This window comes from Macaca nemestrina, chromosome 12, assembly GCF_043159975.1.
Source record: "Macaca nemestrina isolate mMacNem1 chromosome 12, mMacNem.hap1, whole genome shotgun sequence".
NCBI lineage: Eukaryota > Metazoa > Chordata > Mammalia > Primates > Cercopithecidae > Macaca > Macaca nemestrina.
The window spans coordinates 6,164,132-6,396,321 of NC_092136.1; the positions used below are offsets into that span (position 1 = coordinate 6,164,132).

The 232,190-nt window shown below is 52.9% G+C and overlaps 2 protein-coding genes, 1 long non-coding RNA gene and 1 other non-coding gene across 11 annotated transcripts; 1 reads left to right on the forward strand and 3 right to left on the reverse strand.

Annotated features, from left to right (window-relative positions):
* Positions 1-9,286: 9,286 nt before the first annotated feature.
* Positions 9,287-9,393, reverse strand: LOC112424588 (U6 spliceosomal RNA). Its single transcript, XR_003015378.1, has one exon. It is a non-coding gene; the product is annotated as a U6 spliceosomal RNA (small nuclear RNA).
* A 1,882-nt stretch (positions 9,394-11,275) lies between these two features.
* LOC105469707 (LDL receptor related protein 5) lies at positions 11,276-154,002 on the reverse strand. 4 transcript variants are annotated; one of them, XM_011721116.3, is made up of 23 exons: positions 153,795-154,002; positions 117,569-117,965; positions 108,304-108,501; positions 102,430-102,626; positions 100,328-100,459; positions 79,037-79,433; positions 75,687-75,858; positions 58,683-58,899; positions 55,780-56,069; positions 52,040-52,266; positions 50,576-50,760; positions 48,180-48,503; positions 45,709-45,908; positions 37,907-38,115; positions 36,328-36,518; positions 35,433-35,642; positions 31,783-31,908; positions 27,605-27,841; positions 24,545-24,655; positions 22,862-23,098; positions 21,648-21,787; positions 14,001-14,098; positions 11,276-11,739 (listed from the first exon to the last, which is right to left on the reverse strand). In XM_011721116.3, the coding sequence occupies exons 1-23, from the start codon at positions 153,874-153,876 to the stop codon at positions 11,478-11,480; spliced, it is 4,839 nt and encodes a 1,612-aa protein (XP_011719418.2). In that variant the 5' UTR covers positions 153,877-154,002; the 3' UTR covers positions 11,276-11,477. The 4 variants fall into 4 exon arrangements, with proteins under 4 accessions (XP_011719418.2, XP_070930245.1, XP_070930246.1 ...); XM_071074144.1 differs by lacking the exons at positions 117,569-117,965; positions 153,795-154,002 and adding an exon at positions 109,750-109,806 and having other exon boundaries at positions 11,319-11,739; XM_071074143.1 differs by lacking the exons at positions 11,276-11,739; positions 14,001-14,098 and adding an exon at positions 14,113-14,937 and having other exon boundaries at positions 153,795-153,945.
* Positions 154,003-159,942: 5,940 nt separating this feature from the next.
* Positions 159,943-189,256, reverse strand: LOC112424568 (uncharacterized). Of its 4 annotated transcripts, none has more exons than XR_011610449.1 (5): positions 189,152-189,256; positions 183,549-183,711; positions 180,757-180,903; positions 180,387-180,503; positions 159,943-160,689 (listed from the first exon to the last, which is right to left on the reverse strand). It is a non-coding gene; the product is annotated as an uncharacterized lncRNA (long non-coding RNA). The 4 variants fall into 4 exon arrangements; XR_011610447.1 differs by having other exon boundaries at positions 180,387-180,506; XR_011610448.1 differs by lacking the exon at positions 159,943-160,689 and having other exon boundaries at positions 174,567-180,503.
* Positions 189,257-190,420: 1,164 nt separating this feature from the next.
* C12H11orf24 (chromosome 12 C11orf24 homolog) lies at positions 190,421-201,908 on the forward strand. 2 transcript variants are annotated; one of them, XM_011721112.2, is made up of 4 exons: positions 190,421-190,551; positions 194,134-194,331; positions 199,693-199,867; positions 200,614-201,908. In XM_011721112.2, the coding sequence occupies exons 3-4, from the start codon at positions 199,792-199,794 to the stop codon at positions 201,726-201,728; spliced, it is 1,191 nt and encodes a 396-aa protein (XP_011719414.2). In that variant the 5' UTR covers positions 190,421-190,551; positions 194,134-194,331; positions 199,693-199,791; the 3' UTR covers positions 201,729-201,908. The 2 variants fall into 2 exon arrangements, with proteins under 2 accessions (XP_011719414.2, XP_011719415.2); XM_011721113.3 differs by lacking the exon at positions 190,421-190,551 and adding an exon at positions 191,833-192,061.
* Positions 201,909-232,190: the final 30,282 nt, after the last annotated feature.

Here is a 232,190-nt window from a genome sequence, read left to right on the forward strand (position 1 = left end):
GTAGCTGGGATTATAGGCACATACCACCACGCCCAGCTAATTTTGTGTTTTTAGTAGAGACGGGGTTTCACCATGTTGGCCAGGCTGGTCTTGAACTCCTGACCTCCAGTGATCTGCTTGCCTCGGCCTCCCAAAGTGCTAGGATTACAGGCATGAGCCACCGCACCCGGCCCCCAATTTTAATTCTGTCAAACAATGATTTTTTTTTAAAAAAGTATTTTCTATGATCAATATTTCATAAAGGACATGCTAACATACACATACACTAACACAGGAATAACTAGCTCTGAATAAAGAAGACCTTAAATTGAAGACGTTCAGGCCGGGCGCATGGCTCACGCCTGTAATTCCTGCACTTCGGGAGGCCGAGGCAGGTGGCTCACCTGAGGGCAGGAGTTTGAGACCAGCCTGGCCAACATAGAGAAACCCCATCTCTACTAAAAACGCAAAAATTAGCTGGGCATGGTGGCGGGTGCCTGTAATCCCAGCTACTCGGGAGGCTGAGGCAGGAAAATCACTTGAACTCAGGGGCGGAGGTTGCAGTGAGCCGGGATTGCGCCACTGTACTCCAGCCTGGGTGGAAGAGTGGAACTCCGTCTAAAAAAAACCAAAAAACAAAGAAAAAAACCAAGAAGTTCAACTTGAAGGGGAAAAATGCCATATCGTCTTTCCCTTTGTTATGTCACCAGGGCACAGTCCATCTCAGGCTGGCACTGATCCACAGGCTGGAGCGGGGCTGCCCCAGAAGAGGACATGCCAGGAAGGGCCCGGCTGGTGTTCAGGAGCCCGGGCCGGGTCCGGTCAAGAGGTGTTGAGGCCGGACAGGAGAGGCCGCTGGGGGCTCATGTGGGATATGAGCGGTCGGCCCATTTCAAGGTGGAAACTGAGCTCCTCTGCTTCTGTTCCTCTTCTTCAGTGCATTAAGATTCAATCCGGCTTGGGAAGCGGGTATTTCCCTTCCTACAAAGGATGGCTGGGAGCCTGAGTGTTGCGAGAAAGTGAAACCGCTGAGTTGCTAACAACTAGGGCTGCCGTCAAGCCTATGGGGAAAGAGAAAAGAGGACATTTGGAAGGAGAGAGATCAAGGTGTGGGACTCTGGGAGAGGACCACAGGAAAGGGACCAGCAACGGGGTACCCCGGTGGCATCTGAGGGTGTGGCCCAACTAAGAGGTCTGGAGGCTGCCAGCCGAGTGGCCCAGGAGAGGGAACCTCACAGGGGCTGAGTGGGATCCAAGCCCTAGCCACCGTCCTGACCACCCACATTTCTCAGGAACAAGACCTTCTACAGTGGCCTCCCCGGCAATGGAAAGAGCCAAACTGGCAACATGGACTTTCTTCAACTGCACTTGGATGCTGCCTCAGTGCCCCAGGGCAGGCAGGAAGCTCCCGCACCCATTCTGGAATGAGGGGTTGGACGAGGGCTGAGCTGAGCAAACGCCCCTCTCTGCTCTGGTGGGTGGGGAGGGAGCCCGTTATACAAGAGACCCCCAGGGCTCAGTAAAGGGTGACAGAGACTTGGGGAGTAGTGGCTGTCACTGCAGAGGTGAGAGGGTTTGGAGAGAAGGTACGTGCCTTTTTGGCCTCATTGACTAGCACCTGGTAGCCAGTTAGTAACCCTTATTGGATAAAGAAATGATTAAACGGATGCAAAAAAAATGTTGACTTTGCTTTACCCAAACCTCAGTTCCCTCAATTACATTCTGGGGACACCACCTACCTGGCTGGACTGTTGTGAAGTTTAAATAAGGCAGGTTAACTTCACCCCCTCCTTTAAGACACAGCTCAGACACTGCCTCCTCCGAGAAGCCCCCTCTGCCTACCCCTATGGTGTCTACGGTATCTTAGAACAATGCCTTCTTATGGCTTTGGGAACTCCCCTGTCCCTGGATTTGGAGCAAATGCAGGGGAGGAGCCACACCTGACTAATCTCTGCGTCTCCCAGCACGTAAGTGGCATAAGGGCAGGGCTGTGCCGGCTCCAGGCACTTACTGAAGGATGTACTTGGCAGGGAGTACGCAGCCAGCGGGTGAGCTCCTCACTCTCCCCAGCTGACTGCTGGGCAGGAAAGGCGGGTGCAGGAGACCCAGCCTCCCTGCACTGTTACCACCTCTGTCTGCACATCCAGCCGCGTTGATCAAGGGTTCAATTTTGGGGGTCCTGTTGGGAGGCCAGGAGACTCACTCCAGGCACTTCTTTCAGGGGTGTATGTGTGTGTGTGTCTTGTTTTATTTTTATTTATTTATTTATTTATTTATTTATTTATATATTTTGAGATTGACTCTGTCCCCCAGGCTGGAGTGTGGTGATGCGATCTGGGCTCCCTACAAGCTCCGCCTCCCGGGTTCACGCCATTCTCCTGCCTCAGCCTTACTGAGTAGCTGGATTACAGGTGCCTGCCACCACGCCTGGCTAATTTTGTTTTTTTTCAGTAGAGAAAGGGTTTCACCACGTTGCCCAGGCTGGTCTTGAAGTCCTGGCCTCAAGCGATCCACCCGCCTCAGCCTCCCAAAGTGCTGGGATTACAGGCGTGAGCCACCGCGCCTGGCCTACGGGTACATGAAACTTTTTTTTTTTTTTTTGAGACAGATTATAACTCTGCCACCAGGCTGGAGTGCAGTGGTGTGATCTCGGCTCACTGCAATTTCTGCCTCCCAGGTTGAAGCTATTCTCCTGCCTCAGCCTCCTGAGTAGCTGGGATTACAGGTGTACGCCACCACACCCAGCTAATTTTTGTATTTTTAGTAGAGACGGGCTTTCACCACTTGGGACAGGATGGTCTCGATCTCCTGACCTCATGATCCACCCGCCTCGGCCTCCCAAAGTGCTGGGATTACAGACATGAGCCACCGCGCCCGGCCGAGACGTTTTGATACAGGAATATAATGTATAATAATCATATCAGGGTAAATGATGTAACCATCACATCAAGCATGTATCCTTTCTTTGTGTTACAAAAAAATCTAATTATACTTTTTTATTTGTTGATTAAATGTACGATAAATTATTGTTGACTCCAGTTACCCTGCTGTGCCACCAAATACGGATCTTCTTCATTCTATCTAACTATATTTCTGCACCCATTAACCATCCCCGCCCCACCTCACCCCCCACCCACTGCCCTTCTCAGCGTCTGGTAACCATCCTTCTACTCTCTATCTCCATGAGTTCATTCGGTTTAATTTTTAGCTCCCCAGCCAGGCGCGGTGGCTCACACCTGTAATCCCAGCACTTCGGGAGGCTGAGGCGGGTGGATCACAAGGTCAGGAATTCAAGACCAGCCTGGTCGACATGGTGAAACTCCATCTCTACTAAAAATACAAAAATTAGCTAGGCGTGGTGGTGCGTACCTGTAGTCCCAGCTACTTGGGAGGTTGAGGCAGGAGAATTGCTTGAAACTGGGAGGAAGAGGTTGCAGTGAGCCAAGATCACGCCACTGTACTCCAGTCTGGGCAACAGAGTAAGAGTCCATCTCAAAAAAAAAAAAAAAAAAAAAAGTTTAACTCCCATAAATAAGTGGGAACATGTGAAGTTTATCTTTCTGTGCCTGGCTTGTTTCACTTAACATAATGACCTCCAGTTCCATCCATGTTGTTGCTTTGTTATAAATGACAGGATCTTGGTTGGGCGCAGTGGCTCATGCCTGTAATCCCAGCATTTTGAGGGGCTGAGGTAGACTGATCATGAGGTCAAGAGATCAAGACCATCCTGGCCAACATGGTGAAACCCTGTCTCTACTGAATTTTGTACCAAAAATACAAAAATTAGCTGGGTGTGGTGGCGGGCGCCTGTAATCCCAGCTACTCAGGAGGCTGAGGCAGGAGAATCACTGGAACCCAGGAGGCAGAGCTTGCAGTGAGCCGAGATCGTGCCGATGCACTCCAGCCTGGCGACAGAGCGAGACTCCGTCTCAAAAACAAGCAAACAAAAAAACAAAACAAATGACAGGATCTCATTCTTTTTCTTTCTTTCTTTCTTTCTTTCTTTCCTTTCTTCTCTCTCTCTCTCTCTCTCTCTCTCTCTTTCTTTCTTTCAGATGGAGTCTTGCTCTGTGGCCCAGGCTAGAGTGCGTCTCGGCTCACTGTAATTCCACCTCCCAGGTTCAAGCAATTCTTCTGTCTCAGCCTCCTGAGTAACTGGGATTACAGGTGTGTGTCACCACGCCCAGTTAATTTTTGTATGTTAGTAGCGACAGAGTTTCACCATGTCAGCCAAGCTGGTCTCAAACTCCTGACCTCAGGTGATCTGCCTGCCTCGGCCTCCCAAAGTGCTGGGATTGCAGGCGTGAGCCACCGCGCCCAGCCCTTCCTTTACAATTTGGATGCCCTCTAATTCTTTCTCTTGTCTGATTGCTCTAGCTATGACTTCCAGTACTATGTTGAACAGCAGTGGTGAAAGTGGGCATCCTTGCCGTGTTCCAGATCTCAGAGGAAAGGATTTTGGTTTTTCCCCATTTGGTATCATATTAGCTATAGGTCTGCCATATATGGCCTTTACTGTGTTGAGGTATGTTCCTTCTATACCCAGATTTGGAGGGCTTTTATCATGAAGGGATGCTGAATTTTTTTTTTTTTTTTTTTTGAGACGGAGTCTCGCTGTGTCTCCCAGGCTGGAGTGCAGTGGCGTGATCTCAGCTCACTGCAAGCTCCGCCTCCCGGGTTCACGCCATTCTCCCGCCTCAGCCTCCCAAGTAGCTGAGACTACAGGCGCCCGCCACCACGCCCGGCTAGTTTTTTGTATTTTTAGTAGAGACAGGGTTTCACCATGTTAGCCAGGATAGCTGAATTTTATCAAATGCTTTTTCAGCATCAGTTGAGGTTATTCTATGGTTTTGTCCTTCATTCTGTTGATATGATGGGTCATATTGACTGATTCGTGTATGTTGAACCATCCTTGTATCCTTGGGATAAATCCCACTTGGTCGTGATGAATAATCTTTTGAATGTGTTGTTTAATTCAGTTTGCTAGCATTTTGTTGAGAATTTTTGCATCAGTGTTCATAAAAGATACTGGCCTGTAATTGTTTTAGTATGTCTTTGTCTGGTTTGGGTATCAGGATAATAATGGCCTCGTAGAATGTGTTTGGAAGGATTCCCTCCTCCTCTATTTTTCAGAATAGTTTGAATAGGATTGGTATTAGTTCTTCTTTAAATGTTTGGTAAAATTCAGCAGTGAAGTCATTGGGTTCCTGGGCTTCTTTGTTGGGAACATTTTATTACAGCTTTCATCGCATGACTTGTTATTGGTCTGTTGAGGTTTTTGTCATTTTAATTTTTTTGAGATGGAGTCTTGCTCTGTCACCCAGGCTGGAGTGCAGTGGCGTGACCTCGGCTCACTGCAACCTCTGCCTCCCAGGTTCAAGTGATTCTCCTGCCTCAGCCTCCCGAGTAGCTGGCATTAGAGGCACCTGCCACCATGCACGGCTAATTTTTATATATTTTTTAGTAGAGACTGGTGTTTCACCATGTTGGCCAGGCTGGTCTTGAACTCCTGATCTCAGGTGATCTGCCCGCCTCGGCCTCCCAAAGTGCTGGGATTACAGGTGTGAGCCACTGCACACGGCCTGTTCAGGTTTTTGGATTTCTTCATGGTTCAGTCTTGATAGGTTTTATGTGTGTAGAAATTGACGCAGTTCTAGGCTTTCCAGTTTATTAGCATATAGTTGCACATAGTTGCCTCTAATGATCCTTTGAGTTTCTGTAGGATCAGTGGTAATGTCTCCTTTTTAATCTCCGATTTTATTGATTTGGGTCTTCTCTCTTTTTTTCTTAGTCTGGCTAAAGGTTTGTTGATTTTGTTTCTCTTTTCGAAAAAACAACTTTTTGTTTCATTGATTTTTGTATTGTTTCCTTCATTTCCATTTCATTTATTTCTGCTCTGGTCTTTGTTTTTTTGAGACAGAATCTCAGTCCAGTTACCCAGCTAGAGTGCAGGGTGCAATCACGAGTCACTGTAGCCTCCACTTCCTGAGCTCAGGTGATTCTCCCACCTCAGCCTCCCAAGTAGCTGGGGTACAGGCACACATCACCACATCCAGCCATTGTTTTTTCCATATTTTTAGGAGAGATGGGTTTTTGCCATGTTGGCCAGACTGATCTCAAACTCCTGAGCACCTAGGAGTTGAGCCACCATGCCCGTGAACCTGGCCTGCTCTGATCTTTATTATTTGTTTTCTCCTACTAATTTTGTGTTTGTTTTTCTCTTCTTTTCTTTTTCTTTTTTTTTTTTTTTTGTGACAGGGTCTCGCTCTGTCGCCCAGGTTGGAGTACAGTGGCACCATCTTGGCTCACTGCAATCTCCGCTTCCAGGATTCAAGCAGTTCTCCTGCCTCAGCCTCCTGAGTAGTTGGGACGACAGGTGTGAGCCACCACGCCCAGCTAAGTTTTGTATTTATTTTTAGTAGAGATAGGTTTTCGTCGTGTTGGTCAAGCTGGTCTGAAACTCCTGGACTCAAGTGATCTGCCAGTCAGGACTCGCAAAGGGCTGGGATTACAGGCGTGAGCCACCGTGCCTGGCCTGCTCTTGATTTTCTAGTTCTTTAACGTGCATCATAGCCAGGAATGGTGGCTCACACCTGTAATCCCAGCCCTTTGGGAGGCCAAGGTGGGATTGCTCGAGCCGAGGAGTGTGGGACCAGCGTGAACAGCATGGTGGGACCCTGTCTCTACAAAAAGTACCAGAATTAGCTGGATGTGGTGATTGTGTACCTATAGTCCCATTTACTTGGGTGGCTGAGGTAGGAGGATCACTGGAGCCTGGGAGGTCAAGGCTGCAAAGAACTATGATTGTGCCACTGCACTCCAGCCTGGGCAACAGAGCAAGACCTTGTCTCCAAAAAAAAAAAAGTGTCAGGTGGTTTATTTGAAGTTTTTCTACCTTTTTGATGTAGGCGCTTATAGCTATACACTTTCCTCTTAGTACTGCTTTCACCGTATCCCACAGGTTTTGACATGTTGTTTCCATTCTCATGTCTCAAAAGATTTTAAAATTGCCTCCCTGTTTCGTTGACTTGTTTTGTGGCCCAACATGCGGTCTGTGTTTGAGGACGGTTCGTGTGCTGCGGTAAGAATGTGTGATCTGCAGCTGCTGCGCCAAGTGTTCTGTCAATGTCCGTTGGGTCTGTAGTGTACATTAAGTCCTATGTTTCTTTGATTCTCTGTCTGGATGATTGATCTGTCCAATGCTGAAAACGGGGTGTTGAAATCTCCGGCTATTATTGTATTGGGATCTCTCTCTTTAGCTCTAGTAATATTTGCTTCCTATATCAGGAAGCTCCAGCATTGGGTGCATATGTATTTACAATTGTTATATTCCCTTGCTGAGTTGACCCCTTTATCTAAATTATATAATAACCTGCTTTGTCTCTTTTTATACTTTTTGTCTTGAAATTGATTAGTTTTCTCTAAGTTTTGCTACTCCTGCTTTTTGGGTTGTTTGCATGGAATATCCTTGTCAATTCCTTTTAGTCTATGTGGTTTTTGTTTGTTTGTTTGTTTCTGTTTTTGTATTTTTTTTGAGATGGAGTCTTGCTCTGTGTCCCAGGCTGGATGGAGTGCAGTGGTGTGATCTCGGCTCCCTGCAAGCTCTGCCTCCCCGGTTCACACCATTTTCATGCCTCAGCCTCCTGAGTAGCTGAGACTACAGGTGCCCGCCACCACACATGGCTAATTTTTTGTATTTTTAGTAGAGACAGGGTTTCACCGTGTTAGCCAGGATGGTCTCGATCTCCTGACCTCATGATCCGCCCACCTCGGCCTCCCAAAGTGCTGGGATTACAGGCTTGAGCCACCGCGCCCGGCCTAGTCTATGTGTGTTTTTATAGGTAAAGTGTTTCTTGTATGCAGGAGATGGTTGGGTCTTGTTTTTTGATCCATTCATCCACTTTTTTTTTTTTAATTTGATTTTTTAATGATACTTTTAGTTTTAGGGTACATGTGCACAACATGCAGGTTTGTTACATATATATACATGTGCCATGTTGGTGTGCTGTACCCATTAACTCGTCATTTACATTAGGTATATCTCCTAATGCTATCCCTCCCCGCTCCCCCCACCCCACGACAGGCCTTGGTGTGTGATGTTCCCAACCCTGTGTCCATGTGTTCTCATTGTTCAATTCCCACCTATGAGTGAGAACATGCGGTGTTTGGTTTTCTGTCCTTGCGATAGTTTGCTCAGAATGATGGTTTCCAGCTTCATCCATGTCCCTACAAAGGACGTGAACTCATCCTTTTTTATGGCTGCATACATTCCAAGGTGTGTATGTGCCACATTTTCTTAATCCAGTCTGTCATTGATGGACATTTGGGTTGGTTCCAAGTCTTTGCTATTGTGAATAGTGCCACAATAAACATATGTGTGCATGTGTCTTTTTTTTTTTTTTTTTTTTTTTTTTTTTTGAGATGGAGTCTGGCTCTGTCGCCCAGGCTGGAGTGCAGTGGCCGGATCTCAGCTCACTGCAAGCTCCGCCTCCCGGGTTTACGCCAGTCTCCTGCCTCAGCCTCCCGAGTAGCTGGGACTACAGGCGCCCGCCACCTCACCCGGCTAGTTTTTTTGTATTTTTTAGTAGAGACGGGGTTTCACCGTGTTCGCCAGGATGGTCTCGATCTCCTGACCTCGTGATCTGCCCGTCTCGGCCTCCCAAAGTGCTGGGATTACAGGCTTGAGCCACCGCGCCCAGCCGCATGTGTCTTTATAGCAGCATGATTTATAATCCTTTGGGTATATACGCAGTAATAGGATGGCTGGGTCAAATGGTATTTCTAGTTCTAGATCCTTGAGGAATCACCACACTGTTTTCCACAATGGTTGAACTAGTTTACACCGACAGTGTAAAAGTGTTCCTATTTCTCCACATCCTCTCCAGCACCTGTTGTTTCCTTTTTTTTTTTTTTTTTTTTTTTTTTGAGACGGAGTCTCGCTCTGTCGCCCAGGCTGGAGTGCAGTGGCCGGGTCTCAGCTCACTGCAAGCTCCGCCTCCCGGGTTCACGCCATTCTCCTGCCTCAGCCTCCGGAGTAGCTGGGACTACAGGCGCCCGCCACCTCGCCCGGCTAGTTTTTTGTATTTTTAGTAGAGACGGGGTTTCACCATGTTAGCCAGGATGGTCTCGATCTCCTGACCTTGTGATCCGCCCGTCTCGGCCTCCCAAAGTGCTGGGATTACAGGCTTGAGCCACCGCGCCCGGCCTGTTTCCTGACTTTTAAACGATCGCCATTCTAACTGGTGTGAGATGGTATCTCATTGTGGCTTTGATTTGCATTTCTCTGATGGCCAGTGGTGATGAGCATAAAAATATGGAATGCTTCACGAATTTGCATGTCATTCTTGCGCAGGGGCCATGCTAATCTTCTCTGTATCGTTCCAAGTTTAGTATATGTGCTGCCAAAGCGAGCACAACTTTTTGTTCTGGAAACAGGATCTCCCTCTATTGCCCAGGTGGGAGTGCAGTGGCGCAATCTCGGCTCACAGCAACCTCCGCTTCTCAGCCTCGAGTGATTCTCCTGCCTCAGCCTCATAAATAGCTGGGATTACAGATGCGTGCCACTACCACCTGGCCAGTTTTGGTATTTTTAGTAGAGATAGTGTTTCACCATGTTGGCCAGGCTGGTCTTAAATTCCTGACCTCAAATGATCCATCTGCCTCAGCCTCCCAAAGTATTGGGATTACAGGCGTAAGCCACGGCTCCAAGCCCACTCTTTTGATTGGAGCACTTAGCTTACTTATAGTCAATGTTAGTATTGATAAGTAGGGACTTACTCCTGCTGTTTTGTTGTTTTCTGTTTGTTTTGTGGTCTTCTATCCCTTGTTTTAGTGAAGGTGATATTTGTATTTCATATTTCTTTTTCTTTTTTTTTTGAGACAGAGTCTTGCCCTGTTGTCCAGGCTGGAGTGCAGTGGCACAATCTCAGCTCACTGCAGCCTCTGCCTCCCAGGTTCAAGCGGTTCTCCTGCCTCAGCCTCCCAAGTAGCTGGGACTACAGGTGCCTACCATCATGCCCAGCTAGTTTTTGCATTTTAGTAGACGGGGTTTTGCCACGTTGGCCAGGCTGGTCTCAAACTCCTGACCTCAAGTGATCCACCTGCCTGGGCCTCCCAAAGTGCTGGAATTATAGGCATGAGCCACCGCGCCCAGCCTGTATTTTCATTATTAAGTACACTGTCACCCAGCAACAAGCTGGACTGTTCTCTGACCTCCCTCCATCATGCTGAGGGGAGTCAAGCCCTTCTCCACTGATGCGATGTGCATTTCTCCCTTCCCTCTGAAGACGGCTGGCCCTCAGGACACCAGGAGGACAGCTCAGCTTCCCCACCGAAAATGCCTAGATTACTGTTTCCTTCCACAGATTGGGGACCCAGCAGAGGCAGTGGCCAGGCCTTGCCTGTCGTCTCCAGCACTGCAGGGGTGGGGCCAGAGCAGGCGTCAGGCGTGGCTTGCTGGCTGTTCCTGTGAGGACCCAGGGATTCCCTCCCTGCCTGGGGCAGGTGCAGTGTGGCAGAGCGGGCTCAGCAGCCCCATCCAGCGGGTCAACACGCAGTCATGGGACGCCTCGCCCTCAGGAAGAGCAGCAGCGTTGGTCAGCACAGAGAGGTCAGATGGAAGCCAGCACAGGTTCAGGAAGGGCCCAGAGCCCAGGCAGACATTCTGTAGGGCCCAGCGAAAACTGAAGGCACAGTCCCCTTTTTAAAATAACTAAGAATCGGCCGGGCGCGGTGGCTCACGCCTGTATAATCCCAGCACTTTAGGAGGCCGAGGCGGGTGGATCACGAGGTCAAGAGATTGAGACCATCCTGGTCAACATGGTGAAACCCCATCTCTACTAAAAATACAAAAATTAGCTGGGCGGGTGCGGTGGCACATGCCTGTAATCCCAGCTACTTGGGAGGCTGAGGCAGGAGAATCACTTGAACCTGGAGGCGAAGGTTGCAGTGAGCCGAGATTGTACCACTGCACTCCAGCCTGGTGACAGAGCAAGACTCCGTCTCAAAAAAAAAAAAAAGACTTAAGAACCTGAGGAAGACAAAAAGCACAGTGTGATCAAGCCTGGGGCCCTTTCTGACGGCACAGGCCACACGCACATAAAGCCGGCCCGGCCTGCAGCTCAGAGATGCATCCCAGGGGAGACATCCGCCTCTGCCCGAGGCCCCAGCCTTTCCCTGCGAGAGCCAGCCAGAGGGATGCCCGGGTGCGGGAGGACTCTCACAGTGGTCCGGGGGTCGGCATTCGCTCCACGGGGACACACGACTCAAATGCACACAGGGCGCGAAAGAATGGCAGCTCTGTTTCACAAAATTAAGTTTATAAATATTTCTCCACTGTACAAAGTTCTCCCAGCCCTGCCCACCCCATCACTGTTCACATTCCTGTTTTTAAAATCCCAATTATATTTATTTTTTAAATCATAAAATATATTTTTTTCTTTGTTCATATTTAAAACTATTTACAGGGGCACAGAGAAGCCGGAGCGGCCCGGCCAAGGTCAGGACGAGTCCGTGCAGGGGGACGGAGGGGGCGGGAAGAGGTGGAAGTAGCTCCTCTCGGTGGCGGGCGAGGGCGGGCAGCTGTCCTCTGCCGACAGGTACTGGCTGTGGGGCGTGGGTGGGGGCGGGTAGGGGTCTGAGTCCGAGTTCAAATCCAGGTAGTACTTGCTGGCCTTCCAGCGGCTGGCGCTGTAGTCACTGTCACACACGTCGGTGCTGCAGGGTGTCGTGGGAGGTGCCATTCCTCGAATGATGTAGGGCCTGAAAGGGACACACACAGAGGATTGGGATTTGGTAGGCACATCCGTCCTGGTGGGCACAGCAGCCCTGAGGCTGTGAACGGGAAAGGCCTGTCCACTGGCCAGCTCCAGAAAATGCAGGCCTGACTCGGGACCCACCCCGCTGTGTGGCCGGGGCTCATCACTTACGCTCTCAGCTCACCCTCAACAGCCCCACCTCTACCATGGGCATGCCCACACCTGCCCTGCAGCCTGCCAAGCCTGGGTCCTGGCAAGGCTGCCTCTGCGGAGAACGAGGCCTCCAGAGCCTGCTAGCTGACCTTGGCCAGGAACTGTCTTGACCTCTCTGAGCTTTAGTTTCTCATTAATAAAAGTGAGGGATTAAATAGTACCCATTTCAAAAGTGAAAGATACATGAGATTTTGCCTGGAAAGTGCTAGAAACAGTGCCTGACAAAACAGGAAACTGGACAACTGTTCCCCTAACATTGTTACTGTAAGTGTTGGCAAGGGATATGGTTTGGCTGCGTCCCCACCCAAACCTCACCTTGGATTGTACTCCCATAATCCCCACGTGTTGTGGGAGGGACCCAGCGGGAGGCCACTGAATCACGGGGGTGGTTCCCTCGTACTGTTCTCGTGTCAGTGAATAAATCTCACTAGACTTGATGGTTTGATAAGGGGAAACCCCTTTCACTTGCTTCTCATGCTCTCTCTTCCCTGAGGCCATGTAAGATGTGACTTGCTCCTCCTCGCCTTCTACCATGATTGTGAGGCCTCCCCAGCCGTGTGGAACTGTGAGTCCATTAAACCTCTTTCCTTTATAGTTACCCAGTCTCAGGTATTATTAGCAGCGTGAGAACAGGCTAACACAGCAACCAGTGGGCCTGGAATGCTCCCATCCTGAGTTCAAGCAACCTGACTCGCGAGATGGCTCCTGACCTCCCATCCTCCCAGAGGCTGCCTGCACCCAACTGCGGCCCAGAAACACCACATCCCACTGTGTGAGTCCAGACTCGGACCCGTGGTGTGTTTAGGAGCCCCTGTCCTGTCACAGAGGGGCTTGCAATGGGTGGGAAGGTGCAGCCAACACCTCGTGTTGAGAAAAGTGCAGCAGGCTACCCCTCCTGGGGCCCAGCTACTGCGAGGTCAGGCGGTGGGGAGGGACTGTGTCTCCGCGGTGGGGCCCAGAGCAGGACACCATGAGCAAAGGCAGGAGGTGGGACAGGGGCCTGGTGAGACTGGCCTGCCCAGTGTGGATGTGACCATTCTGGAGACAGTGGTTCGTAAGGCTGCTGGGACAGACTGTGACAGTTTGATATAATACTGAGGCATCAGGGAGGTGGCCAGACCCAGAGGGGGATGGAAATGGAGGCCGCAGTTCCGGCTCCCCAGCCAGGCCTGGGAGTTCGTGGAAATGGCCACTAGGTGGCAGGCGGCACCACACTCAGGAGGCCCTGCTGCTCCAGGGACCCAAGCAACGAGGCACGTGTGGCCCTGAGGTGGCCTGGACCAGGCCCAACCCATCCCACCCCATCACCCCTGGGGGTGGGGCCTGGTGCAGCTGGCAGGTGGGCCTTGTTGGCTAACACCACTGGGTTAAAGGTCAGGAGGCTCACCCTGCCCGTCCCAGGCTCTGATCCAGCCCCTGCGGAAACCAGCACACCTGGGTCCCACTTCTCCACACTCTCAGTTGCCCCTCCCCAAGCAGGGAGGTGGGGCCTGTGACCCCAACATGGGGAGCTCGGGGGCTGGTGTCTGGCTGAACAGCCCCGCTGGCTTCCCGGGCTCAAACAGGCCACTGTGGCAAGTGAGCTGCCCGGATCATCCTGGTGACATCACACGATTAGGGGTCCACAGTGGGTGCTGCAGCAGCCTTCACAGACTTGTCCCGTCCTAAGAGGACTGAGCCACGAAGAGGGGGCATCTCAATGGCTAGGGTTCCACAGCCGGCCTCACACATACAGTTGCACCCTGGAGCCCAAGTCCCCGGCCCCTCGACTCCACAGCCATCTCCCGGCTTAAAGGTAACCCCCACAGGAGCAAGCTGAAGAGCAGCTCAGAACGCGGGGCTCTACTGGTTTCTGAACCCAACACGCAGTCCCCGCTGGGTGCATCTGGGGAGGCAGCCTAGTAGGGTCGGCAGAGCAGAGGGAGGCAGGGCTGGGCCCAGCACCTGCCCACTAGACCCCAGAACCCCTCACCAGTGGCATGGGGATAAGGCCCCTCTACCATGGGCTGGTGAGAACCCAACGGCCATGGAGGGCTGCGGGGGACGTCCTACCTGTACGGTCTCGCGGTGGCCGGAATGTTTGAAGAGTAGAACATGTCCATGTTGTACAGGGAGGGGTCCGTGGCCGGGGAGGGCGGCGGGTTCAGGATCTGAGGAGAGCCAAGCCAGGGTGACCCAGAGCCTCGCCAGCCTGGGCCTTTCTTCCTTCCTCCCACACCTCTTGGGCTTTCCTTGCAGGGAGGGCTTCTGGACCCCTGCTTCCCAGGACCCCTTCCTCTGGCCAGCTGGTGAAACTTGGGGATGGGAGGGTAGGCAGCAGCCACCTGCCCCGAAGGTCATCTCGGTGAGAGGCAAAAGGAACCCCGTGCCCTTCCGAGTGCCTGCCTTGTGACCAGATGCTGGGCTGTGAAGGCAGGGACGGGACTTCGATCAGTCCCCTTTGTGGCCGGGCCCCAGCAGGCGGAGATGTCCCCACAGGCCCTGAGTGTCCCCCACACCAGTGAGCACCTCACCAGGCTCCTCAGGGACCTTCCCAGGAACCCTCCTTCTGACCTTTCCTCCTGCCCCTCCTCTCTCCATCACGCACAGTCTAACTCCTGCAATGACAACCTTGTTCCAAACACTCAGGGGCTCTGTGTCCCTGCTGCAGCCCTGACCCACACACGGAGGTCGCCACACTGAGGGAGGGGCCGCGGCCCCACTCCAGACAAAGGCACCCCCTTCACAAGTGCCTGTGCTGGCACCAGCCCCAAAGCTGAGATAGTAAATAGACAAATTCACCATGTGAACCTGCCCTCCAGGGCCGGGAAGCACACAACCAGCCCTACAAAGGGATGAAGGGACCCCAGGCCCACACACCCACACAGGTCTGCACCTTCCACAAGTGCCACTGACGGCACCCCAACCCAACATGCAGCTTCCCAAAGGGTGCAGGGCTTAGATGGGTCTCCAAGGCCATCCTGGAAAGGATACAGCCAGGTCTGAGCTCCTGCGGAGTAATGGGAAGGGAACTGTCAGTTATGCCCGGAGGGACTCAGTTCTCCCAGGCCCCCTAGGGCGGTACGAGAGCACAGCCTTTCACGCCAGACAGACCCAGGTGAAGTCCTGTTTTACCACCTTCCGGCTGCAGCAGGATCCCCGGGGAAGGAATTTACCTGTCTCAGTCTCAGTTTCTTCATCTTTAAAATGGGCTCGACCCAGCACTTTGGGAGGCCGAGGCAGGCAGATCACTTGAGGTCAGGGGTTATGGACCAGCCTGGCCAACATGGTGAAACCTCGTCTCTACTAAAAATGCAAGAATTAGCCAGGCGTGGTGGCGGGCACCTGTAATCCCAGCTACTTGGGAGGCTGAGGTGGGAGAATCCCTTGAACCCAGGAGGCAGGGGCTGCAGTGGGTCAAGATTGCACCACTGCACTCCAGCCTGGGCGACACAGTGAGACTGTGTCTCAAAAAATAAATTTAAAATTAAATGAAATAAAACAATAAAGTAATAAAATGGGCTCCAGAAGGCCTGCTTCCTGGGGCTATCCTGATGGCTGCTGAGTAGCCTCTGGGGAGTGCCCAGGCCCCTCCCCTGCCCTTTAGGAAGCAGCACTGGGCCCTGCTCTTTCTGGGGAGGGTCCTTTTTGGCCCAGAAGGCCAGCCTGGCTATTTCTCAGGATTTGACCCCAACATTGGGAGGGCACGAGACTGGGGCGCTGGGGACGGTGCTTCAAAGCAGAGAGCAGGCAGTGAGGCAGCAGAAAGGGCTTCCTGCGGCTACCCAAGCCCCAGCCTATGGGGTCTGTTTCCAACTCTTCCCATGAACTTGATCAGACCTGGTTTCTCTCCCACATCCCAAGGCAGTTTGAGATTCTGCCCAAATCTGCACTGGGCAGATTTCTGGCAAGATCCACCACTGCAGTGACTCGGCAACGTCTCAGATGTCCAGTGAATCATGGCCTTGCCCTATTCAATAAGGACTGGATCTCAGCCCAGGGTGGGGGTGGGGAGGCTCCACCTCGGCTCCTCTGCTATTCCTGCGTTGTCGTTGTTGTTTTGACTGAGTCTCACTCTGTCACCCAGGCTGCAGTGCAATGGCGCGATCTCGGCTCACTACAACCTCCGCCTCCCAGATTCAAGTGATTCTCCTGCCTCAGCCTCCCGAGTAGCTAGGATTACAGGCATGTGTCACTACGCCTGGCTAATTTTTTTGTATTTTTAGTAGAGATGGGGTTTCACCACGTTGGCCAGGCTGGTCTCGAACCCCTAACCTTAGGTGATCCGCCCACCTCGGCCTTCCAAAGTGCTGGGATGACAGGCGTGAGCCACTGCTCCTGGCCTATTCCTGCATTCTTAGAGTTCTCTGTACACCTCACTGTTCAATTCCTGCTATTCCAGTCCCTGGTAATAAGCCTGTAGACGGAACTTTCTCTGTTCAAATTCTTATAGAGTTTCTGCCTCCTGATAGACCCCAACTAATTCACGCCACCCAGAAGCCATCAGCAAAGAAACAAGCTGGATGCCCGCCTTTTGCTCATCAAATCTAATTATACCGCAGAAGAATTAAAGATGTGAATATAAAATGAGAGGAGGAGGACATTAAGAAAGAGAGTGCGAAAATAAGTTTTTTTTGTTTTTTTTTTTTTTGAGACGGAGTCATGCTCTGTCGCCCAGGCTGGAGTGCAGTGGCCGGATCTCAGCTCACTGCAAGCTCCGCCTCCCAGGTTCACGCCATTCTCCTGCTTCAGCCTCCCAAGTAGCTGGGACTACAGGCGCCCGCCACTTCGCCCGGCTAGTTTTTTTTGTATTTTTTAGTAGAGACGGGGTTTCACCGTGTTAGCCAGGATGGTCTCAATCTCCTGACCTCATGATCCGCCCGTCTCGGCCTCCCAAAGTGCTGGGATTACAGGCTTGAGCCACCGCGCCCGGCCTTTTTTTTTTTTTTTTTGAGACGGAGTCATGCTCTGTCGCCCAGGCTGGAGTGCAGTGGCCGGATCTCAGCTCACTGCAAGCTCCGCCTCCTGGGTTTATGCCATTCTCCTGCCTCAGCCTCCCGAATAGCTGGGACTACAGGCGCCCGCCACCTCGCCCGGCTAGTTTTTTGTATTTTTTTTTAGTAGAGACGGGGTTTCACCGTGTTAGCCAGGATGGTCTCGATCTCCTGACCTCGTGATCCGCCTGCCTCGGCCTCCCAGAGTGCTGGGATTACAGGCTTGAGCCACCGCGCCCGGCCATAAGTTGTTTTTTATGATCAGAGTAGGGAAGGTCTTTCTGAGCATAACAACAACAACAAAAAATATATATATAAATACATATATATATACACACACACACACCATAAAAGAGGAGATTGATAATTCCTTTTTTTTTTTTTTTTTTTTTTTGAGACGGAGTCTCACTCTGTCACCCAGGCTGGAGTGCAGTGGTGTGATCTCGGCTCACTGCAACCTCCATCTCCTGCGTTCAAGCAATTCTCCTGCCTCACCCTCCCAAGTAGCTGGGACTACAGACACGCAACACCACACCTTGCTAATTCTCTATTTTTAGTAGAGATGGGGGTTCACCACGTTGGTCAGGCTGGTCTCGAACTCCTGACCTCAAGTGATCCACCCGCCTCGGCCTCCCAAAGTGCTGGGATTACAGGCGTGAGCCACCAGCGCCAGCCAAGATTGATACTGGCATGGTATAAATGGTAAAACATACCATAACCCAAATAAAAAGACAAAAAACTGGGAAACAAATATTTTCAACACATATTGCAGGCTCTGGGCCAATTTCCATAGTCTATCTGTATCTAAAGAGACCTCACAAATGAATAAGAGTATCAGCAACCCAATAGAAGAAGGACTTTGCACAAACCCTGCTGAGAAAAATAAAATGACAAGTTCTTTTTTTTTTTTTGAGACAGAGTCTCACTCTCTCACCCAGGCTGGAGTGCAATGGCGCGATCTCAGCTCACTGCAACCTCTGCCTCCCATGTTCAAGCAATTCTCATGCTTCAGACTCCCAAGTAGCTGGGATCACCATGCCTGGCTAATTTTTAAATTTTTACTAGAGACAGGGTTTCTCCATGTTGGTCAGGCTGGTCTCAAACTCCCGGCCTCAAGTGATCCGCTCACCTCAGTCTCCCAAAGTGCTGAGATTACTGCTGCGAGCCATCACGCCAGGCCCAAAGGTTCTTAAACACATAAAATGATGCTTGACATCATTCATAACAAAACAAATATAAATGAAGATCTCAACATGATACCATTTTTACTCTATATTAGACTGGTGGAGAGAAACAGTGCCAGGGACAGTTTTATCGGTGTGGCCCTCTGCTGAGAAAAGATGGACTGTCCCCCTCAGAGGGTCACTTGGCAAGAGTGGTTGAAATAGCCAAGGTTCAACTGCAGCAGGAGAGGGGACCCTGATGCCCTCCAGTGGGGGCCCAGCCACGCCTGACAAGGAGCGCTGTTCAGCCACCAAGAATGTGACAGCTCTGCCCTCGAAGCAGAACAAACTTCAGGGTGCGGGGGCAGCAGAGTAGAAGGTAGTCGTGAGTTGGACGGCCTGGCCCCACGGCCTACTGACCAAACGACCCAGGCCAGTGGTTCATGCTCAGTTCTTTGGCCTCCTTGTTGCAAAATGAGGAAAACAACAGCACCTCCTTCCGGAGATGGGTTACGGTAGAGTTCTAAGGCAAGGTGCACACGGCAGCTGGGAGCCTCCAAAATGCTCAGAACACCAGCTTTTACACATCGTTAGTAGCAAAAGGCAAGGCTCAATGTTGACTCTTCAGATGCTATCTTTTGGGCTTACGAAAACACACATGTCAGCCCAGGCACAGTGGCTCATGCCTGTAATCCTAACACTTTGGGAGGCTGAGGCTGGAGGATCACTTTAGCTCAGGAATTCAAGAGCAGCCTAGGCAATATAGTGAGGCCTCACCTCTACAAAAAACTTAAAAGTTAGCCCGGCATGATGGTGCACTCCTGCCGTCTGAGCTACCTGGGGGGCCGAGGCGGGAGAATCGCTTGAGCCCAGGAGTTTGAGGCTGTAGTGAGCCGTGATTGTGCCACTGCACTCCCACTGGGCGACAGAGCGAGTCTGTCTCAAAAACAAACAAAAACGCTTATGTCAATCTGAATAAGGCCAAAGGATCGTATCAGTATCTTGCTTACGATAGGCACGAAAGTCATGCAAGATGGCAGCAGTGGGGACACCAGGCAGAGGATAAATGGTCTGTGCTATTTCTCACAACTGCACGTAAATCTACAATTATCTTTTGGCTGGGAAAACACAGCCCACGCTCTTGTAAGCTTGCATGTGTACAGATGACCCCGGGGGACACAGAAGAAACACACCACAGGAGGCCATGCCTCGGGGGAGTCCTGCTTGGCGTCATGGGGCAGGGTCTCTTTGGACTGCAGGCTCTTCTGTACCTTTTGAATTTTGTACCATGAACAAATACTTAATGGATGCAAAATAACTTTGCTAATTTACAAACAGCTGGCTTCATGCAGAGTTTCTTTTAGGGGTAGGAAAATGTTCTAAAATTAACTGTGGTGAGGGTTGCACGCATCTGTGAATACACTAAAACCCACTGAATTGTACACTTTTTTAAGTGGGTGAGTTGTATGGTTAAACAATAAAGTGATTTTTAAAAATAGCTGGCTGGTCAGTGCCATCTCTTATTGCCTGGTAAGATCCTCCCAGCTCCCAAGGGAGAACAGAAAAGAATTCCTGAGCCTCCTGCTGTGTGCACGGGGACCCTGCTCCGGTTCTTGGCACTCCTGGCTGGTTAAGCTGGGTTGCAGCAGCAGGAGCAGAGAAGGGCAGTGGGTGTTTAAATTCTCGGCTTCTGACTCCAAGCTCCCTTTGTCCCTAAACACAGCCAGGCCCTGGGGCCTCCGCAACACTCACTTCCTATCCAGGAAACCAAGGATAACCCTATTCTGCTCCTTCCTTCCCAGGGCCCACCACAGTCAGGTGCCATAAGAGGACAATACCCCAGGCCACGTGGCTCACGCCTGTAATCCCAGCACCTTGGGAGGCCGAGGCGGGAGCATCGCTCGAGTCCAAGAGTTTGAGACCAGCCTGGGCAATATAGTGAAACTTCGTCTCTACAAAAAATGTAAATACTAGCTGGGCATGGGGATGCATGCGTGCAGTCCTAGCTACTTAGGGGCTGAGATGGGAGGATCACTTGAGCCTAGACGGTAGAGGCTGCAGTGAGCCATGATGATGCAACTGCACTCCAGCCTGGGTGACAGGCCGGGCACAGTGACTCATGCCTGTAATCCTAACACTCTGGGAGGCCAAGGCAGGTGGATCACCTGAGGTTGGGAGTTCAAAACCAGCCTGACCAACATGGAGAAACCCCATCTCTACTAAAAATACAAAATAAGCCGGGTGTGGTGGCACATGGTTGTAATCCCAGCTACTAGGGAAGCTGAGGCAGGAGAATTGCTTGAACCTGGGAGGCGGAGGTTGCGGTGAGCAGAGATCATTGCACTCCAGCCTGGGCAACAAAAGTGAAACTCCATCTCAAAAAAAAAAAAAAAAAGAAAAGAAAAAGGAAAAAGAAGACAAGACCCCAGATGTGAGGGACACCCAGAAGGGTGGGAGGAACCAGCCCTGGCAAGGAGGCGCTCACTGGTGAGGCCCCAGAGGAAGCGGAAGGGGACTGGCCTCACTTTCAGGGTATACAGCTGCAGGAACAAATGAAAAGCAGACAAAGCATGGCCGGGCGCGGTGGCTCACGCCTGTAATCCCAACGCTTTGGGAGGCCGAGGCGGGCAGATCATGAGGCCAGGAGACCGAGATCATCCTGGCTGACATGATGAAACCCCGTCTCTACTAAAAATACAAAAAATTAGCTGGGCATGGTGGCGGGCACCTGTGGTCCCAGATATTTTGGAGGCTGAGGCAGGAGAATGGCGTGAACCCGGGAAGCGGAGCTTGCAGTGAGCTGAGATGGCGCCACTGCACCCCAGCCTGGGCGACAGAGCGAGACTCCGTCTCAAAAAAAAAAAAAAAAAAAAAGCATACAAAGCATGTCAGGTCAGTCCCCTCTATTTACACACAAGGGTTCACATCCAGGCACCAAGCTTGCCTTGGCACCCCAGGGCTGTGCTCCCAGAAACGGGGGTTTTCCTCAGCCCGTCCCGAGGATCCTGGAGGGCGTCCACAGTTTATTCTCCTCACAGTCATTTCACTCAGGGCGTGGCTCAGCTGGAGCCAGCCCCTCACCCTGCCAAAAACTCTGGGGAGGCCATGAAAATCACCCTGTGTTTGTCTGTCATGCACAAAACCATCCAGCTGTTTTCCAGGAAGCAGCCAGCCCCGGGTGGGAGGACAGGGTGTTTGTGGTGTTTGTGGAGGGGTCGCGCGGGGAAGCTCACGCGAGCTGACAGGCCTGGCGCAGGCGGCCATCGATGGGCTGGGCTGTGCTGAAGAGACGGCCGCCTGGATGCTGACGTGGCCCAACAGCCACTCTAGGAGGTGGATTTGGGTGAGATTTCGGCTCTTTCTATTTTTGTGTGGTTTTCAGATTATCCACAGTCAACAATGTCATTAAAGAAGAAAGCAGAAGGGTTTGGAGAGGGAAGAAAGCAAGCATGCCTCGGAGGCGGTGGGACAGCCCCCAGGAACCTGAGAAGCCTCCCCTGGCCAGCAGTGACAGTGGGAGGGGCCCACAGCCCCGTCCACCCCACCCCGGCCCCACCCCTCACCGGCGGGTACAGCGTGGCCTTCGTGCTGGACGAGCTGCTGGACGACGCCCCTGTGACGTGGTTCCGGTCGTAGAGGGGCACCCCGCCCCGGCCCCCCATCAGGCTCACGGAGCTCATCATGGACTTTCCACATGCGATGCCTGGCAGGGAAGGGACGGGGGTTCAGGTGGCTTCGAGGCTCTGCCAAGCCACTCCACAGACACAGGGCGCTCTCCTCAGCTCCCGCTACCCACGAGACCCAGACTAGGGCGGGGTGTCCTGCTGGAGATGTGCCCCGCTCCCTGAGCCGCTACTAGGGTGAGCTCTCCGGGGCTCATCTGTGAAACAGGAGACACACGGCACCTCCCCCAAGGGGCCTGCGGCTGGGACTGGGAACCCAGGAGGGGCAGCGTAGAGCCCGCCAGGAACAGACAGGGCCCCGGTCTCTAGCACCTGCTGTGACTGTGACGGTGCCACCACTGCGGACTTCCAGGAGCTCTTGAGAAGCCTGATAACCCCGCTCCCCAGAGAGAATCAGGTTACATCTATACCCCGCCATCCAACAGGCTCCCAATGAGGCCGGCTTGGGGTGACAGTGGGACAGGACAGGGGAGACGGAACTCAGGGCTGGGTGGGCAGAGGCAATCCTCAAGGTGGCCTGGAGCTGTGGGGGCACCTGCAGACCTCACAGGGCCTCCACCTTCTTAGATGTACCATGGTCGCCCTGCATTGTACCGTACAACCCAGTGTGGTGCGGCTCTGCAGTGAGGCTGCCCTGCCATCCACAAACACAGCCTGCGCTCCTGGGCCACGCAGGAATTGTAACTGCTCAGCCACAAGTCCTGACTGCACTCAGGACAAAGCTGCTGTATGGTACAGACTGACTCCTTCAGCTCCAGAGAGAGCCCAGCTGCCCCCACATTCATTTCTAGGGGACATGAGGATTTGTGGACAACATAGGACATGTCCTATAGAATATGAAGGTCAAGTCCAAGGAGCCTCCTCCATACCTACAGTGCCAAAGGGCGGGTTGCTACCGCCATGCAGGCCTCTGTGTTGAAGGATTCTGATGCCAAGCACAGGCTCAGCGGGAAAACCTGAATGCTGTGATCGATTAGCAATGTCTGCCACGCGCACCAGAGGGCCCAGGGTAACACAGCCCTGCTCCACTCCCCAAAGCTGCCCAGACTACTCTCCTGCCTCCTCCAGGTCGTTCCGTATCTCAGGCTCCTTACCTGTGAAGGGGCCATGCTGGGAACCGCCTGGGGCTATGAAATTGAGGGGCACGTGTGGGGTTCCGCTGACATACTCGTGCGGGAAGGGCCCATTGGCCCCCGCGTAGCGCTGGCACACCACGCGCTGGCACACAAAATAGACACCACCCATGACGAAGAGGGAGAGGATGATGCCAATGACGGGCCCGATGGCACTGCTGTGGGCCGGGCTGTCGTCTGAGGGTGGCTTGGTGATTTCTGCCAGACAGAAAGAAGTGGCCAACATTAACCCCAAGGGAATGGCCCTCCTTGGGGACAGACACTGTGCACCCTGAAGGGGCTGGCTTTGCCACTGGTGGAGGGTGGGGAGAAAGTGGGGTAGCTGGGAGGCTAGGCCTGGGGAGCCTGGCCAACCTCAGGGCAACGCCTGCACAGCACGCCCTCCTCCGACCCCGGCCCCTGTCTGACTCCCCATAGCCCTCAACACATCCCTGCCAAGGCAGCCTGGTATTCAGTCCTTCGCCCAGGGCCCTCAGTGGTGGCGGAAGTGAGCACACCCTGGCCAGCCCGGGTGATGTTGGTGAAACAGCAAAGCCAGGTAGCCCCAGTGCCACCCACCAGGCCACGGAAGGGGCAGGGCAGGGTCGGCTGGGTGGGCTCCTTGGGCCCACTCCACTATCAAGGCTGCCCATGGGGAAGTTTCCAGGCTCCAGACTCAACTTTGGCGAAAGCCACATTCGCTCTCCCACAGGGCTGGCCCAGCGATCCTGAGGGCGTCAATGATGTCAGAGGAATGAGAGGAAGCGTGCGGGCTCTGGCGGCGAGGCCTGGCTGCGCATCAACAGCGCCCTCATAGCTGCGGCCCACGGCCATGCTGGAGGCCCAGGCACAGGCCTGTCAGACTGGGAACTTGCCCAGCAGAGGAGGTGACCCTTGGTGGCCCCCACCACTGCCTTCAGGCCCCAAGCCTGACCTGGCATGAAGGTGCCCAAGGACACAGGGAGTCCCTTGAGGAAGCCCCCTTCTTCCCCCCACAGACTTCTCTCCCCACGGCAGCCAGAAGAGAAGAGCTCTCAGCCTAGGTCCCTCTGCAGCGGAGTGGCCATATCCCCAGACACAGTGACTCATTCCTACTTCCTATCTGAACTCAGCTCCCTTCCTGCCTGAATCAGACAACCTTTCAGGAGCCACTGCCTCCAGGAAGGCTTCCCTGACTGCCTTGGCCTCCTATCCCCAGGCCCTATATCCATGACTGTACGGGTCATACTATTTGAGGAGCATGTGGGACGTTGTCAGGTACACAGGTGTGCACATGACACGCGTGCATATATGAACATCGCTCCTCCTCAGCCAGATAGTAAGCTGCCAGGGAGTAGGATCACTGCAGCCCTCAGGGGTAATCTTGCTGACTGACAGACACTGCTGAGCAAGGTCCCATGGGTGGGTGCGTGCTGCAGGCACCTGGGCGCGGTCAGCCCCACCCGCCAATGCGGACTCTGTAGCCACCGAGCCCATAGCTCAGTCTGTCCTCCTGGCTGCTGCCCTGAGAAAGGCTTCCCTGCCTCCCGCAAGGAGCCTCCCAGCCGCCTGAGTCTCCCACACAGCCCCCGGCCCCGCTGGAAAGGCACGTCTCCTCCCCCAGACCCCACACTCCTCAGGGAACCCAGCCCGGACACCCTCTCCCTACGCCAGAAGCTGGCTCACCACACATGAGCTCGTCGGAGCCATCAATGCAGTCAGGGAAGGAGTCGCACTGCTGCTTGATGAGGACACACTGGCCGCTGGCACACCGAAACTGGTTGGGCAGGCAGATGGCTGCAAGGAGAGGCTGCACACTCAGAGAGGCTGGAGGGTGCCCCCCAGCCCACCATGCGGGACCCAGCCACCAAGGTCTGGGCTCTGAACAGACAGCAGACAGATGGGATCCTTTCTAGGACCAGCGGGGAGTGGTCTAGTGCAGTCTCCACCCTCCCTCGATGACCCTGTGGCGAGGCCTATGCCATGTAGTGGGGGGACTGCCAGGGCTGAGACCTCAACACATCTCCTGCCTGCCCCCCAGGAGATATTTGTCAGGTGCCTACTGCGGGGAGGTCTGCACCAGGCAACCCCGCCCAAGGCTCTACCAGGTTGCAGGAGTGGGTGCCAAGGAGAGGAATGGCCACGAGGAGCCTCACCTCCCAAGAGTGGGGGCTGCAGAGGGCAGTGGTGCCCAGCAGAGCCTGGGGGGAGAGGAGGGAGCAGAACCCACTGGAGGTGCAGGCAGCCCACATGGGAGCAGCACGAGGCCACAGCCTCTGGCCAGGGAGGAAGAGCCAACCAGGGTGCTGACGGCTGCCTCCTCCCCTCCCCAGACACCCACCCAGAGGGAGCCATAGCCACACCTGCCCTGGAGAACTTGCTCAGTTCCCCACCTGCCCTGCCCCTGGTGTCCCGCCCTGGGAACGGGAGATAAGGGGACCCTGTCCTTGTAATGGATGGGATAATTTTCTGGTAACCGAGCAGGGAAGAAAGCTTCTGGAATGGAGCATGGATCCAGAGCCGGCATGACAGCCTGTCACCAGCACTGCAGGGCACACAGAAGGATAAGCTAGAGTGGGACGAGGGGGCTGAGATGGTTCCAATGTCTGCTCCTTCAAATCTCAACTGAAATGTGATCCTCACTGGGCGCAGTGACTCACATCTGTAATCCCAGCACTTTTGAGTGGCCGAGGCGGGTGGATCACAAGGTCAGGAGTTTGAGACCAGCCTGACCAACATGGTGAAACCCCATCTCTATTGAAAATACAAAAATTAGCTGGGCGTGGTGGCGGCCGTCTGTACTCCCAGCTACTCAGGAGGCTGAGGCAGAAGAATCGCTTGAACCCAGGAGGTGGAGGTTGCAGTGAGCCAAGATCGCGCCACTGCACTCCAGCCTGGGCAACGGGGCGAGATTCTGTCTCAAACAAATAAAATAAAATAAAATAAAATAAAATGTGACCCCAAGGTTGGAGGCAGGGCCTAGTGGGCAGTGTGTGGGTCATGGGAGCAGATGCCTGACGAATGGCTTGGTGCCTTCTCCACAGTAGCGAGTGGGCTCTCACTGTGAGTTCACATAGGAGCCGGTTATTTAAAGGAGCCTGGCATCTCCTCTCAAGGTGAGGGCAAGAGGGAGAGGCTTTCTCTCTCTCTCTCTGCTGCTCCCTCTCTCACCATGTGATGCACCCGCTCCCGCTTCGACCTCCACCATGAGTCAAAGCTTCCTGAGACTTCACTAGAAGCTGAGCAGATGCGGGTGCCACACTGGTACCACCTGCCGAACCATGAGCCAGACAGGCCTCTTTCCTTCATCATCTACCCGGCCTCAGGTCTCCTTCATAGCAATGCAAAATGGACAAACACAGGGACAATTCTAACCACAGTTCCTGCAAGCTGGGCCAGGGTGCGCAGCAGGGCTGGGGAACCTCTGTCAAGGGCCAGACGTGAGGTCTGGGGCTTTGAAGGCTTGTAGGTCTCCAGTATAACCACTCAGTTCTCCTGCTTTTGGCATGAAAGCAGCCACAGACATTGTGTAAATGAATGAATGGGCATGGCTGTGCACCAAGAAAACTTCATTTATAAAAATAGGTGGCAGGCTGGATTTGGCCCCTGGGCCCTTAGTTTACCAGCCCCTAGTCTACAGCCTCCATCAAATTATCCAATGGTCAATGAGCTGGAAGGACTTAACCACTGTGCCTTTACAGAAAAACATGCAGGGAGGTTACTCCCAGGCCCTCGTCTTCTACAAATGTCTGCTCTTTGTGAATGAGGACGTAGGACAGTCCTCATTCACACATGCCAGACTGCATGTGAATTACCTAACAGAGCCGGCGGCTCTGGGACAGGGAGGGCATCAAAGCTCCTCAGCAGTCCTGGGCTGGTCCGTGGTGCTGACAACACATGGCAGGCAACCAACCAAGCAGGTCATTCATAAAAGGAAAACTCAGGCCAGGCACAGTGGCTCACGCTTGTCATCCCAGCACTTTGGGAGGCCGAGGCGGGTGGATCATCTGAGGTCAGGAGTTCGAGACCAGACTGGCCAACATGGTGAAACCCCGTCTCTACTAAAAATAAAAAAATTAGCTGGGCATGGTGGCAGATGCCTGTAGTCCCAGCTACTGGGGAGGCTGAGGCAGGAGAATCACTTGAATCCCGGAGGCAGAGGTTGCAGTGAGCCAAGATTACACCAGGACACTCCAGCCTGCGTGACAGAGCAAGACTGTCTCGAAAAAAAAAAAAAGGAAAACTCAGAGGAGACACAGAAGAGATTTGTTTCACCATCAAGATCTAAAGGAAGATCCCGCTGGTCAGAGAGGGCCCGGGATGCCTGAGCAAATCTCTTTATAACTCCTGATTCTCAGGTTGATTGAAACCACGCAGGCTTAAGCACTACCCCACAGATTGCTCAGTGGAGAAAGTGCTGTCCTTTGGGAGGGATTTACCAGGGTGTGAGCCATGGACCTCTGCAACCCACCCCTGAATGTGCCTCAGGTTCCTGTGAAACTCCTGACCTAACGCAGGAAGGTGAGACAGCCCCTCACAGTCTGCCTTCAAGCCACACTACCTGGTGGGACAGGACGGGTGGTACTGCAGAGTTTTCCTTGTTGGGCCTAAGAGACAGACTTGGCGATCTCCCTGCAAGCAAAGGTTTTTCAGAGCCCCTACTGTGAGGCCAGAGGCAGCCCCAAGCTCCATATCCCGGAGGGCAGGGCCAGGGTCTTGGCAGAGCCTTTTCGGGGAGGGCCTCACCGTCACAGTCCGCCTCGTCGGAGCGGTCCTGACAGTCGGCCTCGCCATCGCAGCGCAGGCGCAGGTCCACACACTGGCCCCGCGCGCAGGGGAACTGGGTGGCGGAGCACACGGGGCAGCCCTCCTCGTCGCTCTGGTCGTCGCACTCGGGAAAGCCGTCACAGCGCCAGGCCCCGGGGATACAGTCGATCTCCCCCGTAGCACATGCAAACTGGTCTGGGGAGCAGGTGGGCGGCTCTGGGGGAGGGACAGAGGAGAGCATCACATGCAGCCCCGCCCAGCAGAACCCAGGCAATAGCATAACTGGGCTTCAAAGCAGAAGTCTATAGGGACTCAGCAAGGGCTCCGCATCCCTGCCGTGCCGAGTGCAGCACCCGCACATCCTCCATCGCTGCGGCTCCTGGGCGCCGCCCCACCTCCAGCCCAAACCCAGAAGAGAGGCGGGGAGAATACACATTCGCTGCAAGAAGACATGCATCCGTCTGATTTTCAGTGCAGAAGGTAAAGGGGGCTGACGAGGATCAGAGCTTTAAGAAGCAGGTGCTACACCAAATACGGCAGAAATGCTCCAGGTGGGAAATTCGGCCCGGACTGGAGCAGTCCTTCCTCCTCCCCCTCGCAACACGCATCTGCTTAGCCACGCCTGAGTGCCTACTGCGCCTTCCTTGGGACCAGAGTGGCAGAAAGCAGGTGGTCAGCAGCCACACCTGCCACGGGTGTGGGACTGCTACAGAAGCAGGGTCAGGCCTCTGTGGTGGCCGGTGTGCCCACAGCAAGGCGGGAGCTGGCAGAGGACCAGTCGGCACGTCCCAGGCGCCTGCAGAAGACGGGAGAAGGCACAGGCAGGAGGGCCGAGGACATCCCCAGGGAGGGCGGTGAAGCGGAGGAGGGAGAGGGTCATCAGAGGGTGGAGGGTGGTGAAGGGGAGGACAGAGAGGATCATCGGAGGGTGGAGGCCACTTCCTACAGGTGACCATGGAGGCCATCCTGCCCCTCGGGGCTCCACGTCCTCAGTGTGGGCTGGGCATGCAGCAGCACTCAGGGAACAGCAGAGTCCCAGGGGCTGGCGACACACAAATGCGGGGGCACTGGCACAGAGAAGTCAGAGTAGCCCTTGGCTTCGAGGCGGCTCCTCATTTCCTAGGACTCCTCCCTCCCACTTTGTGCAGAAAATCACAGAAAACAGAGGCCCGCCTCAGGAGGGGATGCAGGGAAATCGGCCCAGGCCTCATTGAAAGGTAAGCAAAGCCCCCGTCAAGCTGAAATCTGATCAAGGAAAAAAGCATCGGTTTCAAGTTGTCACGCTGCACGCAAGCCTTTGGATGTTTGGAACCCCCAGGCCTTCCCCATGACTGCTGGGCTCACCCGAGTGACAGGGACTTTGGCATAGGGAAGGGGGCCTGATCAAAGATGAGAGCTCTCGGGAAATAAAAGGAAGCGGCTGTCCCCGCTGGGCTCAGCCACGGGAGGACACGCCAGAGTCAGCCTACGGCGGCTGAGAGGAGCCAATGACAGATGTCTGCAAGCTGTGCCTGGCCATGGGAGACACGGGGGACCGGTGGCTGGAGGGTGAGGGTGGCACGGGGCAGACCCGACATGGAGCCCAAGCCTCCCTCAGCAGCTGTGAAACCAAGAGCCTCTCAGCCTCCCAAAGCCTCCGACCTCGACTCTCAATCAGAAGCAGCCGCCGGGCACCACAAGCTCCTGTGAGCTCTAACTGGGACACTGCGGCCAGAGCCAGGGGTGCGCCTGGCTCAGGGAAGGGCTGAATGGGGATGATGGTGGCGCTGCTGAAGCGACTCTGGCTGCCCCTTGCCCGGCCTGGCTCCTGCCACTATCAAAAGGTCCATGTCTGAGACCTCAGTGAGTCCCTGTCCTTCTGTGATCTCCCCAAAGAGGCCAAAGAGGCCACAAGAGAATGACAAACACCTGTGTGGTAAATATATGTCTCTTGAGCCGTGAGGAAGAGGCCTTGAGTCCCCAAACCGGGAGGGCCATGGCCCGGGCCAAGGGGTGGTTGGACGGAAGGGCATGGCCTCTGGCATGGAGGCCCAAGGCTGCAGTTGGTGCAGCGTTCTGAAGGCCCCGTCTCTTGGCCAGGGCAATTTGGGCATCAGTGGGAGGTGCACAGACACCCTCGGGTTGCAAATCCACCTGAGCTTTTGGGCTGTAACTTGGAGAAAAGCTGCCAGGAAGCTCAGGAGGGGGACAGTCACAAAACTGTCCCCTCTGCTTATAGCCAAATTCGAGGTGTGAGGCAGCACCCCGCAGTCCTACTCCCTGAGCTCCTGGGCCGGGGCCAGTCTCTCCAGGAACAAGACAAGCTGCTAAAAAGAACCAGCATTCTGGGTGTGGTGGCTCACGCCTGTAATCCCAGTACTTTGGGAGGCCGAGGTGGGCAGATCACCTGAGGTCAGGAGTTCAAGACCATCCTGGCCAACATGGTGAAATCCCATCTCTACTGAAAATACAAAAATTAGTCAGGTGTGGTGGCGGGAGCCTGTAATCCCAGCTACTTGGGAGGGTAAGGCAGGAAAATCGCTTGAACCCAGGAAGTGGAGGTTGCAGTGAGCCAAGATCACACCATTGCACTGCAGCCTGCGTGACAAAAGTGAGACTCCATCTCAAAAAAAAGAAAGAAAAAGGTGCAGAGCCAGCGTGTGCTGCTGTCTGCTGTGTGTAGGATGAAGCTTAGCCCCCAGGAGCTCCCACAGGAGAAGGGGAGCTGGGCAGAGCACAGAACCAACAGGATCCAAGGCCACCTGGAGGCACGGGGTATAGGACAGAAAGCCCTGGACAGGCTTCACTGTGGTGAGGATTCAGATGGTCACTTTATTACTAATGCCACGCCCACGGCATAGCAGCTGGCATTCCTGTACATCACGTGTCAGGGCCCAGGTGGAGTGCCCTGTTACTTCATGCCCATGACAGCCTGCCAGGTTAAGTGCTCTCAGTTTCACAGAAGAGGAAGTGGAGGCTCAGAGTGGGTCAGGCACCAGCCAGGGTCACTCAACTGGGAAGTGACAGAGCCAGGATTTGACAGATCCCTGGCCTCTTTGGCCCTAAAGCCCATGTTCTTCACTACCCCACTCTCCCACCAGTAGCACCAGGAAGCCCTAGTGGGAAAAGAGGATCAAGGGTAGAAGGAAAGAAAAAGATAGAGCTACTAGGATAAATAAACAAATCCACCATTAGAGTTGGAGACTCCACACCCCTGTCAAAAACTGACAGCACGAGCAGGCGTTCAGGAAGGAGGAAGGAAGGATACAGACAACCTGATGAGCGCTATCCATCAACTGGATCTAATTGATGTTTCTAGAACACTCCACCGAACAACAGCAGAATGCACATTCTTTTCAAGAGTACACAGAACATTCACCAAGATAAACCACATGATGCTGGGTGATAAAACACACCTAATGGCCAGGCGCGGTGGCTCAGGCCTGTAATCCCAGCACTTCGGGAGGCCGAGGTGGGTGGATCACGAGGTCAGGAGTTTGAGACCAGCCTGACCAACATGGTGAAACCCCGTCTCTACTAAAAATACAAAAATTAGCTGGGTATGGTGGCGTGCACTTGTAATCCCAGCTACTTAGGAGGCTGAGGCAAGAGGATCACTTGAACCTGGGAGGCGGTGGTTGCGGTGAGCCAAGATTGTGCCATTGCACTCCAGTCTGGGTGACAGAGTGAAACACTGTATCAAAAACAAAACAAAACAAAACAAACACACACACAAAAAAAACAACAAAAACACCACACCCAACACATTTAAAATAGAAATCATACAAAATAAGCTCTCAGACTACAGTGGAATTAAATTAGCAATCAGTTGCAGAGAGACAGCTGGAAAGCCCCAACTCTTTAGAAACTAAGCAACACTTCTAAATAACACATGAGCCAAACATGTCATCTCAGGAGAAGTGTAAAAATATTCAAACTACCTGAAAATGAAAATATAACAAAATTTGTGAGATGCAGGAAATGCAGTACTTAGAGGAAAATTCATAGCACCGAATGCACATACTAGAAAAGAAAGGAGGACAAAGGAAGAGACAATCAGCTTTGGAAACTGGATGCCACAGGGACTGTGATTTTAAAAGGATGCCAGGCAGCAACCTGGCAGGCAGAGAATCAGGTACCTATCCATCACCCCAACAGAGAACCCAGGTCACACCTACCTCCACAGGTCAGCAGGTTCTGCAGGAGTACGAGGTGGACCGGGCATGAGCACCGTGGTGTCCCATCACCCTTGGCAATACAGATGTGGGAGCAGCCACCATTGTCACGGGCACATGGGTGGGCTGCTGCAAGGACAAAACAAGGCAAACGGAGGTCAGGCTCTGCCTCTCACCTCAGAACCACAGCCTGGAGGGTAGGGGCCAAATGAGAACTCAGGAGAACTGACCCTCCCGCAGGTCCCGTCCCTCTGGGAGGATCCTCCCACTTATTCCTCTTGGCAGCCTACAGAGTCTTCCTACTGACATGGAAATTGACACACAAATGGAGGCTGGAGACAGTTACAGAACTTGCTTGACATCACAGGCCAGCCTGTCTGCACCAGTCCCTACTGTGCCCATGACCATCACTCTGAACTGCCCATTTGTCTCTCCTCCTCATCTACTTACTTTGAGACAGGGCCTCACTCTGTCGCCCCGGCTGGAGGGCAGTGGTGCGATCACGGCTCACCGTACCCTTGATCTCTATGGGTCAAACCACCCTCCTGCCTCAGCTTCCTGAGTAGCTGGGACTACAGGCATGCACCACCATGCCTGGCTTTTTTTTTTTTTTTTTTGAGACAGAGTCTGGCTCTGTTGCCCAGGTTGGAGTGCAGTGGCATGATCTTGGCTCACTGCAACCTCCACCTCCTGGGTTCAAGCGATTCTCCGGCCTCAGCCTCCCGAGTAGCTGGGATTACAGGCATGCGCCACCACACCCAGCTAATTTTTGTATTTTTAGTAGAGATGGGGTTTCACCATGTTGGTCAGGCTGGTCTCGAACTCCTGACCATGTGATCCGCCTGCCTCAGCCTCCCAAAGTGCTGGGATTACAGGCGTAAGCCACCACACCTGGCTTTTTTTTTTTTTTTTTTTTTTACTTTTTGTAGAAACAGGGTCTCATCATGTTGCCTAGGCTGCTCTTAAACTCCTGGGCTCAAGTGACCCTCCCACTTCAGCCTCCTACAGTGCTGAGATTACAGGTGTGAGCCACCACACGTGGCCCTCTTCCCTTCTTTCATTGTATAAGGGGTTGGATAGTGCCCCCCAGAATGATACACCCATGTCTTAAGGCGTAGAATCTGCGAACATAACCTTTTTTTGGAAAAAGGGTCTTTGCAGGTTAAGGATCTCAAGACGAGGTCATCTTGGATGATTTGGGTGGGCCCTAAACCCAGTGACAAATGTCCTTGTAAGAAGCAACACAGCCATGAGGAAGAGGTAAAGACGCAGACACAAAGGAGATGGATACACGAAGATGGGCAGAGGTTGACATGGTGCATCCACAAGCGTGGAACACCTGCACCCACAGCACTGGAAAGGCCAACAAACAGATTCTCCCTGGAGCCTGCAGAGGAAGCACAGCCCTTCCAACAGCTTGGTTGCGGGCTTCTGGCCTCCAGCATATTGGGGGAATCCATTTCTGTTGCTTTAAGCCATCCAGTTTGTGGTCATTTGTTACTGCAGCCATGGGACACTAACACACATGGGAATTAAAATAGCAAATGGTGCCAGGCACGGTGGTTCACGTCTATAATCCCAGCACTTTGGGAGGCCGAGGCGGGTGGATCACCTGAGGCTAGGAGTTCAAGATCAGCCTGGGCAACATGGGTGAAAACCCGTCTCTACTAAAAATACAAAAAATTAGCCTGGTGTGGTGGTGGGCGCCTATAATCCCAGTTACTTGGAAGGCTGAGATAGGAGAATCGCTTGAACCTGGGAGGCAGAGGTTGCAGTGAGCCGAGATCGCGCCACTGCACTCCAGCCTGGGTGACAAAAGCGAAACTCTGTCTCAAAAAATAAATAAATAAAATAAAATAAAATAGCAAATGGACCAAGTCCCTGGGAACTCGTGTTATTCTATCCAGTTAACCAAATGTGTCCAACATCCCAACAATGGGAAGAAGAGGAGGCAGCCTGGAGGGAGAGCTGGCCACTCCCAGGTGGAAGAAATGACAGAAGACACTCTGCTCCCCGCCCCACCCAGAAACACTTCACAGTGTCCCTGCTCAGTCTCAAGGATTAGGTGCTTGGTTTTTCTGAGATAGGGTCCCTTTGTCACCACCACCCCCGGCCCTTTTTTTTTTTTTTTTTTTTTGAGACAGAGTCTCACATTGTTGCCCAGGCTGGAGTGCAGTGGCGCAATCTCGGCTCACTGCAACTTCCACCTCCCGGGTTCAAGTAACTCTCCCACCTCAGCCTCCCCAGTAGCTGGGAATACAGGCACCTGCCACCATACCCAGCTAATTTTTGTACTTTTAGTAGAGACGGGATTTCACTATGTTGGCCAGGCTGGTCTCGAACTCCCAACCTCAAATGATCAGCCCGCCTTGGTCTCTCAAAGTGCTGGGATTATAGGCGTGAGCCACGGAGCTCAGCCTGGGGGAGGCATTTTTTGTAAGGGATGGGTTCTCACCATGTTGCCCAGGCTGGTCTCAAGTCATTCTCAGATGGTTACCATGCAGGGGAGGAAGGACTGTGGTCACAGCTCCCTCCCCCAAGCCTTGGGGCATAGCAAGGCAGTGGCAGGCAGAATCCTAAATGCCCCCCTCATTTCCCACCTCAGTCCCAGCACAGCGTCATGACCTTATGTGGCAGAAGGGATTCTGTGGATGTGATTAAGGTTATTAATCAGTTGACTTGGAGTCTATCAAAGGGGAGGCTAATCTAATCCAAAGGTGGCTGAACCGAATCACAGGGGCCTTTAGAAGCAGAGCGGGCTCCCCAGCTGGTGGGAGAGGAGCAAGTTGAGAGACTCAAGGTGCAGGAGGGACTGACGCAGGGAGCCCCCACTGCTGAGGCAAAGGGGCCACGGGGCGAGGACCTGGGGTGGTCTCTAGGAGCTGAGAGTGGTCCCCGACCAACAACCGGAAAGAAAACAGAACCTCAATCCCACAAATGCCACCTGCTGAGTGAGCAGGGAAGCCTGTTTCTCCACCGAGCCTCTGCTGAGGGCCCAGCGTTGCTGACACGTTGATTCCGGCCCTGTGAGACCCTGAGCAGAGAACCCAGGTGAGCCACGCCGTGCCTGGACTTCTGCTTTACAGAACTGAGACAATCCGTGGGTGTTGTCAGGCCAGTGGCTCACACCTATCATCCTAGCACTTTGGGAGGCCACAGCAGGCAGACTGCTTGAGCCCAGGAGTTGCAGATCAGCCTGGGAAACATGGGGAAACCCCGTCTCTACAAAAAACATTAGCCAGGTGTGGTGGTGCGCACCTGTAGTCCCAGCTACCTGGGAGGCTGAGGCAGGAGGTTCGCTTAATTAAGCCCAGAGGTCGAGGCTGCAGTGAACTGTGTTTACGCCATGGCGCTCCAGCCTGGGCAACAGAGCGAGATCCTGACTCAAAAAAAAAGAAAGAAAAAAAGAGTTGGTATTGTCTTAAAATGCTGTTTGTGGTGATGTGTTCTGCAGCAAAAGAAAACAACCTCAGAGGCCTCAGGACATTTGGACGCCTCACTGAACCCCAGCGGGAAACGATTGGCATCTGGCGGAGCCCACCGCCCGGCTGAGGCCACGCGGGCTCCTGCACTGGCCTCCGGCCTCCTCTAGCGGTCTGGGTTACAGGCCGCCCTGCCCACCCTGCCCCACCCCGCCGCCAGTCCCCACGTACAGAACTCCTCCAGGCTGACTTCCTCCACCGCGTGGATGCCAGTGAGGTGGGCGACGCGGCCCTGGACGCGAGTCCGCTTGTCCCCGGTGGTCTTCTCCACACGCTCGATCATCTGCTGCTGGCGGTCGATCCAGTAGAGGTGCTTGCCAAGGACGGTCAGTCCCAGAGGCTGCACGATGTTGGCGTCCTCCAGGGTCAGGCGGTTGGCCCCTGCAAGCAGCACAGGGCCCCCCTGAGCGGTGCTCACCTCCAGAGCTCGCCCCACACTCAGCTTGGGAGGACAGAGGTTGACAGGGCTGCCAGGGAGCCGGGGGGATTTCGTGCTCTGGGCAGGGATGGGAGCTGCAGCAGAGTCCCTAGAAGAAGGCCAACCCAAGCCAAGCCCTCGGAAAGCCCTGCTCCCACCTGGGCCGGGTTCCGAAGGAAGGCCATCAGTTCCAACAGCGGGCCTCGGTCACTGGCCCCTGCAAGCATGGCCCCTCCCCTCCCCCACCCACCCCATCGTAAGAGGAAAAGCCACGGGGACCTGCGCCCCCTCTCTAAGCACCAACTCTCATTTCTCTCCAGTCCTCACAGCCTAACACAGCCCAGAGCAGAGCAGCTGCTTGTGCAGGTGCCAGGGGCAGAGGCTAGGCTGAAGTCCTGCTCCATCCCCGGCTGTGGGGCCCCAAGCAGCTGGCTCACCCTCTCTGAGCTTCATCTTCTGCCTCTACCCAGTGGGGCTCACTCGGAACCCAGCCTGGAGTTGTCAGCGTGAGGACTAAACATGCTACATGCAAAGTTCCCGGTGCGGAGCTGGGCTCACGGCAGGTCCCGGACAATCTGGCAGCTGCTGCCATTACTGACGACAAGGCAGGCAGGGTGTCTGCGGCAGGGCAGGCACCGGGGCGCATACCTGACAGGTCGCAGCTCTCAATGCGCTTCAGGTCCGCGTCCACCCAGAACAGCTTGCCTAGTGTATTGTCCACCACCAGGGCCACGGGGCGGATGAGGCCGGTGGTGAAGAGGACCTCGCGCTCAGTGCCGTCCAGGGCTGCGCGTTCGATCTTGGCTGCCCGGTCCTGCATGTTGGTGAAGTACAGGTACCTGCGGGAGGGTGCCAGGTGAAGGATGGGTGCAGGGACGGCGTCTCCTCGGCCAGCGTGGAGCTCAGGGCACCCAGCTGGGCTGTGGAAAGGCCCTGCCTCTCAGGGCTGCCCGAGGCTGACAGGTCACATTCTGTACTAGTTGAACAGTGCTCCCCAAATTCACGTCCACCTCAGAACCTCGGAATGTGAGCTTATTTGGAAACAGGGTCTTCACAAATGTCACGAAGGATCAAGATACGACCACAATGGGTGAGGGTGGGCCCTAAAGCCAAATGAAGTGTCCTTAAGTGACACAGAAGAGGGCACGCAATGTGCCGTCAGAGAGACTGGAGTGACATGACCACAAGTCAAGGGATGCCTGGAGCCACCAGAAACCCAAAGGTTCCCTCAGAGCCTTCAGAGGGCGCAGGGCCCTGCCACACCTTGATCTCAGGCTTCTGGCCTCAGGAACTATGAGAGAACAAGCGTCCATTACTCTCAGCCACTTAGCTTCTGGTAATTTCTGACAGCAGCCACGGGAGACAGATGCAGGCCCCCACAGCTGCTAAGGACCCTGGAGCCCTGGCCATTGGGAGACCAGCCCAGCTGGCTCCTGCATAGCCACCTTACAGACCTGGGGCTCCCACCCACTGACCCCACCGTGTGCTGCAGAGGCTGCACCACCGTGGCTGCCATTCCTACCAATGAGGAAACTGAGTCTCCAAGAGGTTATGCCACTCGCCTGAGGTCACGTGGGCAGTAAGTGGCAGAGTCAGGGCTCAAACGCTGGGCTCCTGGCCCAGGACCTGCGCTGGCTGTAGCTCCTGTCTTCATGCCAGCCCCCCAGCTATTGGAGGAAGGCCATCGCGCTCCTGTCCGCCATGCTCAGTTTGGAGCCTGAGTTTCATGTCACGTGGGTTTCGGTCTCCCTCTTTCCCTGGCTATTCCCTCTGGAGACCTTCAGGTCCTGGGTGCCTTCCCACCAACAAGAAGCTCTGACGATCAACAGGTGGGAGCATCGGGGGCCTCTGGGAGGAAGAAGCCCAGGAGCTCCCTGCAGTGGAACAGGAGCGAGTCAACGGGCAGCCCCCATGCCGTGGAAGGGATTTCTGCACAGGGTTCAAGTTTAACAGGGATGGTACAAAACCTACCAACTGCAACTCCCATTGGCCAGCGCTGCCCTGTGACCTCTCAGCAGCGCTACCCCTTCCCTTTTAGCCCTCAGGGCTTTCTGCTTCCCTGGAGTGCCCGTGAAAGAGCCTGTGTTTGCTTTTGGGATCCCGGAAAGCCAACCATTGGATCACCGGGGTGGAAAATCACCCCAGCCTGTGAGAGGCTGGCATTCGGCGGAAGACACGGCGGGCATGCCTGGGGGGCAGCACCCCCACCCACCCATTGGCCTCCTACCCTCGCTCCGCATTGACGACGATGGCCCTGGGCTTGTCGCGGTCCCCACGCAGCACCACCCCCATGGCTTCCCCGCTCAGCCTGTGGACGTTGATGGTATTGGTGGCCTCGCACGTCCAGAACAGCGTCCGGCTGTAGATGTCGATGCTGAGGTCGTGGGGCTGCCTGTCTGGGTTTTGGCCTTGGCTCAGAGAGGTCAAAACAAAGGGCTGTAAGACAAAGAAACGAAGACTCCTGAGAACTGGCTGGAGACCCCCCGGGCACTGGCTGGAGACCCCCAGGCACTGGCAGAGACCCCCGGGCACTGGCTGGAGACCCCCGGGCACTGGCGGAGACCCCCGGGCACTGGCTGGAGACCCCCGGGCACTGGTGGAGACCCCTGGGCACTGGCTGGAGACCCCCGGGCACTGGTGGAGACCCCTGGGCACTGGCGGAGACTCCCCGGCACTGGTGGAGACCCCTGGGCACTGGCTGGAGACCCCCGGGCACTGGCTGGAGACCCCCGGGCACTTGCAGAGACCCCCGGGCGCTGGCTGGAGAGCTCTGGCAGGAGAGCAGAGGCCACGATTCTCGAGTTTAGCCTGAAAGTCAAATCCCAGTACTGGTGTGCGGGTCTCTCCTCTTCAATCAGCTCCTAACTACATGCCCGCCCGAGTATGCCGGAGCGATTCGGACAACGGCCTCTGGAAGAGCTCTTGCCGCCTCGGACTTGAGGCCTCATCAGCCAACCCACCGGGGGACCCAGCTGTGTGCCACTAGCCTGGCGCTCCCATGAAGGCTCTGCTGATGGCCAAGAAGGCACCCAGGACCACAGGGCCCTTCCCAACACGTCCCTGTCTTCTCCACCTGCTAGGACGCAAGCTTTTGGACTGCGGCCCTCATGTCCTGTTTTCTCTGCAGGGCACCAAGACAGCCAGTGTGGGGGCCACCCCTTATAACCCCTTCCCCAAGGGCAGGAGGCCAGGTGAGGGGGGAGGCCAGGTGAGGGGGGAGGCCAGGTGAGGGGGAGGCCAGGTGAGGGAAAGGCCAGGTGAGGGTGGGGGTTAGGTGAAGGTGGACAGGTGCGGGTGCAGGGGTGGGTGAGTGGGTGAGGTGAGGGTACAGGGGAGGTGAGGGTGGGTAGGGCAGGTGAAGGTAAAGGGGCTGGTACAGATGTAGGGGTAGGTCAGGTTGGGGGCCAGGTGAGGGTGGGTGGGGGCAGGTGAGTGTGGGGAATGACCCAGAGCCCCTCTTGAGAACGCAGGGCAGCCATATCTCTCAGTGACTCTCAAGGACTCTCCGGGGTCACCGGCCAGGAGATGCTGGAGCGCTGCCTGAGCCCAGCCCACCCTCTGCATCTCAGGGATGAGCCTGGGCTTTTGGGGCCTCGGAAACAGCATCCCTTCAAAGGGATCTTACTGAGCTGATGTAGGAGGAGAGGACAGCCCAGAAGCCTACTGCCCGGGAGGATCTGGTCCCTTTGGGTTACCCCGAAAGACAGCTGCATCCAAGATCCCGAGTGATTTGGCCTGGGGCAAATGGCGCCTGGAGAACCTGGGCTACTGCCACCCAGGCCTGAAGGAAAAGCTCCCCTCTCCCTCCCTTGAGTCAGAGGGAATCATATCAGGATGGTGCTCTGAGAGTAAGTCTTTTCAGACTTTATCTAGGTCTTTCAGCAGTTAATAAAACAGGGAGGCAGCAGTGGCTCATGCCCGTGATCCCAGAATGTCGGGAAACCGAGGTGGGAGAATCACATGAGCTGGGGAGTTTGAGACTAGTCTGGGCAATGCAGCAAAACTCCATCTGCATCAAAAAAAATTAAACCAACCAAACAAAAAAACACTAGCTCGGTATGGTGACGCAGGCCTACAGTCCCAGCTACTAAGAAGGCTGAGGTGGGAGGATCGCTTAAGCCTGGGAGGCCAAGGCTGCAGTGAGCTATGCTCACACCACCACACCCCAGCCTGGGTGACAGAGTAGGACCCTGTCTCAAAAAAATACAAATAAAACAAAGTCTCTAAGTAGATAAAAAGAAACTTCTTCCCTAGGCCCAGTCTCTTGGACCCAGGTGGAAAGGGTGCCTCCCTCCCCCATATACATACACACACACCCCACACCACACACACACACACACACACACACACACACCCTATGCTCATACTACTACACCCCAGCCTGAAAAATACAAATAAAGTCTCTAAGTAAATAAAAAGAAGCTTCTTCCCCAGGCCCAGCCTCTTGGACCCAGATGGAAATGGTGCCTCCCTCCCCCATACACATACACACCCCACACCCACCACACACCACACACACACACCCCCCACACCACACACACCACACACACACACACACACACACACACACACATAGCCTTGCTGGGCAGCTGCAAAGACATCATCACTTTCATCAGACACGAAGGATCACGTGTCTTTGTAGATAACAACATCCACATCGCCACAGAGCGACGGACCCTAGGGGGCCATGTGTCAACACCAACTGAACAAATTCCCTCCTAAAAGCCACAGAGCTCTCCAGCTGCGGACCCCGGCCTGGTACAGCTGCCAGGCTGGAAGACAAGCAAGATTCCAGCTACCCTGGCAAAATCAGGCTCACCGTGGAGGGTGGGTCTGTGGGAACCAGATGCAAAACCAGACTTTGGGACAGCAGTCTGGAGAACAACCATCTGAGAAACGTGTACTGTGTGACGTGACACCCTGGCCACACTCCTCTCAGGCGCAAAAACAACACAGCAAACTTTACACGGCTAGCCAGTTTCATAAACCCTGAGCTCTTTTTTTTTTTTTTTTTTTGACATGTAGTCTTGCGTGAGACGGAGTCTTACTCTGGAGTACAGTGGCGTGATCTCGGCTCACTGCAAGCTCCACGCCTCCTGGGTTCACGCCATTCTCCTGCCTCAGCCTCCCAACTAGCTGGGACTACAGGTGCCTGCCACCATGCCCAGCTAATTTTTTTTGTATTTTTAGTAGAGACGGGGTTTCACCGTGTTAGCCAGGATGGTCTCGATCTCATGACCTTGTGATCCGCCCGCCTCGGCCTCCCAAAGTGCTGGGATTACAGGTGTGAGCCACCGCACCCAGCCCCTGAGCTTTCTTTTTTTTTTTTTTTTTTTTTTTTGAGATGGAGTCTCGCTCTGTCGCCCAGGCTGGAGTGCAGTGGCCGGATCTCAGCTCACTGCAAGCTCCGCCTCCCGGGTTCACGCCATTCTCCTGCCTCAGCCTCCCGAGTAGTTGGGACTACAGGCGCCCGCCACCTCGCCCGGCTAGTTTTTTGTATTTTTTAGTAGAGACGGGGTTTCACCGTGTTAGCCAGGATGGTCTCGATCTCCTGACCTCGTGATCCGCCCGTCTCGGCCTCCCAAAGTGCTGGGATTACAGGCTTGAGCCACCGCGCCCGGCCTGAGCTTTCTTTTTAATGTTAAGTACAAATACTTACAATTAGTGCAAACTTTCTTACCAGAATCCTATGCAACACCACAGGCAACACGCCTTTTCCTCACTAGAAGAAAACCTTCACCATGGAAGGAAATGTTTAGAGCGGCTTATTCACGACAACCAGAGGAGGAAGCGACCTGGCACCCGTGGATGGATAAATAACAACATGTGGTCCGTACATCCATACCATGATTTTTTTTGAGACGGGGTCTCACTGTGTTGTCCAGGCTGGATGGCAGAGGCACAATCTTGGTTCACTGCAACCTCTCCCTCCCGGGTGCAAGCAATTCTCCTGCCTCAGCCTCCTGAGTAACTGGGATTACAGGTGCGCACCACCACACCCAGCTAATTTGGTACTTTTAGTAGAGCCAGTGTTTCACTATGTTGGCCAGGCTGGTCTCAAACTCCTGACCTCAAGTGATCTGCCCATCTGAGACTCCCAAAGTACTGGGATTAGAGGGTGTGAGCCACCACACCCAGCCCTTACAATGGGTTATTACTCAGGCTTAATTTAAGGAAGGAAATCCTGACACAGGCTGCAACACAGATGAACCTTGAGGACACCATGCCACGTGAAAAAAGCTAGTTAGAGAAGGGCAAATATTGGTCTAATTCCACTTACATGTGGTACCTAGAGAAGGCAGAGAGAGACAAAGTAGAATGGTGGCTGTGAGAGCGAGATGAGGAGTGTGTTTAATGCACAGTTTCGGTCCGAGAAGGTGAAGTAGTCTGGAGATGAATGGCGGTGGTGGTTACCATGTGAACTGACTGAATGCCACTGAACTGTCCACTGCAGAATAGGTAAAATGGGCTCACGCCTGTTATCTCAGTACTTTGGGAGGCCGAGCTGGACGGGCTGCTTGAGTCCAGTTCGAGGCCAGCCTGGGCAACACGGTGAAATCTGTCTCTACATAAAATACCATTAGCCAGGTATGGAGGTGCACAACTTGCGCCTGGGAGGTGAAGGCTGCAGCGAGCCAAGAGCCCACCACTGCACTCCAGTCTGGGCGACAGGGCAAGACCTTGTCTCAAAACAAGGCCGGTCACAGTGGCTCACACCTGTAATCTCAGCACTTTGGGAGGCTGAGGCGGGCGGATAACCAGGTTAGAAGTTCGAGACCAGCCTGGCCAACATGGTGAAACCCCGTCTCTGCTAAAAAATACAAAAATTAGCTGGGCATGGTGATGGACCCCTGTAGTCCCAGCTACTCAGGAGGCTGAGGCAGGAGAATCGCTTAAACCTGGGAGGCGGAGGTTGCAGTGAGTCGATACCGCGGCATTCCACTCCAGCCTGGGTGACAGAGTGAGACTCCATCTCAAAAAAGAAAGAAAGACAGAAAGAAAGAAAGAGACAGAAAGGAGAGAGAGAGAGAAAGTTAAAATGGCTGGGTGTTGTGGCTCATGCCTGTAATCCCAGCACTTTGGGAGGGTGAGGTGGGCGGATGGTTTGAGTCCAGGAGTTGAGACCAGCCTGGGCAACATAGTGGGTCTCTACAATTAAAAAAATCAGCCAGATGTGGTAGTGTATGCCTGTAGTTCCAGCTACTAGAGAGGCTGAGGTGAGAGGATCACTGGAGCCAGGAGGCTGAGGCTGCAATGAGCCATGATCGCACCACTGCACTCCAGCCCGGGCACTGGGGTGAGACCCTGTCTCAAAAACAAGAACAAAATAATTAAAATGGTAAATTTTATGTTATGTATATTTACCACAATAAAAAACAATAGAAAACAAAAACCTCGGCCAACTGGATGATAATTTAGACACCATCTTTTGGAGGAGCAGGGGGACCCCTGGTAAAGAATCAAAGCCAGCGTCCACAGAGCACGGCGGCTGCAGGAGGCTGCACCCTAGCGACAGACACGAGAGGGGGAAAGCACATTCTCCAAATTAAGTGGAAAACCTTCTGGGTTTTCTTCCAAGTCTTCATCACCTCTGCCTACCAGACACCAGAAAAGAACGCAGCTCCAATGAGACACTAAGGCAATGTACGCCCAGGAGCTTTCCCAGCATAGGAGCCACACATCCATCAATTAACACGTCCCTTTCTCCAAAGGACTCCACGTGACAGTCACCTGTAGCAAGCAAGATGAAAGGAATCCATTTCCACCATCTGCACCACAACAGAGGCAATGATCACAGCTGCCCAGGAGAGAAGCTCCAGGGAGCCGGGCATGGCTCTGAATTTCAATTCGACTGACTTTTGCCATCAACCAAGGACACAGACCTCACAGTACAACTCAACTAGAAACTGCTGCGGGAGGAAGGATCTGGTGGAAAGGGGCGTCCAGCCTGTCTGGACAGCACCATCCTTCAGATGGGGGGCACGACAGCGGAACCGACGGCGGACATGGCGACCCATCTGAAAGTCTTTCCAGACGCTCAGCCTCTCTCTGCCTCAAGAAAGTACCAAGATTTCATCACAATAACACAAGCTCCCACACCGATGCTCGGTGGAGAAAGAGGCCGTGTGGCTCTGTAGTTTTTTGTTTTGTTTTGTTTTGTTTTGAGATGGAGTCTCGCTCTGTTGCCCAGGCTGGAGTGCAATGGCGTGGTCTCAGCTCACTGCAACCTCTGCCTTCCAGGTTCAGCAATTCTCCTGCCTCAGCCTCCTGAGTAGCTGGGACTACAGGTGCTCGCCACCACACCCAGCTAATTTTTGTATATTTAGTAGAGACAGGATTTCACCATGTTGGCCAGGCTGGTCTTGAGCTCCTGACCTCATGATCCACCTGCCTCAGCCTCCCAAAGTGCTGGGATTACATGCGGGCTCTGTAGTTTTTATAAAAGAAGGCTGCTTAGGAGCCAGGCCTGTCCTGGAATTCTACGCTAATGAACCTGTTGTGCCCCATGCTGCAGACTCCAGGTGGGCCTGAGGCTGCCGTGAGCACATCATTCCTGGAACAGGTCACACAAGCCTGACACCGCAAAGTGGTTGCTTCTGCTACAGCAATTGTTTTTTTATTTTTTATTTTTTGAGATGGAGTTTTGCTCTTGTCACCCAGGCTGGAGTGCACTGGTGTGATCTCGGCTCACTGCAACCTCTGCCTCCTGGGTTCAAGTGATTCCCCTGCCTCAGCCTCCTGAGTACCTGGGATTACAGGCACCCACCACCATGCCCAGCTAATTTTTGTATTTTCAGTAGAGATGGGGTTTCACCATGTTGGCCAGGCTGGTCTTGAACTCCTGACCTCGGGTGATCCGCCTACCTCAGCCTCCCAAAGTGCTGGGATTACAGACGTGAGCCACCACACCCAGCCTAGCACTTGTTTTAAAAATGCAAACCTGGCCGGGACGCAGTGGCTCACACCTGTAATCCCAGTTATTCAGGAGGCTAAGGCAGGAGAATCGCTTGAACGTAGGAGGCAGAGGTTGCAGCAAGCCGAGATCACGCCACTGCACTCCAGGCTGGGTGACAGAGTGAGACTCCATTTCAAAAAAAAAAAAAAAGCAACTCTGTTCCAACGCAGTGATATATTAGGACAATTTGAGCACAGCACGGTTTCACATTTGCTCATGCACAATTTCCTCCGTGAGACACATTAAGCGAATGCAGAAAACCACAGCCGGCAGGGAACTGCGCAGGGTCACACCCACACACACACCTCCGTCTCTGACCTCCCTGGGCTCACTGCCGGGGCCATGACCCACTCCTCTCCACACCTGGGATGAGAACGTTCCATCTGATTTCCCACAATCCTCCTTCCAGCGCTTCACGAAAACTCACGCACTGCACCCTTCCACACTCATGAGCCAACTCCAGATCTTCCCAAGGTAAAGTGCCATATTTATTGCAGTGTTAACGTTTATGAATGCACAGTATTGTGGGATATATCTAACCATTTAATGTGCAAAAGGCACTCTGCTATTTCCCAGGTTCCTCTCTTCTCTTACATGTCACTGACGGAGATTTTGGGGGTTGTGCCCTGGTCCCCTTTTTCCTATGATTCGTGTCATTTTTACTGTGCGATTTTGCAGTGTGGTGACTTTTAGAAGCACATATACTGCATCGTAGCAGAAATGACTGTACAATTCCTACAAAATAAAGGATAAACCTAGATTAACCAGTACCAACTACCCCTGCATGACTCAAGACCACTTTTCTTTCTGGGAAAGAAAAAAGTCCTGTGGGGTTTGACCCCACCATGACTACTTAAACTACTAAGAAACCCAGTTTCTACAGATAATCACAGTCTCGGGGTTCCACGCAGCTCAGGGCTATACCCCGTGACTATGTAATCGAAGCCCAAGTCATCGTTCACCCAGAACCAAGTTCTGTTTCCTGCCTCTGCTAAGGACAAGGGCAGCAGCCTGGAAACCAGCAAGAGGTGCACCTTGGGAAGCACCCCGCACCCTTCCAACGGGGCACCTGCCTGGGTCCCATCGTCCTTGGCTCGCTTGATGTTCTGGCGCCCGTCCACCCAGTAGATGAACTTGTCCAGTGGGTCATAGTCGATGGCTTTGACGTTCCTCAGCCCATGCAGGGGCAGGATGAGATCCGGGCTGTGCTGGTCGTCCGGGATCATCCGACTGATGGCAGATTTCTGGCTGAACAGCAAGAAGGTGGTGGGCGCTAGAGGAGGCAAAGATAGGGCTGCAGGTGGGTGTCTGGAAGCCAAAGAGGAGCTGGCGGGCGGGACAGAACACCACTTGACTACAACAGGTGGCTCAGCATCCACCCCGCTGGAGGTCCACGGGAAAGATGGGGGGACCAGGGCTGTTTCTCGGGGGTGCGCTATGGGGAATTTCATTCTCCATGTCATATGTGTCTCTGCTGTTTCAAAGTACAAGTTTTATTTTTGAAATAGATTATTTATTTATTTATTTATTTATTTATTTATTTAGAGACGGAGTCTCGCACTGTTGCCCAGGCTAGACGATCTTGGCTCACTGCAAGCTCCGCCTCCCGGGTTCACGCCATTCTTCTGCCTCAACCTCCCAAGTAGCCAGGACTACAGGGGCCCGCCACCACACCCAGTTAATTTTTTGTATTTTTAGTACAGACGGGGTTTCACTGGGTTAGCCAGGATGGTCTTGATCTCCTGACCGCATGATCCGCCCGCCTCGGCCTCCAAAGTGCTGGGATTACAGGTGTGAGCCACTGCGCCCTGCATTTATTTATTTGAGACAGAGTTTCGCTCTTGTTGTCCAGGCTAGAGTGCAGTGGCACAAACTCGGCTCACCTGAAACTTCTCCTTCCCAAGTTCAAGCAATTCTCCTGTCTCAGCCTCCCGAGTAGCTAGGATTACAGGTGTGCCCCACCATGCCTGGCTAATTTTTTATTTTTAGTAGAGATGGGGTTTCACCATATTGGCCAGGCTGATCTTGAACTCCTGACCTCGGGTGATCCGCCCACCTCAGCCTCCCAAATTGCTAGGATTACAGCCGTAAGCCACCACGCCCAGCCCAATAAATTTATTTTTAAATGATGAAAACTTAAGACAGAAGGCAGGTAATGGTGTGAACATTGGTGGTGGAATGGTAGTGAAACTCGTACCCATGACTGTGTGTGCAGTTTGCTATGTGCCTATGTGTACACCAGTGAACTGCAGAAAACCGGGCACAGTCAACGACAAGCCCAGGAGGAGACTCTCCTCGAGGGTGTCAGTGAGCAGCATGTGCCACCACAGGGCAGCCCCGGAATCAAGCTGGGCCTCCTCTCAGTGCACTGGCAGCAGGACCGGAAGAACCAGCTCTCTAGCAGGACCAGGACATCCAGCGGCCTCTCCCTCTCAGCAGCAAACAGAGTCCTGGCCTGAGTCCTGCCTGGGTTCAGAAGCTGTGGCACTTCGGGCTATGGTGACTGGTCCGAAATCCAAGTCACTGCACCAGGTCTGCCGGGCACAGGACGGGGACTCTGAGTCATGGCAACCCCTCCTTGCCATGGGTTACCTGCACCTCTGTTTGACTCTCCAAGATCATGGCCCCAGGGAGGCATGGTGAGCAACAGCACTAAAGACAGTCCAGGCATGGAAAGTCCCAGACTCTGGCCCAGGCCCATCTCCTGCCAGCCTGGGCCTCGAACAGCCCCTTAACCTTTGCAAGCCTCAAGTTCCCCATCCATGCAGCTGGGACAGGCAAGACCAGCCCTGCCGTTGCCCAGGTCTACATGAGACTCCAACGGGGCCTGGATGACAAACAGCTTTATAAACGATCAAGTTCTGCGTCGGGAATCATAACCAGCTCACTGCTGATGTCATGGGGGAAGAGCCTGCCAACAGGAAGCACATGTCCTCCAGAGGGGCCATAGGAAAGTCACTCTTCTCATCACTGACATGAGAACAAAGAGGCTCACCTGCTTCCGAGGGTCAGGGCAAAAATTCCCCGAACTGATCCAGGCTGCCTGGCAAGGGTGTTCAGGAGCAGGGACTCTTGAGCCAGCCTGCCACAGTCAACCCTGGCTCAACCCGCTCCGGTCGTATGGCCTTGGGTGGGTTGCCACACCTCTCTGTGCGTCGGGTTCCTTGTATGTGAGATGGGACCATGCTACTCCCCACCCTCCAGGCTTGACGAGTAAATGAGCGCTGTGGAAAGCACTCAGCATCCTGCTGGCAGTATGAGCGAGCGCCCTTCCCCCGTGACTGGCTTTCACACCCAAAGATCCTTTCCGAGACCTGCCAGCTGAGGGGTTTTGGCCATTTACCTGTGTCCTGATGAAGCAACAAGTCCACCCAGCCTGGACCTGGACCTTCAGGTAGCATCATGCAGCTTGTGCAGTGCACAACCTACCCAACCATCTATGTACACCCAGGAACCCCAGATGAGAAACTTCTTTCAGCGTCAGCTCCCAGAACCAGTCTGATCTAACGAGGGAGTGAGGTGCAGGGGACCGCGAGGCACTTACGGCTGCAGTTGCGGCTGCTGGGGTCCAGGGTGTGGTGTGAGGCACAGCCGCAGCGGTGGCCGCCGGGGATGGCAAGGCACAGCTGCCCGCACTGCCCGTTGTTGTGCATGCAGTCGTTGAGGCCATCCTGGCGGGAGGAGTGGAACACCAGGATGTCCATCACAAAGTCCAGGTGGCCCTGGATGAGGGTGCGGTTCCGGCCACTGGTCTTGTCAGCCCGCTCGATGCTGTGCAGATTCCAGTCCGTCCAGTAGATATAATCGCTGTACTGCGTCAGACCGAACGGGTGCGGGAGGTCGTCAGCAATCACAACCCGCTCCTGACCTGCATGGACACACACAGGCACGGTGTCAGCAACAGCACAGCCAGGCCACAGAGCACAGGGCGCCCTGAGGGACAAGCCGGAGTTCAACCCTGCAGCCTAGCGACCACGTGAGTGCCTTAAAGTGTTTGGCCACCTTGGAAAACTGGCAAGATCCACTGAAGAGCAGGCAGGATCTACTAAAATTAACTGACCTGGCTACAGTCACACAGTTGCTAAGCGGCAGGGCCGGGATTACCACCCAGGCAGGCAACGAGGCTCTATGTTCCTGTGTTCACCATGTCAGGCCTGGCTATGCATCCTTCACTCCCGCAGCAACAAGCCCGGGCCTTCCATGTTATTATTCAAGCACTCAGTAAACATCCGGAGCGTTTAAGTCCAAAACACTGTACGTACAGCAGAATGACGGCCAGGCTGCAATGCACATGGCCACCCTCACTGGCAGGGTCACATGAATTTCCAGGGCTTTTGCTGGTTTTCATCTGAGTCTGTCCTCACTCTGGGGTGATTAATGAGCTTAATCATTTCAGGCAACCACAGCTGTGCTGTGACCGGTTTCTCGCCTGGCAACAGGTTTGCATGCGGCCTGGATGAGCTGGGTCATGGGATTCCCTGCAGAGCTGGTGACAGTCACGAAGTCACGTGCAAACCTAGGTACTGGCATCACAAGCCAGGGTGCAGCCCACCCCCAGCAGCAACCGGGACACGGGGTTCAAGTGCCAGCTCTGCCTATGCAGTACGTGGGACAAGGCATGCAGCTGGCCGATGCCCCAGCCTCCTCATCTGTAAAATGGGCACAACACGCCCACCGCAGATGGCGAGTAGCAGTGGTGGTCAGAAGCCAAATTCTTGCTGCCATTCCTGAGCGGTTCGACATGGCTGATGTGCTCAGAGGTTCTGCTTTGGTCAAGGTCACCAAAGGTCCCTCTGCCAGGGGCCAAAAGTCAGGGATGCCCAGGTGACCCCCTCCTCCCTTGTCTGCCCTCAAGCCAAGGGCTGCCTGGGGGCTTGGACCTGAGCCCTCAGAGTTTTTTTATTTTCTTTTTTTTCTTTTTTTTGAGACAGGGTCTCACTCTATTGCCCAGGCTGGAGTGCAGTGGCACGATCATAGCTCACCACAGCCTCAACCTCCTGGGCTCAAGCAATCCTCCCATCTGACCTCCCAAGTAGCTAGGACTACAGGCATGAACCACCATGCCCAGCTAAGTTTTTAAAAAATTTTTTGTAGAGATGGGGTCTCACTACGTTACCCAGGCTGGTCTTGAACTCCTGGGCTTAAACCATCTGCCCGCCTTGGCCTCACAAAGTGCTGGGATTACAGGTATGAGCCACTGCACCTGGCCCTTCAGAGCATCTGCCCGTGACCTTCCACTCTCCCGACTTGGCAGGGGGGATGGGGGTCCCTTTGTTGAGCATGGTGGCTCCTGTCACCTGCCATATCACCCAGGACAGCTAACATAACTACTCTAGCAGAACAGAGTGTGCAGTCCCCTGCTCTGGGTTCAAATCCTGCTCCTGCCGCTGTGTGACTTGGGATAGGTTTTTTTTTTCAAACTTCCCTGAGCTTCATTCTCATGATCTGGAGAAAGGAGATGAGAGCACCAGCCCCTGGGTCCCAGGACACTCCCAGCACAATCCGCACACACGGTGGGGCTCAGGGCTGGGTGGGGATGGAGTGCCGGCCCTGGTGTCTCGGGGGGATCCTGAACTCACCAGCTCTGTGACCTAAGGCAAGTCACGTGGCTTCCTCAGGCCTCAGCTTCCCCAGCAATGAAAACCTCCACCACGTGCGTTAGAGTCCTGGCACAGGGATTAGCTGGGACCTGGTGCTCAGCAGGTGCACAGGAAACAGCTGTCACCAGAGCCTCTCCCAACACAACTGCAGCACGGCACCCAGGGGTGGACAGGGACAACCCCCACAGCAGAGGGTGAGGCTGCTGGGCAGTCGAAGGTGTGGCCACAGCTCCTGGCAGGTTGGGGAATTGCAGGCCACAGGGCATGTGCAGCAGGGTGGCCAACGTCCAGCTGCCCCGCCCTCCACGACCAGCAGGCCCCGGCCCGGCCCGGCCCTCACCCAGCATGTTGGACGACTCGATCATGTTGGTGTCCAGGTCGGTCCAGTAGAGGCGCTGGTCAGCATAGTCAATGGTGAGGTCGTTGGCCCGGCCCACCTTGTCCACCAGTGTCATGCAGTTGGTCCCGTCCATGAAGGCCCGCACGATCCTCGGCTTGCCGCCCCACTCGGTCCAGTAGATGTAGCTGGAAGGCACAAGGGAGAAGGGGCGGCTCGGTGAGTCCACTCTCACCGCAGGACAGCGAGTGGCGGAGGGATGCAACTGCCCCCATCTCTTCAGCTCAGCCCTCCCCGTCCTGGAGAAAGCCACGCGCAGGAAGCAGGGAAGGGTGAGACCCTCGCCCCCTGCCACACACATATCCCTCCAGGGGTGGTCACTGGGCCACCTCCCTGAATTCCCACAGTGGCTCACTTGTAAGGCGAGTAAATACCCATGTACAGACACAAAAACAGGCGCACAGACAGGGTGAGTGTGTGCTGGAACATCCCCCTAAGCTTGGCCGGATGTTGGGGACACGGCAGAAACCAGGATGGACACGAGCACATCACAAAACAAGACCTCAGGGCAGGGGAGGCCTTGCAGGATCCGGACGTAAACTCGGCTCTGGGATCCTCCCGCAGCAGCCCCTCCTTCCCTCTTCTTTTAGCAGATCCAGAGGAGGAAATGCACATCCTCATTTCAGAATTTTCTAACTTTGACCTGCCCTTGCTCTAAAACCTGGACCTCTTTCTATGTCCTGCCATCCTGAAGTCTTCCTTCCTTCCCTAGCAGAACAGGTGACAGGCAGGGACTGGGCTGCTGCACACATCACAGATGCTTTACGGGCTGGTCACTGTGCCCAATGCACAGAAAAGAAAACTCAAGTCCAGAGAGACGCCCCCCACAACTGGGGCCTGTCTGACCCCAGTGCCCAGGGCATGGCCGCCAGGATGCCCGGCAGCTACAAGCACGTTTACTTCTCGAGGTGGGTCCTAAGCTGTGGCTCAGTAGCCTCCAAGAGGCCATTTCGGAGGAGCCTGAGGTCCGGGGACCTCAAAGTCGATTCTGGATCATAGTTTTAGCAAAAGAGTACAAAGCAAGGAGGCCTGGTTGGGAGCCTGAGACAGCACTTCCTGGTCCAGCCCTGCTCTAACTGGGTATGTGACCTTAGGAAAGTCACTTGGTTTCTCTGAGCCTGTTTCTGCATCTGTAAAACTGACACAGATACCTGCCCTATGCAGGCTCCATGGACGCTTTGGTGAGACGGCCCAGGTGAAAGCAGCCAGCACTGGGCCTGACACAGCCTCAGCCCCTGCTCCACGAATGAACTCCATGACCTCTGAGGGTCCTACCAGTCCTGGACATCATCAAGGCTAATCACCGAGGGCCACAGGGGCAGCCTGCCACCTCGCCCAGTTGGCACCCCCGCACTGTCTCACACAGAGAGGTGGACACGAGGACACACGGGACAGGCAAACCCTTACCCTTTGGTCGGATCCAGGGCCAGCGACCTCGGGTTGTCCAAGTCCCTCCACACGAGGACTTGCCGGAACTGCCCGTCCAGCCGCGCCACTTCGATCCTGTTGGTCCCGGTGTCGGCCCAGTAGAGGTTCTTGCCCATCCAGTCAACGGCCATGCCCTCGGGGTAGTCAAGGCCGAACTCCACCACGTGCTCCACCGAGCTCCCATTCATGAAGGCGCGGCTGATGGTCTGGCAGCAGGTGAGGAGGAAAAGGGCCACGTTTTAGGAACAAGCATCTTTTTGTCTTTTTTTTTTGAGACAGAGTTTCACTCTTCTTGCCCAGCCTGAAGTGCAATGGTGCGATCTCAGCTCACTGCAACCTCTGCCCCCTGGGTTTAAGCGATTCTCCTGCCCTTAGCCTCCCAAGGAGGTGGGTGCCCGCCACCACGCCCAGCTAATTTTTTTGTATTTTTAGTTGAGATGGGATTTCACCAGGTTGGCCAGGCTCGTCTCGAACTCCAGACCTCAGGTAATCCACCTGCTTCAGCCCCCCAAAGTGCTGGGATTACAGGCATGAGCCACCGCGCCCAGCCAGAACCAGCGTGTTTTGTAGACATCTCCCGAGACGCTTGGCCACCAGGAGCAGCTACTGAACACATTCTGGACAGGATCACCAACATTCAAGTTTTTAAATGAACGTTTGAAATTTAGCAAGACACTTTTTTGGAAAAAGCAACTTGGGAAATTTTATATACATATATAATATATAATATATAAATGTGTATTTATAAATATATGACATACATTTATAAATATACATTTATATAATATTTTAAAATTATATATCTGATATTTATAAATATATAACATATATTATATATATATATTTTTGTTTTCCCCACGCAGACAGGTCTTGCTCTGTTGCTCAGCTTGGAGTGCAGTGGTGTAATCTCAGGTCACTGTAGCATCAACCTCCTGGGGCTCAAGCAATCCTCCCAACTCAGCCTCCTGGGTAGCTGGGACTACAGCTGTGTACCACTATGCCCGACTTATTAAAAAAGTTTTTTGTAGAGATGGGGTCTCACTATGTTGCCCAGGCTGGTCTCAAACTTCTGGGCTCAAGTGATCCTCCTGCCTCAGCCTCCCAAAGTGTTGGGATTACAGGCATGAGCCACGGTGCCCGGCTGTAACCAGCACATAGATAATAAAAGAACAGTTAAGCCTAAAAGGGAACATCTGTGCAGTGGAGTATTTCATACGTTTAAAAGATTGTGCCAAAGAGTTTTTCATAGCGTCATCAAATACCTGTTGTAACGTCAAGTGAAAAAATCAGGAGACAGAATTCTGTGTAGCATACGTCTGTGATGATGAGAAATGCTATCCTAGAGAAAAAAGACTTGAAGGCAATATGCTGAGGTGTCAACAACGGTCGTCTCTGGCTGGAGAGGTTATGGACAATTTTTATTTTATATTTTATTTTTTATACTTTTCTATATATTTCTTTTCTTTTTTTTTTTTTTTTTTTTGAGACGGAGTCTCACTCTGTCGCCCGGGCTGGAGTGCAGTGGCGCCATCTCGGCTCACTGCAATCTCCGCCTCGCGGATTTACGCCATTCTCCTGCCTCAGCCTCCCGAGTAGCTGGGACCACAGGCGCCCGCCACCTCGCCCGGCTAGTTTTTTGTATTTTTTAGTAGAGACGGGGTTTCACCGTGTTCGCCAGGATGGTCTCGATCTCCTGACCTTGTGATCCGCCCGTCTCGGCCTCCCAAAGTGCTGGGATTACAGGCTTGAGCCACCGCGCCCGGCCTTATTTTCTTTTTTTTACAAAGAACGCTTGTGACTTAAAGTCATAAAAAATCTTTTAAAGATATGTAATACAAATAGTAAAATAGGCCGGGCATAGTGGCTCACACCTGTAATCCCAGCACTTTGGGAAGCTGAGGCAGGCGCTTGAGCCTAGGAGTTTGAAACCAGCCTGGGCAACATGGGGAAACCCTGTCTCCACAACATAAAAATCAGCCAGGTGTGGTGGTGTGTGCCTGTAGTCCCAGCTACTAGGGGGGCTGAGGTGGGAGGATCACTAGAGCCCAGGAGGTCGAGGCTGCAGTAAGCTGAGATTACACCACTGCAGTCCAGCCTGCGTGACAGAGGGAGACCCTATCTCAAAAACAAACAAACAAAAATCCAGAAAACAAATAGTAGAATAATAAATGAGCAAACATTGTAGTTGTCCAATACTTTAGAACAGAGGTCAGCACACTTTTTCTGTAAAGGGGCGGATGGTACATAGTTTAGGCTTTAGAACCCATACAGATCTGCCACAACTCAACTCAGCAGCACAAAAACTGCCGCAGACAATCTACAAACAAATGCGCTTTGGTGTGCACCAATCAAATTTTCTTTTTTTTTTTTTTTTTTTGAGACAGAGTTTTGTTCTTGTTGCCCAGGCTGGAGTGCGATGGTGCCATCTCGGCTCACCACAACCCCCGCCCTCCCAGGTTCAAGTGAGTCTCCTGCCTCAGCCTCCCAAGTAGCTGGGATTACAGGCGTGCACCGCCATGCCCGGCTAATTTCTTTTGTATTTTTAGTAGAGATGGAGTTTCTCCATGTTGGTCAGGCTGGTCTCAAATTCCCAACCTCAGGTGATCCGCCCCCCTCGGCCTCCCAAAGTGCTGGGATTACGGGCGTGAGCCACTGCACCCAGCCACAAATCAAACTTTCTTTACAGAATCAGAAGGTCAGCCCATGGACCAGTTTAGTAAACCCTTCTTTAGAGGCAAAAAGTCTTTCTAGGCCAGGCGCAGTGGCTCACACCTGTCATCGCAGCACTTTGGGAGGCTGAGGCGGGCAGATCACCTGAGGTCAGGAGTTCAAGACCAGCCTGGCCAACATGGTGAAATCCTGTCTCCACTAAAAATACGAAAAAGCTAGCTGGGCATGGTGGCACGTGCCTGTAATCTCAGTTACTCAGGAGGCTGAGGCAGGAAAATCGCTTGAACCCGGGAGGCGGAGGTTGCAGTGAGCTGAGATCATGCTACTGTACTCCAGCCTGGGCGACAGAGCAAGACTCCGTCTCAAAAAAAAAAAAAAAAAAAAGTCTTCCTGTATTTGTCCTGAATGTTTATATTTGCACTATAAATGAAGAAAGAGTCTGCAAAGCAAACGGGCAGTGACGAGGGAGCGGGTGGAGTCTCTGAAGTCAAGCTCAACAGACAACAAACATTTCACATTCACACAAGCATTTCACAAAAGCCCTTGTGTGTGTCTACCGGATTTGCTCACTATAATCATCTATTTTTTAAAAAATAAGCTTGCTCATATTTGATTAGCTTGAATTGAGTTACAATAAATATGACAGGCCGGGCGCGGTGGCTCAAGCCTGTAATCCCAGCACCTTGGGAGGCCGAGATGGGCAGATCACGAGGTCAGATCGAGACCATCCTGACTAACACGGTGAAACCCCGTCTCTACTAAAAAATACAAAAAACTAGCCAGGCGAGGTGGCGGGCGCCTGTAGTCCCAGCTACATGGGAGGCTGAGGCAGGAGAATAGTGTAAACTCGGGAGGCGGAGCTTGCAGTGAGCTGAGATCCGGCCACTGCAAACAGCCCGGGCGACAGAGCAAGACTCCGTCTCAAAAATAAATAAATAAATAAATAAATATGACAGTGCTTTAAGAAAAGTGTCTGAAGCCCTTGAGGCAGGAACAGAGGCAAGGTTTTCCCATACAGGCTGCCTGCGTGCACGTCTGGCCCACGCTACCTTCAGGCTGACGTCTGTCCAGTAGATGTGGTTGTTGGACACATCGAAGTCCAGGGCTGAGGCCTCCTTGACGCCCGTGAGCGGGATGGCCACGTCGTTGTTGTTGGTCTCAAGGGAGATCCTGTGGATGGCGGCTCTGCTGGTAAAGACCAAGAAGGCCTCGGGCACGATGCAGGTCTTCATGTCACTCAACAGCTCCAGGCCGATGGGGCAGCCACACCGGGTTGCGTGGGGCGTGAAGAAGCACAGGTGGCTGCACCCCCCGTTCCTGTCCGCACACGGGTTGGTTCCTGGAAGCGAACACAGAGGCTCCAATCTAAACACCACCAGCCCAGCAGGGAAAGGGGTGTGGCCAAGCCACCAAGTGAATGCCACCGTGAGCCACACAGCTCAGGGGTGCTGAGCTCAGGACTCACCCCCGGGTTGGTTCGACCTCATGGCTGGGCTGGGCTGTGATTATCGTTCCCCTGGCCAGGCTCAACCCTCAAACACACACACACATTTCACCTGAAAGCCAGGATGGAACAAAAGCTCCAATGTGCACAGCTGTATTTCTGCCACACGTCAAACAGGGACAGTAGCTGGGGGTGGCAGGAACATGCCTGGCAATGGCAACCAAGTTCTCCCCTGGTACAGTCAAGGGTCAGTATCAGTAACAGCAGTGCAGGCTCTGACCAGACCTTGTCAGGCACCAGGCACTGGTCCCAGAGAGTCACCTGCCTGAACTCACTCCATCCACCTTGGAGGTAGGAGCTATTTTCATCACAATGCCCATTTTTCATTCAAGGAAACTGAAGTGCAGAGAGGCTGCTGAAGGGAGCGTGGTCAGGAAGTAAGGGAGCAGCACCGGGAGAGTGCCAGCCCAGTGGTCCAGCCTCCTGGCCTGCGCTCCGGCCCAGGAACAAAACAGTTAACGCCTTGGGGCAGGGACCGTGCGAGTCCTTGGGGCTCCTGAGAGTCCCAGCTAGGCCCTTCCTCCGATTCACAGACATTCCCGGCAACCCTGAAAACTCACGTTCACCCAGCAGGACAAAAGCTGCCTCTTTTTCACACAGAACAGACAGCATTTGTTTATTTTTGGCCAGTCTGTTAATTTCACTCATCAACCAAAGTGCTGTTAAAATTGGCTTTAATTTAGTGTTAAATATTTAAGCCAAAAAAAGAATCTTTTTCCCCATCTCCTTTAGTAAACCATGGGATGAGAGGGGAGGGGGAAGAAGCCCAATTTCTCAGCTTTAAATCACACCCCCATGGAGGCACCCTTTTGTCTTGTATCTCTGGGGTTTATTTTTTTTCTTCGAACAAGCCCTCACAGGTCAGTCTCACCTTCCACGGTGGATAAATGCTTTTTTTTTTTTTTTTTTTTTTTTTTTTGAGACAGGGTCTCACTCTGTCACTCAGGCTGGAGTGCAGTGACATGATCTCAGCTCACTGCAACCTCATGCCACCATGCCCGGCTAATTTTATGTAATTTTTTTTTTCTGGTAGAGATGAGGTCTCTCTTATGTTGCCCAGGGGAGACACTCTCAAATTCCTGGGCTCAAGTGATCCTCCTGCCTCAGCCTTCCAAAGTTCTGGGATTTCAGGCATGCGCCACCGCACCTGGTATAAATGTTCTTTTTTTTTTTTCTTTTTCTTTTTGAGACAGGGTCTCGCTCTATTGCCCAGGTGGAGGGCAGTAGTACAATATCGGCTCACTACAACCTCCACCTCCTGGGTTCAAGCAATTTTCCTGCCTCAACCTCCCGAGTAGCTGGGATTATAGGCGTGTGACACCACACCCAGCTAATTTTTTTTTTTTTTTTTTTTTTTTTGTACTTTTAGTAGAGATGGGGTTTCATGTTGGTCAGGCTGGTTTCAAACTCCTGACCTCAAATGATCTGCCTGCCTCAGCCTCCCAAAGTGGTGGGATTTCAGATGTGAGCCACTGCCCCGGCATGAATGTATTTTTAAAGGAGGCTGGGAAAACTAAATTCCTGGATTCCATCCTCTGCATGAAGACTGGAGGGTGCGACGAAGGCTGTGACGGAAGCACTCACTGGTCCTGGGGTCGCCCGCACTGCCTCAGCTCCAGGCCTCTGCGAGGCTGTCCTTTCTGCCCCAACCTGCTCCCTCAACTCCCAGCTCCCTCGTATTTTAAAGTCAGGGATCTACCATCACAGCTAACATCACATCCACCCCACGGGGAGCAGAGTCAATCCAGGCATCTCACCCAGGACTGCAGGCAATGCAGCAGCAAGCACCACGTCCCCTGTCCTCTCGTCCTTCATCAAGATTTACTGAGTGACTCTGACGAGCAGGTGCAGCACAGGACCCCAGGCCCCAGCCAGACACAGAGCCCCTGCCGCACCTGGACGCTGCTCTCTCCAGTGTAACTCTCTCACCTTTTCAGGAAGAGACAAATCATCGTGCCAGACAACGACCCCCTCGGGGAGCGTACTGCGGATCCTGGCTTTCAGGTGAAAGGTACGTGTGCATTGGCCACAGGGGCAACAAGCACAGCCCAGCCCAGGCAGACCCAGCAGTGAGTCCTGAGCCCGGCACCTGTGAGTTGCACAGCTCTGCCTCCCGCTCCCCAGTGTAAGTAAGGCATGGAACTACATTCGCAGACAGGGTCACTCTGGGCACAAAGGCTCCCGGCCAGGGCCAGGCACATAGCACGGGACAAATGTTAGTCACTTTCTAACCATTGTTCCCGACATTCCTAGTCCATAACCACTCCCTAATCAACATTCTTGGTCCCTTCCCATCTGTCCTTGCCCAGATACTGTCACCTTTCCTGTCCTGCCCTTCCCCAGGGTGGGGCACCTCAGCTCAACACTTATGCCCACGCTTGGACCCGTCACTTCCTCCTCATGGAAGTCTGCATGGCTGAGCCACGGCTTGCGCCCCCCTGGACTCACCGACGACCTTGGCCACATTCACGGCTTTGAGCCCCATCAGGTCGGGCAGCTGGTCAATGATGACGTCCCGGCTGGCCTTGACCTTATGTACCCGCTCAATGCTGCGGCGCTGCCAGTCAGTCCAGTAGATAAAATCCCCCAGCAGCGTGAACCCGAAAATGTGCGGGAGCTTGTCCTCCAGGAGGGTCCGCCTCTTCGTCCCATCGACATTGATCACCTGCAGGACAGCAGAGATATAGGTCTGGATGGGCCAGGGCCATGCCAACAAGAACCAACCCTAACCCTCCCTGGGGCCTGAGCTGCTCCAAACGAGACGGGTTCAGTGCCTAAGAGTCTCAACTTCACCCGCACCGTGCCAGGTGCCATAGAACACCAGGTATAATGGTTCCCCAGGGGTGCCAGATAAATGACGCTTTCTTTAGTTTTTTTTTTTTTTTTTTTTTTGAGATTTTTGAGACAGTCTCCCTCTGTTGCCCAGGCTGGAGTGCAGTAGCAAGATCTCAGCTCACTGCAACCTCCACCTCCTGGGTTCAAGTGTTTCTCCTGCCTCAGCCTCCCGAGTAGCTGGGATTACAGGTGCCTGCCACCACGCCTGGCGAATTTTTGTATTTTTGGTTGGCCAGGCTGGTCTCAAACTCCTGACCTCAAGTGATCCGCCCTCCTCAGCCTCCCAAAATGCCAGGATTCCAGGCGTGAGCCACTGCGCCTGGCATTTTCACTAGGATGCCACATCCCCAGCTGATAGAGCAGTGACAGGGCCAGATGAAGATCCCTATCCCATAGCCTCCCCCACCTGTGCTGGGATGAGCAGCAAGCTTTGGAACAGACCAGGCAAGCAGGTGTCCTCTCCCAACCACTGCAGACTGACAGGCAGCGGCTGCCTGGAGAACCAGGGTGTGCTCTGCAGGAAGGAGTCCTGGGATCAATTAGCAATGCCTGCCCCAGGTGCAGCAATCCCGACGGCTCCAGATCACACCCACCACACAGAGCAACTGCAAGACCTGGGGCAGGACCTGGAGCAAATGCAAGGACCTGGGGCAAGGTTCTCCCACTTCTCTGTGAACTCATTTCCTGGTGGGTTAGGACGCAATGAACTCTGAGGGCACTTCTGGTTCTAAGTCTAAGCCTGAAGGTCTCAGATGCTTCCCGCCCTGTCTCCACTGAGATATAACAGCTAAATACTTTTCTTGAGGAGTCAATGCTGATTAAAAGCAACCACGGCAAAAGTTGCAGAGGAGAAAATACTGTCAAGGTAAGAACACCTGAACCAATGGAAGCATACAGCCGCACGGGATAGGACGTGGTTCTGGTGATCCATGAGCCTGTGGAAATGTATGTTAACAGGAAGGTTGCGTTAGGAGCAACATCCAAGTTCTCCAGCTCTCAGGACAGGATGAAAGAGACACAAGGCCATTAAAGGCAAGCTTCCACGGGCCTTCTGCTGCCAGATTACATTTTCCATCTTACCAGAAAAGCAACAAGTCCTCTGTTCTGCAGGTGGCAAAACTGTAAGGCAGATGGAATGCATGTTAAGAAGCGAAGACTTCGGTCATCTGTTGTTGGATGGCACAGGACAAAGCTGCTAGGGCCAGGTGCAGTGTAATCCCAGCCTGTAATTCTAGCACTTTGGGAGGCCGAGGCAGGTGGATCATTTGAGGTCAGGAGTTCGAGATCAGCCTGGCCAACATGGTGAAACCCCACCTCTACTAAAAATACAAAAAAAAAAAAAAAAAAAGAAAACGAGCTGGGGATGGCGGCATGCACCTGTAATCCCAGTTGCTTGGGAGGCTTAGGCAGGAGAATGGACTGAATGCAGGAGGCGGAGATTGCAGTGAGCTGAGATCATGCCATTGTACTCCAGCCTGGGTCACAGGGAAAGACCTTGTCTCAAAAAAAAAGCTGCTAGGAGAGCGGGAAGGGGACCAGCAGCTCTGGGACCCAAAGCCAGACCCTGCCCCAGCTCTGCCCTAAGGGGCTCTCGTTCCTTGGCAAGTCCTTGCACCCCCAGGGGTCTCAATTTCTCCACCTGTAACTGAGGGGCTCAGACTAGCCCAGTGGCTAACGTCACAGAGGAAACAAGCAAACAGGAAACAGCGGCTTGGCCCCAACCTGGAGCAATGAAGTCAGAATCAGATGGCCCAGGGCCCAGGTATGGGATCATGACAACAGCCCCCAACGGGCGGTTCTAGAGCCCAGGTACAGGATCATGATAACAGCTCCCAACAGGCGGTTCTGACGAGCAGGCCGGCGGAAGCATGGTTAGACCAGCCCCTATCCCGTGCCTGGAAGTCCGAGCTCTCCACTCACTCCTGGATGCTCTGGTGAGCAATGAACAGCAGGTGACGGAGCCCTGGTCCCAAGATCATCTAGGGTTCTTCACGTTTTGCCTCCACAACAGGAAGACACGCAAAGGCCATGAATGCACACGCCCGTGTGTGACACTCAGAAAACACCCGAGGGGCTGGCCCCATCCCAGCAGCACAGAACCACGCCAAGGAGGGACCCGGCCCTGGCGTACAAGGAGGAAGTGCAGGCTTCTCCAAGGACACTCAGCATGAGAGGAGGGACTCACAGTAGCGGGGGAACCCTCGCCCCTTCTTCCACTCACAATAACGGGGCTGAGGGAGGGACATCGGCACAGTACACAAACTCACGAAGAATCCACATTTAGAAAAAGAAAGCACTCCAGGTTTCAACGTACCAAAAAGGCACTATTATCTCTTACATTTTATTTTATTTTTGTGGAGATGGGGTTTCACCATGTCAGCCAGGCCGGTCTCGAACTCCTGTGCTAAAGTGATCTGCCCATCTCGGCCTCCCAAAGTGCTGGGATGCCGCACCTGCCAGATGTCACTTATTTATTTATTTTTTTTTTTGAGACAGAGTCCCACTCTTGTTGCCCAGGCTGGAGTGCAGTGGCACAATCTCGGCTCACTGCAACCTCTGCCTCCCAGGTTCAAGCGATTCTCCTGCCTCAGCCTCCTGAGTAGCTGGGATTATAGGCATGGGTCACCATGCCTGGCTAATTTTCTTTTTTTTAATAGAGACGGAGGTTTCTCCATGTTGGTCAGGCTGGTCTCAAACTCCCAACCTCAGGTGATCCGCCCACCTCACCCTCCCAAAGTACTGGGATTACAGGTGTGAACCACCGCACCTGGCCCAGAGGTCACTATTATCTCTTGGAGAGATTATTCTCTTGCTCTATTTCCACACTTCCTTAATTTTAATAACCAAATTTCCAGACACGCTGAACTGAAGTGAGGTGAGGAAGTCTATTTCCCTGGCTTCATTCAAGAGCAATAAAAAGGAGCCCACAGAGGGCCCAACGCAAACAAGGGTGCTGGGCAATGGCTGGCAGCCACTTCCTCCCTCTCTACCCTTGCTCCAAACTCCCAGACGGCCCCAAAACAAAGTGAGAGGAGGCAACGGGCTGTTCCACCCGCTGGGGCTGGCTGTACCCTCAGCAAGCACGAGACATGTGCTCTGGGCTGGCCGGGCGTGTGGAATCTCCTGGATGGGCAGAGGCTCCCACAGAGACCCCTATGGTGGCTCAGAAGCCACTCCCTGAACCTCACCACTTTCCACCTGGATTCCAGAACCCGAGACACTCCTCCAAGCCCCCTACTGTCCACCCAGATTCCAGAATCTCAGGCACCCTGTGGACCCGCCAACTTGGAAAACATCAGGCTCACAGCAGTTCTCAGCTGCCCGAATACTGGAGGAAGGAAATCCCAACGTGGCCTTCTGAGGACAACTTTCAGCACACCTTGACCAGTCCAACCCCTCTGCAAAAGCTACTCGGCTGGGTCAGGCCTCCCCCAGACCTGGGGCAGGTTCCCTCTGGGCTGACTCCGGAGGCATCCGCCTTTCCTGGAGCCAGACCTTTCCAAGAATGCCTGAGCCAAGCCAAGCCAAGCCAAGCCTCTGAGCGTCAGAGGACAAGACTCAGAGAACGTGCCCGTCCTGGCTCCTGGGAGGGAACATGGCCAAAGCAGAGTTCAGAAATAACAGGGCCAAATTTAGGACACCCAGGAACGCCAGCACCAGAACAGAACTTGGGAGATGAATTTTCCAGGGCAGAGGTCAGCAAACTTTTTTGTAAAGGACAGAAAATATTTTCAGCTTTCAGGCCATAAGTGTCTCTGGAGCACGAAAGCAGCATGGAGAGCATGTGACTGAACGGGCATGGCTGTATTCCAATACATTTTTCTTTATTTTTTTAAGAGGCAGGGTCTGTGTCACCCAGGCTGGAGTGTAGTGACACAATCTTGGTTCACTGCAACCTCCAACTCCTGGGTTCAAGCGATCCTCCCACCTCAGCTGCCGAAGTAGCTGGGACCACAGGCATGAGCCACCACACCCAGTGCTTTTTAAATATTTTTTTTAGAGATAGGGTCTTGCTGTGTCACCCAGGCTGGAATGCAGTGACATGATCATAGTTCACCTCTTGATCACTTGAGCCCAGCCTCAAACTCCTGGGCTGAAGCAATCCTCCCACCTCCGCCTCCCAAATCACTATAGGCACACACTACCACACCCGGCAAAACTTTACCAGTGAAAAAACAAAGACAGGCCGGGCTCCATGGCTCCAGCCTGTAATCCCAGCACTTTGGGAGGCCAAGATGGAGTTCAAGAACAGCCTGGGCAACATAGAAAGACCTTGTTTCTACTAAAAATTAAAAAAAAAAAATTAGCCGGACATGGTGGTATGCACCTGTAGTCCCAGCTACTCAGGAAGCCGAGGCAAGAGGATCGCTCAGGCCTGGGAGGTCAAGGGGACAGTGAGCCATGCTCATAGCACTGCACTCCAGCCTGGGTGACAGAGAGAGACCCTGTCTCAAGAAACTATTTATGGACACGGACATTTGAATTCCATATAATTTTCATGGGTCACAAAACCTCCTTTCGATTTTTTTTTCAAGTAATTAAAAACTGTAAAAGCCACTCAGCTTCAGCATGGTGTGAGAACAGGCGGCAGGGCTGGATCCAGCCGGGGCCATAGCTCCACTGGACTCCTGCTCTAGGAGTTCTGTGCGCTTGTTTTTCAGGAAATGAAACTAGACCAAGAGGCTGTGTCTGAGGACAATGAGATGGTCCAGCCAGAGGCCACCAAAGGGTACAAGCCCTGTCCTCTCCGAGCTGTCAGCTTCTGTCCCGTTCCCAGGGTGAGCACAGGAGGCGCGCACCCCCCGACCAGCACACCAAGGAATGTGCCGGCCGCCGGCTGCTGGGTGGGAGGGAAGGACAGGAGATCCCCAAGCAGCCCACCCCAGCTGTGCTCGGAGGGGCAGGGCTCTGAGGGGCAGGGCTCTGAGGGGCTGTGCTCTGAGGCGCAGGGCTCTGAGGGGCTGTGCTCTGAGGGGCTGTGCTCTGAGGGGCTGTGCTCTGAGGGGCAGGGCTCTGAGGGGCAGGGCTCTGAGGGGCTGTGCTCAGAGGGGCAGGGCTCTGAGGCGCAGGGCTCTGAGGGGCTGTGCTCTGAGGGGCTGTGCTCTGAGGGGCAGGGCTCTGAGGGGCAGGGCTCTGAGGGGCTGTGCTCTGAGGGGCTGTGCTCTGAGGGGCAGGGCTCTGAGTGGCAGGGCTCTGAGGGGCTGTGCTCTGAGGGGCTGTGCTCTGAGGGGCTGCGCTCGGAGGGGCAGGGCTCTGAGTGGCAGGGCTCTGAGGGGCTGTGCTCTGAGGGGCTGTGCTCTGAGGGGCTGCGCTCGGAGGGGCAGGGCTCTGAGGGGCAGGGCTCTGAGGGGCTGTGCTCTGAGGGGCTGTGCTCAGAGGGGCTGTACTCGGAGGGGCAGGGCTCGGAGGGGCTGTGCTCTGAGGGGCTGTGCTCAGAGGGGCTGTACTCGGAGGGGCTGTACTCGGAGGGGCAGGGCTCGGAGGGGCTGTGCTCTGAGGGGCAGGGCTCTGAGGGGCTGTGCTCGGAGGGGCTGTGCTCGGAGGGGCAGGGCTCTGATGGGCAAGGCTCTGAGGGGCTGTGCTCTGAGGGGCTGTGCTCTGAGGGGCAGGGCTCTGAGGGGCAGGGCTCTGAGGGGCAGGGCTCGGAGGGGCAGGGCTCAGAGGGGCTGGGCTCGGAGGGGCTGTGCTCGGAGGGGCAGGGCTCTGAGGGGCTGTGCTCGGAGGGGCAGGGCTCGGAGGGGCTGTGCTCGGAGGGGCAGGCCTGGAGGGGCAGGGCTCGGAGGGGCTGTGCCCGGAGGGGCTGTGCTCGGAGGGGCTGTGCTCGGAGGGGCAGGGCTCTGAGGGGCAGGCCTGGAGGGGCAGGGCTCCGAGGGGCTGTGCTCGGAGGGGCAGGGCTCCGAGGGGCAGGGCTCTGAGGGGCTGTGCTCTGAGGGGCAGGGCTCTGAGGGGCTGTGCTCTGAGGGGCTGTGCTCTGAGGGGCAGGGCTCTGAGGAGCAGGGCTGTGAGGGGCTGTGCTCAGAGGGGCAGGGCTCTGAGGTGCAGGGCTCTGAGGGGCTGTGCTCTGAGGGGCTGTGCTCAGAGGGGCAGGGCTCTGAGGAGCAGGGCTCTGAGGGGCTGTGCTCTGAGGGGCAGGGCTCTGAGGGGCAGGGCTCTGAGGGGCAGGGGTCTGAGGGGCTGTGCTCTGAGGGGCTGTGCTCTGAGGGGCAGGGCTCTGAGGGGCAGGGGTCTGAGGGGCTGTACTCTGAGGGGCTGTGCTCTGAGGGGCTATGCTCGGAGGGGCAGGGCTCGGAGGGGCTGTGCTTTGAGGGGCAGGGCTCTGAGGGGCTGTGCTCGGAGGGGCAGGGCTCTGAGGGGCAAGGCTCTGAGGGGCTGTGCTCTGAGGGGCAGGGCTCGGAGGGGCTGTGCTCTGAGGGGCAGGGCTCTGAGGGGCTGGGCTCTGAGGGGCAGGGTTCGGAGGGGCAGGGCTCGGAGGGGCTGTGCTCTGAGGGGCAGGGCTCGGAGGGGCTGGGCTCTGAGGGGCAGGCCTGGAGGGGCAGGGCTCTGAGGGGCTGTGCCCAGAGGGGCAGGGCTCTGAGGGGCTGTGCTCTGAGCGGCAGGGCTCTGAGGGGCTGTGCTCTGAGGGGCAGGGCTCTGAGGGGCTGTGCTCAGAGGGGCACGGCTCTGAGGGGCAGGGCTCTGAGGGGCTGTGCTCGGAGGGGCAGGGCTCTGAGGGGCTGTGCTCGGAGGGGCTGTGCTCTGAGGGGCTGTGCTCGGAGGGGCTGTGCTCGGAGGGGCAGTGCTCGGAGGGGCTGTGCTCGGAGGGGCAGGGCTCTGAGGGGCTGTGCTCTGAGGGGCTGTGCTCTGAGGGTCTATGCTCGGAGGGGCAGGGCTCTGAGGGGCAGGGCTCTGAGGGGCTATGCTCGGAGGGGCTGTGCTCTGAGGGGCTGTGCTCTGAGGGGCAGGGCTCTGAGGGGCTATGCTCGGAGGGGCTGTGCTCTGAGGGGCAGGGCTCTGAGGGGCTGTGCTCGGAGGGGCTGTGCTCGGAGGGGCAGGGCTCTGAGGGGCTGTGCTCGGAGGGCCTGTGCTCTGAGGGGCTGTGCTCGGAGGGGCTGTGCTCGGAGGGGCAGTGCTCGGAGGGGCTGTGCTCGGAGGGGCAGGGCTCTGAGGGGCTGTGCTCTGAGGGGCTGTGCTCTGAGGGTCTATGCTCGGAGGGGCAGGGCTCTGAGGGGCAGGGCTCTGAGGGGCTGTGCTCTGAGGGGCAGGGCTCGGAGGGGCTGTGCTCGGAGGGGCAGGGCTCTGAGGGGCTATGCTCGGAGGGGCTGTGCTCTGAGGGGCAGGGCTCTGAGGGGCAGGGCTCTGAGGGGCTGTGCCTAGGGGCAGGGCTCGGAGGGGCTGTGCTCTGAGGGGCAGGGCTCGGAGGGGCTGTGCTCTGAGGGGCAGGGCTCGGAGGGGCTGTGCTCTGAGGGGCAGGGCTCGGAGGGGCTGGGCTCTGAGGGGCAGGGCTCGGAGGGGCTGTGCTCTGAGGGGCAGGGCTCGGAGGGGCTGTGCTCAGAGGGGCAGGGCTCTGAGGGGCTGTGCTCTGAGGGGCAGGGCTCTGAGGGGCTGTGCTCTGAGGGGCAGGGCTCTGAGGGGCTGGGCTCTGCGGGGCAGGGCTCGGAGGGGCTGGGCTCTGAGGGGCAGGCCTGGAGGGGCAGGGCTCTGAGGGGCTGTGCTCTGAGGGGCAGGGCTCTGAGGGGCTGTGCTCTGAGGGGCTGTGCCCAGAGGGGCACGGCTCTGAGGGGCTGTGCCCAGAGGGGCACGGCTCTGAGGGGCAGGGCTCTGAGGGGCTGTGCTCTGAGCAGCAGGGCTCTGAGGGGCTGTGCTCTGAGGGGCTGTGCTCTGAGGGGCAGGGCTCTGAGGGGCTGTGCTCAGAGGGGCACGGCTCTGAGGGGCAGGGCTCTGAGGGGCTGTGCTCGGAGGGGCAAGGCTCTGAGGGGCTGTGCTCTGAGGGGCTGTGCTCTGAGGGTCTATGCTTGGAGGGGCAGGGCTCTGAGGGGCTGTGCTCTGAGGGGCAGGGCTCTGAGGGGCAGGGCTCTGAGGGGCTATGCTCGGAGGGGCTGTGCTCTGAGGGGCAGGGCTCTGAGGGGCTGTGCCTAGGGGCAGGGCTCGGAGGGGCTGTGCTCGGAGGGGCTGTGCTCGGAGGGGCAGGGCTCTGAGGGGCTGGGCTCGGATGGGCAGGCCTGGAGGGGCAGGGCTCTGAGGGGCTGTGCTCAGAGGAGCAGGGCTCTGAAGGGCAGGGCTCTGAGGGGCTGTGCTCTGAGGGGCTGTGCTCGGAGGGGCAGGGCTGTGAGGGGCAGGGCTCTGAGGGGCTGTGCTCTGAGGGGCAGGGCTCTGAGGGGCTGTGCTCAGAGGGGCAGGGCTCTGAGGGGCTGTGCTCTGAGGGGCTGTGCTCGGAGGGGCTGTGCTCGGAGGGGCAGGGCTCTGAGGGGCTGTGCTCTGAGGGGCAGGGCCATGAGGGGCAGGGCTCTGAGGGGCTGGGCTCTGAGGGGCAGGGCTCTGAGGCGCAGGGCTCTGAGGGGCTGTGCTCTGAGGGGCAGGGCTCTGAGGGGCTATGCTCTGTGGGGCTGTGCTCTGAGGGGCAGGGCTCTGAGGGGCTGTGCTCTGAGGGGCAGGCCTGGAGGGGCAGGGCTCTGAGGGGCTGTGCTCGGAGGGGCAGGGCTCTGAGGGGCTGGGCTCTGAGGGGCTGTGCTCTGAGGGTCAGGGCTCGGAGGGGCTGTGCTCGGAGGGGCAGGGCTCTGAGGGGCTGTGCTCTGAGGGGCTGTGCTCTGAGGGGCAGGGCTCTGAGGGGCTGTGCTCTGAGGGGCTGTGCTCTGAGGGGCTGTGCTCTGAGGGGCAGGGCTCTGAGGGGCTGTGCTCTGAGGGGCTGTGCTCTGAGTGGCTGTGCTCGGAGGGGCAGGGCTCAGAGGGGCTGTGCTCTGAGGGGCAGGGCTCGGAGGGGCTGTGCTCGGAGGGGCAGGGCTCTGAGGGGCTGTGCTCGGAGGGGCTATGCTCTGATTGGCAGGGCTCTGAAGGGCTGGGCTCTGAGGGGCAGGGCTCTGAGGGGCTGGGCTCGGAAGGGCTGGGCTCGGAGGGGCAGGGCTCTGAGGGGCAGGGCTCTGAGGGGCAGGGCTCTGAGGGGCTGGGCTCGGAGGGGCATGGCTCTGAGGGGCAGGGCTGCCGCTGTCCTACAGGCTGACTCTGGACAGTTGCCAGCTGTGCAGTGTTTCTATGAAGAACCTTTTGTTTCCTCTGACTCGCTTGTGTGAACAGACATGAGCCCAAGACCCACCTTCTGGAGCACGTGTTTAAAGGGAGAGTTCTGTTGTCTGAGGGAAGAAGTATCCCACTCTGTCAAATGCAAAACCCAAAAGTAAACGGCAAGTTATCTTGCTTCATGTAATAAAAAAAGATCTTATACACACATGCGTGCGCGTGCAAACATACACACACACATACACACACACGGCTCTGCAGTGCCAAAGCCCAGGGGTGCAGCCTCTCCCCAGATCCCTGGGAGCACAGTGCAGCCAACAGACCCTGTCCCATCACTCCTGCTGTGAGTGATGTCACCTCCACCCACTTAGCAAAAGTCAGGGGTGCCTGTCAAAGGGCACGAGGTTTGGGGGTTAATCCTGACCCAGACCTGGTACGTCCCGAGTCCCCATCAGGGGTCAGCATGGAGACCCCAACTCAAGTTGGACCTCAGAGGGTCTCTGCTTTGGGAGACCAGGCCGGCTCACAGACAAGCAAAATGACAATGATGATGGTGATGATGACGATGGCGATGGGAACTTGGGCAAGCGAGCGCACAAACCGTGGAGGGGCGTGGAAGGGCCACAGCTTCCAGCTTCCTGGCACGGACCAGGTGTCGCCATTTGGAAAGAGGATCTTCCCTGGGCGGCCGAGGAGGCAGGTTGTCCGCACCAGGGCATACGGCTGGAGTGACCCAGGCTTCCAGGGGAGAGGGCCGGGGGCAGCTGGACACACAGGGCTGGGGTTTGAGAAAGGGCTGGGCTGTCCCTGGCTCAGCATAAGGGCACGGCCAGCGGGTGGGAAGAGCGGCACTGGAGCGTGAGCCTCAGAGACCCGCAGAGATGCCAGACCCTGCCACTTTCACACACAGTCGTGTCTTGTGGCACAGGATATAGAAGCCGTGGCAGGGCAGAGGGGAGAAGGGCAGGGCAGAGGGCAGACGCTCCCAGCCAGGCCTTCCCCTGGCTGAGCCCAGGTGGGTGGGGAGGCAAGAACGTGAGGGCTTGGTCCTGAGGGGACACGCTGGAGGCTCACAGGAGAAGCTGAGTGTGGCTGCAAGTGTCCCAGGGGCCAGAACTTCCAAGCTCCGGGGCTCTAGACTCAGGAAGAGGGCTAAGGAGGTGTCCCAGGGGCAAAGCCAGCACAACACTGGAAGTCCTAGCCTAGGAGGTTGGAAAAACAGTGAGAAGAGGCAGCTATGGGAAGCAGAACTCCGGTAGGGCCGCATCCAGGGGACCTCAGCCCACAAGCACTCGGGCCTCACATACGATGGCGCAGGACCCGAATGCGGCTCCAAGCAACCTGCAGGTGTCAGGACTGCCCTGGGTGGGCCCTAGCAGGTGAGGAGGACGCCCAGGACTGGAGCCACCGCCACTCCCAGCTGTCACTGATGAGGGCAACAGCTGGTCGCAGGATGGGGCTAAAACCCCTGCATGTGTCAGTCAGGCTGCTGGGGCGGCCTGGAAGCTGACTCCCAGGACAGCTGTCACAGACAAGACCAGCAGAGGGGCCTCCCAGACCCACCCGCCGTCTCTGCTCCACTCTGTAAATGTGATGTGGCGTCTCTAATGCCATCCACATGAAACCTCATTTCATAGACCTTTGTTCTTCTCCCAGTTCATCAAGGGATCAGCCACAGCTGCCCATGAAGTCCTCTCATGCACCGGGAGCTGAAAACCTGGAGCCTGATCGTCTGCTCAAAGGCAGGGGCTGGCTAGCCCCCGAGAAAGTGCGTTCCTTCCAGCGCCCAGCTCCACAGAGACCAGCTGCGCACGCCACTGCGTGGAATTGAATCCTCTCTCCTGCCGCTCTCCAGCAAAGGTGAGCGGCCAAACATGTCCAGGGCTGGTGTGGGCTCCTCAGGACCTGGGCTGGCCATGTGGCTGCCTCCTGACACAGTATCTTAGAAATGTTCGCATTGTGGCCGGGCGCGGTGGCTCACACCTGTAATCCCAGCACTTTGGGAGGCCGAGACGGGCGGATCACGAGGTCAGGAGATCGAGACCATCCTGGCTAACACGGTGAAACCCCGTCTCTTCTAAAAAATACAAAAAACTAGCTGGGCAAGGTGGCGGCGCCTGTAGTCCCAGCTACTCAGGAGGCTGAAGCAGGAGAATGGCGTGAACCCGGGGGGTGGAGCTTGCAGTGAGCCGAGATCCGGCCACTGCACTCCAGCCCGGGCGGCAGAGTGAGACTCCGTCTCAAAAAAAAAAAAAAAAAAGAAATGTTCGCATTGTTCCAAATGTGTCTCCTTCCTGGCCCCATTTATACCTCCCCCAGCCATCCCTTCCACCTGGAGTGCAACTACACCCTTAGGGAGCCTTGGCTCCTTACACCTCAGCTGTTCCTGGAGCCCCCAGAAGCTACCACAACCCCAGCAGCAGCCACTGTCCCCGCCATGGCCTGGGACGCAGATGGCACACACTGCATGCTCAGCGGGTGTTTGCTGAATGAGCCCGTAGGCCCGAGACCCTCCTGTGAGACGGGGGTCCACAGCAGGAACACTGGCGCATCCACCCCTGAACAAAGTGCCAGGAGGGTTTGCTCCTGGCGCTGGGCAAGGACCTGAGAAGCGGCCGTGACTCGCAGAAGCCTGCGGACACACCCAGGGGCGGTGCCCACTTGCAGAAGGAAAAGACGCACCAAACTCCAGCAGAAAACACAGAACCAGAGTCTCCATGGGCACATCCGAGGTGTCCCAGAGCAGGAGGAGCTGCTGGCGGGAACCTCGAGGCTAAGTCAGCTCTGGATGAGCAGGTGGATGACAGGGCGGATCTCAGCATCCACCTGCACATTCTCAGAGAGTGTGCCACCAGGACCACAGCGGGCAAAGAAAGGGACCCTTGATCAGGCAGTCTGAGAAGGCTTAAGCAATGTATCCCCCTCTTAGAAACAGCCTGTGTAACCATATGAAGGGCCCTGAGAAGGCCGGCAGTAAAGTACCCCAACAGTCCCCAAGTTCCAGCCACCAAAGATACCCGTGCCCCGCGCCATCACTCCTCATCCTTCAGTATCTCTCCTTAGGCCCCCAGTGATGAGCTCCAAATCGTCAAGGAATGAGCTTCCAGTGCGTGACCGCAGGGTGGCCTGCTCCACAACCTCCCTTCTGCTACTATGACACCCCTACTTTAATTCCTCGGTTGGTCTTTTTTTTTTTTTTTTTTTTTGAGACGAAGTCTCACTCTGTGGCCCAGGCTGGAGTGCAGTGGCGCAATCTCAGCTTACTGCAACCTCCACCTCCCGGGTTCACGCCATTCTCCTGCCTCAGCCTCCCAAGTAGCTGGGATTATAGGCGCCTGCCGCCACGCTCAGCTAATTTTTATATTTTTGGTAGAGACGGGGTTATACCATGTTGGCCAGGCTCCTCTCGAACCCCTGACCTCAGGTGATCTGCCCACTTCAGCCTCCCAAAGTGCTGGGATTACAGGTGTGAGCCAGCGCACGTGGCTGAATATTTTTTTAAATGGAAAAGAAGCGTTAGTGAGGAGGTAAAGTCAGAACCCTCACACACTGCCGGTGGGGATACAGAACAGCACAGCCACTATTGACAACAGTATAGTCCGGGCACAGTGGCTCACGCCTGTAATCCCAGCACTTTGGGAGGCTGAGGGGGGCGGATCACGAGGTCAGGAGATCAAGACCATCCCGGCCAACATGGTGAAACCCCGTCTCTACTAAAAAAAATACAAAAAATTAGCCGGGCGAGGTGGCAGGAGCCTGTAGTCCCAGTTACTCGGGAGGCTGAGGCAGGAGAATGGCGTGAACCCGGGAGGCGGAGCTTGCAGTGAGCGGAGATAGTGCCACTGCACTCCAGCCTGGGCGACAGAGCGAGACTCTGTCTCGGAAAAAAAAAAAAAAATGGTTCCTCAGTCAAACCTAACATTACCGTAGGACTCAGCAATCCTATCCCTACACATATACCCAAATAATTCACAACAGGTGTTCAAACAAAAACTTGCATTCAAATGTTCACAGCAGCATTATTCATAGTAGACAAAAGGTGGAAACCACTGCCTACCGCCCAAAAAATGGACAAACAAAATGTGCTCTGGCCATACAATGGGATGTCATCCAGACACAACAAGGAAGGAACTTTTTTGTTTTTTTGAGAAAGGGTCTTGCTCTGCTGCCCAGGCTGGAGTGCGGTGTTGCGATCACAGCTCACTGCAGCCTGGACCTCCTGTCTTAAGCAATCCTCCCAACTCCGCCTCCCAGGTAGCCGGGACCACAAGTGCTCAACACCACGTTCAGCTAACTTTAAAAATTTTTTTGTAGATGGGGTCTTGCTATGCTGGCCAGGCTGGTCTCAAACTCCAGGCCTCAAGTGATCCTCCTGCCTTAGCGTCCCAGAGTGTTAGGATTACAGGCCTAACCCACTGCACCCAGTCAGGAATGAGGTTCTGATAATGTGCAACAATGTGGAGATGAATCTTGAAAACACGATGCTACGGAAAGAAGCCACACACAGGGGCCACATATCGCAGGATTCTAGTCACACAAAATGTCCAGAAGAAGCAAATCCCCAGAGACAGACAGTAGATTAGTGGCTGACAGAGGCTAAGAGTGAGGGGAGAATGGGTGTGAGTGCTGACCGACATGGGATTTCCTTCAGGGGAGACGAAAGTATTCTAGAAGTAGACAGAAGCAGAGATTGTCCTCATACTAAATGCCCCTGAATTGTTCACTTTTTAAAACGTTGTTATTTATTTATTTTTTCAAGAAAGAGTCTTGCTCTGTCGCCCACACTGGAGTGCAGTGGCATGATCTCGGATCACTGCAACCTCTGCCTCCCAGGTTCAAGCGATTCCCCTGCCTCAGCCTCCCAAGTAACTGGGATTACAGGCACCTGCCACCATGCCTAGCTAATTTTTGTAGTTTTAGTAGAGATGGGGTTTCACCATGTTGGCCAGGCTGGTCTCGAACTCCTGACCTCAGGTGATCCGCCCACCTCGGCCTCCCAAAGTACTGGGATTACAAGTGTGAGCCACTGCGCCCAGCCTGAACTGTTCACTTTAAAATGGTTAAAATCGTCAATTTTGTGCTACGTTTATTTTACCACAATAAAGAAAATCATTGAGCTGGGAGTGACAGCTCATGCCTGTCATCCAGCACTTTGGGAGGCTGAGGCAGGTAGATCGTTTGTGCCTCAGGAGTTTGAGATCATCTTGGGCACCATGGCGAAACCCCATCTCTAAAAAAAAAATACACAAAAACTAGCTGGGTGTGGTGGTGTGTGTCTGTAGTCCCAGGTACTCAGAGGCTGAGGCAGGAGGATCACCTGAGCCCAGGGAGATGGAGGCTGCAGTGAGCCGTGATCACGCCACTGCACTCCAGCCTGGGCGAGTGAGCGAGACCCTGTCTCAAGAAAACCACTGCTGTGACCGTACATGGAACAGCACCGGTCACAGGTCCGGTGTGCCACATATAGTACACGGAACAACGCCAGTCACGGGCCCAGTGTGCCATAGACAGTACACGGAACAGCGCCGGTCACGGGCCCGGTGTGCCACAGACAGTACACGGAACAGCGCCGGTCACGGGCCCGGTGTGCCACAGACAGTACACGGAACAGTGCCGGTCACGGGCCCGGTGTGCCACAGACAGTACACGGAACAGCGCCGGTCACAGGCTGGTGTGCCACAGACAGTACACGGAACAGCGCCGGTCACGGGCCCGGTGTGCCACAGACAGTACACGGAACAGCGCCGGTCACGGGCCCGGTGTGCCACAGACAGTACACGGAACAGCGCCGGTCACGGGCCCGGTGTGCCACAGACAGTACACAGAACAGCGCCGGTCACAGGCTGGTGTGCCACAGACAGTACACGGAACAGCGCCAGTCACGGGCCCAGTGTGCCACAGACACGCGAGTCCCTGACCTGCTCCCACAGGTAGAGGGGATGAGTGAAGGCAAATCATCTTCAGCAGCCTGGAAACACGGGCCTTGCCAAAAACAAAACATTTACAAGGAGCTCCAGCAGGCCACACCTGCAGCTGCTAGGGTTTTCGTGGAGGGGTGTCCACTCAGCCTCCCCCATCCCTGGGTTCCCCACCCTGAGGGTGCTGATGCTCCTCCCGCTAAGAAGCAGGGTCTGAAATCCCACAACACAGACACACACTCGTGTTCTCCATCCCGCCCTGCCCTGCAAGCTGCCTGGTTCGGACCTCCCCTGGGAGCCCTGAGGAGAGCAAAGGTGACCCCAATGGTGACGTCAACAAGGACTGATGCGGCTCAGGAAAATCCTTCAGAAGTTGCTGGAAACAAAGGGAGGCGTCCACCCCGAGGAGAGGCAGCAATGTCACCTCAATGGATGACAATGGTGTGACATGTAACTAACATATCACTGGCACCGAGAGCACCTCAAAAAAATGCTCAACAGAGGCCGGGCATGGTGGCTCACGCCTGTTATCCCAGCACTCGGGAGGCCGAGGCGGGTGGATCACTTGAGGCTAGGAGTTCGAGACCAGCCTGGCCAACACGGTGAAACCCCGTCTCTACTAAAAATACAAAAATTAGCCAGGCGTGGTGGCGGGCACCTGTAATCCCAGCTACTTAGGAGGCTGAGGCAGGGGAATCGCTAGAACCCGGAAGGCGGAGGTTGCAGTGAGCCGAGATCATGCCATTGCACTCCAGCCTGGGTAACAACAACAATAAAGACAACAAAAACAAACAATCAAACAAAACAAACAAACAAAAAAGCTCAATAGAGGCTCCACAGGTGAGCAAAAAGCAAGCTGCCAAAGCATGCCCACTGGACAAGGCCACTGAAACCCGACCACAGTGGCAGGGCGAGGCTGCACCCAGCACAGGGACAACAGACATCCATGGAAGAACAAAACTGTCTTCAACTGCTTGGGAACGAATCACCAAACTCAGGCCAGCGGCTGCCTCTGGCTTCAACAACACCCATGTTTTATGTCTTAAGTGGGGTGGTAGATGTGTGATTAATTCTTGTCTTAATTTTGTACTGTGAAATAGCGTAAGGCTCACACTAAGTGGCAAAAGCAGTGCAGAGGATTCCTGTGTCCCCTTCGCCTGGGCTGGCCTCAAACTCTTGTGTTCCAGCGATCCTCCCATCTCAGTCTCCAAGTAGCTGTGACTACAGGCGCCCAGCCCAATGATAACATCTTAACGTAACCACAGGACATTGTGTAGCGCTACCCCCTCAAGGCGTTTTTGTCAGAAAGCATTGTAACTATTTTTTCAAGCATTCCATTTGGCCAAATAGCAGAGCACAGGCACCCATCAGTGCCTCGCCAATACGTATGTCTGGCTGCAGGGGGTGGCCGGACCTGGCCTCTCGGGAGCCCAGGGACAGCCGGGCAGGGCCAGGCCTCCTGGATCAAACATGTCCACGGGAGCCTCACCTCAATCTTGTCTGTCTTGGCGTCTCCCCAGTAGAGCTTCCCCTCCTGCAGGTCCAGGGCCAGGCCGTTGGGCCACCCAAGGGAGGCATTGACCAGCACACGCCGCTCCTGCCCGTCCAGATTGGCACACTCGATTTTAGGGTTCTCTCCCCAGTCTGTCCAGTACATGAGGCTGGAAAAGAAGCAGAAGTCCATGACTCCATGTGTCCGTCTGGTCTCTGCGGCATCCCCAGTGCCAAGAGCAAGGCCTGTCCCCGAGTTGGTCCCCATCACATGGCTAAATGTTGGTGTCAGTAAATACTGGCATTGGTAAACGTCTGCGTCAGTAAATATCGGATGTCGGCGCTGGGAAATTTGGTGTCGGTAAATGTCAGTGTTGGTAAATGTCGGTGTCAGTAGATGCAGGTGTCGGTAAACATGTCGGTAAATGTTGGTGTCAGTAAATGTGGGCGCTGGGAAATTTGGCGTTGGTAAATGTTGGTGTCGGTAAATATCGGTGTCAGTAAATGGTGTAGATGTTGGTGTCGGTAGATGTCAGTGTCAGTAAATGTGAGTGTCGGTAAATATCGGCATCGGTAAATGTTGGCATTGGTAAGTGTGTTGGTAGATGCTGGCGTTGCTAAATGTTGGTGTCAGTAAATGGTGTCGTAGATGTCGGTGTCAGTAAATGTCAGTGTCAGTAAATGTGAGTGTCGGTAAATATCGGCGTCGGTAAATGTTGGCATTGGTAAGTGTGTTGGTAGATGCTGGCGTTGGTAAATGTCGATGTCGGTAAATGTCAGTGTCGGTAAATGTCAGCGCTGGTCAATGTCGGTGTTTGTAAATGTTGGTGTTGGTACATGCTGGTGTCAGTAAGTGCTGGAGGACTGAGCATGCCAGGGGCAAGCTCAGTGATCAGAGCCTCTGGAGGGTCCCCCGGGACAGGGATGCCCACTGCCACCCTGCGCAGGTTTCACCACACCAGCCCTTGGACTCTCAGGAGCCAGGAGCTCATCTCCCATTCCAAAGGTCAGTGGACAGAAACGACCCTGCCCAGGGTCTGGGACAGCCTCACATCTGACTGGTGGGCTGGAGGGGAGGAGCTGAGCACCCAGAGGAGGAAGGGGCAGAGCGGAACCTCCTGCACATAGCTGAAGGGCTCCCCTGTGCAACGGACAGGTGACTTGTTCCCTGGGGCCCCCTAAGGAGGGAACCCAGATCCTGGGGTGGCAGCTCAGGGGTGGAGATTCTGGGGCCCCAGGTCACGGCCTCTGCTTTGGCTGTCTGACCCGGCCGGCCAGCCCCTCTGCCTCCTGTTTCCAGCTCAGTGCCTCCCCCTGGACCCCACAACCTCACACGTCAGACTGCCAAGCCCATTTCCCTGGAATCCTCAGACTCATGAAACCAGGGCTAGGAGGGACCTTGGAATCGGCTTCCCCATCCCTTCCTCCTTCACAGATGGGGACATCGAGGCCCATGGAGGCAGTGACCTGACCAAGCTCCTGACCTCAGGGCCAGGTTCCCTTCACTGTGGCTGGCAACCGGTTTTTGTGCCTCCTCCTGCTAAAGCCCCAGGGGGCCCCACTTCCTACCCTCATTTGCCCTCCTCGGGACACAACCCAGCCCTTCAGCCACTGACATGGAGCAGCCCTTGCCCACATGCTGCCGTGCCCCAGGGTCCACAGAGGGCTGCTCGAGCCCTGCCCGCTGCCTGCTGTGCTCCCGCTGCCTGCTGTGCTCCCGCTGCCTGCTGCCTGACATGCTGGCTTCTAGACACCAGTCCACTTGCAGGAAAAGCTCCCTGGCCAGCACGCTCGCAACCCCCAGGGCCGGGCCACGAGCACAGGCTCCACAGCCCGCAAATCCTCTGCCCGCCACTGCCCGATGGGCACCCTGGGCAAGTTCCTTCACCTTCTGAGCTTCAGGTCCCAGGGCCATGAGCCTGGAAACACAGCTGGCTCCCACTAAGTGCTCCATGGAAGGAAGCACTGCTACTGACCTCCCAGCTCCTCTGGGACGTCCCATCAGCACCGCCAGCTCCAGTGCGCCTCCTCCATCAGGGTTTTCCCGTTCAGTGTTCCGGGTTATGAGCCCCCAGGAAGGCCCCTGGCTACTACCCTTTGAGCCGCTGGGGCGGGTCTCAGAAAGGCTCCCCTACCGACTGACAAGCTCTCTGCTTTCACAGACTTCTATGCTACAAAGCTGGAGCCACGCTGCCAGGCCCAGCCCCACACCTGCCACCTCCTGCTGTGTGACCCTGGGCAAGTCCCTAAGCCTCCCTGGGCTTCAGTGTCCTCAACTGTACAACTGTACCTACCCCCCCGAATGAAAAGACTGACGATGTGCAAAGTGTTAAAAGAGGCCTGGCGGCCGGGCGCGGTGGCTCAAGCCTGTAATCCCAGCACTTTGGGAGGCCGAGACGGGTGGATCACGAGGTCAGGAGATCGAGACCATCCTGGGTAACACAGTGAAACCCCGTCTCTACTAAAAATACAAAAACTTAGCCGGGCGAGGTGGCAGGCGCCTGTAGTCCCAGCTACTCGGGAGGCTGAGGCAGGAGAATGGCGTGAACCCGGGAGGCAGAGCTTGCAGTGAGCTGAGATCCGGCCACTGCACTCCAGCCTGGGTGACAGAGCGAGACTCCGTCTCAAAAAAAAAAAAAAAAAAAAGAGGCCTGGCTTGACCGGGCACGGTGGCTCACGCCTGTAATCCCAGCACTTTGGGAGGCTGAGGCAGGTGGGTCACCTGAGGTCAGGAGTTTGAGACCAGACTGGCCAACATGGTGAAACCCCGTCTCTACCAAAAATACAAAAATTAGCCGAGCACAGTGGCAGGCGCCTGTAATCCTAGCTACTCAGGAGGCTGAGGCAGGAGAATCACTTGAGCCCAGCAGGCAGAGGTTGCAGTGAGCTGAGATCACGCCACTGCACTCCAGCCTGGATGACAGAGTGAGACTCCATCTCAAAAAAAAAAGAGGCCTGGCCTGTACTGTGGTCAGTGTCACAGAGGCTGCCCTTACTGTCACTACTGTCATCCTGGAAATCACCCAGGTGGACCGTTCCATTCTACAGATGAGGAAACTGAAGCTGGGGAACAAAGAGCTCACTCCAGGTCTCCAGGGCTTTCTACGCATGGACCCAGCAGCAGCACTGGACCACTGGGGTGCTTGTTAGAAACCCAACTCCTCAGCCCCGCCCTGGAGCTCCTGAATCACCACTTTTGGGGGGGGGCCCAGCTGCCAGTGTTTTAACAAGCTCTCCTCCGGGTTCTGATGCAAGACAATGCTCCAGAATGACGGGTCCCGGTCAATCTCCCTCTCGCCTGTGCTTGGCCTGGCCCAGGCTCCAGGCCCCAGTTCCCGCCCGTCTTACCCCATCACGGGGTGCAGTGCAATGGCTCGGGGCTCGTCCAGGTCCTCTGATACCAGGATCTTGCGGGAGGTGCCGTTAAGGCGTGTCACCTCGATGCGGTCCGTGCCCGTGTCGGTCCAGTAGAGGTTTCGGGCCACCCAGTCAACTGCGATGCCATCGGGGTCATTGATCTCGGTGTTGACCAGCGTCTGCGCCCCAGACCCATCCAGGTACGCCCTGCGGATGGCCCGCACCTCGTCATCCGTCCAGTAGACATAGCCTTCCAGCGGGTCGTAGTCGATGGCAATGGCATGCCGGATGTCATCCACCTGCAGCACAATGTCGGTGAAGTCCGGCGTGTCCAGCGAGATCCTCCGTAGGTCCGTCCGCCGGGCCAGCAGCAGCACCTCCTCGGCTCCTGTGGAGACAGGTGCAGTGGGGTCAGGGGTCAAGGGCCTGCAGCAGGCACAAGACTAGGCCTGGGGTGGGCCGGGCAAGGGAAGACTCAGCCAGGCCCCCAGGGCTCTCCTTGCAAAGGCTGGTGATATTAGGTGACACGCACCCAGCCCATGCTACATGGTCACTCATTCATCCTCATGACAGCTCTGGGAGGCTGGCACTGTTTGTTTCCTTACTTTACAGATGAGAAAACTGAGGCACAGAGAGGTTATGCACCCAGCTGAGAGCCACACAGCCAGGCCATCAGGCTTCAACCACTGGGTGGGAGCTGCCTCACAGTCCCCCTTGTCTCCTCCCAGCCCCTCTCCTGGCCACAAACCAGCCCCAACCACAAATCCTGCCAGGTACGACCTGCTGGCCATGCTGCTCAGCATGCCCGCCTTGCAGGGCAGACCCGCCTGTGGGCCACGCTGCTCAGTGTCCCCAGCGTGCCCGCCTTGCAGGGCTCACCCTTCTTCCCCAGCTCAATGCCACTTCATCTCTCCCTCCCCTCCACCACCCGAGGGCAGCTTCAAGCCCCAGGATCACACCAGGGGCTCCTAGGCAGGACCAGATGCACCTGTCAAGTGAATCACCCTCTTTACTCATTGCCCAGATGCTCCAGGGCCACCGAGATGAAGGGAAAGCCTGGTTCTGAGGCCTGAGACCTGGAGGCACTGTCAGGAACACCAAGAGCTAACACAGAGTTTCGTGACCACTTGACACACCCAGGCAACACAGGAGCGAGATGAGAAACACCTCCGGGGCATGCGTGCTGGTCACGGCTCGACCCAGGGCCCTGGCTCCTTGGAGGGGGCTCCACCGCGGCCTCCACACAGCTGGCCCATCGGAACATAGCGATGACCCCCAGTAACTCAGACCTGGTTTCTAAATAGGGTCCCACAGAGAACAGCCAAAGCACTATTCGTGCACTTCCAACTAAGTTTCAGAACCACGCCACGAAACACCCACCCCACAGCCACCTGGGCCTCTGCTGCACCCCGGGGCCAAGCCTGCTGCTGGCGGAGCAGCTTGAGGTCAAGCCCCTCCACGGCACGGGTGGGCAGGGTTCAGAGTGGCACTTAGGCAGGTGGATGAGAGGAGAACCTGGTCCTCTCAGGATGTCCCTGCAGACAGGCTGGACACAGCTGGGGACAGGAGGATGCTCAGGTGATTCTGGTCTCAAATAAAAGCCCCCACTCTGGCTGAGGGCAGGATTTGCCAGCCCTCAAGATTTGCATGTGTGAAATCCCCAAGGAAAGTTCTCTCTGCTCCGGGCATCTGTGCCCTGCCTAACTCACCAGCGTGGCCTGACAGCATATGACCGGCACGAGAGAAGCTCAACTCAGACTCCCTTGGGGACCAGAGCAACACTCCGAGAGCATCTGAGCAGCATGGCCCAGGGATCAGCTGTGGACGAGGTCCTGCCACTCAGGCCCAGCGGCATGCAAACCCAAGGATCCCTCACCACCCACTCCACAGGACGCATGGAGACCCCCCGACCTTTCAGCCATGGCCCTCCAGTGGGATTCTCAGTTTGCAGGTCGGGCGGATTACAAGATTCTCTTCTGAACCCCCGTGGCCCACCCTCCACATGCTTCTGACCCCCATGGCCCGAGGCTCCACACACAGCAGCACCAGCATTTCTGACTGTGTCCTAGGACCCCCGGTTGGGATTTATCAGAGCTTCCTGCAGAAATTGCAAGTGGAGACCCATGCACACTGGGGCCCCCAGGGTGCCCTATCATCCCAACACAGATCCTGCCAATGCTGCTGGGGTCAGGATGTGGCTCCCTCCCCGAGTTAGGGCATCATCTACTCATTTGTTCCAAACCTTTCTGGTCTCAAGGATGCAGAGCCAAGGTGGTCAGGGTCAGAGACCCCTCCCAGTGTCCTGTGGCCACGACCCTGCACAAGGGCCCGGGTCACAATCTGAAAAGGGGCCCGAGGCTAAACCAGCCCAGAGCCTCCCTCATGCCGTGGCCCCTAGACCTGGCCCTGCAGCCAACTGCCAGGTCTCGAGTGCCCTGCCAGGCTGCAGCCTTCAAACAACAGATGGTCCCCTGCGCCCAGGCTCTGGCTCTTGCCAGGAGGAATGCAGAGACTGTTCCAGGATCCCGGCGTCCAACGTTTCAAGGAAGGACAGGAGCCCCTCCTGACTCCTGCTCCAAGCCCCGGAATGTATAATCTGATTCCACCACTAGAGGGCGCCCAGGTGATGGCGACAGCGACACAGGCCCAGGGCTGGGGAAACTGAGGCAGGCAGGCTGGGGACAGTGAGGTGGAGGCAGCACTTGGAAGGTACCCTAAATGCCCAGCTACAATGTAAATATCTGAGAGCCAAATTCAGATCTGGTCAGAGGCATCTGATTCGGTGTATATTGGTAGGGGGAGGGGGAATCTCTGAATTTCAGTAAATTTTCTCTCTCTAGGCTCCACTCCCAAAATGTTCTGTTGACAATGGACCTGTCCTTCAAGGCCCAGGTCACATGGCACCGCCACCTCCTCAGGGAAGCCGTTCCTCCCTGCACCCCAGTGGATGGCTGCCCCGCACCCCCAGTCTACCCCACGACGAGGGCACCACCCCCACTGGCTCACTGGGGTCCTGGCGCAAGCCCCCTGCTCTCCACGGCCCCCAGCACAGCCCCACGCCCATAGCGGCACTACATCCAGGGGATGAGCAGGGAGAATCTGAGACCGAAACCTCTGGAGACTTGGCAGTGTCCGAGTTCCTGTCTAGCTATAACTTGGAGGGGACCAGAGACTCCACTTCATGGAGACAGCTGGGAGAGAGGCAGGACCCAACCCATTTGCCTGAAGCTCTGAGTGAGCTGTGACCAGCACAGAGGTGACCCCGGTGGTGGTGGGGACTCTGTCCAGCTAGGCCAGCAGGGAACAGCTGCAGAGAGAGCGCCAGCAGCCTGGGCTCTGCCAGATGCCTGCCAAGGCTGGTGCCCACAGCTGGCCTCCAGGAGGTTCTGTGGGTAGAGAGGTCCAAGCAGCAGCCATGGTCACGGGGAAGCAGACCTGGGGTTGGGAGGGACAGGTGCAGGGGACTGTGCCAGGCTATAAAGAAGAGAGGCCAACTCCTTCCCTGGGACCAGCTACGGAGCCTAGGTAGGAGTTTATTTAAACACCAAGGAAGTCAATTGTTTAGAAACTAACAGTTTGGCCAAATGGTTTTCTTTGGGGTTGTTTAAACAAATAGCCAGACCCACAACGTTGCCTGAAAGTGAAACCTTCCCCGCACCCGAGCCTCCTCCAGGCGGGCTCCTGACCTCTCCCCTTCCTCCCGGCACGCAGGCAGGAGAGAAGGACGACATCCCTTCCGTGAGGCCAAGCTCAGGGCAGGAGCTTGGGGCAAGGGCCAGGCAGGGCACAGCTTCCTAGTAGGCAGCCTTGTCCTCAAAACAAAAAAGTAGTCCCAAGAGATGGCCCGATGTCATGGACATGTCCAGCTCAGCACCATCCATCCCTGCTCACCTCTGTTCCTGACCACATGGACATGCAGGACCTGCGAGGGGCTGCTGTGACACACTGCCGCCAACCAGGTGGCTTTTAACATCAGAAATGTACGCCCCCCCACCGCCCCCGCCAAGGCACACACCCCCAACGTCAAAAGTCAAGCTGTCTGCAGCGACAGACTCCCTCTGAAGACTCCAGGGGAGGATCCTTCCTGGCCTCTTCCAGCTTCTGTTGTTGCAGGAAATACTTGGAGTTCCTTGGCTTGTGGCCTCCATCACACTAAGCCCTGCTCTGCCTCCACGCAGCCTTCACCCCTGAGTGTCAGTGTCTGCTCTCCTGCTCTCATGAGGACACCAGCACCGTGGATAGAGGCCCCCTACTCCAGGGTGACCTCATCCTCGCTTGATAACATCTGCCAAGACCCTGTTTCCAAACTAGGTCACACACACAGGTTCCTGGGGTTAGACCTTCAGCATATCTCCTTAAGGGACACAATTCAGCGTACCCAGCGGTGAGCAGACGGTAATAGGAGCGCTTCAGCAGAAGGCCAGAGGCAAGTGTGCCAGGCAGAGGGGACGGCCTGGGCCACTGTAGGGAGGCTGGACAGAGGGTGGCCCGAACCTGTCGCCGGGGCTGATCTGAGTGTGGAGGCCTGGCACCCACTAGCGTTGGCGTTGCCCCGCCCGCTACAGCTCTCTTCTGAGGCCCCACTGCGTGCAGGACACGCCCCACTGCGTCCAGCTCTGAGCCCAGCCCTGTCCTCCAGGAAGCCTCCTGCAAACAGCCCGCCGTGCGTGCAGCAGATCCCAACCACAAAAGCAAACAGACTGCCACTCTCACACAAAAGCCGGGAAGGAAACGCGCTCAAATGTCAACAGTGGTTATCGTTGGACGGGTCCTATCCTTCCTTCGAGCTGTCGGACAGAGGTCGGCAAGCACTCTGGGAAGGGCCGGAGAGCAAATATTTTCGGTGCTGCGGCCTGCACGGTCTCCTTCCCGCCTCCTCAGCTCTGCCGCAGCTGTGGGAAGGCAGTCTGCCTCAGTCAACACAGCTGGGAGCAAACAAAACTTCATTTATGGACACTGAAAAGCGAATTTCGTGTCATTTCCCCATGTCCCAAAACATTATTCTCCCGATTTTCTTCTCAACCATGTAAATATGTAAAAAGCATTCCGAGCTCACGGCCTGTTCCAACTGGCCCCTCAGCCAAATGACCCTCACTCAAGAAGCGTGTGTGACTTTGTTTTTGAGATGGAGCTTCACTCTTATTGCCCAGTTTGGAGTGCAGTGGCGCGATCTCGGCTCACTGCAAGCTCTGCCTCCCAGGTTCAAGCAATTCTCCTGCCTCAGCCTCCTGAGCAGCTAGGATTACAGGTGCCCGCCACACCTGGCTAATTTTTTGTAGTTTTAGTAGAGGCGGGGTTTCACCATGTTGGCCAGGCTGGTCTCGAACTCCTGACCTCAGGTGATCTGCCTGCCTCTGCCTCCCAATGTGCTAGGATTACAGGCGTGAGCCACCACGCCCAACCATGTGTGACTTTTATAATATAAGAAAGAAAATTACAATGGGGGAAGGAGGGCAGGTGGGGAAAAGGGGAAGAGGAGAGCGGGAGGAAGGAACCCTCTGTACTTGTCCCTTGATTTTTCTGTACACTTAAAAGCGCTCTAAAACAATGAAGTCTATTAAGGTTGTTTAAAAAATTAAAAGGCATACAAGTCAATAGGGACAACACCAAAACCTGAGCAATAAATGAGCAAAGACTATAAACACAAATTAACGGGAAAAAGAGCAGTCAGTAAACGTGGAAAACGGTAACTTCTCAGTCATCTGCAAATAGAAGGGAGCCGCCCAGAGTTGCTGGTGAGGTGGAAAGGCTTGTTGGACATTTAAGTGGGGGCATCTCCCGCTTCCAGAAGGGCTGTAAAGCACCGCAGGCTTCCTGGCTAGGAGCCTGGGAGCCGCTGACCCCAGCATTTCCTCTCTAAGAACACAGGCAGAAGCGGCAGTTGGGACTCATGGAGGTTCATGCATCCAGACACCACCATGGCTGCATTAGGACAGCAAGACTCAAGGCCAAGAACCTGGAGACAACCAAAACGTCCCCAAATATTTTTGAATAAAATTTACTTATTTTATCTAAACAAGGGTATTCAACGTGATGGGTGATGACACAGGCACAAAACAGCATGCTCTGGAGAAGAGTTAATGAGGTAGGAATTTGCACGAACGACAAATGAAAAAATATCAGACACATTACACACAGTTTGAATGAATCTCCTAAAACTCAATTCATATATTTATTTTATTAATTAATTAATTAATTTTTTTTTTTTTTTTTTTTTTTTTTTTTTGAGACAGAGTCTCGCTCTGTTGCCAGGCTGGAGTGCAGTGGCGTGATCTTGGCTCACTGCAACCTCTGCCTCCTGGGTTCAAGCGATTCTCCTGCTTCAGCCTCCTGAGTAGCTGGGATTACAGGCACCCACTACCACACCTGGCTAATTTTTTATTTTTAGTAGAGATGGAGTTTTGCCATGTTGGCCAGGTTGGTCTTGAACTCCCAACCTTGAGTGATCCACACCCCGCCTCCAGCCTCCCAAAGTGCTGGGATTACAGGCGTGAGCCACTGCATCTGACCTTAAAAGTCGATTTTGATACGTAAACAGAAAAAAAGTGCACAAGACACATAGACACAGCTAACTCTGGGTGGCAAAATTATGGGTAATATCTATTTTCTTCACTATTTTTTATAATGTTTTCCTTGCTACAGTGAATGTATAAATGTTATTTCATACGAGGAAAGAAAAAAGCCTCTGAAACACGGGTGAATGGGTTTATCCTTAGAGGCTCTCCGTCTCCAAGGGAGATGGGTCGGGATGCTGGGGACCAGGCCCTCTTCCTGGAGCAACGTGGGGGAACGAGCCACCTACCCCGCCACCGAATTGCCTCGGGGTGTGGGTACTGACACCCCAGGCTCATTCGGTTTCCAGGGTCTGAGATCCAGGGTCTGTGCTGATTGACGGGAAGAACGACAGGATATGAGTGGGATGGGGCGAAATAAGCCACCTGCAGCCCCAGGAACTATCTGGCCAGCACATGGTCATCCAGTGGCCTGAGCCACCCCCGCCAGAGCCAGAAGGAGACCCTGCCAACAGGTCCCCAGTGTGCAGGAACTCAGAAGGTCATCACAGTTAATACCCTCCACGCCCCAATGTGGGAAAATAGTTTTTTTTCACAACAAACAAGATAATTTTTGTTATTTTGGCAAAAGGAGGCAGGGCAGCCCCGGACACCTCCATCCCACCTCATCACCCAGCCGCAGGGCCCCAGCCATCCCTGCAGACAGAGTGGATGACACAACCTTCCTGCACCAAACCAAGTGCAGCTCCCAGGCCACAGGCCACCCAGGAAAGGTCCAGTGCCCCCCGGAGGCTCCCACCGCAGGCCTGCCGCCACAGCCGGCACCACCCCAGGACGGCTCTGTTCTCCCAGCTTCTTCTCACACAGGCGGCAGAAAACTGAGATCCGGGGAAAGCTGAGAATCAGCCTCTGCTGCCCGGATGCCCAACCCCAGCTCTGCTCCCAGCTCCAGGGCCTCCTTCTCAGGGGCCCTTATGGGAGGCAGAGGGCTTTAGCCATCTCCCAGGCCTGGGGCACGTGGGGTGAACAGGGTCACAGTGCAGGCCACTGTCCACTCTGCAGATCCCAAGGCCATAAACAGCCTGGCCGCAGTGGCTTTCCAGCTGGCAGGAGGCCAGATTATTTTTGTTTTTTAGCAATTGATTAAGTTTCTCCGCTGCCCCCAGGGGTAAGGGGTGGGGCAAATGCTGCGACCACAGCCCAGCACCTTGACCCGGGAACCTGCGCCAAGTGACCACAGGGTCACTTTTGACAGAGCACAAGGGAAGTGGCTGGGCCCGATGCTGGCTCTGCTGGAACCTGAGGCCGGCTGCTGTCACCTGCACGGTGCCTGGGGTCTTCCAGCGAGCGCGGAGAGGCTGTGGCCCACCAGCAGCCGCCGGCAGACACCCTGGCCTGCAGTCAGGGGCTCCATCTGCTCAGCTCTAAAACAGGGAAGTCGCTGCTCTGCCTGGGGTCAGGGCAGCCAGAGCACCAAGTCAGAGATGGCCTTGGGAAGGGGCCTGCAGGCGGGTCCCCTCCTCCCCATCCCCTGGTGCCAGCCAGCACCTCCTGTGGCCCCCCACTGCCTGCCTCTGCCTCCACGCCCCACCACAACCTCAGGCCCACAGCTGCGTGGCCACTCCCAGGCAGGCAGTGCCATCCGACGGGCTGTGTGTCTGCTCCCTCCGCAGACAGACCTGACTCTGGCTCCCAGCCCCATCTTGTCACTGAATGACCCTGAGTGAGCAACGTGACCTGCTTCGCACATGTCAGACTCAAGGGGAAATGGGCCCCAGCGAGGTGGGACATGCCCGAGGCCAGGCCCCAGCGAGGTGGGATATGCCCGAGGCCAGGCCCCAGCGAAGTGGGATATGCCCGAGGCCAGGCTCCAGGACACAGACCCTCCTTGTGGGTGGTCTGTGTTTTTGAGAGAGAGTCTTGCTCTGCCGCCCAGGCTGGAGTACAGTGGTGTGATCTTGGCTCACTGCAACCTCGGCCTCTCAGATTCAAACAATTCTCCTGCCTCAGCCTCCTGAGTAGTTGGGACTACAGGCGCCTGCTACCACACCCAGCTAATTTTTGTATTTTTAGTAGGGACGGGATTTCACCATGTCGGCCAGGCTGGTCTCGAACTCCTGACCTCAGGTGATCCACCCACCTCAGCCTCCCAAAGTGCTGGGATTACAGGCGTGAGTGACCACGCCAGCCCTCCCTGTGTTATTAAACACTTGCAGCCCCTTGCTGGGCACCCTGGTGAGGGAACACAGCCTCACAAGCGAAATGTGGCATCGTTGGGCAAATGAAGCCTGGGCAGCCCTCTCATCTTTGCCTAAAACTGAAGAATTTAGGGGCGTGGATGTATAAAACAGTTGGTGACTTAAATGAAAAAGAAAGCCACATTCCCCCCTTTAGGCAGGCGGCTCTACTCTTTAAAAGCCAGCACAGGGTGCCTTTCTGAACCCAGGCACACAGTAGGTGTTCAATGAACAGCAGGGGTCACTTGTACTGCCAATGACACCCTGTCTGTGGCCCCTGCAGCTGGCTCCGGCCTGAAGCACAGCTGCGCCCCTCTGCAAGGCCACCCCACTGTACCTGGAAACTCTGTGGAGGCGGCCTTGGGGACCGGCCAGGATGCCCAAGCCCAGATCCCATCTGTGCCCTTCCTCCATAGACCTCAGCGAGCTCTCAGCACTGCGTGCCTCAGGCCCATTTAAGAAGTAGGGCTGGCCAGGCATGGTGACTCACGCCTGTAATCCCAGAACTTTGGGAGGCCAAGGTGGGTGGATCACGAGATGGTCAGGAGATCGAGACCATCCTGGCTAATACGGTGAAACCCTGTCTGTACTAAAAATAGAAAAAATTAGCCGGGCGTGATGGCACACACCTATAGTCCCAGCTACTCAGGACGCTAAGGCAGGAGAATCGCTTGAGCTCAGGAGGCAGAGGTTGCAGTGAGCCGAGATCACGCCGCTGCACCCCAGCCTGGGTGACAGAGTAAGACTCTATCTCAAAAAAAAAAAAAAAAAAAAAAAAGGGCCGGCCACGAATGACCCCTCACACAGGAGGCGTGCCCAGGTATAGAACTCAGGACCATGACAGCTGCACTAGTCCCCAAGAAACATTACTTCCGTCACCCACTCCGCCTCAGTGGTAGTGGCCAAAATAACGGATTAGAACGGAACCATGTGACAATACCACTGCCCCAAGTGAGGGAAGACAGCTGACTATCAGTAGTCCACGCGGCCCCATCTAACACAAGTGCAGGGCGCTCTACAATTTATAAATCCTTTCCCAGACACCGTCCTTTCGACACTCCCAGTTCAGCAAGGCACACGGGGCCTGCATTTCACAGCCACACAGCAGAGGGCTGAGGCTGGAACTCAGACGTTTTGATTTCCATTCGATCACGTCCCCAGAGTTGGCCCCCATTGGAGACGGGGGGCTTCTCTTGACAAAGTCGAGAAAGTCATTGCCAGCTCCACTAAAGACCAAAGAACCTCAAACACTCTTGAAGGTGTTACTGAACTCTTCCAGCCTGTTTCCTGGGTCCTGGTGTTGGTCTCGTGGGACACAGGAAGAGGAAGAAGCCAGCTCTGCTCTAGGGAGTGCACCTGCCACACTCTCAGAGGGCTGGGAGTGGGCAGAGGAGCCATGTGCAGGAGCGGGGTCTGGATGGAGGGGTGCTGTGGCAGGGGGCAGGGGAAGGGTGCTCCGGGTGGCGGGCACAGCACAAGCAGGGGCAGGGAGGTCCACACTCGGATGTGCGCAGGGAGAGGCAAACCGTGCATTTCCATTGCAATAGGCAGTAAAACGTAGAAGAACAGAGTGGGGGCCAGGAAGGGAGTCAGAGACTTCTAGTCTCTCTCTGCAGGTGAGTGGCGGCCGAGGTGTCAGCTCAGCATACCTGGGGCCCGGGGCTGTGTCTTCTATCACTGACCTCAGGGCACACGAAACTAGGCAGGGAGAGCAGAGGCACAGGGCACGGTCAGTGAAACCAAACAAGGAGTCATCACCAAATGCAGAAAGGGCAAGGAGTGCCCACAGCCACACAGGGGCTTTGTCTGTGCAACATGGGGGTCCCACCAGGGCCTGCACCCTGCAAGCACAAAACTCGCCTCTGAAGATAAAGGGAAGCTGCTGGAGCTGCGGAGGTGGTCTGGGGTCAGCACAGAGCTGGGCTTATGCTGCAGTCACAAGGGGGACACGGAAGAGGCTGCAGGGTACAAAACCAGTGGCCGGAGTGACCACAGTCTAACTCTGAGCCTGTGGAAAGGGCGCCCACAGAGTTCACCCACCCAAGAGGTGCCATTCACCTGTGCCCCCGCCCCACAGTGACAGCGTTCTCTAGGAATATGGTGCGCCCCTCTCCTCTTGCATCAGCCCTGAAAGTGAGTATTCAGGCCAAAAAGCAGAAGAGCACAGCTGCATGGTTCTATTTCCATTTAGTTCTGGAACAGGCAACGCTAATCCACAGTGATAGAAGTCAGGAGAGTGGTGGAGGGGGCGGGGGTTGAGGACAGCAAAGGGGCACCGGGAGCTTTCCCAGTGGCGGAAATGTTCTTGTCTGGACCGGGTAGCAGTCATGCAGACATACGCAGCTGTCAAAGTTAATCCAAATGTACACGTTAAAATGTGTGCGTTTTATTGCCTGCAAGTTATACCTCAATTAAAAAAATAAAGTTAGCACTCAGGCTTCTTCCACAACTTCCTGAACCGTGCGAGCTGATTTTCTTGCTATTAAAAATTCACGGTCCATGGCTGAGAACAGCAGCTGCCTTCTGTTTGCAAAGTCAACGCCAATCACTGCCCGGCAGCGGCAGACTCGGCCCCTCAGGACCTCCTTTCTTTTTTCCCTTTGACCTACTTCCCTGATAAGTGACAGGACAGCCAGACTCTGGGAACAAATGCCCGTTATTCGGCCCCGAGCTGAGCGGGCCCTGCTCCCTGGGCTAATCCGCCCGGACAGACGGATGGACGTGAGGGGCTTTGCCGTCGGCTCCAGCTGTCAGTCTGCCTGTCAGACTCCACAGTGGCCCCCTCTGTTCCTCCCGCCGCCCCCACTCCATCCCCGACTTCTTTTTGTTTCCTGTCTCTGACAGACGAACATCTGTTAAAACTCTGTCTGGGTGAGCTGTGGCCGGCGGCCCGCAAATCCCCAAGCCGCACCCCAGCCTCATCTGGGCGCTGCCGGGAGCCCTGCCTGGCCACCCTCTGGACACGGCCCCGAGAGCCGCCGGCCTGGGCATGTGTGGCCCGAGTGGCAGGGCGCACGCCGCTAAGCCCACTGCCCAAAGGCCCCCAAGCAGGAGGCATGTGCGGGCGACGAAAGTCAAAGCAACAGGGGCACGTTCCACAGAGGATGGGGCTAGAGGGGTGGCCGTGAGGGACAGCAGCTTCCAAGGACGGTGGTGGCAACTCCCAAATAAGGCCCCACTCCTGCTGTTTTTAGCTCATTCCACATAATTGGAAAAACATGGCAGAAACTGAAGCCAGCTGCTGCCTCGGTCCCGGGGCTGTGTGGAGGGGGTGGGGAGGCCGGGAGGCCCAGGCTCTGCACTCCACTGCCAGGGAGGAGAGTAACTCTGAGCTGCAGAGAGCAGAATCGCAGCCGCCGTGGTCCCACAGAGCCCCAGCCACGCTGGGTGGCAGAGGGCTGCTCGCAGGACATACCTGCCCTGTCTCATGGGGGTCACTTCAGGAGGGGCGAGGGAGCCAGGACACAGACAGCCCAGGGCCGGCGGTCACCCTGCAGCTCAGAGGCCACGCAAACAGTGCTGCCCTGAAGGCACACAGCAGTGCAGGGACCCCCCCCCCACACACGCATCCTCACCTCTTGGAGGCTGCCTGTGTGCCCCTGGGAACGCTGCTCCCCGTCCCTTGGGGTCCCGGCGTGACCACCCTCTCAGCCCCTTCCTTGGGGAAGGCACCCGACTCCCCCCACCCGGGTGGCTTTCATTTACTCAAAATCAGGAAAAAGCAGAATTCAAGACATCACAGAAATGTCTTTGCCTGTAACTCCATGAAAGATAAATGGTCAGACACCCTGGAGGGAGTCCTGGGGACCCTCGAGTCTCACCTGAGGCTCTGGCTTCAAACCCCGAGATGTTTCCGGCCGTGCCAGCGCTGCCCCCCACAACCTGCCACACACGGCCCTCCCTGGGGAACTCGCAGATCTGGCCCCACCTGACCACCCCGTTCCTTCTCGTGGGCTGGGTGGTTTGGGGTGGGGCCGGGGACTCTGGATGTGTCATAAGAGTCTGAGTGTTTCTGACACGGCCAGGCCCTGCCCCCATGCTGGCCTTCGCCCCACAGGAAAGGGAGCCACATGCCTGGAGCGCCCAGCACACCCCACTCTGTCCTCCCCAGGTTGCCTGCCAGCCGTGTAAGCCGTTCTCCCCATTGCCCCTTCACCCCTCCTCAGCTCCCCTGGCAGCACCCAGCCTTGGAGGCGACTTCTGATTACAACCTCCGAAGGAGGACTCGCTCCCTCGGCACTGACCCAGACGGCCTGCATCATTGCGCTGCTCAGCACGACCCACACAGCCTTCCTCCAAACCCCATGGACGGGGGAGTATAATCACCCCCTTTCTACCAATGGAGAAACTGAAGCTCAGAGAGGCTGTCACCTTCCTAAGGTACCAATACGATGACAAAAAATAGAAAGCTGGCCCGCAAGTGGAACTAGGTGCTCCAAGTCCCGGGTCTGCCTGACACCGCACCTCCTCGCCACCACAGTCCCGGGTGTGCCTGACACCGCACCTCCTCGCCACCAGTCCCGGGTCTGCCTGACACCGCACCTCCTCGCCACCACAGTCCCGGGTCTGCCTGACGCCACACCTCCTCCACCACAGTCCCGGGTCTGCCTGACGCCACACCTCCTCGCCACCACAGTCCCGGGTGTGCCTGACACCGCACCTCCTCGCCGCCACAGTCCCGGGTGTGCCTGACACCACACCTCCTCGCCACCACAGTCCCGGGTGTGCCTGACACCGCACCTCCTCGCCGCCACAGTTCCGGGTCTGCCTGACACCGCACCTCCTCGCCGCCACAGTCCCGGGTGTGCCTGACACCGCACCTCCTCGCCGCCACAGTCCCGGGTCTGCCTGACGCCGCACCTCCTCGCCGCCACAGTCCTGCGTCTGCCTGACGCCACACCTCCTCGCCACCACAGTCCTGCGTCTGCCTGACGCCACACCTCCTCGCCACCACAGTCCCGGGTCTGCCTGACACTGCAATTCCTCCCTACCACAGTCCCGCGTCTGCCTGACGCCACACCTCCTCGCCACCACAGTCCCGGGTCTGCCTGACACTGCACCTCCTGGCCACCCCGGTCCCGGGTCTGCCTGACGCCGCACCTCCTCACCACCACAGTCCCGGGTCTGCCTGACACTGCAATTCCTCCCCACCACAGTCCCGCATCTGCCTGATGCCACACCTCCTTGCCACCACGGTCCCGGGTCTGCCTGACGCCGCACCTCCTCACCACCACGGTCCCGCGTCTGCCTGACACCACACCTCCTCGCCACCACGTTCCCGCATCTGCCTGACGCCACACCTCCTCGCCACCACGGTCCCGGGTCTGCCTGACACTGCAATTCCTCCCCATCACAGTCCCGGGTCTGCCTGACACCACAGCTCCTCCACCACAGTCCTGCATCTGCCTGACGCCGCACCTCCTCGCCACCACGGTCCCGGGTCTGCCTGAGGCCGCACCTCCTCGCCACCACGGTCCCGGGTCTGCCTGACACCACACCTCCTCCACCACGGTCCTGGGTCTGCCTGACACCGCACCTCCTCGCCACCACAGTCCTGGGTCTGCCTGACACTGCAATTCCTCCCCACCACAGTCCCGGGTTTGCCTGACACCACACCTCCTCGCCACCAAGGTCCCGGGTCTGCCTGAGGCCGCACCTCCTCGCCACCACAGTCCCGGGTCTGCCTGACACTGCATTTCCTCAACCCAGTCCTTGGCCGGCTCCCAACTACAAACCAAGTCATGTCCTCCATCCTGACTCCTCTCGGCCTAAACATCACTCCCAATGCCTCCCTCTGGAAGAGGCACAAGGCCCACCAGCACAGCCTCCTTCATTACTCACATTTCCGCTAGCCCAGGGCCAGCTCTGGAGCCCTCACCACGGGGCCTCTATCCTTCACCCCCAGACACTGGACCTCACCAACCTATAGCCAGGAGGAGATCCCCGTGTGACCCCAGGGCCTCCTCTGCCCGACTCTGAATTTCATTGCTCAACGTGACACTTCGGAAGGCTCCCTGGGCACTGGCAGCCCTCCACAGGCACCGCTCCTTCCGGCCAGCTCTGACGTCCTGGCTGGCGAGGTGCCCTGCATGAGGCCTCTGCCCACTGGGACCTCAGAGCCGTGCCGTCAGCTGCAACAAGCAACAGAATTTCACGTTTTCTTCACGTTGCCCCTGGGTGAGCAGCTGCTATCTCCAGGTGGTTTTCGGTCGAGGCGAGGTGTCCCGTCAGCAGCCACGCTGCACAGCTAATTCATGCCTGCCGGGTGCACAGCCACAACACCAACAGGTGCCTGCAGCCTGGACAGCCACAGAGGAAAGAACAGCGACTGCACTCAGGTGACAGGACTGTGGTCTCTTAACAAAACACTTTCCTTTAATGTGATATTTTATGGCAAGGAATAAAACCCGGAGGACAGGACATTTGGATACTAAAGCCCCAGGATGCCACGTGCGTGGTCTGCTTTGTGAAGTCTGAAGCCCATGCCCCATTCTGGCCCCGCTCACAGGTCCGTCTCTGACTCACCAACTTCAATGCCAGGCTGTGCCTGTCCTCCAACCAGAACATGACTTCCTTAAGGACAAAGCCGTTTCTCACCCATCCCCATCTCCCTCTGGATTAAGAAATATGGAAAGATCTTCTAAAACCATCTCAAATTTGCAGAGAGCCACCTTGGTGACAAACCCTTGAAACGCTTCTGAGAAGAGTTTAGGTTTCTTCTCAACTCTAAAACCTCTAGAAAACTCTATCTCCCCTTTTCCACACCAGCTGCCCCTGGAACACTTCAGCTTCAAAAGGATCCAGGGCAGGGAGACGGAGAAGCCAGAATCCACACCCAGCACCAGCCAGTTAATTAACAGGAAGCGGGTGGGGCCCATCTCCAGGCAGCCCTGAGGTCAGGCTGGGGAACCGTGCTTACAAAAACAGTGAACTGAAACGCTCACATCCTCATGCAAAACCAGACTCCCGGTTGCATCTTTCTGTGTCATCGAGGAGCTTTTTTCTCCCTTTGACAGAACACCCTATACACAGCATCTGGAACCAAAGCAGCAAGATTCAGGCTCAGAGTAAAACAGTCCCTGCACTGGCTGCATGTGGATGTTCCCAGCCCAGAGTCCCACCCAAGCAGGGCGTCTAAATGACACAAAATGGTTTTCTCCTGCATGCCACTCACACTCCAACTGAGTTATGTGTAAAAGTGCCTCTCACGGCTGGGGGCAAAAACAGTTCCCACAAGACCAGAGAAAGGTGCCCCCTGACGGCTGAGTCTCCAGGGAGCGTGGAGCTGCGTGCTCAGCCCTCGCAGCCCTGATGGCTCTGGAATGGGAAAGCTTCCAACAGGAAGCACAGGGCTTTCTGCTAATCCAGCGGTCCAGCCCCACAGGTGTCTGTGGTGTCAGCTCCACGCCACAGAGCCCAGGGCTGGGGCCAGAGCCAACAGGCCCCCTGCCAGCCTGCAGGGGCCTCCTCCTCTGGGTAACCCAACCACCCGCTGTGAGCGCAGGCAGCCTCCTCTAATCACCACAGGGCCTGTCCCAACCATCCCACCCACCCCTTGCTGGAAAATGAGCCCTGAGGACTCCCCAGGGCTGCTCTGGGTCTGGACACGGAGACAGGATGTGACATTCGCAGAAGGAGTGCAATGCCCTTGAAGGGCTCAGCCACGGGCAGCCAGTCCCCAGGGCTCAGAAGGCCCAGCTGTCAGAATCCTGGGAGCCAGCAAAGAGCCAGGGGCTCCACCTAAGTCTATGGCCCCTGCCTCTTCTGGTTGGGAAAGAAAGCAACACCCCTTTACCAGCTCCCAATGACAGCCCACTCCCCCGGGTGTGAGAGGATTCTGGGACGATGCAGGCAAACCTGGACCCTGAGCGAACCTGCCCCAGCTCTCACGGGCCTGGCACCAGCCACAGCACCTAAGACGCTGGTCATGGTGACAACATGACGGTGATAAGGGCATGGACAGTGGACAAGGCAGCTGGACACTGGGCACCCACTGCATGCCAGGCATCCGGCATGGCACCGTCCACCCCTTGATGAGCAGTGGCCCTTTGCAAGCCAGGGTAGCCTGGGCAAGTTATTTGGGGGTCTCCAAGCTTGTCCAGCTGTGCAACTTCACTGAGCCATGAGTCTGGGGTTTTATCAGGGCCCATCAGAGTTCCTGGAACTCTGACGCATGAGGGAGCCACACAGGGACCCTTAAGAAAAGCTCCCTGGGCAACATGTTCTCTTGCCTCAGTCTCCCACAAAGCTGTGATTACAGGTGCACCACTGCCGCCCAGCTAAGTTTTGTATTTTTAGTAGAGACGGGGTTTCACCATGTTGGCCACCGTGTTGGCCAGACTGGTCTTGAACTCCTGACCTCGAATGACCCTTCCACTGTTGGGGCAAGGCACCTGACAGGCACGACTGCACAATCTGCTTGCTGTGGGGGCTGTGTCCCTTCCCCATTCCTTGGACAAATGTCCACACCCAGCCTTGCTTTGACACCCTGAGAGCAGAGATGGTGACCACACCTGCTTCCTACATGTCCATTGCTCTCCAGGGCAGATATTCCCAACAGATGCAACACAGCATTTAGGCAGACATCACCAATCGATGGTGGCAACACACACCAGGCCCTGCGCCCTCTAACTCCAGTGGCCAGACCCCAAGCCAGCTCTCACCTGCCCACCCCCAACCCACAGCAGTGAGACTCAGAAATGGCAAAAACACAAAGAGAACAGACATGCCCCATAGCAGGAGGACGGTTAAAAGACATGTCTTGATAAGATATCATTCAGACAGGCCAGGCGCGGTGGCTCACGCCTGTAATCCCAGCACTTTGGGAGGCCAAGGCGGGTGGATCACGAGGTCAGGAGATCGAGACCATCCTGGCTAACACGGTGAAACCCCGGCTCTACTAAAATACAAAAAAAATTAGCCGGGCATGGTGGCGGGTGCCTGTAGTCCCAGCTACTCAGGAGGCTGAGGCAAGAGAATGGAGTGAACCCAGGAGGCGGAGCTTGCAGTGAGCCGAGATCGCACCACTGCACTCCAGCCTGGGAGACAGAGCGAGACTCCGCCTCAAAAAAAAAAAATCAAGATATAATTCAGGCATAGGCCAGGCACAGCGGCTCCTGCCTGTGATCCTAGAACTTCGGGAGGCTAAGGTAGGCAGATCCCCTGAGGTTAGGAGTTCGAGACCAGCCTAGCCAACGCGGTGAAACCCTGTCTCTACTAAACATACAAAAATTAGCCAGGCATGGTGGTGGGCGCCTGTAATCCCAGCTGCTTGGGAGGCTGAGGCAGGAGAATCACTTGAACCTGGGAGGTGGAAGCTACTGTGAGCCACTGCACTCCAACCTGGGTGACAAAACAAGACTCCGTCTCAAAAAAAAAAAAAAAAAAAAGATATCCTTCAGGCACTAAAACTCATGTCTTTGATACATATTTACCTCCTGCAATCACAAACGCTTCTGCAATGCATAAAGTGAAATAAATAGCAGGAAGCCTTATGGTTCAATCACACAGGCACACAGTCACATACAAAAAAAATGCAGGAAGGGCCAGGGAACAAAAAAGCAACAGAAGATAAGATGTGGAGACAGACACACCGAGAGAGTAAGAGACCACCTCCAGAACTCCCCTCAGCTTCGCAAACACACAGCGCAGGGCCCGTTACAGAATCTGTGGGGACTGCTGCAAAATGGGAGTGCAGAGAGCCCCTTACTCAAAAGGTAGGAATTTCAGGTCAACAACAGAGCTCACCTCATGTGACTACATAGGTCGCACAGCCCGGGAAGTCGGTCCCGACACCAACACGCTCCTGCCTCAGAGCCGCCACACATGCTGTTCCTTCTCGCCTTTCCCTCTTTTAGTCCTTCAGATCTCAGGCCTCCAGGGAGAAACTCCTGGCCTGCCGGTTCAGGCGGCCACGGCCCCAGTATAGGAGTCTCCAACTCAGCCCCTGCTGTGTCCCATACCTGACCCAGGTCTGTCCTATGTCCATTTGTGTGCCGGCTTGCTTCCTGACACAGCCCCCACCACACGTGCACCTCGGGGCAGGGGAACAGGCCCAACTCATTAACTGCTTTCTTCTCGGATATTTTCTGGAATATTTGTGGATATTGGGGAATGTATATGTGCCACCTTCCACCTTTTCCAGATTGGACAGGATGAGCTGCCTTTTTTGTTTTTGTTTTTTTTTTTGAGACTCTGTCGCCCAGGCTGGAGTGCAGTGGTGTGATCTCGGCTCACTGCAAGCTCCGCCTCCCGGGTTCACTCCTGCCTTAGTCTCCCAAGTAGCTGCGATCACAGGCCTGTGCCACTACTGCCTAGCTAATTTTTGTATTTTTAGTAGAGATGGGGTTTCACCATGTTGGCCAGGCTGGTCTTGAACTCTTGACCTCAAATGACCCACCTGCCTCGGACTCCCAAATTGTTGGGATTACAGGTGTGAGCCACTGCACCTGGCCCGAGCTGCCTGTTCTAAACCTGTGCCGTGTTCCGGTGATTCTCTCTCCGCTCCGTCCCCTGGCCCTGACTGTGGTGGCCGCTCTCTGCCGTCATGAGCCCATATGTCCTCATTCTTTCCCTTTCCGCCAGGACTTCGACCGACACTGCAGAACGCAGGGTCCAGCTCCAGCACTGAGTTCAGCCTCTTCTCACCAACAGACAGACAGGAAGGAGAGAAAACAAACTCTGGGAAGGCCAAAGTTCCCGGGCAGCCAGTCGGCCAAGCATCCTTCTCTGCTGAGGCTTATGCAGCCGAGGCACCCCCTCCTTCAGGGAGCAGGCAGGGTCCTGGGGCAGTCTGTGAGGGAGAGCAGGGCCTTGCTCCAACATGGCCCAGGTATGGAGCAGTAGCAAACTCATGCCTCTGGGAGCCAGACCCCACCTGCTTGAACCTACTATGCCACCTGCTGTGGGTGACCCCAGGCCAGTGACTTGCCCTAGCCTCCTCTGTAAACAAGGGGCTCATCCAACCTGGTCAAACCTCCTCCCACTCAAGGGTCTTTAATCCACCCTTAATCTGCTTGGTCCAAACTCCTGGTGTCGCCAGGTCACTCACGAGGCAGCTCATCTGGACTCCTTCCCTGGGTCCAGTTTCTCTCTCAACATTGCCTTTGAGGCCGAGGTAAACGGTAAACAGTGAAGGGCCCCAGAGGTGATGGAGGAGTGGGTGTCCAAGACACTCACCCTTTCTAATGCACCAACTCCCTCGTGGACTCGCTTGTGCCGTCTCCCCACCCACCCAGCCCCAGAACCCCGAGTGTGAGCACCAGAGGCCCAGGATTCTGTCTGCACCGCGGGGTCCCCAGTGCCTCGGAGCAATGCTGGCACACGGCAAGTGCTTGACAAATGCCTGCTGAACGAGCAAATGGATGGATGAATGAATGAATGAGCAAGCAGATGAATGACTGGGGTGCTGTCCAGAGCCATGAGGACTAGGCCGCCCAAGTCCCCATTTCTCAAATTCTCCTTCTCCCCACTAGGGAAACAAGATGCTCGGTGGGGGAGACTCTCCAACCATCCCCCTGCAGTAGCCAGCACAGAGGACAGACCCTTTTAAGAAACAGCCATGTCTTCATTAAAGATGCTCTGCTCTCAGAAAGAGAAAGACAAATACGAACCTGGAAAGTCCTCACCAACAGCAGGACCCCTGCCAGGGAGCAGAGAAAAGACCCATGCGCCACGGGCACCGCAACCACACACACACCCCGGCCGCTGCACACAAGTACAGACCCTAGCCGGGGAGGGCAGAGGGACCAGGAAACTGTCCCTAGAGTCAGGACCCCCATGTGCTCAGACAGCAGTGGGAGCAAGGAGATTTCTCCACCCACTGGATACCAGGAGAGTCCTTCTAGGGGGCCCCACACTGAGACTCTGCCCCTTAGAACTCTCCCTGAGTGTGGAAGCCAGCCCACTTGGAAGCCCCTTGCCCTCCTGAGTGGGACACTGTTACAGGAAGCAGACCCTGTCCCCCACCACCTTCTGCAAGCTGGGCCCCATCACGCTACAGAAATGGGGAGGACTGGTACCAGGGATGGCGCTTTCCTGACACCTCTCGTTACCCCCTTGCTTGCCAGGCCCCAGGGTCAGTCCCAGAGGCCAGACCGGCTACCCCAGGCCCAGAAGCATCCCCGAAGGCAAGCTGCATCCTCAACCTGTGTGACTTCCTGAAGGGCCCGCCCCGAACTGACACCTGGAAAGAAAGATCCTCAGCCAGTGACCCAGAGGAGAAGAGCCATGCCCCACTGCAGCACAGTACGAGGAAGCACCAAGCGCCTGAGGACCAAGGCGGAGAGTGAAAAACTGGGAAAATATCTGGGGCAAAAAAAAAATAAAACAGGATTGACCTCCTGGGCTCAAGCGATCCTCCCAACTCAGAGTCCCGAGTAGCTGGGACCACAGATTTGAATCACCACACCCGCCGAGTGGATCATTTTGAACGGGTTTGCCAAGGTTCCTTCTGGGACAACTGGCCGCAGCCCATTCCCGCCAGGCCTCGCCCCACCCGCCCCGTCCCGTCCCGTCCCGTCCCGCCGGCTCACCTGCCTTACACGTCCTGCCGTTGTCCTGCAGCTGCACACCCGTGGGACAGGCACATGTGTAGAAAGGCTCCCTTGGGGACAGCAGGCACAGGTGGGAGCAGCCGCCATTGTCCTCCTCACAGCGAGTGTGGACTGGGAAAACCAGGACAGAGTGAGAGAAGGTTCCAGAAGAAGACCGCCACTTGTTTCTGAATGAGTCTCATCCTGCCTCCTCGTCCCCCATGACAGCCCCCAGTGTCCCTCTGCCCAAATGCCAGCCTCAAGTGGCATCAGGGACCTCCCCGCGGGCACCATTCCACCTCCTGCCTCATCGCTGGCCCCCTCCACATCGGGCCCTCAGCCCGGCCAGACGGCCTGCAATTTCCCCAAAACCAGCCGTGACCTTCCTGGCCACCCTCACACCCAGACGTGACCTGCCCGTGGAGTGGCATCCTCCCTACCTGCTCCCTCCCACAAGCTCCTATGACTAGAAAACCCTCCCTAGCTTCTCAGGGCCCTGAAAGGACACCCCTCTGCAAAGGGTGCCCCCCACACTCCAACGGCAGGGGTCAGGACCTGCCCGTGTGGTAGTGACAGAAACCCCAGAAAGAGTGGGCTCCTGGGCAAAAGGCTTGTCTTGTCTTTGTGCTATGTGTGGACGCAGCAGCTTCCACAGGAACACTGTCCCTCTTGCTGGGATGGCCAAGCTTGTCACTCTCCCAAGCCCTTTATGACCAACAGCAATTGAAGGGAACTCAATAAATGCTTCCAGCACTTCATTCAAACCAGGGGAAAGCTGGGGTGTATCAGCCCCATCATATGGATATAACTGGAACAACAAACTCACCAAAATGAACCTCTCCCTCCCTCATGCTGCCCCAAGTGTAGAAGGGTTTTGTGCCCATGACTTTCTCACCAGGAAACAGCTCCAGAGAGCCCCACCCTCCGCTGTCCTGCTCTGGGAACAGCTGCCACCCCTAGGCCCCACCTTTCAATTCAAAGTCCAAACCTTCCATAATGGCTTCACCAGAAATCTCCATCCCTGGTCCCTGTGGGGGTGGGTCATTGTCCCCAGAGCCACAGCCCCACTGTCACAGAAGCTGGTGAATTTCACCATCAGGGACCTCTGTCACAACCCTGCGTGGCCCCCAGGCTGAGAACTGCTGATTCTGAGCAGGTTATTCATTGATAAATATGCAACTTGCATGGCCAAGCATGGTGGCTCATACCTGTGACCCCAGCACTTTGGGAGGTCAAGGTGTGAGGACCACTGGAGCCCAGGAGTTTGAGACAAGCCTGGGCAACATGGCAAAATCTCATCTCTATTAAAAATACATACACGTGGCCGGGCGCAGTGGCTCACGCCTGTAATCCCAGCACTTTGGGAGGCCAAGGCGGGCGGATCACGAGGTCAGGAGATTGAGACCATCCTGGCTAACACGGTGAAACCCCGTCTCTACTAAAAATACAAAAAATTAGTCGGGCGCGGTGGCGGGCGCCTATAGTTCCAGCTACTCAGGAGGCTGAGGCAGGAAAATGGTGTGAACCCGGGAAGCGGAGCTTGCAGTGAGCCAAGATTGTACTACTGCACTCCAGCCTGGGTGACAGAGCGAGACTCCGTCTCAAAAAAAAAAAAAATACACATACATATATATATATTTTTTTTAATATCCATACACACACACACACACACACACAACTTCTGGGCCTTGAAAACAAGGCAAGCTTCCTTGGGAATCCCCTTGCCACTGCTGAACCTGAAACAGCCCCCACAAGCTCTGCACAGGGGCCCTCTGCAGGCCCGTGCCCCCCAGCCAGCCACATACTCTGCACACATCTCCCTTCACTGCAGCAGGCACCCCTTTAGAGAGGGTGCCCCCCAGGGCATGGGTTTCTGCAGGGAGGGGCCACCTGTCCCCCACCCCACTTACTCTCCCACCCCCCCACCCTCCTGCCCCGGCCCCCCCACGCCTTCACACCCCCCCGCCCTCACCCCCCACGCACCCCCCACCAAGCCCCCACCTCCACCTCACCACGCTCCCACCCCACCACACCTCACCCCCCACACCCCCACCCCCCCACCCCCCCCATGCCCCAGCCCCCGCGGCCCAGCCGGCACTCACAGAAAGGCTGCCGCTCCTGGCTCAGCACCTGAATGTCCATGGGTGAGTAGAGGGCGCTCAGGATCTCCTTCCTCTTCCCCCCAGTGCGCTTGTTGCAGGCATGGATGGAGCGGGTCTGCCAGTCCGTCCAGTACAGAGTGTCCCCAGAGAGCGTCAGGGCGAAGGGGTGTGTCAAGCTGCCCTCTACCACCTTCTGCCTGCAGTCAGGGAGGCGGGGTAGGGGAGCCATCATGAGGGTCCCCTGACAGTCACTGCTGCTGACCCAATTACTTTTTTTTTTTTTTTTTTTTTTTTTTGAGACGGAGTCTCGGTCTGTTGCCTAGGCTAGAGTGCAGTGATGCAATCTCAGCTCACTGCAACCTCCGCCTCCCAGGTTCAAGCAATTCTCCTGCCTCAGCCTCCCGAGTAGCTGGGATTACAGATGCCCACCACCACGACTGGCTGATTTTTGTACTTTTAGTAGAGAAAGGGTTTCATTATGTTGGCAAGGCTGGTCTTGAACTCCTGACCTCAGGTGATCCACCCGCCTCAGCCTCTCAAAGTGCAGGGATTACAGGCCTACGCCACCGCACCAGGCCTCTCATTTACTTTCCACCAGACAAATGAGGCCAGGTCAAGAGCCCCAGGAGTTGGTGCCATTGTACGTTTCTCCCGGAGTGCACAGGGCACGTCCCAAACCCAGTCTGTGACAGTGACACAGGGGGTGCCCCAGGTCAAGTGGCAAAGTCTCCCCCAGGGGAGAAAGGAGGAAGCCACACCTGGTGGAAAGGACAGCTCTTCTGCCCAAGGCTTTAACTTCTGAATACAAATCAGGCCACGTGCACTCGCTCCTTCTTACAATGCTCATAATTTATACTTTCAGAGTAAATTAAACTTGGCATCAACACAAGAAACAGCTACTCTTTTCTAGGTGCTTACGGTGCCTAGCAAATGAGGACTCGGGTGTAATGAGATTATGGGCACTGGGAACAGGATCGTAATGTGACATGGTCAGTAATGTTGTAGTTTTATTTGCTTAATGACCCTCGCCCAGTGACAGGCTCCCTGAGGGTGCGCCTGGGGGCAGAGGGTCCCCACCACGTCCCTAGCCCTCAGCACAGCTGCCAGGAGAGGGTGACACTCATGAAGCAGCACAAGGAAGATGGGAGCTATGGGCTCTGCAGATCCACCGCCTTCTGTTCATTTTTGTTGATGCTGTTTTTTAAGAAAATTATTATTGAAGTAAAATTCACAGGACATAACATTTACATTTTTATTTATTTACTTCTTTGTTTTGTTTTGTTTTTTTGAGATGGGGTCTCACTCTGCCACCCAGGTTGGAGCGCAGTGGTGTGATCTCAGCTCACTGCAACCTCTGCCTCCCAGGTTCAAGCGATTCTCCCACCTCAGCCTCCAGAGTAGCTGGGATCACAGGCGTGCACCACCATGACCAGCTCATTTTTGGGGGGTATTTTTTTGGTAGAGATAGGGTTTCACCATGTTGCCCAGGCTTATCTTGAACTCCTGAGCTCAGGCGATCCACCCACCTTGGCCTCTCAAAGTGCTGGGATTACAGGTGAGAGCCACTGCGCCTGGCCTAAATTTACCACTTGAAAGTGAATAATTAGTGTTACCTAGCACGTTCACAAGGATGTGCAGCCTCCACTTCTATCTAGTTCCGAAGCACTTCAATTGCCCCACAGGAAAACCCCAAACCCATCAGCAGTCACTCCCTAGTCCCCGCCCTCAGCCCTGGCAAACACTTTTGATGGATTTAACGACACACAGTCTAAACATCTCACATAAACCGAATCACAATACGCAGCCTTTGATGTCTAGCTTCTTTGACTCAGCACCATGTTTTCAAGGTTCATCCGTGCTGTAGCATGTCAGGGCTTCATCCCGTTTCAGGGGTGAACCGTATTCCAGTGTACAGACAGAACACAATCTGTGTTGTGTCATTTCCACCTTCGGCTGTTGTGCACATTCCTGTCCATTCACATTTTGTGTGAATACCTGTTTCCGATTCTTAGAGTATACAGCTAGGAGTGGAATTGCTGGGTCATACGTAAATCAATGTTTATATCCTAAGGAATCACCAAACTGTTTTCTACAATGTCGCCTTTTTTGTTTGTTTTCTGAGACAGGGTCTTGCTCTGTCACCCAGGCTGGAGTGCAGTGGCGTGATCATGGCTCACTGCAGCCTCGATCTCCTAAGCTCAATCAATCCTCCTGCCTCAGCCTCCTGAGTAGCTGGACCACCACCACAGCCAGCTAATTTTTTAATTTTAATTTTTTTTTTTTCTTTTTGAGACGGAGTCTCGCTCTGTCACCTAGGCCAGAGTGCAGTGGCACAATCTCAGCTCACTGCAAGCTCTGCCTCCCGGGTTCATGCCATTCTCTTGCCTCAGCCTCCTGAGTAGCAGGGACTACAGGCGCCCACCACCATGCCTGGGTAATTTTTTTGTATTTTTAGTAGAGACAGGGTTTCACCATGTTACCCAGGATGGTCTGGAACTCCTGACCTCGTGATCCACCCACCTCGGCTTCCCAAAGTGCTGGGATTACAGGTGTGAGCCACCGTGCCCGGTCTTAATTTTAATTGTTTTAATTTAAATTTTTCTGTTTTTGTTTTTGTTTTTGAGATGGAGTTTTGCTCTTGTCACCCAGACTAGAGTGCAATGGCATGACCTCAGCTCACTGCAACCTTTGTATCCTGGGTTCAAGCAGTTCTCCTGCCTCAGCCTCCCAAGTAGCTGGGATTACAGGTGCCCGCCACCATGCCCAGCTAATTTTTGTATTTTTAGTAGAGATGAGGTTTCACCATGTTGGCCAGGCTTGTCTCAAACTCCTGACCTCAGGTGATCCACCCACCTCGGCCTCTCAAAGTGTTGGGATTTCAAGCGTGAGCCACCGTGCCCGGCCCAATTTTTATTTTTAGTAGATGGGGTCTCGCTTTGTTGCCAGGTTGGTCTCGAACCCCTGGGCTCAAATGATCCTCTCACCTCAGCCTTCCAAAGCACTGGGATTATAGGTGTGAGCCATTGTGCCCAGCCATGTTGACATTTTTCAATGAGAGAAGCCAGAGGCCCATCACTCCCGGTTGCTCCCTGCGCCACGCTCTGCCTCAGCCAGAAGCACTGAGGGAAGGTCAGCCTCAGTCCTTGCCACAGTCACAGATAAAGGGGCCTGCACAGGTCTGTGTGGCTCCAGAGCTCGTCCCCCCACATGCGATGCTTCCACGTGAATTGCCGCAGGTGCATCATGAAGAGCGATGGCTGCTGCAGAGGCAGAAGAATCCCGCGGGGAGGCAGGTAGGAGAGAGGCTAAGAACGGACCAGACCCTGGGGCTACAGACTCTACGTTCCAACCCTGGCTAGGACTAGCTGTGTGGCTTTGGGCAAATTCACATGCCTTTCTGTGCACAGGGGATCATAATAGCAAACACAGGCTGGGCACAGTGGCTCACAACTGTAAACCCAGTGCTTTGAGAGGCCAAGGTGGAAACATGGCTTGAGCTCAGGAGTTTGAGACCAGCCGGGGCAACATGGTGAAACCCCATCTCTACAAAAAAAAAAACAAAAAAATTAGCCAGGCATGGTGGTACATGCCTGTGGTCTCAGCTACTTGGGAGGCTGAGGTGGGAGGACCACTTGAGCCCAAGAAGTCAAGGCTGTGTCTGGATGTGGTGGCTCACACCTGTAATCCCAGCACTTTGGGAGGCTGAGGTGGGCGATCACTTGTGATCAGGAGTTCAAGACCAGCCTGGCCAACGTGGTGAAATCTCGTCCCTACTAAAAAAATAACAAAAATTTCCCGGACGTGGTGGTGGGCACCTGTAATCCCAGCTACTTGGGAGGTTGAGGCAGGAGAATCGCTGGAACCTGGGAGGTGGAGGTTGCAGTGAGCTGAGATGGTGCCACTGCACTCCAGCCTGGGGGACAGAGCAAGGCTCCATCTCAAAAAGAAAAAACAACAACAACAACAAAAACAAACGAATAAAAAAAGAGGTCAAGGCTGCAGTGAACCATGATTGTGTCAATGCACTCTAGCCAGGGAGACAAAGCGAGACCCTGCCTCAAAACAATAAAAATATAAATAAAAATAAAACATAATAGCAAACATTTCATAGAGTTGGTGTGAACATTAAATGAGCTGATAAATGTCCCTGGAAAACAGTAAGTGCTACGGAAGGGTTTGTCGCTGCCACCACCATTAGCATATTTCAACTGCCATCACCCTCGCTGTTACCATCCTTTGACCAGGGCACTCCCAGCTGCAGCCTTTCTATCCTCTCATCCACCCTTCATAACTGTAAGATCACTCAGCTCCCAAGAACCACAGTCTACAGGGTAACCACATTTCCAAATCTCAAACCAGACCCACCCGTCTGCACTTCCAGGGACAACAGGATATTTTCAAACCAGCCCAAAAGAGATGTGTGGCTCAGCATAAGAGGAACAGGAGAAATTGAGGCCTCTTGCCCTGAGAATGAGCTTGGAAGTGGATGTCCCGGCCTCACTCGAACCTTCAGATGACTGAGGCCCCAGTCAGGAGCTTGAGTGTACTCTCCGGTCACACCCTGAGCCAGAACCACCCAGCTAATCCACTCCTCATTGCTGACCCCCTCCCCATAAAAAACCTGCTTGCTGTTTCAGGCTGTTAAGTTGTGGGCTGTTTTGTTACACAGCAATGGATAACGAACACACGAAGCCTGGCAAACGTGGTGCAAAGCTGCCCAGGCCCTCAAGTCTGTTCATGTGGGTGTTGGCCTGTGTTTGCAGAAATCCAGCCAGAGTCCTCCCATGCAGTCACTACTGCTCTCTGCATGGATACCTGCCACATCCCAGCCTGGGCCAGGAGCTCCACTAGGGCAGGAATGGGATCTGCCGTCCCAGGAGGATCGCTGACACCTGGCACACAGGGCCAGCAGCAGGCAGTACTTGGTCAGTGAAGAAACTGCCTTTCACCTGTACACACACGGGATGTTTGTCTAAGAGGTAATTAAGTGCAGGGCTGTGAAGCTACACTGACCAGAAGGCTCTAAAAGCAATTACCCAACAAGGGGAAAACCCTTCCTACTCATTCTTGGCCCATTTTATTGAGCCCTGACCATGTGGATGGCCCCCTGGTGAGACTGAGGAATGCAGCAATAACTAAGACAGCTCCAGCTGCTGCCCTCAAATGCCTGAGCTGGGGTGGGGCCAGGGTGGGGGTGGTGCGTGTGACAGGGTTACTGTTCATAACCCTGCTGGGCCACAAGCCCTCCCCAACAATTCCAAAATCCAAAACGCTCTGAAGATGGAAAGCTTTTGATGCTCATTTGGTGCATGAGCCAGCACGGTGGCTCACGCCTGTAATCCCAGCACCCTGGGAGCTGAGAGGGAGGGTCCCTTAAGCTTAGGAGACCAGCCTGAGCAACATGTGAGACACCGTCTCTACCACAAATACAAAAATTTGCCAGGTGTGGTGGCGCACTCCTGTAGTCCCAGCTACTTGGGAGGCCAAGGTGGGAGGATCGCTTGAGCCTGGGGGGTAGAGGCTGCAGTGAGCTGAGACTATGCCATTGCACTCCAGCCTGGGTGAAAGAGTGAGACTCTGTCTCAAAAAAACAAAGTTTAAAAAAAAGTTAAAAACTGTGCATAGGTGTGGCCTACAGATGGTCTTTTCTGTCCTACTTAGAATGAACATGCCACACCTGCTATAGAAATATTCAAGGGCTGGGGGCAAGTGCCACCCAGACCCTGACGCTGTTCCAAGTTCTGAGAAGTCCTGCATGTCTCAGGTTCCCAGAGTTTCAGAGAAGAGTCTGTAGGCCTGAGTTAAGAAGAAACGCATTCAAAAGCCCTGGGGACAAAGGGGAAGGGGGTGCTCCAGGACTGCACAGGTACCTACCGGAACGAGCCATCTAGATTGGCACGGTGGATGAAGCTGAGCTTGGCATCGGCCCAGTAGAGCTTCTGCTCCTCTAGGTCAATGGTCAGTCCATTGGGCCAGTAAATGTCCGAGTCCACAATGATCTTCCGGGTGCTGCCGTCCATCCCCGCCCGCTCGATCCGGGGCGTCTCGCCCCAATCTGTCCAGTACATGTACCTGTGATGGGGGCAGGGCAAGAGGAGAAGCAGCTAACACAGATCTGTTTTTTTGTTTTTGTCTACACAGATGCAGACATGAAACAATAGACAGTGACTTGCCCTAAAATCTCACCCACCAGAAATAACCAACAGATAGTGTTTCATGTATTCCTGCCTTAAGTTGGGCAATCAAAATATACTATTTCCAACTTGTTCTCAGTTAACAGTAAATTCTGGGCACCTTCTCTTCTCGCAAATAGAAAGATTCCTTGTTCTTTTGATGATTGCATAGTGTACTATGCTGTGACTTTTTAAAATAAATTTGGGTTATTTCTGATTTTTTTGCTACCATGAAAATGCTGTAAATGAATCTCTAAAAGGCAATTCAAAACATGCAGGATGGAAGATTATTTAGTGCTAAAAAGAAAAGAGCTATCGGCCGGGCGCAGTGACTCACGCCTGTAATCCCAGCACTTTGAGAGGCCAAGGCAGGCGGATCACGAGGTTGGGAGATTAAGACCATCCTGGCTAACACAGTAAAACCTCGTCTTTACTAAAAATACAAAAAATTAACCAGGCGTGGTCGCACGCGCCTGTAGTCCCAGCTACTCAGGAGGCTGAGGCAGGAGAATCATCTGAACCCGGGAGGGGAAGGTTGCAGTGAGCAGAGATCGCACCACTGCACTCCAGCCTTGGCGACAGAGCGAGACTCCGTCTCAAAAAAAAAAAAAAAGAAAGAAAGAAAGAAAAGAAATGATCTATCAAGCCATGAAAAGACATGGAGGAAACTTAAATGCATATTAGTAGGTGAAAGAGCCAGTCTATATGAGTCCAACTCTATGACACTCTGGAAAAAGCAAATACACAGAGAGAGTAAAGCATCAGGTAGTTGCCAGGAGTTGGAGAGGAGAGGGATGAATGAGTGGAGCACAGAAAATCAGGGCAGTGGAACTATCTTGTGTGACATGGAATGGTGGGTGCATGTCCTTATTCATCTGTCTAAACCAAGAATGTACAAACCAAGGGCGAACCCTCGTGTAAACATGGATTTTGGGTGATGGTGCGTCAGCCGGCTTTCATCAGTTGTAACAAATGTTCCACCCTGCATAGGATGCTGACAGTTGGGGAGACTGTGTGGGTGTGAGGACAGGGATATATAGGAACTCAGTACCTGCTGCTCATCAATTTTGCTGTGAACCTACAACTGTTTGAAAAAATTAAGTCTATTTAAAAACAAGTAAACATGGCCAGGCATGGTGGCTCGCACCTGTAATTCCAGTACTTTGGGAGGCTGAGGTGGGTGGGTCACTTGAGCCACCCTGGGCAACATGGCAAAATTCCGTCTCTACAAAAAATAAAAATTAAAAAAAATTAGCTGGGCATGGCGGCACACACTTATAATCCCAGCTACTTGGGAGGCTGACATGGGAGGATCCCTTGAGCCCTGGGAGGTCAAGGCTGCAGTGAGCTGCGACTGCACCACTGCACCCCAGCCTGGATGACAGAGTAAGACTCTGCCTAAAAAAAAAAAAAAAAAAAAGAATAAAAGAATAAAACCCATGGAGCCTGAACCTGCAGCTGCAGCTGTTCCTGGGTAGGTCTATGGGCAATGTGACTTTGCTTCTCCACGTTCCCAAGAGACAAGCATCACCCATCCATGAGAAACAAGCACGTCCTCAGGGCGCCCTTACTTGATCTCTGGCCAATGAACCAGGACAAAGTGAGCAGAGACAATGTGCCCTACACCAAGTCTGGGATGGCAGTTCCCACCCCTACCACTGCCCAGTGTGCCCTGTTTGGAGGTGACCACAGGGTATGTGCCCAGAGGCTGGGAGTGGCTCTCAGCGGAGACCAGAGGGGAACCACACCAGCTTGGAGGACTCAGTTCCCATCCCAGCCAGCTGGGACGAGCCACAGGACACAAGAGCTGGCAGACCTATTGTGTTTTGTCCACCCTTCTCAGCAGAGAAAGGGGACAGTGCCCAGAATGTCCTCTGAGGAGCCTCCTCCCACTCTTGGTCCATGTAAAATGGTGCTGACTCCCTTGCTCCCTTCTTCCTGGGGTGGGCGGCAAACCCCATTCCTCTTGGCCTTAGCAACTGATTTAAAACAGCCAGCTCGGCCAAGCCGGGCATGAGTGACCCTGGGACACAGGGAGAACAAGCCCTGCTTTGCCCTCTGGGGGTCTCCATCCAGCAGAAGAGGCAAATGACAGACGCACAGCCACCTCCTCCCCCACCATGGCACTCTGTGGCCTCAGGAGCCTCAGGTGCACCACGGGGCCTTGCTTCCCTGAGCAGTGTCATTCCCGAGCAAGCACCATCTCCACCTTCCAGAGGGGCTCTTGTGACAAGATCAATAAGAATGAGGGCACAGGAGCCTCAAACCAAACATACCATCCTCCCTGCAGAGGGTGACCGCGCCCAGCTGCCATCACCAAGCCCCTCTCCATGGGGACAGGATAAGAGGGGCATCACATGGAACAGCTCTCCAGACAGTCCCTCTCAAGCTGCTGTCCCCTGGGCATCTAGTGAGAACCCAGCCGACACAGGGAAGCTGGGAATTGCTCTTCCCATTAGACAGATGAGAAAACTGAGTCCCTAAAAGGCTGGCCTGTCCCAGGTTATAGGCGCTGAGCGGCAGCTCTGGGAACACACTTGGTGTCTGCTGAGGGCCTGAGCCGGACCATCATATGACTCACCCTTCGCCAGCAAAGCCCGGGTGTGGGTGAACTTTTCCTGGCAGCTTGGGACTCCAAGGTGCTGGCAGCTAGCCCAGCGAAGCCTCCCGCGTGCCTGGGGTAGACGCCTTGCTTTACCTGCCCGTCCCCGACCCCTAGGAGCCCAGACAGAGCCCAGAACCCCTGCCACCTCCTAAGAAGGTGTCAGGGGCATCAGTCTGGAGTTGGAGGGGATCCACACAGGCCTTCCCCCAAACGCCCCACCGTGGCCCATGGAAAAAGCTGGAAAACGTGCAGGAGCAGGGGCCTCCGCATGGAGCATAATTCACATTCCTTCCCCGAGTTTCATAACAGAGGCCTGCTGGTTTCCTTAAATGGGGAATTGGCGAGCCAGTCGGTGACCAGAGACTGGTTGGCGTGGACATGCTCTTGCAGAGTCTCAAATGCTACCACAAGCCCAGCCAAATTCCACGGAGGAAAATCGACTTCCGAAGAAAAGCGCTGCAGCATGGCCTTCGTGCCGAGCCAGCTGCGGTTGTGGTTGTGTGTTATTTTAGGGAAGGGCCATTTTGCATTTTAAAGAGGGGGTTGGGTTTCACCCTGGCTTTAATTTGAGACCCGGGGGTCACTGTGGCCCCTTGTCAGGCTGGTACAGGCCGGGGCCTCCTCCCATGCTAAGCCAGTGTCTTTCTGGCCCCAGATCCTCAGGGGCCAGAGGGTCATCCCCAGAGCCCACTCTGCCACCCATGTGGGCACCCTAGCACTGGGAGGGACGTGCCTTCCCCCAACCCTGCCTTGACGTCTGCGCAGGGCCACCTGCGTTGCTGAAACTGCAACCAAGTCGAGTCTCAGGATGGGCCCTCCTGGTTGCAGGGCTCTTGATCCTTTTGGCCACGTGCACACTGAGGTGGACGCTCGGACCCAGAGACTCCCTTCCTGATGATGGCCGGGGCAGGAACCACCTCCTCTGAGGAAGGACCCTGCCGAGGGACAGCACTGCAGGAAGGCACAGGAGATGATGGGGGCTCTAGCAGGGCCGGGAGGAAGGCCAAGATGCTCCTGCAACCTGGTGCCTGTGGCCAGGACAGAGGACAAAACCCCCAGTCTCAGGACAGTGGCCCTGCCCCGGGACTCAGTGCCCACACTTCTGCCTGCGGACCGCTATTCACGTCAGTATTTGGTGAGCGGAGTGGGGGTTGCTGCCCACGGGCGCTGTGACAGGCTGGAATCCTCTCCCTCTCCCCATCCAGTGACGTGGAGCCTAAAGGGACAGTCAGCACCTCAGGGTAGGACCATGGCTGGTGTCATCAGCATCACTGGATCTGATGAGTGGGAGCTGGCACGCCACTGTTTTCACTCTCTCATTCAAATGACTGGAGCAAAGGGAGGGTGTGGGGAGAGGCCCAGGAACCAACACTAAGGTCAACTCTGCCCCAGGGGCAGGGGTGGGAGTGAACAGCCACAGGTGTGATCCTGGGGAGGGCTTCTGGAAGAGAATTTAGAGGCAAGCACTTTAGTAAATGCATCATTTCATTTCAAATGGTTAAGAAAAGCCAGAGCCAAACAGGGACAGCTGGCTCCCAAAGATGATGCAGGCAAAGTCAGCTCAAATCTGAGCATGGGAAAGACTGCTCCTAACCAAGGGCCTAGCATCTCCCAAGCAAGCACCAAGTACCTCCCAACCAAGTGCCAAGCACCTCCCAATCTAATACTTCCCAACCAAGCACCTAGCACCTCTCAACTGGACACCAACAACTTCCAACCAAGTGTCAAGCACCTCCCAACCAAGTGCCAATTACCTTCCAACCGAGCATCATGCACCTCCCAAAAGAGCACCTAGCACCTCCCAACTGAGCACCTCCCAACCTAGCACTGAGCACCTCCCAACCAACATGGCAAAAGCCGTAAGGAAGTAAACAGAGAAAACCATTCAGGCATGGAGACTGGACTTCTGGTGTTGAGGAAAGGGCATTTTTACTGTAACGACAGCTAACATTTGTTGAACTCACAAACTGTTCTTGGTGTTTTCCACATGACGTACAGACAGGGATACTGAGGCACAGAGTGGCACCGTGCCATCCTTGTCTCATCTTTTTTTTTTTTTGAGACGGAGTCTCACTCTGTCGCCCAGGCTGGAGTGCAGTGGCCGGATCTCAGCTCACTGCAAGCTCTGCCTCCCGGGTTTACGCCATTCTCCTGCCTCAGCCTCCGAGTAGCTGGGACTACAGGCGCCCGCCACCTCGCCCGGCTAGTTTTTTTGTATTTTTTTAGTAGAGACAGGGTTTCACCGTGTTAGCCAGGATGGTCTCGATCTCCTGACCTCGTGATCCGCCCGTCTCGGCCTCCCAAAGTGCTGGGATTACAGGCTTAAGCCACTGCGCCTGGCCCTTGTCTCATCTTTCTATCGAACCCACATGCAGAGTGCCAGCAAATCCAGTTGTCTTTCTCTTCAGAACAGATCCCGAATCTCACCACACCTTACCCCCACAAGTGAGGTGTCCCCACTGCTGCTTTCTGTCGCCAGGATCCCGGTAATAACTGTGGACAGGGCTCCTGCCCCCATGCCACCCACACCACAGCTCACTCTCGCTCCAGCCACCAGGGGATGCCCTCCAGCACGAGTCAGACCTGGCACCTCCTCTGCTCGAAACCTGATGTGTCCTCTCCTCACACCTTGGGCCCTGTTCCCCTACATTCTGCTACAGCCCCTCAAACAGGCCCCGCCCCAAACCAGCCCAGGGTTTGCACTGGCTGATTCCTCTGCCTGGACGGCGCCGCTCCCAGATAGCCAGACGGCTGCTTCGAGTAGCCAGACGGCTGCTTCCAGTCTCGGCTCAAAAGTCACCAAGGGCCCAGCACCTGAGCTCCGAGAGAAGCCCCTCGCCACAGCACCCGGGCACGGCTTTATCCCCCCACACACACATCCCTCTCAAATACTATTCATTTACCGTCTCCTCCCATCCACTGAAAGGGTCAGAGACGGAGCTATACCTGCTGCATGGGGAGCAGGACCAGCGCACAAGGGTTCACAAATGTGGGTGGATGCCTGGTTGGGAGGTGAGGGAGCTGCAGCGACCCACACTGGGAGGGAACGCAAGGATGGGAGGAGCATAGGTTCCAGTGACACAATGGCCGCGGCAGCCGCTGGTGAGCAACCGCAGGCCGGCCCCGGGAGAGGGCTTCCAGCAGGCTGCTATCTTTGGCCTCTCCCACCACTGCTGATGCCCCCTCCAAGCCAGAGAGACTGCTACACCAGCTGACCCTTCCAAAAAGAAAGTCAGTAACCCCACAGCTCCTGGAGCCACAGTGCAGGGGGAGAGGGCTGAGAGGGCGACAGTTCACCAGGCGGAACAGAGGCCGCCCTGGAAGTCAGCTGGCTCCGGGCAGCTGCAGGTGGCCAGCCCACTCGGAGGGCAGCGAGGGCATAAGAGGGGCCCCAGGGATAAGCGGTTGCCCAGCACAGCACCCCTGGGAGGCTAGGGGCACTTCTCAGGTGGTGGGGGCACGAGGCTGCTCTGGCCTGACCTCAGGGACTCAAAATACTTTGGCCATAAATTCCACCGCATCCCACCCCTGCTGGTACCCCGTACTTACACACAGACTGGTTCAGAGGCAGACACTCTCGCGCACATACTCACTCACACAGGCACATACACGCGCATGCATAATCACGCGCGCGCACTCACACAGACAAGCATACAAATACCCGCTCACACACGTGTGCACACGCACGCACACAGGCTCACACGTATGCACGCACATGTGTGCGTGCGCGCACACATACACACACACACACACACACAGAGGCTCACATCCTCCCACTCCCACACTCAGTTGCTCAGACACACACACCTGGCTCACACAAACCTATTGGGCTCTGAAAGGCTCCAGCTCTTCCCGTGCTTGTCAGAAGCCAATCAATGGCTTCTTAAGTCACCGCACAGAGCAAAGAGGTGAACTTGGCCACCATGGCACTCTGCTTCCCCAGCTCCCAAACCCCAGCCTTGGTGAGGATACTCTCATTCCCACTACCCCGGGCAGGCCCAGAGGAAGGGCATCTGCAGGGTATGGCAACCAGCCCCTCCTGCCCGGCTCCTGCAGCCAGCGCCATGGGAGTCAGGGGGAGGTCACTGCGAAGGGCAACAGCAAGTTGGTGGCCTCAGGACTAGAGCCCAGGGGTCTTCGGTCCTACTCCAGAGTTTGGACACTGTCCCACAGGGCACGGAAAAGGGAAGGGCTCCCAGAGCCCTGACTTCAGGGAGGAGGGCGGGTGGGCTCCTGTGGCAGGCCTGGATGCGTGGCTGCCCAGTCCTGAGACTTTCTAATCTAGAAGATCTAGGTCAGGCCGGGTGCAGTGGCTCACACCTGCAATCCCAGCACTTTGGGAGGCCGAGGCTGGTGGATCACTTGAGATTAGGAGTTTGAAACCAGCCTGGCGAAACCCTGTCTCTACTAAAAATACAAAAACTAGCCAGGTGTGGTAGTGCATGCCTGTAATAACAGCTACTCAGGAGGCTGAGGCAGGAGAATCGCTTGAACCTGGGAGGTGGAGGTTGCAGCGAGTCGAGATCGCGCCATTGCGCAAAGAAGATCTAGGCCGATCCCTCATCCGGTGAGGTCCAGGCTGGGAGTGCTGAGAGACTGTGGTGACACTGTATGAACTAACAGGCAAAGGGCTTCCAACTGAGCCTGGGAATGGGGGGAAAAGGCTCCTGTGTTCTAGTCAGAGACCTCTGCCAACCAGTTCTCACACGAACTCAGCACAGAACCTGACAGGTCAGCAAGGACCAGGGCTCAGCACAGCCCAGGTAAGGGTGTGTGTACAGCCCCCAGAGTCACTCCCAGGCTGCAAGAGGAGGGACGAAGGAGGGACAACGGGCGTCCAAGCAAACTGTTCCCTCTGCTCGGGAGTCTGGGGTGACCTGGCCTAGCTGGCCACTGGAGCTGGGCCACCTCCCCTTAAACTCTCCACCCCGGACTTCGACTCCAAGGAGGTTCTTTGCTTTCCTGCCACCCACCGTCTCCCCACCTGGGATCATGGCCAGGCCCTGAGCCTTCAAGGGCCCAGGTGAACTCAGCCAGACAAGGAGCTGAGGAGGACACAGGGCAGCTTCCAAAACAGACCCAGGTTCTGCTTCCAGATGAGGAGCTGCACTTTTTCAGCCAATGCAGTTAGAAAGCCAGGAGAAGGCGCAGATTCCACCTGCCTGAGAGTCTGCACTTCCCAGGCCACCCACCATACACACAGCAAAGATGCGTTTAACCATTCAGACCCACAGCCAACCCCATCAGACATGCAAGTTTTAAAAAGGAACGTAACTATGAACCAGGCATGGTGGCTCACGCCTGTAATCCCAGCACTTTGGGAGGCCAAGGTGGGTGGATCACCTGGGGTGAGGAGTTCGAGACCAGCCTGGCCATCCTGGTGAAACCCCATCTCTACCAAAAATACAAAAATTACCTGGGCATGGTGGTGGGCGCCTGTAATCCCAGCTACTTGGGAGGCTGAGGCAGGAGAATCACTTGAACCCGGGAGGCGGAGGTTGCAGTGAGCCGAGATCATGTCACTGCACACCAGCCTGGGCAACAAGAGCAAGACTCCATCTCAATTAAAAAAAAAAAAAAAAAAGGCCGGGCGCAGTGGCTCACGCCTACAATCCCAGCACTTTGGGAGGCTGAGGAGGGCAGATCATGAGGTCAGGAGGTCGAGACCATCCTGGCTAACACGGTGAAACCCCGTCTCTACTAAAAATACAAAAAATTAGTCGGGCATGGTGGTGGGCACCTGTAGCCCCAGCTTCTAGGGAGGCTGAGGCAGGAGAATGGCATGAACCTGGGAGACGGAGCTTGCAGTGAGCCGAGATCACACCACTGCACTCCAACAAGGGTGACAGAGCGAGATTCTGTCTCACAAAAAAAAAAAAAAGAAACATAACTATGGAATCTCAAGGGGAAGTAATTCTCTCAACCATAACAAATCCTGAAAGCTGAGTTCTTTTTTTTTTTTTTGAGACAGGGTCTCCTTTGTCGCCCAGGCTGGAGTGCAGTGGTGGGATCACAGTTCACTGTAGCCTCGATCTCCCAGGCTCAAATGATCCTCCTACCTCAGCCTCCCAAGGAGTTGGGATAACAGGTGCACACCATCACACCCGATTTTTTTTTTTTTTTAGAAATGGGGTCTCACCATGTTGCCCAGTCTGGTCTTGAACTCCTGGACTCAAGTGATCTACCCGCCTTGGCCTGCCAGAGTGCTGGGATTACAAGCATGAGCCAAAGCACCCCCCACGAACTCATTTTAAGATTCACATCTTTTTTCTGAAAAATAACTTGGGCTCACATAAATTCGAGAGAGAAACGGTGACGCTCCCCGCCCCCTGGACCCAGGCAGAGTCGCGGCAGGGTTTACCCGTGAGCGGGATCCAAGGCGATGGCCCTCGGCTGGTCAAGGTCCTGCCAGAAGAGGACCTTCCGGGATGTGCCATTGAGGTTGGCGACCTCGATGCGGTTGGTCTCTGAGTCCGTCCAGTACAGCTTCTTGCCCACCCAGTCGCAGGCAAGGCCATCGGGCGAGACCAGGCCGGAGATGACCACATTCTGCACGGCGGCCCCCGTCTGGTTCAGGTAGGTCTGCTTGATGGCCTCCTCGCTCACATCTGTCCAGTACACGGCTCCCTTGGAGAACTGGAAGTCCACTGCGGCCGCATCCTCCAGGCCACTGACCACAATGGTGGACTCCAGCTTGACTCCGCCAGCGTCCACCAGCCGTACGTCCCGGCGGTTGGCAAATAGCAGGAGTGGCGAGGCTGTGGGGCAGAAGCAAACCGTGAGGGCCACTGGCTAAGCCAGCAGGACACACAGCCCTGGGATGCAGCACTATGCCCAGAGCACTCCTGGCACTGCCCCACTCATGCCCAAGACCTCCAGTTCCTTCCTCCCACCCCCAAGGCGCTCTCAGGAAGTTGCCTGGGCGGCCCCGGCCCACACCATTCAGAGGCTCCTGCAGCACAGCAGACAGCCTTCTTACCGCACTCAGTGACAGCAACTGGTTTTTTTTTTTTTTTGAGACGGAGTCTCGCTCTGTCACCCAGGCTGGAGTGCAGTGGCGTGATCTCTGCTCACGGCAAGCTCCGCCTCCCAGGTTCACGCCATTCTCCTGCCTCAGCCTCCTGCGTAGCAGGGACTACAGGCACCCGCCACTGCGCCCGGCTAATTTTTTGTATTTTTAGTAGAGACGGGGTTTCACTGTGTTAGCCAGGATGGTCTCAATCTCCTGACCTCGTGATCTGCCCGCCTCGGCCTCCCAAAGTGCTGGGATTACAGGCGTGAGCCACTGCGCCCAGCCTAGCAACTGTTTGTTTACCACCTGCTACGTCTGTTCCCCCAGGTACGGGTGACCCTTCCTGCCACACCCACCACCTCCCACGTCGTCCTCCAGAGGCTGCTGGGGCCCTGTCCTGTTCTAGAGAGAAGCCACATCCCCTTTGTTGGCCTGACACAGAGGATGGGGACATGAAGGCACAGCCCTGGCCATGCTGCCTGCTATAGACCCAGCCACAGTGCCACACTTTTTGAGGGGTTCAAAGCCCAGGCCAGACAGAGCCTCCAGATTCCCTTATAAGTCTTTGACCACTGTCCAAGCTCAGGCCCCTTTCTTTGGCCTATGGCCTCTGCTTCCCATCCACCCCATATTCCATATTTCTCCCACCCTGCTTCTAGACATTCCTACAATGAACACATTTAAAGGGTCACTCTGGAATGCCACCCCTTGGCTCAGACACCTTTCACAGCTCCCTGTGCCAGTGCCATGCAGAACAAGGTCAGACTCCCTAGCCTGGCCTCCAAGGCCTTGGCCCCAGGCCTCACCTACACTTCCCTCCACCAGCCCACCCCAAGCATTCCTGATCTGCCTGCGGCTGGGCTGGCTCCGTCACCTCCCTCTGCACCCCAGCCCTCAGCCCCTTCTGCCTGTGCAAGAGGCCTCATCTCACAGCCAAGCGTCTTATTCCCACAACAGGCTGAATGAGAATCAGGAGAGGTCTTGAGACCATCACCCCACCAGACACCTCAGACCCCAGGAGGGTCCAGCAACCCCCAACACAGACTCAGAGGGACTAAAAAGCCACATGAGGAGTGGACACGAGGAGGTAAGGGCCTCCAGGGAGCTCCATCAGTCCGTGTCTGCTACCAGCAGGGCTAGGCTGGGCTGGCCACAAACACCTCCAAAAAACCTCTGAAGCCTTGGCTCAAAACAGCTGACATTCCTCATGAAAACTGCAGATCCCTGGGCCCTCCCGTGCAGATAGGGGAGCCCGGCCAACCCAACATTCCCATCTTCATCAAGAAAGAGAAAGCCAAAACAAACTCAACTCAGGCAATGACAGTCACGGAACTGAATCCTGTAGCTAGTTCAGTTGGTTTCATTTCAGCAGGGGAAAGATTTGCAGCCTCTATGAGGGCACCCGGGAGCACAAAGGACCAGAGTATGGCCCAGGAGACCCCAGGGCAGTGCGATAGATAGTTCCAAGCACGGGCCTCCCTGCCAAGACAAGCACTGGCTCAAATCCTGGCCCCTCCTGTTCCCAAGGGATATTCTCCGATGGATGGGAGGACACACAGAGGACCTGAGGCCAGGAAAATGACAGCGGAGACTCCGCCACCCCACCCGTGCTGTCATAACCTTAGGTCTACAGTTCTTCGTGGCAATGAGGGACATGGTGAAAGCCAAACAACGGGAAGGCAAAGGCAACAAATAAAGACAAATGGGACTTCATGGAAGTTAAAGATTCTGTGCATCAAAAGACACTGTCGAGAGAGTAAAAAGGCAACCCCACAGAATGAGAGAAAATATTTCCACATCATAGATCTACTAAGAGATTAATATCCATTAAATATAGAGAACTCCTAAAACTCAACAATGAGAAAACAACCAACCCAACTCAAAAATGGGCAAACAACTTGAACAGACGTTTCTCCAAAGACGACATATAAATGGCTAATAAACACATCAAAACAGGCTTAACATACCCTTCATCACCAGGGAAATGCAAATCAACACTACAATAAGATACCGCCTTGCACCAATGAGGACGGCTACTATCCAAACACAAAACACCAAGCGCTGGTGAGGATGTGGAGCAACTGGAACCCTTGTGCACCACTGGAAACATGTAAAATGGTGCAGCTACTATGGAAAACAGCATGGCAGCTACCCAAAAACTTAAACATAGAATTACCACAGGACCCAGCAATTCCACTTCAGGGTATATACCCAAAAGAACTGAAAACAGGGACACGATCAGATATGCATACACATTGGATCACGGCAGCATCCCTCCCAACAGCTAAAACATGGAGGCGGCTGGGCATGATGGCTCGTGCCTGTAATCCCAGCACTTTGGGAGGCTGAGGAGGGTGGATCACCTGAGGTCAGGAATTCGAGACCAGCCTGGTCAACATGGTGAAACCCCGTCTCTACTAAAAATACAAAAATTAGCCGGGCGTAGTGACGGGCACCTGTAATCCCAGCTAGTTGCGAGTCTGAGGCAGGAGAATCGCTTGAACCCGGGAGGCAGAGGTTGCAGTGAGCCAAGATTGTGCCACTGCATTCCAGCTGGGGCGACACAGCAAGACGCTGTCTCAAAAAAAAAAACAAACAACAACAACAAAACAAAACCAAACATGGAAGCAACCCACGTATCAACTGCGGGATGAATGATGAGACAAAATGTGCTCCATCCACACAATGGGGTATTATTCAGTCCTAAATAGGAAAAAGATTCTGGCCAGGCGCAGTGGCTCACACCTGTGATTCCAGCACTTTGGGAGGCCAAGGCGGGTGGATCACCCGAGGTCAGGAATTCAAGACCAGCCTGGCCAAGATGGTGAAACCCCGTCTCTACAAAAAATACAAAAATTACCAGGCATGGTGGCACGCACCTGTAGTCCCAGCTACTAAGGAGGCTGAGGCAGGAGAATTGCTTGGACCCGGGAGGCAGATTTTGCAGTGAACCAATATCACGCCATTGAACTCCAGCCTGGGTGACAGAGCAAGACTCTGTCTGGAAAAAAAAAAAAAAAAAGGAGATTCTGACACATGCTACAACATGGGTGGAACTTAAGAATGTTATGCTAAGTGAAATAAGCCAGATACAAAACACAAGTACTTTATGATTCAGTTTATATGAGGTACTTATGGTAGGCAAATTCATTGAGACAGAAAGTAGAATGGTGGGACCAGGGACTGGGGGAGGAGGACTGGGGACCTGCTTAAGGGGGAAGGTTTCAGTTGGGAATTAAAGAGTTCTGGGCCGGGCGCGGTGGCTCACACCTGTAATCCCAGCACTCTGGGAGGCCAAGACGGGCGGATCACTTAAGGCCAGGAGTTCGAGACCAGCCTGGCCAACACGGCGAAACCTTGCCTCTACTAAAAATACAAAAATTAGCCAGGCATGGTGGCTCACAACTGTAATCCCAGCTACTCGGGAGGCTGAGGCAGGAGAATCGCTTGAACCTGAGAGGCGGAGGTTGCAGTGAGCTGAGATCAGATCATCCCATTGCACACTCCAGCCTGGGTGACAAAGCGAGACTCCATCTCAAAAAAAAAAAAAAAAAAAAAAAGGAAAAAGAAAACAAAATCAAAAAATGGGATGTTATAACTGCAGCGGAACTGGACATTCTGACCTCTCACAAGAGGAGATGGCCACAGCTAAGGCATTTATCTCCAAATCTCACCCCCTCCCTTCCCCAAACAGGTCCAAACAGATAACGAAGAAAACCCAGGGTCAAAGGCGACAATTCTGCAGCTCACAGGCAGGGCCCCCAGGCCCCACCCCTGACTGGGCTGCGGGCAACATCCCTCGGGCGGGGGAAGGCAGCTGCTCTGGGACACCAGCTGAGGGGTCTGTCTGCATTTCCCCTGCGCCACCCAGCCTGATGGCACCCCAACTCCAAGACACTGAGTTCCCTCCACTTGGTGAGGCTGCAAGGGAAGAGCCCAGGTCCCTGCCCCCAGGCCCTGGCACATTCTGGGGAGTGAGCACCTGCTACCAGAGGTCTGGCCAACAGGTGCACCGAAGGATGAGACGCCAGCCTCAAGGGGGTCCGCAGGCGCACGGGAATCACACCCAGGATGCAGAAGCGCCTGGGGCCTTCAGAGACCGGAAGCAGCACTGAGGCCTGGGGGCAGGAGGGGCCTTCGCAGGGAAGACAGTTGTGTGTGAGACCCAGAGGGCATTGGTGGCACAAGCGGGTGGAACCATCACCAACAAGGACACCCACAGCACACCCAGGCCAGGGGGCCCCCACACGGTGTGTTCCCGCTCATCATCCTGGCCGCTGGGGCAGGGATGACTGAGACTCCCATTTTGTGAATGAGGTCAACTGTGCCCCATGCCCTGGCTGCCCCTGTGGCAAGGGCCCCCAGCTTGTCCCCACTCACCAATGAAGGTGGATCCGCCCAGGCTGAAATTCCACGGTTCTTGGGGTCACAGGCCTTTTGAGAAACTGGTCCACCTCCTCAGACACACACACACCCAGACACACAAACACATACACACAGTGCTGTCGCCCAGGCCCCATGAAGTCCCCCTACCAGGGTGAACCCAGCTCCGACTGGAGAGTCCCCTGCTAACACAGGCACAGAGTGGGACTAGACACGGAACTTTACTCTAAATCAGCTTCCTTGGACAACAATGACACAGACTGTCTTGGGAGGCGGCGAGCCCCCACCACCGTGGGTGTTCAAGTAGGTGGGGGACCGGGCCTGCCAGGCCTGTCCCTCACCAGGCAGACACTGGTCCCAGTGTGTCTGACGCTGGAGGATCCCACAGACAAGGCCTCCCATGGGCTGTGTCTTCCAGGCAGGAGGGGAACCCGGGTAAAGGCAGGCATACCTGCCCTTAGGGGTAGTCCACAGTGCCCAGCAACCCAGTAAACCCTTCCCCACTACAGCTGGAGGTCCCAGCGGGGAGCCCTGGCCAGCCCAGGGGAGGGAGGCAGGAAACCCTGGGTACAAAAGCCCTAGCTCTGCCCTGCTTCTCCCCAAACTGGAAAGACCACATTTCACCACAGTTTACACTCTCGGCTGTTCAGGTGCATTCTTCAAAGGCCAGAGATGGAGGTGTTTTTTAATTTCCTGTGCTTTTCCCAACCCACACTGGGGGAGGCCAGGAGAGCCGGGCAGCAGCGGCAGGCCCCGGGGACATCTGTGGGCACAGCCAGGGCGAGGCCCGTCGTGGCAGGCAGGCTCCTTCCAGGAGCCGCTTTGGCTTCTAAGACACTTAGAAACAACCACACACTCAATTTCTAAGTTTAAGAGGAACCCACATCGCTCTCCCACCACCTGGGGAGCCGGCTTTCCTTTGGAAGGACCTGGCAGTGGCCCCAGGGTCCACAGCAAGTAGGAGGGCTCTGTGTGGGTGGCCCCTGCCCTTCCCCAGAAGGCAGAGATGGCACCTCCTCTTCTGCTCCTGCTCCTGCCCACCAGGGCCTGTGGAGCTCTGGGTGATGGGGGCATCCTCTGAGGGGCCCCATGCCAAGGCCCTACAGCCCCCTCTTCTCCAAAGAGGAAAGAAACCCAGACAAAGAAAACCCAGCCTTTGGTGGGGAGAGGGGAGAACATGGCAGGAGCAGAACCCGATGGGAGGGAGAGAGAAGAGCAGAGCAGCTGGCTCGGTAGCTCACACCTATAATCCCAGCACTGGCTGAGGAGAGAGGATCATCTCAGGCCAGGAGTTCAAGACCAGCCTGGGCAACATAGCAAGACCACATCTCTACAAAAACTTATTTTAAAGCTTAAAAGAAAAAAAAAAAAAAGCGAAGAGGACAGTTCAGGAGAGAAGCCTGTAAAAGCAGCACACTAAGGAAGAGATGCAGCCCAGGCAGCAGGAGGGGCTGGCTGGCCACGGGCACTCACTCCTCCAGCAGGCGAGCGCCCAGCACCAGCTGGCCCACCCAGGCACCCAAGACACGGGCCTGAATGGCTCCGTAGTCCTGTGGGTGGTAATAAACAAGCAATAAACATAGCCAATAAGGACACCTTACTAATGTTACATCATAAATGCTGCGGATCAGGGCAACGGTGCAGGGTCAAGTGGGTTGGGCAGTTGCATGCTACATGAGACAGTCAGGGCAGGCCTTGCTAGGAGAGAAGGAGCCGGCAGGCCTGGGCAAAGGTCCCGGGGTGGGAGCACACTGGAGCAGAGCGTGGGGGGGTCATGGCAGGTGCTGGTCCTCTGGGCTCCTTCCCACATGATGTGCCCATGTGGCCAAAGGCTCTCATTTCACAGCCCCCTGCAGATCAGGGATCACAGCTACACAGCCCCCAGATACCATCAGAAAAGTGCCTCGGCCTGCTCCAGGTCATTCCATCCAGTGATGACCTGCTAACCTCTAGCCTGAGCTCTGGGCAGTGTAATTCCAGAAGGAGGAGAAAGGAAGGCAACAGACCTGGGGCGATGACGGATGCACAGGCTGCAGCAGACACCTGAGGCTGCACCTTGGAGCCTCAGTTCTGGGTGTGGGTGGGGGACAGACAGGCTGACAGCTGAAGCAGCCCGCCCGGCCACCATCACACTCCAGGACCCACCAGATCACCATAAAAAACAGAAAGTCATCTGCCAGCTCAGACTGCAAAACAAACCTTTCAGAAAACACGGTGGGAACTGTTGCATCATGAACATAAAATAATTACGCCCTCTCCCCAGGGATCACCCCTGCAGGAGTCTGTCCCAAGAAACACCAGAAAGAAGGAAAAAGTCTTAGTCACAATATTTGCTGAGGCCTTATTTGTAACAGCAAAAAAAAAAAAAAAAAAACTGAACAATCTCCAGCAGCAGGGGTAACTAGACTATTGTCTCCATGGAAAGGTGGCACCAATTAAAGTGGTAAGAAAATGAATGTGGTAACATCAAAAATGTTCGACGTGTCAAAACCAAAAACCACACACACAGCATAACCGTGAACCATGATTTCTACTAGAATGAATGACAGTTATGAGAAAGTGCCAGCGGAGATGAAGATTGAAAAAGGAAAGGTGGCCTCATTAGGGAGACGAGTCTCTGGCTAATATATTGGTAATACTGGTAAATACATACTTTTTAATGTATTTTTTAATTCCAAATTCCATGTATGCTCCTATGAAGCTATTTGTGCAAATATTTTTTTCAGGACCGTACATCACAAGGGCAAAAGGGCCAGGTCAGCTCTCCAGCTCACAGTGACCGCTTCAGAGCAGACGGCAGACTCCAGGGTTAGCAAGCCTGGCTGAGACCTGGCCCACGAGAATCCCTCAACCCCTCCGACCTCAACATCCTGTCTGTGAAATGGGGATAATTACCGCACCTCCACATCAGAGAGTGCGAGGCTTAAACAGGATGCTAAATAGAAAAGTGCTCAAGAGGTAACAGCCGGGGGGCGGGGGGGCGGGTAGTGGGTAGTGGTTTTCACTAATTAAATGTTGCCCTCATCCAGCCCCCAGCCAGCTCCAACACAAAGCACACACCATTGACTCTGACTCAGGTGCCTGGATTCAAAGCCCGGCCTGGCCTCCAGCTGTGAGATTCCGGGCAGGATTTCCCATCTCCTAGAGCCTCAGTTTCCTCATTCATGAAGCAGGAAGTGATCATTCCCTTTAGTTTCTTTTTATTTTGAGACGGAGTTTCACTCTTGTCGCCCAAGCTGGAGTGTGATGGCGCAATCTCGGCTCATTGCAACCTCGGCCTCCCAGTTTCAAGCGATTCTCCCGTCTCAGCCTCCTGAGTAGCTGGGATTACAGGCATGTGCCACCATACCCAGCTAATTTTGTATTTTTAGTAGAGACGGGATTTTGCCATGTTGGCCAGGCTGGTCTCGAACTCCTGACCTCAGGTGATCCACCCGCCTTGGCCTCCCAAAGTGCTGGGATTACAGGTGTGAGCCACTGAGCCCAGCTGACAACTGCTTTTAAAGACACCTCTGGCTGCTGTGGAAAACAGCCTGGTAGTGCCTCAAAAAGTTACACATAGAATGATCCTATGACCAGTAATTCCACTCCTACATATGTACCCAAAAGAACTGAACCCCTCTACTCATGTATGTACACATACAGGTACACGCATGTTAACAGCAGTGCTCACATAGCCAGACATGGGAACAGCTCAAATGTCCATAACTGATGAAAGCATAAATGAAACGTAGTCTATTCACCACCTGACGGAGGTCAGAGAGACCATAAAAAGGAATGATGCATAAAAAGGAATATTATGACCAGGTGCAGTGGCTCACGCCTGTAATCCCAGTACTTTGGGAGGCTGAGGTGGGCGGATCACGAGGTCAGGAGTTTGAGACCAGCCTGGCCAACACGGTGAAACTTCATCTCTACTAAAAATACAAAAATTAGCTGGGCATGGTGGAGGGCGCCTGTAATCCCAGCCACGCCGGAGGCTAAGGCAAGAGAATCCCTTGAACCCGGGAAACAGAGGTTGCAGTGAGCTGAGATTGCGCCACTGCACTCCAGCCTAGGCGACAGACCACAACTCTGTTTCCAAAAAAAAAAAAAAAAAATTAGCCAGGTGTGGTGGCAGGTGCATCCCTGTAATCCCAGCTACTTGAGAGACGGAGGCAGGAGAATCGCTTGAACCCAGGAGGCGGAGGTTACAGTGAGCCAACATCCCATCACTATACTCCAGCCTGGGCAACAGAGTGAGACTCTGTCTCAAAAAAAAAAAAAAATCCAGCGAGTACTGTTGTTATGTGAACTTTATCCCAATGGAAATGCAGATAATTTGTTTAAAAGGCACCATGCACACTGGGCAGGCTGGCTTCCCTTGGGAGCGTCTTCTTTTGCCTGGATTCCCAGTTGGTTTAATTGGGCGTAGAACACCTTCTTCAACCCCGGATTCAGGCAGCCCTGCTCAGCACAAACTCGGTATACCCCGCGCTCTGCTGTGGGTTCTTGGCACTATTAGGAGAATGTGAGGGGGTGATTCAAGTCTATCTAGTGGGTGCATGTCTGCCACTCCCAGGAATGCCCACTTCTGGCAAGTCAGTGTCAGAGAAAGGCCAGCTCGTGGCCCCTCCTGCCTTGAGTACCAGGACCCGTGATCAGTCCCCACCAGAGCAGAATCAGGAGTTTGAAAACCCAAGTGCCAGCAATCTCATTTTAACCCATGTAAGCATATCCAATATTTATATATAGAATTCGTAACAGATGTCTGGGCTTCCATTCCAATAGCCTATATTTTACACTGTTTATTTACATGGTTACACCAAACAAGACTCAATTCAAGGTAACCCAATCCTTTGCTACTATACCAAAATAAGCAACATTTTCAGTCCATGCCTTATTTATATTCACCAAGCATGACACTGGGCCTCCAACTGCTCATCGGAGCAAGCTGCAGCCTGGACACAAGCTAGAGATTAATCAGTCAGGAATGATCCTGCGTCCAGTGCCAGCACGATGGGAGAGACCGAGAAACAGAAGACATCAGGGCTCCAGAGTGAAGGAGCCCACAGGTTAGTTGGGCAGGATAGATATACACACACACGCACACTCGCACACACAAAACCACCCAAGAAGAAAAGGTGGTTTGAATGCATGGACAGGTAATGCCTGGAGTCTGGGGATGGATCAGCTGACTGTGGGTGGCCCAGGCAGGCTTCCTGGAGGAAGAAGACCTGGCTGTAGGTGGAGTAGGGAGGCTTCCTAGACAGGGAAGATCTGGCTGTGGGTGGAGTGGGCAGGCTTCCGAGAGGAGGAGGAGTTGACTATGGGAACACCTGGCTGTGGGTGAACCAGGCAGGCTTCCTGGAGGAGGAAGACCTGGCTGTGGGTGGACCAGGCAGGCTTCCTAGAGGAAGAAGACACAGCTGTGGGTGAACCAGGCAGGCTTCCTAGACGGGAAGAACTGGCTGTGGTTAGAGTGGGCAGGCTTCCTGGAGGAGGAAGACCTGGCTGTGGGCGAACCAGACAGGCTTCCTAGACAGGGGAAGAACTGGCTGTGGTTAGAGTGGGCAGGCTTCCAAGAAGAGGAAGACCTGGCTGTGGGTGGACCAGGCAGGCTTCCTGGAGGAGGAAGACCTGGCTGTGGGTGGACCAGGCAGGCTTCCTGGAGGAGGAAGACCTGGCTGTGGGTGGACCAGACAGGCTTCCTAGAAGGGAAGAACTGGCTGTGGTTAGAGTGGGCAGGCTTCCAAGAGGAGGAAGAGCTGACTGTGGGTAGACCTGGCTGTTGGTAGACTGGGCAGGCTTCCTGGAGGAGGAAGAGCTGGAGCATTGAAAAACAAACATGACTTGGAGAATGTTGAGCATGCCCAGGCCTGACCCGAAGATGCAATTATGCACTCAAATTACTTAATTCTACTCACAGTGCCTCACAAACAACTTCTCTGACACCTAACACAGCTCTGGGCACCTTCTAGCGTCAGCTCCTCAAAGCGGTGATTCACGCTACTACCCTGCACACCTCCTCACACCCCAACCCCAGGGACGGGAGTTCTGCCAGATGCCAAAGCTCCAAGTACACCTGGGTCTGCTTCCGGGCTCCTCTTGGTCTAACTGTCCACCCCACATCGGCATGACGTGCCGAAAACAAGGCTTTGCAATCTGCCCTGATGCCCGGGGAAGCAAAGCCCTCCCGATTCGTCTCCTTCAGAAACCCCTGGGCTGCCCGGGCCTGTTATACCCCCGACACATTAGACGGTCAGCTCCCCAAGTTCCACAAAGATCAATGCTGGCGTTTTTATGGCATTTTATTTACAGTTTTTACAATATAAAAAAGGAAGGATGCCACAGCTCAGCCAGCAGGACAGAGAAATCTATGATGCTGCTGCTGCACTATTGTTTGTGGTCAAGAAAGTCTGGTTTCAATCATTTATTAAATTGTGGTGGGAGATGGATGGTGGCAGTGGTTACCAGCAACATGAATGTTCTTAATGCCACTGAACTTCACACTTACAAATAGTTACAACGATAAGTGTTATATGTATTTTACCACAATTAAAAACAGGTAAATGCAGCTCGGGCGCAGCGGCTCACAACTGTAATCCCAGCACTTTGGGAGGCCAAGCAGGCGGATCACCTGACGTCAGGAGTTCGAGACCAGCCTGGCCAACATGATGAAACCCTGTCTCTTCTAAAAATACAAAAATTAGCCAGACATGGTGGCACATAACTGTAATCCCAGCTTCTTGGGAGGCTGAGGCAGGAAAATAGCTTGAAACCAGGAAGCAGAGGTTGCAGTGAGCTGAGATTCTGCCACTGCACTCCAGCCTGGGTGACAAAAGCAAAACTCTATCTCAAAAAATAAAATATATTAAAAAAAAAAAAGGTAAATGTAAATGTATAGTATAGTAACATTATGGGCTATTACAAGCTATAAAAACGAATGACTTGGAACTACAGTTACAGCCCTCATTCAGGAGTTTGTTTTAAATGTGGGTTGGTCGCTAAGGCATATACAAAACATTTTGATGTTCAAATATTCCTAGACTTGGACAGTGAGCGCCCCTCTAAGCTAGCTCTTGTGTCCTAGAGGTCCCCACCAGTCCTCCAGAACTTCTTTGCTTTCTTACACAATAAGATGCCGCACGCTCAGCTTGTACCTCTCCTTGCCCCAGCCCTAGAACCAGCTTCTTCGTGGACAAGCTCTGGCTCCTCTGGGTGGAGAATGGTATTCAGAAACCCAGACCTGGGTGCTGGTGCACTCACTGCTACTTGGGGTCACTGCTTCTAGGCCTCTTTGCTGAAGGAGGTAGGAAATACATGTACAGTCCTCCTTCCCAGATTCCACACTTGAGCTCGCCTACTCGCTAACATTTATTTATATCTCCCAAATCAAACCTCGCAGTACTTCTGCAATCATTCACAGACTTGCAGAGTGTGAAAAAACTGAGTCACCACCACATGTTCCAAACTGAGGTCAACCAAGGCCACAACGCCCCATCTTCTTGCTCCGACTGTCGAGATGTAAGCAAGTGTCCTTCCCTCGGTCTCACTAGTGCCATGCTTTGCACATCATTGTGCTTTTTGTGGGCAATTTTGCTGTGTAAAATGTCCCCTGTACATATGCTGAAGTGCTGTGTAGTGCTCCTAGGTGCATGAGGCTGCCCCATGCCTTACAAAGAGAATATGCGTTAGAGGCTTTATTCAGGTATGAGCTACCGCGTAGTTGGCCATGAATTCACTGTTAATGAATCAACAATATACAGTAAATAAAGGGCTTTTTAGAGACAGGGTCTCACTCTGCCACCCAGGCTTTAGAGTCCAGTGGTGTGACCTTGGCTCACTGCAGCCTCAACCTCCAGGGCTCAAGTGATCTTCCCACCTCAGCCTCCCAAAGTGCTGGGATTACAAGCATGAGCCACTGCCCTCAGCCTAAGGTGTCTTTAAACAGAAACACACATAACACAAGGTTACAGGCTGAGTGCGATGGCTCATGCCTGTAATCCCAACACTTTGGGAGGCCGAGGTAGGAGGATCACTTGAGGTCAGGAGTTTGAGACCAGCCTGGGCAACACGGCAAGACCTTGACTGTATATTTTTTTAAATAAGACAGGCGTGGTGGTGCATGCCTGTGGTCCCAGCTACTCGGGAGGCTGAGGTAGGAAAATGGCCTGAGCCCAGGAGGTCAAGGTTGCAGTGACCCATGATTGTACCACTGCATTCCAGCCTGGGGTGACAGAGCAAGACACTGTCTTTAAAAACAAACAAACAAACAAACAAAAAAACGGCCGGGCGCGGTGGCTCAAGCCTATAATCCCAGCACGTTGGGAGGCCGAGACGGGCGGATCACGAGGTCAGGAGATCGAGACCATCCTGGCTAACACGGTGAAACCCCGTCTCTACTAAAACATATAAAAAACTAGCTGGGTGCGGTGGCGAGCGCCTGTAGTCCCAGCTACTTGGGAGGCTGAGGCAGGAGAATGGCGTGAACCCGGGAGGCGGAGCTTGCAGTGAGCTGAGAGATCCAGCCACTGCACTCCAGCCCGGGTGACAGAGCAAGACTCCATCTCAAAAAAAAAAAAGACAAGGTCACGTATCGATCAGTTGGCAAAAACGCTGTGACCCGAGGCTAACAGGAACCTAGCCCTAGGATTCCCCTAGGAGCAATGGTTCAGTATTCAATAATTCAGGGTTCACAGTGACTTTATAGAGCATAACTTGCAAGAATAACAAGAACCAACTGTACACGTGTATGTATACTCACACTTTTATTTTATATTTTTTCAGACAGAGTCTCACTCTGTCACCCAGGCTGGTGTAAAATGGTGCAATTTCGACTCACTGCAACCTCCACCTCCCAGGTTCAAGTGATCCTCAGCCTCCCAAGTAGCTGGGATTACAGGTTTGTGCCCCCACAACCGGCTAATTTCTGTATGTTTAGTAGAGACGGAGTTTCGCCTTGTTAGACAGGCTGGTCTCAAACTCCTAACCTCAAATGATCCACCCATCTCGGCCTCCCAAAGTGCTGGGATTATAGGCACGAGCCGCCGTGCCCAGCCTACTACACTTTTATACACACATGCATCTGTGACTATTTCTCTATTTCTGTGCAGGTGTGTGTGGCAGTACCCACAGTCTCAGCCAGACAGTGTCTGGGTACTGTCTAGTCCGCGTTTGTAAGCACCTTCCCCGAAGTGCAAAGCCTGGCTTGTGTTACTGTCCATACGTTTACTTATTTGCTCAATCAGTTTACTTATTGGCTCCATAACCAGCTTCCCATCTGCTCCAGTAGCCTCTGCTGTCAGTCACCTCTGCACCCTACCCCACCCTGCTTCCGGATGCTGGGTGCCAATCACCCCCGACACCTCTACATAGCAACCCCCTCTCGACACTCTGCTTCTTTATTTGGTATGTATGTATGTATGTATGTATGTATGTATTTGAGATGGAGTCTTACTCTGTTGCCCAGGCTGGAGTACAGTGGCACGATCCAGGCTCACTGCAATCTCTGCCTCCCGGGTCCAAGGGATTCCCCTGCCTCAGCTTCTCAAGTAGCTGGGATTACAGGCGCCTGCTACCATGCCCGGCTAATTTTTGTATTTTTAGTAGAGACAGGGTTTCACCACGTTGGCCAGGCTGGTCTCGAACTCCTGACTTCAAGTGATCCACCCGCCTTGGCCTCCCAAAGTGCTGGGATTATAGGTGTGAGCTACCGCCCCTGGCCTGCTTCTTTAAATGCCAGACACCAACATTTGTGCAGTGTGGCGGGAGGAAAGAATAGGGAGGAGAGCGCACTGCCGGCCCCTGCACTGAATCTGGGGGCAACTGCCATCTCCAGCTCCTGTCTTCCTATCCGTGAACATCTACTGCAGTCCTCTCTAACGTCCTTCTGTAAAGCTGTATTATGTTTTGCATACAGGCCTTGCACATTCGTTCTCAGATATAATCCACGTTCTTTAGATAAAATTCAAACCATATTTTAAAAAATAAAACCAGCATGACTATAACAGAGTCTGCAACATTCTCACAGACTTTATGACAAAACATAAAACTTCAGAGATACTTAGGGTGGGGCAGGGACAATGTTGAAGGCTGCCTGGAAGCCTCTCCATCCCTGAGCCGGAATGTCCCATCTCCCCTTCAAGAGGAAATGTTTGAAAAAGCACTGATCTGGCTAAAAATGATGGGGACCAGGGAGAAATCTGCGTGACTGTCAAAAGCACAAGTGAGCCGGTCTCCTCCATTCTGAGCACAGCCAAGTTCAGTCTCTCCAAGTCCAAGTAGCATATACCTGTTTGCCAAGAATAACGTCCAGGTGTCTACAAGTGGCTGAAAATATTCACTGCTGGGCCATTAACAACATTCTTGGCGAAATCATACCTTAGCTTCTCGTGGAAATTTCTTAAGGTAGAAGAAACAGGAAACACCCAGACTCGCTTTTATGTAGACAGTTCCATGAAGCTAGGGCCTATCCCCACACCCACGTTTCAATCCTCTGCACGCAGCTCACAGCGCGTTCAACATCTACGCGTCTCTCCTACTGGGGTGGAGGTGGCCACTGAAACCCTCATGCAGCTACGACGACCGCAGTTTTGGCAACACAATTTCATGATTTTCCTTGGGCTTTTACCCAAGTCGGTGACACAATTCTGCAGTTGTCTAAAGATTCAAAATGAGGGACTTGACATTTACAACAATAATAAAATCTTGGGTTTCCTTTAACCAAGCACATGTTCTGCCTTTTATAGGAAGCTCTGCAAACTCAAGCTGGAGTGGGATACTTGCTGACATCTTCATGTACCCCAGGAATAGCTCTGCTCCCCCATTTCCACCTTGGCTCAACTATCTATATCCCACCAATTCCCCCAACATCCCTCCATCTGTCCATCCATCCACCCAAGGACCCGCGAAGCCAGGAGGCCTCTCCTATCCACCCCGCAGCTTGGCCTCAGCCCCCAAGGGCTCTCTCTACATGAATCCCACCCCACAAGAGTAGACCAAGTCTCCGGTAGACCCCACCTTGACCACCTCCTTGCCTCTAGCCGTTCCCACCCCCTAAAAACCCTCCCTGGTCTCCACACCCAGCTGATGAATACTTGGCTGAATGTGACCTGGCCTCCGGTATCCAGGTGAAGCCCACGTCCTCCGTGAGCCCGCCAGCTTACGCTGCCTCTGCACCTTCACTGGAGAGAGCCTGCACCTCACCTCCTCAGGGCAGGCATGGCTGATGCCACCCAGTGGAACCTGGTGCAGAGCAGGGCCTGGCGCAGAGCAGGGCTGTCTGCAGAGCAAGGCCCGGGTGCTCAGGTTGAGCACCTCCAATGCTGGCAGTGGACCATCCCTCCCATTCCAGGTGCTGTCTCCATCAACGGCGAGTAAGCTACTGACATTTGCATGACAATAATGAATAAATACCATCTTTTGCTTCAAATCCAGAATAGATGTGGCCAGGGTTGGCATATGACTGTTGGGAAAGGACAGTTTGCCTCTTCCCAAACCAACTTGGATTATAAAAAGCTTTTCTTACGACCACAAGAGCGGAGGAGCTCAGGGGCAGACAAAAGGCAGGCTGGCTGCAGAAGGCGGGACGGTGGGGCCTGCAGGGGTGGGTGGGGACAGAGAAAACCTGGAGCTGCACCCCCAAGGTCTATGTACATCGGGTACTGCAGAATAACACCACTTCCTCCAGCTTGGCCCCCACCTGCCCTCTCCCAGCCCAGTCACCCAGACAGCACCCCACTCGCCACACATACCTCACATCTGCCACCTCACACTCACCAGCCTGGACTCCCAATGCAACCTCAAACCTGCCCTCGGCCTCTCAGCTCAGCCACCCCCATTCCTGTTGGCCCCTGGCCCCCCATGGAATTCTCTCTAATCCTAACGCACACACTTGCACACTCAAACACACACACACATACAGCCTGGAGGAAAACCATAATTAACAGAGGTCCAGGCAAGTTTCCCGAGCAGGGACCACATTTCAAAGGTCAGGGAAGCAGGTGAACAGGAAACATACAGAGGGCACGTTTGGGGGTGGAGCAGGAAATAAGAAATCACTTGCAAAAGATAAAAAGAAAACGAGGTAGCTGGTTTCAGACACCTCTGAGCACACAGAACAGAACAGGCGCCTCCTGGTCTTCACTCAACGGAGAGATGGGCCAGGCAGGTCCCTGCTGCTCCACCGCAGAGCTGGGGGCGATGGCCCCGACACCAAGGCCCTGGGTCAGGCGGGGAGGCAGCTGTCCTCCTGCCTGTGCTCCTGGGCAGGGCCTGGCCCCACAAGGGAACTGGCCCAAGGCTCTGCTTGGCTACTCTGGAAAGTCCTGGGAGATAAGCAAAGGGCTTGCTACTTCCCTCCAAATGGCCCAGATGTGACAACTGTGAAGAAGTCACACCAAAGCAAGGTGACAGAACAGTGTTGGTGACGTCAGGTATCAGCTTAGGCATAACTCCGCTTACCCGGACTCACCCATAACCTGCCCTCTCTTCCCAACCAGTAAAGGATGCCTAGGTAGAGGGGGACAAGGCCTGGAGCATAATTACCATTTTAAAGGCTCTGAGAAGTCCTGCAGTGAGGAAGCCTAGTTCACTTTCTCTCCCCTAGGATTTCCCAGCTGCACCTGATCACAGAACATTTTTTTTGTTTCCACTCAGGAAACATATTTTGAAAAACACTGGCCTAGAGGCAGAAGTGAAATGGAAAACACCAAAGTAAAACTGAAGAGGAGTCGCTGGGCAGGGAATGGTCGGAGGCGCCCTGAATCCTGGACCGATGGAGATCCCCAGCTCTGCATGGTCCCCTCCCTGGGCCCAGACCGCCTCCCCCCATTCCCGGATAAGAAGGCTAATGTGCACCAGGTGAAGGGCTTGCCTGGGCCACACCCCCGGGCTCGCCCCACACCAGTTGTGCTCCTGTGAGAACCAGTGACTTTCTTGATTTGGCTACTGCGGAATTGTTTGCAACTAACCACCCCAGATACAAATGACAAATGATCAGATATAAAGGACCCACAGGTCCCTGTGATACGGCTTCATGCAGCCAGCACGGCTAGTGCCCTGCAGAACAAGAATGACCCCAGGCAAGTCCTCGCCTCCCAGACCCAGAATCCCATGGAGCCCACCAGGGCTGGTTCACAAGCACTGTCTGGGTCGGGCAGAGATTCCAGCAAGAGGAGGGAACATCCGTGCACCAGAGCCAGTTACCAGAAGTAAATCACCTGTTCCAAAACCCAGGCTGTTAATGGAGTCCATTGTTGACCAGAGCTGGGGTCTAGCTACGGAATACTGCCCAGCAGAGATCCTCCTGACAGAAAGCACTTTTTCCCAAAAGCCATGGATCCTCCACTAACTGTGTTTTAATTGGGCGAACGTCTGTATCTCATTGCAGTGGCTGTGCACATGCTGACAAGGGGCTGGGGGCGGGGTGGGGAGCAGAAGCTCAGGGGCCTGGGAGGGAAGGAAACAGGCCACCAGGGCTCCCCAGAAGGCATGTGTCTCTCTCACAAACACACGCACGCACACACACGTGCACACATACTCTTCAAGTCCTGAGTTAGCAACTGTGGAATGTGACCAGCTCAGTGAGCCCAGGACAAGCTGCTAGGGAATATGACATTTGATTGATGTCTGCAAATGTGCGTTTTCACTAATTAGAAGGTTTAGGGCAGAGCAGAGAAAAATATGTATTTCAGAGTCCCAGTTTGACCTGCCAGAAACCAGCCCGTTACTAACATTCTTATTTTCAACAAAATATAGCATTCTGATTACATACCATCTTGGTTCCACGCCTCCTGCCTTGCCAAGCCCCCGGAAGTGGCCCAAGGCCATGGCAAATAGTGAGAGAAACAGTCCCAGGGTGGAGACTGACTCAGGGGTGTCAGTCAGTGGGGGGCTGATGGCCGGTGGGAGGTCAGCAGTCATCACCCTCTCCTTGGGACAGTTGAGTAGCTCTCTCCCAGGGTCATGTGGCCACTCAGGTTCACATGGGAGGCAAGAGGAATGGCAGAACCCAGGAGAGTGGCTCTGAAGTCACCATCCCCTCCAGGCCTCAGTGCCCTCACCCATTAAATGGGCAGGCTGAGGTCTGGGATGACACGGAGGGCTTGCACTTACTGAAACCCATGGGAGGCTACTCGCTGATTTCTTTTATTGATGGAAGAAAACACTTGTAATTGAAGTAGCAATTAAGAGGCAGGCACTGGAACCACCGTCTGCCGATTCCTAGTTTTGCCTGCATGAAACCAAGCAAGTTAATTGACCTCTCCCAGCCTCAGTTTCTTCGTCTATAAAACTAGGGGAGGGATGGCCCACAGGGCAGCTGGAAGGATTAAAGAAATAAACATCTCTTAGAGCCCGCCTGGCACACTGTGATACACAACAAATGTTAGCTATTTTTATCTATGAAGTCTAGATTTTATATCATGGGTGTTCTACAGCAGGATACATTTATTTAAAAACAAGGATTTTCATTAAACACATACCCCACAGAAAGCAACCCCATGGAGACTGCTCTTAATTCAGGCCAGTATTGAAACAACCCTCGACCCTAACTACAAGCTTTATACAGGTCTCTTGGCTGTCCTTCAAATCCAACTAAGGTGATACTTCTAAAGTACTGTGCATGTGTTGTGTGTGCACCCACACGTGTGGGAAGGGGGGGCTCACGGATCCCTCAGGTACCCCACCCATGCAGTCTCAAGTCACAAAGCGACAGATGGAGCAGCCAAGGAAGGTCTGTGCCCTGCTGGACTCTCGTGAAGCCACCAACTCTACCTCTGCACCACGTCCTGCAGACTGGGCTACCCTTTGGGTGGGGAACAGCATTTGATGCAAGAAAGGCAGACAGAAAAGGAAAAGGGCGAGTTCAACTCCAGGTAATGAAGACAGCACCAAGCCCCAGAGACCATAAATGCCATGCAGATGGAAACATTCACTGCAAGGCCACACGGCAAACTCAAGGATCCAGGGACAGAGGTGCAGACTGTGGTGCCCCGGAGCCTTGACCCTGCAAATTACCACCATGGGAAAGGAGGCTGCCGAACCCCCGACAGTCCGCTGGGCTGGCACAGACTCGTGGTTTCCATCGAGGTGGGAGGAGGTGGGACGTCCCAGCCCCTCCCCCATGCCCACTGCAGAGGGAAGCGGCCGTTTCCCCTGTGTGGTTACAAAGATCTCATTGTTCTTCCCCACAGAGAGGAAACTGGAGGACTGAGCTCAGAATGCATTTTGGAATTGGCAGAAAAGAACATCTGGGGAAGGAAACACATTTCAGAAACAAACATACCTTTGTACCAGCTTTTATTTTCCTTAAGTGTTGAAAAAAATAATAATAATAAAGACATGCCAAATTTATCATCACTCTACAAAATCCCTTTATTGAGCAAAACGTGGCAGCTCTGCTTTCAAATGATCTACTGTTCCTGGAAAATTGCAGCAAGGTGGATGCCAAGGCCCAAAGGCCACCATCAGCAGCCAAACAAAAGACGCCACCTCAGGCTCCATGACACCGTCCCATGCCAGGGAACTGGACAGATTTGGGGAATGCCACGGTTTGCCTTTAACCCCTTGCCTCCTGGTCTCTTGATGTATCTCAGAGGCTAACATTCTTTGAGGAACTGGCACTTCTTAGTTGTAAATATGCATGTGGTTTTGGGAGCTACCTGCAAAGTCCAGTGTTGACGATCAGCTCTGATTGCCTTGGAATCAAGTTGAAGAGTCGGGTCTGGAAGTTAACAGGAACTTAGAGAAGCTGAGCACCACGGTTTTGCAGGCCCTGGGTGAACTCTTCCACCAGGCATTCATTGTGGACTGACAGCACGCAAGGGGCTCTGCAGGCAGGTGCCCAGGATGAAACAGATTCTGTCCGGGGAGAAACCTGGAGGGAAGCTCCCTCTTTTTCCGAACGCGCCGGGCCTAGCTTCATGGGTCCGTACCCTCCATGCCTGTCACACTTTCTGAGTCTCGTGTGGGAGCTGCTTCTGGTTCCTGACTTTACTCAGTCCTCATAGGAGGTGGAACTACTGTCACCCCATTTTACAGATGGGGAGACTGGGCACAAGGGGACCAAGAAACCAATGCAAAGTCACACTTCGGTGATCAGTGATAGGGGAGATCAACGCCCAGGTTCTTTCGGCCAAGAGTTAAATTGTTTTCATGCTGCCTAAGCGGGGGCAACTGAAAGACCCCTGGATATCTTTGCAAAAAGGGTCAAGCACAGGAGCCAGAGCCACTGGGTCAGATCTGCGGAGGCGCTGGGGTGACCTTCCCCATACCTGGAGGGATGCTTGTCCCCCCCTGGCCTTCACTGGGTCCCCTCAGGACTGTGGCCTCACAGGACCTCAGCACAATCCCGGTCCTGTGCTCCAGGACAAGCCCTCTGTCTCCAGGACGATGAGGAAATGGAACCAAGAGGGGCTCGCTTCCGCCCAGTACCCACATTGCCCTTTCTCAGGGAGCAAGAACTGTCCTGGAGAGGACTTGGCTTTGGAGGGGGAGCCTGGGAGGCCAGTGAGTCAACAAGCCTCTCCTGCTCATGGTGGGATCCCACCCCAGGCCCCCACCTGGTGGGGCAGGCAGGGATGGGCAGCACAGCTTGGCCAGGGCAGATAACCCCCACCTTGGCCAGGGCGAGGGTAGGACACGTGGGCTCCAGCCTGGCCCCACCATCCCTGCACAACACTGAGCAAAGTCCACGTTCTCCTCAACCGGGTGTTGACATCTGCAGGACAGGAGCATGGATGTACAGAGTGCTGAAGCCACACAGCAACCTAGGAGCGAGACTCCATGCCTCCCCGCGGACCCTCCCCTACCAGGAGGACCTTGCAGGCTTCCCGTGCGCTGCAAGGGCTCCAGTGTGGAGACACGTGTCTCCTACACAGCCAGGCCTAACGCTCGTGCGGCCGGGTCATCCCACCTGGGCTCACAGCTGGAGGGCCAGGAGCTTCGCGGGGTCTGCTGTCATCCCAGAGGTGATGGGGAGCCACAGCAGACTGTAGGAGACAGGGTGCCCCCCGCCCTCCACTTCAGAGGCCCCGTCTGGCCCACGGACTGGAGAGCATATCTCTCAGTAACCACGGAGCGCCAACTATGCACAGGGCCTGGTCGGCAGAGTGGGGCAAAGGCACTGACCATCCACGACCAGGGCGAGGGAAGCCAGGCGGGCAGGGACCTCAGGCAGAAGGGGAAGAACCTGGTGCCCAGGCTGGCCCTGCCTTCCACAGTGAAGCTGACTGGGGAGGCGCTGATGCAGGGGGCCAGAAAGAGCTGCTGGTCAGCCGGGAGGAGCCCCCCACAAAGGAAGCAGTCAGCCCAGATGCAGAAGGCAGGGTCCCCTCAACAATGTCCTCTGAAAAGGAGAGGCGGGGACTGCTCTGGCGACACCTTCAAATAGATGGTCAGCCCCCAGCCATACTTCTGACAAGGCAGAGGCCCCCAGGGGAGGGGCACCTGGACCTGTTTCCCCAGACCCCCAGAGCCCACCCAACCCCATCCCACCAGGGCTCCAGCTACAAAATAAATGCCGAGGCCGGCTAGGCAAGGACGCACACTCGGTACCGACTGAACAGGCTCCACACCGTCAAGAGCGCAACCCACAGGCCACGCTATGCAGAGCCGAGATGGTTTCAGCCAAGCAGCCTTTCAGCCAAGCTGAGCAAGTCCACAGTCCCCGGGGGGTCCTCACCATGGAGCAGCAATTGCGATGCGATGGTAACCCTAACAGCTAACCGTCGCTGAGCCAGGCCCTGAGCCAGGTACTTTCCGACACCGCCTCTCTGCAGCCTCAGGACAAGCCTGGGGGAGCATAAAGATCACTCCCTATTACAGATGGGGAAACTGAGCCCCGGAGCAGTTAACATGCTTGTCCAAGACCGCAGAGCTAGAAGTGGGACAGAACAGCAGGTCAGGTGGGAACGGGTAAGGGGGGCCTGCATGGGCTTCTCTGGAGGCTTCGCAGACGCGCAACCCCCAGGGCCCCGACCCTGCAGCTCGCTGCGGCCCCCTCAGCTACTCCAGCAGACCTCGGGGTAAGGGAAGGAGGCTGGGAATACCTCGGGTGTCCGAAACAGCAGCTTCCGCTTGGAGGCCAGCGTTGCATAGTGGCCGCTGCCCAGCACACCCAAGTCACCTGTGCCACCTGCAGTGACCTTCCAGCATGCCTTGGTGACCAAGCTGGCCTTAGGTACTACGGGCAGCCAAGCCCAGAACAGGACCCAACCATCCTCTTCACACCAACACAAAGCAAGAGGGGGCATTTCAACTGAGCGCGTGGGGGGCACTTTGAGTGGGTCCCTCTTGCTCAAGGGCCTCACGGATTACAGGGGTCAGGGCGTGACCCAATTCTGCATTCCCATCTGCCTTTCATCCTGCTCTGCCAACAACAGCCAGTGAGGCTGGGGACATCCCTGAACCTGTTTCCCACCTAAAACACATCATCCCGTTGGACCCCAGCCCTCCGGGAGAGGCCCTAATGCCTGACCGTGGTGAGATCAGATCACTGGGTAAGTACCTGGAGGGGCCTTGGTCAGGGACCAAGGGGTAGGGGGTGACAGGCGTGGTGGTATCCCGCCCTGGGCTGCAGTCTACCCTGACGGAGGAGGTCTGTGGTCAGAACCGGGCTGTGCAGGGCACAGGAGCCCAGAGGGACCCCCAGAGCTCACCTGGTAGTCTCTGAGCAGGGCTCCTTCGACCCTCAAAGAAAAGCAGAGCAAGGAGGCCGACCGGAGCCCGGCACCTAGCACCCAGTGGCATGCCAGACCTGCATGGATCCTGGAGGAGATATCTCATCACCCTCCAAGGCGGTCATGCCCAACCCAGGGACCCACAGCCCACAGGGCCGTGAAGGTGTACTGGGTCCAAGAAGGGCCTTCGATACTGAGAAGCCAAGTGGCACCTCCCGGTGTTGAGCAGGCGGAATCCCACCAGCTCCTGCTCTGCCGGCGAGCACGGCTGGACGATGAGCAGAAGGGGCTGTGGCTTAATAAACGTCATTTCCTTAAGAGTATAAAACTGCGAAGCAGATGGAAATTTTTTTTTTTTTTAATTAAAACTGGTGGCCACAGAGATGGAAAGCGCCTCTCGTCCCTCCCTCCCATTGTGAGCCATCCTTTGCACACCTCAAGCTGTTCACTGTCCAGGTTTCTCCTGAGGCGCTGCAGGTGGGTGAGAATCCATGAGCCCTCAGCCAGCTGTGGCACTCTGGAGTTCTGCCCCAGGCCATCGGGGCACACGCCAGGCACCCTGGGGACCATACAGGGCAGAGCCCAGCTGGGTCAGCACACAGGACCACACTGGGCACACAGTCTCTGAGCCTCCCCTGTGGACACAGCTCTCACTATCCCACCCCACTAAGTCCCGGGGGTCTGTCCCACAGGGTGATACGCTGTCACAGACCACTACCGGAGTCATGGTCTGCTGTTCTGCCTGCAGCCAGGTAGTCACCTGCTCCACAGGGACAGGCAACGCTGCACTTGGGGACTGCTCTGTAGCAGGACTAGAGCTCCAGCAGCTCAGCCCTCCCAAGAGGGAGAACTCCGTGCTCGAAAAGAGGCAGACTCAGAGGATGGCACCACAGCCACCACAAGCCCACGGCACCCCGCATGGCAGGTCAGGAGTCCCTGACCACTCGCTCTTTGTGACCAGAGCTGCAGTGGAGTCGATGAGGCAAGGACTGTGGGTGGCAGTGGCCACAGCAAATGAATGAGTGTCCCAAGGGAGCAGGTGGCTGCAGGGAGGCACCGTCCAGGCCCAGGAGTTCTCCAGCACCGCAGCAAACTCCCTGGGCCCCCTGAGCAGTGACCAGGTCACAAGTGCACAAACTCCCAGGGGCACAACCTGGGAGGGTGACACTCTCTTCGTGTTCAAATTCTTGAGAACGCATTAAAAATATCACTCAGTCACCTACTCTCTAGTTTTAACTCAAAAGTACCAAAGTAGCCAGGCACGGTGGCTCACGCCTATAATCCCAGCACTTTGGGAAGCTTGAGGATCACGTGAGCCCAGGAGTTCCAAATGAGCCTGGGGAACACGGAGGGACCCCATTTCTATAAAAAAAAGTTTTTTTAAAAAATTACCTGGGCATGGTGGTGTGTGCCTGTAGTACCAGCTACTCAGGAGGCTAAGGCGAGAGAATCATATGAACCCAGGGGAGGTAGAGGCTGCAGTAGGCTGTGATGGCACCACTGCACTTCAGCCTGGGCAACAGAGTGAGACTCTATCTCAAAATAAATTTAAAAATCACCAAGCCGGCCGGGCGCGGTGGCTCAAGCCTGTAATCCCAGCACTTTGGGAGGCCGAGACGGGCGGATCACGAGGTCAGGAGATCGAGACCATCCTGGCTAACCCGGTGAAACCCTGTCTCTACTAAAAAATATAAAAACCTAGCTGGGCGAGGTGGCGGGCGCCTGTAGTCCTAGCTACTCGGGAGACTGAGACAGGAGAATGGCATAAACCTGGGAGGCGGAGCTTGCAGTGAGCTGAGATCCAGCCACTGCACTCCAACCTGGGTAACAGGGCAAGACTCCGTCTCAAAAAAAAAAAAAAAAAAAAAAGTCACCAAGCCAGGCGTGGTGGCTCACGTCTGTAATCCCAGCCCTTTGGGAGGCTGAGACAGGTGGATCACCTGAGTCAGGAGTTCAAGACCAGCCTGGCCAACATGGTGAAACTCTATCTCCACTAAAAATACAAAAATTAGCTGGGCATGGCGGCGGGCGCCTGTAATTCCAGCTACTCAGGAAGCTGAGGCAGGAGAATCTCTTGAACCCAGGAGGCGGAGGTTCCAGTGAGTCGAGATTGTGCTACTGCACTCAAGCCTGGGAGAAAGAGCAAGACTCCATCTCAATAAATAAATAAATCAAAACCACCAAAACTTTTTAATATAAACATTATTCCATAATTCCTTTTTTGCATGATTAAAAATGTTTATATAAAGTTTTCTGAAAATGGTAAGAATGTCAAGTGAAGGCTGCAAATGCCCAAGCCCCTGCTGTGGCATCTCAAGGAGTCTGGGCCATAGGAGGCTGGTGGGTACCACGTGGACCCGGGACTTCACAGTCAAGTCCCTTTGGGGTGCACTGGGTTTCCCACACCCCAGAAATATGGGCTCTTACTGCAGGAGCATGGGGGTCCTCACGCTTGGCCCAGAAGCTTTCTGTCACATAGCCAGACAGGTGTTCTACAACCTAGGCTAGATTTGGGGATGGCAGAGGGAGCTCATGCTCCAGCAGAATTCAAGCCAGAGGAGGTAAGGATGGGTAAGATCTGCTCCCTGGACAGATGAGGCCTTGGGCAGCCTCAGAACAGTTACTGATCATCTACCAGACATCACACTAGAGGCAGAAGGGCACAGACGAAGACAGCCCCTGTCCTCAAGGCCCTCCCAGGCTGGGTGGACCATGGAAGGTTCCAGACGGATCTGGCAAGAGAAGTGCCCACAACAGGGGCAGAAGATGGGCAGGCCTGCTCAAGGCAGCACGGCTTGCCAGGCCAAAAAGTTCCAACTTCAGACGCTGGAGAATGGGCACGACTATCTGAGAAATGGAAGGACATGATGAAAACTACTTGGAGAAAAATTAATCTGACCAGAGCATAAGATAAATGCGCAAATGGGAGGTTCCAGAAAGCAAGGAGACCAAGTAAAAGCTGATGTCATCGGCTCTGAATCGGGCCTTTCACTGAATATGCACTGCAGGGCCTGCAGGTGAAGCCTCAGAGCCCAGGGGGTCTGAGTGGAGGGAAGGGCAGGGGACAGGCCTTCCACTGGGCAAGGGACAGAGCTGGGGCCTGTGTCTACAGTGCTGAGAAGGAAGAGGCGTGTACGTCAGCTCAGAGGCTCCAGCTGAAGTGAGGAGGAGGCCAGGGCAGCACCCAGATCCAGACTCCTTTTGGGAAGCAAGTTCGCTCTGGCGGAAAGTTTGGAGAAATGGTCTTTACCCACAGAAGCAAGCCCCAAAATATGTCTTGCTCCTAAACTACCTCGTACAATGAGGACATTAAGCTTCAGGTCCCCTAGAGGAGACAACCTGCTCCTTCCTGGAGCAGAACTCAAGGTGGCCAGAACCTGGAAGGCACCCAGCACCTGGGCTGATGTGTTCCAGCCCGGGCCACGTGCTCACATAGCTATTAATGCCCCGTTGAGCAATTTCCTGAGAGCTTTGCCAGGCAGGTACCGTCTCCCCATCTGGACTAATAGAGGGGTACATCCCAGGGAAGAAATGAAAGGTGCCCAATTTTGCTCTGGGATGAACAAGGGGAGGGGAGTGGTAATTAACTCAGTAATTATATTTGCCCTTGGGCTAATGCTAAAATTAGTGTGCATTAGCGTTTCTTTCCTGAGCAGACACTGGAGTGAGCTGGGCACCAGGAGTGGCTCGGGCAAGTCAGCACAAAGGGCACCTCCAGAGCCTTCCACAAATGTCAGCAAAACCCACAAATGTCAAGGCCGGCTCCACTGCACTGGGCAGATGAATTCACTTCCACAGTCTGATACTGCCAGCTCATCGGAGGCCACTTAAAATCCAGCCCTCTGACACCTGCTGGATATCACCATTTACTGTCCCCAGATCAAGGGATCAAAGGGTGGAAAGTGATAAGATGGCTCTGAAGTTCACCACAAAAGCATAAATGTGCAAGAAGAGCCAACATGACTTTTGAAAAGGACAATGAGGTGGGAATTTACACAACTGATCTCAAAATATGGTCTGATGCTTCAGAGATGGAGACAGCAGCGTTCTGGTACAGAAAGATACCCACAGGCCATGGAGCACAGTGAAGGGTCTGGAATCAGGACCCAGGTATCTGTGGACACTACATGTAAAAGAGCAGCATTTACAACGAATGAACAAGATGGACCATCCCAACAAGGTGTTGGACAACTCCCTATTTACTGGCCAGACCCCTACCTCATACCATATACCAAAAAAAAAAAAAAAAAACCCCGGACAGAATAATATCTGAATGTAAAACACAAAACAGTAACACTCCTGGAAGAAAATAATGGAGAATATATTTGTAATCTGGAGGTGGAGGAACAAGGGATAGGAAAAAAGCCATAGGGAAAAGATAGAGTTCTGATTACATGAAGCTTCTTAATGACTTTATGATAATGTACCACCAGAAACAAGGATGAAGGACTAGATACAGACCAGCAGTGAAACCTGAAACAAACAGAACAAAGAATTAAAGTCCACACCAAATAAAGACATCCCACAAATCAATAAGAAAAAGACAAACAGGTCAGCATGGTGGCTTATGTCTGTAATCCCAGCACTTTGGGAGGCGGAAGTGGGCAGGCCACTTGAGGTCAGGAGTTCGAGACCAGCCTGGCAAACATGGTGAAACCCTGTCTCTACTAAAAATACAAAAATTAGCCAGGCGTGGTGGTGCATGCCTGTAGTCCCAGCTACTTGGGAGGCTGAGCCAGGAGAACAGCTGGAACCCAAGAGGCGGAGGTTGCAGTGAGCCGAGATGGCGATCGCACCATTGCACTCCATTGAGGACAAAAAAAAAAAAAAAAAAAAAACAAAGAAAAGAAAAAGACAAACAACAGAAAAATGGGCCAAGGATAAGTGTAGGCAATTTGCAGAAAAGTAAATACCAATAAACCAGAAATGAGGGTTGTGCAAATCAAAAGGTGTTATAATTTTTAACCAAATTGCAACCGAAAAAAAAACCCAAAATCCAAAATCTTGTAATTGCTAGCATCAGAGAGGATATAGGAAAGTGTGTGTTCTCATAGATGCTTGCAGGTATGAACTGGCACAGCCTTGTAGGAGTTATATATGTATGTATGTATGTATGTGAGAGAGGGTCTCGCTCTGTTGCCCAGGCTAAATCTGTTACAGTGCCATGACCATGGCTTACTGCAGCCTTGACCTCCTGAGCTCAAGAGATTTTCCCACCTCAGCCTTTCAAGTAGCTGTGACTACAGGAGTATGCAATCATACCCAGCTAATTTTTAAAATTTTTTGTAGAGATGGGGTCTCCCAGTGTTGCCCAGGCTGATCTCGAACTCCTGGACTCAAGTGATCCTCCTGCCTCAACCTCCCAAAGTGCTGGGATTACCTGGGTAAGCCACCGTGCCCGGCCTCAATATCTTTAAAAACAGAAATGGACACTCTTTGACTAGGAATGTATCCTATAAAAACACTTATACACATGCAGAGACACACGAGCAAGCATGCCTTGTAATAGCAATGAAGGCTGGAAAAACGCCTCCATCAGGTAAATGCTGTAAAGTGCACCTGTGTACTACAAAATGGCACTTGGCTTTTAACAACAGCAAAGATAGAAAAGTAAAAGTACAAAGTAGGGTGTGGTGGCACATGCCTGCAGTCCCAGATACTCAGGAGGCTGAGGTGGGAAGAGCCTTTGAACCCAGGAGTTGGAGGCCAGCCTGGGCAATAGTAAGAAAAAATAAAATTAGGCCGGGCGCGGTGGCTCAAGCCTGTAATCCCAGCACTTTGGGAGGCCGAGACGGGCGGATCACGAGGTCAGGAGATCGAGACCATCCTGGCGAACACGGTGAAACCCCATCTCTACTAAAAAGTACAAAAAAAAAAAAAACTAGCCGGGCGAGGTGGCGGGCGCCTGTAGTCCCAGCTACTCGGGAGGCTGAGGCAAGAGAATGGCGTGAACCCGGGAGGCGGAGCTTGCAGTGAGCCGAGATCTGGCCACTGCACTCCAGCCTACGCAACAGAGCGAGACTCCATCTCAAAAAAAAAAAAAAAAAGAAAAAGAAAAAATAAAATTAAATCGTAATAATAAAACAGGCTGGGCACAGCGGCTCATGCCTGTAATCCCAACACTTTGGGAGGCTGAGGTGGGAGGATCGCTTGATCCCAGGAGTTCAAGACCAGCCTGGGCAGCAAAGCAAGACGCCCATCTCAACGACAAATTTTTAAAAATTACCCAGGCAGGCTGGGCACAGTGGCTCATGCCTGTAATCCCAGCACTTTGGAAGGCCGAGGCAGGCAGATCACTTGAGGTCAGGAGTTCGAGACCAGCCTGGCTAACGTGGCAAAATCCTGTCTCTACTAAAAATACAAAAATTAGCTAGGTGTGGTAACGGATGCCTGTAGTCCCAGCTACGGAGGCACAAGAATCGCTTGAACCAGGGAGGCAGAGGTGGCAGTGAGCCGAGATTGTGCCACTGTACTCTAGCCTGGGCGTGAGACTCCTGTCTCAAAAAAAAAAAAAAAAAGAGAAGGAGCCGGGCACTGCAGGGTGAGGGAGGGCACAGAAGCAGCACCTCTTCTGGGGGCACCCCCAATTCCTAGCGGTCCAGAGGCCTCAGGATCCTGAAGGAAGAAAAATGTGAAACCCTGTGCTGGAAGAGGCCATGGAGATTGGAAATAGCTGGTTCCATTTTACAGAAAAAGGAAACCGAGGCCTTCAGAAGGTGAGTGCCCCCCAGGGCCCCACAGGGAGGCACAGAGAGGGCTCTGAGCCCTGCGGGGCCCTGGATTCTTGCAATGGGGTGGAGTGGAGCTTGTGCCACCCCCGCCAGGCACCTTCTCAGGAGAGGAGCCGTTATCACATCCTTGAAGGGGACCTTGAGCCCCCAGAAAGGCTAAAAACCACTTTCCTCCTTGAGTGAACCTTCGCCTCAGTTTAACCACAAGAACAATGACATTGAGGCTGGGCGCAGTGGCTCATACCTGCAATCCCAGAACTTTGGGAGGCTGAGGCGGGTGGATCGCTTAAGCCCAGGAGTGCAAGACCAGCCTGGGCAACATAGTGAAACCCTGTCTCTGCAAAAAATTAACAAAATTGGCTGGGCGTGGTGGTGCACACCTGTGGCCCCAACTATTTGGGGGCTGACATGAGAGGATCGCTTCAGCCCAGGAGGCAGAGACAGCAGTGGGCGGTAACTGTATCCCTGCACTCCAGCCTGGGCAACAGAGCAAGACTCAAAAAAAAAAACAAAAACAAAAACAAAAAAAATTTAAATCTCAAAAAAAAATTACATTAAGGCAAACTAAAAGCAGATGTTTTATATACACACACACACACACACACACACACACACACACACACACACACACATATATATATATAAAAAATTAAATACACTCCAATAGAGCAAATAAGAAAATACCCAGAAAGCACAATCCCCGCACCCCCAAGCCAACCTCCCGGGGGTCCACAGCAGGAGACCCCAAGCATGAGGGACACAGAACAGTGTCCCTGTGGCAGAACCTCCGGCCCATCAGGCTCAGTCAGAAAATAAGGCTCCTGCTACTCTGAGAGCAAGAGGCACAGTCACCCAGTAGCCACAGGCTCTGGAACACGAGCCAGGCCAGCAAAGTGTCAACCGCCCCCTACAAGGCGACAGGCGAACCAGGACAAACTGGAAACCAGAGACTGGACCTGGAACACAGGGACCACCACACAGGGCTTGGGAATGGGCAGGGACCACGGAGCGCCACCCATGTGCCTAAGAGCAGCCCATCTGCACATGCCTCTGCATGGCTTAGGGGCGCAGGGAATCCCCCAACCCCCAATCCAGGAAGGCAGCCCCCACTTACCCAGGTGGGGCAGGAAGGGATAGGACCAGCATCCAGCTCTGCTCCTAACTCAGGACTCCGGGCCCCCTTGGGGGCAACCAGCACAGAGCTCAGACCCCAAATATCTTCACCCACCTCCTGGTCCCCATCTGGACAAGGGTGCTAGGGACTGGCTCTCAGTCACACCCTCAGGGTACTCTTCAAAGGACAGCTGGATGCCCCAGGGCAGGAGCTTTTGGCCCCCAGCTCCCTCACCCCAGCACGGGCAAGATGGACACCATCATCCCAATTTTGCAGATGAGGAAACTGAGGCTGAGGGCCGGCACATGGCTCTCCAGAGCTGAAGAGAATGCAGAGAGCAGCCGGAGCCAGCCGGTGGGTCCCCTGGGGCTGGCTCGTAGCAAGCCACAGCTGCCTCCGCCCATCACACTTGGACCTCGCTGCCCCCAGGACAGCCCTCCAGGGCGGCCTGGCACAGAGCCCATACCCTGCTGCTTCCTGAACAAATAAGTGAACGAAGCCACCAAGCCGAGGAGCTGGATGCAGCCCCGGCTCCCGCCAGGGCCTCCCCAATGAACTCCCCGTTTGGAGAGCACATTAAGTGTCTCCAAGGCCTCCCAAACCACAAATGTCCGGCTGTCTCATGGCTTCTGTAACCTGAACTTGGCCCTCACTCTGCCCGCCCAGCACTCCTCTCAGGGCTCAGGCCCCTCCTCTGAGATGCCAGCACCGACTCCCCAACTTGTCCCCATCACCTGGCTCATTCCTGAACCTTGGCAGGGGAGTCTCAGGCCAGATCCTCCCACTGGCCACCTCCAGCAGGATGCAGGATGCATGAGCCCTGCTCGTGCTGGCTGGGAGACGCAACCAAGCAAGATCAATCCAATCAGTGGATGAACTGACAAATTTAATGTGGTCCCTCCACACAGTGGAATATTATTCAGCCATAAAAAGGGCTGAAACAGGCCAGGCACGGTGGCTCACACCTGTAATCCCAGCACTTTGGGAGGTCGAGGCTGGCAGCTCATTTGAGGTCAGGAGTTCAAGACCAGCCCGGTCAACATGGTGAAACCCCCGTCTCTACTAAAAATACAAAAATTAGCCGGGCGTGGTGGCGGGCACCTGTAATGCAAGCTACTCAGGACGATGAGGCAGGAGAATCGCTTAAACCCTGGAGGCAGAAGTTGCAATGAGCCGAGATTGCACCACCGCACTTCACCCTGGGCAACAGAGCAAGACTCCATTTCAAAAAAAAAAAAAAGGCTGAAACACCCATAGGTGGTACTACTTGGGTGCCTCCTGAAAACGTTACAGTAACCAAGGAAAGACAAAAGACGCATTATAAGATTACCTTCATACAAAATGCCCAGAACAGGCAGAACCATAGAGGCAGAAAGCAGACTGGTGAGGGAATGGGAAGTCACTGTGTAACGGGTATGAGTTTTATTTTGGGGTGATGAAAATCTCTTATAACTTGATAGAAGTGACGGTTGTAAACATTGTGAATGTACTAAATGCCTGCCTTGTATACTTTAATATTTTATATTATGTAAGTTTCCCTCAATTTAAAACAAAATCAACTCAACACCTTTCACCTAAGAAAGATCTGGCTTTAGCTTGCATTTCCTGCAATTCCTGCCTAAAGCCTTCCAGAAGCTTCCGCTGCCTTGTGGCTCACAACCAGACTCCACAGCATGATCTGGCCTCTAAGGACCTCTCACAGGCCACCCCGAGAGTGAAGGAGCACCCGTGGGCCCACCTCTGCATAGCTTCTTCCCCTGTCCTCCCCTCTACATAGGAAGCCCTGCCTGCAGGGGCGGGGCCTTATCTGCCATTCTATCGCACTCAACCCCAGCACTTCACATGGTAGCAGACACCAAAGCCAAACAGCAACAGCATTTTACCGGGCCAGGTGCACGTTAACTCACTGAATTCACGGTAGGAAAGATTCTATCCCCATTTTACAGGTGAGAAAACTGAGGCACACAAAGGTAGCGTCAGCTTCCCAAGCTTCCCAGCACAGATTGCAGCCAGATCCCAGGCTGGAATCAGGCCCTGGGCGCAGGGGCTCTGTCCACAGTGCTAACTACTCCTGCCCCCGAGGGCTGCAGCAGGGAGTGAGTTGGTCAGTGGACTGGACGTCCAAGGTCACACAGACTATTGTAATAACAGCCTCTAGACTGGCCGGGGCCAGAAAGATCAAGGACTCTGACACACAACTGCGCTCACTGCAGCTCTGCTGCTGCCAGTCCCCCACCTGGGCCAGGGATGGGACTAAAGGTCTCACACAGGGCACTCAGGGCTCTCCACAGGCTGGGAGAGGAGCGGAGCGAGACGACAGAAACTAGGTATGGTGCCCGAAGTCAAACAGCTACTGAGCATGTGAACCCAGGTGGGTCTGACCCCAAAACCCCCTCTGTCCTGCAACCCATCACTGCAAGGCAGAAAGCACCTCAGAGGCCTCGCCTGCCTGCACCCCCCACCCCTGTGTGTGAGTTCTACTAAATGCCTGAGCAGTGACACAGCAGGGCTGAAATTAAACGGGTTCCAAAAACGACAGGAAGCGCGAGGTGGATCTCCCCAGAAAAGTGCCTAACAAATGCTGGATCGGGTTCACGGGGAATTTCTTGGAACTGAAGAGGGGAGTTAAACACACAGGGCCCTGCTTTGGAGGGGACTCTCTCAGGGTGCTCCACACAGCACTTGGTTAACCCCACTCAGCCCTGCTGGGTCTCCCAGAGGGCCCGGCCTTGGCCTTGGGCATCTACAGGAGGAACCTCCAGGGGGAGAGACGGTGCCTGGACAGGCCGGCCTTGGAACAAGCACTTGGGCCCCGAGGAGAGAGGCCTAGGGCTTGGGAGCTGGGGAAATTCTCAGCACTGGGACCACTAGAACAAAGCCATTTCCGTGGGTTCACAGCTTCCAATTGCAACAGGAAGCAATCAGGAAAAATAATTAGCTGCCAACTTACTGGCTTTGCTGGGGACCGAGGCATGCATCTCACACAGAAAACCAGGGACGTAACATCGAAACCGTTCTGCAGAAAGATTCCTCCCTTTCCTTCCATTTTAGGACTGGATCACCACATTCGCCGGGGCTCCCAGGCCTTGCTGCCTAATGTTAAAATAATCAACTCTATTTTTGCCTCACACACAACTGAACTCCACAGCTGTAATTCTTTCTCCTTAGGGGCTCGAACCACATGGACGACAGGCATTTGACTCCAGCAACATCACCCCAAAATGTGCACAAAACCCAAAACTGCAATGAGGTGAAAGGCAACGTGGTCCTCTTAGAAACCCCCTCTTTAAAACACACGGCTTCCCCAAAAACCCTTTTGCCTCCTTGACCCAGGCATTTCCGGAAAAAGCAGCGGCGCTGGCCTGTACTCCCCAGATATTGTCGCTGTTTTGTCTTCACCTTGTTTTGCTAGCTCCAGACAAGGCCCCAAAATGTAAACACGCTCCGGAAAGAGGCAGATTTGGGGTGAAACTGTCCATAGAATCTCTAGGCTTGGGTCAGAGGCAGCAGGACGTGAAACAAATGCCAGGCTCCTCCTGTTCCCCGCTGCCCCCTACACCTCCAGGCAGAGGCTGCAGCCCGGGGGATCTGACTACAGGGCTACCCCCCTGCACCATCCACACTGGAAATATTCAGGGAGACAGCTGTTTGCCTTAAGGAGGCCCAGACAAAGGGGCCCGAGGTCCTCCCCGCTAAACTGCCACAAACAAAACAGGAGCCCGGGCGTGCACAGGCACTTGGGGCCGGCCGTGCCACTTGGCCGGTCATACTCCAGAAAAACAAAACACGCACATCCGAAGAGAATGATTTAGGTAGCAAGAGGCTTGCTTGAAAAACCACATGGCAATCTCCAAATTAAAAGAACATGTGTAGCGTTTCACAACTGCTTAAGTTTCCTGAGTCCTCCTGACCTCAACTCCACCCCTTGGGAAACACCAAAAGTTGGAGAGAAAGTTCCCCGACCCTACCTCTCCCCACGGGCGTGTACAACTGAGGCACGAGCCCGCCTGCCCCACTGTCCCGCGCTCTGGGACCACGTCACCCCCGTGTAGCCGACCCAGGGAGGGACAACATCTGGGGCCCCGGCGGCCACACGGGGCATTCGGGTCGCCCGAGCACCTGGCAGGTGTCAGTCCGCTTGGAAACCCACAGCCACGCGGCTCACAGGCGCAGCGCCACCGGCCAGGCCGCCCCGCGCCCGGGCTCAGAACTTTCTCGCTGCAACTTCAGCCCGTCCTCGGAGCACGCGGGCCGGCCGCGCGGCCGCTGGAAACAGGCTAGCGAACCGGCTCCCTGGGCCAGGCCCGCCTCCGTGCCCCAATTCCCCGCTCGGTGCCCGGCCCGGGCCACACGGGCCCAGCACGGGCTTGGCTCCCGGCTAACCGCGGGCGCGGGCAGGTGAGGACCCGCCCGCGCCGCACCTGGCGGAGCGGGCGCCGCCCGCACGCTCTCCTGGCTGTCCCGGGACGCGGCGTCCCCGGGGAGGGCCCGGGCGGGGAGACAAAGGGCCCGCGCGCGGCGGGGACGCCGGAGACGGCAGGGGGGTCCCAGGAACGCGCCCCAACTCGCCCCCAACACGCCAAGTCGCTTCCGAGGCGGCGGCGCCACCGGCGCACTTGGCCGCGGGGCCGCCGGGGCCATTGTCCGAGCAGCCCGCGGCCCCCGGCCGGCCCGAGCCCACCTACCCGCGGCGGGGGCCGGGCAGCCGCACAGCGCCAGCAGCAGCAACAGCAGCGGCCACGGCGGCCCGGGCGGCGCTGCCTCCATGTTGTCCGGCGGCCGGACAGGCCCGCGCCGCGCTCACTCCGGCTCCATGGCGCGGCGGCGGCGGCTCCTCGCGCGGCTCCCGGCGCCTCCGCCTCCCCCCCTCGGGCGCCACGGACCAGGACGACGGGGAGGAGGGAGCTGGGCGCGCGGGAGCGGAAGCCGCGCCGCGTCTCCGCCCCCCGCCGCCGCCGCCGCCCGCGCCCCCCGCGCCGGCCGCGCCCTCCCGCGGGCGCCCCCCGGAGCCGGCCGGCAGCCAGGCGGCCCCAGCGGCCCAGGTCCCCGCGGCCCCTCCCCGCGCTTCCCGCCCTTCCCTGGGGGTGTCTCCGGGAGGCTCGGCGCGGGACTGGGGCGCGGGGTTTCCGTCCCGCGGGGCCCGGCGGCCGATCGGGGCCCGGAGCCAGGTGTGTCACCTGTGGAGCCTTTATGAGTGGGGAAACTGAGGCACGGGCGGTGTTGCCCAAGGGCACACAGCGAGGCAGTTTCAGGGCGGGTAGCCTGGGGCCCCACGGGGCAGCCCCGGACACTTGCTCTCACCTGTGGAGGGCAGAGGAGGGAAGGGAGAGAAGTACATGAAGCTGTCCGGCTGGAGTGGAGGGGGGTTTGAGGTTTTACTTTAAACTAAATGTGTACCCTCTACCTTAGTTATGAATTATGAGACACGAAGATTGCGGAACAGACACACTCCTCTAAAAATGCCTCTAGGCTGACAGGGAGAAAGTCCCGCCAGGCTCCCAGACGCCACCTTGGAGTCCTTCAACAAGCAGACCAGGGCCTCTTAAGAGCCCACCGGTGTCAGCTCAGCCCCTGAACCCTCCAGGAAGAATCTCACCCAGGCACAGCCTGGAAGGGGCACAGAAGGGGCTCTGGAACCAGCAAGCCGAAGTTCGAACTCCCGGTCTGCTACTTTCTAGAACGACTGTGCCCTTGGCGGATCTAAATAGAACCTCCCCGGGTACTCGTTCCTCCCTTGTAAAGTGGGGATAGCAATGGCCACCTTGCAGGTTCAGAGAGGGCTTGCAATACCTCACAGAACTGGGTGCCCGTGAATGGGTGCATTCCTCCAGATTTGTGACAACTTTGCCAGGCTGGCATCAGGCTGAACGCCTCTGCCCTCATGGGGTTTATATTCTAGGAAGGGAGACCCACAAAAACAAGAAGACAGAAAGTTAAAACAAAAGCCCCATTGACAGACCATGAAGAATGCCATGAAAAATGAAGGGTGTTGTGCGGCAGTGTCTGGGGAAACTCTGGCTTAGGGAAGGAAGGACACTTGAGCTGCTACTAAGGAGCAGCCCTCCGGCGGGAGGGCAGTTCAGGAAGAGCAGACATCAGTGGAGGAGGCGCTGGGGCAGAGGGCAGCGTGGTCGCTGGATTCGGGGGAGGAACCACATCGGGCCATGAGCTGGAGCTGGTGCTGGAAGGTGCAGGAGATGCCAGCTGGGGCCGGCACATGTCAGACCTCAGGCAGGGAAGAGGAATGGAGAATGTACCCTACGAACAATGGGAAGCCAGGCTAGGATTTAAGCAACAAAAATATTTTCCCTTCTTGCACCCGGTGTCCAGCTCTACCACCACAGCCTGGGGCTCTATTTTCAAAACAGACCCAGGCTCCCAGCTCTTCTCACACTTCTACTGCTGCCACCTGTCACCCGTCAATGCATCCCCACTTGCAGCCTCCACCCCCTTCTGCCTGACCTCACTGCAGCCAGGGAAGCTCCAGGGCTCATGAGGGCTGCCATCAGGATAGAAGCAAAGGCCTCGGGCACCTGCAGGACCTGCTCTGACCACACTTCTTCCTTGACCTCTCAGCTTCCTTGGCCACTCTCCCTTCCCACATCTCACCCTGCTCCAGCCACAGTGGCGTCTCTGTGGGTTCTCAAACACACCAGGCGCACTCCTGCCTCAGGGCCTTTACGCTTGCTGTTCTCTGCTGCGACTCTTTTTTTTTTCTTTTTGAGACAGGGTCTCGCTCTGTCACCCAGGCTGAAGTGCAGTGGTGTGATCGTAACTCACTGCAACCTCAAACTCCTGGGTTCAAGCGATCCTCCTGCCTCAGCCTCTGGAGTAGTTAGCTTTTGCTGTTTCATTTCGTTTGGTTTTTAGATGGGATCTCACTCTGTTGCCCAGGATGGAGTGCAGTGGGGCAATCTCGGCTCACTGCAACCTCTGCCTCCCAGGCTCAAGCAATTCTCCTGCCTCAGCCTCCCACGTAGCTGGGATTACAGGCATGTGCCACCGTGCCCAGATTATTTTTGTATTTTTAGTAGAGATGGGGTTTCACCATGTTGGTCTGGCTGGTCTTGAACTCCTGACCTCGGATGATCCACCTGCCTCGGCCTCCCAAAGTGCTGAGCCGCTGTGCCCGGCTCTAGCAGTTAGGACTGCAGACAGGGGCCATCATGCCTGGTGATCCTCCCACCTTTTCTGCTCCAACTCTTTCGCCCCACTTAGCCACATGGCTCATTTTCTTACCTCTTCACCTCCTCAGCCAGGCCTGACGACCCCTGTTGAAAATTGCAAACCACACCCCCACCCCACCACCCACTCTTGCCAGCACTTTCTAGTCCATTTCTCTGCTTTACTTTTCTCCTTTGCACTCATCATCACCTGACTCATTACACGTTTACGTATCTTTCTTCCCTCCACTAACACGGAAGCTCCAGGAGAGCAGGGTGTAGCTTTACTCCCTATGTGTTTCCTGTGCCTGTACCAGGGCCTAGCACACAGTAGGTGCTCAGTAAATGTGTGTTGGATGAACAAATGCAGTGAAAGGATCCGATCTACATTGATAAAGAAGGCACTCTGGCTGCTGAGTGGGGATGAGACTGTCAGGAGGAAAGAGGCCCCTGTGGGGGCCTGGCCAGCAGGTGGGTACAATGGTAGCAGCCAGGAGAGAGGGCCTCTTGGACCCAAGTGGATGGGGTCTGCTCAGGAACGAAGGGAAAGGGGCCCAGGATGGCCTGTCATAGAGGACACATTACAACTGGCCCAAAGTTCCAGTCAGGTTTCTAAATTTGGGAAGGGATACAGAAAAACTAAAGACTCTACTGGACAGTCAGTTATTGAAATGATTACATAGAAAATGTACCAAGAATATTAAAAAAAAAAAAAAAAAGCACGATGAAGGGGCCACCAAAGACTCCCAGAGAGGAATGGGACTGTGGGCCGGGCGCAGTGGCTCACGCTTATAATCCCAGCACTTTGGGGACCAAGGAGGGCGGATCACAAGGTCAGGAGTTCAAGAGCAGCCTGGGCAACATGGTGAAACCCTGTCTCTCCTAAAAATACAAAAAAATTAGCCGGGCGTGGTGTTGGGTGCCTGTAATCCCAGCTACTCGGGAGGTTGAGGCAGGAGAATGGTGTGAACCCGGGAGGCAGAGCTTGCAGTGAGCCAAGATTGCGCCACTGCACTCCAGCCTGGGCGACAGACCGAGACTCCATCTCAAAAAAAAAAAGTCATCACTATTTTATTCTGCAGGATTCCAACACCCCAAGGACAGTCATTTTTAGACCCTTCAGTGACGTAATAAGTAACCGGAGGATGTGCTGAGCCTCCACTTCTCAGACAGTTGCCTGTCACAGCTCATCAGGCCACCAAACTTTTCTTAGGCCTCCAATTTGGAAATGTTCACTCTCAGTTCATTCCTCAGATCCAAGTCCATCCCAATGAAGTAACAGGGGCTCAGCACCTGTCCAGTCTCGTTGCTTCCGGGGACAGGGGCCCATCAGAGGATGCTGTTTCAGCCCTATGACGCTTGGGCAAAGTGCCTTTTGGTTTCCCTCCCAGGCTGGAACATGCTGGCTCTGTGAAGTTACACTGGGCACAAGAGCCCCCCCTGAACCTGCAGGACTGCCTGCTGTGGTCAGAGGTGCCCCTGGGGCTTTCAGAGCCACAGAATCTTCCTGAGGGCAGCGCCGGAGGAGGCCCCAGTGGGAGTGCCCACTGCCAGGTTCATTCCTCAGGTCCCTGCAGGCCTCTCCCCAAAACAGGCAATGCCTCCCAGCAACCTGCCCCAGGAGCAGACGAGGGAAGGCTGCCATCGGCCCACGGTGCTGGGCTCTGGATGGCTTGGTTGGTAACAGGCCATGGTTTCTGTGAGCCAGCTCGGGTGTGAAGGACAGAGGTTGGATTCACCTGTCTGGGCCTCAGTTTCTGCATTCGAAATGTGAGAATCATGGTATCTGCTTTATTTCTTTTTTTTTTTTTTTTTTTTTTTTTTTTTTTGAGGCGGAGTCTCGCTCTGTCGCCCAGGCTGGAGTGCAGTGGTGCGATCTCGGCTCACTGCAAGCTCCGCCTCCCGGGTTCCCGCCATTCTCCTGCCTCAGCCTCCCGAGTAGCTGGGACTACAGGCGCCGCCACCACGCCCGGCTAATTTTTTTGTATTTTTAGTGGAGACGGGGTTTCATTGTGTTAGCCAGGATGGTCTCGATCTCCTGACCTCGTGATCCGCCCGTCTCGGCCTCCCAAAGTGCTGGGATTACAGGCTTGAGCCACCGCGCCCGGCCTTTATTTCTTATCTCTCAGTGCTGATGTGAACCTCCAATAAGACTTCGAAAAATACTCTTTATACCTTACTTTTATTTTTCATTTATTTTCAGACAATGTCTAGCTGTCTCACCCAGGCTGAAGTGCAGTGCAGTGATCACAGCTCACTACAGCCTTAACCTCCCAGGCTCTAGTGATCATCCTACCAACAGCTTCCCAAGTAGCTGGAACTACAGGCATGCACCACCACACCTGAATAATTTTTTCTTTTGAGACAAGGTTTCACTCTGTCACCCAGGCTGGAGTGCAGTGGTACACTCTTGGCTCACTGCAGCCTCAACCTCCCTGGACTTAGGTGATCCTCACGCTTCAGTCTCCCAAGTAGCTGGGACTACAGGCGTGTGCCAGTACACCCGGCTAATATTTTTGTAGAGATGGGGTTTTACTATGTTGCCCAGGTTGGTCGTGAACTCCTGGACTTAAGCAGTCTACCTTCCTCGCCTCCCAAAGTGCTAGGATTATAGGTGTGAGCCACCCCCCGGCCTAAAATCCTACCACTTTAAAAAAAGCCTATAATTCTAGCACTTAAAAAAATTTTTTTTTAATTTTTTATAGAGATGAGGGGGGCAGCTGCGGTATCACTGTGTTGCCCAGGCTGGTCTCGAACTCCTAGGATCAAGCCATCCTCCTGGCCTGGCCTCCCAAAGTGTTGGGATTATAAGCATGAGCCATTATAACTTACCTTTTTTTTTTTTTGAGATGGAGTTTTGTTCTCGTTGCCCAGGCTGGAGTGCAATGATGAGATCTTGGCTCACTGCAACATCCGCCTCCCAGGTTCAAGCAATTCTCCTGCCTCAGCCTCCCAAGTAGCTGGGATTACAGGCACGTGTTACCACGCCCGGCTAATTTTTTATTTTTAGTAGAGACAGGGTTTCTCCATATACCTTACTCGTAAAGCACTGCATTCATGTAAATTGTGATTAACATGGATTCAAGAGAGGGAGTGAGGACGAAGGAGCCAGGCCTTACCTCTGCTGTCACCCTCCACTTTCCTCCTTCTGACAGTCATCATCCATCCCTGTTTCTGCAGCCGTTTGTTTGACCCTCCTGATCATTTGGCTTGTCACGTAACTTGCCTCCTGGGAGAGAATTCCCTGGGCAGGCCCACGTGTGTAGTGAAAAATAATCTGCAGTGAAAAGTAAAACTGCCAAGTAGTCTGGTCCACTGAGCAGTCTTATTTTTTCACTGCAGATGAAGGAGTTGACATTCAGGTTTCATTCTCATTTTTAAGTGCTTTAAAGACACCTACAGTGGATTGAACAGTAGCCTTCAAAAAGATGTATCCACATCCTAATCCCTGGGACCTGTGAATGTTAACCAAGTTAGGAAAAGGGTCTTCCCAGGTGTCATTAAGTTAAAGATCTTGACATAAGGAGCTCATCGTGGATTATCCAGGTGGACCCTGCCAAGGACAAATGGTCCTTAGAAAAGAAAAGCAGAGGTCAGGTGCGGTGGCTCAAGCCTGTAATCCCAGCACTTGGAGAGGCCAAGGTGGGTGGATCACCTGAGGTTGTGAGTTCGAGACCAGCCTGGCCAACATAGTGAAACCCCCATCTCTACTAAAAATACAAAAATTAGCGGGTGTGGTGGCATGTGCCTGTAGTCCCAGCTACTCAGGAGGCTGAGGCAGGAGAATCACCTGAGCCCAGGAGGAGGAGGTTGTAGTGAGCCGAGATTGTGCCACTGCACTCCAGCCTGGGAGACAAGAGAGAAACCGTGTCTCAAGATAAATAAATAAACAAATACCTGAGACTGGGTAGTTTTTATAAAGAAAGCGGGTAACTGGCTCATGGTTCTGCAGGCTGTACAAGCATGATGCCAGCATCTGCTTGGTTTCTGGGAAGGCTTCAGGGAGCTTTTACTCATTATGGAAGGCAAAGCCAGAGCAGGTGCATCACACAGCAAAAGCAGGAGCGAGAGAGAGAGAGAGAGAGAGAGAGCAGGGAGGTGCGCACACTTTTAAATGAGCAGATCTCATGAGAACTCACTAGTGCAAGGACAGCACCAAGCCACAGCGATCTGCCCCTATGACCCAAACCTCCCACCAGACCTCACCACCAACATTGGGAATTACAGTTCAACATGAGGTTTGGGAATTCCACCCCTGGCCCCCTAGACCTCATGTTCTTCTCACATTGCAAAATATAGTCATGCCTTCCCAGTAGCCCCCCAAAGTCTTAACTCATTGCAGCATTAACTCGAAAGTCCCAATCCAAAGTCCAAGTCCAACGTCTCATCTGAAGATGAGTTCCTTTCACCTATGAGCCTGTAAAAATGAAAACAAGTTATTTACTCCTGAGATACAATGGGGCATAGGCATTAGGTAAACATTCCTGTTCCAAAACAGAGAAAACAGTCAAAAGAAAGGGGCTATAGGCCCCAAGCAAGTTCAAAACCCAGCAGAGCAATCATTCAATCTTGAAGCTCCCAAATAATCTCCTTAAACTCCATGTCCCACAGCCAGGGCACACTGGTGCAAGGGGCGGGCTCTCAAGGCCATGGGCAGCTCTGTTCCTGTGGCTTTGCAGGATTCAGTCCCCATGGCTGCTCTTACAGATTGGAGACGAGGGCCTGCAGCTTTTTCAGGTGCAGGGTGCAAGCTGCTGGTGATCTACCATTCTGGATGGTGGCAGCGCCCTTCCCGTAGCTCCACTAGGCATTGCCCCAGTGGGGACTCTGTGTGGGGCCTCCAACGCCACATTTCCTCTCCAATGTGAGGGTTCTGCCCCTGCAGCAGCCTTCTTCCTGGGCTCCCAGGCTTTCTCATACATCCTCTGAAACCTAGGTGGATGCTGTCAAGCCTCCTTCACTCTTGCACTCTGCACACCTACAGGCTTAATACCACATGGTAGCTGCCAAGGTGTATGGCTTGAACCCTCTGAAGCAGCAGCCTGAGCTGTGACTAGGGCCCTTTGAGCCAAGGCTGGAGCTGGAACAGTCTAGATGCAGGCAGGGAGGAGTGTCCTGAGGCTGTGCAGAGCAGCAGGGCCTTGGGCCTGGACGATGAAACCACTCTTTCCTCCTCGTTCTCTGGGCCTGTGATGGGAGGGTTGTGGAAGATCTATGAAATGCCTTTGAGGCCTTTTTGCCTTTGAGGAGTATTTCCTATTGTCTCAATTATTAGCACTTGGTTCCCTTTTAGTTATGCAAATCCTCTAGCAAGTGGTTACTCCACCGCCTGCTTGAGCTCCTCTCCTGAAAAAGCTTTTTCTTTCTTTGTCACATGGCCAGGCTGCAAATTTTTCAAACTTTTATGTTCTGCTTTATGTTTAAATATAACTTCTAACTTTAATTCATTTATTTGATCCTGCATTTGAGCATAGGGAGTTCAAAGCAGCCAGGCCACATCTTGAATGCTTTGCTGCTTAGAAATTTCTGGCCATATTTGGTGGCTCACGCCTGTAATCCCAGCACTTTGGGAGGCTGAGGTGGGTGGATCATGAGGTCAGGAGATCAAGACCATCCTAGTCAACATGGTGACACCCCATGTCTACTAAAAATACAAAAAAATTAGCTTGGTGTGGTGGCGCACACCTGTAGTCCCAGCTACTTGGGAGGCTGAGGCAGAAGAATCGCTTGAACCTGGGAGGCAGAGGTTGCAGTGAGCCCAGATCATGCCACTGCACTCCAGCCTGGCGACAGAGCGAGACTCAGGGAAAGGGAAGGGGAGGGGAGGGGAGGGAAGGGAAGGGAGAGGAGAAAGGAAGGGAGGGAGGGAGGGAGGGGAGGGGAGGGGAGGGGAGGAGAGGGGAGGGAAGGAAGGGAAGAAATGTCTTCCCCCAGATGTCCTGGGTCATCCCTCCTATGTTCAAACTTCAACAGATCCCTAGGGCATGAAAATAATACAGCCAAATTATTTGCTAAGGCATAACGAAAGTGACCTTTGCTCCAGTTCCCAATAAGTTCCTCTTTTCAATCTAAGACTCATCACCCTGGCCTTCACTTGTTCACATCACTATCAGCATTTTGGTCACAATCATTTAACCAGTCTCTAAGAGGTTTCCAACTTCCCCTCGTCTTCTTGCCTTCTTCTGAGCCCTCCAAACTCTTCCAACCTCTGGCTGTTCCCCAGTACCAAGTCGCTCCCACATTCTCAGGTATCTGAATAGCAATGCCCCACTCCTGGTACCAATTTTATGTGTTAGGCCATTCTTATGTGGCTATAAAGGAATACCTGAGACTGGGTAATTTCTTTTTTTTTTTTTTTTTTTTGAGACAGAGTCTTGCTCTGTCACCCAGGCTGGGGTGCAGTGGTGCAATCTCTGCTCACTGCAAGCTCCACCTCCCGGGTTCACACCATTCTCCTGCCTCAGCCTCCTGAGTAGCTGGACTACAGGTGCCTGCCACCACGCCCGGCTAATTTTTTGTATTTTTAGTACAGACTGGGTTTCACCGTGTTAGCCAGGATGGTCTCGATCTCCTGACCTCGTGATCTGCCCACCTGGGCCTCCCAAAGTGCTGGAATTACAGGCATGAGCCACCGTGCCCGGCTGAGACTGGGTAATTTCTAAAGAAAAGAGGTTTATTTGGCTCATATTTCCACAGGCTATACAAGCATGGCACCAGCATCTGCTCAGCTTCTGAGGAGGCCTTGGGGCGAAACAACCAGATCTTGTGAAAACTCACTATCCTGGGGACAGGACCAAGCCACAAGGGATCTTCCCTCATGACCCAAACACCTCCCACCAGGCCCCACCTCCAACGTAGGTGATTACATTTCAACATAAGATTTGGGGGGAAATATATCCAGACTATATCACCCACGGTAGCATTTCTGACTGTTTTGTTTTTTGTTGTTGTTGTTGTTGTTTTTGGGATGGAGTCTTGCTCTGTCGCCCAGGCTGGAGTAGAGTGGCATGATCACAGCTCACTGCAACCTCCGCCTTCCGGGTTCAAGCAATTCTCTGCCTCAGCCTCCTGAGTAGCTGGGATTACAGGCGCCTGCCACCACGCCTGGCTAATTGTTTTGTATTTTTAGTGGAGGCAGGGTTTCACTATCTTGGTCAGGCTGGTCTTGAACTCCTCACCTTGTGATCCACTCACCTCGGCCTCCCAAAGTGCTGGGATTACAGGCATGAGCCACCGTGCCTGGCCACATTTCTGACTGTTTTTTACACTATGATGACAAATTTAGTAGCTGTAGTGGAGACTGTGTGGCCTGTGAAGCTGAAAATATTTCCTATCTGACCCTTTACAGAAATGTTTACCCACCCATGCTCCAGAGGGGAGAGGGTGATGCCAGCCTTAGAAGACAAAGCAGGGTGGGAGGGTTGAGGATGAGGAAGGCTGCACTAGGAAGGAGAGGGAGGGACTGAAGGAAGGGAGGGAACAAGCCTTGCAGCCCTGGGGGAGGCCAGTACAAAGGGCCTGAGGTGCAGCGAGGGCTGGAGGGGCTGGAGTGCAGAGAGCCACCATCAGAGAGCAGCAAAGCCAGCTCTCCTTGGAGTGAGATGGGGAACCCTCAGAGAGCCAGGAACAGGGGAGCGTGTTATTTTATATTTTATTTTATTTTATTTTTATTTTATTTTTATTTTATTTTATTTTATTTTATTTTATTTTATTTTATTTTATTTTATTTTATTTTTGAGACAGGGTCTGTGTTGTTCAGGCTGGAGTGCAGTGCTATCTCAACTCACTGCAACTTCTGCCTCCCAGGTTCAAGTGATTCTTTTTTTTTTTTTTTTTTTTTTTTGAGACGGAGTCTCGCTCTTTCGCCCAGGCTGGAGTGCAGTGGCGCGATCTCGGCTCACTGCAAGCTCCACCTCCCGGGTTCACGCCATTCTCCTGCCTCAGCCTCCCGAGTAGCTGGGACTACAGGTGCCCACAACCGCGCCCGGCTAGTTTTTTGTATTTTTAGTAGAGACGGGGTTTCACCGTGGTCTCGATCTCCTGACCTTGTGATCCGCCCGCCTCGGCCTCCCAAAGTGCTGGGATTACAGGCGTGAGCCACCGCGCCCGGCTCAAGTGATTCTTATGCCTCAGCCTCCCGAGCAGCTGGGATTACAGGCACCTGCCACCACGCCCACCTTTGTATTTTTAGTAGAGACGGGGTTTCGCCATGTTGGCCAGGCTGGTCTGGAACTCCCGGCCTCAAGTGATCACCCGCCCTGGCCTCCCAAAGTGCTGGGATTACAGGGTGAGCCACTGCACCAGCTGATTTCTGTTTTCAGTATCTCTCTGCTGTGGTGTGGGAAATACTGTAGATGGAAGGGGCGAGAAAGAAACCTAGGAGGCCAGTGGAGAAGCCACTGCAATGGCCAAGTTCAAAATGATGGTGACCAGGATGGCAGCAGCAGAGACAGTGAGAAGTGACTGGATTCTGGGTCTCTGTGAGGGCAGAATGGGTGTGGAGAGCAATGTCCAGGCTGAGAGAAGGGGGAGTCCAGGATGACGTCAGCGCATTTGGCCTGAGCCTCCGGAAGGTGGGGCTGCTGCTCACTGGGGTTACACGCGGTGAGGGAACGGAAGGGGAGAGGCCCCAGGAGGAACAGTCTAGGGCACGGAAGGGGGTGGGATGTGGCTCCTTAGCCTGAACTCATCCCATGGAGATTCTGTTAAGACTCCTCAAAAAGGACTGGAGTAAGCCGGGTCTACAGTCCAGGGAAAGGTCTGGCCTGGCCATGGCAATGTGGAATCTTCAGTATTTAAGGCCATGATCCCAGAGAAGCAACTGAAGAAAGAGGTTCAAGGGCTCAGGCTTGGAGACCTCGAAGTTCAGAGGTCGGTGAGGAGAAGTGGGAGAGAATGGTGCCCAGAAGTGGGCGGAGAAGGTGGGTGGAGTGTGGGGACCAGCCTGCGGCCTGTGGCTACTGAGACCAGTGGGACAAACCTGGAAACTTGCCCCCTGGACCGAGCATGGACTAGTTGTTCACGACTTGAAGGAGACCTGTATCTGGCATTTACTGAGGGCCAGGCACCGTGACATGAGCTCAGGGACACGCAGGACCCCTTAGGGCTGGGGCAGGAAGCACCTTTCCCTGCACCTGGATGAAAAGCTGGGCAGCTACCCTCCCTCTCCAGTCACTCTTAGGTGCAATGGAGCCCTTGGGTCCCTTCTAGTCCCAAGAGTGGACTCAGTCCAGGAGCTGCAGCTCTAGTTCCAGTTTAATGATCAAAATTCTCAACCAGGTGCGGTGGTCCACACCTGTAATCCCAGCACTTTGGGAGGCCAAGGCAGGAAGATCGCTTGAGCCCACGAGTTTGAGGCTAGCCTTGTCAACACAGCAAGACCTTGTCTCTACAAAAACTACGAAAGTTAGTCCAGTGTGGTGACGCGCACCTGTAGTCCCGGCTACTCGGGAGGCTGAAGTGGGAGGACTGCTTGAACACAGGAGTTCAAGGCCAGTCTAGGAGTTCAAGACCAACATGGCAAGACCCTGTCTCTGCAAAAAATACAAAAGTTAGCCAGGCCTGGTGGTGCAAGCTTGTGGTTCCAGCTAATCGGGAGGCCGAGGCAAGAGGATCATTCGAGCCCAGGAGGTTGAGGCTGCAGTGAGCTGCGATCACATCACTGCAGTCCAGCTTGGGCAACAGAGCAAGATCCTATCTCAATCAATCAATCAATCAATAATTTAAGTTTATTTAAAGCTGACGCTTTGGGAAGTTGCAGCAGGGAAGCCACCATGGAGGGAGGCCAGGCCAGCTCCTTCTCTCCTTCTGCACACGCTCCTCCCACCTCAGCTGCCTCCGCTCCTCAAGGAGGAACAGAGGGAACAGGAAAGGCCACCCCAGGAGGCCCAGCACCCCATGACCTGGCTCTGGGGCCTTGTGAGTTTATGGATTCCCAGTGCTGAGTCATCCCTCACAGGCTCTTGTGGGCACCTTGGACATTGCTCAGAAGCATCTGGTCCCCGGGAACACACTTTTGCCTAATCATCAGGGAAGGGCAGCTTGCTCCAGCCAGGTCACCTGTCCAGCGCCTTGGCCCACCAGGCAGCTACAGCCACAGCCTTGCCTTTGATCAGAGCAAACACCAGACATGTATGTCATGCCCCCAAACCCCCCATATCCAGGGGACACATGTCCTTTCTTGCCAGGCCTGAGATGAACAAGGGAGAGACAAGTCCCCAAGCCTTTCTCTCTTTCTCACGTCACCCACTCCTCTGTTAGATTCTCAAGGTGGATGGTGGGCTAACTAGGGCAACTGACCATCCTGGTTTACCTAGAACCGAGGGGGCATTTTCAGGAATAAAACTGTGAAAGTCTGGAGCAAACAGGAGCAAGTTGGTCACTCTGGGGCTGGTGGAGCCAGGTTTCCTTCCACAGGCCCCCACCCCGCAAGCACAGGAGGAACCCAGGACAGGAGCACAGAGCAGGCCCCGGGACCAGGCTTGCCATTTTTGCCACTTACAAGTCTTTTTTTTTTTTTTTTTTTTTTGAGATGGAGTCTTGCTCTGTCACCAGGGCTGGAGTCCAGTGGCACCATCTTAGCTCACTGCAACCTCTGCCTTCTGGGTTCAAGTGATCCTCCTGCCTCGCCTCCCGAGTAGCTGGGACTGCAGGTGGCACCACCACGCCCAGCTGAATTTTTTTTTTTTTTAATATTTCTAGTAGAGATGAGATTTCACCATGTTGGCCAGGCTGGTCTTGAACTCCTGACCTCAAGTGATCTGCCTGCCTTGTCCTCCCAAAGTGCTGGGATTACAGGCGTGAGCCACTGTGCCTGGCCCCACTCACAAGTCTTAAACCATGCCTCAGCACATCAATGCCATTTACAAAAAAGTAGAGGGATTTTTCCAGGCAAAAAGAGATAAAAGATATAGGCTGATTAATCATGTCCTGCTTAAAAAATAGCTCTGATGCTATTAAGAATTGTTAGTATTTTGCAGGTGTGACAAATGATTCTGTTTCTGTAGGAGAATGTTCTTAGGAGATCTCTTCTGAACGCTCATGGAAAGCATCACGCTGTTGGCAACTTCATGTTTATTTTTATTCATTTTTTATTTTTTAGAGACAGGGGCTTGCTGTGTTGCCCAGGCTGGAGTGCAGTGGCACAATCACAGCTCATTGCAGCCTCGACCTCCTGGGCTCAAGCAGTCCTCCTGCCTCAGCCTCCCAAAGTAGCTGGGACTACACGCCTGAGCCACTGCACTCAGCCCAATGTACCTTCAATATTTACATTTCTGGCAAAGGAAGCAAAACCTTAACAAATTTTGAACCTAGATAATAAAATTATGAGGCTGAGTGCAGTGGCTCCGGCAGGGACGGCTCACGTCTGTAATCCCAACATTTTGGGAGGCCAAGGTAGGCGGATCACTTGAGGCCAGGAGTTTGAGACCAGCCTGGCCAACATGGTGTAACCCTGTCTCTACTAAAAATACAAAAAAATTAGCTGGGCATGGTGCTGCACATCTGTAATCCCAGCTACTAGGGAGGCTAAGGCAGGAGAATCACTTGAACCCAGGAGGCAGAGGTTGCAGTGAGCTAAGATCGTGTCATTGCACTCCAGCCTGGGCAAAAGTAAGAGCGAAACTCAGTCTCAAAAAAATAAAAAATTAATAATTTAATTAATTAAAATGAAATGAAATTATGGACAGTCACTGTAAAGAAAAAAAAAATAAATGTGTAGATCAGCCAACAAGTGATGGAATAGAGCGTCCTATCTTCCTGGCTGGACAGATACACCTCAGAACAGCTGGAAGGCGGCTCCATGTAGAACTTTCTGGACTGCTTCAGGTGCTGTGCTGGAGCATGGTGACAGAGGAGCCTGGCCTGTGGACCTCCCCTGGCCCCCACCAAGGGCGAGGTCTGCCCGTGGGTGGGTCTGAGGGAGGCACCTGTATGGCCTCTGTGCAGTTTGGTCAGGGAATTTGGGGTCCAAGTACCTGGTGCAAAGCCTAAAAGGGCGTTAGGTGCTGTGGACACATCCCTTGGGACACATGGGGTCTGGACAGGCTGGACAGAGGTGGGGCCCCCTAAAGCTTGGAGCCCTGGGCAGGGGCACCTATTTTACTGTCTGAGGGCTTCAGTACTTGAAACAAAATGGAGGCAGAACGTCCCACCTTAACACCCCTGATTCCTCCATACCGGCTCGAGAGACAGCAAGGGCCAGAACAGAGGTGGCCCTGCCCAGGGTCATGCAGCAAGGAAGTGGCCAGGCTGGGATCTGAACCCAGGCTAATCCCCTCCCTTGTCCTCCTCCAGGCCCTCACCCCTGCACAGAGCCCTCCAGCTCACTCATCCTCAGCCAGTTCCACCTCCTCGGCTTGTAAACGCCGCGGGATTCTCCCTTCCTAAAAACAAAGGCCTGGCCGGGCACGGTGGCTCACACCTGTAATCCCAGCCCTTTGGGAAGCCGAGGCAGGCAGATCACAAGGTCAAGAGATCAAGACCATCCTGGCCAACATGGTGAAACCCCATATCTACTTTAAAAAAAAAAATTAACTGGGCGTGGTGGCACACACCTGTAGTCCCAGTTACCTACTTAGGAGGCGGAGGCAGGAGAATCGCTTGAACCTGGTAGACAGAGGTTGCAGTGAGTTGAGATCGTGCCACTTCACTCCAACCTGGCAACAGAACGAGACTCCATCTCAAAAAACAAACACACAAAAAAAGGAGGAGCTCAATGACTCGTGCCTGTAATCCCAGCACTTTGGGAGGCTGAGGTCGGCAGATCACTTGAGGTTAGGAGTTCAAGACCAGCCTGGCAAAACGTAGTGAAACCCCATCTCTACTAAAAGTACAAAAATCAGCCAGGTGTGGTGGTGGGCGCCTGTAATCCCAGCTACTCAGGAGGCTGAGGCAGGAGAATCGCTTGAACGCGTGACCTGGAGGCTACAGTGAGCTGAGATTGCACCACTGTACTCCAGCCTGGGTGACAAGACTCTGTCTCAAAAAAAAAAAAGAAAAAAGAAAAAAAGAAAAAAAGACTGGCCATTCCCCTTCAGCCCTTCCTCAGGGTCCCCTGAGCACTCTATGCCCCCATCTACACTGAGCACTCCAGCCCGCCATCTACACTGGCTGCCTCCTGCCCTCACCTCCTGCTAAGGCCATTCCCCGCTGCATCTGTCTTCTAATTCTGCAGCCTTCAGCACGCTGGGCCCCTCCCTTGTCCCCTTGAGCCACTTCCAGCCTCCCCTGAGCTGCTACTCCTCTCCCAGAAGCCTCCACCCAAGCCCCTCCAGTCCCCAAGATGTCCCCTGCATCCGGCACTGCCCTTCCACATGCTCCTTCCCTCCAGCTTCACAGCAGGGTCAGGCCTCCAGGCTCTGCCCACTGTGCCCATTCACAAGCTGTGGTGGGGGCTCCGAGGGGAGGCAGGGGTGTGCGTGGACTTGGGACGCCCAGGTCTGGGACCAGGGGCAGCTGGTTGGTGGAGTGTGGAAGGGGATAGGGACTTTCAGGAAGAGAGGCTGCAGGGGCAAGACCCGGACGGGGGATGCCCCTAAGGAGGGCTCTGACCCGGGGAATATTGTGCAGCTTCCTCTCTGCCATTCCCGGAGCTCAGACACTGGCTGGCTGTCACCCCGCCCTTCCTGCAGGACACAGCTCCATCCCTGCCAGTTCCTAGTGTAGGCATCTTCCGCAGCACCGTTGGGAAAGGAAGTCATCAAAGGTGCCTAGGACCAGAGGCTTTTTCCCGAGGTGGCAGAGGAGGGTGTGGGTCTCAGGGCTCTGGCTCAGGGCAAGCGTGGGAGGTCTTAGATCTGCACCAGCCCCAGGAAGGCCCCTCCTGCTCCCTGGTGGAGTCCTAGAGGTAACAGCAGCCCCTAAGCTCTGGTGGGAGTGGACAGCGGCTTTTCTGGCTTCCTACGGCCAGCAGGATAGCTGGGCCTGGCACTGAGCCCAGAGATCACATGCTGGGGCGTTGGCACAGTGAGGAAGAGACCCTCGCCGAAGCTGGCAAAGAAGACCCCACGGGGTGCAGCCGGTGAAGCTGAGAGCTCAATGTCTGGGGGAGCCTGGAAAAGGGGTCCTCCCCTCCCTCTGCAGGCCAGGATCGCAGGTTTCCCCCTACATGTTGGTAATTCCCAAAAAACCCCATGGCCGCTGGAGCAAAGATCGCAGTGGGCGGCGGCCTCGGGAGCAGTGGACAGGGCACGCAGTGCCTTTGATGCCGGAGCCCTCACTCCACAGGCAACAAACTCTGCAGTGGACTTTGCACCCGGACTTTGTTTTCACCATAAAAAGAAAGGGACAGATCACAGTACCCCTCGCTGCCCTCGCTGAGCCAGAAGCTGCCGCGTGAGCTCTCACAAGCTCCATTTCTAGGTTCCCCAGGCGCACCCCTGAGCCCCTACTCGCCCATTAAGTCCTCCTAATAGCCCTTTGAGGTCTTAATGTATGCCCATTAGACAGAAGGGAAACTGAGGCGAAAGCAGGTGACTTGACCGAGGTTCCTAAGCGAGCAGGGCGTGGAGCTGAGAACCTCGTTATTACTGCTCCCCACGCAGCCGTTCTAGGGGGAAGAGGCTGACCAGAGTGACCCGGACACCACGGGCCGCCTGCGGTAAGACGTGTGGCCACGAGGGGGCAGCAGTGGCCCGCCCGACCGGGCTCTCCCCGGCGCTCAGTATCCGTCCCGGGCCAAGCAGCAGCGAAGAAGCAACTCTGCTGTAAAAACGGGTGACAGCGTGGGGCGGGGGGGGGGGGCGGGGGGGCTGCGTGGGAGGGCGTGGAAGATGGATGTGGCCAAGGCAGGGGAGCGGCAGCTGCACACACTGGATGCTGTTAAGATGAAGGGAAAGAACGTGGGCTCCGAGATCACTGGACGGTTCCACCCTTCTTCCTGCTCACTGCATGGCCTTGGGCGGGTTGTTGAACCCTTGGAAATCTGTTTTTTTTCTTTTTGTTTTGTTTTGTTTTGTTTTGAGACAGGGTCGTGCTCTGTGACCCAGACTGTAGTGCTGTGGCATGATCTTGGCTCACTGCTGCCTCCCAGATTCACGTGATCCTCCCAGCTCAGCCTCCTGGGTAGCTGGGACCTCAGGTACGTGCCACCACAGCCGGCTAATTTTTGTATTTTTTTTGTAGAGATGGGGTTTCGCCATGTGGCCCAGGCTGGTCTCGAACTCCTGGATTCTCCTGCCTCAGCCTCCCAAAGTGCTGGGATTACTGGCATGAGTCACCGCACCCAGCGGAGACCTCAGTTTTCTAACCTGTGCCAGCAGGAATAATGGTAGCTCCCTAGCTTGGCTGTGCTGGGAATTAAGTAAGTTGACCAGGTAGCAAATATGAAATATTACTGGACACAGAGGGCCCCAGGCTGGGTTAGCAGTGGTGGCCAGGGCTGCTGCTTCCTGGCCTGTGCTCCAAGGAGGGGCCTCATTACCACCTGGGTGAGTCCTCTTCCAAGCCTGGCACTGCTGCGTGGGAATAACTTCTCCTACCAGGCCGGGCGCGGTGGCTCACGCCTGTAATCCCAGCACTCTGGGAGGCCGAGATGGGCGGATCACGAGGTCAGGAGATGGAGACCATCCTGCCTAACACGGTGAAACCCCGTCTCCACTAAAAAATAAAATACAAAAAACTAGCCAGGCGAGGTGGCGGGTACCTGTAGTCCCAGCTACTCGTGAGGCGGAGGCAGGAGAATGGCGTGAACCCAGGAGGCGGAGCTTACAGTGAGCCGAGATCCGGCCACTGCACTCCAGCCTGGGTGACAGAGTGAGACTCCGTCTCAAAAAAAAAAAAAAAAAAAAAAAAACTTCTCCTACCCAAGTTGGCAGATTGTGTGCAAAGTCAAGTCCTGACTGGGGCAGACTTCGAGGCCTCTTCATCGGACCCGCCTCCGGTGACTGCATTCGCACCTCCTCCTGTTCCTGGTTTAACCCAGCCCAGCTTTCCTCCCGCTGAGCCCTCCCTGGGCCTGCTGTCACCCTCGCGCCGCTGTGCTTCGCAGTGCCATTCCCTGTGCCCTGAATACTTTGGCCTGCCTCTCCACCCAGCTGAGAGTCAGGGCCCCGTGAGGCTCTGCTCAGCCCGTCCTCCGGGTTTCCGCCTCTGCTGAGCACTTCCCTGTATGACTGTTTCCCAGAGTCCCCACCAGCCTGGGAGCTTCTCAGGACCGGGACCCCTTCTCAGGACTGAGTCTTCCTGGTCTGCCTGCAATTTTTACAGGCGGGCACACTGTCCCTTGGCCAACATCAGAGCCTGAACATCTGCAGATCTGTCCTAGCCACTGGGCACCCAGGCACCCCAGCAGGTAGCTCTGTTATCATCCCATTCTGTGAAGCTGAGGCTCAGAGAGGTGAAGCGCCTGGCCTGGGGCCACAGTCTGTGTCAGCTGCAGAGCCAGGAGCAGAGATTTGCACCTGGGGCTCTGCTCACAGTGTTCTACACAGACTGCTGCTGAAGCCACCTATGTAGGGTCAACAGAGTTCACATTAACTCCCTCTCACCTCCCTCAGCCAGGGTGGGGGCTGATGATGGACACTCTGAGGGATGTCCTACCCTCCCCAACCACGCCCGTCAGTTTTGCCGGATCTCCTTGGAAGAAAAGCTCTGGGCAGAATTCCACTGTTGGCCTGGCCTACACTCTCCTTAGTGGCTTAGGACCCTCAGCAGTGCATAAGTTGTGGGCAGAGGAGATGCAATCAGGATTCTCACCCACTCACCCCTTGCCAGCCCCAATAAGCTCAATAAGCTGGGCTAGAACTGAGGAAGTGTCCAGGAAATGTGCAAATGGCCTGGGGCAGCCGTGTTCCTTTGAGTAAGGTTGCTGAAGGTGAGGCTGAAAGTTGGAGAAACAGAAGCCAGTGCTTATGGTTTTAATTAAGATAATGGAATGTATCTATCCATCTACCTATCTATCCATCTATCTAGCTACCTATCTCTCCTTAGAGATAGAGTCTCACTCTGTTGCCCAGTCTGGAGTGCGGTGACATAATCATAGCTCATTGCAGCCTCGATCTCCTATGCCCAAATGATCCTCCTACCTCAGCCTCCTGAGTAGCTGGGGCTACAGACACACGCCGACTATGCCTAGCTAATTTTTTATTTCTTTTTTTTTTTTGTGGAGACTGGGTTCTCACGTTGTTGCCCAGGCTGGTCTTGAACCCCTAGCTTCAAGCAATCCTCCTGCCTCAGCCTCCCAAAGTGGAGGGATTACAGGTGTGAGCCACCACACCTGGCTTGGAATTTATTTGTATTCTGATTATAAAATTAATACATGCTTATTGCAGAAAAGTTTGAAAATAGAAGGCCAAAGAACAAAAAGCATATATAATTTCACAGCTAAAATCTCACCGCTATTAACATTTTTATTTATTTTCAGGCTTTTTTCTTTCTAGGTACATATGCAGAGATAATATTTAATTTAATTTAATTTATTTATTTTAGAGATAGGGCCTCATTCTGTCACCCAGGCTGGAGTACAATGGAGTGATCATAGCTCACTGCAGCCTCAAACACCTGGGATCAAGCAATCCCCCGACTCAGCCTTCTGAGTAGTTGGGACTGAAGTGTGAGTCAAAACAACTGGCTAATTTTTTTTTTTTTTTTTTTTTTTGTAGAGACAGAGGTCTCACTATGTTGCCCAGGCTGATCTCAAACACATGGGTTCAAGCGATCCTCCCACCTTGGCCTCCCAAAGTGCTGGGATTACAGGCATCAGCCACCATGCCTGGCCTAAAAAGCCATTTTTTATCATTTACTAAAATCCCATGGACACTTTGACCTGTCTGTATTCCATGCTACTGATCTGACTGCTGGCATCTACATCATTATGGCCATCTATCATAATCCATTTTAACGTTAAAATTGTGCTGCTGCTTAGAATTTTTCTGGCCTGTCTCCTATTTGTATTCTTCCAGATAAAATTTAGAATCATTTTATCAAGTTCCCCTTGCAGAAAAAGCCCTATTAGATTTTGGTTGAAAAATACTGAAGTGGCCGGGCGCGGTGGCTCAAGCCTGTAATCCCAGCACTTTGGGAGGCTGAGATGGGCGGGTCACGAGGTCAGGAGATCGAGACCATCCTGGCGAACACGGTGAAACCCCGTCTCTACTAAAAAATACAAAAAAAAACTAGCCGGGCGAGGCGGCGGGCACCTGTAGTCCTAGCTACTTGGGAGGCTGAGGCAGGAGAATGGCATAAACCCGGGGGGCGGAGCTTGCAGTGAGCTGAGATCCGGCCACTGCACTCTAGCCCGGGCGACAGAGCCAGACTCCGTCTCAAAAAAAAAAAAAAAAAAAAAAAAAAAAAAATACTGAAGTTTTACATTAATTTAGGAAGGGGCCGGGCGCAGTGGCTCACGCCTGTAATCCCTACACTTTGCGAGGCCAAGGCAGGCGGATGACTTGAGATTGGGAGTTCGAGACCAGCCTGGCCAACATGGTGAAACTCCATTTCTACTAAAAATACAAAAATCAGCTGGGTATGGTAGTGTGTGCCTATAATCCCAGCTACTTGGGAGGCTGAGGCAGGAGAATCGCTTGAACCCGGGAGGTGGAGGTTGCAATGAACAGAGATCGCACCACTGTATTTCAGCCTGAAATACAGAGCGAGACTCCATCCAAAAAAAAAAAAAAAAAAAACTTCGGAAAGATTGAGACTCTTACAGTCATAGGTCTTCCTATCCAAAAGCACAATATAGCTTTTCATGTATTCAAGTCCTTTTCAATGCATCAACAGGATTTTGCAGTTTTTTTTCATGATATCTTGCTATTTCTTATAAAATATATTCCTAGATATTCTGCATGTTTTCTGGATGTTTGTTAATGAATATTTTTCATTTGTCATATTTCCTAATTGGCTGTTTCTTTTGTGTGGCCATTCTTTTGTGTGTGTGTGTTTTTTTTTAACTTTCTATTTTGAGGTAATTTTGACTTACAGAAGATTTGCAAAAATAGTACAGAGAGTTCCTGTTTCCCCCTTATGTTAACCCAGTTTCTCCTTATGTTAACATCTTACATAACTATAGAACAATTGTCAAATCTAAGAATCAACCTGGGCACAATGCTATTAACTAAAGTGCAGAAGCTGTTCAGATCTCACCAGTTCTTCCACTGATCCCCTTTTCTCTTCCAGTGTTCAATCCAGAATCCTACATTATATTTAGTTGTTGTTTCTCTTTGGTGTCTTCCAATCTGTGACAGTTCCTCAGTCTTTCTTTGTCTTTCCTGACTTTCAGTTTTTCATACTTTAGAAAAATACTGGCCAGTTGTTTTGTAGAATGCCCTGAGTTTGGGTTTGCCTGAAGATTTTTGTGATGAGATTGGGGTCATGCATTATTGGAGAGGGTGCCACAGCCTTGGTTTGCAATGTCAGTTTATATCACCGGAGACCCTAACCTTGAGCATTTCGTTAAGATGCTGTCTGCCAGGATTCTCCACTAGAAAATTACTATTTTTCCCTTTTTAATTACTAAATGTCTGAGGGGAAATACTTTGAGACTATGCAAATATCCTGTTTCTGCTTTAACTTCCACTCACTAAGTTTAGCATTCATCTATGGATCTCGCTTATAGCAATTATTACTGTGGAGTTCTAATGGTAGTATTCTGTTTCTCTCATTCCTTCCACCTTTATTCATTTGCTTTTTCCTCATTTATTCATTTTGTTTCAGTTGTTTACACCAATATGGGTTCGTGGATATTGGTTTTATTCTTTGGGTTGCAATAGAATAATATCATTATTTTGTTACTCAGTTGTTCCAACCTTGGTCGTTACGAGCCTTGAAATTTGGCTCCTATGCTTTTTTTTTTGAGACTGAGTCTCGCTCCGTCACCCAGGTTGGAGTGCAGTAGCGTGACTTTGGCTCGTGCAACCTCCGCCTTCCAGGTTCAAGTGATTTTTCCCGCCTCAGCTTCCAAGGTCGCTCGGATTATAGGCACACACCACCATGCCCGGCTACTTTTTGTATTTTTAGTAAAGATGGGGTTTTACCATGTTGGCCAGGCTGGTCTCAAACTCCTGACTTCAGGTGATCCGCCTGCCTCAGCCTCCCAGAGTGCTGGGATTACAGGCGTGAGCCACCATGCCTGGCCTCCTATGCCATTTTAACATGCCCCTGTCTTTTCTTTTTCTTTCCTACTTTCTGTGACCATAAGAAGCTCCAATATACATTTTTTGCTGCCCTAGACAGCCTCAATCAGTTCTCAGAAAAGCCCTGGTTCTTTTTATGGGATACGTAGAAAACTAGTTCTGTATGGCCGGGTGCGGTGGCTCATGCCTTTGGGAGGCCGAGGCGGGCAGATCACAAGGTCTGGAGATTGAGACCATCCTGGCTAACATGATGAAACTCCATCTCTACTAAAAATACAAAAAATTAGCCAGGCACGGTGGCAGGTGCCTGTAGTCCCAGCTACTCAAGAGGCTGAGGCAGAATGGTGAACCCGGGAGGCGGACCTTGTAGTGAGTCAAGATCGGCCACCACTGCGCTCCAGCCTGGGTGACAGAGCGAGACTCCGTCTCAAAAAAAAAAAAGAAAAAAGAAAAAAAGAAAACCAGCTCTGTATGCTAGGTCTTTTTTTTTTTTTTTTTAAGACAGGGCCTCTTTCTGTTGCCCCGGCTGGAGTGTAGTAGCACGATCACAGCTCACTGTAGCCTCAACCTTCTGGGCTCAAGCAACCCTCCTGCCTCAATCTCCCAAGTAGCTGGGACTACAGGCATGCACCACCATATGTGGCAATTTTAAAAAATTGTTTGTAGAGATGGAGTCTCCCTGTGTTGCCTGGTCTGGAACTCCTAGCCTCAAGTGATCCTCCTGCCTTGGCCTCCCAAAGTGCTAAGATTACAGGCATGAGCCACTGTACCTGGCCTGGCCAAGGTAAGTCTTTTTTTAAAAGAAGTTGTTTTATAGTTTTTATCTCGAGTTTTCTAGCTATTTAGTCATATTGATTACAACAAAGGATGATTTTACTACCTCCTTTCCAATGTTTCCACATATTTTTTCATTTTATCTAACTGCATTTTAAAATAAACTTTTAATTTTAGAATGGTTTCATACTTACAGAAAATGCGCAAAGATAGTACAGAGAGTTCCTGTGTACTCCACACCTTGGTTTCCTTATTATTATCTTATGGATAATAAGATAGATAAGGTCTCGCTCTGTCGCCCAGGCTGCAGTGCAGTGACACGATCATGGCTCACTGCAGCCTCTGTCTCCAAGGCTGAAGTGATCCTCCTGCCTCAGCCTTCTGAGTAGCTGGGAGTACAGGCACATACCACCGTGCTTGGCTACTTTTTTTCAGTAGAGATGGGGGTCTCACTATGTTGCCAGGGCCGGTCGCAACCTCCTGGGTTCAAGAGACCCTCCCACCTAAGCCCCTGAGTAGCTGGGATTCAGGCGCATGCCACCATGCCAGCTAATTTTTTATTTTTATTTTTTGTATGGACAGGACATACAGTGTTGGACATGGATTGCTTGCAGAGGTAGGAGGATTGCTTGAGCCCAGGAGTTTGATCACACTGTGAACCATGATCGCACCCCTGCACTCCAATCTGGGCAACAGAGTGAGACCTTGGCTCAAAAAAAAAAAAAAAAAAAAAAAAAAAAAAAGAGAGAGAGAGAGAGATTCAAAGATAGGCAAAGGAGTGGAAAAGCTTTATAGTGGGCAAAAGGAAGGCTCCAAGTCTACCCTATTGGCAAGGGGCTGAAGGTGGGCTAACTAGAGATAGGGGGTACTATGTGGTTGACTATGGGTGCATCTTTGGCTTTCCCTGGTTGGTCTTAAGTTGGAAGCAGGGACAAAAATTAGGGAAGCTGTTAGTTATTAATCAAGTTCTGGCAGTAGTGGGCTGGTTATGATAGAAGTTATTGTTTTGGCCGGGTGTGGTGGCTCATGCCTGTAATCCTAGCGCTTTGGGAGGCTAACGTGGGTGGATCAGGGAGGAGGGAGGATTTGGGAGGTCAGGAGTTAGCCTGGCTAACATGGCGAAACCTCATCTCTACTAAAAATACAAACATTAGCTGGGCATGGTGGTGCATGCCTATAATCCCAGCTACTTGGGAGGCTGAGGCAGGAGGATCCCTTGAACCCAGGGGGACAGAGGTTGCAGTGAGCTGAGATTCACACCACTTTACTCCAGCCTGGGCAAAATTGCGAAACTCCATCTCAAAAAAAAAAAAAAAGAAGTTATTGTTTAGCTTCCTCGATTGTTACTGGATGTAGTAATCTGGCTTCCTGCAAGTCTAACTTTCAGCAGACTGGCTGCATGGGCTATGTACTGTAGATAAGGCATAAGTAAAGCAAAAATTGACAGAACATCAAGGATAAATAGAAAATCCGTAACCAAGCAGAAGATTTGAACACTTCACTTTCAGTAACTGATAAAACAAGTAGACAAAAAAAAAAATCAGTAAGGATGTAGAAGATTTGAACAACATAATTAACAAACTTGACTTGATTTACACATCTAGAACCCTGCAGAACACACACTCTTTTCAGGCATACTCAGAACATTTATATAAAGTGACCATATGTTGGTCCATAAAGCAGTTTCAACAAATTTCACAGGAGTAAAATAACACAGACCGTGTTTTCTGACCATAAGTACAGTTAACCTAGAAATTGAAAACAAAAAGCTAGAAAAGCCCCATATATCTGGAAATTTTAATATACACTTTGAAATAACAAATGGATCAGAGATGAATTCAGTTAGGAATTTAGAAATATTTTGAACTGAAAAATAATGAGAATACTCTACCCCAAAACTGTGGGGTGCAGCTGAACAGTTTGTAGAGGAAAAGTATACTCTTACGTGCATACCTTAAGGAGTGGGGGAGGATTGAAAGTTAATGGGAGGCCAACGTGGGTGGATCACTTGAGGTTAGGAGTTCAAGACCAGCCTGGCCAACAAGGTGAAACCCCATATCTACTAAAAATACAAAAAATTATCCAGGCGTGGTGGTGCACACCTGTAATCCCAGCTACTGGGGAAACTGAGGTGAGAGAATCACTGGAACCCAGGAGGCAGAGGTTGCAATGAGCCGCAATCGTGCCACTGCACCCCAGCCTGGGAGGCAGAGCAAGACTCCATCTCAAAAAAATAAAAAAAAAGTGAATGGGGCCGGGCGCGGTGGCTCAAGCCTGTAATTCCAGCACTTTGGGAGGCCGAGACGGGCGGATCACGAGGTCAGGAGATCGAGATCATCCTGGCTAACATGGTGAAACCTCGTCTCTACTAAAAAATACAAAAAACTAGCCGGGCGAGGTGGCGGGCGCCTGTAGTCCTAGCTACTCGGGAGGCTGAGCCAGGAGAATGGCGTGAACCTGGGAGGCGGAGCTTGCAGTGAGCCGAGATCCGGCCACTGCACTCCAGCCTGGGCGACAGAGCAAGACTCCGTCTCAAAAAAAAAAAAAAAAAAAAAAAAGTGAATGGAATGGGATAAACGTCCATCTCAAGAAGTCAGAAAAGAATGACAAATAAACCAAAAAAATCAAAAGAAGAAAATAATAAGGTTAAGACTATAAAGAGAGCGGCTGGGTGCAGTGGCTCAGGCCTGTAATCCCAGCATTTTGGGAAGCAGAGGTGGGCAGATCACTTGAGCCCAGGAGTTCAAGACCAGCCTAAGTAACATAGAAAGACCTCATCTTTGCTGAAAATAAAAATTAAAAATCAGCCAGGCATGGTGGTACTGAGGTGGGAGGATCACTTGAGCCTAGGAGGTTGAGGCTGTAGTAAGCCTAGTAAGCCATTATTGTGCCACTGCACTTCAGCCTGGGTGACGGAGTGGGACCCTGTCTCTAAAAAAATAAAATAAGGCTGGGCACAGTGGCTCACACCTGTAATCCCAGCACTTTGGGAGGCCAAGGCTGAGGTCAGCAGTTTGAGACCAGCCTGGCCAATATGACGAAACCTCATCTCTACTAAAAATACAAAATATTAGCTGGGCGTGGTGGCGTCTCAAAAGAAAAAAAAAAAAAAAAAAAGGAAGATTCCAGTAGAGAGAGGTGGGATGTCCCGGAGAGGCAGTAGCCAATCAGTGGGAAAAAGTTCCCCAGGAGATTGTGGGGGACAGAACCCGCATCGCAGGTGAGGAGATATTTCACTGGTGAGAACACCTCTTCCAATGCTACTTACTGAAGGGAGGAGAAAAGGATGGGCGTGTGTTTCTTCAGGCCTGGTGCAGGCAGGGAGGGAGTTAAGGGAGTTCCCATGACAGGGCTGCTGTTTTCTCTTTGAAGAAAGAGGCAACACCTGCTGAAAGAGAATGAGGTGGGTTTGAAAATGGTGGAGGGGCTGGGTGTGAGCGCCTGGCCAGGTGAGCGTGGGATTTCTGGCAGCACAGAAGGCCTGGTTGTGGGAAAAAGCCACGGGTCTCCTTCAGCACCCACCCAGGGGCAGGCATGAAGGTGGGCAGCGGGATTCATCCAGCGGGGTGGGGCTGCCAAGGGGCGTGTGGGAAGGACAAGGACGTGGAAGACACTCTATTGGCAAGAGAGTGACTTACTTGTTGGGTGTGGCTGCAACCCAGGAGCAGGTGCGGTGGGAGTCTGGAGACGGGATAGCTGGAAGATCGCTCAGGAGTGGGAGCCAGGTGGATTCCCTCTAAGATGGAGCCTGTCCCCAGGACTGATGACAGGGTCCCGAGCATGGCCTTGGAGCAGGAGAAACCACAAGGGTCAGCAGGACTAGGATGAAGGAAGTCACAGGGTGCACATGAAGGCTGGAGCACCCTACTGACAACCTCAGGCATGGAGGGAAGACAGTGGTCCGACGCAGTCAGTTAGATGAGGAAGCTGGTAGAAGGCAGTGCCCAGGAGTGGTCTCTTTTTTTTTTTTGAGACGGAGTTTCACTCTTGCTGCCCAGGCTAGAGTGCAATGGCACGATCTTGGCTCACTGCAACCTCTACCCAGGTTCAAGAGATTCTCCTGCCTCAGCCTCCTGAGTAGCTGAGACTACAGGCGTGTGCCACCATGCCCGACTAATTTTTGTATTTTTCGTAGAGAAGGGGTTTCACCATGTTGGTCAGGCTGGTCTTGAACTCCTGACCTCCGGTGATCCACCCACCTCGGCCTCTCAAAGTTCTGGGATTATAGGTGTGAGCCACCACGCCCAGCCGGGAGTGGTCTCTTGAAGGCAGAGTCTCCTTGAAACTCAGGAAGAGAAATACTTCTGTGTGTATTTTTCTTTTTTTTTTCTTTTTTTTTTTTTTGAGATGGAGTCTCGCTCTGTCGCCCAGGCTGGAGTGCAGTGGCCGGATCTCAGCTCACTGCAGGCTCCGCCTCCTGGGTTCACGCCATTCTCCTGCCTCAGCCTCCCGAGTAGCTGGGACTACAGGCGCCCACCACCTCGCCCGGCTAGTTTTTTGTATTTTTTTAGTAGAGACGGGGTTTCACCGTGTTAGCCAGGATGGTCTCGATCTCCTGACCTCGTGATCCGCCCGTCTCGGCCTCCCAAAGTGCTGGGATTACAGGCTTGAGCCACCGCGCCCGGCCTGTGTGTATTTTTCAAGGCATGAAAAGACTTTCCCTAGCACTTCACACACACACACACAGTGTTGCCATCCTGGAAACACTGGGTGGAAATTCAACACCAGCTCTTGGGAAAGACGGACATCTCCAAAACATACGTGACCCACGGAAGACAAAATTGTGAAAGAGATTGGGGGTGGGGAGGGGTGATCAATGACATCATAAGTGCTACTGGGAAACTTAAGTGACATCATAAATCTAAAGGGGAGGAAGTGTGCAGCATTTCCCACCGGGGTCCTGGTTAGGATTCACTATGACGCACCTTGGGACAGTTTCACTCGAGTGCTGGAGTTACGTTTAGGGTTTAGAATTGGTCGAATGTGCCCAGGCATGCTGGAACACAGATGACAAGATAGGGTTTGTTGTTGCCATGAAGATCTCAAAAGACAGGAAGCAGCCCTTTATTTCCCAAATACACTATTGTTCAAATCGGTGACACTTGTTTATTTACTACTCTACACAGAAAGTTGATCAACATAATTCTTGAAAAACCATTCAGGTTCTGCAACACTCTACAGGTTTGTTTCTTTTTCTTCTCTAGGCAAAGCAGTATCAAATCATATACCTTCTTCTCAAAGAACAATTTTCCCACTTATTTGCAGTCCTTTTGAGTGGACTGACCCGAACCTCTGGCAATAATTTAATAAGGAATGGATAGGAAGGTTTATACCTCAGCGATTGCATTCTATATACTCCTTTAATGTGTATTGGGATTAAGTTGGGGTTTTTGTTGTTGTTGTTGCTAAAGAGCATTTCTCCTAAAAAACAGTTTTCTATTTTAAAACACTCTTTTTCGGCCGGGCGCGGGGGCTCATGCCTCTAGTCCTAGCACTTTGGGAGGCTGAGGTAGGAGAATTGCTTGAATCCGGGAGGTGGAGGTCACAGTGAGCCGAGATCGTGCCACTGGACTCCAGCCTGGGCAACAGAGCGAGACTCTGTTATGAAGTGACTCTCTTTATTTCTTTTTCTTTTCTTTTTTTCTTTTTTTTTTTTTTGAGACAGAGTCTTCCTCTGTTGCCAGGCTGGAGTGCAGTGGCGCGATCTCAGCTCACTGTAATTGCCACCTCCTGGGTTCAAGAGATTCTCCTGCCTCAGCCTCACAAGTGGCAGGGACTACAGGTGCACGCCACCATGCCCAGCTAATTTTTGTCATTTTTAGAGAGACAGGGTTTCACCACGTTGGCCAGGATGGTCTTGATCGCCTGACTTCATGATGCCCCTACCTTGACGTCCCAAAGTGCTGGGATTACAGGCGTGAGCCACCATGCCTGGCCAACCTTCTTTATTTCTAATATTGCTTTCTAAAGAATCAACTTTGACCAGACCCAGTGGCTCACACCCATAATCCCAGCACTTTGGGAGGCCAAGGCGAGTGGATCAGCTGAGGTCAGGAGTTCAAGACCAGCCAGGCCAACATGGCAAAAACCCGTCTCTACTAAAAATACAGAAAATTACCTGGGCATGGTTGGGCGCGGTGGCTCACACCTGTAATCCCAGCACTTTGGGAGGCCAAGGTGGGCAGATCACGAGGTGAGAAGACCGAGACCATCCTGGCTAACACAGTGAAACCCTGTCTTTACTAAAAATACAAAAAGTTAGCCGGGCGTGGTGGTGGGTGCCTGTAGTCCTAGCTACTTGGGAGGCTGAGGCAGGAGAATGGTGTGAACCCGGGAGGCAGAGCTTGCAGTGAGCCAAGATCACACCACTGCACTCCAGCCTGGGCGAGAGTGAGACTCTGTCTCAAAAAAAAAAAAAAAAAAAATTTACCTGGGCGTGGTGGCAGGTGCCTGGGCATGGTGGCAGGTGCCTGTAATCCCAGCTACTTGGGAGGCTGAGGCAGGAGAATTGCTTGAACCTGGGAGGCAGAGGTTGCAGTAAGCCGAGATCGTACCCCTGCATTCCAGCCTGGGCCACAAGAGCAAAATTCCATCTAAAAAAAAAAAAATCAACTTTATTGGGGGTATAATTAACATAGAATAAAATGCACCTATTTTAAGTGTTCAATTCCACATGTGCATGCACACACATGTTAACTACCATCATAACCCATAATCTATTTTTCCATTTTTGACTTTTACCTTTTTTCTTTTTTTGAGACGGAGTCTTGCTTTGTCCCCCAGGCTGGAGTGCAGTGTGGAAAACCCACACATTGGGCTGGGCACAGTGGCCCACACCTATAATCCTAGCACTTTGGGAGGTCAAGGAGGGAGGACTGCTTAAGGCCAGGAGTTCGAGACTAGCCTGGGCAATGTAGTGAGACCTCTGTCTCTACCAAAAATTTAAAAAAAAACATTAGCTGGGGATAGTGCACACCCATAGTCCCAGCTACTTGGGAGGCTGAGGTGGGAGGATGGTGTGAGCCTTGGACATCAAGGCTGCACTGAGCCATAATTGTGCCACCACAGTCCAGCCTGAGTGACGAGAGAAAGATCCTGTCTTGAAAAAAAAAAGAAAACCTACACATGGATGTCAGAAATGTTCTGAGTAGAACAAGCTTTTCCTTTATCAGTTTTGGCAATTACGAATACAGCTGCTGTAAACGCTTCCTACAGATATTCGTGTGGACGTATGTTTTCATTTCCCTAGAGTAAATACCTGAGTGGGACTGCTGGGTCATATATATACGTATGTTTAACTGCCAAACTGTTTTCCAAAGTGGTTGTACCATTTTCCATTCCCACTAGCAACTCTATGGGAGTTCAGGTTGCTCTGAGTCTTCACAGATACTTGGCATTTTCATTTTGGGCCTGGAAGTGGGGTTGAAGGGAACCCCCGGGACGCTGGTGCCACTGTTACTGAGTGTTCATTCCACAAGGGGGTTCAATTTGTGAAAATTCATCAAGCTGTAAACGTATATATGCACTTTTCTGTACATATACTAATCCTCAATAAAAACTCGTTAAGCCATATAAAATACATGTGAACTAAATTAAGTAACAATTTATTGAAATTAACATGCTTTAAAAAAATCGAAATAAAAAAAACTCAGAGTAAGTCCGTAGCAGCCTCGTTTCATAATCCTGAAGATTTTTCCCCGGCCATCCACGGTGAATACCTAAAAACCAAATCAATACTTCTGAACATTATCAGAGGCATGTCAGGAGGCTCAGTCCAATAATGCATATTTAATTTCACTCCTATCCCCATCAATGACTCACTTTTATTCTCAAAATTCTCATAATTGTAATATTCTTAGTTTTGTGTTCAGAACATAAAAATAAACCTTCTATTTTCAAATAATGACAATAAAGGGTGGAGCATGAAGGGGAGTACTGGCTTCCTCCCGAGTGGGAACTCCCTTTAATGACAGAGAACAGCTCCTTCCAGAGGGAGTTTCCGGTGAAAAGGGAAGGGCTTCTGCCTAGTGTGACAAAGGTGGCACCATGGAGGGGTTCGGAATGGTTTGGGACTCAGGGACTTCAAGTCATTCCAAACTCTAGAGAATCCTCTTCCAAACACCAGAGTCCTGCTCTTTTGTAATCAGTAATAGTAACAACGGGTCCAGGTGTGGTGGCTCATGCCTGTAATCCCAGCACTTTGGGAGGCCAAAGTAGGCAGACCATCTGAAGTCAGGAGTTTGAGACCAGCTTGGCTAACATGGCGAGACCCCGTCTCTACTAAAAATACAAAAATTAGCCGGGTGTGGTAGTGCACACCTGTAATCTCAGCTACTAGGGAGGCTGAGGCAAGAGAATTACTTGAACCCAGGGGGTGGAGGTTGCAGTGAACCAAGATCGCGCCACTGCACACCAGTCTGGGCGACAGGACAAGACTCCATCTAAAAAACAAAACACACAAAAAACAGTGGCTAATATTTACTCAGTCCTCTCTGTGTCATGCCCCATTATAAGCAATTTACACACACTTATATATCATTGAATTCCCATAAGCATCTGATGAGGCAGGACCTATTACTCCTCTATTTCAGCATACAGTTCTCGTGAGTCATAGATTTCACATTTGCAAATTCACTTAGTCGGTAAAATTTATGTGGAACCCCACTGCCGCACCCCCCCTGCCTCCGGCAAACACACGCACACAAATCAATACTTGCAGCGCTTCTGAGGTCATGAGCCTGTACATGCCATGTGCCTGGAGTGGGGAAAATCCGAGTCGCCATGTGCTGGAGTCCCTGGCTAAGACCCAGCAAGGATGCTCTCTCTGCCCTCATTTCTGCTCACCTGTAAACAAGGGTTCATTTCTTGGTCTGTTTAGTGCCACATTTTTGTAATTTTTTGCTTTTTTTTGGTGGTGGTTTTGCATTTTTAAATGGCCCACACACATAGTGTTGAAGTGTTATCTAGTGTTCCTCAGTGCAAAAGGTCTGTTTTAGGGAGAAAATACATGTTAGAGGTACTTCATTCAGGCATGAGTTATATGCTGTTGTCTGTGGGTTTGATACCAGTGGGCTGGGGAGGTGCCCAAACGCAGGGGGGACTTTATTTATTTATTTATTTATTTAATTTTTTAATTTTTTATTTTTTTTGAGACGGAGTCTCGCTCTGTCGCCCAGGCTGGAGTGCAGTGGCCGGATCTCAGCTCACTGCAAGCTCCGCCTCCCGGGTTCCCACCATTCTCCTGTCTCAGCCTCCTGAGTAGCTGGGACTACAGGCGCCCGCCACCTCGCCCGGCTAGTTTTTTGTATTTTTTAGTAGAGACGGGGTTTCACCGTGTTAGCCAGGATGGTCTCGATCTCCTGACCTAGTGATCCGCCCGTCTCGGCCTCCCAAAGTGCTGGGATTACAGGCTTGAGCCACCGCGCCCGGCCGCAGGGGGGACTTTAACCCCAGGCTCTTTACCTCATTACGAAAAGGAATTCAAAGATGAGTCAGAAAATAGTGAAAGTACAGAAACTTATTACAAGGTGAAAAGTACATACTCAAGAAAGAGGAATGCGGGCCTACTCAAGAGAGAGTCGAGCAATGGTTTGGGGTTTCTATCTTTATGGGTTTCTTTAACAAAGAGGTGGAATATTCATAAAAATTCCTGGGAAAACGTACAGATTTCTTGGAGCAGAGGTGTCACCCATTTTTGTGCCAAATCTGAGTGTTCCCGAAACTGTCATGGTGCTGGTGGTTGTGTGTTTAGTATATTAATGAGCCCACAATGAGGTCCTAAGGGAAGCCTAGGTCAAGCCCAGCACCATGTTGGGTCCAGTCAGTCTTAGCCAGCTTGGTTCACATCTTGGGTTTTCAGGGTCTTAGCAGATGATAGTCTCTAGTCTTGTAAAACTGCTGCCTGGAATTTAATTCTCCTGTGACTACCCTGTATTATTCTCATTTCATTTTCAATGTTAATTAATGAGTCAATAATAGACATTAAATAAGGCTTCTTTTTGTTTGTTTCTGTTTTGTTTCGAGATGGAGTCTTACTCTGTTGCCCAGGCTGCAGTACAATGGCACGATCTTGGCTCTCTGTAGCCTCCATCTCCGGGGTTCAAGTGATTCTCCTGCCTCAGCCTCCCCAGTAGCTGGGACTGTAGGCACGTGCCACCACGTCCAGCTAATTTTTGTATTTTTAGTGGAGATGGGGTTCCACCATGTTGGCCAGGCTGGTCTTGAACTCCTGACCTCAGGTGATCCACCCGCCTCGGCCTCCCAAAGTGCTGAGATTATAGGCATAAACCACTGTGTCTGGCCTAAATAAGACATCTTTAAATAGAAACACACACACAAAAACAAAGTAATGTGTATCGATCTGTTGATAAAAATGTAATCAAGAGGCTCACAGGAACCTAACCCTGTATCTTCCCTAGGAGCTGTGGTTTCCAAGGAGCAGTATTTGCCAAATCCATGTACTGGGTGCCTTTATTCAACATAACTGCTGCCAAAACCAGAATTGACTATGACGACGAAACTGAGGCACAGAGCCTAAGCCTCTTGTTTGTTGTCATTCGGCAAAAAAATGAAGGAGCCAGGATCTGAAGCCAGGCAGTGTCATTCCAGAGTCCTAACTTTCAAATGTCGCATCTAGCAAGGTCTTACATTCAAATAACATTGTAAATTCAACAACAAAGAGGACCAAGCTCCGAATTTATTCAGCTATTTCTGCACAGAAAGCTCCTGAAATGATCAGTGCCCGGAGACAAAAGGTACAGGATGTAAGTATAACGTTCTCTATGTTATCCACAGCCCTCAGAAGCAGCTGCTCTGCCTGGCTTTACTCGCCCTAACACTCCACAGAAGAGTTATGCAGTTCCCAGAGCTGTGCCTTCAATGGACACTAGGTTTCAGGTGACCCCAAAGATGCTATCAGAGAATATGACTTTCCCATAGGAGAGAATGGGTTTCCTGGTATGTTGGACCATCTCAGCCAGATATTTCTGTTGTCAGAAACCCATCAGTAACACTCTAGACTGGAGATCAGCAGATATATTCTGTAAAGGGCCAGACAGTAAATATTTTAGGACTTGTGGGCCATATAGTCTCTACAACTAGTCGACTGTGTCCTTTTATCAAAAAAGCAGCCACCTATGCAGCCATTAGGTATTAGACAAAACCTAATGAAGAGGCATGACTCTGTTCCAATAGAACTTTATTTAAGAAAGCAGATGGGCCAGGCGCGGTGGCTCACATTTGTAATCCCAGCACTTTGGGAGGCCAAGGCGGGCAGATCACGAGGTCAGGAGATCAAGACCGTCCTGGCCAACATGGTGAAACCCCGTCTCTACTAAAAAGTACAAAAAATTAGCCCGGAGTGGTGGCAGGTGCCTGTAGTCCCAGCTACTCGGGAGGCTGAGGCAGGAGAATGACGTGAACCCGGGAGGCGGAGCTTGCAGTGAGCCGAGATTGCACCACTGCACTCCAGCCTGGGTGACAGAGCAAGATTCTTGTCTCAAAAAAAAAACCACAGCAGATGGAGGGCCAGCTGCCCAGCTGCTCCAGAGAAAAGGAGGAGCTGTGTCTTATCTTTGTAATTTCAGCCCCAGCAGTAAAAATTGTCCCTATGTTGCCAAAGAGGAAATGAAAACACAGAGAGTCAGTCTTTTTTTTTTTTTTTAGAAGGAGTCTCACTCTGTCGCCCAGGCTGGAGTGCAGTGGTGCGATCTCGGCTCACTGCAGCCACCCCCTCCCAGGTTCAGGCAATTCTCCTGTCTCAGCCTCCCGAGTAGCTGGGACTACAGGCCCACACCACCACGCCTGGCTAATTTTTATATTTTTAGTAGAGACGGGTTTCACCGTATTGGTCAGCCTGGTCTCAAACTCCTGACTTCAGGTGATCCACCCGCCTTGACCTCCCAAAATGCTAGGATTACAGGCGTGAGCATAGAACTAAAATCTGGCTGCCGATTGAATATTTTGTTTCGGAGTGAGCCTCAATACTGTACTTCATGTTAGATCTGAACTAGTTAGAAAAATTAAAGCAAATACATAGCAAAAGGATCTGATCTTCACATGATCCAACCGGCCTTGGGTCTCAGCAAACTCACGTCTGTGCAGGTTAAGTTCCACACATGAACTGTGACTGAACTGTGGACGGTGGTGGTGACATCAAATCGCATTTCAGGTGCTCCCAGAGCTCGGAGTGGATGGTTGATCCTGTCTGCACAATCTCAGCTTTCTGTGTCTGTTAGCTTCCTAGTCCAAGCCCCAAGGCAGGTTATAAAACTGGAAATAAAGTCTTGGTTTGCTCCTGTGAAATCATCCTTCGCAGACAGGTTTTGGTTTGGACCAGAGGAATGCCTGAGGGTCTTACATACACTGGAATTCAGTCACAGAACTACTAACTTGCAAAGTCTATTTCTTTTTCCTTCCTTCCTTCCTTCGTGAGCTGAAACCTCCACTTCCTTCCGGATTCAAGCAATTATCCTGCCTCAGCCTCCCGAGTAGCTGGGGCTATAGGCGTACGCCGCCACGCCCGGCTAATTTTTTGTATTTTAGTAGACACGGGGTTTCATCATGTTGCCCAGGCTAGTCTCGAACTTCTGAGCTCAGGTAATCCGCCAGTCTCGGCCTCCCAAAGTGCTAGGATTACAGGCAAGAGCCACCAAGCCCGGTCTGCAAAGCCTATTTCTAACCAAAGTCAAGTCCCACACACTTGCCTCTACACTGCGTTTTGCTCCTTTTTATTCCAGGTTTTACAATTACAGAGCACTTGATGAGCCTGGTTCCACGTCTGTAAAATGGGGCGAAGTTCTTCACTGTGCTACTGCAGAGTTAAGCCACTGGCCCTGTAGGCAAAGTGCTTAGAACGGGCGTGGCACGCTGCCACCCCCACTCTAACTACAGGGCACCCCAGCGCCCCGCCAGGGGCTGAAGAAACGTGGGAGTAAGCGGAGGAACGCGAAGGGCGTGTGCCCGTGAAAGGTCTCACGAGGCGTTTCGAGGTCGCCTCTTCAGGCTGGGCCGCCGCCAAGGTGCTTCTGAGCTCACCCAGCCCAACCCGGGCACCCTGGGACCCCAAGGCGGCAGCGGGCACAGCTGGGCAGCCGAGCCCCGAGAACACCCACTTCCGCCACAGACCTGCTCAAAATAGCTCCTTCTGGCAGCGCGCGAGACATGGCCCGAGCCGGCCCCAGGGAGGCGGGGCCTGAGAGCAGACAACCCCCCTACTTCCGGCTCGCCTCTGGTCGCCACAGGCCCCGTCGCAGCTGTCCCCCGCCCCGACCACGCCCTCCATGACGTCATTTCCGGCGTTTGGGCGGGGCCCAAGCAGGGCGCGCTGCCCGGAGCTGCCTAGGTTGCGCTGCCGGCCACGTCCCCGCGCCGGGCCGCGGGCTCCTTCCTACTGTCCTAGGGCCGCCGGGCCGCCGCGGGCCTGCTGCGCCCGGGTAAGGGGCTCGCACTGCCGTCCGGGAAGCTGCTGTCAGGGCTCCCTGACCGGCTTGGGACTGAGAGACAGAGGTGGGGGGGCAGGAGGAGGGTTGGATGGTGGCACGAGGGGCAGGGGGAGAGTGAGAGGCTGAGAGATGCAGGAGGAACGGGACAGGAGGAGCCGCGGATGGGGCACGCACAGAGTGCAAGACGCTGAGCAGTGCGGGTACGGAGGGAGTCAACTGGGAGCCGAGCATGGCTGGGGGCCCAAGAGGCAGGAGGAGGAGGAGGAGAGCTGAAGGGGGTCCCAGACTGGAGAAGAGGCCCGCTTGTCCCATTTTGGGAGCAGAATGGGGACACTCTCATAGCGGGGGCGAATTTGCCCTGGGGTCTTTCCCTGGCAAGCCCAGGACGGGACTGAACCCCAAGAAGTGTTGCTCTTAGAGTTGAGTGACCCAGACCTATCTCCCAGACGCTCTCTCTACCTGGGTGGAGGTTGTGCATCCCCCAACTTCCCTCCCCTGCCCATCTGTCTCCCTGCCTGCTTCCCCCGTGCGAGTCACTTAGTAGCCCCCGTGTGACTGCTTAGCATGTTGACTTAATCGTTAGGCTGATAGGAGGAATCGGCCTCCACACGCATGGTTTGCCACCAGAAATAATCGTGCTTAGAAATCTGACTTTAACAACTTGCAGTTATCCCTCGCCCCAGGAAAATCTCTAACAGTTCAATAAAATCAGCAAGGAAAAGATTTAAAATACAAATTTTTCCATTTATACAGTGGATCTGCCTAATGGACAAAGGAACGTCAGAGATACCCACGTTCTTAGCAAAAACTAGGCCCTAGCATTTAGCTGTGATACCAAAACTTCCAGGAACCTGGAAGCAAGCAACGTATTTAATGTAATATAATAAATATCCAATGTTCCAGGTTTCCGTCTGCCACAGAGTCACATCCTTTGGACTACAGGACAATGTCTATATACACAAAGCCATAAGTCTGTGTTCCTTGGGCTTCTGCAACCAAAGTTCAGCCAGGTGACGTGTCAGGATTAGGTACCTGCAGTTTGCCCTGTATTTGTTTTTGCAGTTCCTACTCCTTGGTATCTGTAACTTGCCTAACTTGGTGTGGGGACTTGGCCGTGTTGCTGCTGAGTGAGTCTTAATAGCCTGATAGAATGTAAGGGTAACAGCTGTAGTCCTTTACCAAGCTTCAGGATTTACTTGTGTTGGGTCTTTGGAACATCTCTATGCCAGAAAAAAAGAATTAAGTTATTTATTTCCTTTTTTTTTTTTAAAGAGATGGGGTCTCACGATGTTGTCCAGGCTGAACTCAAACTTCTGGGCTTACAATCCTCCCACCTCAGCCTCCTGAGTGTCTGGGATTACAGGCATGCAGCACCATGTCTGGAGTCCAGTTTTGTGTAACTTGCATGAAGTGCCCTACATGTAACAAGCCAAGGTTGAGAACACAAGAATTCAGACAAGATGCATTGGGAGGCCCATCTCAAGGTCACGCACCAGAAAAGGTTAGCGAGGTTGACGCCCAGGGGCACGGTCTGGGGGTGCCTTTCTCATGGAGTGTCACCTGGCTCAAGGGGTATCCTGTTGCACCCTTCCTTGTAGATCCTATGGGGAGCTGACCCCTGAACAAGGGAACTCCCAGTGCCAGCCTAACCTTCCATCTTTCTGTCCATCCTGGTCTCCAACTTAATACAAATTTAATTCTCTCTTGCTCATTCCCCTCCTGCCCCTGGGGTCTCTTTTTTCCCATCTATTATGGTCTGAGACCCTGATCTACCCAGTCTCCCTGTACCAGATAATAATGAGAATAACTGGGTGGGGACCCGAGACCCACACCCTAATTTTGGCTTGAAGCCCTTGCAGGGGAAACAGTTATTTTAAATGTTGTTAATGGCTTGTCCATCATGAGTCAACTTATAAAGATGACCGCAGGTCCCTGCATGAGATCTTGACATTTAGAATATTCTGTTGGAAAGTAGAGGCAGGACCACAGCAGAGGGATGAAGTCATAGGACAACAAAGGCCTGTTCTTGACTACACAGTGGCCAATTCCTGTTTCTGTGGAAGTGACCACCAGCCCCACCGGCTGGGAGGGAATAGTGGTGATGGTGTCCAGCAGAAGTTTCCTGAGAAACCCGTGGAGTGTCCTGAGATAGCCTTGTGGACATGCTCCGTGTGTGTGCTATCACCTTTGTGTGTGTGATTTTGCATGTATGTGTGTGCATGTGTGAGTGCACGTGTGGTGGCACATGTGCATGTGCAGACGGACACGCGTGCAGCTGTGCACACACAAGCGTGTATGACTAAGTGCATGTGTGTGTGGCTGTGTGTGCACACGTGGGCATCTGTATTGGGAGCAGGCCCACGGTGGTCCTTGATATCACCACCTACTGATAACCTACCCGTGATAAGAGGTGATGAGCTGTTTCTGTAATCTCCTGAGTTCGCATTAAATATTCATCAATGAGAAAAACATTTGTGCTGGTTAACATCTTTGCATTATGGCTGTACTCCTGGATTCCTCTAAAGTTTTGGTTAGCTCCTAGGAAAATGTCCCTCCTGGTACGTAGATCATGTAGTCTCTCTGAATTATGGAAATCGGTGTGTGAAACTGTATCAGGTGGGTAACTCTGTGCCTTTCTGCTTAGCAGCTTGAAGGACTTGAAGAAAATATGCTGGTTTCTTTCCTTGGAGGTTTTCAGAAATGTTTTCCAAAAGTGATACATGCTTGTTAAAAAAAAAAAAAAGAAATGAAGTAGAGAATGAAAATCACAGGTGAATCCATTCTCCAGGGATAATCATTAACATTCTAGTGCAAATCTTTCCAGACCCTTGAATAAGTGTCTTTTTTAACAAAAATAGGATCATGGTCCACATGCTGCTGTGTAACCTGCCTTGTTCGTTTATCGATGCATGCTATATATCTTCGCATGTCAATAAGTAGAGAGTTGTGTATTTTTAACAGTTGCCATAGTATTTTGTATATGAATGGGGCCATACTCGACAGAACTATTCCACTTTTTTACTTTCTAAATAATGTTGTGAGAAATATCTTTGTAGATCATCTTTGGACATCTGAGTGCTTCCTTAGAAGAAACTGCAGTAGAAGTTGCTGCATCGGGAGTTTTTTTTTTTTTTTTGAGACGGAGTTTTGCTCTTATTGCCCAGGCTAGAAGGCAGTGGTGCAATCTCGGCTCACTGCAACCTCTGCCTTCTGGTTTCAAGTGATTCTCCTGCCTCAGCCTCCCAAGTCGCTGGGATTACAGGTGCCCGCCACCACGCCCAGCTAATTGTTTTGTATTTTTAGTGCAGATGGGGTTTCACCATGTTGATCAGGCTGGTCTGAAACTGCTGACTTCGTGATCCACCTGCCTCGGCCTCCCAAAGTGCTGGGATTGCAGGCGTGAGCCACCGCGCCCGGCCCGCAACGGAGGTTTTGAATTGAAAGCTTTGATCCATGTTGTTGTCCCAGTGGAATGAATGATCTCTTGAATGCTGCTCTTTCTGTGCCTCCCTCCTCACTGGAATTTTCCCTCATGCTTTTCCTAAGGAATGTGGACTTTCTTTCAAACTCTAGATGCATCTGTTACCAGAGTGGAGAGTCTGCCTTCGTCTCACATGTGCCACAAAGGATGGCATGGCCCGGGAGTGCCCCACCACGTGGCTTTCACCCCCTGCAAAGCCAGACCTCACCCAGCGACACAGTGCCAAGCCCGCAGCTCTCCAAGGAGGAAGATGGCCCAGGCTGGGAGCATGCCCTTAGCAGCGGCCTCTGGTGAGTGTCCTGGCCCTGCAGGCTGGGCCTGCCTGTTGGGTGATGGGACAGTGAGCCCAGAGGGAGCTTTGCAGGGTCACCAGAGGGTCAAGGGAAAAGGAAAGACAGCCAAGCCTTATAGTAACCAAGGAAGGCCCAGTCTGTGGCCTTTAACTGTCACAAGCCCTGCCTCCATTTTTTTTTTTTTTTTTTTTGAGACAAGGTTTTGGTTCTGTGTTCCAGGCTGGAGAGCAGTGGTGCAATCTTGGCTTACTGCAACCTCTGCCTCCCAGGTTCAAGCCATCCTCCCACCTTAGACTCTGGAGTAGCTGGGACTACAGATGCACACCACCATGCCTGGCCACTGTCTGTATTTTTTGTAGAGATGGGGTTTCACCATGTTGCCCAGGCGGTCTCTAACTCGTGAGCTCAGTCCACCCACCTGCCTCGGCCTCTCAGGGTGCTGGGATTACATCCATGAGTCATTGCTCCTGACAGGGAGGCCTTGTCTTCTGAGTGGACTGGGGTGGTGGCCCATGGACAGGATGGGGATCACGCGATCCCCTGCAACCCTCTTCGGCTTTGTGATAGAAATGCAAGTTACCTCAAGAGGTTCTCCCTGACCTTGGTGATGCTGTGGGCGCTCACAGAAGCCTCCTCTGTCCTGCAGGGAGGCTGTGTCTCACTGATCCAGGGTGCTGGAGGGTGCCTCTTAGCAGATGATGATGAGAGGCTGTCCCCTCCCAGGAAGGAGAAGGTCCTTGTCTGTTCCAAGGCAAGGAACTGGACAAGGAGAAGGAGGTTCATTCAGTACATTGAGTCTGATCTTCCCTGCTGTAGCTGGAGCACAGTCCCTGAAGCCGGCTGAAGTGCCAAGGCAGGGGCTAGCAAACTGTGGCCGAATCCCACCTGCTGCCTGTTTGTATAAAGTTTTATTGGGACACAACCGTGTCCACCATTCACATCTATTCCAGGGCTGCCTCTGTACCGGAATGGCAGAATTGAGTAGCTAAGACACAGACCGAATGGCCCAGAGTCCCAAATATTTGCCGTCCTGTCTTCTATAGGGAAAGTGTGCTGAGCCCTGCCCTAGAGGTTTGTAGTGAGGGGGCAGCAGAAGACCTGGGCCTGGGGTACATTCAGGAGCCGAGACCCTCTTCACCCATAAGAAGCCCCTGCCACATCATCTCGCCTTTAACTCACCCAGAGGACTTCAAATCCTGGGCTCAGGCCTGGGGAACATCTGGAGCCCGGGGTGGTAGCATTTTAAAGGCATTTGGTAGATGTTACTGACCCGAGAGAGCCGTTTAAATACTCATATTTATCAAAAGCCCAGCTGCACTGCCTTGGCCCATGGAGGATTGTGAGTTCTTTGTGCCCAAAACCTTCCAGTTTCAGTTCTGCCCGGCGTGATACTGGTTAGTTTCTTCTCTCCCCATCCCCCGCGGCCGCACTTTTTTTCTGTCAGAACAAAGAATGCTTTTTGCACTCTAGATCTGTGGTTTGTAAGGCCAAGTAATTTTTCTAAACCCCTAACACATCAGGAGCCCTTACAGACCATTTTGAAGAGAAAGCACCATTTGAAGCTAGGGAAAAGTGAGTGACTCTCGGAAGGAGACCGGAAGTCTCATGGAATACACCAGCCTTCTAGAAGGGTGTGTGCTCTAAGGGCTTTTTCCAGCCCCGGGGCAACTTGACAGCCGTCCATGTGGATTACAGGAGGCAGAAAGCCACCCAGGGGCTTCTTGTTGCACAGTGGCTGCTTTTGCGTAGCTGGAAGTGCTTCTTGGGTGGGCTGCTGGCTAAGCCAGGTACCCTGCTGGGTCCTTGTCCGCGTGATCCCACGTCACTCCCATGCAGCTCACCGAGGCTCACAGGTCCTGTGGCTGCACATGTCACTTGGTTAGTGAGCTTGGGAGCTGGGATTGGAACGCAGGCAGTGCTGTTGGCCTGTGTGTGTCCTGCTGGTCTCCCAGTCCCCTTGCATGGTCTGTTGCCCCTATTGCAGTAGCTTCCTCAAGGGAACGACAGTGAATGCTGAAAGAGCTAAAAGGCTGCTCCTGCCAGTCATGCAGTCAGTGGCGCCTTCATCCCTCAATAACCAATGGGCAGCTCACCCAGCACCCCAAAGCCCCAGTCCGCATAAAGCTATGCAGCTGGGGCCCCACTTTGCTATGGGCTGCTAAGTGCTGGTTTTCTTGTGATTGTTTTCATTATTTTATCTAACAAAACAAATCAACCAAACCAAATAACTTTTTTATAATACGTTAAGGGCCGAGCACAGTAGCTCATGCCTGTAATCCCAACACTTTGGAGGCCAAGGCAGGAAGATTGCTTCAGCTGAGGAGCTGGAGACCACCCTCGGCAACATAGAAAGAACCCTATCTCCACACACACACACAAAAATAGCCAGGTGTGGTGGTGTGCACCTGTGACTCCAGCTGAGGTAGCAGGATCATTTGAGCCTGGGAGGTCAAAACTGTAGTGAGGTACGATCGTGCCACTGCACTCCAGCCTGGGCAGCAGAGCAAGACCTATCTCAAAAAAATAAAAAGGTACTAAAGCTTCCACATCACTTCTGTGGAGCATTAGAATGAAGGAGAGGGCTTTGCTTTACAGCGACTTGGGCCGGCTGTGGGGACCACTGCAGTCTCTGAAGTGGGGAAGTCACTCATTCACTCACACCTTCATTCATTGAGACAGCCTCTGTGTCAGGTGCCTGGATTGCTGCCCCTCACTGGCTGCCCGTGCCTCCCCTCTTGCTAAAAGCACCTTCCTGATCTTGTCTAAGGCCCTGCAGGGACTCCCATTCCCCTACTGTGAAATCTAAACTGCCACATGGCTCCTGGGGCCTCCTCGCGCTCTCCAGACTAATCCCCATCTAACCACGCTCTCCCTTGCCTCTGACCCTGCTGTTGTCATCTGCTGCTCCCTTTCCACCTGCCTGCCCACCCCCACCCAGCTTTCAGAATGCAGCCCAGGCGTCGCTTTCCCAGGAAACCTTCCTTGGCATGCCGACCACACCACCACTGGCTGAACTGTGTCCTCTGGGGCCCAACCATCCTTGGGGCTTCTGCCCAGAGGAACAGCCTCCCTCACTCTTCAAGGCCTGCCCACATGCTGTCTCCTCCCTGCTTCCCAGCACTGAGTCACACCCTGCACAATGCTTGTGCCAGCCTGCAATGACCTCTTTTCTGTGTCTCCCATGGACTGTAGGTCCCTGAAGAGGTTTTGTGTTTTTCACCTTTTTGTCTTAAGTGTACTGCCTGGCACATGAGTAAGCACTCAGTAAATATTGGATGAAAGGATGGGTGGGTGGATGGGTGGATGGATGGGTAGATGAGTGGATGGATGAGTGGGTGGGTGGATGGGTGGGTGGGTGGATGGACAGACGGGTGGGTGGATGGGTGGACGGACGGGTGAGTGGATGGATGGGTGGGTGGGTAGATGGACAGATGAGTAGATGGATGGAAAAGTGGATGGATGGATAGATGGATGGATGGACAGATGAGTAGATGAATAGTGGATAAATAGATGGATGGATAAATGAACTTACGGATGGACCGATGAGTAGATAGATAGAATAGTGGGTGCATGGATGGATGGATGAGTGGGTGGATGGATGGATGGATTTATGGATGGACAGATGAGTAAATGGATGGAATAGTGGGTGGATGTATGGATGCATGAGTGGGTGGATGGATGGGTGGCTGGGTGGATGGATGAATGGGTGGCTGGACAGATGGGTGGGTGGATGGGTGGGTGGATGGATGGATGGATGGATAGATGGACAGATGAGTAGATGGATAGAATAGTGGGGGATGGATGAGTGGGTGGGTGGATGGATGGGTGGGTGGGTGGGTGGATGGATGGACAGATGAGTAGATAGGATATAGTGGGTGGGTGGATGGGTAGATGAGTGGGTGGATGGATGGATGGACGGACATATGAGTAGATCGATAGAATACTGGATGGGTGGGTGGATGGATGGATGGGTGGGTGCGTGGGTGGATGGATGGATGGATGGACTTATGGACAGCCGAGTAGATGGATAGAATAGTGAGTGGATGGATGGATGGATGAGTGGGTGGATGAATGGATGGATGGATGGACTTATGGACAGATGAGTAGATGGATAGAATAGTGGATGGATGGATGGATGAGTAGGTGGATGGATGGATGAGTAGGTGGATGGATGGGTGGGTGGGTGGATGGATGGACAGATGAGTAGATAGGATATAGTGGGTGGGTGGATGGGTGGATGAGTGGGTGGGTGGATGAATGGATGGATAAATAGACATGGATGGACAGATGAGTAGATAGATAAAACAGTGGATGGATGGAAGGATGAGTAGGTGGATGGGTGGGTGGGTGGATGGATGGATGGATGGATGGACAGACACGGATGGACAGATGAGTAGATAGATAAAATAGTGGATGGATGGATGGATGAGTAGGGGGATGGATGGGTGGGTGGATGGATGGATGGGTGGATGGATGAGTGGGTGGATGGATGGGTGGGTGGGTGGATGGGTGGGTGGATGGATGGATGGATGAATGGATGGACAGATGAGTAGATGGATAGAATAGTGGGTGGGTGGGTGGGTGGATGGATGAGTGGGTAGATGGACAGATGCATGGGTGGATGGATGGATGGACTTATGGATGGACAGATGAGTAGATGGATAGAATAGTGGATGGATGGATGGATGGATGAGTGGGTGGATGGATGGATGAGTGGGTGGATGGATGGATGAGTGGGTGGATGGGTGGGTGGGTGGGTGGGTGGGTGGATGGATGGATGGATGGATGGATGGATGGATGGATGGATGAACAGATGAGTAGATGGATAGAGTAGTGGGTGGATGGATGGATGGATGGGTGGGTGGGCAGGCAGGTGGATGGGTGAATGGATGGATGGATAGATGGCTAAGTAGTATCTCCCATGTGAAAGGCACAGTCACCTGTCACAGGGTGCACATGGGGTGCGTTAGGCTTGATTTCTACTCTGCAGACCATAGGAGAAGCTGAGGAGGAAGACGACCAGTCTTGGTGATGAGAAGGCCTTCACCCTATGAACACGGCCAAGTCTTAGTCCTCTCTCCTGCTCCTTTAAACTCTGAACTCTAGGATGGGAGAATGGGAACTTTTTCAGGTTGAGATTCATAGTGAAATCGGGTCAAGAAGTGATCAGATGCAAAGCACAGGGCAGATCGTTACTACACCATGGCTGAGGTCTTTCTGGGCACCAGGCCCTGGTCTCAGCACTTGGCTCAGTCTGCACCTTGGACCCTGCCAGAGCCCTCCACAGCAGATGCTCTCAGGCAAGGCTGTGCGTTGCTGGCCAGACGCCTTCTGACCAGCGTGCTTTCTTGACCACAGATCCCTTGGCCAAGCAGGAGAGAACCATTAGCAGCCTGAGGAGCTGGCTGGCTGGGAGCCTCAGGGATCGCACAGCCTTGCTCCCAGCTCACCCGCAAGATGTGGACAGCTCTTGTGCTCATTTGGATTTTTTCCTTGTCCTTATCGGAAAGCCATGCGGCATCCAATGATCCACGTAAGTGAGAAAGCTGTGTGACTGGTGGATGCTGAACCCAGGAAAGCAGCGTCTGCAAACCCAGGCCAATGCATCAGGAACCCCAGCCCTCCCAGGTGCCGGGCAGGGAAGGGTTGTCAGGCCAACCTTCCTTCTCCAGGGCCATGGTGGGCAAAGAGCCCCCAGCAGGACCAGGCAGCTGAGCCCTGAAAGGTTTGCTTGCTTGGCCTGCAAGATTTGATGTTATCTCTAAATTGAATCTTCACTGGGGAGTTGGTTCCTTCATACATCAGATCTTTCGCTGCGTTCCCACTCTGTGCCATTCAGAAGAATTCCTGCAGCGAATGCTTTCACAAAGCCAAGCGTTCTTTCGTGATGTGAATATCTGTGCAGTTTATCTGCTTTGTAAACCTGGGTGTGTGTTCAGTGGGCTTTTAATGGTGAATCACACCTGCTGTGTGAGACTTTTACTCTGATGTTTTGGGAACTGGATCAAATAGTGAAAGTCTGAAGGCTTCAGTGGGCAGGGGTGTTCATAGAGGGCAAAGGAGTTTTAAAATCAGATTGACAAGGGCTTTTTCAATGAGCTGCATGGCAACAGTGGGAAGAGAGATGGGGAAGAAGCATGTTTGCACATCACCTCCCCTGACTCTGGCCGAGCTGAGGAGGGGGCCCCACAGGGCTGGGTGGAGGCCGATCCCTGAGCAATCTCCCTGAGCAGGATTGAACATGATTGTCTCTCTTTTTCTCCTTTTTCTGACTTTAAGGCAACTTTGTCCCTAACAAAATGTGGAATGGATTAGTCAAGAGGAATGCATCTGTGGAAACAGTTGATAATAAAACGTCTGAGGATATAACCATGGCAGCAACTTCTCCTGTCACGTTGACCAAAGGGACTTCGGCAGCCCACCTCAACTCTACGGAAGTTACAACAGAGGACACAAGCAGGACAGCCGTGAGTGAACCAGCAACTTCAGGAAGTGCAGCTGATGGTGCGGCCTCCAATGCTCCCACGACTGCAGCCTCCAGTACGACTGCAGCCTCCAGTGCTCCTACGACACTCGCACCCACCACGCCTACATCCACAGGGTGGACCCCATCCACTACCGCCACTGGGCATCCATCTCTCAGCACAGCCCTCGCACAAATGCCAAATAGCAGCACGGTGCCAAGAACAGCAACCCCGGCCACGTTGGCCACACATGCTCAGACTGTGGCGACCACAACAAACACGAGCAGCCCCATGAGCACTCGGCGAAGTCCTTCCAAGCACATGCCTGGTGACACTACGGCAAGCCCTGCAGCCCCTACGCGTCCCCAAGCACAAGGTCCCATTAGCCAGGTGTCAGTGGACCAGCCTGTGGTTAACACAACCCCAGAGCACACCCCCACCCTCACAGTGGTGACCACCACCAAGGCACAAGCCCAGGAGCCAACTGCCAGCCCAGTGCCAGTGCCTCACACCAGCCCAATCCCTGAGGTGGAGGCCACGTCCCCCACGACACAGCCAAGCCCCACGCCATACACCCAGAGGGCCGCTGGGCCAGGCACACCCCAGGCACCAGAGCAGGTAGCGACTGAGGTCACGCCAGGTACTGATTCCACTGGGCCAACACCCAGGAGCTCAGGGGGCCCTAAGATGCTAGCCACGGACTCGTGCCAGCCCAGCACCCAAGGCCAGTACCTGGTGGTCACCACCGCGCCCCTCACCCAGGCCGTGGTGGACAAAACTATCCTCCTGGTGGTGCTGTTACTCGGGGTGACCCTTTTCATCACAGTCTTGGTTTTGTTTGCCCTGCAGGCCTATGAGAGCTATAAGAAGAAGGACTACACCCAGGTGGACTACTTAATCAATGGGATGTATGCGGACTCAGAAATGTGAGGGGGTGGGGCCCGGCGGGACGCCGAGCCCCTTCCTTGTCCTTTCCTTTTGCCTTTGAGACCAAACCAAGTGCTTCCAAATTCCTTTGGTGCAATTTAGGAGATATGCCAGATGCTTAAACACATTTAATTGCTGTCAGATTAATTCCATGATCACTAAAGAGTTGCTGCTTTTTTCATATTTATTTTTGTAAATGATGCTGTGCCCAGGAGCAGCTGGGGGTTCCACCTCAGGGTGGGGCGGGCAGGGCCCTGTGCCCCCAGGTGTCGGAGCCTGACCTGAATTAAAGTACTGACTGCTCCACAGTCGTGTGGGTGCATCCTGCTCCTCGGGGCGCCTGCCTTTCTGCCATGCGCGTAGCAGGGTTTGGTTTTGTGAATGTGCAACATCGCTCCACACCCTGGAGGCTGACTGTCGTTACCACTGTCTCGGGCTTCTCCCTGGTACCCACGCCCGCCCTGGTGCTTGCTGGGAGGCTCCTGGGCCCCAGAAGAGGCCACAGCCAGCATCTTGAATCCTTTTTCTGACCTGTTCAGTGAGCCTCCTGGAGCCAGCTTTAGGGGTGAAGGAGCTAAATTCAGCACATCACCCCCATGGTGTGGTCAGCTCGGCCTGAACCAGCGCAGAACAGAATCTGATCCCACCCTGCTCATGAGGTGGGGTCATTATTGCTAGTTCTGAATAGCCCAGGTCCCTTGCCCCAAGACCCCAGGGCCAGGCCTGGGATTCGACCCCAGAACCTGCTCCTTGTCAGACCAATTCCTCCGGATTCCAGCTCCCATCCTGAACAGCCAGCCAGCACTTGCTGTGGGCTTGTTACATTCCTGCCCTGTCCCTGTGCTGTGTGAGTGTAACCCGCTGTGTGTGACCCGCTGTGCGTGACCCGCTGTGTGAGTGTACCCATTGCGTGTGTGTAACCCGCTGTGTGTGACCTGCGTCAGTGTACCCGTTGCGTGTGTGTGACCTGCTGCACATGTGTGATCACTGCATTGCCTCAGCCCCAGGAGATCATCACAATCTCCATTGTGAAGATGGGGCCACTGAGGCACAGCAGTCACCCCCAGAGGCCCAGAGTCAGGATTGAGCCCTGGTCCTAGAGTCCCAGCTCTTTGTCTAACTAGGTTCCTCTACCACCTGCCCAGCCTGAGCTTGGCCTTTGGTCCTTCATCTGCCCACCTGCCCAAGGCAGCAAGAGCTGATGGGCCACACATAGCCACGGCATCTTGTAAGGCCATGTTCTCAGGCCAGGTCTGCAGCTGTTGAGACCTGGAGCAAGCTATGGAATGTTCTGGAGCTCAGCTTCTTCCTCTGGGAAATGGGGAGAGACAGAGCAGCATCTGCTCTAAACATGGTGGCATGGGGCCCCACCCAAAAAGGGCTGTGGAGTTGGCTGTGGCTTCTCAACCACCTGGCGCTGAGGCAGAGCTGATCTTTGTCCGAAATCTCCAGTCTCCCCCTCACCGAGATCTCTCTGGGCTAGGTTTGGGTGTCCAGCTTCTTATTTAAATTCACCTCCTCCAAAAAGGATGTCAAAAGGCCTGTGATAAAAAGCTAAGACAGTAACTCCCAAACCATTTGAAATAACTTCAAAGCCGAGGCTGGAGAAATACGGAGTGGGGAGAACAGGTCAGAAACTACCCCCGGTCCCTCCCTCCTGCCTTCTTGCTCTCTGCAGCCCGGCTTCCCCAGCCTTTTCTTTGTCACTATCGCATCCTGCTGGCCCCTTCCCCTCTCCCAGCCTCCACTGCCTGAGTCAGGCCTTCTGGACTGACAGCCACACTCCACAGAGCCTGCGCCTTTCCTGGCCATCACACGTCGGAGTTGCATCTGCATGCTTGATTACAGGCACTGGCCCTGGTTGGGAAGGTGGCTGGTTCCAGCACCTGGCTTGTCTCCCTTGCCATCCTGAGCTCTAGGCCAGCTCGCAGCATTGTCCTTGAATCTGACAAGACACCTGCTGCCTGGAATGGGCAGCTCTGCCCACCACAAATAATCGGAGCTGTGGAGGACGCCCTTTCCTCTGCCTGACTTCACCCCAGTGGCCCAGGCCAGGACCAGCCTGCTAAGCGTCAGCTCTCCACCTTGGCTCATTGAGCCTCCCCTGGGAGAGCCAGAACCCTGGACCTGTGTGAGCTGTGGCTCGGGGGGTGTTCTCATAGACTGTGGGCACCTCATTCCTTTCTGGGGAGATAGGATGAGGAGTAACCTGCAGTGCTGGCCTTCAGCTTGTGACTAAGGGCCTCTGCCTGGCACCCCTACATCCAGGGGATAGACCACAGGGATCAGCCAGTCCTCCTACCCCAGCCAGTGCCCCCAATATTTTTTTTTGACAGAATCTCGCTCTGTCACCCATGCTGGAGTGCAGTGACACAATCTCAGCTTGGTGCAGCCTCCACCTCGGGTTCAAACAATTTTCCTGCCTCAGCCTTCCACATAGCTGGAATTATAGGCGCACACCACCATGCCTGGCTAATTTTTGTATTTTTAGTAGACAGAGGATTTGCCATGTTGGCCAGGCTGCTCTCAAACTCCTGATCTCAAGTGATCTACTCTCCTTGGCCTCCCGTGGGATTCCAGGCATGAGCCACCGCACCCGGCCTCCAAATTCTTTTATCCTCTGAGAGCGTTGGTCACACTCTTCCCCCTCCATCCTTGGGGCTCCTATTCCAAACCCCCTGCCATTGTTCTCTCTTGGATGGCGTTCCTCCTGGACCACAGGTGTCTCAAACTCAGCATCCAAGGCTGAGCTCAGCATCAGCCCCCAGGAGAGTGTTTGGCCCCAGGGTTCCTCCTTGTACCTAATGGCATCCCCATGTGGGCTAACAGATTTAGAAACCTGTGCTTCCTCCTGAGTCCAACTGGCCATCCTAAAGGTTCCAGTACTCCGGCTGCTCCCCATGTCCTGACCCCAGCTACTGCCTGTCCTCGGACCCTACCACCAACTGCCTGCCCACTCTGCTCCCAGACAGCCTGGCTCATCCTTCCTCCACCCTGCAGCAAGGGACCCCTCAAAACACAAATCTGACCACACCTGTCCCTGCCCAAAGCTCCAGGCTCCTCTGCCCAGCACTGCGGGCCCAGTGCAGCTCCCTGTGGTAGGCCCCAGCCAAGCAGAGCTTGAGGCGCCCCCATCGCAGACCGGCCCAAATCCAGAGGCCCCAGGCTGTCTCCTCCCTGCCTTGGAGGACACCAGACTGCTAGGTAAGCCAGGTGCCATCCTGGCCTACACAAAGTCCCATTCAACTCAGTTTATCAGGCGCCCAGTGAGCACCTACTGTTTGCCAACCCACTGGGGATTCAGAGATGACGTGGCCCAGGAGCCCCCAGTGCGGTGGGTGAGACCCGCCTTGTGAGGAACACAATGAAGGTGAGGGGTGCTCAGAGAGCTCAGAGCACCCCCGTCAGGCTTTCTGCTCCTGCAGCAGGGGCAGTGGCTCATCGGGGCCTAGTGCAGCACCGACACACAGGAGGTACAAAGCCCCTAACTGATGGGTGAGAGTCCACACAGAAGATGCCAGTAGGCCAAATAGAAGTGAGTCCGATTCGGGACTTGGCCCCAAAAGGAGCTCCCTTCCCTTCAGTGAGGAAACTGAGGCACAGAAAGGCCAAGTTGCTTGGCCAAGGTCATCCACCAAGCAAGTGGCAGCACAGCATTCGCAATGGGTCTGCCTGCTCTGTCTGCAACTGTTGAGCGTGGCTCAGGAGCACACCACGGCCGCGGGGAGCAGAGGCTCCTCCAAAGCTGTGGGACAACAGGGCATGGCCCCGAGCCAGTCAGTTTCTCCTGGGGCAGAGCTGCATCTCTTGATAGAGGAAGTCCAAGGGCGCCCCCTGGCGGGCAAGGCTCCCTCCCAGCCTTCTTGTTTTTTGTTTTTTGTATTTTAAGACAGAGTTTCATTCTTATTGCCCAGCCTGGAGTGCAATGGTGCCATCTCGGCTCACTGCAACCTCTGCCTCGAGGGTTTAAGCGATTCTCAGCCTCCTGAGTAGCTGGGATTACAGGCGCCCACCACCACGCCCAGCTAAGTTTTTGTATTTTAGTAGAGACGGGGTTTCACCATGTTGGCCAGACTGGTCTGGAATTCCTGATCTCAAGGTGATTTGCCCGCCTCAGCCTCCAAAAATGCTGGGATTACAGGTGTGAGCCACTGCACCCCGCCCCTCCCAGCCTTTTTCACCAGCGTTGGTGCTGACCTTGGCCAGAGACACCATCCCAGCCTCCGGCCCCCTGCACCTGCCACTCCATGTTTGCAGGTAGAAACCCCTTAGCCTGCTCCCCTGACACCAGGGAGTCTTGCTGTTACCCCACACCAGAGAACTCTGGCCCTCCTCGATTGTTCCAGGCCGGGGGGCTCGGCTCCCACTGTGGGACGAATTGTTCTAGGTGGCATTAGGTCATTTGTGCCTGTAACTGTCTCCCACCAGAAGGAATCCATGAGTTCAGGGAGAATGCAGTGAACTCACAGGCAGCCCCCGGGGCCTCGGTCCCAGAACCCACCAGTTGGGTCAGCTGGGACAAGCCACGACCACACTCAGCCACCATTTCCATATCTACAGCTTTGCTTCAAGATCCAGCACAGTGGCTGACATGAGACATGAGCCGGTACTTTAGAACATGGACTCTGTGCGACTGCTGTTGAATTCTGTGATGGTCTTCTTGCTCCCCGCCCCAGCCCTACTCATCCTCCACACAGCAGGCCGAAGGGATTTTAAAAACACAACTCAGCTCCTAACACTCCCCTGCACGGCTCTCTCCGATGGCCTCCCACTGCGAGCAGGAAACAAAATCCAAACATTTGAAGTAAAAACACAGATGAAAAATCAGGGAAATGCAAGATCCAGGCAGAGAGGCCAGCAACGCAGAGCCCCCAGGTCAGATCCAAGGCCACAAGTGTGAGGAGAGAAGGGCCCCAGGGAGAGTGGAAGAGACAGGCCAGGCCCAGGGGACAGCGGCGGGGGAGGAGCGGGAGAGCCCAGGAATGCGCAGGGAGTCACGTTATCCGGTTCAGAGTTTAAAAGATTATTCTGTTGTTTGAGGCTGAAGTCATAGGCTGTCTGAGATGTGCTTTAAAATGCTTCCGCACCAGGAGAGGGGGGCGAGAGAATCGTGCCACAAGACACAGGTGGCTGCCATCCATCCAGCATGGCTGATGGGTTCATGGAAGTGGGGGGTCTGTTTCCCACTCTCTCCATGTTTGTGTGTGTTTAGAAATTTCCATCATCAAAAGTTAAAAGAGGCCGGGCATGGTGGCTCTTGCTGTCATCCCAGCACTTTGGGAGGCCGAGGTGGGTGGATCATTTGAGGTCAGGAGTTCGAGATCAGCCTGGCCAACGTGGCAAAACCCCATCTCTACTAAAAATACAAAAATTAGCTGGGTGTGGTGGCAGGTAGGTGCCTGTAATGCCAGCTCCTCGGGAGGCTGAGGCAGGAGAATTTCTTGAACCCAGGAGGCGGAGGTTGCAGTGAGCCGAGATCGCACAGCTGCACTCCAGCCTGGGTGACAGAGTGAGACTCTGTCTCAAAAAAACCCGGGAAGTTAAAAAGTGAATGGAAGGGAGGGAGGATGGGAGGAAGAGTTTCACCTTAGATCTCATGAGTACATGGTCACTCTGGCTGCAGACAGAGGGGCCTGGCTGGCTCAGTCATCCATGGGGCGAGGAGACTGGCTTGGACTGGTGTCCAGGGTGTGTTCACACAAATGGACAGAAAGCGAGGGCCCTGGGGACCGCTTTGGAGGCGGAGTCAGCAGGACGTGCACTGCTTCCTTATGCACAATCTGCATGCCCACGGCAGGAGCCGGGGTGACCCCTACATTTTTGGTTTGAGAAAGTGGAATGGTGGCGGGATCATTTCTGAGGGGGAGGGAAAGAGTGAACCCTTATTCCCAGTGCTTCACACGTGAATTCATTTCATCCTCGCCACAGCCCTGTGAGACAGTATGTCATTAGCATCATCACCCCCAGTTTAGAGGGGAAACTAAAGCCTGGAGAACTCATGAACCTACCCACCATTACACATGTCACACAGCTAGTAGGTGACCCCGGCTTCTACGCTTCTGCTACTAGACTATACTACCTTTTTTGTTTGTTTGTTTGAGACAGAGTCTCACTTTGTCACCCAGGCTGGAGTGCAGTGTCATAATCTCGGCTCACTGCAACCTCTGCCTCCTGGAATCAAGCAATTCTCCTGCCTCAGCCTCCTGAGTAGCTAGGACCACAGACGCCCGCCACCATGCCCCCTTAATTTTTGTATTTTTAGTAGAGACAGGATTTCACCATGTTGGTCAGGCTGGCCTCGAACTCCCGACCTCAAGTGATCTGCCCGCCTCGGCCTCCCAAAGTGCTGGGATTACAGGTGTGAGCCACCGTGCCTGGCCTATACTGTCTCTTGATGAGGGGGTGTAGAAGGATTTGGGGAGAAGGTGGGCCAGAAATCAAGAGTTCTGCTGTTGGTTGTGAAGGCAGAGATGCCTATTGGATCCCAGGCAGACACTGGGTGTGAGTCTGAAGCTGAGGGAAGGTCCCCACGGGACACGTAGAGGGTTTCACCGCCTCCCCACGTAGTGGGAACCATTTTTACGCCCACTTTCAGATGAGGAAATAGAGAACAGGGAAGGTAAGTGACTTGCCCAAGATCACACACAAGATAAGGGGTGGGTCCAGTCCACCTGACTTCTGAACCCCGACTTCACCAGTGCTGCATGCTCTGGGCACACAATGAATGGACTTAAAGCACAAGATGAGCCCCGCTGGGCAATCCGGCCTTCAGAGTGAAAAACTCACTGTGTTTTATGAGCCAGGGCCCACGGCAGGGGCCTGGTCCCGCTTTGCTGACTGTGGAGATGCCCGCTCAACAGGACACAGCAGGAGGGCAGCAGGCACGAAGACATCGGGTCAGCAGAGAGAACATGGGTGGCGCCAAGCGAGTAGGCCCAGCACGTGAGATTCCCGGGGCCCTATACATGGAAATGCATGAAGAAGGAAGACTCCACCCTAGCCTCTGGCCTTTCTCCTGAATCTCTGGGAGACCCCCAACTCAGCATCCGAGAGGTTCAGAGAACAAGGCCACAAACATGGAGCAGCTCTTTGTCTCAGGGAGCCTTTGGCTACAAGGAACAGAAACCTCAGGCCATCCCAAGATGGGGGGATTTGCTGCAAAGACAGAATGAGAGCCGGGCCTCCCGAGGGCCGTGCTTCGCTCCTCTCCTTCTCTCTGCACATCTCTGTTCTCCTCTCTGCAGACGACCTACCTCCCAAAGCTCTTAGGCTCTGCTTTCCCCAAGGGGCTCTGACTGTAACCTTGGCTCCAACGGTGGCCCATTTAAGCTGCCTGTCCAATGCCCAGGGTCCTCTGTGATCCAGTCCACTGTAGCCACAAGGCTGTTCCTAGTGGGCTGTCACAGCCCAGCTGTTCAGAAAGGGTTGTGGATAGGCACAGTGGCTCGGCCTGTAATGCTAGCACTTTGGAGGCAAGAGAGAGGATGGCTCGAGTCCAGGAATTCAAGACCAGCCTGGGCAACATAGCAAGATGCTATCCCTACAAAATATAAAAACTAGCCAGACATAGTGGCACACGCCTGTAGTCCCAGTGCCTCGGAAGGATAAGGCAGGAGGATGGCTTGAGCCCAGCAGGCTGAGGCTGCAATAAGCTATGATCCTACCACTGCACTTTAGCCTGGGTGACAGAGAAGACCCTGTCTCAAAAAAAAGGGGAGGATGTGGACAGAGAAGGAAGGATGTGCATAGCTTGGGATCTAGGCCAGGCCCTGGGATGAGTCTGGGACACAGAGATGCAAAGGAAATGCTTCCTGCCTTCCAGGAGTTACAGTGGGGAAATCAGATAGTGACAGTGACAGGCAGTCAACGGGGACAGGAAAAATGGCGCTCTAAGGCCCCACTTGGGAGCTTCACTCTGCAGGGCAATTGGCAGTGGCATTAAAACTAAAGATGCAGCCAGGCGCAGTGGCTCATGCCTGAAATCCCAGGACTTTGGCAGGCTGAGGTGGGTGGATCACCTGAGGTCAGGAGTTTGAGACCAGCCTATCCAACATGGTGAAACCTGTCTCTACTAAAAACACACAAAAAATTAGCTGGGCGTGGTGGCAGGCATCTGTAGTCCCAGCTACTCTAGAGGCTGAGGCACAAGAATCACTTGAATCCGGGAGGTGGAGCTTGCAGTGAGCCGAGATCACACCACTGCACTCCAGCCTGGGTGCCAGAACAAGACTCCGTCTCAATTAAAAACAAAACAAAACAAAACAATAAGACTAAAGATGCAATCACACATCTTGGTTTCTGCCTTACAGAAGCACACATGGAGGCACTAAGGAGAACATCATGGGCCCCATTATTTGTGATGGCAAAACATTTTAAAGCTCTAAATCATCTTCAATGGTGCTAATACAAAGTACCGAACAACAGTTCAGAGGAATGAGCTAGAGCTCCACGTAATAGAATTAGTAGTTTTCAGCCGGGTGCAGTGGCTCACGCCAATAATCCCAGCACTTTGGGAGGCCGAGGCGGGCGGATCACCTGAGGTCAGGAGTTCAAGACCAGCCTAGCTAACATGGCAAAACTCCGTTTCTACTAAAAATAAAAAAATTAGCCAGGTGTGGTGGTAGGCACCTGTTATCCCAGCTACTCAGGAGGCTGAGGCAGGAGAATGGCGTGAACCCGAGAGGCAGAGCTTGCAGTGAGCTGAGATCGCACCACTGCACTCCAGCCTGGGTGACAGAGGCAGACTCCATCTCCAAACAAAAAAACAAAAATTAGTAGTTTTCCAAGACATATTATTGAGCAAAGAAAAAGAAAACTTGCTGATAGTACAGTACAATACTGCTTGCATTAGTTATCTACTGCAGAACAATATTACCACAAATTTAATCATTCAACAAATAGCCTATGGCTGGGCATGGTGGCTCACGCCTGTAGTCCCAGCACTTTGAGAGGCTGAGGCAGGCGGATCACAAGGTCAGGAGATTGAGACCATCCTGGCTAACACAGTGAAACCCCGTCTCTAGTAAAAATACAAAAAAAAAATTAGCCAGGTATGGTGGCACGTGCCTGTAGCCCCAGCTACTAGGGAGGCTGAGTCAGGAGAATCACTTGATCCCAGGAGGCGGAGGTTGCAGTGAACCGACATTGTGCCACTGCACTCCAGCCTGGACAACAGAGCGAGACTCCATATCAAAAACAAAACAAAACACCAGCCCAGATTTATCACCTCAGTTTCTGTGAGCCAGGAATCCGAGCATGGCTAAGCTGGGTCTTCCAATTCAGGGTCTCACAGAACTTTAATCAAGGGGTCAGCAAGGGCTCCAGTCTCCTCTGAGGCTCACCTGGGGAAGGATCTGCTTCTAAGCTCACATGGGTGTTGCTAGCATTCAGTTCCTTGCAGGACTGCAGACCGAGGCCTTCAGCTTCTCACTGGCTTTTAGAGGCTGGAGGCTGCCCCCACTTCCTTGCCACGTGGCTCACTCCATAGGCCGCTCATGACAGGGCAGCTTGTTTCTTCAAAGCCAGCAAGGCAGAGAGTCACTAAGCAAGACAGACTGTAATTTTTTAAAATTATGAGTGTGGTAAAATATACATCAGATAAAATTTACCATTTTTACCATTTTAAGTGTACAATTCAGTGGCATTAAATACACTCACAGTATTTAATTGTGTAACCAGTACTTTTTCCACCATCCTAAACGAAGCTCTCTACCATTAAGCAATAATGCTCTGCTTCCTCCACCCCCAGCTCCTGGTAACCTTTAATTCTACTTTCTGTCTTCATAAATTTGCCTATTCTAGATAGAGTGGAGTGACAGAAGTGGAATCATCCAATGTTTGTCCTTTCACTTCTGATTTTAGTAATCTGAGGTTTTTTGTTTTTTTTTTTGTTTGTTTGTTTTTTTGGTTTAGCTAAAGATTTGGCCATTCTGTTGATTTTTTTTTCAACTTTTGGTTTCATTATTTAATGGTTAATTTTAGCTGTCAACTTGACCGGGTTAAGGGATATCCAGATAGCTGGGAAAGTGTTATTTCTGGGTGTGTCTGTGAGAGTGTTTCTGGAGGTTGGCATCTGAATCACTGGACTGAATGAGGAAGATCTGTCCTTATGCAATGTGGGCAGACACTGTATTAATCCGTTCTTACACTGCTAATTAAGACATACCTGAGACTGGGTAATTTACAAAGAAGTTTAATTGACTCACAGTTCAGCATTGCTGGGGAGACCTCAGGAAACTTACCATTATGGGGAAGGGGAAGCAAACACATCCTTCTTCACGTGGCAGCAACAGAAGAATGAGAGTCCAGCGAAGGGAGAAGCCCCTTATAAAACCATCAGGTCTCATGAGAACTCACTCACTATGATGACAACAGGACTGGGGAACCACCCCCATGATTCAGTTATCTCCATATGGTCCCTCCCAGAACATGTGGGGATTATGGGAACTACAATTCAAGATGAGATTTGGGTGGGGACACAGCCAAACCATATCAGACACCAGCCAACTTGTTTAGGCACATATAGAACAAAAGGCAGAGAAATGGTGAATTCACTCTTCTGGAACGGGGACATCTGTCTTCTCTTGCCCTTGGACATCAGAATTCCAGGTTCTCAGGCCTTCAGACTCTGGGACTTTCCAGTTTCTCAGGCCTCTGGCCTCAGTGAGTTACACTATTGGCTTCCCTGATTCAGGCCTTTGAACCCAGAATGAATTAGATCACCACTTCCCTCATTCCCCAGTTTGCAGATAGCACACTGTGGAACTTCTTGGCTTCCACAATCATGCGAGTGATTTCCCATAATCAATCTATTATCTACCTACCTACCTACCTGCCTATCATGTGTCTACCTATGTGTCTATCTGTATATATGTTTGTATTTATCCATCCATCTATCTTTGTCTCTATCTGTATGTATGTATGTATGTTTCTATCTTTGCTTCTGTTTTCTGGAGAACCTTAGACTAATACACATTGATTTTTTTCTTTCCTTCTTTTTGTAGTCCAAGTGAAGCAGTGGGAGTAAAGAAGGAACAAAGAGCCTGGGCGTGGTGGCTTGTAATCCCAGCACTTTGGGAGGCCATGGTAGGTGGATCACCTGAGGTCAGGAGTTCGAGACCAGCCTGACCAACATGGAGACACCCCATCTCTACTAAAAATACAAAATTGGCCAGGCACGGTGGCTCACGCCTGTAATCCCAGCACTTTGGGAGGCCGAAGCGGGCAGATCACGAGGTCAGGAGATCGAGACCATCCTGGCTAACATAGTGAAACTCTGTCTCTACTAAAAAATACAAAAAATTAGCCGGGTGCGGTGGCCTGTAGTCCCAGCTACTCAGGAGGCTGAGGCAGGAGAATGGCGTGAACCCAGGAGGCGGAGCTTGCAGTGAGCCAAGATCGCGCCACTGCACTCCAGCCTGGGCGACAGAACCAGACTCCGTCTCAAAAAAAAAAAAAAAACAACAAAATTAGCCGGGTGTGGTGGCGCATGCCTGTAATCCCAGCTACTCAGGAGGCTGAGGCAGGAGAATCGCTTGAACCTGGGAGGCAGAGGTTGCAATGAGCTGGGATCGCGCCACTGCACTCCAGCCTGGGCAACAAGAGTGAAACTCACTCCAAAAATCTCAAAAAAAAAAAAAAAAAAAAAAAAAGAACAAAGAAATCCATAACTGCATGTGATCAGTTAGTTGTAAACACAACTGCACTCAAACCAACCGAATACACACTGATTTTATCTGTTTTTCTATTCTCTATCTTGTGTATCTCAGCTCTAATTTTTATTATTCTTCCTTCTGCTAGCTTTGGGTTTTGTTTGCTCTTCTTTTTCTAGTTCTTTAAGACGTACAGTTAGGTAGTTGATTTGAGATCTTTCTTCTTTTTTAATATAGACATTTACAACTATAAATTTCTTTTCTAGCAGTGCTTTTGCATCTTTTAAGTTTTGATATGCTGTGGTTTTTTGTTTTTTTTGGTTTTTTTAATCTCAAGATATTTTTTAACTTCCCTTGTGTATTAGTCTGTTCTCATGCTGCTATAAAGAACTGCCTGAGGCTGGGTGCGGTGGCTCATGCCTGTAATCCTAGCATTTTGGGAGGCCAAGGAAGGTGGATCACAAGATCAGGAGTTCAAGACCAGCCTAACATAGTGAAACCCCATCTTAACTAAAAATACAAAAAAATTAGCTGGGCATGGTAGCGTGTACCTGTAATCCCAGCTACTCAGGAGGCTGAGGCAGGAGAATCGCTTGAACCCGGGAAGTGGAGGTTGCAGTGAGCCAAGATCGCACCATTGCACTCTAGCTTGGGCAACAGAGTGAGACTTCGTCTAAAAAAAAAAAGAACTGGCTGAGACTGGATAATTTATAAAGGAACGAGATTTAATTGACTCACAGTTCTGCATGGCTGGGGAGATCTCAGGAAACTTATGATCATGGGGGAAGGGGAAGCAAACACATCCTTCTTCACATGGTGGCAGGAGAGAGAAGCATAAGCAGGGGAAATGCTAGATGTTTATAAAACTATGAGATCTCATGAGACTCACTATCATAAGAACAGCATGGGGGAAACCACCCCCATGATCTGATTACCTCCACCTGATCCCACCCTTGACACGGGGGGATTCTTACAATTCAAGGTGAGATATGGGTGGGGGCACAAAGCCAATCACAACATTTGAGTTGTGATTTATTCTTCAATTCATTGGTTGTTTAAGAGTGTATTGTTTTGGTAGGGTGTGGTGGCTCACACCTGTAATCCCAGCACTTTGGGAGGCCGAGGCAGGCAGATCACTTGAGGTCAGGAGTTTGGGACCAGCCTGGCCAACATGGTGAAACTGTCTCTACTAAAAAAAAAACAAAAATTAGCTAGGTGTGGTGGCAGGCACCTGTAATTTCAGCTACTCGGGAGGCTGAAGCAGGAAAATCGACCTGGGAGGTGAAGATTGCAGTGAGCCAAGATCCCACCACCACACTCCAGCCTGGGCAACAGAGTGAGACTCTGTCTCAAAAAAAAAAAAAAAAAAAAAAGAGTATATTGTTTAATTTCCATATATTTGTGAATTTTCTAGTTTTCCTTCTGTTATTGCATTCTAGTTTCATTCCACTGTGGTTGTAAAAGATACTTTATATTACTTCAGTCTTTTAAAATTTAGTAAGACCTGTTTTTTGGCCTAATATGTTTTATCTTGTAGAATGTTGCATGTCTACTTGAGAAGAATGTATATTGCGCTTTTCTTGATTGGAGTTCTCTATATGTCTGTTAGGTCTAATTGGTTGAGAACATAATTGAAGTCTTCTTTTTTTTTTTTTTTTTGAGACAGACTCTCACTCTGTCACCCAGGCTGGAGTGCAGTGGCTTAATCTCAGCTCACTGCAACCTCCGCCTGCCAGGTTCAAGGGATTCTCCTACCTCACCCTCCCGAGTAGCTGTTGTGCGCCACCACACCCAGCTAATTTTTGTATTTTTAGTAGAGACGGGGTTTTTGCCATGTTGGCCAGGCTGGTCTTGAACTCCTGACTTCAGGTGATCCACCCGCCTTGGCCTCCCGAAGTCCTGGGATTACAGGCATGAGCCACCGCACCTGGGCAGTCCTCTATTTTTTTTTTACTGATCTTCTGTCTGGTCATTCTATCCATTATTAAAAGTGAGAAATTAAAATTTCTATTACTGTAGAAATATCTATTTTTCCCTTCAATTCTGTCCATTTTGCTTCATATTTTGGGACTTTTCTTGTTAGGTTCATATATAATTGTTATATCTTCTTGCGGTTCATATATGTTTATAATTGTTGTATCTTCTTGCTGGATTGAAATTTTTATGACTATATAATGTTATTCTTTTCTCTGATAGCCTTTTTCTTTTTTTACTTACAGTTTATTTTATCAATAATAACCACCTTTGCTCTTCTTTGATTAGTACTTTCCTGGAATATCTTTTTTCATCCTTTTACTTTCAATCTCTTTGTGTCTTTGTTTCTAAAGTGAATCTCCTTAGAAACTGAGAAGGCAGTAGAAAAAAGAAAAACAAAAAGATAATGTGAATATTTTAAAGATGGCATTAGGCCAAGCACAGTGGCTTACACCTGTAATTCCAGCACTTTGGGAGGCTGAGGCAGGTGGATCACTCGAGGTCAGGAGTTCAAGACCAGCCTGGCTATCATGGTGAAACCCCGTCTCTACTAAAAATATAGTAGTGGTGGTTGGAGCCTGTAATCCCAGCTACTTGGGAGGCTAAAGCAGAATTGCTTGAACCTGGGAGGCGGAGACAGCAGTGAGCTGAGATGACACCACCGACTCCAGCCTGGACACAGAGCGAGGCTCTGTCTCAAAATAAATACATAAATAAATAAAGACAGCATTAGATCAAGTTTGTCCAACCCACGGCCTGTGGGCCACATGTGGCCCAGGAAAGCCTTGAATGCGGCCCAACACAAATTTGTAAGCTTTCTTAAAACATTGTGAGGGGGCCGGGCGCGGTGGCTCAAGCCTGTAATCCCAGCACTTTGGGAGGCCGAGACGGGCAGATCACGAGGTCAGGAGATCGAGACCATCCTGGTTAACACGGTGAAACCCCGTCTCTACTAAAAAATACAAAAAAAAAAAAAACTAGCCGGGCGAGGTGGCGGGCGGTTATAGTCCCAGCTACTCGGGAGGCTGAGGCAGGAGAATGGCGTGAACCCGGGAGGCGGAGCTTGCAGTGAGCTGAGATCCGGCCACTGCACTCCAGCCTGGGTGACAGAGCGAGACTCCGTCTCCAAAAAAAAAAAACAAAAAACAAACAAAAAAAAACATTGTGAGGCTTTTTTTGTGATTTTTTTTTTAGCTCATCAGCTATTATTAGTGTTAGTGTATTTTCTGTGTGGCCCAAGTCAATTCTTCTTCCAATGTGACTCAGGGAAACCAAAAGGCTGAACATCCCTGATATAGATGGATCATGATTTTTAAAATCCAACTTGCCAATTTCTACCTTTTAATTGGAGAGTTTATTTATATTTAAAGTAAATATTGAAAAGGATTTTCTTCTCCATTAAGCTATTTTCTGTGTCATATTATTTTGTGTTCTTCAGTTCCTCCATTAGTGCCTTTTTTGCATTTATTAATTTTTTTGTAGAAAACAATTTTGATTCTCTTCTTTTTCTGAATTTTTAGAAGTTATTTTGCTGGTGGTTACCTTGAGGATTACAATTAGTATCTTAAACTTATAACAACCTAGTTTAAAAAATATAACTTAGTTTCAAAAGTATATACATACTCTGCTCCCACACATTCATATTCCTTCCCATGTAAATTGTTATTCTCACAATTACATCTTATTCTTAGATTTGTAATTATGTTTTATGTACTTGCTTTTCTTTTTTTTGAGACGGAGTCTTGCTGTTGCCCAGGCCAGAGTGCAGTGGTGGGATCTCAGCTCATTGTATACTCCACCTCCCAGGTTCACGCCATTCTCTTGCCTCAGCCTCCCAAGTAGCTGGGACTACAGGCAATGTGCCACCATATCCGGCTAATTTTTTGTACTTTTTAGTAGAGACGGGGTTTCACCGTGTTAGCCAGGATGATCTCGATCTCCTGACCTCGTGATCCGCCCACCTCGGCCTCCCAAAGTGCTGGGATTACAGGCATGAGCCACCATGCTTGGCCATACTTGCTTTTCTTAAATCATGTAAGAAAAAAAGGCTGAATGCGGTGGCTCACACCTGTAATCCCAGCACTTTGGGAGACCGACGCTGGCAGATCATGAGGTCAGGAGATCGAGACCATCCTGGCCTACATAGTGAAACCTTGTCTCTACCAAAAATACAAAAATTAGCTGGGTGTGGAGGCGCGTGCCTGTAATCCCAGCTACTCAGGAGGCTGAGGCAGGAGAATCACTTGAACCTGGGAGGTAGAGGTTGCAGTGAGCCAAGATCGCACCACTGCACTCCAGCCTGGGTGACAGAGTGAGACTCCATCTCAAAAAAAAAAAAAAAAAAAAAAGAAAAAGAAAAAAAAGAGGAGTCACAAATTAAAAATGCACTAATCCTAGCTGTTATGTCTACCTAAGTAGTTACCTCTACCAATGTTCTTTGTTTATTCTTATGGCTTTAACTGTCTAATGTCTTCATCTCAGACTCAATGCCTGTAACTTCCTTTAGCATTTTTGATATGGCAGGTCTGCTAGTCATGAACTCCCTCAGCTTTCGTTTAACTGGAAATATCTTAATTTCTCCTTTGCTCTTCAAGGATAATGTTGCCAGATATAAAATTTCAAGTCAACAGGAGTTCAAGACCAGCCCAGGAGTTTAAGACCAGCCTGGACAACAACGCAAGATTCTATCTCTACAGCAAAAAAAAAAAAAAAAAAAAAAGAAAAGAAAAAAATTAGCCGGGTGTAGTGACATGTGCCTGTAGTCCCACCTACTCAAGAGACTAAGGAAGGAGGATTGCTTGAGCCCAGGAGTTTGAGGCTGCAGTGAGATGTGAATGAATCACAGCACTCCAGCCTGGGCAACAGAGTAAGATCCCATATAAAAATAAAAAGTATAGCATATACAATTATATACAGTATATAATATTTAACGATAATAGATGACTATGGTATTAGTTTATGTGTTTACAATAGCATTAATCATTGTATTAGAATGTTGTTCTTCACATACATATATATGCCTGTGTGTACATAGAAGGCCTGTTTTGTGGTCTAATGTATGATCCATTATATATATATATATATATAAAAAAGTTGCATTAATCCATTTTCGTACTGCTATAAAGATACTACCCGAGACTGGGTAATTCATAAAGAAAAGAGGTTTGATTCACAGTTCTGCATGGCTGGGGAGGCCTCAGGAAACCTACAATCATGGTGGAAGGCAAAGGGGAAGCAAGGCACATCTTACATAGCAGCAGGAGAGAGCGAGCAAGCATAGGGGAAACTGCCGCTTTTAAACCATCAGATCTCGTGAGAACTCACTCACCATCATGAGAACAGCATAGGGGAAACTGCCCCTATGATCCAATCACCTTCCACCAGGTCCCTCCCTCAACATGTGGGGATTACAATTTGAGACGAGATTTGGGTGGGGACACAGAGCCAAACCATATCATAAGCTACTTGTAAAACAGCTTCAGGCAGATCCTTCAGGAGGTATTCCAGAAAAAGATGGCATTGTTATACAGGAGATGAATTCCAGAAGAAAAAAGCATTGTTATATAGATGACAACTCCATGCATGTTCTTGTCTCTGAAGACCTTCCAGCGGGACAAGATGTGGAAGTGGACAATAGTGATTTTATTGATCCTGACTCTGTAGGCCTAGGTTAATGTGTATTTGTATCTAGATTTTTGACCAAAAAAATTTAAAAAGTAATAAAAAAAAATTTAAAGCCCAGGCACAGTGGCTCATTCCTGTAGTTGTAGCACTTTGGGAGGCTAAGGCAGAAGGGTCACTTAGGCCAGGAGTTTGAGAACAGTCTGGGCAACACAGTGAAATCCCATTTCTAAAAAAAATAAAAAATAAAAAAGTAAACAAAACTAGCTGAGCATGTTGGTGCACTCCTGTAGTCTCAGCTACTTGGGAGGTTGGGGTGACAGGATTGCTTGAACCCAGCGGTTTGTGGTTACAGTGAGCTATGATTGCACCATTGCATTCCAGTCTGGGACAGAGAAAGACCCTGTCTCAAATTTTAAAAAATAAATTAAAAAATTTAAAACTAGAAATAGCTTATAGAATAAGGATATAAAGAAATAACTTTTTATAGCTATATAATGTGTTTTAATCTAAGTGTTTTTTTTTTTTTTTTTTTTTTTTTTTGAGACAGGGTCTTGCTCTGTCACTTAGGCTGGAATGCAGTGGAGTGATCATGTCTCACTGCAGCCTCAACCTTCCGAGCTCAAGCAATCCTCTTGCCTCAGCCTCCTGAGTAGCTGGGACTACAGGCACACACCACCATGCTCGGATTGTTTTTGATTTTTTTTTAAGTGGAGATGAGGTCTATGTTGTCCAGGCTGGTCTCAAACACTTGAGCTCAAGCAATCCTCTCACCTCAGCCTCTGAAAGTACTGGGATTACAGGCATGAGCCACTGCATCCAGCCCATGATTGTATTTTCAAATTCAAATGCTGGGGCTCTATATTAAGACTTGAAATAAGGTAGTTTTAGTCCTCCAACTTTGTTCCTTCATGAAAGTTGTGTGGGCTATTCAAGGTCTTTGAATTTCCATATGAATTTTAGAATCAGCTTTTCAATTTCTTACAAAATAGCATACTATGATGTTGAGATTATGTTGAATCTATATGTAAATTTGGGGAAAACTGACATCTTAACAATATTAAGGCTACGCGCGGTGGCTCACACCTGTAATCCCAGCACTTTGGGAGGCTGAGGCAGGTGGATCACCTGAAGTCAGGAGCTCGAGACCAGCCTGACCAATGTGGTGGAACTCCGTCTCTATTAAAAAATACAAAAATTAGTCAGGTGTGGTGGCATGCGCCTGTAGTCCCTCCTACTCAGGAGGTTGAGCTTGCTCACTATCCTGCCAGGTGAAGACATGCTTGCTTCCCATTTGCTCACTACCCTTTGCTCACTATCCTGCCAGGTGAAGACATACTTGCTTCCCATTTGCCCTTCCACCATGATTGTAAATTTCCTGAGGCCTCCCCAGCCATGCTTTCAGGACAGCCTGTGGAACTGAGTCAACTAAACCTCTTTTCTTTAGATATTAGTGTCTCAGGTAGATCTTGATAGCAGTGTGAGAACAGACTAGTATGTGCATGTAATCCCAGTGCTTTGAGAGGCCAAAGCAAACGGATCGCTTGATCCCAGAAGTTCAAGACCAGACTGGGCAACGTGGCAAAACCCCATCTCTACAAAAAATACAAAAATAGGGGGGCATGGTGGTGCACACTGGTAGTCCCAGCTACTTGGGAGGCTGAGGAAGGAAGATTGCTTGAGCCTGGGCGGTCAAAGCTGCAGTGAGCTGCGATTGTGCCAGCCTGGGCAACAAGTGAGACACTGTCTCAAAACAAAACTTACAATAGTGTATTTCCATTTCTTTCCAGTCTTTAGGCTACTGTCATGCATTTACTTTTATATAAACTCCACAGCAAATTCTTATTTTTGCTTAAACAATTACCTGATCTACCAATGCCTTCTGGGTATTTACCCAGATGATCTGAAAGTTTATTGAAGGGATATCTGCACATACATGTTCATTGCAGCACTATTCTCAAGAGTTTATGAAATCACCCTCGCCTGGCGTGGTGGCTCACACCTGTAATCCCAGCACTCTGGGAGGCCGAGACGAGTAGATTGCCTGAGCTCAGGAGTTCGAGACCAGCCTGAGCAACATAGTGAAACCTTGTCTCCACTAAAATACAAAAAAATTAGCTGGGTGTGGTGGCACACATCTGTAATCCCAGCTACTGAGGAAGCTAAGGCATGAGAATTGCTTGAACCCAGGAGGCAGAAGTTGCAGTGACCTGAGATTGTACTACCGCACTCCAGCCTGAGTGACAGAACAAAACTCTTTCAATAAAAAAAAAGAAAAATTACCCTGGCCGGGCGCGGTGGCTCAAGCCTGTAATCCCAGCACTTTGGGAGGCCGAGACGGGCGGATCACAAGGGCAGGAGATCGAGACCATCCTGGCTAACACGGCGAAACCCCGTCTCTACTAAAAACACAAAAAATTAGCCGGGCGAGGTGGCGGCGCCTGTGGTCCCAGCTACTCGGGAGGCTGAGGCAGGAGAATGGCGGGAACCCGGGAGGCGGAGCTTGCAGTGAGCTGAGATCTGGCCACTGCACTCCAGCCTGGGCGACAGAGCGAGACTCCGTCTCAAAAAAAAAAAGAAAAAAAAAAAAAAATTACCCTAACTGTCCATCAACAGATGAACAAAGAAAATGTGGTGTGTATATACTGTGAAATACTGTTCAGTCATTCAAAAAAAGGAAATTGTGTTATTTGTGACAATATGAATAGAACTGGAGAACATTATGCTAAGTGAAATAAGCTAGACATGGAAAGACAAATGCCACATATTCTCACTTATATGTGGAATCTAAAACAGGTTACAGAGGCTGGGACTGTGGAGAATGAGGATATGAAGTGTACAAAATCTTGGAAGAGGAATATGGGGTTTTCTTAGTTCTATTACACAGCATGGTGAATATATTTAATAGAATATTGTACATTTCAAAATTGCTGAGAGCAAAACATTAAACGTTCTCACCACAAAAAAAATGTTAAGTATTTGAGGTGATGCATATGCTAATTAGCTTGATTTAATTTTTCCACATTGCATTCATAAATCATATCACTTTGTACTTCACAAATGTATACAATTACAAATTGCCAATTTACAAAGTAAAAAAATTACTTAAGTGTAAATAAATTAAATGTGTATTTATCCATGTAGTTTCCATTTCCAGTGATCGGCATTAACCTTTGCGTATTTCCAGCTTTTCTGACATCATTTTCCTTCTGTCTGAAGCACTTCCTTTGACATCTTAGTTCCCTTTTTCTTCTGCCACGTCTTATCTGCTTTTATTCCTATTCAGTATGTTTCATCTCATTTTAATTTTAATATCTTGAAATTCACCTTGGGTATTTAGAACATTTCTGTCTCTCTACTTAACATTCCTAATTTTTCCTTTACTTTCCTTATCATATGGAATACAGTTACAACTTTTTTTTTGAGACAGTCTGGCTGGCGCCAGGCTAGAGTGCAGTGGCACGATCTCGGCTCACTGCCACCTCTGCCTTCCAGGATCAAGCAATTCTCCTGCCTCAGTCTCCTGAGTAGCTGGGACTGTAGGCATGCACCACCACCCCCAGCTAATTTTTGTATTTTTAGTAGAGATGGGGTTTCACCATGTTGGCCAGGATGGTCTCAACCTCTTTATCTTGTGATCTACCCGCCTTGGCCTCCCAAAGTGCTGGGATTACAGGTGTGAGCCACGGCGCCTAGCCTATAACTATTTTAATGTCCTTGTCTATTAATACTGTCACACTGTCATCTGTGTCATTTCTGGCTCATTTCTAGTTTCAACTGATTTGAAATTTTCTCTTCATGATGGCTCCCAGTTTCTTGCTTCTTTGCATGCCTGTACTTTTTAATGGCTGCAATACATCATTTGTGCTAGTTTTGAAAATTATTTTGTGACATTTTTGTATTCATATAAATTATTTTGAATTTTGTTCTGGGACACAGTTAAATTCTTTGAAAAAAGTTTGTTTCTGGTCTTGTTTTGTTAGGCAGAACCAGAGTGACATTTAGTCTGGGGCTAATTTTCCCCGCTACTGAGGCAGAACCCTTCTGAGTACTTTACTCAATATCCCACAAGGTTTCCACTCTGATGTTGGCAAAGGAAAACTATCCCTGGCACTACATGAGCTGATCTGATTGTTTCCACTGATCCTTTTGGGTGGTTCCTTCCCCAGCCTCAGCATTTTCCTCACAGGTATGCACTGATTGGTACTCAGATTAACTACGACTCTAAATCTTCTGGGTGCAATCTCAATTTCTCTCCCCCACCTGCACTCTTTTCTTTCTAGAACTTTGCCCTGTGAACTCCAGTCTGGGCCTCCGAGACGTCCAGCTCCATCTCCTCACTTCAGGAAAGCTGCCGGGCTGCTCCTCAGCTCTTCCTTCTTTGTGTTGCAGGCTGCAAACTCTTCACACAGTAAGATGGGGCAATCGTTAGGGCTCATCTCATTTGCTTTCTCTCCCTCAGGGATCACTAGTAATGGAAAACAATGACAAAACCAGTCCCAGAGCTCCCAAAAGTCTTAATACTTAGGTTTAAATCTAACGAAGCATATATAGGATTGAAAGCTGCAAACTACAAAATGCTGATGAAATAAATCAAACAAGACCCAAATAACAGATAGACATACTGTGTTCATGGTTTGGAATACTTGAGATACTCACACACACGCACACATAGTTAACATGACAATTCTATGCCGGGCACGGTGGCTCACGCCTGTAATCCCAGCACTTTGGGAGGCCGAGGCAGGCGGATGACGAGGTCAGGAGATAGCGACCATCCTGGCTAACACGGTGAAACTCCGTCTCTACTAAAATAATAATTTAAAAAAAAATACAAAAAATTAGCCAGGTGTGGTGGCAGGCACCTACAGTACCAGCTACTTGGGAGGCTGAGACAGGAGAATGGTGTGAACCCGGGAGGCGGAGCTTGCAGTGAGCTGAGATCGCACCACTGCACTCCAGCTGGGTGACAGAGTGAGACTCCATCTCAAAAAAAAAAAAAAAAAAGAAAGATAATTTTTCCACAGATGGTGCTGAAACAACCAGACATCAGTATGCAAAAAAAAGAAGACGACAAAGATCCTCAATCTATACCATAAGCTTTATATAAGTATTAACCAAATACGCAGCACAGACTTAAATGCAAAACGATGAAACTCTTAGAAGAAAACATAGGCCAGGCGCGGTGGCTCAAGCCTGTAATCCCAGCACTTTGGGAGGCCGACACGGGCGGATCACGAGGTCAGGAGATCGAGACCATCCTGGCTAACACAGTGAAACCCCGTCTCTACTAAAAATACAAAAACTTAGCCAGGCGAGGTGGCGGGCGCCTGTAGTCCCAGCTACTCGGGAGGCTGAGGCAGGAGAATGGCGGGAACCCGGGAGGCGGAGCTTGCAGTGAGCTGAGATCCGGCCACTGCACTCCAGCCTGGGTGACAGAGCGAGACTCCGTCTCAAAAAAAAAAAAAAAAAGAAAACATAAGAGGCTGGGCGCAGTGGCCCACACCTGTAATCTCAACACTTTGGGAGGCCAAGGTGGGCAGATCACTTGAGGTCAAGAGTTCAAGACCAGCCTGGTCAACACGGTGAAACCCCATCTCCAAGAATACAAAAATTAGCCAGGCATGGTGGCACACACCTGTAATCCCAGGTACTCAGAGGCTGAGGCAGGAGGATAGCTTGAACTCAGGAGGTGGAGGTTGCAGTGAGCCAAGAGCACAGCACTGCACTCCAGCCTGGGCGTCAGAGCAAAAAGAAAACGTTAAGAGAAAAGGATACGGCTTAGAAAAAGGATACAACTATGACGCCAAAATCATGGTCTCTAAAGGAAAAAATTGATGAAATAGACCTTATCAAAATGTTTTCATCAAAATTTTTGCTCTGTAAAAAACACTTAAGAAAATGAAGGCCGGGCGCAGTGGCTCAAGCCTGTAATCCCAGCACTTTGGGAGGCCGAGACGGGTGGATCACGAGGTCAGGAGATCGAGACCATCCTGGCTAACACAGTGAAACCCCGTCTCTACTAAAAAATACAAAAAAACTAGCCGGGCGAGGTGGCGGGCGCCTGTAGTCCCAGCTACTCGGGAGGCTGAGGCAGGAGAATGGCCTGAACCCGGGAGGCGGAGCTTGCAGTGAGCTGAGATCCGGCCACTGCACTCCAGCAAGGGGGACAGAGAGACTCCGTCTCAAAAAAAAAAAAAAAAAAAAAAAGAAAAAGAAAATGAAATAAGACTGACTGGAAAAAAAATTGTAAGTCACCTAATTCAGAGAGGAATCTGGGAAGATGGCATGGTAAGAAGCACCAGGAATCTGTGTCCCCACCTAGACAACAATTGCATGGCATAATCTGTCTGGTGTAACTATTTTGGAACTCTGGAGTCTATTAAAGGCTTGTGACTTCAAGGTGAAGACTTGGACTGGTAAATTACAGTTAATTTCAGTCCATCTTAGTTCTTGGCACAATGGCTACTACCCATCCCTGACCCCCATGGCATGCAGCTGTGCACATATTTCTGGAGCATCCTGCACACAGCTTGCAGAAGCCAGGGTGGGCAAAAAAGGGTCCTATCCTCCAATTACCACAGATCTATGCTCTCACTGCTGAGTGCTGCTTCTGATCTCAGAGGTGCTTGTCTTTTTGAGAGGCAGTCTTACTCTGTCGCCCAACCTGGAGTGCAATGGTGTGATCTCGGCTCACTGCAACCTCCACCTCCCAGGTTCAAGCGATTCTACCTCAGCCTCTTGAGTAGGTGGGACCTACAGGCGTGCACCACTATACCCTGCCAGTTTTTAATTTTTATCAGCGATGTGGTTTCACCACTTAGGCCAGGTTAGTCTCAAACTCCCGACCTCAAGTGATCCACCCGCCTCAACCCTCCAAAGTGCTATGATTACAGGCATGAGCCACCGTGCCTGGCCCACAGCGGTGCTCCTCATCAGAGGCGCGGGCCACTATTGCTGCATCTCCTCCAGTTGTTGCAAGCTCCGCCCCCTCTGGCTGAAATAACTTCCAGGGGATTTAAAGGGCTAATGCTCTCTCCCTCCCACCTTCATTTTTCTTTTTATTCCCCTTTGGGAGCCAGACATTAAACACCAGAACTTTTCTTCAACACTTGTTTTTTTAGATGTAGTCTCACTCTATTGCCAGACTGGAATGCATTGGTGCAGTCTCGTCTCACTGCAACCTCTGCCTCCCAGGTTCAAGCGATTCTCCCTCAGCCTCCCCACTAGGTGGGACTACAGGCTCACGCCACCACGCCCAGCAAATTTTATTTTTGTATTTTTACTAGAAATGGGATTTAACCATGTTGGCCAGGATGGTCTTGATCTCTTGACCTCGTGATCCACCCGCCTCCGCCTCCCACAGTGCTGGGATTACAGGACTGAGCCACCGCGCCTGGCCTAGAACATTTTTTTTAAACTGCACATGAGGAAAATGAGTAAGTGATCACACATATCCAAGGTTTGAAGATACCTGAGAAAACCTTAAGTTTACACCCCGGCCTGATTCTTGACACAGGCTACACCAATCAAACAAAAAACAAAAGTAACAAAAACCAATAAACCCTGGATGCGGGAGAACATGATTTCCAGAGTTACAATTATGAAATGTAATTGTCCGATGTTCAAAACACAAAGCACACAAACAGAAGACATAGCCTATTCGAAAGTTAAAGAAAACCACAAATAAACTGTCTCTGAAGAAATTTTGGCAAGTGTACTAGAAAAAGACTTTAAAGCAACTGTCTTAAAGACGCTCAGAAAACTACAGGGGGATATGGAGTAAGTCAAGAAAAACATATATGAACAAAATGGAAATAAAAGCAAAAATAAAATATGAAAGAAACCAAAATAATTTCCAGAACTGAAAAACTACTGAAATAAAAAATAACTAGAGGGCAAATTCAAACGCAGATTTAAACAGGCAGAAGAATCAATGAACTTGAACACAGAATAGAAATGATCAAATCTAAAGAACAGAAAAGACACAAGAAAAATGAACAGAGCTTAAGAGATCTTGAAATACCATCAAGTAGACCAACACAGGCATTGTGGGAATCACAGAGAACAGAAAAAAGCGTAAGCAGGGAAAATATTTTAAGAACTAGTGTCCATAAACCTCTCAAATTTGATGACAGAAATGAAAAGAAACATGCAAGCTGAACGAACTTCATGTAAGATGAATTCAAAAATACCCAAATGCAGTATCTCATGCCTGTAATCCCAGTGCTTTAGCAAGCCAAAGCAGGACAGCTTGAACCCAGGAGTGTGAGACAAGCCCAGGCAATATGACAAAACCCCATCTCTAAGAAAACAAAAAATAAAAAATTAAGTGTGCATTGTGGTGCATACCTGTAATCCTAGTTAGTTACTTGGGAGGCTGAGGTAGGACGATCACTTGAGCCCAGGAGTTCAATGCTACAGCAAGCTATGATCCTGCTGTGTCCAGAATTGGTGGGTTCTTAGTCTCGCTGACTTCAAACCGGGAGCCACAGACCCTTCCAACGAGTGATACAGTTCTTAAAGATGGTAGTCCGGAGCTTCTTCCTTCAGACGGGTCTGGAGCTTCTTGGTCTCGCTGACCAGAGTAAAGCTACAGACCTCCCTAGTGTTACAGCTCTTAAAAGCAGCGCCTCTGGAATTATTCATTCTTCCCAGCAAGGGGTCGTGTTGTCGCCGACTTCAAAAATGAAGCCGCACACTTTTGCGGCGTCACGACTCATACACGCAGTCTTAACCCAAAAACATAACAGCAGCTACAATCAACAGCAACAAAAACTCACGGCAAAGCAAAAACAAAAAAAAACACACAAAACGAACAACAACAACAAAAAAAAACCCCCAAAAAACCAACAAACCCCTCCCCACCACCCAAGGAGACCCAAGAAACTCACTGCCGCCTGGCGTGGGCAGCCTGCTTTTATTCCCTTATCTGGCCACACCCACATCCTGCTGATTGGTCCATTTTACAGAGTGCTGATTGGTCCATTTTACAGAGTGCTGATTGGCCCATTTTACAGAGAGCTGATTGGTCCATTTTGACAGCGTGCTGATTGGTGCATTTACAAACCCTGAGCTAGACACAGAGTGCGGATTGGTGCGTTTACAATCCCTTAGCTAGACATAAAAGTTCCCTAACTCCCCATCAGACTTAAAAGCCCAGCTCTCTTCACCTAGTGGATTCTATAGAAGGATTATAAGGGGAGCTGTGTGCTGGTCCCGAGTCGCGCCAGCGCTCTTCAGCGCTTGGGCCCGTGGAGCAGCGGGCGGCGCCCGTCGGGGAGGCTCGGGTGGCTGGGGAGCCCACCGTGGCGGGGGCGGGCTCGGTCATGGCGGGCTGCAGGTCCCGAGCCTTGCCCCGCGGGGAGGCAGCTGAGGCCCGGCGAGAACTCGAGCACAGTGCCGGCCCGCCGGCATCCTCTGCAGTTGCTGGCCCGGGTGCTAAGCCCCTTACTCCCTGGGCCGGCGACCCCGGCCGGCCGCTCCGTGTGCGGGGCTCGCGCTCGCCGGAACTCGCGCTGGCCCGGGAGCGCCGCGCGCAGCCCGGATTCCCGCCAGCGCTTCTCCCTCCACACCTCCCCGCAAGCAAAGGGAGGCGGTTCCGGCCTCGGCCAGCCCAGGGAGGGGCTCCCACGGTGTCGTGGTGGGCTGAAGGACTCCTCAAGCGCTGCCAGAGTGGACGCCCAGGCCGCGGAGGCGCCGAGAGCGAGGGCTGCTAGCACGTTGCCACCTCTCAAGGCCACTGCACTATAGCCTGGATGGTAAAGTGCGAGTCTGTTTCCAAAGAATCAGGTGGGTGTAGTGGCTCATGCTTTTGGGAGGCTGAGGCAAAAGAAGAATCACCTGAGCTGAAGAGTTTGAGACCAGCTTGGGCAACATAGTGAGACCTTGTTTCTACAAAAAATAGCCAGATGTAGATGGCACACACGTATAGTCCCAGCTACTTGGGAAGCTGAGGTGAGAGGACTGCTTGAGCCCAGGAGGTTGAAGCTACAGTGAGCTATGATTGTGCCAGTGCACCCCAGCCTAGGTGGCAGAGTAAGACCCTGTCTCAAAAATTAAATTCAATTGGCCTGATGCAGCGGCTGACACCTGTAATCCCAGCACTTTGGGAGGCTGAGGTGGGTACATCATCTGAGGTCAGGAGTTCAGGCCCACCTTGGACAACGTGGTGAAACCCCATCTTTACTAAAAATACGAAAATTAGCCAGGTGTGGAGACACGTGCCTGCAGTCCCAGCTACTCAGGAGGCTGAGGCAGAAGAATCACCAGTAGGTGGAGGTTGCAGTGAGCCAAGATAGTGCCACTGCACTCCAGCCTGGGTGACAGAACAAAACTCCATCTCAAAAAAAATTAAAAAATCAAATTAAATATTTAAGAGGGAGTCACACCAAGACACATAATAATTAAACTTTTGAGGCCAGGCGCGGTGGCTCACGCCTATAATTCCAGCATTTTGAGAGGCCAAGGCGGGTGGATCACCTGAGGTCAGGAGTTCAAGACCAGCCTGGCCAACATGGTGAAACCCGTCTCTACTAAAAATACAAAAATTAGCCAGGTATGGTGGTGGGTGCCTGTAATCCCAGGTACTCGGGAGGCTAAGGCAGGAGAATCGCTTGAACCTGGGAGGCAGAGGTTTCTATGAGCCAAGATCAGGCCACTGCTCTCCAGCTTGGGCAAGAAGAGTGAGACAGACTGTCTCAAAATAAATAATAAATAAAATAAAAAGTATAATGAATTAATTGATTAGTTAAACCAAGAACTAATCTAGAGCTAGTATTACTGTAACTGGTTTGTAACTACACATTTTGTTTGCTATATAATTTAAGACACTAACTTTTTAAAAATTATTGTTGGCGGGCGCGGTGGCTCAAGCCTGTAATCCTAGCACTTTGGGAGGCCGAGACGGGCGGATCACGAGGTCAGGAGATCGAGACCATCCTGGCTAACACGGTGAAACCCCGTCTCTACTAAAAATACAAGAAAATTAGCCGGGCGAGGTGGCAGGCGCCTGTAGTCCCAGCTACTCGGGAGGCTGAGGCAGGAGAATGGCGTGAACCCGGGGGGGCGGAGCTTGCAGTGAGCCGAGATCGCGCCACTGCACTCCAGCCTGGGGCACAGAGCAAGACTCCGTCTCAAAAAAAAAAAAAAAAAAAAATTATTGTCAGTTTAAGCTTTGAGGTGTAGAATGTATAAAGATACAATTTTATGACATCAACAACCACAAGAAAAAGAGATGGCGCTGTAAAAGAGCAGAGTTTTTATATGATACTGAAGTTGACCTGGTATAAATTCAAACCAAAGTGTTATAACTTTAGGATGTTGATACAGTTTGGCTGTGTCCCCTCCCAAATATCATCTTGAATTGTAGTTCCTACAATCCCCATTTGTCATGGGAGGGTCCTGGCAGAAAGTAACCACCCATGGGGATGGTTACCTCCAACTTGCTGTTCTCATGATAGTGAGTGAGTTCTCACAAGATCTGACAGTTTTATAAGGGGCCTTTCCCCCTTTTGCTCAGCACTTCTCCTTGCTGCCGACATGTGAAGAAGGACATGTTTGCTTCCCCTTCCACCCATGGCTGTAAGTATCCTGAGGCCTCCCAGCCATAGTGAAGTGTGAGTCAATTAAGCCTCTTTCCTTTATAAATTACCCAGTTTGGGGTATGTCTTTGTTAGCAGCATGAGAATGAACTAATACAGATGTTAAATGTAATGCCCATTGTAATCATAAAGAAAATAGCTGTAGAATATACACAGAAGAAAATGAGAAGAAATTGAAACATTTTGCTATTAAAAAAAATAACCAAACACATACAAAAAAGCTTGTAATGCAGGACATGAGGTCTAGAAAAGCTATGAAGCATATAGAGGACAAATAGCAAAATAACAGCAGTACATCTCTCCTTATGCACTGAGAAGACAACACCCCTGGATATTCTTGCCACAAATGCACAACTTGAATCTACTCGCAAGGAAACATCGGATAACCCACACAGAAGGACATTCTGCAAGTCAAGACCACAAAAAACAAAGGCACTAAAAGATGACAACTAAATGCATCCTGTGATCTTGGATTGGCTGCTGGACTGGGGGAAAAGCATGTATCAAATTATAGTATTGTATTGCTGGTGAGTTTCCAGATTCTGATAACTACCAAAGTGACTATGTAAGAGAATGACCATTTTGGAAATATACACTGTAGTACTCAGGGGTGCAGAGGTGGGGTGTTTCTAACATAACCTCACATGATTCAAATCATCTTCATTATTATTGGATTCTGTATTTGTGGGTTCACCTCTAGCTAAATTTATTTGTTTTTTTTTGTTTTTTTTTTGTTTTTTTTGAGACGGAGTCTCGCCCAGGCTGGAGTGCAGTGGCGCGATCTCGGCTCACTGCAAGCTCCGCCTCCCGGGTTCACGCCATTCTCCTGCCTCAGCCTCCCGAGTAGCTGGGACTACAGGCGCCCACAACCGCGCCCGGCTAATTTTTTGTATTTTTAGTAGAGACGGGGTTTCACCGTGGTCTCGATCTCCTGACCTTGTGATCCGCCCGCCTCGGCCTCCCAAAGTGCTGGGATTACAGGCGTGAGCCACCGCGCCCGGCGCTAAATTTATTTGTAACAAAATCAATACTTGGGCCCTTCTGTGGGCATTTGAAAGCCAGTGCATACACAGAGTGGTGAAAAATTCGTGTCTCCAGAGACTAAAGTCACCTGCTGAGGTGAAGCAGTCAGCACTCATCTCCCTGTTTCAGCCCTCCGACCCGTAAACAAGTGTCCTTTTCACAGTCTATTTAGTGTCACGTTTTTCACAGTTTTGTGCTTCTTGTTGGTGATTTCACCATTTAAAATGGCCCCCTGCAGTGCTGAGGCTGTCTAGTGTTCCCACGATCAAGAAGGCTACATGTGCCTTTGGGAGAAAATATCCACGTTAGATAAGTTTCATTCAGGCATGAGTTTTAGCACTCATTGACCCCTACGGCCACGTGGGGTCAATGTCAGTGGATCAACAATATGTATTAAATAAGGTGTATTTAGGCCAGGCACAGGGGCTCACACCTGTAATCCCAGCACTCTGGGAGGCTGAGGCAGGTGGATCACCTGAAGTCAGGAGTTTAAGATCAGCCTGGCCAACATAGTGAATGAAACCTTGTCTCTACTAAAAATACAAAAATTAGCTGGGTGGCTTTTTTTTTTTTTTGGCACACACCTGTAATCC

What these genes read in the sequence shown, in the direction of transcription:
- C12H11orf24 (XM_011721112.2), top strand. Translation starts at nt 199,792, where the DNA reads ATGTGGACAGCTCTTGTGCTCATTTGGATTTTTTCCTTGTCCTTATCG. An exon ending in TGCGGCATCCAATGATCCAC is followed by an intron (nt 199,868 to 200,613) that starts GTAAGTGAGAAA and finishes TCTGACTTTAAG; the next exon opens with GCAACTTTGTCCCTAACAAA.
- LOC105469707 (XM_011721116.3), bottom strand. Translation starts at nt 153,876, where the DNA reads ATGGAGGCAGCGCCGCCCGGGCCGCCGTGGCCGCTGCTGTTGCTGCTG. An exon ending in AGTCAGCCTGGAGGAGTTCT is followed by an intron (nt 31,909 to 35,432) that starts GTACGTGGGGAC and finishes TTGTCCTTGCAG; the next exon opens with CAGCCCACCCATGTGCCCGT. An exon ending in CGACGAGGCGGACTGTGACG is followed by an intron (nt 24,656 to 27,604) that starts GTGAGGCCCTCC and finishes CTCTCCTTGCAG; the next exon opens with CCATCTGCCTGCCCAACCAG.